Raw genomic sequence first — 210,180 nt, forward strand, 5'->3', positions numbered from 1 at the left:
TGTTGCAGTTCTGGCTGCAGTTATGGGACATCCCAGAGAAATACAATAAGCATAAAGTTTGTATAAAGGAAGTGTATAAGAATGCAAAAGTAGCTGAACTGAAAGAAATTGCAATAACTGCAGAAATGGCGCAGAAAGGAAGATCAAGAAGTGGTCAGCACTAGGGGAAGGTGAACAGCCTCAGTTTTGGTTGAAATATCTGAATAATCTGCATTATTCAGATTTCTAAATTACCTTTGAACAGTTATTTAAAAAAATCTTACCTAATGATTCCAATGAAATATCCAATGTTCAGATCTTCATCAACAATGGGATAGAAGAACCATGTTTTATGTGACTGTTTACCTCAATTATACGTCACTTACTCTCCAAATTTCATAGAGATTTCTTCTAATCTGCAGATTATCTGTAATCTCCTGAAAATCAGTATCAATAGCAACCTACAGCTATAGCACATTAGGACCCTCTGCTATTTCATACTCAGTGATGGGCTCCTACAGGTATGGTCATTGGTCAGGTAAGCAGAACCGGTAGAAAAATGTTGGTCAGGTATGCAAAAACAGTAGGAAAATTTTGATTTTTTTTCCTCCCCCCCCCCCTTCTGGGCTTTATGTTAAATATGTGCATATAAATGAGAAGAAGGTTCCTAAGTTCGGGATTTGCATATTAGCCGCTGATTGGCTGTTCGTTCTGGTGGGAGACTTGTCACCATGTCAAAAGAGGTTTGTTACTTTACCAACCATATAAATAGTTAGGGACGCGTCACTTTTCCTCAGAGAGAGATTTTGCCTGTGTCTATAACCGATCTGTTTTTTCTTTGCCTGTTCTGACTAAAGAAAATAAAGACTGCTAATTTACCAGTTTGACTAGCTCAAGTATTTTTCACTTTAGGTATGTTCTTCCTATCACAGTAAATGTGGTTGAATGTATATAATTTTAGAAGGGCTGTGCGTGTGTGTGTACATACACATGCAGTTTATATAGTAGATGTTCTGTCTGGGTTCCCCCAGACCTCAACACCAACTGGAAAAAACAGCCAGACACTCTGGTAAAAGCCAAAAGTACTTTATAGCTGGAAAAAATAAACACAGAGGAAAACCTGTTCTTCCCAACAGACAGGCTATACATAATACTTTACAGCAGAGTCCTGATGTCCAGACAATACAGCAAGCTTCTTGCTGGCACACCCACCCCAAGGTTACAGTAGTCAAAGGCACAAACCAGGATTCCAAGACGCCAAAGTTCACAGCCAGGTCCCAAAACTCTCAAAGATAAAACTCCACAAGCCAGGAAGGGTGGGTCTGCCTTTTAGCCTTTCCAAAGAGCACCACACCCAAACCCAGCTGTTGCCTCTTTAATGCTGAAAGTACTTAGCCAATTGATCCCTTCTCTGAGTAGCTCTTCTCTGTCGCAGATCAATTATGGCCTGTGCATTTTCCTCTAAGGAATCCAGGCTGCTTGCTGGGGAGAGCTCCCTCTGGGGGGACTCTGGCTGTCCTCCCTCTTCTTCAGCCTGGGATTCCTCCTCCTGGTCTGCCTGCACCTCCTGTTCCTCAGCCTCTCCCTCTGAGCTGGAAACCGACAGAAGATCAGCCATTCCCTGAGGGGCCTCAGACGGAACCACAACAGTAGATAATGTATATTTGTGTGTGCCTGCGTGTAATATATATATATACATAGAATTAAATAGTATAGTTTGGATGTTCAGTAATAGTAAATAGATAGGGAAATTGTATCTCTTTGAGGTGAGGAGAGGCCAGGCACCCTAAGCCAAATCCTTGATGTGAGTGACGTCAAGTTGGTCACCTTTAAGCCAGTCACATGACTTTTAAGCCACCCTGGTCACATGATCATCAAGTCATTCTCACTTGGTCACATGGATGGCAAGCCACACCAACCAAATAAGCCACACCCATAGTGCGGTAGTAATTTTTTTTTTACAGCCCTTCACTGTTCATACTTATCCATAATTACTTTAATTTTGAAAACACATCCAGGCAATGGCAGAGCCCTAGGTATTCACACATCACTGCAGTACGTGAACATCAAATATGTCATCAATAATCTGCAGTTCATTCACAATATCCTCACATTTTTACAGGGCTTGACAAGTTGGTCCACATTTGCTTCTAGACAGCTGTCTGACTTCAAATAGCTACTAAGCAGCAAGAACTGACAATACCACAGTGATCAAGGAGTAGGAACCACACTGATTACATCCATAAACCAGTGAAGACTTCTCAGAACATTTTATCACTAACCTCAACTGGACATTCTTGAGGAAAGCACTTACAAGTTTTTATCAAGACACCATTCAGCAAAAATACTCCAGAATATTCATCAGAATATTTAATTTTTTTAAATAAGTTACTTATATGTAATTAATTCACTTTCTATTAAATTACCAGTACCAGTGATCAGATAAACTTTTTTGGATTATTTTGAATCAGCTATTCAACTTCATATTTAATTCAACTTCATGTTTAAATCTTTGAAGATGTTTGAAAACTTTGGACTGTAACTAAACATGTGGCAGAATATTGGTCATACATTCTTGCATTTCTGATCATTGTCATGTTTGGCAGGTAAGAGGTAACAGTGATATCAGTTCAGCAAAGTGACATAAAGGTATTCCACACAAAAACTGAGATATCGATAAGGATGAATCTTGTCAAGTTCTTGCTCCAGACACTTGACAAACACTAACAGAATTTCCAGTGCTTGTTGGTCGGTTGGTCTGTCTGTCTATCTGTCTGTCTGTCTGTCTGTCTGTCTGTCTGTCTCTGTGTCTCATTTGGTTTTGTCTGTTATAATTGGGTCATTTTAGATATGGCAAATATTTAAACTTTTTTTCCAAGCATCTACATATAATGCTTTTTGTTGAATCCTTACAAGAATCAACTGCAGACTCTCTGAGTAAGAATGGATCTTTTTTATTAGAACGGCACGTAACGGTTTTACAACAAGGAACAAGACAACAACAACATGGCCGTGCCTGGCAGCTATATATATCCCGGGCTGCCAGGCTGAGCCAACCAATCGCCTTGCAGTATTTTCACGCCCAAAGAATATGGGGCGGGTACAAGGCCTAACTGTCCTCTGGACACAACACTTTTAAAATAAAATTAGTCACAACGAAGTGCCTTATATGGTAATGTGATAAAATCATAAATCCCATTATTTAAAAAAAACACCACGTTTTAGTTTTTTTGTGAAATTAAGAATTGTGACAGTGATGTGATTTATCAATGCGAGAGCATTTCCATTAATTTATAAGTATCATCGTATGGTACTTTTTGAGTTTACTCTTAGCAACTACTTGTACAAGTCCCTGCAGTTTCCTTGTCAATATTTTTCTTTTCTCCTTGGGGGAAAAGGAGAGGGAGTGGCTGCCTAAAGCATCCGATTGATTTCATGACTAAGATGTAGAGGTGGGCTCCTACCAGTTCTAACCGGTTCTTTAGAACTGTTAGTAAACTGGCAAAGACATCACGGAGCTGGTTCTGTCATTGCTGGTCCATAGGTGCCGCCATCTTGGATCTTGTTTCTGCACATGTGCAGAAGCTATTTTTTGATTGTTGTGCATGCACCTGGTAACAAATCGAGAGCAAAATGATCCAGAACCCACCCTGATAAGGTGGGCTTAAAAATCATAGTCTCTTGGTTTCTAGCCTGATGCCTTAATCAATACACCAGACTTACTCACTTATCCCCTACATTCTATCAAAGCTGATGTCTTAAAATGGGAACAGTGAACAGTAAGCCACCCCAGTTTAATCGAATTTCCAAATACCTTTACATTTTCTCCTCAGTCGCTTAATGCTTCATAACACTGAACAGAAATGTTAGGTTTTAACTATTTTTGAACCAAAAAGTGCCTTAAACTAGATTTCCAGAATGAAAAGAATGCTGCCCCACCCACACCAGCAGAGGAGGCATGTTGTGGATCCTGTCAGTCAAGGAAATTTGGCTGGTGGAGTCCAGGAGAAGAGTGTTTTCTGGTGTAGCTCCTAGTCCTTTGGAAAAACTTGACCCCTGGGGTGAAATCTGTTCCTACCCTCCTCACTTTTCATTAAGGCCCAAAAACCTGGTTCTGCCACTTGGGTTGGGGTTCCAACAGAGCTGGAGGTACTTGATGGACTACTTGCAGATTTTCAGGAGAAATTTCCTGACAGTAGGAACAATTACTGTGGAACAGTCTGCCTTTAGAAGTTGCGAGTGCTCCATCACTGGAGAATTTTAAGAAGAGACTGAGTAGCCATTGGTCTAAAATTGTGTACCCTCTCCAGCTTGAGCAAGGAATTGGAATAGAAGAACTCCAAGGTCTCTTCCAACTCTGTCGTTGAGGGGCTCTTGCAAAGAGGAGAGGGTCAACCTATTCTCCAAAAGCACCTGAAGGCAGGACAAGAAGCAATGGGTGGAAACTAATTGAGGAGAGAACCAATCTAGAACTAAGGAGAAATTTCATGACAGAACAATTTATCAATGGAATAACTTGTCTCCAGAAGTTGTAGATGCTCCAACACTGAAGGCTTTTAAGGAGAGATTGGACAGCCACTGTCTGAAATTGTATAAGATTTCCGCCTATAGAGTGGGTTGGATTAGAACACCTCCCAGCAGTGTTCCCTCTAATTTTCTTTTGGGGTGGGCAGAAAAGTATAGTGTCTGAGCGGCAGTCCCTTCGGGACTGGGCGGCACAGAAATAATAAATAAATAAATAAACAAACAAACAAATAAATAAATAAAAAACCCACCCTGTTTTGCCTCAGAGAATTTCAAAATAAAATACTGTACTGTGTGTCTATAACAGTGAGCTCATAATAGGGCAACTCTATCAATATCAAAATGCCACTTAAATAGTTGAGCGAGTTTCAAACTAGATTTTGATTTTCTTTCTCTCTTCCTTACTCCCATTCTTTTTCTTTCTCTTTTCCTTCCTCTCTTTTTTCTATCTGTTTCTCTCTCCTCCTCTCTCTCTCCTTCCCTCTCACTCTTTCCCTCTCAGCTTCTGGGCAGGTTTGGAAAACTCTGAGTTGATGATGATTTTTAAGTGAGCGATTGCTCACTACTCAGCTTAGAGGGAACTATGCCTCCCAGGTCCCTTCCAACTCTGTTATTCTGTTACTCAGACTCCACCTCATCCCCTGCACACCATTTCCTTCCCAACCCATTTTAACCATAACTTATGAATGAATGAATGAATGAATGAATGAATGAATGAATGAATGATAGATAGATAGATAGATAGATAGATACAGTAGATAGATAGATAGATAGATAGATAGATAGATAGATGGATGGATGGATGGATGGATGGATGGATGGATGGATGGATGGATGGATGGATGGATGGATGGATGGATGGATGGATGGATGGATGGATGGATAGATAGATAGATAGATAGATAGATAGATAGATAGATAGATAGATAGATAGATAGCCAAATTGTTTATTGCTTTTAACTCTGGAGCCACCCAGAGTCACCTTGTGGCGAGATAGATAGCAAAGAAATTTAATATTTCCTCATTGCTTATTTGTCCCCTATGACAATCCTTAAGTATTGTACCACATGATTCTTGACAAATGTATCTTTTCATTTATGTAAACTGAAAGCATATGCACAAGAACAAATTCATTGAATGTCCAACCACACTTGGCCAGTAAAGAATTGAATTCTGTTCTGTTATGTTCTACAGTAATCCCTTGTTTTTCACGGGGGATGCATTCCAAGACCACCCATAAAAAACAAATTTCCACGAAGTAGAGGAAAGATAATTTTCTATGTATTTAATGAATATTTGGACTTTAAACCCTCCCTGCATTGTTAACAACGCACCACTGGTGACCGCTGAGAGAGACCAGCTTGTCTCAGCTACTGCACGGGCTGAAGAAGGCCGCCGTTGCAGTTTCACTCCCTGACCCAGCGTTCCTCCGTCACTGCCCCGGCGTTCTTTTCCCATTGAAAAAAACCTTTGAAAAAACCCATGAAATAGCGAATCGGCAAAAGATGAATTGTGAAATAGCGAGGGATTACTGTATTCTATTCATAAATTAATTAATAAATTAAACAATATTAGAATTGGAATAACTGAATCCCAACTCAAGATTGGGAGTGGCCCTGAGCTGGAAACATTCTGAAAGTATTCTTAGCAGCCATTATACATCAGCTGGTTTCATTCCTTTATCACAGACTCCCCAAATCTTGTCTGGTTCTAAATGAACCCTGCCCCCATCAGGTGGACAATCAGTTTATGAAATCATTTCTTCAAGTGTCATTTAGAGCCAAAGGTTGCCTTTTATCAGCAAGAACAGATGTTAAAATTTACTTTTTCATTTGGATTAATTTTAGGGCGGAAAAAAAACCCGATTGGTTTTTTTTTAAATCCCCAAATGCACAACTCCCTGAGCACAATCATTTGGTCTGATGAAGTGCAGTGATATTTAAAGGTGATTTTTAAAATAAATTTAGTAACGTTGCATGCACTGTCCTTGCTCAGTTTGAAACCCAAGAGCTTTAAGGGCAATCCTGAATCAGCCCCTTCTCAAAGATACCAACAGCACAACAGTTCTGAAGAGAATTCTCTGCAGTCAGCTTGGGCGTTGCAGCTACAAACTGTGAATTTTTCAGAATTGGATCCCTTCAGCAACAAGACTTTTTGCAGGCACAGCTGGAAACCTCACAAAAGGAAGAATAAAGGGAAGCATTAAAGCAGTTGAGTTGTCAACATTTAATGTCCTCTCATCCTGTCTCTATCTCTCCCCCTCCCATGCGTCCACCCCATGATTAAATCCAGTAGGTAGGCCACTATCTTTCAGAGGGTTCTTTGTCTTTTGCAGATATTATGCAATTATAAATACTCTCCATCATGGTACTCTCCCAATGGGGAAACCGAGGTGCGATAATAATAAAAGTGTGAGTAAATAAAAATCAAGGATCAAATATCACTCTACCTTGGACTATGCTTTTTGTGGTTAGTTGCGAAGTCATGTCTGACCCATTGCGAACCCCTGTTCCTCCAGATCTTCCTGTCATCTACCATCTATGCCCGTGATGGTGAATCAATGGCACACGTTGCTACAGGTAGCACACAGAGCCATATCAGAGGGCAGACGAGACTTTGCCATGTTTTAACTCCAGCACACATGCGCACGCTGGCCAGTTAATTTTTGGCTTTGGAAAGGCCATTTCACCCTCCAGACGCTTCAGGGAAGCTTCCCGAAGCCCCGGAGTGCAAAAAACAGCATAACAGACAAACCTGAAGTTCGTGAAAATGCACTTCTGGCTTGACGTTATGCTGTTCTTTGCACTCCAGAGGGTTAAAGAACACTTCCTGAAGCCCCGGTGTGCAAAAAACAGCACAATGGGCAAATCAGGAGTGCGTTTTTCTGAACTTCTGGTTTGTCCATTGTGCTGTGTTTTGCACTCTGGTGCTTCAGGAAGCTTCCCTGTGAACCCTCCAGAGTGCAAAAAACAGCACAACAGCAAACCAGAAGTGTGTTTTTCCAAATCTCTGGTTTGTCTGTTGGATGATATTTTTTGCCTCTTGGGCTTCAGAAATGCCTCTGCGCTTGTGTGGGGGGCAGCGTGGGGGGGTTGTGCCTGCATGGGAGGGAAGGGGTGTGGGCACATTCACACATGCTAGCACACCCACACACATCCCTTTTGGCTCATGAACCAAAAAAGGTTCGCTATCACTGATCTATGCTATGTAACAGCTATGTTAGATAAGATAGATCTATCTATCTATCTATCTATCTATCTATCTATCTATCTATCTATCTATCTACCTACCTACCTATCTATCATCTATCTATCTATCATCTATCTATCTATCTATCTATCTATCTATCTATCTATCTATCTATCCATCTATATGATAATATTCTGCAACGTCCTGCCTGTCAGTAACTACTTCAGCAGATTTAAACTTAATATTAACCGCTCCAAAGCTTGACTGTAAAAAATACTACTTCAGTAACCAAGTTGGTCATCCCCAAACCCCCAACACTTTACCCTTAGATTATCCACAGTTGACTCTCCAGATTCCTAAGAGGTCAGTAAGGGGTGTGCATAAGTGCACTAGAGTGCCTTCCGTCTCCTGTCCTATTGCTCTCCTATATCTCCTATATCTTTCTTTTATTCCTATATCTCTTCTTCTATTCTTTCATTGATATATTTTATTCCTATATCTTCTCTTGTATTCTTTTTTAGATATATTTTACTATGAGTATCTCCTCTATAACCTTCATCATATATTTTACTATGTGTATACCCACTAAAACCCTCATTGTGTATTGGACAAAATCATTCTATCTATCTATCTATCTATCTATCTATCTATCTATCTATCTATCTATCTACCTACCTACCTACCTACCTACCTACCTACCTATATATCTCTAACTATGCTGTCTAACAGTTTATTATAAAAGTAAACTTTTAGACTAAAAAATGCATTCTCATAAAATAGCTCAGAGGAATCTAAAAGTCAGACAGAAGTGGTCCTTTACTTCTTAAAAGCGCACTTCCAAGAAGGCTCTGTTCTTATCCCTACCCACAAGTTCTAATTATTATAAGGCAAAGTGAAAAAGTAAGGAGGTTTGTATGTTTTCTGCCAATGTTTCAGAGGAATTGACAGAAAGATTTTATCTTTGGTTGAAAAGAACATTGTGACATTAATAAAGTTTAAATTCCCTAAAGTGGATAAGTGTGTGTGTGTATGTGTATGTTTGCGTATGTATTCTTTTAACAGTAGGAGTAAATGTAATAGGATAGAATAATATATTTCTGGAACTAGAAGGCATTTGAGACATTATCTACTTGAACTCTACAGCTTAGTGCAAGATGCAAAAAGAGTTGTGAATTTAAACCACTTCAAAAGTTAGCATGGAATACATATGTATGCAGTGGTGGGCTACAAACCGGAACGCTAAATTGCACTTGCCGCCACAGTTTGTAAGTTGTTGCAGGACCAGGGCAATTTTGCTGCTGCACCTGTGGAGGCAGCAAAATCACGCACAGACCCATCCTCGAATACAGCTCATCTGTTTGGAGCCCATATTGCATCTCAGACATTAACACCCTTGAAAATGTCCAAAGATACTTCACCAGAAGAGCCCTTCACTCCTCCACTCAAAACAGAATACCCTACGAGACTAGACTTTCAATCCTGGGCCTAGAAAGTTTAGAACTAAGACGCCTTAAACAAGATCTAACTATTGCCCACAAGATCATATGCTGCAATGTCCTGCCAGTTGGCGACTACTTCAGCTTCAACCACAACAACACAAGAGCACACAACAGATTTAAACTTAACATTAACCGCTCCAAACTTGATTGTAAAAAATATGACGTCAGTCACCAAGTTGTCGAAGCGTGGAACTCATTACCAGACTCCATAGTGTCATCCCCAAACCCCCAACACTTTACCCTTAGATTATCTACGGTTGACCTATCCAGATTCCTAAGAGGTCAGTAAGGGGCGAGTACAAGTGCATCCCCTGTCCTATTGCTCTCCTATATATCCTATACCTTTCTTCTATTCCTATATCTCTTCTTCTATTCTTTCATTGATATGTTCTATTACTACATCTTCTTTTCTATTATTTCTTAGATATATTTTACTATGAGTATCTCCTCTATAACGTTCATCATGTATTTTACTATGTGTATATAGATATATACCCACTAAAACCCTCATTGTGTATTGGACAAACTAAATAAATAAATAAATAAAAATAAAAAATAAATAAAAATAAAAAATAAATAAAAATGCGCGGAAGGAAAAAAAACCTTGCTGAAACACAGCCACACCTGTGCGATTTTGCTGCCTCCACAAGTGCAGCAGCAAAATCGCTCTGGCCCCACAAGAACCTATGAGCCGCCGTGGCAAGCGCAGTTTAGCATTCCAGCTTGTAGCCCACCACTGTATGTATGTATCAGAGGTGGGTTCCTACCAGATCTAACCAGTTCTTTAGAACTATTAGTAAAGTGGCGATTACTTCATGTAGCCGGTTCTGTCAGTGCCGGTTTGTGGATGTTGCCATCTTGAATTTTGATGGCTGTTTTTTTATTGTTTTGGGTGGGGGGTGCACCCACGCAGAGCACCCAAGCAAACAGGCAGCAAAATGATCCAGAACCCACTCCTGGTATGTATGTATGTATGTATGTATGTATGTATGTATGTATGTATGTATGTATGTATTATTATTATTATTATTATTATTATTATTATTATTATTATTATTATTATTTATTAGATTTGTATGCCGCCCCTCTCCATAGACTCGGGGCGGCTCACAACAACAATAAAATAATGTATAGATTAGATTAGATTAGATTTATTGGATTTATATGCCGCCCCTCTCCGCAAACTCGGGGCGGCTCACAACAATAATAAAAAACAGTACATAATAACAAATCCAATGCCCACCAATCTAATTACAATTTAAAATTAGTAATGTCATAAAACAATCCCAATAAATATTAAAAACAGGCACACAGTCAATCAATCAACAAATCTAATAATTTAAAAGTCACTAAAAACCCCTTATTAAAAAAACAAAAACATACACACAAACATACCATGCATAAACTGTATAGGCCCGGGGGAGATGTCTCAATTCCCCCATGCCTGATGGCAGAGGTGGGTTTTAAGACGTTTATGAAAGGCAAGGAGGGTGGGGGGGATTCTAATCTGCAAGGGAAGCTGGTTCCAGAGGGTCGGGTCCACCACAGAGAAGGCTCTTCCCCTGGGTCCCGCCAAACAACATTGCTTAGTCGACGGGACCCGGAGAAGGCCAACTCTTTGGGACCTAACCAGTCACTGGGATTCGTGTGGCAGAAGGCGGTCCCGGAGATATCCTGGTCCAATGCCATGAAGGGCTTTATAGGTCATAACCAACACTTTGAATTGTGATCGGAAACTGATCAGCAACCAATGCAGACTGCAGAGTGTTGGTGTAAATGTGCATACCTAGGGAAGTATGTATGTATGTATGTTATTGCAACATATACTAACTATGTATTTAAGCTTTTGGCAGCCATCTGGTTTCCTGAGAAGTAACATATTTTTCTGAGTATAAGACGTTCCAGAGTATAAGACGCACCTTAGTTTTTGGGGATGAAAATAGGGGAAAGAATCTGCTTACCAGATATTGATCTGGCTAGCGTCCTTAGCCTGGTCAGCTTCATCACATTATTTTATCCCCTGGTTAGCGCCTTTAAAAATCCTTTATTCGGAGAGAGTAACGGTGAAAGGGCCTGCAAGCCGGTAAGAGCTGGAAACATTGTTAGCACTTGATCAGGGCTAGAAAGAAACATTTATAGCAAGTTAGACCAATGGAAAAACCTTGCAAAGAGTTAGGGCTTGGAAAACATTCTTCACAGAGAGAAACAATGAAAGAGTCTGCAAAGTAAGAGCTGGGAAGATCAGCAGCAGCTAGTAGGGCTGGAAAAAAAGCTACATTCAGAGTATAAGGTGCCCCCAAATTATCAGCCTCTTTTAAGGAGGAAAAAGATGCATCTTATACTCCAAAAAATACGTTATCTCTCTATCTCTCTATAGACAGTAAATCTATCTCTCAATGTCATAAATATTGTCTCACTTGCTTCTGAACTTTCCCCTGTTCCAGAACAGGTTGCTTCATGCTTTTGTTTTCGTTTTATTTTGATCACTTGACTACAGGGACACTGCAAGAGTCATAAGTGCATGGACTGGTCATAAGTCACCTTTTTCCATGCCATCATGATATTTTCCATGGTTAATAAATGAATGATTGTAAATTGAGGACTACCTGTTTTACAATCTATCTGCGGGAGTCCAGTTCTGCTTGAGAGAAAGATCATGGAAATGATAAGGATGAGCTATTTGTTCATTACAGTCTGTTCTTTCAGAATGTTGACTTATCAGTATCATAGAGCTTCTGGACAGTGAAGTCCTAATAAATATATCCACTACCCCCCAGTGGTTGGCTCCTGTGGGTACAGCTAATTGCACACAGCTCCGTGGCTATGGCACATGAGTGAGGGATCGAGCACAATTTTTCTTCCTGCACCTGTGCAGTGCGCAATTCAATGAGGTTTTTTGCTTCCTTGCATGCATTTCCATTCGAGATTTTGCTACCTGCACAGGTACAGGAAGCAAAATTGCGCTCGATCCTGTACTCATGTTACAGAGCTGCAGAGCTGTTCGCAATTAGCGGTACCAGCAGAAGTGCACCCCTGCACACACACACCCCCCAAAAAAATCTATCTTAGAACGTAAAGATAGCTTCAGAATTTGGGGGGGATAGATATATTTTGACATGAGTACTTTAGTTCAGTGTATCCCAACCTTGGCAACTAGAAGATATTTGGACTTCAACTCCCAGAATTCCCTAGCCAGCGAATGCTGGCTGGGGAATTCTGGGAGTTGAAGTCCAGATATCTTCATGTTGCCAAGGTTGGGAAACACTGCTTTAGTTGATCCACCTCCATGCCATTATAATGGCTGATCATTTACTTATCCTCTTGATCTTGGATCTAATCTACCCATAAGGACAAGGGGGAAAAAATAACATGCTATAAATTTCTTTCTCCTTGTTCTCATAGAAACATAGAAGTCTGATGGCAGAAAAAGACCTTATGGTCCATCTAGTCTTCCCTTATACTATTTTCTGTATTTTATCTTTGGATGGATATATGTTTATCCCAAGCATGTTTAAATTCGGTTACTGTGGATTTACCAACCACGTCTGCTGGAAGTTTGTTCCAAGGATCTACTACTCTTTCAGTAAAATAATATTTTCTCATGTTGCTTTTGATCTTTCCCCCAACTAACTTCAGATTGTGTCCCCTTGTTCTTGTGTTCTCATAAGGAGTGTCTGTTTATCAGCTGGGGTGACTCATTTAATGCTCCAAGCATTTTGAGGTCAGCTGTGGAGGGGACAAATGAAGGTTGGGAGTGAGCATGAAGCCAGAGTGAGGAAAATTAAGAATCAGGAGAGTTAAATTCTGGGATTTAACAATGGGCCCTCTTGGGATATAGGCCTCCACAAGTTCCTAATTGTGCTTCTCCTGGTATCTGTCTTGATCCAGGGAATGAAACCAATCCTGCAATGCTTGTCTAAATAATGGGAGTTATTTCACCGCCTATAACTCACCTGCCTGTTAGTGCTGTTGGTTTGGCTTAGTGTTTGAACTGAGATTGTTTGCTGCAGAAATTCAAGAAGATCTGTCACATGCTGACTGGAGGAAAGGGATTAAGAGCCCGTTTTGACCTTTTCTCCACTTCAAAGATACAGCGAGTATATCTTTCCACCCTGAAGGGCTTCATTAAAATCTTTTCATGTGAGAAGAAAATAAGGTAGCAGTAACTTTAACTGTGGCATTTGTCTCTCTCCTTCCAGAAATGAGAACCAGCCATAAATTAACAGAACTAAATAGGCAACCACTGGAATGGGTTAAAGTTCATGTAAATACAAATAATGCATTTATTAACCACAGGCTATGATAATCCCTTTGAGAAATTGCAGCAAGGTTTGACTCTAAATGAATATAGAATCCATTTGGAATACTGTGTTCAGTTCTGGAGACCTCACCTACAAGAAGATATTGACAAAATTGAACGGGTCCAAAGACGGGCTACAAGAATGGTGGAAGGTCTTAAGCATAAAACGTATCAGGAAAGACTTCATGAACTCAGTCTGTATAGTCTGGAGGACAGAAGGAAAAGGGGGGACATGATCGAAACATTTAAATATGTTAAAGGGTTAAATAAGGTCCAGGAGGGAAGTGTTTTTAATAGGAAAGTGAACACAAGAACAAGGGGACACAATCTGAAGACAAGACGGAGTGGCTGTGGGTCTTGCGTCCCAAGGACAATTCCATCTGTCCGTCCATTAGCCTGGGGGGAGAATCATTAACCCCCTCAGAGAGGGTTCGCAACTTGGGCGTCCTCCTCGATCCACAGCTCACATTAGAGAAACATCTTTCAGCTGTGGCGAGGGGAGCGTTCGTCCAGGTTCGCCTGGTGCACCAGTTGCGGCCCTATTTGGATCGGGAGTCACTGCTCACAGTCACTCACGCCCTCATCACCTCGAGGCTCGACTACTGTAACGCTCTCTACATGGGGCTACCCTTGAAAAATGTTCGGAAACTTCAGATCGTGCAGAATGCAGCTGCGAGAGCAATCATGGGCTCCTCTAAATATGCCCATGTCACACCAACACTCTGCAGTCTGCATTGGTTGCCAATCAGTTTCCGGTCACAATTCAAAGTGTTGGTTATGACCTATAAAGCCCTTCATGGCACCGGACCAGATTACCTCAGGGACCGTATTCTGCCGCACGAATCCCAGCAACCAGTTAGGTCCCACAGAGTGGGCCTTCTCCGGGTCCCGTCAACTAAACAATGTCGCTTGGCGGGACCCAGGGGAAGAGCCTTCTTTGTGGCGGGCCCGGCCCTCTGGAACCAACTCCCCCCAGAGATTAGAATTGCCCCCACCCTCCTTGCCTTTCGTAAACTACTTAAAATCCACCTCTGCTGCCAGGCATGGGGGAATTAAGATTTCTTCTCCCCCTAGGCAGTTACAATGGTATGCATGGTATGTTTGTATGTGTGTTTGGTTTTCTATATTAAGGGGTTTTAATTTGCTTTTAGTATTGGATTATTATTGTATATTGTCTATGATTGCTGTTAGCCACCCCGAGTTTTCGGAGAGGGGCGGCATATAAATCCAATAAAACTTGAAAACTTGAAACTTGAAACTAGTTTGGGGAAAGATCAAAAGCAACATGAGAAAATATTATTTTACTGAAAGAGTAGTAGATCCTTGGAACAAACTTCCAGCAGACGTGGTAGATAAATCCACAGTAACTGAATTTAAACATGCCTGGGATAAACATATATCCATCCTAAGATAAAATACAGAAAATAGTATAAGGGCAGACTAGATGGACCATGAGGTCTTTTTCTGCAGTCAGACTTCTATGTTTCTATTTTGGATTCTTTTGTCAGATATAAGTTTACAGATAGCTCACTATTTCTAACTAGTTGTGCACTGGGACCACTTTGTCATGGCTTGTGAGATGTGAGAGCCGATTGTTACATTTGTGGAAATTTTGCAAGATGGTTGCGAGCATTGCTGAGCCCTGACATCTAGTGTCTCAATCAGTGTTTCAATAGCCTGGCAGTAGTCCTTGAATTACAATAGTAATGGAACCTTCCTAAAAGTGAACACAGCAATTGTAAAGTAAATCCATTGTTTGCTACAGGCCATTTTTCAGAACCAGAATATCTCCGGGACCGCCTTCTGCCGCATGAATCCCAGCGAGTGGTTAGGTTCCACATAGTTGGCCTTCTCCGGCTCCCGTAGACGAAACAATGTTATCTGACAGGATCCAGGGGAAGAGCCTTCTCTGTGGTGGCCCCGACCCTCTGGAATCAACTCCCCCCGGAGATTAGGATTGCCCCCACCCTCCTTGCCTTTCGCAAACTCCTTAAAACCCACCTCTGCCATCAGGCATGGGGAAATTGATTCCCCTGGGCCGTTTCCGCTTTACGTATGGTTTGTATGAGATGTATAATTGTTTTTTATATTAAGGGTTTTAAATTGTTTTAACCATTGGATTTGTACTGTTTTTGTTGTTGTGAGCCACTCCAAGTCTCCGGAGAGGGGCAGCATATAAATCTAATAAATAAATAAAATAAATAAAAAATCTTTGGAGAGGTGAGGTCCCTCATAACTTCAAATGGTTGCTAGCAATTGGTCATATGTACTCTACTCTTATAGCACTACTAGTTTCTGTGGAGAACAAAAATTCATTAAATTCACATGAACAATTAGGCATTTTAAAATATATAGCTGACATCGCTCTTTCAATTGCTCCTCCTATTTTGTGCCTGTGTTCATGTTATACATTAATGTTCCATTTTTCAAGCTACCCTTTCCATATCTTTCAAGGCGGTAGACCCAAATTGTTTTTAGAAAATGAAGAGGTTGCCTAAATGAGCTCAGCATCTCTATCCTGTTGAATATGTACTGGAGAAAGAACAGTTTGGCACTATCCCTGCCCACATGGCCCAGGTGCCAAGTGCAACAATCAAAGGAAGACAAAGATAAAAAAATCCTGACTGCACAATTATTAACTGTGCAGAGCCATTAATGTGTGAATAACAACTAACATTATCAGGTACTTTAAAGATTGCAAGGATCCAGAAATAAAATAATACATTTTTTTAAAAAACAAAAGGTTGCTTTTCTACTTTCTCTAATTACAAAGTTTCCACAAACCAAACATTTGTACAAGTGCATCCTTTTCCTGAACTTAATAAATGAATTTGCATCCATTTATTTCAGAGTTGCCCATTTTTTAAAAATTATTATTATTATTATTATTATTATTATTATTATTATTATTATTATTATTTATTAGATTTGTATGCCGCTCCTCTCCGTAGACTCGGGGCGGCTCACAACAGTGATAAAAACAATACATAATGACAAATCTAATAATTAGAATCTAAAATAACAATAGTACATTTAAAAAGTCAAAAAAGCAAGGAACCCCAGTATAAAAAAAACATACATACAGTCATATCATGCACAAAAACTACATAGGCAGGGGGAGGTGTCTCAGTTCCCCCACGCTTGATGACAGAGGTGGGTTTTAAGGAGTTTACGAAAGGCAAGGTGGGTGGGGGCAGTTCTAATCTCTGGAAGGAGCTCATTCCAGAGTCGGAGCCACCACAGAGAAGGCTCTTCCCCTGGGTCCTGTGTAGAGAGCCCCATGTAGAGAGCGTTACAGTAGTCGAACCTCAAGGTGATGAGGGCATGAGTGACTGTGAGCAGTGAGTCCCGGTCCAAATAGGGCCGCAACTGGTGCACCAGGTGAACCTGGGCAAACGCCCTCCTCGCCACAGCTGAAAGATGTTTCTCTAATGTGAGCTGTGGATCGAGGAAGACGCCCAAGTTGCGGACCCTCTCTGAGGAGGTCAATAATTCCCCCCCCCAAGGTGATGGACGGACAGATGGAATTGTCCTTGGGAGGCAAAACCCACAGCCACTCCGTCTTATCAGGGTTGAGTTTGAGTCTGTTGATACCCATCCAGGCCCCACCAGCCTCCATCACTTCCACTGCTTCGTTTCCAGTGTACAGATTAAAAAGTAAAGTTTTGGCCAATTAAAATTGAATGTAGGACTTTTGCTTGTCTTTGTACTAGAATGTAAAGGTTTGGCAGAATAGGAAAAACACATTGTGTAGCTGTACAAATCTTCAAGGGCATGCTTCACTTTGATGGAAGCTCAAACAAAGCAAACCTTGGATGTTACTTTCTTCTAGGAACAAACTGAAACATCCATGTCATTTCCCTGACCCAGTAAAATAGAAATGCATTGCTAGATTGTAGACAAAAAAGGAGATAGATTTATAAAAATTTAAAAAGTGGGGAGATGCGCCAATTTAAGAATAATAATAATAATTACATTTGTAATTAATTACAGCAATCCTCATTTAGCAACCACAATTATGACAGGCAACTTGGTCATTAAAGCAAAGTGGTCTCTAAGTGAAAACACACCTGTGTTTACGGTCTTACTTCAGATTTCCTTTGCTTTACATATCTTCAACGTTATTTTTTCATCTCCATCGTAACTGTGAAGTCACTAAAAAGGATTGCTCGCACTACGCTGTAAATAGAAATAAAATACATCTTACTGGAGTGACCAGGTGCTCAATCTACTGTTGATAGGCAATTCTGAGTCCCTTGTTTGCCATTTATAGTCATTTCTCCTGGTGATGGTGTCCAGTGGAGTTTTACCTCTAGCAGTACTATTGATAGAGGATTGGCTGGCCTCTTTACTTGTCCACAGGACTAGCAGTGGGTTGTTCCCTGTTTGACGAACTGGTAGGACTAGCAGGAGGCTCCGCCCACCCACCCAAGGCGATTCTGCACATGCATGCACAAACTGGTAGCAATAGGATTTAGAAACCACTATTGCAGAAGACCATCTTAAACTTAATCATGATGACGAGTCTTCGGAGAGGGGCGGCATACAAATCTAAGTAATAAATAATAAATAAATAAATAAATAAATGATGATGCCTGAGATGACTGGACTCAAATGATCCTGGGATTGTATATCTTTACCTCATCAGAGCAGAGCCTTAAATAAGACTCCACTAGAGTAAGATGGGGAACTAAATGTTTGTTTGTTTGTTTGTTTGTTGGAACTTGTACAAGATAATAGGTATGGTATAAACATAAACAAAAGCAAAGTAGCTATAGCTAAATAGGGGAAAATAATTAAATTCGCAGATGACACCAAGCTGGCAGGAGTGGCCAACACCCCAGAGGATAGACACAGAATTCAGAAAGATCTAGACAGACTTGTACAGTGGGCCGAAATGAACAAAATGAAGTTCAATGTAAAGAAGAGTAAAATCCTGCACCTAGGCAAAAAAACCCCAAAACATGCATACAAATTAGGCGAAACCACACTCACCATGAGTGACTGTGAAAGGGATCTTGGAGACTTAGTGGATAACCAGCTAAACATGGGCCAGCAATGTGCAGCAGCGGCTTAAAAAGCCAACACAATCCTAAGCTGCATGAACAGGGGGATACACTCCAAGACCAGAGAGGTAATAATACCACTCTATAAGGCCCTGGTCAGACCGCACCTGGAGTATTGCATTCCAGTTCTGGTCACCACACTTCAAAAAAGATATAGAGACTCTAGACAGGGTGCAGAAAAGAGCAACTAAAATGATAAAGGGACTAGAGACCAGGTCATACGAGGAAAGGTTGCCAGAACTGGGCATGGATAGTCTAGTAAAAAGAAGGGCTAGTGGGGACATGATAGCTGTATACAGGTACTGCCATTTGGCTAGGGTGATGTAGGATTTCCTGCTCAGGCAGGGGGTTGAACTTGATGACCTGTAAGGTCTCTTTCAACTCTAATAATAAATAAAATAAAAATAAATAAATAAATAAAATTTGGACAATAGGACAGTAGGACAGGGATGGTAGGTACGATGGTGCGCTTATAAACGCCCCTTACAGACCTCTTAGGAATGGGGTGAATTAACTGTAGACAGTCTAAGGTTAAAGTTTTTGGGGTTGGGGTTGGGGGAAGAAACCACAGAGTCAGGTAGTGCATTGCATGCATTGATCATTCGGTTGCTAAAGTCGTATTTTCTGCAGTCAAATTTCGAGTGCTTTATATTGGGTTTGAATCTATGTTGTGCATGTTTGTTGTTGCAGTTGAAGCTGACCAATAGATCTTTTTTACACACGGTCTCTTTGACATATGTCACCCTAGATATTTTACACATGGCATCCTAGATATTTCAGAATCAAATAACACACCTCAGTTTAACAATAATTAAAATCCTGTTATTTCCATTATGTTGTCACTTGAGTAAGCAACTCAATGGACTACATGTAGTTCTTGAGATTTTTAAAAAAATTGATCCTCCATCTTTCTTGAGTTACTACCAAGTTTACCAATGCATGTTGACTCTTGCTGCTGAATTTTGCCTGTGTTCTCTTAGGCATAACTGAATTTTTCTCCTTTTTTTGCCTCTGGGATAGAATATATAGGCGATAACAACATATTTTTCTGTTTGCAGTCAAGAAGATGAGAATGACTTGGAAAGAAATTAATTCATTATATGTGAAATGTTTCTGGACAGTTTAAAAAACATCCGCTTTGATACTCTAAAGCACAGGTACCAAACTTTATCACATTGCAGGCCGGATCGTGATATATTGGTAGTTTTTTCACCTTTGCAGAACCAGATTCGGTTTGGCCTACATGCGCCATATCTAGCTCATCGGCTACCCAATTTCTGCAATTTTCAGATATATGGATTTAAACTCCCAGAATTCTCTGTCCACACATTCCGAAATTGAACACTATCCTAAAGAGATAGAAGATACATTTTTTTTCTTTTAAAGATAATGTTTTTATTTTATTTATTTATTTTGTCCAATACACAATGAGGGTTTTAGTGGGTATATATCTATATACACATAGTAAAATACATGATGAAGGTTGTAGAGGAGATACTCATCGTAAAATATATCTAAGAAATAATAGAAAAGAAGATATAGTAATAGAACATATCAATGAAATAATAGAAGAAGAGAAGAAGAAGGTATAGGAGATAAATAGGACAGGGGACGGAAGGCACTCTAGTGCACTTGTACTCGCCCCTTACTGACCTCTTAGGAATCTGGATAGGTCAACCGTAGATAATCTAAGTGTTGGGGGTTTGGGGATGACACTATGGAGTCCAGTAATGAGTTCCACACTTCGAAAACTCAGTTACTAAAGTCATATTTTTTACAGTCAAGTTTGGAGCGGTTAATATTAAGTTTAAATCTGTTGTGTGCTCTTGTGTTGTTGTGGTTGAAGCTGAAGTAGTCGCCGACAGGCAGGACCTTGCAGCATATGATCTTGTGGGCAATACTTAGATCTTGTTTAAGGCGTCTTAGTTCTAAACTTTCTAGGCCCAGGATTGAAAGTCTAGTCTCGTAGGGTATTCTATTTCGAGTGGAGGAGTGAAGGGCTCTTCTGGTGAAGTATCTTTGGACATTTTCAAGGGTGTTAATATCTGAGATGCGATATGGGTTCCAAACAGATGAGCTGTATTCGAGGATGGGTCTGGCAAAAGTTTTGTAAGCTCTGGTAAGTAGTGTGAGATTGCCAGAGCAGAAGCTACGTAGGATTAGGTTTACAACTCTTGAAGCCTTCTTGGCTATATTGTTGCAGTGGGCTTTGGCACTTAAATCATTTGTTATTAGTATACCAAAGTCTTTAACCGAGTGGGGATTATCTGTGATAGTTTGATTATTCAGTTCGTATTTGGAGTTCAGATTCTTCTTCCCAATGTGTAGGACAGAGCATTTGCTAGTTGAGATTTGGAGTTGCCATGTGTTAGACCACTCAGAAACAGCGTCAAGGTCTTTTTGGAGAGTAGTTGTGTTATCGGTGGTGTTGAAGAGTTTTACATCGTTGGTGAAGAGGACACAGTTGCTTGTGATGTAATCGCAAAGGTCATTGATGTAGAGAATGAAGAGTGTTGGTCCCAGTACCAACTGAATGGACCTGAATCTTTACAGACCAGAAGTAAAGAGATAGTGGATAACTGAAAGAAAATCAACTTATATTAGGCATGTTGTCTTTGTTTGCACAATAAAACAATTTAAATTAGCAATTGAAAAAAATGTTATTTTCAATATTAAGTACTGTAAACCCCAAATCAGTTGCCTATCTGTATTTCAAAAAAAATGAGTACTCTGCTCCCCTCCAAAAGTGATACTTAACATTTCATTGCAAAACTAATCACAAAAATAAACACAGATGTCTAGAAGACAGCAATGTTAATATGCAAATGTTCTATCACCATTTGCTTTCCTGGTCTTTGAATTTAACCACCTGGAAATACCAGGGCTTTAAGCTTGTCTTGGGGGGGGAAACCCGAATGAAAGCAGAGACAAACACTTCATTATTGCTGCCAAGAAAATGACATGGACATGCTATGCAGTCACCAGGAATTAAAGCCTGACTTGAAGGAAACTTTCTGTTACAAAAAAAGACTCTGAATGCGAATTAAATTATAAAATCCACCAACAAAGATAATTCCCAAATTACCTGATTTTCTCTTCCTTTCTCATTCTCTTACCTCATGACTGATTGTGGAATTTTAACAAGAGACCAGTTGATGTAGCAGAAGGATGTTTCCATTAGGTACATCTGATAAATCATCATGATAATTAAAGAAATACCGGTAAGTTAATATTCAGGTATTCTGCCTACAGTATGTTTATGTCCAGCGGAAAAACCTTCAATCAAACCAGACATTTAACTCCACTACGTCAATGGCTGCGTCTTTCAATTAATTGCCTTTTAACTTTCCTCCATTAATCACTGTATTCATAATTTTAGTTTCACATTAGAATCTCCTTTCAGATTCACTCTTTAGGTTTCCTTCTATTCAGCAGTGAAATCTACTTTTCTTCCTTGCAAATTCGGAAGCATTCATTTTGTGCATGCCACAGTCACACATGTTTTTACCCTCTGCATATGCACAGAAGGCTTTGTGCATGCGCAAAGGGTAAAAAAGGAGAAAATGGCAGCATCTTGGTGGATGGGTGGAGCTTCATGTGGCCGCCGCTACCAGTTGTCTGAATCACCAGTGGCACCACTGGCAGTAGGCCCAAACCTGGACGAACTGGTAGCAATTCACCCTTGCTTCTATTGCTCCTTATCTGATGTTCTAGAAGCAGCACTACATCTTTAAGGTGAAAAGTTGGAAGCCTCATTCACTTCTACATATAACAATATAAACAGAACCAAATTTTATTAAAAGAGAAAAGGTGAAAAGGTTTTAAAAAAAGATTTGGGTGAGTTTATATACAAATTAAATATTGCAGGGAATGAAATTCTATCTACAACATCTACAGACAGTATCTTAAAGGATCGCCAGAAAAAAATACAATGCAATATTGTATAAAATAAAATACAATATTCTTACAGACCAGAACATGAATCCTCGGAGAGGAGCAGCATATAAATCTAAATCAATCAATCAATCAATCAATCAATCAATCAATCTGGTTTAGTTCCTAGTTTAGAAACTGTTCTGATGTAAGGAGATGTCAGTTTCCATAAAATACACAAGAACTGAGCTTGCGTAAGACATTAATCACCAAGGACAATAAATGAGACTTAAATATATACGTGGCATTAAAATAAGTCTTGCCTCATACTTCTAAATAGACATGTTACCTGTTTCTTAAGGTGACCTGATGCCTGAAGCTGTTTGTGTGTGGACTTTTTCCTCTCTGGCTTTATACTCCCCCTACCTTTTTTGTAAGAACTAAAGAGAGGTCTACTTTCTTCCTAATCTCCAAGTCCTTGTTCCTTTTGTCTCAGAGTTCTGGTTATACTTTCTCAAAGAAAATACTAAGTACATTGCCAAAAAAGCACTAAGATTTGTTAATCTAATCTTACGCAGCTTCTTCTCTGGCAATATTATACCACTAAACAGAGCTTACAAAACATTTGTTAGACCAATTCTGGAATACAGCTCACCTATCTGGAACCTGCATTGCATATCAGACATTAATACAATCGAGAGAGTCAAGAAATATTTCACAAGAAGAGTCCTTTACTCCTCCACTCGCAACAAAATACCTTATTTCACTAGACTTCAAATACTGGGATTAGACTATGTTGCCTCCAATGTGATCTAAATGTAGTTCATAAAATCATATACCAAAATGTCCTTCCTACTTCACCTTCAACCGCAGCAATACATGAGCATGTAATAGATTCAAACTAAATGTAAACCGCTCCAAACTCGACTGCAGAAAATACGACTTCAGCAATAGAGTGATCAATGCCTGGAATACAGTACCTGACTCTGTGGTTTTTTCCCCAAACCCAAAATTTTAAGCTTAGACTGTCGACCTCTCCCCGTTTCTAAGAGTAAGGGGTGCGTATAAGTGCACCACTGTTCCTACTGTCCCTGTCTTACTGTCCTATTCTCCTACTGTCCTATTGTCCTCTTTTATCATTACTCTTACCTTATGTTTATAAAAACTACTACTATCCTATACGTGTTTGACAAGTAAATAAAATAAAATAAAGAACAAAAGCTCTTCCACCCAGAATGAAAAAGGCTGATGGGGTTGAATTTTGCTTTTTGAAGATATTGATTCCCATATCTGAGTTGGCAGCATGCTGTTCCACAAAAGGAAGATATTGTACATATTACTGGTTTTTTTCCTACCCTCTTCCCAAATTACTTCCCCCGCATACAATATTTGAATCTGGCCAAACAATGAATAAAATGATACTTAAGAAGACCCCAAATGACCTTGTTGAAACATCATCTCAACCCCTGAATTGGCATGCATTATGGAATTTTAATAAGATGATGGGCAGATTTAAGCAGAAGGATATTTGTATTAGCTGTATTTGGCAAGTCCTCTTTGATAGCTAACTGACTAAGCAAATATCCAAGTTCTCTGACTATTCTTTGTTCACGCCCAGAAGAAAAAAAACAGTAACCAAACCAGATGCTCAACTCTCTACAATGTAAGTCCTACATTGTCTATATAACCCTCTTAATTTGGGGTTTTCTTCCTTAATCACTGTTGTCATAATTTGAGTTGCAAACATTAGCATCTTCAGGAGAAGTGAGAAGTGATCCTTCCAACTCAATATGCCCTACCTGATGAGTTGTCATTCTACTTACTCTTAAAAATATTTTTTTCAGCAATAGATACTTTCAAAATTAGGAGTTTTTAGAAGCCCCATTCAGCAAAGGAGAAACGACTTCAAATATTTGAAAAATGGAAAATCACCAAATCCAGGTGGGTTCTTTGGAGAATTTTATGAAGGATATAAAGATGTTCTATTTCCAGAAATTTTATTAATATATAATCAGTAGGCAACAGAGAAAAGATTTTCCAACATCCTGAAAAAGCTTTAAGATCAGGCTTATTTTTAAGCCAGGCAAGAACTCACAGGAATTTTCTTCTTATAAACCTGTTTTGTGTTGGATGGAAATTATATATTACCTACCAAACTGTAAATTAACCATCTTTAATTAAGGTATACCAAAAATTATACATTTAGATCATCCAGGTGCATTCCAAGAAGAATCTTATTTAACTTTGTCAGAAAATTATAATTTAGAATATATTTTTGTAACTGTAGCACACTTACAATACTTGTATGTTGCTGCAGGTAATATTTTTAAAGTTTACATTGGTAAGAGACTGCAAAAAAAAATATCTTCCATCTTGATCAAACCTTAAAATGTTCAAGAGAAGGTATCATTATTTATTATTTTTTTAATTAATTGGACTTGCATGCCGTCCCTGTCCATGGAGTCGGGGTGGCTCATGACATATCAACAGTATACAATAATACAATTAGATCCAATTAATATAGTTAATTTAAAACATTATATAAAGCTAAACAATTAAAAAACATTCATTCAAGCACAAGCAATGTTGTTTGGCGGGACCCAGGAGAAGAGCTTTCTCTGTGGCGGCCCCGACCCTCTGGAACCAGCTCCCCCCAGATATCAGAGTTGCCCCCACGCTCCTTGCCTTTCGCAAGCTCCTTAAAACCCACCTCTGTCGTCAGGCATGGGGGAATTTAAATTTCTCTTCCCCCTAGGCTTATAGAATTTATACATGGTATGCTTGTATGTATGAGTGGTTTTTTAAATTGGGCTTTTTAGATTGTTTTTAATATTAGATTTGTTTACATTGTCTTTTTATATTGTTGTTAGCCGCCCCGAGTCTTCGGAGAGGGGCAGCATACAAATCTAATTAATAATAATAATAATAATAATAATAATAATAATAATAATAATAAATGTTCAGTAGACAGAGGCTGGGATCTAATGACGCTAAGCCTACCAGCATAAATAAGTTTTCAGATTCTTACGAAAGGCAAGGAGGGTGGGGGCAGTACGAATCTCTGGGGGGAGCCAATTCCAAAGGGCCTCCAATTTTATAAAATAATAAAAATACCCCAAACAAGGAGATGGATTATCATCAAATTTAGATGTATTATGTCTACTCAAGGGACTTACTGTTTATCTGCTTTTCAAAACAAGACTATGGAACTATCTGGATAATGCTTGAACTGAAAAAAATGGCTTGATAATGTTTGGCAAGCTGCTAATCTCCCTTTATAATGTTCTAGCTGACATCTAGAGGTCATCCATATTTCTGTAGCCCTTGGAAAAAAAAGAGATAAAACATAATTTTATCTATGATACCATATTTGTGCTGCAAAAGCCAGAAAATAACTATATGACAGAAAAAGGGAGAAAACCTTATCGTTTTGCTGCCCGTGTAATGGACATCCAGAATTTTACAGCACAAATCTAGTAATTCAACTTATTGTACAAAGCAATTTTTGAAGCACTGTTTGGCCAAATATGAATTGCAAAAGAAATTACGTGCAATGGAAAGTAAACACAAGAACAAGGGGACACAATCTGAGGTTAGGTGGGGGAAACATCAAAAGCAACGTGAGAAAATATTATTTTACTGAAAGAGTAGTAGATCCTTGGAACAAACTTCCAGCAGACGTGGTTGGTAAATCCACAGTAACTGAATTTAAACATGCCTGGGATAAACATATATCCATTGTAAGATAAAATACAGGAAATAGTATAAGGGCAGACTAGATGGACCATGAGGTCTTTTTCTGCCGTCAGTCTTTTATGTTTCTATTGATGATGGATGGATGGATCCGTGTGTGTGTGAGTGTGTGTGTGTGTGAATGTGTGTGTTAGCTCCAGTTGTTTTACTTGCAGTAGAGTATAAATCTAGAAAACACCTTGATTACATAAAAAGGACACTATGCATGTTGCTACGTATGATTACAGCAATAAATGATGAGTGTGCATGGTAGAATCCTAGACAACTGAGCTCCTGAAATATTACGGTAGTGCAAAATTCTTATCTCTGTCTTTAGTTCATAAGATATCCTTGATATGACTTGTTCCAAATGAAGAACAAGTATAACTAATCAGCTACCATCTTTCCAGCTGGCTATGCTCTGTATCTAACACCACACGAGTCTACACAAAGTTAAGCAGGATCAGTTTCCTTCTTCTAAGACTTATTACTCTCCCTTTAATACCTATCCCATGGTATCTTCTCAAGTTCCGTATCAAGTTCATGTTTCTGTCTTTTCCACCTAAACTGACCCCGTTAGTTTCCCTTCTGCCATGCCCTTAATTTTTGGTTTCTTTGCCTACTGACTGTTTTCGTCAACAAGCCATTTAATTCATCTAAAGTGGTTTGATGGAACCATGTATCTGATCATGACAGTTCCAGCTATCAGAATGAAAATAAAGAGATTTTGTGTGTGTTTGTGTGTGTGTTATGTTTTAACCTTGCCATTGGAGTTGGTAAGCCATGGTTCTCAGCTTAGTCTAATTACGAATTCAGACATTCATTTGAGTAAGCAATGACTAGTAATCCACTTCATATTTTTAGAGATAATGTTTTCAAACTTGGTCATGAAGCAAAAATTGCATTGGTTTCCTTTGTGGGTAGTGTACAATGAGACCTGAATGGGTGGAATAATCCTTCTAGTCTGTTAGATTTCTTCATGTATCCTCTTAATAGCCTGCCAGTGGTTCTTTACAGTGGTTCTCTTACATGGGATGCTACAGAGTTCAGCCCATCTTATTTAACAATGACATAAAGCCTCTGGGCAAGATCATATGTTAGTCATCTCTGCCTAGATCAGTGATGGCGAACCTATGGCACTCATGCACACAGAGCCATATCTGCCGGCATCACAAGCCATTGATCTAGCTCAGCTCCAGCGCACATGTGGCCAGCTCGCGCGGAGGCTCTGGGAGGCCTTTGCTTCCTCATCCCCCGTGCATGCCTGCACATCTCCCACATGTGCTTCGCCCTCCGTGCATTCATGGCATATAGCCAGTGGTGGGCTCCTAAGGGTACGGTCAGGTACGCAGTACCGGTAGCAAAATTTTGATTTTTTTTTCCTTTTTTTCCCTTCTGGGCTCTGGGTATGTTTTTCCTATCGGAGTAAATGAGGTTGAATGTGTATAATTTTAGAAGAGCTGTGCGTGCGTGTGTATACATACACTTTATATAGTAGATAATGAGGGGTGGGCTGTTGCCCGGATGGTGGGGATGCAGTAAGGTAGTGAAAATGGAGCTCTACCCCAGAACACCCAATTTACACTGGAAGATGTTGAAACAAAATGCATAAGCCACGCCCACAGTGTGGTAGTAAAATTTTGGTAGCCCATCACTGCATATACCCAAAGATCAACTGGACAGCGGGAGGCATGCATGCATGAGTAATGGAGCTGAGCTGGGTGACGGCTCGCATGTCTGCAGTGAGTCCTCTGCATGCCACCTGTGACACGTGTGCCATAGGTTCACCACCATGGTAGTAACTAATTTTCCTAATCATCCATTCAGAACTATAGGGCCATAAGGTGACTCTACATAATTAATTGTAGTTTTATCACTTTAATTCCTTTACTTCCCAGTAAAGTGCATAAGTGATAGGTGTCTCTTACACCAGGATTGGGAGAAAGTGCCAAATGAGGAGATCACTGGATGACAGATGGTGACAGCAATAACTACCAAGCACCTATACCCAGTAATGGGCAGCCAAAATTTTTATTGCCACACTGTGGGTGTGGCTTATTTTGTGGGTGTGACGTGATGGTTATGTGACTGGGTAGGAGTGGCTTGCCAGCCATGTCACCAGGTGGGAGTGGCTTGAACGATCATCATCGTTCAAGTGAACAGTTAAATCCTCAACTTATAACCTCACCAGTGTCGCTCTCTGGGGTGACAATTTGCTTTGTGTTTCCCATGCTCTCCTTTCTGGGTCGCCCCCTGCCGCTAGGCGAATGGGTGCCGATCAGCTGTTGAAAAAAGAAGGGGGAGGAAATGGACCCCCTGCAACTCCTGCCAGTGCTGGTCTCCCTGCCGCTTTCCAAGGAGGAGGAAGAGGATGGGAGGGGGGATAGTCAGATGGAGCTGGGCACACAGCCTCATTTCCGCTGGTGGAACTGCGTTCTACCCCGTCCTGCCTGCTGCCCACCCCTGCCTATACCTGAGCAGAAAGTCAGGAGTTATCTATATCGGCTCATAAGACTTCTAAGAGAGAAGGTTTGAGATCTGCAGACTTCCAATTGTGGACGTAGCCCTGCTACTACAAGAGTTACATAACAGTCTAAATGACTGCCAGATATAAGAAGAGCAGATGGGTTCTCTGTTAAAACAGAGGGCAAGACAAGGATTAACAAGTTGAAATCAAAAGAAGGGATAAAGAGGCAGGCTGAACATGAGATATTTCATGGCAGAAAGAGATTCTAAGAAATAGAAAAATCTGCCTAGAATCCCTTATTGGAATTTTCAAACAGGTTGGATGCTCACCAGTTAAGGGAGAAATCACTACCCCTAAATCCTTCTCTTCTGAGGTTTTTGCTAACACAAAATTGCCAATACAATACTCAGATTGAGGGTTCCTTTTCCCAAAGTGCATTATTTTACATTTGGAAACATTAAACTGCAGTTCCCATTGCTTTGACCATTTATCTAGTAAAGCTAAATCATTTACCATATTACAGACGCCTCCAGGAATATCAACCCTATTGCACACTTTAGAGTCATCGGCAAATAGGCAAACCTTCCCTACCAAACCTTCCCCTATATCACTCACAAACAGATTAAAAAGAATAGGACCCAGAACAGACCCTTGTGGCACACCGCTTGTAACCTGTCTCTGCTCAGAATACTCGCCATTAACAATAACTCTCTGATGTCTACGCTTCAGCCAGCTGCAAATCCATTACAGTGGTGGGTTGCTCCCAGTTTGGACCGGTTCTTAGAGCCGATAGCACTGGCGGTGGGAGGCTCCGTGCACCCAACTGGGATGCTTCTGCACATGTGCAGAGGACGTGCACGTGCAAAGTGGTGGCAAAATTATTTACAACTCACCATTGGTACATTGGGTTAAGTGGTTTACAATGTCCCCTCCAATACATTTGAAAATGTAAATAATCTTCCAGCTTCTTCAGAAGTTTCAAATTTGATGTACAGTATCTCTGTTTGCAGAATATATCAGATCTCCCCAAGATTAGCAATTCTTCCTTTTGCAGAATTCCCTGTGTTGTGCACTGAACCCCTGCAGCAGAGAGGGCACTCAGTTACCACAAGTACAAGCAGGGCCGCAGCCCTTGGAGATGTGAAAGCTGCTGCTTTTATTTCCTAAATCCTCATAATTCTCCACCTTTTAGTACCGAATGACAAACATTTGAAAATGTTGCAGATCTATATTTGGTATTTATATTTGCTGATATCCAGCAACAACAATACCAGGAGAGGAAAAGAAAAGGATGATAGGGATAAGAAATAAGTGATCCACACAATACATTTCTTAACGAGAAGAATGAAATAAAAATCTACCTTTTTAATGGTCTCAGTCCCAGCATGTGAACTGCAAAAAGCTACTTCACGTTTTCTTTGTAAAGCACATATCAGAATTTTGAGCTGTCGGACTCTAATTAAAATCAACAGCTACAGTTACCAATAATTTATTCATCCTAACAAGGACCTTTTGCTTTGAACATGTGAGATATGTTGTCCATGGTAGAAGATGAAGTTGTAGGATAATATTTTTGTTCAATTTCTGGACCAGGAGCCAAAATATAGCCATTTGTTAAGAAGTGATCCATAGAGAGGTGGTACTTGTAATATTTATTTACAGGTAGTGCTACAACCACAATTGAGCCCAAAATTTATGTCGCTGAGTGAGACATTTGTTGAGTTTTGCCCCATTGTCTTACCACAGTTGTTAAGTGAATCATGGCAGTTGTTAAGTTCGTAACAAGAGTTGTTAAGTGAGTCTGCCGCAGTTGTTAAGGTGAATCATGGCAAATGTTTAGTGATGGGCGAACCCAATGGTATTCGGGTTCAGAAAGCTCTGCCAAACCCAAACCGAATCTGAACCCGAATGGGGAATCCTTCCCATGAAGAGATTCCGGGGGCAGAGCTTTAACGTCACCGGCAGGTTGCTAAGGACACCAAGGTGATCACTTCCTGGATTCCATGGAATCCAGGAAGTGATCACCTTGGCGTCCTTAGCAACCTGCCAGTGATGTCAAAGCTCTGAATGCCGAACATGACCCTGAACTTTGCCCGAAGTTTGAAAAAAATTCGTGTTCATGTTCGGCATACCGAACACCGCAAAATTAAGTACGGGCCCAAATTGTGCGGGTTCAGTTCGCCTATCACTACAAATGTTATGTTTGTAAATCTGGCATTCCCGGTGATTTTGCTTATCATAAAGTTGCAAATGGTGATCCCAAGATCCTGGGACACTGTCAGGATACATGTCAGTTGCCAAGTATCTCAATTTTGATTGTGTGACCATGGGAATGTTGCAAACGACGTAAATGTGAAAAGCGGCCATAAACAACTTTTTATTAACAGAAATCTTCAAGATCAGGCTATCAAGTCAGGCATAGAAACATAGAAATATAGAAGATTGATGGCAGAAAAAGATTTCATGGTCCATCTAATCTGCCCTTATACTATTTCTTGTATTTTATTTTAGGTTGGATATATGTTTATCCCAGGCATGTTTAAATTCAGTTACTATCGATTTATCAACCATGTCTGCTGGAAGTTTGTTCCAAGCATCTACTACTCTTTCAGTAAAATAATATTTTCTCATGTTGCTTCTGATCTTTCCTCCAACTAACCTCAGATTGTGCCCCCTTGTTCTTGTGTTCACTTTTCTATTAAAAACACTTTCCTCCTGAACCCTTTAACCCTTTAACATATTTAAATGTTTCAATCACGTCCCCTCTTTCCCTTCTGTCCTTCAGACTATACAGATTGAGTTCATTAAGTCTTTTCTGATACATTTTATGCTTAAGACCTTCACCATTTTTGTAGCCCGTCTTTGGACCTGTTCAATTTGATCCATATCTTTTTGTAGGTGAGGTCTCCAGAACTGAACACAGTATTTCAAACGTGGTCTCACCAGCGCTCTATACAGCGGGATCACAATCTCCCTCTTCTTGCTTGTTATATAGGCATGAGGGGTTGGGCTCAATATTTTTCCATCCTTTCTTCCCTAAATTAAAAAAAATCACCACCACCCCCTTACATGAAAAACAGGGATACATTTTACATAGTTACAGAGAAATTTCCTTATTGGTACCTCTAGAAGTATTAGATTACAGGACCCATCATCCCTACTTATCACAAGGAGAATAGTTGTAGTACAGAGGTACAGGAGGGAAAAGCTACAATAGCAGTAGTACACAGGGAGGAAAGATTGCCAAAAGAGTAGCAATAAATAATGAATAACATCTCTGTTTTCTCTAATAGTTTCCCTTGGATTTTGTTTTTAAAAAGAAATTAATAGCCAGGATCCAGAAAATAAGCTGAATTATATCTCTGTATAAAATTGGTAGTGTATAACATAAACGGAAAATAAGCTTTCAATGCTCATCAGCATTCTTCATTGGTAAATGCTTATCTTCCTAATACAAGCAGATATGTTGGGGGCTTCTATAATGATAGAAGAACACGCAAGATTAAGAAAGTAGAAGAGGTAGGCAGGGCAGTATTCTGGCCTGACTTGCACTGCCATCTCTAGGCAAAATACCACTCTGCTAGGATTGAGTTTTCAGGTTTACAGAAACATTGGCATTGCACTCTTTAAAAGAAATAACAGAAGAGTTGAAATTAATTTAGCATCCATCATCTTTCTTTGTTTCTCTGCAATTGTACTGAATGAAAATGTCAACTTCTATTTGACTCATTGTATGCACCATAACAAAAGAAAACGGAACAAAACCACATCCCAGAGGGGTGGGGGGTTTCCTCCCAGTTTGGACAGGTTCACCCGAACTGGTAGCAACCTGCTGCTGATGTCACAGTGACATCACTGAACCGGATCAGTCGATGCTGGTCCTTGGGCGCCGCCCTCTTTTTTTTGTATTTTTAAAAATTGATTTGTTTTTTCTGTGCATGCACAGAAGTCAGGTTTCTGGCCCTGTGCATATGTCACCATTTTGTTTTCGGCAGGTTTTAAAAAAAATTCAGGTTTTTTTGCACTGCGCATGTACGCGCATCCATTTGGCGCAAAACAGCAGCAAGGGCATTTGTAACCCAGCCTGCCACATCCCACTGTTTAATCACTCCAAAGTCTTAAATAGGATTGTCTGTGACACACCTAAACAAATATAGAACATTTGTTTCTGATTGGTTACAATTCAAGCATCCCTTTCCACTACCTATAGCCCCGTTTACAAAGTTCATATTTTTTTTGCAAGGGACCCTGTTAAATCAGGAGACTGGAGACCACAGGCTAATAATCACCTCTTTATTAGCAGTGAAAGTAGAAGTGATCAGCTCAACTCTCAGTCTCCAACAGGGACAATGGCTCGAGACCGCGACTATTTATACTCTTTGGGAAAGTGGGAAACAGTTTGACAGTTCGTTGAATTTGGCGGCAAGTCTATTTGACTTGCCGCGTCTTAGCCAATCAGCGTTTAGTTTAGAAACGGTTTACAGAGACATAACAGACCCTATATTTGAAGACTGGCTGATTCTGACTTTAAGAAAGAAAAGAGAAAGCTTTATGAAAACTTTGATTTGGGAGAATACCAGTTCCTTTATTTCCTAATGAAGATTCTTTCCTCCCCTCCATAAAATTTTAAATAAATTATCTCTGAACCATTCAGTCAAGGGCATGATTATTTGGACATATAACGTGAGTGTGCGTCTTTATATAATCAAAATACACTTTCTATTAAGAAAGAACTGGGTACACTATCATAAACCTAAGAGGCAACTGTCAACCTTAGAGGTAATTAAGCTAGCACATAATCATGTAATTTCATTACTGACATGTCAAAGAATAGTCAAGTAAGAAAAATAGGATCGTGAGTGGGTTTTTCTGACATGTTGTCTAAGTCAGTGTTTCCCAACCTTGGCAACTTGAAGATATTTGGACTTCAACTCCCAGAATTCCCCAGCCAGATATTTGGACTTCTACTCCCAGAATTCCCCAGCCAGCATTCTGGGAGTTGAAGTCCAAATATCTTCAAGTTGCCAAGGTTGGGAAACACTGGTCTAAGTAATACAAATATTCTCCCAAAAGCCTAAAGTTCAGATATTAAAATAGTAGATACTGGTTTCCCTCCCTGCTGCTATTAATGTGATTCAGGTTGACAAACTTAGTCAAATTCATGCTTATTGTGTTTCTGTTGCTCTGGCCAGTCATATTTGCCTGGGGAAAGAGAGAGACTCCAGCATTTTGTAGATTTAACAAGGTTGTGCCCAGGAGAGGGCTACTGTCCAGACGAGGGGGAATACAGTGGGGTAGCAAAAATGGACTCCACCCCAGAGCACCCAATTTGCACTGAAAGATATTGGGAAAAAATGCAGGGCGTCCTGCATAAGCCACCCCCACAGTGTGGTAGTAAAAAGTTTGGTAGCCCTTCACTGGCTGTGCCCAAGATGAACTTAGCTCTTGTTTCCAAGCAAGTTTGTTATTTGTGCTGAAAGACTTTTTCTGGAAGAGGAGTGGTTCCTCCATGAATAAGTTAGGATTGTGATAATGGTAGCAGCTGCCTCGGCCAGACTGCCAAACACAATGAGGATGGACCATGTGTAGCACTGGGTGAAGAGACAGATTGGCATCAACATGCTTAGAACCAGTTCCAATCTGACACTGGCTACAGAATGGCTTGTTGCAGACTTATACAAAAACAATAATTGCATAAACCACTGCACAAAGTTCTACAGTGCCATTCATAGGATTCAGAATTTCAAAACATTGAAGATGACTTGGTAATCAAATTTTAAAGGCTTTAATAAAATATAAAGATTGGGTTGGGATTGTTATGTTCACTTAATCTATCTAAAATTCAGTGAGAATTAGGAATTTTCTAATGTATCATCTTTTCTCCTTTCAGACATGTTCTTTTTTTCCTTATGTTTCTTCCATGAGCCAGGGTGGTGCAGTGGTTAGGATGCAGCACTGCAGGTTACTTCAATTAACTTCTAGCTGTAGTTCAGCAGTTCAAATCTCACCACTGACTCAAGGATGACTCAGCCTTCCATCCTTCCAAGGTGGGTAAAATGAGGACCAAGATTGTCGGGGGCAATATACTGATTCTGTAAACCACTTAAGAGAGGGCTGTAAAAGAACCAGGAAGTGGTATATAAGTCTAAATGCTATTGCTATTCAATCTTGGCCAATCTTGGAGACTGCCAGCACAAAACTCTGCAGTTTTCTTGGCAAGCTTTTTCAGAAGTAGTTTGCCATGGCTTCCTTCCTAGGACTACAAAAGAGTGACTGGCAGAAAGTTTGAATGCATGATTATGGGGGTATTGCAATGTTAAGAACTTCAAGGGTTGATCATAACTATCATTTATTCAGTGATATTGTAATATAGAGCCTTATGGCACATTGGTTAGAATGCAGCATTATAGGCTAGTTCTGCCCATAGTTAGGAATTCGTTCTTGACTGGCTCAAGGTTGACTTAGTTATCCGTCCTTCTGAGGTTAGTAAAAGGAGGACCCAGATTGCCAGGGACAATATGTTGTAAACTGCTTAGCTCTATGGCATTTAGACTATTGTAACTTTGATTGATTGCTGAAACAATGGGCATAATTTGAGAACCGCTCTAAACTCGACTGCCGGAAATACGACTTTAGTAACTGAGTAGTTGATGCATGGAACTCACTACCAGACTCTGTAGTATCATCACCTAGCCCCCAAAACTTTACCCTTAGACCAGTGATGGGCTACCAAAATTTTTACTACCACACTGTGGGTGTGGCTTATGCATTTTGTTTCAACATCTTTCAGTGCAAATTGGGTGCTCTGGGGTGGAGCTCCAAATTTTGCTACAGGAACTGCGTTCCTAACGATTCCCGTAGGACCCCATCACTGCCTTAAACTCTCCATTGTTGATGTCTCCCGACTCCTAAGAGGTCAGTAAGGACCATGCAGAAGTGCACCAGAGTCCTAATGTTTCTCTTTTACTAGTACCAGGTATGTAAATATTATTATATCTTTATATTCCACCAAAACGTACTTGACAAAACAAATAAATAAAATAAAAATTTAAAAAATCAGTCCATGTCCCTCTGTGAAGGAGATGGACAATTTCTAAATTTTATATATAAATAAATAGTGTCAATAATTAACATTTCAAGAGGAGTTTAATTCATATTAAATTTGTGGGTAAGAGTAATAAAAAGACTATCGTAAAACAGAAAACCGAATGACATTGTATGGACTTGTAAGGAAACAAAGCTAGCCTTCAATGAAGCCATCAGAATTTTCCCTAAGTAAAATATGTTTGCAATTTGATTGCTATGAATTAAATAGAAAACACATTAGATTTAATTTGATTAGAACTTTTTAATGAAAATCCTTTCACTGAAAAGTAAAATAATTAACTTTAAACAAAATAGTAATTCAGTATTCTTGGAAATGGTATTTGTTTACATCAGGCTTTGTTGTATGAGTTAAGTAATCTAACATTATATTAATATATTAAGAACTTTTTTTAAATTCAGCCTCTTTATTTCAATTACAAAGTAATTTAAATGTGTGTGCTCTCTTTCTCCTTCTTTTTTCAAACACACGTGCAGATTCAAGTTTATCCATTGTCACAATAATGTTTCAGTGTAGAAGAAATGTATAAGAATTTATCATTTCCCGTGAGTTACCTTTACAAGCTTCCCAGAATATACAAATAATGTTCAGATTCTGTTTTTATATTCTATGAAGTGTGGAAAGTAAGCAATTTACATTTCTGAAATTATGTATATTTGTATTCTTTTTTTCTTCCGTTGGTTGAATAAAGTTTATTTTTTAATTTTAGAATAAGCATGTGGATTATTTATTTACACATCCCAATGAAGCTCATTGGCTTAAAAGATCTAAAACCTGTGTACTTAAATATCATTATAAAATCTTTTCCACCACCCCATATTGTTCGGTGTATAAGATGCACGGGTGAATAAGACACAACTAGATTTTAGAGGAGGAAAAAAGTATTCTGAACCAAATGGTGTAGTATTATATTGTTTAATAAAATACCAGTGTAGCAGAATACTTTTTACAACCTTATATACTTTTTAAAACCATGCACACTTTTACAGACTTTAAATTTGACAGCTTCCAGACTTGTGGACTTTAACTCCCAAAATTCCTCCACCAATCATGCTACCTTAGGAATGGGAGTTGAAGTCCACAAGCTTTAATCTTGTTGGGTTTGAAGACCCTTGCACTCCTAACCCCTAACTCAGGGGTCTTCAACCTTGACAGATTTAAGGCAGAATATACATTTATTACAGAAAAAAAGAGAACGGGAGAGGCTCCTGAGCATTTTCAGATTGAAGGAAATACATCCAAGACCAATATGCCTAGTTCACATATGCTAAAAGTGTAAGGTTTTGGTTACTCTGTTAAACTTCGTTAAACAAGATTAATATTCTATCATTCTGCTCAATCCCAACCAATCATGATTTATGAAGAGAACCACAATTCCATTATTGTTGAATATGCAGACAAAATATTTTTGTATAACTCAAAAATCAGTTTTGTAGTAAAGGGTGGAATGACTTAAGTACCGAGGGAAATGTCACTTTGCTCTAACTAACGATGAATAATATAGCCTTTCCTGGGAAAGACGCAAGCAATGAAAGCATCTTCCTTCCCCTTCACCTACAAAAAGATATTGACAAAATTGAATGGGTCCAAAGACAGGCTACGAGAATGGTGGAAGATCTTAAGCATAAAATGTATCAGGAAAGACTTAATGAACTCAATCTGTATAGTCCGGAGGACAGAAGGGAAAGAGGGGACATGATCGAAACATTTAAATATGTCAAAGGGTTAAATAAGGTTCAGGAGGGAAGGGGTTTTTTAATAGGAAAGTGAACATAAGAGCAAGGGGACACAATCTGAAGTTAGTTGGGGGAAAGATCAAAAGCAACATGAGGAAATATTATTTTACTGAAAGAGTAGTAGATCCTTGGAACAAACTTCCAGCAGACGTGGTTGGTAATCCACAGTAACTGAATTTAAACATGCCTGGGATAAACATATATCCATTCTAAGATAAAATACAGAAAATAGTATAAGGGCAGACTAGATGGATCATGAGGTCTTTTTCTGCCATCAGTCTTCTATATTTCTATATTTCTAAGCCTGACTGCTGGGGTTTCCAGGCGAAGAAGCCTCATGCTCTCCTCCCGTCTCGGCAACATGAAATGCGAGCTTGGAGACAATGGGATGGTACTGGGTTGCCTCCTGCCAATACTAGCCAATTTTTGCACCGCGTGGTCCCTAGCAAAGGGCATGGAGAAAGTAGATGACAGGCCACGTTGGGCCTGCACATTGGCCACAACTACACTAGCCGCAGCAAGCAGGGCCAGGTGCTGCTTGCTGGTTGCCAGCCGAGGGGAGGGTTCTGGCTCAGTGCGGTCGCGGCAAAGCCCTGAGTTTCTTTGGCAGTGAGAGAGCAGCGGCAGCAGGCACAGCTGGGGGCGGAAGTCTTTTGTTGCCGCTTTGTTGCTTCTCCAACAAAGGGAGGAGGGAAGTAGGTAAGAGGGAGAGAGGGAGAAAGAAGATAGAGGAAAGAGAGGGAGATAGAGGAAGTAATATGAAATATAGAAGGAAAACAGATGGGAGATAAAAATATAAATGGTGTGAATTTAGGATATTTGTTTGTGATATATTGGAAAAATGTATAAGTGTGTAACATGTTGATATTGTGGTATATGAATGGATGAAAAAGTTGGTGAAAAAAATTAAAAATGCAAAAAAAGAGAGAAAATGACAGTGTCAGGCCCAAAGTCAAAGGTTGGCCTGACACAGTTCTGGTAGTGAGAAAAGAACAGAGGGGAGTGAGAAAGTGAGCGATTTATGCCATGCAGTACACATTCCTTTATGCAGAATCCAAAGTAAACTGAACACAGGAAGGAATGAGAAATCCCTGCATCGGATTTGTCCTCATGATTGCACTTGTGGGGATGGGAGATGAGCTTTTTCAGGTTACCAGTGGTCGAGATTTTGTTCCCATGCCAGAACTACCTACAGAACCTCCCTCGTCCATCACGTTGGTGTAGTGGATGGAGAAGCTGAAGAGAGGATGGGAGGACACCAAGAAGGCGCTGACAGAGACACCTACAAGAGACAAGCAGATAAGCACCGATCTCCCCAACCGCCTTTTCAAGTAGGAAATAAAGTTTTTCTGTCTACCAAATACATTCGGTTAAGGTTGCCCAGCAAAAAGCTAGGTCCAAAATTCCTGGGCCCTTTTCCAATAGTGAAAGTAATCAACCTGGTCATGGTGCAGCTTGCGTTACCTAGAATCAGGGAGGATCCACCCTGTATTTCAATGCAGTCTGCTTAATCCAGTGATCGGGTCCAACATTAGGCCACACGCACAGCCGCCCCTTCCCCTGTAGTAATTAAAGGGGAACCCTATTACGAAGTGAAAAAAAATTGGATTCCTGCATTTTCCGGCGAACCTTGCAGTACCTAATTCATTGGAAAGGGTACCCTCTGTCGGAGGCTACCTGGGTAAAGAGTCGGGACGTCATTGCTGACATGTTAGTCAAGCAGTTCCATGAAAATTATCCAAACAAGCCAAAGGGTCCCGGAGGGGGGAGGTAAGATGGTTTGGAACAGTGTACCCCTATGCTTAGGGGAGGCCGCCTGTCAGGCCCAAAGTCAGAGGTTGGCCTGACACAGTTCTGGTAATGAGAAAAGAACAGGGAGGGAGGGAGGGAGGGAGAGATTTATGCCACACAACACACATTCCTTTATGCAGAATCCAAAGTAAACTGAACACAGGAAGGAATTAGAAATCCCTGCATCAGATTTGTCCTCATGATTGCACTTGTGGGTGTGGGGATGGGAGATGAGCTTTTGACCTGGATGTAATCTTAAGGGACCTTAAGTTGGAATGAAACATGCAGGATCCAAATTGGCTTTGTTGATAAATCAGACTCTACGCTAAAAGAAATAAGATATGGAAGCTGATTTATTCTCTCAGATGCTATTTTGGTTCCCATGACAGACAGCTTTCTACATAACATAGTCCCCTTTTCTGCCCCAGCCCCCAAATTAAGGATCTCCCCCTTTCACCCCAGGTTGCCCACGTCTATGCAGAAAACCAAAATGCAAAGCCCAAATAAGGTTTGCATCTATCAATCAGAATATTTTGCATTCTTTTGTTACCTAAAGCAAGCTGAAATTATTCCCTTAAAAAAAAAATCATCCCTGCCTGGTCCGCTGGGCCTTTTCTACTACAATTGCACAATTTTCTTCTCTATATTAAATCAGACGGATTCAGAAGAGGCAAAATTTAAATAGGTGATGGAAAGGCTGCCCTAATTTCTAGGGAGGAAAAAAAGAAAGAGAACAGCAAGAGACGCTTTTCTTTGATCACTCAGAACTAGAGCAGCAATATCAGACCATTCATGGTGTCTCTCTTTGATTGCATATGATAAGAATATGAGCTCCTAGCAGGAAGTAAAATTGAAAAAAAAAATACTAGCACAAAATACTAGCCCACAAGTGGTCGGGCGGTAGGAAAAGCAAGTAGGATGCTTGGCTACATAGCTACAGGTATAACAAGCAGGAAGAGGGAGATTGTGATCCCCTTATATAGAGCGCTGGTGAGACCACATTTGGAATACTGTGTTCAGTTCTGGAGACCTCACCTACAAAGATATTGACAAAATTGAACGGGTCCAAAGACGGGCTACAAGAATGGTGGAAGGTCTTAAGCATAAAACATATCAGGAAAGACTTCATGAACTCAATCTGTATAGTCTGGAGGACAGAAGGAAAAGGGGGGACATGATCGAAACATTTAAATATGTTAAAGGGTTAAATAAGGTTCAGGAGGGAAATGTTTTTAATAGGAAAGTGAACACAAGAACGAGGGGACACAATCTGAAGTTAGTTGGGGGAAAGATCCAAAGCAACATGAGAAAATATTATTTTACTGAAAGAGTAGTAGATCCTTGGAACAAACTTCCAGCAGACTTGGTTGGTAAATCCACAGTAACTGAATTTAAACATGCCTGGGATAAACATATATCCATTGTAAGATAAAATACAGGAAATAGTATAAGGGCAGACTAGATGGACCATGAGGTCTTTTTCTGCCGTCAGTCTTCTATGTTTCTAATTATTTACGATTATTTTTGCAAAAAGATTGTTATACCATTGCTTTTTGCTAATTAATTTTATACCTCACCCACGCAGGAGATCTATCTTTGCTGCTTACATATGCTATTTTTTTTAAAATACCAACTCCTCCTATTAACATTTTTTTTATTATTTTAAGGCACACACTTTGGACTTTTAAAGCCAATAAATTAAGTAAAATGATGTCAAGAAGGCTTTAAGTGCATCATCATAAAAAACTATAAAAACTGTTAGCTTAGTATAAAACTTTTGTCTGCAGAGTATCAATGTCTTGACTAATTAGAGTTACCGGAAAGCATAATTAAATGCAGAATTTTAGGATTCTCAGATCAACAGGCACCAACAATACTGGTAGTTCTAACTAGTCTGTGTTATTCCCAGCTTAATTTTGCATAGCTGTCAATATTTCAGATGTAATATTTGTGTAGAGGCAGAATCTATATCTACATGCCCTCTTATATGTTGCCTGATGAAAAAAAAACTTGAAAAATTAAAGTTAAATTATAGTAGGCTGGAATGGAGTAGATCAGACAAGGCATCGCAAAGATTTTATATCAAAAAGAACAAATGTAATTCACAAATATAAAGTTGATTAGATGATTTACCATCTCCAAACTCTATATAAAACAGATTGGTTTTTCCATATCGAAGTCTGGGTAGGCAACCTAATGGATCTGGACTGATAACTGGTTGATGATAACAGTAGTTGGATGGGGTATCTGGCCGCTTATTGTTTTTCTAGAGCCCACATACCCCATCTTTGAAGATCTAGGCAGTGATGGCAAACCGATGACATGGGTTCCAGAGGTGGCACGCAGAGTCATATCTGCTGGCACATGAGCTGTTGCCCTAGCCCAGCTCCAACATGCATGTGTGTGCTGGTCAGCTGATTTTTGGCTCACACAGAGGCTCTAGGAGGGCATTTTTGGCTTCCAGAGAGCCTCCAGGGGCAAGTGGGAGGACGTTTTTACTCTCCCCGGCTCCAGGGAAGCCTTTGGAGCCTAGGGAGGGCAAACATTTATTGCATTAATTTATTAATCAGATTTGTATGCCGCCCCTCTCCGCACACTCGGGGCGGCTCACAGCAATAATAATACAATGTAAACAAATCTAATATTTAAATTAATTTAAAACCCCAATTTAGAAACCAATCATACATACTAGCATATCATACATAAATTTTATAAGCCTAGGGGGAGGGAAAGTATCAATTCCCCCATGCCTGATGACAGAGGTGGGTTTTAAGGAGCTTACGAAAGGCTAGGAGGGTGGGGGCAACTCTGATATCTGGGGGGAGTTGGTTCCAAAGGGTCGGGGCCGCCACAGAGAAGGCTCTTCCCCTGGGTCCTGCCAAACGACATTGTTTAGTTGACGGAGCCCGGAGAAGGCCAACTCTGTGGGACCTAACTGGTCGCTGGGATTCATGCGGCAGAAGGCGGTCCCGGAGATATTCTGGTCCGGTGCCACGAAGGGCTTTATAGGTCATAACCAACACTTTGAATTGTGACCGGAAACTGATCGGCAACCAATGCAGACTGCGGAGTGTTGGTGTGACATGGGCGTATTTAGGAAAGCCCATGATAGCTCTCGCAGCTGCATTCTGCACGATCTGAAGTTTCCGAACACTTTTCAGAGGTAGCCCCATGTAGAGAGCATTACAGTAGTCGAGCCTCGAGGTGATGAGGGCATGAGTGACTGTGAGCAGTGACTCCCGGTCCAAATAGGGCCACAACTGGTGCACCAGGCGAACCTGGGCAAACGCCCCCCTCACCACAGCTGAAAGATGTTTCTCTAATGTGAGCTGTGGATCGAGGAGGACGCCCAAGTTGCGGACCCTCTCTGAGGGGGTTAGTGATTTCCCCCCCCCCAGGCTAATGGACGGACAGATGGAATTGTCCTTGGGAGGCAAAACCCACAGCCACTCCGTCTTATCAGGGTTGAGTTTGAGCCTATTGGGCCCACCAGAAGTTGGGAAACAGACTGTTTATGGCCTCCAGAGCGCCTCGGGGGGGGGGAGCTGTTTTTGCCCTCCCTAGACATTGAATTATGGGTGTGGGCACTCATGCACACATGATCTGTATAGTCTGGAGGACAGAAGGGAAAGGGGGGACATGATCAAAACATTTAAATATGTTAAAGGGTTAAATAAGGTTCAGGAGAGAAGTGTTTTTAATAGGAAAGTGAACACAAGAACAAGGGGGAACAATATGAGGTTAGTTGGGGGAAAGATTAGAAGTAAGGTGAGAAAATATTATTTTACTGACAGAGTAGTAGATGCTTGGAACAAACTTCCAGCAGACGTGATCGGTAAATCCACCTTAACTGAAATTAAACATGCCTGGGATAAACATATATCCATCCTAAGATAAAATGCAAGAAATAGCATAAGGGCAGACTAGGTGGATCATGAGGTCTTTTTCTGCCGTCAATCTTCTATGTTTCTATGATAGCACACGCACATGCTCTTTCAGCACCTGAGGAAAAAAAGGTTCGCCATCGCTAATATAGGATTTCTGTTTGTAGTCCTGGACATCTCTCAAGACAGCCAATCTTTGAGCAATACCAATATCAACTTTATTTGATTAGTCAATCGACCATATCAAAGCAAGAAAAAGGACCACATCGGTCATCATAAAACTGTGACTGGTTAAAATACAGTAAAATTGGCTAAAATAGAGGGAATTTGAATAAATAATAAGTTAAAATGCAGTATAATAAGCTAAAATTGAGTAGTAAAACATGAGAATATAACTCGTGCAAAGGATTATATTAAACAAAACTAAGATACTGATATAAAATATTCTTAAGTAAGTTCATCTCCTTTGCATGCCACCCCAATATGTTCTATAAAACGTATTCTCATCTGTACAGCCCTGACTATAAACTTAGCGGTTCTAGAAACTACATATATATTTGTACCCTGAAGAAAAAATGATAGTTGTTTATTACAGTCCCAGTGTATGATTTTGTCAAGTAGGGGCTGTAAATACTGAGGTCTTACTGAAGAGTATAGTTTACAATTGAGTAGCACATGTGCAATGTCTTCTATTTCTGGTGCACCGCAAATGCATGTTATCTCAAAATATGGTACTTGGTGGAATCGTCCGTATCTAACCATAGAATCTAACTGCTCAAATCTTGCTCTAGTGAGTGCTGTTCTATGGTATTGGGTCAGACCCATTGTCAGATATTTTTCTAGTTGAAAGGCTCTTTTGTTCTTGGCTAACCATTTCAGTGACCTGCACTTAGAAAGTACCTCCATATCAATTTGTGCATTAACATCTAAAACTCTTTGTTTAAATATTTCCTTGGCCTGATGTCCAGCTGAAAGCAGGTGTTGCATTGAGAAACCGAGATATAGGGTGCTTTGAGAGAGCTGGTTGACCCATGTAGTGGGTTTGGGTGTGCCCATCTGTTCTTCTAAGCACATTTTTGGGAGTCTGTCAGGTTCCATTGGGAGAATCCTCCACCAATAGTTGAAGACTTTAATAACTGTTAAACTGTAGATGGAATGGATGCCAGTTTCAGCTCTTACTGCTGCTGCGGATGTATTTCTGTCGGTCCCCAAGATGGTTCTTAGAAAGCATGCTTGGTTTTGTTCTAGTGGTGCAGCCTTTAACAGGCCCCACAATTCCGCACCATATGTTAGCACAGGTGCGGTTTTTGCTTTATAGACCTTCAGAATTGGGAGCAGGGAGCTTGGGTGGTTATAACTAAGTAATTTAATTAACGTTTTAGAGCGTGCTGTGGCCTTCATAGAACTTTGTTTAAAATGATTGGCCCAGGGCCCTGTATCTGTAAAAACCACCCCTAAGTAATTGAATCTGTCTGTTTGTTCTATAGGCTCCCCATCTAAATACCAGTTATATTTAACTCGCCTTTTCCCAAAAACCACCACTTTGGATTTGTGCTTATTAATGTTCAAGTAGTTAAGAGCACAATAATCACTAAATTTCCTCATCAGTCTTCTCAAGCCTACTTGGGAATGTGCCATCAGAACCATGTCGTCAGCATATAGAAGGATGTTAATATGTCTGTTGAGGATCTTTGGCATGTGCAGGTCTGTGGATTGGAGAAATCCTGGAATGTCATTGACATAAAGGTTAAACAACGTTGGGGCCAAGATGCATCCTTGTCTGACTCCTTTATAGGTGGGGATGCTCTGAGTAAGAGAGCCACTGACCCCGGTACGGACTTTCAGACATGTGTTTGTGTAGAGGGCCTTTATCAGGAATAGTAATCTGGGTTCCATGTTTAACTTGGCCAGCTTCTTCCATAAGATGTCTCTGTTTATAGAGTCAAATGCTGCGCTAAGGTCTATAAAAGAAGTAAATAAATGTTTGCCATCAGTTGTATATTTGGTAATAAGATGATGTAACACAAAGCAGTTATCTATTGTAGAATGTTCGTGTCTGAACCCGGCCTGTTCTTCCCCAATTATATTTTTCTCAATTACCCAGTCCTCTATTTTCCTCAAGAGATGTTTTGCATACATCTTAGCTGTTATATCGATCAGGCTTATGGGTCTATAGTTTTTTGGATCTTCCTTGTCTCCTTTTTTATGTATGGGAACTACAATGGAAAGTTCCCATCCTGCTGGGATGTGGCCGGTCTTGTCTATGTATGTAAACAGGCTTGCCAATAGTGGAGCCCACCAGTCACTATGTGTCTTAAAAAGTTCAGGAGGCAGGAAATCCTCACCTGGTGCCTTACTGGGTTTCAGTGACTGTATAATGCATTTAATTTCTGTCACTGTAACAGGTTTCCAGGTAGGAAGATTATCAAGGATCCGGGGCTGAGTCATCATCTTTCCTGAGTTATCTTGCTGAGGGGTAGCAAATAAGGTGGTATAGAAATCCTCCCAAATTGAGGCTGGGATGGGAATATCAAGTAGGAGCCTACGCTCGTTCAACAAGCCAGATGCAAGATTCCAAAATATAGCTGGGTTGGGCCCTTTTGCTGCATTTTCAAGCTTAGACCAGACTGCGGCTGTATATTGAGCTTTCTTATTAGCTATTAGTTTCTTGTAGTTGCGTCTGAGCTTTAACATCTCTGCATGTTTACTTGGTGTAGGATTTCTTTGGACCAAACGCATGACTGCTCTTAGTGACTTTTTTGAACGAGAACACTCAAGATCGTACCAATGTGATCTAATGGACTGTCGATTCCTGACTGGCAAGTTCTGTATAAAAAAGTTTCTTAGTGTGCTACACAAGTTAGAATATCCAATAAGGATTCTGTTTGGGTCTTGAGTGGGTGTAGCAACCATTTTCACCCAGGATTGGGCCCTCTCAGAGTTCATAAAACTAAAAATTGCCTTTGTATCCACCTTGCACCAATTGAGCCTCCTGGCTTGCCTCACTTCAAGGTTAGAAAGTAGTTTCTTGTCATGTGCTGTGGGTGGTCTTAAATCAGATTTGACATAAAAATTAACTGCAATTGGTTGATGATCACTATCTTCCCTTGTATAGATTTGGATATCTGAAAAGAAGTTTGATTTTTCCATTGAGACACATATATAATCCAAGACACTGCTAGACTTCCCAGCATGGAAGGTGAAGGGATATATAAAGCAGCTGCTTTTGCCTCCTAGTATGTGAAGGTTACATGTGTATGTCAAGGAGATCAGATTGGAGCCCGCCGCGTTCCTTTTAGAGTCTCTGGAGTGCCAGGGTGGGTCCTTTGTCAAATAGGTCTCCGGAATAATGCCCAAGTGTACATAGTCTTGCAAGGAGGCACCCACCCTAGCGTTAAAGTCTCCCAATAGGATCACAATGGCTTTGTGATATTTTATATTTATCTCCACGATTGTCTTTTCTAATTGCACCCAGATGTCAGGGGAAAAACATGGGGATGAAGATGGGGGTAAATATGCATTTAGCAGCACTACTTCAGTTGATTTGTATTTGAATTGAATAGCTTGGAAGTAGTAGGGGTCTTCTCTAAGGGCCAATTGGTGCCCTTGCCAGCCCATCTCTGCCTTAGCAAATACACATAATCCCCCAGAGGCCCGCCCTTTTGACTTAAATTTACGAGCGGGTGTAGACCAGGCTCTAAAGCCTGTTAACTGGGCTTCTTCATCACTGGTGGTTAACCATGTCTCTTGGAGTGCTATAATGTCAAATTTGGAGAGGAAATCCAATAGGTCTCCATCTGACATCCTGTTCTTCCAACCGGATATATTCCATGACAATATCCGAATAGAACTTTCTTGTTTTTTTTCTAGAGGGGTGATTAGCATTGTGTTGGGGTTCATAGATGAATGATGTGGCTTATATAGTCAATCTGCAGGTAAAATAAGGTCCAGCATTCCTTCAGTGTCTAAAAAGACACATTGATTAAAATTTTGTCTTCCTTTATCTTTCTCTTGCTGGTGAATGAGGCCAGAAACGCTGAATAGAGGCTTACATGTGCCTGAGTTGTTGGAAAGGGCATCACTTTTTAAGTGAGCTTGGCTACAGGTGTCCATCTCATATTCCTGTTGTAGCCCACCGGCAGACTCTGATTTTGAGGCCCGGGTTATTAAGCAATCAGAGTCTTCCTCTTGTCTACCAGCAATATCTAATGTGGTCTGCATGCCTGAATTCATCCTAGCAAGGGAAGGGACATTAATGCCAGCAGGATCTTTCTCAGGACCGTTGCCATTACCTGTAGCAGTTGGTGACACTAGGTCAATTAGTGGATTGACTGTATTTTGTGTTGCCACTAGGGTCTCTCTCAAGGCATCTAATCTTCTAATAATATCCATTTGCTCCAAATCTGTCAAAGTACCAAATGTTTTGGTCAGACTTCCCTCCAATGGGTCCTCTGTATCTGGACCAACAACTCCCAAGGGAATAGTTGATAAAATACCCTTGTGATTGTCTGGGGTTGAATTGAATCTTTTATTCTTTAAAGTGACAGTGCTCTCTGGGCTTGTTTGGTTTAGGAGTGGTCTGAGTTCCTCTGAGTGGAACACACGCTTTGGGAAGATTGAAAAATGACAGAGAAAGGGTCTCATTCTAAACAGCATACTAGAGATTGTGGGCTGCCTAAAGGTAAGTAAAATTCGCTTGCAATCTCTACTGGGTGGAAGCCATTCAGCCTTCTCCAGATCAATCAGCCTCCTTTCACAACGGAGTAACTGACTTAGGGATAGGATGATTGCTTTTTTTGTTCCCCAGCGTCCTCTGTTTATACTATTATTTGATATTTGTAGGGTGATTTGCTTGGGTTGTAAATAATAGTTGTAGTTCAAATGCCTCCCTTCCTTGTCTGTGTAACCTCTAAGCACCCTTTTCTCACCCTTAGCCATCTCCGTGGTCTGCAGTCTCCGCTCATCAAGTTGATTTTCAATAAACTTCACGAGGGCCTCTTTTAACGAATCAACCTTTGCTTTAACTGTGGTCAGCAGTTCAAAGATAGAGAATACGGTTTGTGCTGTTAGCAAGCTTTGTCTTGATAAGAAGTCAATTATACTCTCATTATTCAAGTTTGTCAAGTTTGGCTTCTCACCCCCCTCTTTTGAAAGCTCTGCAGCTGGGCAGAGGACAGGAATCTGTTCAGAGGTGAAGGAGGGATCCTCCTCCTCTGCAGAAGAAGCGAGATCTATGAGATGTTGGCTTTCGATCTCTGCTTGTTCGTCCCATTCCAATGCCTCCTGTTCTCTTGAAGAGTTGAAAGGTGTTAGGTTACTCACAGGGAGGGGCTGCCTGCTTCTCAGATAGCTGTCGACCTTCTGTTGTTTCAAAGGCTTTGGTGAAGTTTGTGATGCAGAGTATGTGCGTTGCCTCTTCTTGCTTTTTCCCATGTTAGTTAATTGTGGAAACCTCCGGTGCCCAACTCTCCTTTTCTCTGTCTTGCTTCTCGGCCTCTTTTTAAATTGTATAATTTATAAAAAATTATAAAAAAGCCAAGAGGAACTGCTGCAAACACATTCCACCCGGTATGGATTTTAAAAAAATTTTTTTTAAAATGAATTAAAAGTATAAAATATGTTGTTAAAATGTTAAAATGTAAAAATGAAGTTAAAAGTTTAAAATAAATTAAAATTAATTTAAAATTTAAAAATATAAATGAGTTAAAAAATAGAACCTGTTTACTTTTGAAGGAGCTCTTTAGAGTCAGTGCTGCCTGTCCTCCATCTTGGCTCCTCCCCTCCAGAACAGTTAATCAATGAAACAGCTTGCCTCCAGAAGTTCACTTTGAGCAATAAGTTGAAGCACCATCATTAAGCCTGCAATTGTATTTGCAATATCCATAACTGGCCACTTGGGGGCAAAAGATCTTCCAATCTATGTGTTTTCCTGGAAAAGACAGGACATTGTTTAGCTTTACAATGCCAGAATTGGAGCTGCAGCAGTATTATAAAACCCAAATAAATTTTCAGAAATAAATAGGAAGGAGGAGGATACTAACCAAAATCATTAATTAATTTAATTAAATTGGAACCACTGAGTTCCCAAATTAATTTTTTTTAAAAAAAGAAATAAAAAATTCATAAATAATCAAGCACGGCAAAACTTACTGCTTGTTTGTTTGTTTTAAAATCTTAACAAAATAGAAACATTGACTAGATAGTACATTTTAAGTCATGGAAAAAGATTATACATTAGTTATTTTTGAGATTCATATTTTTGAGATTTATATTTATTTTTGAGATTTATTTTTATACTCCTACTGGACTCTGGGCAGTATTTATTTGCCGCCCAACTCCTATTGGACTCTGGGTGACACTGATTGACCCAAGGTGATTGGACACAAAGAAACCTGTGGTGATGTCACATAGCCGGTTCTGTCGATGCCAGTATGTGGGTGCCGGCCGCCATCTTGTTTTTGGCTTCTGCGTATGCACAGCAGCTAATTTTTGCTTCTCTACATGCGCAGTTTAGTTTTTGTCACTGTGCATGCGTGAAGTATGTGTGAAGCACACAATGCATGCACAACCATGTGGCACTAGCGGAAACAAATTGGTGGCGAGGTAAGTTACAACCTACCACCAGGGGTGGGCAGCAGGCAGGACGGGGTGGAACGCAGTTCCACTGGCGGAAATGAAGATGCGTGCGCTGCTCCAGCTGATCAGCGGCTATCACCTCCTGGATTACTGGTCTCAGCTCAGCTCTCCTCTTTTCCCCTGCTGCTGCTGAGTCTGCGCTCCTTGCTTTTTTCCTCTTTATTTATTTATTATTTATTAATTGGATTTCTATGCCACCCCTCTCCGAGGACTCTTTCATCCTTCCTGGCCTCAGACGAGCTTCCCTCTCTCCTGCTCAGCTCCCCTCCAGCCTCAGGTGGCCACCACCTGCCTGAGGTGCAAGCAGAAGGCGTGGGTGGAAGCGGCGCTGGAAGCATTTATGCTTATAGATATATAGAAGATTGACAGCAGAAAAAGACCTCATGGTCCATCCAGTCTGCCCTTATATTATTTCCTGTATTTTATCTTAGGATGGATATAGGTTTATCCCAGCCATGTTTAAATTCAGTTACTGTGGATTTACCAACCACGTCTGCTGGAAGTTTGTTCCAAGCATCTATTACTCTTTTAGTAAAATAATATTTTATCAAGTTACTTCTAATCTGTCCCCCAACTAACCTCAGATTGTGCCCTCTTGTTCTTGTGTTCACTTTTCTATTAAAAACACCTCTCCTGAACCTTATTTAACCCTTTAACATATTTAAATGTTTCGATCATGTCCCCCCTTTCCCTTCTGCCCATCAGACTATACAGATTGAATTCATTAAGTCTTTCCTGATAAGTTTTATGCTTCTGGCAGCACCTGTTCAACTAGCTACCCAGCCTGAGGTGGGGGGCGACGCAGGAAGGAGAGCGCGAGAAATACAAAGCAAATTGTCACGCCAACGAGCGACACTGGTAAGGTTGTAAGTCGAGGACTTAACATTTCACTTGAACGATGATGATCGTTCAAGCCACTCCCACCTGATCACATGGCCGGCAAGCCACTCCTACCCAGTCACATGACCATTAAGCCACACCCACAAAATAAGCCACACCCACAGTGTGGCAGTAAAAATTTTGGCTGCCCATTACAGCCCACCCCTGTTATCGTATATCCAGCTTTTCTTATAGGAGTAACTGTTGTTATTTCAGAGTTTAACCTAAAAAGTGAGGATTGGGGTGAGGTGGGGTAGAGTTGGAGAGGGAATGGTAGCTTTCATCCATGCCTTGTTAAGCAGTATAAAAGGATTAATACAATATACAGTCATTCCTTCCTGCAAAATAGGATTTTCATGTCAAGGGACTTTCAGTTCTAAAAATATCATGGTAATATAGGTTGCTTGATTTAATCAAAAGGATTTGGACTCAATTACTTAATAAATAATAAGTCATTTATTTTGCTTTATAATTCCTCTCTTAGCATCCTGCTCCCCAGAGTTTGGTAGTTCCTCTGCACTGTAGTCCACTTTCGTGGCCAAATATAGCTGCTTGTTATCAAGATTGCTGAAAAGCACCCTGACACAGCTGTCTCTTCCCATTAGAAAGTTCTTATTAGAATGTCTAGGCCACTGTTTCTCAACCTTGGCCGTTTGAAGATGTGTGGACTTCAATTCCCAGAATTCCCCAGCCAGCAACGCTGTAGAGCTATAGTTTGTAGTTATACTGTTAATTGTTTTGTTTGGTTTTAGGAACTATTTTGTAATGATTTTAGTTTCTTTATAGTTTTAATATTTAATATTTATAGTTTTATGGCTATTTTTAGTGTTGTAATATATTCCATTGGGCTACTTCCCCCTCCTACTTGAGTTGTTTTGGAGCCAAGTTGCAGTGTTGTCCCTCCTTCTACTTATATTGTGCTGCTCATTGATTAAATAAAATTACTTGAATGCAGTTTCTCTATATATAAATATTTTTTAATGGAAGTTTGATTTATGGAATCATTTCCTAAAATTACATGTTTGTATGTTTTCAATAATATGTTTCTTGTTCTTTTTTGCAGGTCTCTTCTGATTGATTGATTGATTGGTTGGTTGATTGATTGATTTTCAATTTTCATTGTTATTTTGATCACTGTATATTCATATTTTAACCATCATTTAAAGTGTGCATTGCAGAAGCATTGATCTGGTACTGTATAAAATCAGACATCAGCAGAACAAATGAAGAGAATTATTATAAAATCCATTATCATTGTTAATTAAGTGCCAGGGATTACTCTGATTAATTGAGACAGGTGGTAATTAAGTCAACATACTTCATCCTCTTTTTAAAGACTATAAATTTGTTGATGATGCTTGTGTTTTTTGCTGCATATAGTGAGGATGCTTCCTGGTTGTAATTGATTACTTTGAAGGGAAAAAAATGTTTGAGGAAGCACAAAGACCCACTTTCATTCATTTTCCAGAGTAAATCAATTGTTTACTTTGCACTTAAGGTGAGATAGATTCCTCTTAGTGATTTTGTCTGGATTTCATTGGGGTATTTATCTTGGAAATGAAATCACTTGTAGATAAAATGAAATCCCCCACTTACAGGGTGCGTTCCAAAAGTAATGCAATTGAATTTCCAGCGCCGCTCCTATTGGTCAGAGTGGGACTGAAGCATTTGGAGTAGGTGGGGGGATGCTAAGCTTTGCCGCGAAACCAGTCTCGGTGCTCTCCAAGCTATGGAAGTGAAAGGACATGAGTTATTGTAAACCTCTGTGCGCCGACCGTGTCACGAAAAAAAATGGAATGGAAATTTCAAGTGAACTTTTGCAACGTATTGAAATTGAACCCGATTATTTGGACAACGTCATCACTGGGGATGAAACCTGGGTTTTTTAATACGACCCAGAAACAAAACGCCAAAGCTCTGAGTGGCACACCGACACCCAAAAAGGCAAGAATGAGCAAATCAAAAGTGAAAACAATGCTCATTGTCCTTTTCGACAGTAAAGGGGTGGTCAATAAGGAGTTTGTTCCTCAAGGACAGACAGTTAACGCTGCCTACTATATGGATGTACTGGAAATACTCCGTAAAAGGGTCATCAGGACGAGAAAAGACATCTCCGCTACCTGGCAAATCCATAACGACAATGCGCCTTGACACAACACGCTACAAGTCCGCGAGTTCCTGGCCAAACACCAGGTGCCAACGCTCCCCCCCCCCCGCTATAGTCCTGGTGTCGCCCCAGCAGACTTCTTTTTGTTCCCTCAGATTAAGGCAGCCCTGAAAGGAACCCGTTTTTTGTCCATAGAAGAGATCCAATCAGCCATGACGAAGACCTTGCAAGAGGTCCCCGAAGATGACCTCCAGGGTGCATACCAGTCAAGGCAGAGTTGCTGGAAAAAATGTGTAGAGGCCCAAGGACAGTACTTTGAAGAATTTTAAGTGTTTGTGCAAATCTGTTCAATAAATTACTTTTTTAAAAAAAAATTGCATTACTTTTGGAACACACCCCTATATAGTAATCACACTCTTGATATTAAAACAGTTTCTGAGCCTGTAACTGGTACTCCTTTCAAAATACAACCATTTTGGAAATTATTTCTGTCAACCCTACTTTTAAGCCTGCTTCTTTTAATGTCAAGACTGACAGATCAATTCAGTATTATTGTGGCTGGATAGAAATCATTTTGGGCAGCTGTTTCCGTTTCTGCCCAGTTACCATGGCAATGCCAGGATAATCAAGCATACAGTAAACAGTAGGAATGCAAAGAGTAATGGCAGCAGAAACATCTGCTGAAAGAGAAGGATATGGCTTTTATAGTGGTGACCTAGTAAGTATTTTGTAGTGGGTTTCAGTAGGCAAGAAACAGACCAGCATAGCTACCATACAGCAGTATTTATTGACTCAAAACTGCAATTGAGGAACAGCAGGCAAATGCCTGTAATTTGTACTCTAGGACCACTGGGCTTTAGCCAATCATCTGTTTGGAACCCATATCGCATTTCAGACATTAACACCCTTGAAAATGTCCAAAGATACTTCACCAGAAGAGCCCTTCACTCCTCCACTCAAAACAGAATACCCTACGAGACTAGACTTTCAATCCTGGGCCTAGAAAGCCTAGAACTAAGACACCTTAAACAAGATCTAAGTATTGCCCACAAGATCATATGCTGCAACGTCCTGCCTGTCGGCGACTACTTCAGCTTCAACCACAACAACACAAGAGCACACAACAGATTTAAACTTAATATCAACTGCTCCAAACTTGACTGTAAAAAATATGACTTCAGTAACCGAGTTATCGAAGCGTGGAACTCATTACCAGACTGCATCATGTCATCCCCAAACCCCCAACACTTTACCCTTGAATTATCCACAGTTGACCTATCCAGATTCCTAAGAGGTCAGTAAGGGGCGAGTACAAGTGCACTAGAGTGCCTTCCGTCCCGTCCTATTGCTCTCCTATATCTCCTGTACCTTTCTTCTATTCCTATATCTCTTCTTCTATTCTTTCACTGATATGTTCTATTCCTATAACTTCTCTTCTATTCTTTCTTAGATATATTTTACTATGAGTATCTCCTCTATAACCTTCATCATGTATTTTACCATGTGTAAACCCACTAAAACCCTCATTGTGTATTGGACAAAATCAATTAATCAATACATAAATAAATAATCCTTGAAAAAGCCCTCCCCTCCCAAAATATGAATGTTCTAAGTTTCCCTCCAAACCAGTTGGAGTTAACAGTTAGGGTCATCTAAAGGTTACTTTCACTTTAGCAGGACTTAACACAACTATATATATATTCAATACATAACAGTAAGTGCATCTGAAGGCTCTGCAAATAGATACACATAATTGCTGTGTTTACACGTCTATATTAAGACGTTAGTGAATAATTCATGGTACATAATCTGCATATGGCAACTACCGGGAGGTGGTTTTTGTACAGCCTCAAATGGCTATTGGTTAATTTCTCTCTGTGTCTGTCTGTCTCTATCTCTGTCTCTTTCTGTGTCTCTCTCTTTCCCTCTCATCATCCTATTGTAATATGAGCCAGATTGGTTTAATGAGGGCACCTAAGTATTGTGATTATTAAACAAGCAAAGAAATTGTGTACAGTACACATGCAATAGCCATCCTTGCCACACAAATGTGCATCTATGTGTTTTTTTGGCAGTGGGATGACAGGAAGCCCACTGAGATAGATTTGGGATATTTGTAGTTGATACAAGAGAAGATGCATAAATCTCATTATAGTATATGAGAGGAAGCCCACTCACAATGAAATGTTAATATTTTCTCCTCAGACATCTAATTTTCTCCTTAGATGACTTTAGATAAGACTCCCTCTACAATGATATTGACAACTTTGTAAAATAATGTCAAGTATTCCTGGGTCATATATATATATATATATATATATATATATATATATATATATATATATATATATATATATATATATTTGTTTTTGTAGATTTTCACGGGTACAGGTATGACGGTCTTGGTATATTCGGGTTTCTTCCCGTGTAGGATTTGGAAATTTCTGGCGACGTTTCGACGAGGTCCCACTCACCATCTTCAGCCTGAAGTTGACGAGTGGGACCTCGTCGATAGATCTATTTCGGCCTTATTTTGGCCTCATCAGCTAGCCATACCCACTGGGACTTGAACCTGCAACCTTTGCCTTGTAAGGCAGAGAATTATCCTCTAGGCTACAGTATCCAATCCCTTCAGCTCTGCACCAGGGAAAGGTTACATATTTTTGTGTCGAATCACCCTGGTGTATTTGAAGGAACATCACAGCTCCTTATTTGCCTCTCAGCCCAACCCATATATATATATGTCATATGTTTTTTTTGCTGAATTTTAAAATTAAGGGAGACTAGGATAGATCTATTTTGGCCTTATTTTGGCCTCATCAGCTAGCCATACCCACTGGGACTTGAACCTGCAACCTTTGCCTTGTAAGGCAGAGAATTATCCTCTAGGCTACAGTATCCAATCCCTTCAGCTCTGCACCAGGGAAGGGTTACATATTTTTGTGTCAAATCATATATATATATGTAGTTAGGTAATACCTCTGAGCACCTTCTGCCGCATGAATCCCAGCGACTGGTCAGGTCCCACAGAGTCAGCCTTCTCCAGGTTCTGTTAACCAGACAATGTCGTTTGGCGGGGTCTAGGGGGAGAGCCTTCTCTGTGGGGGGCCCGGCCCTCTGGAATCAGCCCCCCCCGGAGATCCATACGGCCCCCACCCTCCTTGCCTTCTGTAAGAGTCACCAGGCCTGGGGTCATTAAATCGTTGCCCCCTGGCCAATGTTTTTTATGGTTTTCTGGGTTTGTTTGTTTTTAGATTTTTAATTAGTTAATTGGATTTAAGATGTTGTGTACTGTATATTTTATATGTTGTGAGCCGCCTGCCCCAAGTCCCTGGAAAGGGGCAGCATAGAAATCCAATAAATAAATAAATATGGATGGATGGATGGATGGATGGATGGGGAGAGATGAAAAAGTGATTGGGTCATTCAGAGACCTGCTTGTAATGGAGAATGGTGATAGCTGTGTGAGTATCAGCTCAGAAAGAAGCCTCTTTTGAATAGATGGTTTAAGCATATGTCTATTCGTGCATACACATGGCAAAGGAATGAATATAAACTTGAAAGAAGTTGCAACTTGCAACTTCAACTTGCACAGATAAAATAAATGTTCATGTTGAAATCATGAAGAATTGCTCGTGCCATTCTCTTTAATCACACAGCTGGGCAAAAACACAAAGTTCCATAGATGCTGTATTAGACAGTCATCAAATAATACCTTTAGCCACTCAGTTACTTTTGCCTCTATCTCATTTTTAAAAAAATTGGCAGCCAATTTATCCACAGCATGTTACTGATGACTCTTAATCTGAGGTTGATTAGTTACTTGAATGCCAGGCACAATAAATGAATATTAGCTGCTGTATTGGATGACGTTAGCGTGTAAGTTTGGCTTTTTTTTGTCTTATCACTTAAATTAACAGAGGTACTGGCTATATATAAATATTTATTATTCATAGAATAGAATAGAATAGAATAGAATAGAATAGAATTTATTGGCCAAGGGTGATTGGAACACACAAGGAATTTGTCTTGTTGCATATGCTCTTAGCGTACATAAAAGAAAAAGATACATTTGTCAAGAATCATGTGGTACAACACTTAATGGTTGTCATAGGGGTCAAATAAGCAATGAAGAAACAATCAATATTAATAAAAATCTTAGGATACAAGTAACAAGTTACAGTCATACAGTCGTAAGTGGGAGGAAAAGGATGATAGGAATGATGAGAAAAACTAGTAGAATAGTTTGACAGTGTTGAGGGAATTATTTGTTTAGTAGAGTGATGGTGTTCGGGGAAAAACTGTTCTTGTATCTAGTTTGTCTTGGTGTGTGCAGTTTTCTGTAGCGACGTTTTGAGGGTAGGAGTTGAAACAGTTTATGTCCAGGATACGAGGGGTCAGTAAATATTTTCCCCACCCTCTTTTTGACTCGTGCAGTATACAGGTCCTCAATGGAAGGCAGGTTGGCAGCAATTGTTTTTTCTGCAGTTCTGATTATCCTCTGAGAACCCTCGTATTCATTCAGGTAATATATTTTTAAAAGGTTTGCATTTTACTAGAGAACAAAATGAAACTTCATATGAAACAAACACATGCACTTATTTATAAGATCATTATGAGCCTATTATTTGAAAGTTTGAACTTAACCTCATATGCCCTATCAGAAAATCAGAACAAATTATCTTTTTGATTTAAGGATATGCATCCAATTTTTAATTTGGCATTTGTAAGATTGGTGAAGATTGAAGGAGTTGGTTTTTTTTACAAAATTATGCTCATTCATTTAATTTAAAAGATGTAAACCAAAATTTCATAATTATTTACATTAAATTAAAAGAAGTAAATCAGCAACAAATCTGTAGTCTAGCCAACTGCCTCCAAATTAGCTAATCGAAAACCAGAATTTTCTACTCATTAATCCACATTCCTAATATGCACTGCTTTTTATCCATGGATATAGTTAATATCATGACTGTTTATTTGTTACAGTATAATACCATGCTAGTTACAGATTGTAGGTGAATAAAGCAACCCATTATTCTCATCAACTGTCAAACACAAGAAACAAAGAACCAGGATAGTTCAAAAGCACTGTGAGTTTATTCTATGCGGCATATACAAGACTCTGATCTATCAATGATGAAGGAAAATTGGTGGCAGATAAAAGCAATAGACTTCAAGGGGTGGGTGGGTCTGGATTTAATCTCTTTCAGGGACCAAGGGACTCGTCTTTCTAGTCCAATATTTCTCAGCAATTATAGGATCCTGATCCTAAATCAACAAACTTGTGATATAATGTAACAGGCTACATACCCAGGTGTTGTGTTTAGCTCTGGCCCAGCTCCTGTCCCAAGGAATGTGCAGGTGGATGCCGCAGGCCTGTTTTGCTCCCGATGGAATCTGCTGACGAAGCCTCCTCTGACCAAGAAAGCGTGAGTGACAGGGAAGAGGGGAGTTTGGCAGACAGCCCAGGAGGAGATCAATCATCTGTATCATCCTTGGATTCTGAACAAGAATTAATGACACATCCACGCATGCGTAGAGTGATGCATAGGATACAACAACTGAAGGATTATTACAAGAGAAAATGAGGCCACCTGTGGTTGGGTGGGGCTGCTGTAATTAGTGCTACAGATAAAAAGAACAGCCTTGTGGTTTAGCCTTGTGGCAGTTTATCTGATTCATTGTTTCATCAAGATCGTGGTTTTTGTGCTGTTCAAGATTGTGTGTGGACTCTCTGGACTTTAGAATTGGACTCAATTTCCCCGTTATTGGGTGAGCAATTGGATTGCATTTAACCTGAGCTTTGTGTGTACCAGAAAATCCCTTTGATATTTAAAAAGGGAGCTGTTTCTGTTTTTCTGTTTATAAAAACTTTTGGGTTTTCCTTTTATCGTGTGGTGTGTGTCTTCCTGGAATAATTATCCTGTAATTACGGGCGGTTGAAACACACCGGCAGAACCCCTGGAGATAGGGGGTGCTTTGCAGAGCAATAAGACAGAAATAGTTTTTAGATTTATAGTAGTTAGGTTTATATACCGCTTCACAGTGTTTTACAGCCCTCTCTAAGCAATTTAAAGAGATTAAGCATATTGCCCCCAACAGTCTGGATCCTCATTTTACCGACCTTGGAAGGATGGAAGGCTGAGTCAACCCTGAGTTTACTGAGATTTAATCTGCCAAACTGCAGGCTGGTGATCAGCAGAAGTAGCTTGCAGTACTGTGCTACCAAGGCTCTCCAGATATTTCAATCCCGATATTTTGTGTGAGAGAAAGAAGTTTTAGGCAGTACCTCTGTAATAGTTTTTAGAATATTTGCTTGATGAAGACAGCAGAATGCTTCAGTTTGGCAAGATTCTGTCTAGAAGTGTAGAACATTAAAGAACTGGTTGGAACAATCACCACATGTCTTCCCTGGTTTTGGCGCCAGACAAAGCCACTAAATTCAGACCATGTCAAAAAATGTGCCAATAATTAAGCATAAATGGTGTTTCAGATGCTGAAATTAGTAGATTTTAATCAAGTTGGCTGCATTTTATTGTTTTATTTTATTTATTTATTTTTATTTTGTCCAATACACAATGAGGGTTTTAGTGGGTAATATCTATATACACATAGTAAAATACATGATGAAGGTTATAGAGGAGATACTCGTAGTAAAATATATCTAAGAAATAATAGAAAAGAAGATATAGTAATAGAACATATCAATGAAAGAATAGAAGAAGAGATATAGGAATAGAAGAAAGGTATAGGAGATATAGGAGAGCAATAGGACAGGGGACGGAAGGCACTCTAGTGTACTTGTACTCGCCCCTTACTGACCTCTTAGGAATCTGGATAGGTCAACCGTAGATAATCTAAGGGTAAAGTGTTGGGTGTTTGGGGATGACACTATGGAGTCCGGTAATGAGTTCCACGCTTCGACAACTCGGTTACTGAAGTCATATTTTTTACAGTCAAGTTTGGAGCGGTTAATATTAAGTTTAAATCTGTTGGGTGCTCTTGTGTTGTTGTGGTTGAAGCTGAAGTAGTCGCCGAAAGGCAGGACGTTGCAGCATATGATCTTGTGGGCAATACTTAGATCTTGTTTAAGGCATCTTAGTTCTAAACTTTCTAGGCCCAGGATTGAAAATCTAGTCTTGTAGGGTATTCTATTTCGAGTGGAGGAGTGAAGGGCTCTTCTGGTACTTATTGCTAATATTACACTGGTTTTATAGTTCTCATTCCCAAAGCTAAACTGTTCCATGAAGTAATGAATAGAAAATAATGTGAAATAACTGACAAAATTCTTAAATTGAGCATGCTTTTAACAATACAACCATCTGTATGGCATTGAGCATATTGGCTTCACAATTCATAACGGATGAGCTTCTCCTGTGAAGGTAGTTGATCCTGAAAACATATTTAATGCACCATCTTTTGCTTGTTATCTTTGGTTCTTCTGTGCCTTCAATTCTCACAAGATATCCTCATCTCTTGTTATTTGAAATGTGAAGGAAATGTTTTTATTATTCTGTCTTATCTAGGATGCAGCAGGCATTGGAATATGAATAGATTGCTTACAATTAATTAACTGAAGTTGTTACTTATAAAGGAAAATGTCTTCTAAGGAACTGACCAAAGATAAAAACTTCTTCATGACTAATTGAGATAACAACTTGGTATTCCAGCTATTTATCAGCATAAATGAGAATAATTGATGCATACATAAGACAGAATAAAAGAGGCAATAATGAACCATGAAACAAAACTATCTGGATTTAAGGGCTATGTTCAGTCGACAATTTGGAAATAGATTCTAAAATATTTTTATGGATAAAATTTTCCTCCAACTAAATATTTTTTATTATATCTATAAACTTTGATCCTATCCTCACCTAATATTTCCTGTAAAATATGAGCCAGGATGGCACAGCAGCTAGAGTGCTGTACTGCAGGCCACTGAAGCAGATTGTAGATCTGTAGGTCAGCGGTTCAAATCTCATCACCGGCTCAAGGTTGACTCAGCCTTCCATCCTTCCAGGTGGGTAAAATGAGGACCTGGATTGTGGGGGCAATATGCCGGCTCTGTTAAAAAGTGCTATTGCTGACAGATTGTAAGCTGCCCTGGGTCTAAGGAGAAGGGCGGCATAAAAATCGAATGAATGAATGAATGAATGAATGAATGTGTTCTGCGCTGGAGTCAGGGGAGGGGGCTTCCGGGGGGTATGGTGTTGTGGTTGGCTCTGGGCCAGTTTCTGCTCCAAGGACTGTGGGGGTTGATGTGGGTGAATCTTCCCATTGTCAGAGACCAGTTTTGCTTCCGAATGCTTCCGAAAGCGAAGCGTCTATAGAAGATAGTGAAAGTGAAATGGGATCCTCAGAGGAGGTAATGGCAGGCAGCCCATTAGATAGTCGCCCCGTGAGTGATTCATCATCATTATCATCACTGGATACAGATGAGGAGACATTCATTGATGTGCGCAGATGCAGGGCAATGTCAAGGAAAGAACAACTGCGTAAATACTACAGGAAATAAGGGAGAACACCTGTGGCTGGGGGTAATTAGGCTAATGGGGCTGCTGTTAAATTGTCAGCGTTCTTGCCTCTGGGCGTGGAAGTTTATCCATTCGATGAAGGAGAGAAGTGTACTTTGAATCAGGATTCTACTAGAACTATTTGAACTGTTTCTAGGACGTTTGGACTACTTCATAGGTTTGTGACTTGAGAACTCTTGAAGGAGGGTGGCTGTGACGTCTTTACAGCTGCTTTTTATCTGTTTTGTGTTTGTTTATTGTTCTTCACAGCATTCAAGGCTGTTGCTTTGAAGCTGAGCACTCTGACTGACTAAAAGTGTGTTTGGCTTGTATTTTCCTTTCAATAAAACAGTTATTGACTTTACAATTGTGTGTGTCTGAATTCCTACCTTTGAACTTAATTGGGGGCTCATGTCAAGAAGCCCACCTGTCATGGCCGCATTGCAGCCTGGGTCTGTGAAGGAGGACAAGGCGAAGCTGGGGCCGACAGAGGACAATGGTGCGGCCTCTCTGATCCTGAGGACTTTACAAATTTGCATGCCGTTCACGGATTGGTTAAGACGTGATCTGCAAATTCAAAGACCTGTCAAGCCACGCCTCCGACAGAGAAACCTTTAAAAAGAAACCGCACTGTTTTGCTGAATTTACTGTATTGTTGTTATTGAGTTACCAGCATTCCAGCCAGGTATCTCATTAAACATGGTTCAGGCTACAATGTCTCTGCATATTATTGGGATTTAACATTGGCGAAGAGGGTGGAGAACCAACACGCGGCAAGCAATCAGAGATCAGATAGGCAATCTGCAATGGTTCAAACTCCGGTCATTTTCAATGCCAAAAAAGAAGTTGGCAATGTTGTTAGCCTTTCTGTTGCTATTTAACATTCTCATACACTCAAAATGTTTTGCTTTTTGTTTCATTTCATTTGGTTGCTGACAAACTCCCAGATATGTAGGATTTATTTATCCCTTTAACATGATTTTGTGTTTGGAAAGATACCCAATATTATTCTTATTGGTTCTTTACCTAGGAAGAACTCATACTATATGTTCAAATGGTTGTTCAGATTGTTAACAGAAAATCATTACTTTTAGGACTCCCTTGACATCTTGTGGTTTATAATTTCAGCTTCTATAAATGTTCTGAAACAGCTCTCTTGTCAGACTGTGTTGCCTATTTCATAGCCTAGTGTCCGCCGCCAGTAATGGGCAGCCAAAATTTTGGGGTGTGGCTTAATGGTCATGTGACTGGGTAGGAGTGGCTTGCCCGCCATGTGATTAGGTGGCAGTGGCTTGAACAATCATCATCGTTCAAGTGAACTGTTAAGTTCTCGACTTACAACCTTACCAGTGTTGTTTGCTAGGGTGACAATTTGCTTCGCGTTTTCCACACTCTCCTTCCTGGGTCTGCCTCAGACTAGGTAGCTAGGCGAACAGGTGCTGCCGGAAGCATAAATGTTGCCAGCACCGCTTCCACCCACGCCTTCTGTTTGCACCTCAGGTGAGAGGTGGCTGCGTGAGGCTGGAGGGGAGTCGAACAGGCGAGAGGGAAGCTTGTTCGAAGTCAGGAAGGAGGAAAGAGCAAAAAAGCAAGGAGCGCAGACAAAGCAGCAGCAGGGGGGAAAAGGAGAGCCAAGCCGAGATCCAGGAAGTGACAGCCGCTGATCAGCTGGAGCAGTGCACGCATTTTTATTTCCGCCGGTGGAACTGCGTTCCACAATGTCCTGCCTCCTGCCCACCCCTGTCCGCCAGAGTGTATTCATGGATGCTCTTGCTTTGTATTATCTCTTTTTTGGCCTGAATCTTTGTCAGCATTTTTCCAAAAGGTTTTCATCTGCAAAACTGTTCCCCTTCCTGGTGTCTCTTGGTTCTTGTTTCTCATTCTTGTCTTTGTGACCTCTCAAGCATTCCTCAGAATTGCTCTGGTCTTGCATCACACTGTTTCAAACTGTTCATTTGCCAATATAATACCCTGAAATGGCCATTCATAGTACTGAAGGCAAAATGTTACTTGCATTCCCAGCAAGTTACTGATTTTGCAGAAACTAAACCCTGTCTTTGGAATTGTCTTTGGGCATCAAGATTTTCAAAAAGAAGGGCCTCTGATGTCTTCTGTGTATATAGGAACTTCTGAGACATTTTTTTGCATGCAACCAGGCAAAGCGCATGTAATATTAAAAATACCTTTTTGTGTGTGTGTGTGTGTGTGTGTGTGTGTGTGTGCGTGCACGTGTGTGTGTGAGAGAGAGACAACTATTTTATTTCTCTTAGAGAGTGAGAGAGAGAGAGAGAGAGAACTATTTTATTTCCCTTTAACAGTGGCAGCTCTCAGATTATCAATCATTCTTATCCCTTGTTCTCATCTGAAAATGGTGGATTATATTCCAATTGTTTTTTTTTTAAGGATTAGTATTTAAAATATCCTAAAACAACCCTGAAATACTTCTGATGGATACCCTTGGTTTTCATACCTGAATAAAAGCCTGTAAATACCATGTTTCCCATTTTAATTTAGAAAAACTGTTGATTTACATTCATTTTCTTGGGATCATTTCAAAAGTATGAATGTGAATAGCAAAGAGGAATTCTCCTTACCAAATACTTTTTAATAGCTTTCAAGCTGTGGAAGACAGGAAGGTTTAAAAACAACACAAGGCCTCCATCCTCTGGTATCTCTTAGTATTACAGATCGCTCATAATTGTATTCACAGAGGATCTATTGTTTTGAATACAGGGAAATGGCAGAATAAAAAACAAGACTTGCCACATTAAAAACCTTGGATATAAAATTAAGTAAGGTGTCCACAATGAAAAATACAAAATAATAAGTGTATCTTTTATAGACAGCATTCTATTCTACTGTTGATATATAATTATAAAATAGTGTACAGTTTGGGAATGTAAATATCACCAATCAAGATCAATGTCAATAAAGCTATCATATCTGGATTATAAAAATCCAAATGATAAAATATTATTATAACCTATATAGGTTGCCCTAGTATCAAATCATTGTTAATCATTTGCTTTTTAGCATGATTCAGAAATTACAATGACCTAGAATCATATTTAGGTCAGTATCTAAGTTTATCCACAGAAGTCAGCAAACATCTCACAGTAATATTTCTTCTTTCACCCAAATTTGTCTCTAATATTGTTCTGCCGGCGTGTCTCAACCGCCCATAATTACAGGGTAATTAGTCCAGGAAGACACACACCACACGATAAAAGGAAAACTCAAAGGTTTTTATAAACAGAAAAACAGAAACAGCTCCCTTTTTAAATGTCACGGGAATTTTCTGGTACACACAAAGCACAGGTTAAATGCAGTCCAATTGCTCACCCAATAACTGGGAAATTGAGTCCAATTCTAAAGTCCAGAGAGTCCACACACACAATTTTAAACAGCAAAAACCACAATCTTGATGCAACAATGAATCAGATAAACTGCTATGAGGCTAAAACACCAGGCTGCACTTTTATCTGTAGCACTAATTACAACAGCCCCACCCAACCACAGGTGGCCTCATTTTCTCTTGTAATAATTCTTCAGTTGTTGTCTCCTATGCATCACTCTATGCATGCGTGGATGTGTCATTAATCCTTGTTCAGAATCCAGGGATGATACAGATGACTGATCTCTTCCTGGGCTGTCTGCCAAACTCCCCTCTCCCCCGTCACTCACACTTCCTTGGTCAGAGGAGACTTCGTTGGCAGATTCTACTGGGAGCGAAACAGGCCTGCAGCATGTGGATGTCTCCCCCACATCCACCTCCACATTCCTTGGGGCAGGAGCTGGGCCAGAGCTAACCACAACAAATATGTTCAAACTGTAGGGAAAGCAAAGGGCAGAAACTTTGCCAATATTTTCTTTTACTTTCTGAAACAAATAACAAGGGTTAATCAGCAGAAATTCACAGTCAAACGGAGAAAGATAAGACTTTCTGAAAATCTTTTTTTAAAAAGGGCCATTTCTACACATGAGAAAAGAATGGGTCATAGGCAGCTATGTAATAATCTTTGCCACATCTTTGATTTTATTTTTTTTAAAGGAGGAAAACAAAACCCAACCTTATACCTGGTTCCTTAAAAATAAATCTGAGTTCTATGGAATGTATACCCCATGTATGTGTGCATAAAACTTCTGTGTTTTGGTTTTTTTAAGTTATACTGTACAGTGTAACAGTCACGAGTAGGAAGATATGATGATCAGTCAGTCATTCTTTTATGGACATTTTGCATTTATAGCATGATTGTGCCTTCACATCTTTCACTAGCCAATTTCCATCTACAATATACCCCTTTCGTTTAAGTACAGGAAAATAATTGACTAACAGCAGTAATTTTATTGTTTTATTAAATTAGTATAGTAAAACAAAATCTTGAGACTTTAACAATAAAGAGTACTGCCACGTGGAAATAAAATAAAGCCTTGTTTTATTTTATGTAGAAGCTCACTACTGTTGATTAGGATCTGGTAAAAGATATTTTACCTTAGAAATGACAGCATGCTGTCATTCATTTTAAATGTCTAGATCAAATCTGAAAGGCTCAGTTACAGATTTCATCATATTGCAAAAAGCAATGTTGAAAATTTAATTTATAAACACTTATTGCAGCTAATAATTGAATAAAACCATCAGTCCTTAGAATGTATAGGACTGGTAGATTGGTTTATCATATCTTTCTCATGTATGCATTTCTTTTACCAGCTTTTCCCAAAATCAATTACCAAAATTCTCACAGTGCCCTTGATGGCTGGGGAATTCTGGGAGCTGGTCCATGCTTTTAGAGCATGGGTGTAAAAATTGTTGCCATCACGTGACGTATCGTGACATTTTTCCTTTCAGATCTGGAGTGGGCGTGGTCTGCATGTGACGGATCTGGTCCATCAGCCACCAGTTTGACACCCTTGTTTTAGATGATACAAAGTTGTGAAATGATATACATTTTATTACCGACATAATGCCAGACACAGTAAAGCATCCGAAAGCAGAACTGTTACATACAGCCGTCTATAGTATGTATCAGAAAACAGTAAGTATAGTTACATTTAAAACAAGTAACACACATAATAAAAATACTACATTATAGTACAAACTGAATATATACTAGTCAATAGATTAGATCAGCAATGACATATTTTTTCACAGCTAGTACTTATGGAAGCAGCAAATGCATTTACAGTTCAGTGTTTAATATTTCAAGGATTTTTGTCTTGTAATCCATAAATCTAAAACTTGCTTTTAAATGTATTTTCCATTTTTCATCTGGATCAATAGTAATGGGTTCAATCAGTTTATAGTGGCCCAGCGCCCACGGGACGTTTAAAGGAATCTAGCAGAGTTATAAGTTATAACAATACCCCAAAGGGATCAATTTATGTAGTTAACTAACTCTAGAGAATTAGATTTGAAAGCCATCCCCAATTCAATTATGTATAAGGTTAATCTAACTACTTAGTCATCTGTATAATGTGAAAACCACAGCTTAGTCAATTATCCTGTTTTGCCTCCAAAGAGAGAGAGAGAGCTGGAGAGAAATATCAACGAAAAAGTGTCTCTAATCTAGAGCTCACTATCAAAACTTGGCAACACAGAACATGCTTACTCCTGATTTACTACAACGGGTAAGCCACGCAGCTTCTTACAAGCCTGATCAAAGGGAGAAGGCTGGGGAGCTATTAAATCTCACCTGTCCCAAAGGCTCACAGGTGGCCAGGTACTTTTTCCAGAAAATGGGTGGGAATTTGTATTCCCCACATTATTATATTTGACCTAGTTAATGTGATTGTGCACTGTCAGGACTAGAGAGAGAGAGGAACACTCTTCAAAAGGAAATCACCTCAGGGTAAAATGAGGAAAAAAATGACAAGGCAAAAGCGAAAAGAAAATAATTCTGTGGGCATCCTTCCCAGATTTCCTTTTAATGATCTTGGGGAGAGAATGTGCTTTGGGTTTTGAGGTTGCAGTGAGAGTTTACTCAGGCGTTCTGGTTGAACTTGTTGGGCAAGAAGCAAAATATGAAATACTGTAATGAGAATGAAATTTGGGCAGCTTTGGATCTGAAGTTTGAAGAAGAGAGGGATCCTTCCTTCTTTCTGTTGTGGTTAGCTCTGGCCCAGCTCCTGCCCCCAAGGACTGTGGATGTGGGGGAGACATCCACATGCTGCAGGCCTGTTTTACCCCGCCCCCAGTGGAATCTGCTGATGAAGGCTCCTCTGACCAAGAAGACATGAGTGACAGGGAGGAGGAGAGTGTGGCAGACAGCTCAGATCAATTATCTAGCTCCTCCTTGAATTCAGAACAAGAGTTAATGATACAGCCACGCATGCGGAGAGCGATGCATAGGCAACAACAACTGAGAGATTATTATCAAAGAAAATGAGGCCACCTGTGGTTGGGTGGGGCTGTGGTAATTAGTGAGGCTGCTATAAATAGCAGCCTGTGGGTTTGGCCATTGTGGAGGATAATCTGATCCTTGTGTTTCGTGACTGCTTTACTGACTTTGACCTTTTGTGTGCTGATTTACCTTGCTTCAGGTTTGCTTCCTCCTGTGCTGTATGGGTGCACTTGCACTTTGTGCAGTGTAACCTCCCTGCATTTTTTTTTAAAAAGGTGCAAACAAAATGGCAATGCATACCCAGTGCTGAAAAGTTTTTAAATAAAAAAAAATTAAAAAGATGACCTCACCTACAAAAAGATATTGACAAAATTGAACAGGTCCAAAGACGGGCTACAAGAATGGTGGAAGGTCTTAAGCATAAAACGTATCAGGAAAGACTTAATGAACTCAATCTGTATAGTCTGGAGGACAGAAGGGAAAGGGGGGACATGATCGAAACATTTAAATATGTTAAAGAGTTAAATAAGGTCCAGGAGGGAAGTGTTTTTAATAGGAAAGTGAACACAAGAACAAGGGGACACAATCTGAAGTTAGTTGGGGGAAAGATCAAAAGCAACATGAGAAAATATTATTTTACTGAAAGAGTAGTAGATCCTTGGAACAAACTTCTAGCAGACATGGTAGATAAATCCACAGTAACTGAATTTAAACATGCCTGGGATAAACATATATCCATCCTAAGATAAAATACAGAAAATAGTATAAGGGCAGACTAGATGGACCATGAGGTCTTTTTCTGCCATCAGACATCAATGTATCTATGTTTCTATGACAGCACCCATGGACCAGCACTGACCAATCCAGTTTGGTGATGTCATCATGATGTCACCAGCAGGTCGCTACCAGTTCAGGCAAACAGTCCAAACTGGGAGGAACCCACCTCTGATTATGGGAGCTTGTCTTTTAATGGGGCTGCTTTGCTGTCTGAAAGCTATGATAAAGCCATAGGGCCCAGGGCCAGGGGCCAAAATTGCAATAGTACCGAATGGTAGAATTTGCTCCTCTTTTTTAATTTTTGTTTTACAGTTTTGACCCATCCCCATCTCTTCTGTTAGCAACTCCTTGAAAAGAATAAACTTAGCAGTTACAATTCTCAGTTCTTCTGCAGATACAGCATTGTGCTTCCTGGAAATATCAGAGGCTCATTTTGAATCGGAACACACAATAGGAATTTCTCTACAGCAATTTCTCTACAGCAATTTCTCTACAGCAATTTCTCTACAGCCTTGCAAATGTAACTGATGGGGTCCCTCCCAGATATTTTTCCACCAGTGTTATTTTGAGATCTTCCCCGTGATTCCAATATTACCATATTTTTTTCCGTTCTCTCTGTTTTGATAAGATGAGCTTTGGACAAAGTGTTATAATTTATTTCAACCTTTCAATAGGGTATCATTTCCATATGGAAAACAATGCCCTCTTCTTACAATTTTTGTTTCTATTTGCCCATCTACAGCTCCAAATTCTCAGGTTTTCCTTTTCTCAAACAAGAGTTCCCATGTATGCTCAAAGTCCCCACTAGGTTCACTGGTCACCCAATCCTAATTTATCTTTACTTTTGTAGATCTTTCACAGGTTTACAACCAGTAATGGGCAGCCAAAATGTTTACTGCCACACTGTGGGTGTGGCTTATTTTGTGGGTATGGCTTGATGGTCATGTGACTGGGTAGGAGGGGCTTGCCAGCCATGTGACCAGGTGAGAGTGGCTTGAATGATCATCATAATTCAAGTGAACTGTTATGTTTTCGACTTACAACCTCAGCAGTGTCGCTCTCCGGGGTGACAATTTGCTTCATGTTTTCTGCGCTCTCCTTCCTGGGTCACCCCTTGCCTCGGGATGGGTAGGTAGGCGAACGGGTGCCGATCAGCTATTGAGAAAAGAAAGGGGAGGAAATGGCCCCCTTGCAACTCCTGCTGGTGCTGGTCTCCTTTTATTTTTATTTATTTATTTATTTATTTATTTATTTATTTATTTATTTATTTAGTTAGTTAGTTAGTTAGTTAGTTAGTTAGTTAGTTAGTTAGTTAGTTAGTTAGTTATTATTTAGTTATTTATTGAAGAGAATAGACATGAAGTATTATATATAAAGAGAAGATATAAAAATAGAGGAAAAGATATATGAGGGAAGAAAAGATATATGAGATATGAGATAAGGAGAGACAATTGGACAGGGGACAAAAGACAGGTTAGTGCACTCATGTACGCCCCTTACTGACCTCTTAGGAACCTGGAGAGGTCAATCATGGATAGTCTAAGGGAGAAATGTTGGGGGTTAGGGGTTGACACTACTGAGTCCGGTAATGAGTTCCACGCTTCGAAAAACTCGATTGCTAAAGTCATATTTTTTACAGTCAAGCTCGGAGCGATTAATATTAAGTTTGAATTTGTTGCATGCTCTTGTGTTGTTGCGGTTGAAGCTGAAGTAGTCATTGACAGGCAGGATGTTGCAGCATATGATTTTGTGGGCAATACTTAGATTATGTTTTAGGCATCGTAGTTCTAAGCTTTCTAGACCTAGGATTGATAGTCTGCTTTCGTAGGGCATTCTGTTTTGAGTGGAGGAGGGTGGGAGGGGGTATGATCAGCTGGAGTTGGGCACACAGCTTCATTTCTGCCTGTGGAACTGCGTTCAACCCCATTCTGCCTTCTGCCCACCCCTGTTTACAACCCTCTTTTTCCTTCCTAGCTCTGTTTTGACTGCAATTTCCACATGAAAGGGAGCAATAAGCTTCCTGTTTTGTTTTGCGAATATTTGATTTAGGGAAATGTTCTGACTTTTTTTCATAATCAGCCTAAAAGATAGGATAGAATCTTTTTAAAAGTCATTTGTTTATTAGTAATGATGCCAAACAATTCTTTTCATGTGCCAGAGAGATATGAAAACTATTTTCCCATATTCATTTACATTCTTGATGCAGGTTGCACCTTGTTAGTTTACAGCTTATTATATTTCTCATGGGACTCCTTAACAGCAGTCAAATGACTGTTGATTACAGAGTGTGTACAACTGACATGATGCAAAGTATTTATAGGTGAGAAAATAACCTTTGTAGTATTCAACAATGCTAGATATTCAAAAAAGAGAAAACTGCAATGAGGTTGCTTGAGCTGTGTCTTTCTCCTTCTTTCTTTCTTTTTTTGTTAGCATTGAGAAGAAAAAACATTTGTTATAATAATTTACTAAGGCATAATTTACTAATTCCATCCATTGAACTATGAAGCTTGTAATGGTATGTGGTAATGAGTTTGAGGGATGAGGGGAACAGATGCTGCCTAGGAATGATCAGAACAAAAGTGAAATAAACTCATAACTGCTTAATGGACGCAGAAAGAAACTTTAAAAAGATTCACCCTTACACATCAGACATTTAAAAGTGATGGTGGGAGTTCTGTATTTCAGACTTGCAAAATTCTGTTAATATGGCCTTACAATAAAGAGCTTGTGTGGTTGTGTTCCTTGTCTGTCTTACCTGGGAGAGCCAAGAGGAGTTACTATTTATTTGGACTTTGAACTGTCTTTTAATACATCTATTCACCACAGAGTCCAAAGCAAACTGAGACTATTTTTTATTGCTTTGCATTTGCATTTCTCAGATGCAGATCTAGTCTCTGAACAATTAGCAGTTGTACTGACTGCAGGTGTCTCTCCAGCTGTCTTTCTCTAGTAACATCTCACCTGCGTCCCATTGCCTTCCTTATCTCACTTGTTTGCCACTCTTGCTGACTAACTAGCTCTGCAAAGTAGAGAAAAGGACACAGGGCCTTCCAGATCTCAACTGCAAGAAAGGAACCTGGAGCAGAGAGTTTCCACCAGTGTGTAAGTCACCCACTGCATTGCCTCCAAACCTAAAAGTACTCTAGCTTTTCAGTTTATTCAATGGAAACTTTATAGATTAGGATTTGGGGAACTGACCTGTAAGAAAATCCACTGTTAGTCCATGGGTACACAGGTGTGGGAACTCAAGTGCACAATAATATTATGAGTAAAGTGGATAGAGAACAATTCACAATACTAGGACAAGGGGGCACTCCCTAAAGTTCATAGGTAAGAAAGTGAGGACAAATAAAGGGTAATATTTCTTCACCCAGAGGGTCGTTGGTTTATGGCAGGATTAGACAAATTCATGGATGTCAAATGTATTGGTGATTATTAAAACGGATGTCCAAGTGCCGCCTCTATGTTGGTTAGGCAGGCAGGATTTCCTTGAGTACCATTTGTTGGGGGTCAAGGGAAAAGGAGGGTTTTGCCCTCTCTTTCTGCTGAAGATTCCCATGTACAATTGGTGGGTCACTGTGTGACACAGAATGCTGGATTCGATGAGCTTTGGCCAGACTGAGCATGGCTCTTCTTATGTTCATATGCGCCAAAAAACCAGAATCATTTAAACTGGGAAAGTATAAAGTTCTTTTTTAAAAAATAAATAAATATGAACAATGAAGGCATACGGAGAATGGAAAATGAATGTAGAAGCAAAAAATTGTGTTTATGTACAATATGTAGACTCTGGTTCGTTTTCTGAGAATAAGCTGTAGAACAAAATAAACTTCTCAGGATTTTATATTTGTTCTCTAACTAGAGTTAAACACCAGACCAGATGAATAGCTTGTATGTGTTTTAGATTCTTTGGTTGACATGGCAATAAGGCATGTATAGTATACAATACAAACAGATATAGAAGAGAATAGAAAACTTAACTTGGAATGTATTTACCCAATTATCCATTGGTTAGAGCCATATTGGTTAGTTGGTATGGTAATGGGTGGGGGTGAGAACGGAGTGGAGTTGTGTTAAGACTCCTCAGGAAAAGTATTTACTCTCCTTATAAAGATAATATTCACAGGGGAATATTAAAAACAGGTTGTTCAATGGCCCACCCCAACCATTAAACAAAGGACAAGCCAAACTCAGAGTACTGAAATGATTCCTGATCCTTGTATTACATTTTTCCTAAACAATGAGTCCATTTTGGAATAATAATAATAATAATAATAATTATTATTATTATTATTATTATTATTAATAATAATAATTATTATTATTATTATTACTATTATTGTTGTTGTTATTATTATTTATTAGATTTGTATGCCGCCCCTCTCCGAGGATAAACATTGTGATCAGAGGTCGGCTGCTAAGGTGGAACCTATGGCGCACCTGCAATTTCGCTACCTGCCCAGGTGCAGTAGCAGAATTGCGCTGGACTCCGTTAGCACTCAGAGCCATGGGGGCGAGCACACGTCATTGTTCCACCTTAGCAGCCCACCTCTGATTGTGATACTTTGAAGCAATACCTTTCTTTTATTGTTCCTGCCGTTTCAATCATCATGTTCCATATAATAACAGATGGAGTAGAGCAATCGTTGTTACTGCGAAGGAGTATATAAAAGGAGCTGCTCTCGTATCAGTGCAGTCCTCAAGTCACAAACGTTTTAATGACATTAAAGGATAGAATAGAATAAAAATAGAGTAAGAATAAAATAAGAATAAAATAAGAATAGCAGGATAGGATAGGATAGGATAGGAATAGAATACTTTATTGGCCAAGTGTAATTGGACACACAAGGAATTTATCTTTGGTGCATATGCTCTCAGTGTACATGAAAGAAAAGATACATTTGTCAAGAATCATGAGATACAACTCTTAATGATTCCCATAGGATACAAATAAGCAACCAGGATCTTTAAACTCAAACTACAGTATACAGGAGATCATGACAACCAGTCTTCAGAAACTCATCCATATTCCAAAAACTATTTTGTTCCTGGATGAGTTACAAGTAAATATAATATACCACTGCACATTTGTGGGCAATTTGATGTTCAAAAGGGCTCTTCTTCCAGATTTTTAAAGCAGATTTTTCAACAGTTTGCACGAGTAGACATCCTCTTTCATCTTTTGCCACCTAGACATGTGAAGGATAGTTTCCTATGCTTGGTGATCACAAAAGGTTGTCAGCTTAAACTCTGTGTTGTATTACATTGTAATATTTTAAACTGATTCCCAATAAATTCTTCTTTTCCATCCTGCATCTTCTTTTTCTTCTCTTCATATCAATTTCACCCAGATTATCCAGGATAGTCCAGAAGCTACATTTAGATAGACAGTATCCAAGGCAGTATATTAGTGATGCTTCAGTTTGTGAAATAACATCCGTCATCACTTCTACTCTTTTTATGCTTGTTGCTCCTCTAAATAATTTAGTATCACCAGTAGAATAGAATAGAATTTTTTATTGGCCAAGTGTGATTGGACACACAAGGAAGTTGTCTTGGTGCATATGCTCTCAGCGTACATAAAATAAAATATACATTTGTCAAGAATCATGTGGTACGACACTTAATGATTGTCATAGGGGTCAAATAAGCAATGAAGAAGCAATATTAATAAAAATCTTAGGATATAAGCAACAAGTTACAGTCATACAGTCCTAAGTGGGAGGAAATGGGTGATAGGAATGATGAGAAAAACTAGTAGAATAGAAGTGCAGATGTAGTAGAGTCTGACAGTGTTGAGGGAAGTAAATTTGTTTACTCATAGTTCATCAGCAATTTTTCCCCGGAGATTCAAATTGCCTCGACTCTTCCCACCTTCCGCAAGATGTTGAAGACCTATCTATGTCGCCAGGCATGGGGGGAATAACTATCCCTCCCCCCCCCCCCCCCGCAACCACCTTTTTTCCTGACTGTAATATATGAGAATGGTGTGATTGTGCAGTAATGATTGTTTTTAATATCTATGGGTTTTAAATTTCGTTTTTTAATTTACACTGGATTTGTACTCTGTATATTGCATTGTTGTTGTTGTGAGCTGCCCTAAGTCTTCTGAGAGGGGCGGCATACAAATCTAATAAATCTTAAATCTTAATCTTAAATTTCTGATTTCTTCTGAATAGATAAGAAAGCATCCGTTTCAGTACTGATCATTGGAAGGTCCCCATGTTCATATCTTTTCATTAAGAACTTTTCTTCTGTCAGATTTATTTGATCAGATTTGTAAATGCCCTCATTGTTCCAAATTGATTGAGGAGAACATCTGAGGTTTGCAAGGTAGTAACTACACTCTACTGATAAACATCTAGATGTTGGGAAACCGCCAGCTATGCTAGAAGAAGGGGTCAAGCGAGGAGCCTGCTTAGAATCATGCAACTGCAAGCTATATAAGTTTGATTTCCCTCAAGATCCCTGAAGCCTTATCTGGTCATCCCCAGGGGAAGGTAAGCAATCTGGAGATATTCTTGTAACTTAGGTAGAAGACAATAAAGTAGTTTACTTTAGCTATTTACAAATGGCTGTGGTTGCTTGCACTTGACAAGTTGGGAACAATGGATGCAATCCAATGTATCAATGCAAAAGGCGGAAGAAAATAATTAGGATGCTTATGAAAGCAGCAAGCTGAAGCTATAAGGACCTTTAAAAGAAGCAACCAGCTCAATACATTTATATGTAGCAGCTGAGCAATTCCTTGTTTTAAATACACCATTATGAAAAACACATCAATTAAGCAGAGGCACACATCAACATTTTTCCAATTATGTGCCATGTGCATTTGAAGCCTTAAAGAAGCAGGTGCATGCAGCCTAATTTCTACCTCACACATTTAAAACCATAATTCTTACAGTAAAGTTTTAAACAGCAGCTGAGTAAAATTCAAATAGCTTAAAATAGCTATGCCATACATTTCTTTTAAACAGGAACATTGCAGATAGGGCGCAACAAATAGGTGAAAATATAGCAGGCAAAGCACACAAATGCACATCTGTCTTGAAGCTACTTTGGTTGGTTGGATTTTTTTTTAAAGGCAAAAATATTTTTAGCCATGCTTAATTTTAAAAAATCTGATATTTCTGTGAAATATAACAATCTAAAAATCTAGGTCAATCCATTATACAAACAGATTTGTTACCTACTAAACAATAATATTAAATGCTTGGATGTATTGGACCTTTAATATTTGCACGAAAAATCTGCAAAGGCTGCAGGGCAGAGATTGCTTTACACAATGACATTATTAACAACGACATTAATTTGTGGTGCTTCAGATACACAAGACTTGTATATATTTTTAATTCTCATGTTTGGTATTAAATTCAAACCTTAACCACACGTGTGATTCTATACGCGTGATTATCACTAAATAAATTGATAGCATTTTTCCATTGATGATTTTTAAAATACAGGCTAGCAGACGATTTTATCTGAAGTTTTAATTACTTTTTGTTTATTTAAACACTAGCTGATAGGCAACATATCCCCAGGTGATGTACAGAATACATTTAAATAATAAAAGAGAATATAACTGCATCAAAATAAAATGTACAATGTAACAGTATTATTTCAGCAGTCAATATGAATGAAATAAGCACAGGAAAGGAGAGTAAATTCTTTTGAGTTCAGTCTCAGTTAAAAATTTTCTGAAATATGTTCGAGATGCATTTAACACTTCAGATTAGATATTCTAACAATCCTCTTAATACTTTACTTAATGTTTAAATGACTTCAAACTCCATACTGCAAACACTCTGCAGTTGATATATGTATTATACAGGGGAAAAATTAAGTATTCTAGATAACATAATCTATTTCATTATTTTGGGAGAAAGGCTATACGTCAGTGGCAAAATATACACTTTGCCCATAGATTCAAAGTTTGGTTGTGAAGGAATCCTTTTTTGGGACAACTAGAAAGAAAGCCTATTTATTATAATCCTGAATTTGATTAACTAATAATCTATATCAGGGGTGTCAAACTCTATTGCATTGAGGGCCGCATGAGGGTTGTGTTTGACCTCAGGGGGATGAAGTGGGGTGGCCTTGGTGGATTTGGCCAGCTCAACATCACTCTTGTGACAGTGAAAACAGAGCTCGGAGGGCCATACATGGCCCTCCAAGGCTGTTTTTGCTGACAGAAGATTGCAGGAGGCTGTCACAACTGAAAATGGAGCTCGGGAGGGCCGTGTGTGGCCCTTCCTAGCTCTCTTTTTGCTGGCAGAGATACCACGTGCCTGTCTTTGCTGCTTCCAGGGCAGCCCAACGGGCCAGATCTAAGCACATCGTGGATTGAATCCATCCTGTGGCCCTTGAGTTTGATACTCCTTGTCTAGATTGATACAATTTTTTCCTTATTTTACATGGAAATAAAAGTCATATTGTCCTTAATAATGGAACAAACATTAACAATTTTTGCACCCTTGATACATTTGTTTAAACAACATTTTTGGTCTTAATTTGCAAACTTTCATTACATTATCTTCCAAGTAGCAACCCAGTAACCATAAGGTCCACAAATATTTGGAGACAGTGAGGCCTGCCAAATATCACTAACTGGTTTGCTGAAAATGTGGTCAGTCAGAAAACATCCATTCCAGAAGATGGAAGAGAAGAAACCTTAGCCACCTTTTATACTCTCAGCAACCCATTGATTTTTTAAAACAAAATTTTGGAATGCCTCAGATGAATGATGCTCGAGACAAGCATACTATATGGCAGCAAGTTAGATTTCCGGAATTATTGAGCATATTAGCAGAAATAACTACAACAATATTCAAAATCCAGTTGTGGATAATTTCATGTGATAGTTTAACAGTATTTGCTGCCATTTTTCATCATCCAGATTTTTTAAAGCTAGGCAAGATAGGGAGTTTTAAGCATATTTTGGAAGAGGAAGTGAAACACAAAGTGGACAAGGTCCTTATAATGGTGAGTTCATCCATCAATCTATTAGGTATATGGCTATCATGCTTGGTGAAAGCCTTCTGGGAGAACCTGTGGTGGGGTTATTATTATTATTATTATTAGTATTAGTATTAGTATTATTATTTGGATTTGTATGCCGCCCCTCTCCGCAAACTCGGGGCGGCTAACAACAATGATTAAAAACAACACGTAACAACAGAATTTAATAAAACAACTAAAAACCCTTATTATAAAAACCAAACATACACACAAACATACCATACATTCTAGTGTGGTTGATTCTTCCTTGAGGGAGGGATTTATTGCTCATCTTCTAAGAAGGTAGTTGACTAAACCCAACTATAATGGACTTTTTTTTTTCCATGTCTTCCTGTAGAGAATTTTGTGAAGAAGGTAATCATGCATCAGGTTCAGAGGACCCTGGATGAATTGGATTATTTAACCTGTTTGGATTATTTGGATTATTTAAACTGTTTTAAACCAAATCCCTATGTGCAAAGTTCAAGCTATTTTGCCTATAATACAGGAATCTCCCCAGGCTGGCAGTCTTTTCCTGGAAATAGTTAAGGCTCCAAGGAATTTGGCTTGTAGGTTGGTCTTAGCCCTTTCGTGGTTGCACAGTTCCTCCAGACTAATTCCATGCTTCAGCCTTCCTCTCCGCCAGATTGAAAGTTTTCCGAAAATCCCAACAAATCATATCCTTCTCGACCAGTTTTGAGAATTGGGGTTGGGCAGCACTGTTTCTGCTGGTTCTCCTCCTTCCTCTGGCAGTGGTGGTCCTTAAGGTTTTAATACTTTCTCCAGTACTCTTTAATACAGTGGTTTTCAACCTTTCTAATGCTGCAACCCTTTAATACAGTTCCTCATATTGTGGTGACCCCCAACCCTACGTCTAGTGTCAATTCTCCCAACAGAGCTTTAAGCTGATTGTCAGGAAGGTCAGAGGAACACCCCAATGTAAACGCCTGATTGGTCAGATTATAAAAGTATGTTCCAAAGTGCCAGAATAGAAGCTTTAGTTCCTAGTACCATAGGAAATTTATCTTTTCCCATGGTCTTAGGCCACCCCTGTGAAACGGTCGTTCGACCCCCAAAGGGGTCCCAATCCCCAGGTTGAGAACCGCTGATTTAACATCTTTATGAAAAAGCTAGATAAGGTCATACATTGCCATGAGGTGAGGCATTATCAGTATGTTGATGTCCAGGTTTGTACCTATTATCCTTGGCAAATTGAGCAGTGTTGTTGGGGTCCTGTTCTAGTGTCTCAAGGCTGCAGGGTTCTGAATGGGGAACAACTAGCTTTGACTCAACCCTAGCAAGATGCAGCAACTTTGATTCTGAATGGGGTGGAATTCTTGAACCATATATAGAAGTTGCAGTTGTATAGAATTTGGCAACATGGGCAATTGTGCGCATTCCTCAATTAGCCCGCATTATACCTCTGGTTCTGCAATCCGCATTGGCTGACAGTATTCTCTTCAAGCTGCTCATTATGACTTATATGATTCCATATGCAGGATTCTGGTTTGAATGACTGCCTACCCCCATTTTATCAGGACCAGCAGAAGAAATATATTATGGATGCCATCTCTAAGGTCCATCTGGCAGGACCTAAGAAGAGGCCTTTTTCTGCCATGGACCTTAGGTTAGCCCCAACCTGCTAAGGGTGTAAAGATATGGCTCTGCTGTTATTTCTAGGGTCTAGCAATAGTAAGGAGTTTTGCAATGACTAAGTCATGTAAAATGAAATCTGCCACTGCTTTTAATTCTCTGTTTTTGAAATTGCATATAGTTTTTATGTGTTTATATATTCGTTTTTAAAATTAGTGTTATTGGATTGTTTTTTACCTGTTGTGAGTCGCACAGTCACATGGGTAAAATGGGCAGAAATGTAATGCAAGAAATAATAATAATTCATTCTTGAACATAAATGCCACACTGCATGTCAAAACTTTAAAAGGATTCAATTTCAAAATCCTTGAACAATAAATTTGAAAACACAGTGCAAATAAAACTCGAAAAAAATATAGCTTTACAAAGATTCCTTTATTGTTGTTAACAAAGGAGATCACAGAATAACAAATATTGATAAAATCTTGGGTGAAGTAACATCAAAGTTACAGTGCCTATTGGTATTATTTTTCAAATGAAAGCCACGGTAATAAAGGGATCAGCAATTATTCACGATCAAAGTGTCATAAAAGAATAGGCAAACTTCCAATTTTCAAGTAACAAAAACAATTCAACTGTAGAACAACACCAAATTTCCCAAACAAGGTCTTGCCAATAGTTCCATATTTATCACTAAATTTGAAATATTTGGTTATTTTAAGCTATACGGGGATATGGCATAGTTACCTATTCAACTATTTAACAAATATGGTAGAGTATGAGCAGAAGATTATTCCGCACAATTAATTTTAAAACGATTTGCCTCAACAAAATTAAACTTGTTGAAGTCAATGGCCAAATTTTGTATTGTAGTTAAAAGTCTATAACTTTCACAGATCATTGAATCATGACAAAACACTAGGAGGAAATGGAAGGGATATTGCAAAAGTGTAAGAGCCCAGAAATGGACTCTATTGTTTAGACAAAAATGAAATTGAATTCAAAGTTCTGAATGAAGTGTCTTTGTGAATTCTCATTCAGGCATACAAATATGCAATCTATAAAGAATTATGATATGAATACACATAAGCATTTTATGCTTATCCCAGTTCATTCAAGGACAAAGTTAGTGATTTTCCAAAGAGAATTCAACATGAATTATGAAATTTTCTTTTTAAAATGTTTAGAGATTCCTGAGCCTCAAGACATTTCTGCCATTTCCTAGTCAATGTTTTAAAGATGGAAAATCTATTTTTTCTTATTTTTTAGAAAGAAAGAAAAAGAAAGAGACACAACTTCTTAGATACAAATTTTAAAATACTGCAGAAAACTTATATGAGCATTATTTTATAATTAAAAAAACATATGCAGGGAGGAATTGTGTGGATTTTTAAAGCTTTTCAAAAAAGAAAAGAAAAAAGAAAAAAATGTTCTCTAAAAAATAAAGGCCACATGATTAATTATTATCATTATGCTTTCAGAAAGGTTTATTCCACCTATTTTGCTCATGTTACAGAATGCAGAACGAAGCAAATCTGATGTAATTTCCTAAAATCTTTTCACAGCTAGTTAGAAACAGTGGAAGAGCCCTTTTGTTGTTAACCACAAAGATAAATTCCTTCAAAGATTTGCATTTCACCTGCAAATTCTCTTTCGCACTATTCTTTTCCACAATCTGTAAGTACTTTGTAGTTTCTCTTTCACTTTGCATATTATACAGTATAACTTAACATGTTATATAAGAGCACTTCAGTCCCACAATGTAGGATTTGAACTTATATGAACATTTATGATGGCTCCAGAACACTTCAGAGGCTTACAAAAATACATTCAACTAAAGATTTATGTAAGGAATTTTCTCTTTCTCAATTCTCAGATTTTTTAACAAAACAAGGTAAGGAAACCAAATAGTTCCCAAAATAGCAAAAACTTTATCCCCCCCTTTTTAAGCAGTTAACCCCAGAGAAGTGTGGGAATGTCCTTTAACCTGTTGCAAACAAGAAAATTACTCTGGATTCCAGAAGAGCTTTCTCATGAGGAAGTGCTCATCTTATCCTCCCAGCTATGAAAAATGGGATTTTCCTGCATTGATTGTTCTCAATTCTGAAAAAAGTTTGTATTTTCCAGAAATACAGTGAAACCTCAATTTAGTGGATACCTGTTCAATGGACTTTGGATGCAGTAAGTCAGTTTCTCTCTGGATTTTTTCCCAATTAATGGACAAGAATTTTCCATCCAAGGTAATCTAACCGAGGCCTGTAATTTTCTACAAGTATTACATCATTTATGTCAGTAGAGTATAGCTAAATCACCAAGAATGATGTAATTAGAATTTCCATGGGCATTCAGAAGGAGCAAAGTCCATTCTTCAAACTGCACTGTTAAATCAAGGTTTCACTGAGTTTCAAAAACACATTTTGAAGAGTTCTGCACATGAAGTTGCATACTTTACATTTTTGTAAGTATTAAATATCTACCATTTATTAGTCAGTCTTATAAATAATGCTAAGCAGAAAGAAAAATGTATGAGGGTATTCTTCAGTTTATAAAAGCAAACACCAAAGTCTAAAGTGCAGACTATAAGTCATGATAATAAAGACAAAAGTGCAGCCAGATTTGCATCTATGTTTACAGTTACTACTGAACCCTACAAAAATTTAGCCAGTTTACTATATAAAAACTGCCACGTACTTCTTATCACAGTACATCTTCCAGCCACTTGGATTGTAAGTTTTGCTGAAAAGTCCAGCAGTCGTCAGCAACAAATTAAGTGACCTAGTTTCACAAACCTAAGATAATACTGCAGAAAATGAGAGGAAGTCACACAATGTTGATTCCTCCTCCAGAAAATGCAAGTGTCCTCTTATTGCAAGATGTTGAATTGTTGCTGCTGATCTGACTGCTTTTCACAAGTGATGTCTTCATTTCAATTTCACATGCAACTATGGCTGCATTCAACTCCATTTGAGCTCGGTGGACAACATAGAACATGAGGCCTATACTTATTACAATCTGTGAATGAAGCAGATAAAATTGCCTTGTTTAATATTTTCAGCTGCAAATATGGATATAAAAATATTTAAAGTACATCAAGTGATTTTTTTAAAGTGGCTTTTTTTACTGCAATTAGTCATCATGTGCCCACAAATTACCAAAGAAGATTGAGAGTATAGTTAGACAATAATGGTGATGAAAATATAGCATATGTAGTAAATTATATATAAGCAAAAATTGATTGTCAAGATAACGTACTGTAAGATGACCTTAGAGGTATATACAGTGGGGGGGAAAGTATTTAGTCAGACACCAATTGTGCAAGTTCTCCCACTTAAAAAGATGAGAGAGGCCTGCAATTGATATCATAGGTAGACCTCAATCATGAGAGACAACATGAGAAAATACATCCAGAACATCACATTGTCTGATTTTTAATGAATTTATTTCCAAATTATGGTGGAAAATAATATTTGGTCAACAACAAAAGTTCATCTCAATACTTTGTTATACAGTGATCCCCCGATCATTGCGAGGGTTCCGTTCCAGGACCCCTAGCAATGATCGGGTTTTCGCGAAGTAGTGCTGCGGAAGTAAAAACACCATCTGCGCATGCGCAGATGGTGTTTTTACTTCCGCAGCGCTAGCGAGGGGCCGAAGATTGGGGTTCCTGGGAAGGGGACTCAGCTGGGAAGCGGCGCTGGGGTTTCCCCACCGCCCACGCAAACTCCTCACTGCCGCTCGCCCGCCCTTCGCCCGCCCACGCCGTTCGCTCGCGCCGTTCGCTCGCGCCACTTCCCAGCTGAGTCCTGAAGCGAATTCGCTTCAGGACTCAGCTGGGAAGCGGTGCGAGCGAACGGCGTGGGTGGGCGAAGGGCGGGCGCGCGGGCAGGCAGGCGGCGGACAAGCCGTTCGCTCGCGCCGCTCGCTCGCGCCGCTTCCCAGCTGAGTCCTGAAGCGAATTCGCTTCAGGACTCAGCTGGGAAGCGGCGCGAGCGAAGGGCATGGGCGGGCGAAGGGCGGGCGGGCAGGCAGGCGGCGGACAAGCCGTTCGCTCGCAGCGCGAGCGAAGGGCGTGGGCGGGCGAAGGGCGGGCGAGCGGCAGCGAGGAGTTTGCGTGGGCGGTGGGGAAACTCCTCGCTGATGCCCGCCGCTCGCCCTCCCGCCAGCAAGAGGGGGAAGACCCAGGGAAGCCGCCCAGCAGCTGATCTGCCCGGCGCCATCTACGCATGCGTGCCCATAGAAAAAAGGGCGCGCATGCGCAGATGGTGTTTTTACTTCCGGGTTCAAAAATCGCCATATAGCCGTTTCGCAATGATCGGGATCGCAATTCTCCGGGGATCACTGTATATCCTTTGTTGGCAATGACAGAGGTCAAACATTTTCTGTAAGTCCTCACAAGGTTGGCACACACTGTTGCTGATATGTTGGCCCATTCTTCCATGCAGATCTCCTCAAGAGCAGTGATGTTTTGGGGTTGTCGTTGGGCAACATGAACTTTCAACTCCCTCCAAAAGTTTTTTATAAGGTTGAGATCTGGAGACTGGCTAGGCCACTCCAGGACCTTAAAATGCTTCTTACTCCTTTGTTGCCCTGGTGGTGTATTTGGGATCATTGTCATGCTGAAAGATCCAGCCATGTTTCATCTTCAGTGCCCTTGCTGATGGAAGGTGGTTTGCACAGAAAATCTCACAATACATGGCCCCATTTATTCTTTCGTGTACCTGGATCAGTCATCCTGGTCCCTTTGCAGAGAAACCGCCCCAAAATATGTTGCCACCTACATGCTTCACAGTAGATATGGTGTTCTTTGGATGCAACTCAGCAGTCTTCCTCCTCCAAACACGATGAGTTGTGTTTCTACCAAACAGTTCTACTTTGGTTTCATCTAACCATATGACATTCTCCCAATACTCTTCTGGATCATCCAAATGCTCTCTAGCAAACTTCAGACATGCCCAGACATGTACTGGCTTAAGCAGGGGGACACGTCTGGCACTGCAGAATCTTGAGTCCCTGGCAGCGTGGTGTGTTACTGATGGTAGCCTTTGTTACATTGGTCCCAGCTCTCTGCAGGTCATTCACTAGGTTCCCCCGTGTGGGTCTGGGATTTTTGCTCACCATTTTTGTGATCATTTTGACCCAATGGGATAAGATCTTGCGTGTAGTCCCAGATCAAGGGAGATTATCAGTGGTCTTCTATGTCTTCCATTTTCAAATTATTGCTCCCAGAGTTGATTTCTTCACACCAAGCTGCTTGCCTATTGCAGATTCAGTCTTCCCAGCCTGGCGCAGGGCTACAATTTTGTTTCTGGTGTCCTTCGACAACTCTTTGGTCTTCACCATAGTGGAGTTTGGAGTGTGACAGTTTGAGGTTCTGGACAGGTGTCTTTTATACTGATAACAAATTCAAAGAGGTGCCATTTCTACAGATAATGAGTAGAGGACAGAGGAACCTCTTAAAGAAGTTGTTACAGATCTTGCTTGTTTGTAGGTGACCAAATACTTATTTTCCACCATAATTTGCAAAGAAATTCATTAAAAATCAGACAATGTGATTTTCTGGATGTGTTTTCTCATGTTGTCTCTCATGGTTGAGGTCTATCTATGATGTCAATTACAGGCCTCCCTCATCTTTTTAAGTGGGAGAACTTGTACAACTGGTGTCTGTCTAAATACTTTTTTCTCCCACTGTATGTATTGCCTTTTTTTTTAATGTTTGTTCATCTTTTTCTAATGCATATAATCAATAAAAAATATTTTTTTAAAGATTGAGAATCAAAATACAGGTAGTCCTTGACTTACAACAGTTGATTTAGCAGTCATTTGAAGTTACAATGGCACTGAGAAACGTGAATTACAGTATTACCAGTTTTTAATGACATCCCCAGTCATGTGATCAAAATTCAGACGCTTGGCAACTGACCTATATTTATGAGAGTTTGTCAAGCTTGTGTTTAATTAACCTATTGGTGTTCTTTTTTGTCTTCTTCCAGGAACTCTTTTTTAATTAAAGGGGGCTGCCTGTCAGCCCTGAAGTTGGCCTGATGGAGGCCATTTTGAGACTTTAGTGATGACACATTGCAGAAGAGGAAAAGGGAGGGGGGAATAGAGATAGTTGGGGTGTTGTAGTCAAAGCAAAATACTTTCTTTTGGGAACCAAGGAATTCTTCCAAGTGCTCAGAAGGAGGAGACTCGAGTCACCTAGCAATAGGACAGTATCCTGACTGTACCAAGTGACTGATTATTTTGAGCAAGTGACAAAATTTTAATTAAGTGAAAACTGTAGGAATTCAGAGTTGGTTTTTACCAGGCTGTGCCAATTGACACAATAAACCAATAAACCTATTCTTTGAGGAAATTGACTGCTTCAGAATTTTTTTGCTATGGGTATGTTACTTAGAACCCTAACCCAGTTGCAGAGGCCTAGGATCATGTGACCTTTTGTGACCTTCGGAGTCGAGCTGAGGTGGTGCAGTGGTTAAAGTGCAATACTGTAGGCTACTTCAGCTGACACCAGTTGCTCAAGGTTGACTCATCCTTCCATGGTGGGTAAAATGAGGACCCAGATGGTTGGGGATAATATGCTAACTCTGTAAACTGCTTATAGAGGGCTGTAAAAACACTATGAAGCAGTATATAAGTCTAAGTGCTTAAAGTCAAAGGGAAATCCAGATTCATTTAGCCACCATGTTTTCATAATTTAACAATTGCGCTAATTCATTTAATAACTGTGGCAAGGAAAGTCATAAAATGAGACAAAACTAATTTAATATATGTCTTACTTAGCAACAGAAATTTTGGGCTTAAATGTAGTAATAAGTTGAGGACTATCTGTGTCAATATTGAAGATTGCTCTTGGGAACCACTGACAAAAGGCATACAATTAATTATGTCTTTTATATAGATACATGGCCAATCTTTATCAACACTCTAAGAGTAGGAAATAAATAATATCTCCGGGACCGCCTTCTGCCGCACGAATCCCAGTTAGGTTCCAGAGTTGGCCTTCTCCGGGTCCCATCGACTAAACAATTTTGTTTGGCGGGACCCAGGGGAAGAGCCTTCTCTGTGGTGGCCCCGACCCTCTAGAACCAACTCCTCCCAGAGATCAGAATTGCCCCCACCCTCCTCGCCTTTCGTAAGCTCCTTAAAATCCACCTTTGTCGTCAGGCATGGGGGAACTGAGATATTCCCTTCCCCCTAAGCCTATACAATTTATGCATTGTATGCTTGTGTGTATGTTTGGTTTTTTAAATAAGGATTTTTAAAATTATTTTAAATATTAGATTTGTTACATGTTGTTTCATTATTGTTGTTAGCCGCCCCGAGTTTATGGAGAGGGGTGGCATACAAATCTAATTAGATAGATAGATAGATAGATAGATAGATAGATAGATAGATAGATAGATAGATAGATAGATAGATGATAGATAGATAGATGATAGATAGATAGATAGATAGATAGATAGATAGATAGATAGATAGATAGATAGATTAGATAGATAGATAGATGATGATAGATAGATAGATTAGATAGATAGATAGATAGATAGATAGATAGATAGATAGATAGATAGATAGATAGATAGATGATAGATAGATAGATAGATAGATAGATAGATAGATAAATAATTTTAATTTAGATGAAAAAATTTAAAAAAATTATATCCCATGTCTAATTAATTTAACAAAATTTACAGCTAGATATAATGTGATAAAGAAAAGAAGAGCTGTAAATTACTGTGTACTGGTTTGAATTTCATTTCTACCACGAAGTCACTAGGCAATTAAGGCTTAAACCAGTGTTTCCCAACCTTGGCAACTTGAAAATATTTGGACTTCAACTCCCAGAAGTCCCCAGCCAGCATTCACTGACTGGGGAATTCTGGGAGTTGAAGTCCAAATATCTTCAAGTTGCCAAGGTTGGGAAACACTGGCTTAAACAAATAAACAAGCAAAACAAACAACAGGTCTAAAGAGTGGTCTTGGCATTTTTACAGCTCACAAATACTAAAATATTAATGGCATTTCAAAAGACATTCTGTATCTCATTACAGAATACAAATAAAATTTGTTTCAACAGCGTAACATTATCTTTTCACAGAAGCCATATATTGATTTAACTTAGAAACATAGAAACATAGAAGATTGATGGCAGAAAAAGACCTCATGGTCCATCTAGTCCGCCCTTATACTATTTCCGGTATTTTATCTTAGGGTGGATATATGTTTATCCCAGGCATGTTTAAATTCAGTTACTGTGGATTTACCAACTATGTCTGCTAGAAGTTTGTTCCGAGCATCTACTACTCTTTCAGTAAAATAATATTTTCTCACATTGCTTCTGACCTCAGATTGTGCCCCCGTGTTCTTGTGTTCACTTTCCTATTAAAAACACTTCCCTCCTTAACCTTATTTAACCCTTTAACATATTTAAATGTTTCAATCATGTCCCCCCTTTCCCTTCTGTCCTCCAGACCAAGTCTTTCCTGATACGTTTTATGCTTAAGACCTTCCACCATTTTTGTAGCCCGTCTTTGAACCCATTCAATTTTATCAATATCTTTTTGTAGGTGAGGTCTCCAGAAATGAACACAGTATTCCAAATGTGGTCTCACTAGGGCTCTATACAGCGGTATCACAATCTCCCTCTTCCTGCTTGTTATACCTCTAGCTACCCAGCCAAGCATTCTACTTGCTTTCCCTATCGCCTGACCACACTGTTCACCCATTTTGAGACTGCCAGAAATCACTACCCCTAATTCTTTCACTTGGAAAAAAATATTTAGAAAGACTTGCACATTTCATGCTGAACTACTGTTGTTCCTAAGAATCATTCACCACACATACTAATATTTCAGTACTCTGTGCCAAAAATTCAGATAAAACATCTGACTAACTATTGTGTTATAAATTCAAAAGTAAGTAACATATTTTTTCCAACTTGGCATGGGCTGAGATTATGTAATTTCTAATTTGGAGGATGCTAGTTTGGAAAGTCTAATTAATGAATTATGCATTTTGCACGCAAATATTTTCTGTCAATCTCATATTTTTACCTGACTGCAAAGGTTCCCTAAGTGTCTCATTCTTCACCAAACCTAAGCGCTGCCAAGGATCACATAGAAAATGACTTTTAAAAGCCAATATAGGAAGCCCTTAATGATGTTCAAATTCACAATGGCTTACAAAAATGTCAGTTACAATCTAAATTCAAATTTATGACAATCACCCTGCTCCTGTAGTCACATGATTGCAATTTAGCAATAGGCTCACATTTCCAATTAGTTGCAGTGTCCCACAATCATGTTATTCAATTTGCTATTGATTAAACTGGAATTGAACTTATAACTGAGTAAGTTGACTTATGATTGCATAACTTGACTTATGACCAAAATAAGAAGTCATAAAATTGGTCAGGTCATGTGATGACTCAACCTGTAACAATTTAAAATGGGAATTGTGGTCCCAAATATGGTCATTAGTCAAGGACTATCTGTAATATGGAATGTAATAGGAAACTGCTCCCAACATTTTATTATGTATTTGTTCTTACAGTTTTACCTATACATGTACTTATAGAAGAAATGTCCAACTTATTAAAAATGTAAGTTACTGCCATACAGTTTTGCCATATATGCTAACACTAAGAAAATATTGCTTTAAAAGCTTTGTCAAAATAAATAAAAGCCCTACTATTGTAACTTTGGGTTTGAGGAAAATAACAAAACTGCCAACTATTATCAATTACAGTTAACAAATATGAAAGGGAGCTATTTATTTAACTGATAAGCCATTGCATTTGGTTCCAAAGCAAATATCTGAAAATCTTCTTAATCCAGAAGCTTGCTTCAATTAAAGCATTATTTAAATACAATGGCTTCTAGAATGGGCCGAATCGTTTTTTTCTCGCCAAGCATTTAGGAAACATTTCAATCAAAATTTAGGAATTAGCCTTTCTGTTAAGGCAGGATATTCAGATGGACTGAGAAACTTCTATTCATGGAAGGATTGGATTGAATATGCTTAACAACACTTATAATGAAGGAGTAAATTCCACAAAACACTATAGGAGATTAGATAAATACTTTCAGTAAGGATAGACAATGTGCTACATATTTAGGAATGTGTTTTCTAAGAATGCTAGAAAGGGATTGAAGCACAATGGCACAGTTATAAAAAATAGCAAATAGCCAAGAGAAATTTAGCACTTTAAATATGAATGAAAGTGAAGAACATTATCTAAAATCCGGATGATAGCATTTGGAAAGGAGGTAGCACAGGATGAATGATATATACCATAAATAATTGGATAAATAATTAGAAAAATTTGATTAATTTGATTAAGAATTTGGCATTTGATATTTTAATGAGGTATGTAAATTGGAATCTCTGTAAGGTGTGAAAAACAATAAAATAATCATGCCACCCACCCCCCACCCCCCTAAATTCCATCAATGTAGTCAGGGTAAGAGATTATGGAAGTTCCAGCCCCAAATAGCAAGAGGGTACCATACAGATGCACCAATTTATAAAAGTTAACCTAAAATGCTATGAGAATATTAATTGCTGAGTGAGGCCGGAAAAATTTACCTGAAAACTAAAAATGAAATAACCGCTAACACTTTGTTCTGCAATAACATCTTCCATAGTCCTCAAGGTAGTTCCCAGGTAGGAGTTTAAAAGTTGAGTTGGAAGTAATCCAATGGAAGAAGCCATCAGGTAGTTTGGTAGTGAAAGATCTGTGATCTAAGCAAAAAGAATAGATATAAATTATTCATTAGACAAGCAAGTCTGATCAGTTTTTTCACTCCTGCTGAAATGACAGCAATTTAACAATCCTACATTTCAAGAGATGGGGCGGGGAGAGAGAAGCATCTGACTATGCTTAAACAAAAATTTGTCCATTTTATGTTCATTCAGAAAGATAAAGAACTGTTTGCCAAAGCTAGATAGTAATTTCACGCTGGAGCATATCCTGGATCACAAAGCAAAGAAAGATACTTTTAGAAAGATTTTTCATTCATTATAAACGCCTTTTGTACATGCCAGCCCAGAAAGAAGCATCATGGTAACATACTCAGAATGGAAATTTTTTAGCTGTAGCTCTACAGAATTCTCTTCTTTATTGTGATATGTTTTAGTGGATGAAATATAAAGCTTACATTTACACCTGTATTTTGATCTGCTGTCTCTTATTTAATGCTGATGCCATTCTATCATATAATTTTATAATTTTTTCATTATGGGATTATTTATTTAAAGACTGTACCATTTTATGATACTTGGTACATTTTTCTTTTTTCTTTTTGCATGTGATTATTAAATTGAAATAAAAACTGCTGTGGCTGCTTTTTCTGGAGCAAACGCTTAAGCCTGCAGGGTATTCAAGAAGATATTTGTGATGTGAGCAAGAGTTTGATGGTACTGTGCCATTCTTCACATAAGCTTGTTTGCTTTGCGTCAAAGATGGTACAGCATCCATTCTTACCCTACATCTCTTTTTGACTGCTACTATTCAAAATAAACAATATGATCTTGCACTTTCTTAATCTAGGAAACTAATTTAAATCCTACAGTACACATAGTTATTTTTTTAATTCCTTAAAACCTCAATTTTCCTTAAAACACAGGAAAATTTTAATGGCTAGGTTCCCACCAGGGATGGGTTCCTCCCAATTTGGACTGCTGGAACTGGTAATGACCAGCCGGTGATGTCACAATGGCCAAACAAATTTCAGTCAGTGCTGGTCTGTGGGCAGCCCATCTTTTGTGGGGGCTGGGGGTGGGGTTTCATTTTTCCCCCCTGTTTGGAAGATTAACAAGTATACCAAATCTATTTACACACAGAAAGTATGATATTCTTTCTTTTGTCAAGATCTATTTGTCCAAGATCAGTTAAATCACTTTTTGTGATTTGCTGCTATTTGTCCAAGATCGGTTAAATCACTTTGATGTAAATCAGATGTTTTAAATTTTCAAGAAATAATATACTTAATTTCTTATTTCAAAATACATAAGCTTTTTGCAAAAATGTTTGGAACTGGATATTTAGTTCCATGTAGAAATAAGTATATTATGCAATTTTACGGCATCAGAATCTGTAGCCATTCTTGGTATGAAATAAATATGTTTATATTATCAAAGATAAGATCACTTAACATAAAACTCTAAATAATCATTAGAGTCATTGTAATTAATTCAATACAATTATTAATTTAATTATTGATTTTTCTTTGTATCACTTTTTTCATATTCCATTACAAATTCTGAAACTTGGTAATCAAAGTTAATGTACCTCTAGCAGAAAAAAAAACACAATGTAGGGGGATATATGTATGTATGCAAGTTATAACTTCCCATTCCAGCAGGCTTAGGGCAACTTACAAAAGCCAAATAGTTTTATAAAAACCACTTTGGTTAAGTGGTTAAATTGTTGGTCTAGAAACAGGAAGACTGTGAGATCTAGTCCCAACTTAGGCATGAAAGACAGCTATGTGGCTTTGGGCCAGCCACTCTATCCCAGCCCAACTCACTCATAGTGCTGTTGTGAGGGACGAGGGCAGGACGAGGAAGGAGTATTAAATATAGTTGCTACCTTGAATTATTTATCAAAATAATAAAAGTGGAATAAAAATACAAATAAAATATAACATGACACAAGACAGTCAGCCTGGAGAGAAACAATCATAACAGTAATAGGTAACTACTGCATGCATTAATCCCAGGGCTTGGACCAGAGCCTGATCTTAAGAGGACACCATTCATAACCCTGTGTGTGTGTGTGTGTGTTAGAGGGTAGAGAAGTTATGCTTCTTTGGTCCCATTTGGTTCTTCAATTGGTATCTTATGATTTATCATATGTTATTTGTAAATTATGACTTATGATTGTAACTATGATTTATGATCCATGACATCACTTTGTGTTTGAATGTCTCTGTGTGTATATGTTTGTGTGTGTATAATACAACAGAGACAAATTCCTTGTGTTTCTAACCACATGTGGACAATAAAAAATATTCAATATGTTCAATAGAGAGGATCTTAGCACTGCTAGAGAGTACCAAGCAGACAGAAACCTTTGGAGAAAGCTAATTCCTCAGTTATCCAGGGTCTATGCCAAGAGCTTTCTAAATAATAAGCATCTTAAATTGCATTTGAAAGTCAACAGACAACCAAGGCAGGTCATGTAGCATTGACACAGGGGCATACTGCTTGTGACTACTGATATAATATATATAAAACACTGATGTGTGTGTGTGTGTGTGTGTGTGTATGTGTCACATTGTTTAGCTGAATTTGAAAATTAAGGGAGACTAGAAAAAATTTGACAGAAATATACACACACACACACACACACACACACGAGTTCGACCAGTACTTCTTATTGCCTCTTTGTGGTATAAAGATATTCTGTAAAGTCTGCTAAAGACTTACAAACTTTTTAAAAATGACTTAAAAGTGGGCATTTTCAGAATATTCCTAATTATCTGGATCTTTATATCAGAAACTGCAAGATCTAGTAGATTATCTTACAATTTATGGTTTAATTGATTTAATTAAATTATTTAATTTTATACATATTAAATATGTGAATAATTAATTATAGAAGACTCGGAATCCGGTATACAGTACAGTACATTTTAAACTGATACATATTTAACTTTCTTTTCCAAATTTATCATATCAGTTTAAATTAATAGCTTGCTAATTACAATTATTATAAAAATAGAAAATTTACAAATGTATATAACTAGGATATAAAGTTCCTAAAAATATCTAGAACTGGCATTGCAAATTACATTTATGGCTGTAAATTGCAGGTATCTTAAATAATTGGGATTTAAAACCTTATTTTATTGTATTTCCTAATTCTACAATGCAGTACTGAAGGCTATTAAGTTGGCTTATATCCAGGTTAGGTGGATAAGAGTGCAAACTTAGGCTACGACTAAACACACGTGAGAGTAATCACAACTAGTGTTGATTCAATCATTGAATATTCTTGCACTGATACATTATTTTAAATAACAAATATAGATAGTTCTTCATTTACAACCCCTTTTCAGTAGATTTGCAAAGGTTTTTTTTTAATATTTGGCCAGTTTTTGATGTGGATTTGTCTACTGCTGCCTTTTTACTTAGAGGCTGGCATATCTACTTTTGATAGACCCAAAATATATAATTCCATCAGGCCAAGGATCTTGTGAGCTTTATTTTTCTAGCTTTCTAGCTTTCAAACTAATAAAAATAAGGGATAACAACTTTTGCAATTTATAATTCCATATATAACAAATTAATAAATGCTTAAAGATAATTCATTTCATAAATGTAATAAGCCAAAATTATACTTTTACATTTAATTACAGTTAAACTTTTACATTTAATAAATTTAAATAATAAAGCTCTTCTGAAGACGAACCAGCGATCTAAATGCTCCTTTACCAATAATATTGTTAAAACTCCTTGAGTATCTTAATTCTGTACTGTTTGAAGTTTACAATTAATTCTTTTAATTAAAAAAAAATATTTTGCCAGCATCCTTTAATGTGGTGCATATAACTATGATTTGAAGCTGGTAAGAATTTTGCTTTCACTGTGCTACAATAACTTGTACCAATTGTTTCATTACAACCCTCATACAGATTACAGACAATAACTGCCTTTTTATGATTTTGTAATCCCTTAAATAGGAGCAGAGTCGGGTGACTCAATGGAGCAGAGCATTTACAGGCCCAATGCCCTTCCTGATACCAGGCAGAGTTCTCAGTAGATTGTTTCTTTACTCCATACAGACAATATTACCTTTAATTATCTATATTTCTATGCAATATGGTTTTATAAACGTTTTTCAAGCCTAACATAATATTAGATTACCGCTTGATATTTTAGAAAATATCAGAATTACTCAGAAAAGCTGGAGTTGACAATGGAGATTTGAATGGATGTGGAAAATCCTTGATATGCCAATTTAAATTCTGGCACAATATTCCTTGATATGCAATATTTTAATCCCTCAGCAGGGTAATTACAACTGGAATTATTTACTCACACATCCAGATATCCTGAGGAAGTTGAATAAAAGATGCCCTTGGCTTGAATTGAGAGATGGATTGGCCCAAGGTCACTCAGCTGGGCTTGGTATAAAAATTGTTTAAATTACCTGAGAATAATTACCTGTGGCAATATGCCTTCCTTTTTTTAGTTTGAATTTTGTCAATTTTTAAATTTTAGTTTACTATTAAAAGCTGTTTGAATCCTAAAGATCCGAAAGCACCTTTGGGTCAACCATGATCTGGATGACTGAGAAGCTCAAAAGGCAAAATCCTAAAGGGTTTATAGGAAAATATTATTATTATAAATTAGTATTACTGAAGGATGGATAGATTTAAGTCAATATTCCCATTTAGGAATACTGTATTTAGGGAGAGCACTACCACATTCTTTGGATTATAAAACGCACTATGATTTCAAAGAGATAAGAAAGAAAGAAAAGTTTTAATCTTCCCCAGCCCCCAGGAGCACTCTGCAAGCCTCTCACCATGCCCCGTTTTTTGCAAAAGTGTTTGGGAATCCTACATATTGCTCCTGGGACTGAAGGAATGGCCCATTTTTCACCCATATTTTTTGCAAATGGCCCATTTTTCACCCATATATTTGTAAAAATGTGGTGGGCAGAGGGTTTGAGAGGCCTGTAAAGTGCTCCTTGGGGCTGAGGGAAGGCAAAAATGCCCGTTTTTGCAAAAAAATGGCCCATTTTTTGCCTGTTTTTTCAGAAATGGATTGGGCAGAGGGCTTGAGAAGCCTGCAGAGTGCTCCTAATGGTTGGGGGGAAGGCAAAAACGCCCATTTTTGTGAAAAATTGCCTGTTTTTGCCCATTTTTTTTGCAAAAACTAAAGTGTTTTTGCCTTGCCCCTGCCCCTAGGAGCACTTTGTATGCCTCTCAAACCCTCTATGCACCCTATTTTTTCAAAAACGGGTGCATTTTCCACAAAAATGGGATGCAGGGGCGGGGCTTCTGCAGGCCAAAAATTTCTGTATTCGGTGTATAAGATGCACTGACATTTCTACCCTATGGGGGGGGGGAGTTCCGTCTTATACTCCAAAAATACGGTAAATAAATGGTTTCATACAAGAAAGCTAGGTGACAATGTGCTTGAGCAAGTCATTTTTCAAAGAACAGAAAGTGAGACCAGCGTGTCAACACTTGCAAGACTTCTGGGAAAGGAGGCTTGAGTTTTAGATCTCCACTGTACATAATTGTTTAATTGAGAACTGAATTAAATTTGATTAGAATAGAATAGAATTCTATATTGAACAAGAGTAATAGAGCACACAAGGAATTTGTCTTTGGTGGATATGCTCTCAGGTGTACAGAAAAAGACAAGATACATTTGTCTAGAATCATAAGGTACAACACTTAATGATAGTCATAAGGTACAAATAAGCAATCAGGATTACTTAATTAATTTACCTTGTTTAAATCTGAATTGCTGCAAAGGGGATTTGGGTTTGTCTAAAAACTAAGATCAGTGGGATATTTTAATTAAAACAACTTTTTATTGAAAACGTTTTGTTCTAGATGCATTTCAAAATCCCGAATATCATTGAAATGTGTTTTCATTTATTTTAAAGTACTTTGGAATAAAGTATTGGAATATCCTACATTCATAAATCAATGAATAAGTCTTAAATTAATTAATTAAACCATATTGCAACATCTAAAATCAACACCTAATATCAAAAATGTCATCAAAAAAAGCATAACAAAGATGTTCTTTCTGCGCCAACTTAGAAACCTCAAACTGCCCAAGGAGCTGCTCATACAGTTCTACAGAATAATTACTGAGTCTGTCATCTGCAACTCTATAATTGTCTGGTTTGGTTCTTCAACCCAATGAGACAGACGCAGACTTCAGAGGATAATTAGAACTGCAGAAAAAACAATTGCTGCCAATCTGCCTTCCACTGAGGACCTGTATATACTGCACAAGTCAAAAAGAGGGTGGTGAAAATATTTATAGACACCTCACATCCTGTTTCAACTCCTGCCCTCAAAATGATATAAGAACATAAGAAGAGCCATGATGAATCAAGCCAAAGCCCATCGAGTCCAGCATTCTGTGTCACACAGTGGCCCACCAATTGTACATGGGGATCTTGAATAGAAAGAGAAGGCAAAGCCCTCCCTTTCCCTTGACCCCCAACAAATGGTACTCAAGGGAATCCTGCCTGCCTCAACCAACATAGAGGGGGCACATAGACATCCGTTTGAATAGCCACCCAAAGAGCACTGCACTAAAGAGCACTGCACACCAGAACAAGACACAAGAGTTCCCAAACGCCATCACTCTGCTAAACAAATAATTATCGCAAACCTGTCAAACTATTTACTAAATCTGAACTATTATTATTATTCTCATCATTCCCATCACCCCATCTCTTCCCACTAACTGTACCTTTGTTGTAACCTTACAATTTATATTGACTGGTTCCTAATATGATTTGATTGCTTATTTGTACCTGGACTATCATTAAGTGTTGTACTTTATGATTCTTGACAAATTTATCTTTTATTTTATGTACATTGAGAGGATATGCACCAAGACAAATTCCTTGTGTATCCAATCATTCTTGGCCAATAAAAAAATCTGTTCTGTTCTGTTCTATTCTATAGAACATTAAGTATGTTACTTATAACTTCAGGATGAAACTTACTCAACTTCCCCCCCCCCCCCCCATTTTTATTGGATACTTCAAAGAAGAATGCACTAAAAATGTCTACTTTTGAACTGGTTGTACAAAATGACAGACACATTTACGCTTATCTATTATTGTTCTAATTTTGGTTGAGTGTCTTTTAGCTGTTTAATGGGGCTTTGAGGAGAGACGTTTGTGAATATGATTTGAATCATATATCAACATTTTGAAACTTATTAGTATTGAGAGAACTACAGATTTGCCAGGCTACAACATAGCAAAAAAGATTATTCCTTTGCAACAGAAATACATATGTATAAAACGTTACCCTCAATTACAATCTTGGATTGATGACTTACATTCACTCCGTTTGTGAATTGGCCTTTTACTAAGCCAAAAAAAGAAATGAAAACACATTTTGCACTACAAGCATGATAACATGGATAGCTTCAAATCACAGAACCAGGATAAAATTGGCATTCAGATTTTAAGCATAATTTCTTGTAAGCAAAGGAGAGACAAGCTGATTCTTATGTTAAAACAACTCCTACATCAGACTTGTTTTGGAAGCTCCTTTGTGACTGTCAAGTTATGTCAAATTTAAAAGCCATATACTGTCTTCTAAACAGTGAAATAATAAGCAGAATAACAGTCTACCAAAATCTAAATATGTATTGCTCTCATTGGTTAGGAAGGTTATGCTAACAGAGTTGTAAAAATGTTAAAAACCACAATCATAATCAGAAGCAGAGAACCGATAGCAAGAAAGCATAATCTAAATCTGTTTTCTGCCTGTATTTCCTTCTGAATAATAGCACAGCTTTATATTTTCCAGATTCAAGAATATTTAGCAATGTCTTCTCTCTCAGGGGAGTAAACTACTGTATGCTACACAGGAAGTAGTGCTATTTGACAAAGATCTGAGACAAGGAAAACAACTCTCCCCTTGTTTCTCCGTGCCCTTACATTCAAGGAAACTTTCCCATTGTAGGTTATCATTACATGCATCTGCAGGGAATATCTGAGCTATATTGATCTTCTTTTGAACAATCAATGCAGATTTAAGAACTCTTCAAAAACATTATCGTGGGGGTGGGGGGGACATATATTCTCATAATTTCTAAGTTCTAATTTTTCCTACCTCTACAATTGATTGATAAACCAATTATTTGCAACCTATTTGACGTGTAACTGGTTCTGAACTGGTGGGCTAGCCAATCTTGCACCATCGAGCTCTTCTGAACCAAAAGGTGCACAATCCTGTGGAAGATGGGGCTGATGGAAGATAATAGTAACAACAACAGAGTTGGAAGGGACCTTGGAGGTCTTCTAGTCAAACCCCCTGCTTGGGCAGGAGACCTTACACTACTTCAGACAAATGGTTATCCAACATTTTTTAAAAAAACTTCCAGTATTGGAGCATTCACAACTTCTGGAGGCAAGCTGTTCCACTGATCAATTGTTCTAGCCGTCAGGAAATTTCTTAGTTCTAAGTTGCTTCTCTCCTTGTTTAGTTTCCACACATTGCTTCTTGTCCTACCTCAGGTGCTTTGGAGAATAAGTTGGCACCCTCTTATTTGTGGCAACCCTTGAGATATTGGAACACTGATATCATGTCTCTCCTGGTCCTTCTTTTCATTAAACCAAGCATACCTACAACCCTTTTGCACCTCCAGTCCCCTATAATACAAGACCCCTGGAAAGTAGCAAGGTGCTAAGCCCTAAGCTGGAATCTGACACTGGATTCAAGAAGGAGCATTTCACCCCCAGCTTGTTCACACAAGGTGCATCAAGAACTCCTTGACAGTTACTCACAGAGAAGAGTGCATTTTGAAGTCCAAAGGGTATCGGGGTAAGTCTAGCCAAGGCCACCACCTTCAGGCCGCTTCCTCCTTCCACCACGCGGATGACCGCGCTGAGCTTCTCGCTGCCCTGGATCCGAGCCAGCACCCACCGGGCCAGGAGTCTCTTGCAAACCACGTGGGAGATGAAGGTGCCGATCAGGACCCCCAGGACCATGAGGCCCATGCCCAGCACGAAGCCGTAGAGATAGCCGGCGGCCACGTTGAGCAAGATGTAGCCCCAGCCGCAAGGGAAGGACACCACGATGAAGCCCACGGTGAAGAGGAGCACGCCGGCCAGGCTGTCCAAGCTCTCGGCCCAGAGCATCAGGTCCCGCAGGTACTGGCGCACCAAGGCGAGCGAGGCGAAGCAGAGCAGGGCCAGCAAGCACACGCTCAGGCAGCTCTTGCACCAGCAGGTGCCCAGCAGCCATCCCGAGCAGTGCCACGTCCTGCTCTCCCCCAGGCCGTGTCCCACGTCGGGCAGCTGGCAGAGCAGGAGCTCCACCGACGGTTCCTGAGAAGAAGGTTGGGGCGGAGGAGGGCAGTGGTACAGCCCGTTCTGCTCGCCGGCCGGCCCTCTGCCGGCCAGTTCCGCCGGCTCGCCCGCGGCTCCCAGAGGCTGCAGCCAGCTCAGGTCTTGCCGGGCTCCCTGAGCGAAGGCGTGCTTGGTCGCCCGCGAGAGCAGCTGCAACGCGGCGGCCCCGGATTTCCACATAGCCGGCCGGCGTCTACAGCGAGTTCGGAGCGGCGGAGCGGGCGAAGGTCGAGGGCGGGCTGCGCCTTCCCGGCTTCGCTGGAGGAAGACGCGGCCGCTCGCTCATTGCCGCCGCAGCTGAGGAAGGCGCGGGCGGTTGTCTTTCACGGCCAGCCGCAGACGGCGGTGTCGTTGGGGTTTTTTTTTTACCCGGCGGTTAAGCGGCGCCCAAAAACATCGCGGCCTTGCCAGAAGGGACGTCCCGCGATGGAGCAAGAGCAACAGCTGCGGCGCCCCATTCCAGAGCGCTGCCAAGCCCTCCCCCCCCTCCCCACTCCGCCGGCCGGGTACGAGAGGCCGCCCGTCACTCAAGCTCAGACGCCTCAAAAAAAGCGCGCGGCGAAACGGCGGCGAGCGCGAGGTATAGAGAGGACGCCGAGGATGCGTCGATCCTCCGCGGCCTGCTGGGGGCGGCTGGGCGGCGCTGGCAGGGGGGCCGGCCGAGGTTGCTGCCGACGTCGCCTCCTCTTCCTCCGCCTTCTTTTCCCCCCTCGCGCAGAAAAAAGGGGCGCCCGGGAGGTGTTTCCAAAAGGCCGCTGCTTCCTCCCCCCCTCACAACCAGTTTCCGTTGCGCTGTGGTGCAAAGATAAAAACACCTCATAAGTCTGCGTCCACAAGGGTCTCTTGTCTGTCTCTGCGTGCGGAGCCTGCCACGTCTTTTACCACAGACTCCCTCGCAGTCATAAACAAGGGAGGGGATTTGTTTTTTTGCCGCGCACTGACGTCGTGCTTGGGTCTGAACCTTCCCAACGCCTTTGTCTTTATATCCAAAAGCTCTCCTGTCCTGAGTATTAGTCGCATCGATCTGTTTACACGAGTGCACTTTCACATTTTATCCGCATGTTGGCCTCTTCTACAGGCTTGTGATCTGGTGTCTTGTTCACAGCGCGCACAAGCCGCAGCCTGACGTACTGTGCCGGGGGAACTGGCCGTTGGGACTTTATTACCATATCAAATACCTCATAAAGGAATTTGCTTTCAGCTGGAAAGAAATGAAGCGTGTTGGCTTATAAAGAACATAATTACAACTTGGCTGCGTGCTCTGTAATTTAACACAAATATAATCAAAGCTGGTGAAAGAAGGAAAATGGAAACAAGGTTGAAATCCAGCCACTTATTGAAACTTGCTTTACTTGCATTTTCTAACAAGATATGCCACCTAAAAAAGTGAAAAACGGTACCATCACCTTGGTATTAAGTAGGAAATAACTTGGATTTTCAAAATAAACTGCATAGAGTACTTAAATATGTAAGACCTCTTTTTCATGTAAAGTAATGTGTGATGCATGATGTATGCAATGGTAATATAATGTCTGTGACATACTATAAATTTTAAATAAGTGCAAGTCTGTTCTTTCGTGGAATAGATTCACTTAATTTTCAGGAACTGAGCTGTTTGCAAACAAACCCTAGTTGAAAATTTTTGGAGTGTTTTTCGGTAACATTTTGTTTCAGTTGGAGTTTCAAAATTAAAAAGGTGCTGGAGAAAAAAGGTGTAATATTTTATTCTAAACTATTTTCTCGGTTAAAACTATCAGTTCTTAGAACATTCAGGTTTAAGTTTAACGAACTATTTACACCCCATTTTTCTTTTCCCATTCCATCCCACTTTATTACAGCTTATGGAATCAGACCTAAGGATTGAAAGGGATCTTGGAAATCACCTAGTTCAACCCCGCTGTCAGGCATAGGTGATCTACCTAGGCAGTGCTTCTCAATTATTTTCTGTTACCCGCCCCCGGGAAGAAGTAAACATTTAGTGCATCCCACCTCTCCACCGCGGACAATTGTTTGCAATATTCAGGACATTTTTGCTAAACAAAAAAGTGCTTTATCAGCGTGATTGGGGTGTAATGTGTTTAAATGATGGCTTAATTTATTTGGCTTCATGCTATCCACTGCCAATATTTTTAGACACAATAAACATACCGGTCTTTCCTTGTCCCCCACCATAGTCACAGTGAAGCCAAGTGCTACATAAGCTTTGTCATATTTCCTCTCCTTTCTTTTCATCTCTTAAATATTTTTCCATGATTTCTCTTAAGGGTTTGTCATCTGCACTTCATATCTCCTGCTTTGTGTTGTCTGCTGTTGTTCAGTGCAAAAATCCCCTAGTCTGTGCGGCAAAAAACCCACCTTTCCCAGGGTCATGCTCCCACCTCATTGCTCCGTGCCTCCCCAGGGGGACCCGCCCCACTATTTGAGAAGCACTGGCCTAAGGTATCCTAGCTGGTTTCCATACCTAACAGTGGACCAGAATTCACAGTCTTCATGTTCTCAAGTAGTATAACCAAGCCTCTGTTTAAACACCTCCATCTTCAGATTGAGAAAACATTGATCAATTTTTTTTTAAGTAGCTACCTTTTTGCTCCCTTTGTTACCATTCTCTTCTTTTGTAGCTGTTCTATTTAGGTCCATTTGATCACAATTCCTGGGGAAGAACACTAAAGAATGTAAAAGGTTGACATCTTTTCTCCCCGTCATTTGTTGTTTTCTTACCATCTGCTCATAGTACAACACCCACTCATTCCTGTTTCTTTCTTCCTCTTTTTTTACTAGTATGGTAGGAAATAGCTCTTCTTTCCTTTGCAAATTTAAGTTCTTTTTGCTCTTTAGTTATTTTGATTTTCTGATATTAACAACTTTGTGTTGCAACTCCTTGGTAATTACATCCATCTTCTATTTTGTATGCATGTTCTTTTAAACTCTTAGTTCTGTTGAAAGCTTTGAACACATCCTGAGTCACCTACTATGGCCACAAGATAAAACAATATTTCTGATTTACTATTCTTAGAACTAGGAATGAATAGCGCTACTGAAAAAGAAAATCAGCACTAGCATTACACTGTGATCAGAAATTTGCTGAGGACTGTAATTTGTTTCATGCTAAAGGCTGCTCTTCTGCTATGAAATGTAATTGCCAATGCTAGACAAGCTGAGAGGATATTATCTAAATATATTAAAGATCTGGATATAGCAGTCTACCTCAGGGCAAAATAATAAATTAGTTGATTTAAGTCTCTATCAATCCAACTAACATTTTTTTTACATGAGAAGGTTGCACTGTTACAGAAGTGTGTTTACTGTATGCTGTAAGAAGTTATATTTTTTTCCATTCAAGTGTGTAATATAAAGAAAGAGACTGAAAATGCAACAGCAGATCCTGCAAGTACATTATCTTTTAATGATCCTAAATGGCTTTCAGAGCAGTCCATATGATGCTGCAATAGAAGCAATAAATCAAATTCAAAATGACTAAGGGAATTATTTGTTCCCATATTTATTTAGTATTTCAATAAGAAGTATATGCTTCAGTTTATTATTTGTTTCTTATGTCTGTTATATTAATATAATTACATAATAAATATATTAGCTCTTGAGATCCCAAGACCATATTTGTAGTTTTTGACATAAGAAGAATAACAAGTCGATTTGGCATTTAATATATTATTAGTAAATCTTTAACCAAACAGTTAATACTAGAATGGTTTTTAAGTCATTAAAGAAGAGAGGATTAGTTGACCAGATGAATATCATTTTGGACATCACAAGGGTCAGCTTCCAAGCAAACACATTCTAGACATTAGTCCAAATGAGCTAGAAAGCATGTGGTATGTCTATTCCATAGCAGGCAGAGATCAAAAGTCCAAGACAAAAAAGAAAAAATTGAATTCAAGTTGAAGTTAATAATTAAACCCAGAAAGAGCTTGAAGTACGTACCATCAGAGATCAGAGGGACTAGAGAAATAAGAACACATAAAACTAGGAAGGAATAAAAAATGCAGTAAAGTAATCAGAAGGGCTAGAAACAGATACAGGGCACTTAGGGATCAAAATGCATATATCAATCAGAAAAAGGCAGGTGCACAGATAGAATTCCCAGAACAAATATCAGTTATCCAGATTGAGGATCCTGCAACCCTCTGCCAGTGAAAACGGAGTTCAGAAGAGCCATTTTCACTGGCAGAAGCCCCACGAGCTCTGCTGAGCTCCATTTTCACTGGCAGAGAGTTGCAGGAAGCTGTGGCAGCCAAAAATGGAACTTGGGAGCCTGTTTTTGCTGGCAAAGCACTCAGGTCATCACAGGCGCCCTCCACAGGAGTGATGTTGAGCTGGCCACGCCCACCCTGGCCCCTCCCCTCTGGCCTGCTGAGGTCAAACACAACCCTGATGCGGACTGATTTGCCCAAACCAGTATTTTTAAAAATGCTTTAAAAGTTTTTTTTTAAAGCTCTGATAATCATATGTTGCACAGCTGATCATTGGAACTTTTTTTACTTTTTACTTTTTAAAGCATTTTTAACTACCAGTTCTCCAGAACAGGTAATTAAAAATGCTTTAAATGTAAAAAAAGAGAGCTAGAAATCCAAAAGTGCGCATTTGGTGTAGACTACATATGCATGCACAGCAAGCATCCGGTACAGTATGTACTGTACATGCGTGGACAGTGAACTGGTGATGACCCACAGAGGATTTCATCACTGCCTTGGAGGTATATTCTTTTAGATTTGTGATACAAGATAAGTGTACACATCACAGGAACTAATTCGAAACTGTCACACTACAAATTGTGACAACCTCTTAGTCATTTAAAGGCTGCCATTTATTCAACTCACTTGTCCTCCAAGTTGTTCTCATCAAGGATGGTTTGAATAGTGATATGAGTAGAATGCTGAAAGCAAGAAGAATTCTGAAAGCACCCACCTACAGTTTCTAAACCCTTCTTTCCGTTTCTGGATCAATTAGCAAATTCAGCTTGCATCCTGAGCCTGCTTTTGCTTAATGACAGAGTAGACACACTTAAAATTGTAGAAAAGGTCGTTGATTTTAGGAGAAGCCCTCCTACATACTACCACTCACAATACTAGACAAGTAGCAACAGTAGAGATCTTCAGGTTTGTAGGTTTGTAGTTCAAGACTTTAAATGGACACTAACATAAAAACGTCAAAGAACTGCCCATAGAACTACTAATACAATTCTATAGAGGGATTACTGAGTTTCTCATCTGCACCTCTATCACTGTTTAGTTTGGCACTGCAGCCAATCAAGGCAAGCACAGACTTCCATGGTGAATTAGAACTGCAGGAAAAAAAATGCTACCAAACAGCCTTCCATTGAGGACCTATATATTGCATGAGCCAGAAAGAGAGCTGTGAAAATATGTATAGACCCCTCACATCCTGGACATAAACAGTTTCGACTTTCACCATCAAAACTATGCTCTAGGGCAGTGTTTCCCAACCTTGGCAACTTGAAGATATTTGGACTTCAACACCCAGAATTCCCCAGCCAACGAATGCTGGCTGGGGAATTCTGGGAGTTGAAGTCCAGGTATCTTCAAGTTGCCAAGGTTGGGAAACACTGCTATAGGGCACTTCGCATCAGAACAACTAGATAAAAGGACAGTTCCTCCCCCATGCCATCACTCTGCTAAACAACTAATTCCAACAACACTGTCAAACTATCTAGAAAGGCAGTATTACTATCATTATTCTCATCTTCCCTATTACCTAACATCTTATGACTATAACTTGTTGCTTGTATCTTACAATTTAAATTGTTTAATTAGTATGCTAGTATGATTTATGTTGATTGCTTATTTAGTATCCATGACTATCACTAAGTGTTGTATCTAATGCTTTATGGTGAATATATCTTTACAATGACTATGATAATGATCTATCACTATTGTTGTATGTACACAAAGAGCTTATGCACTGGAGACAAATTCATTGTGTGCCTAAATACAATTGGAAGATAAAGAATTCTAATTTTAGTAAGCCATCACTTTGATTCTACTCCCTGGGAAGTACCAGGGAATACTTCTGTACAAAAAAGTACAGAAGAAGAAGAGAAAGAGGAAGATTAGGGAAGGAGGAGGAGGGCGAGGAGGAGGTGTTCATAATCATAAGGTAGAACATGCAAGAAATTGTGTTCACCTGGCTGGGAAAGAGGGAGTGGGGGGTTGTTTTATATGACATATAATGTCCAAATATTCCCAATTCAAAATATTCTTGCTCATTTGCTATTGGATTCAGCGATCTGCAGCAGTATACTTAAAATCAGAATCACAACAATTTGTGATTAATTGAGTAGGGGTGTGAAAAATGTGCTCCTTTTTTTACTTTTGAAACATTGGAAAGTATGCACAATTTAACTCTAGATAAATATGCTTAGTACCACCAATAAATCAATAAGTGAACATCCTTCATAATACTGCAGGGTCTGCAGAAATACTACATTTTTTTGCATGTGAGTAAAGGCTGTGGTAAGGTATTTTAATACCAGAAAATTGCTACCTTGAGCACATTTTTCCAAACCCTCTTCCTGCATAGCTCATAATAAAGAGTGGGTTTGTCTTCAAGGAAGAGATTAAAGTTGATCTTCCAAGAACAATCACATCATTATATCTTTAATTACATATGGAGTTAAACAAAGATAGGAAATAAATAACAATGAAAGAGAATCAGTTCAAGCCTGTAATTAATAAACACTGCAGTGAGATAGACAGCTGTATACATTGCTTAAATATATAAATAAACAAAAGCACAAAGAGTTGTGGAAAAGATGGGCCAGGGAGGGATTACACATTGGAATTTGTATATTTATTCTATTTATATTTGTTAGCTGCAATAGAATTATGACACACCGTATAGTAAATCCATAGACCAGTTCTTCCAGTCTCATGTTCTCAGAAGACAGATATGTCTACTGTTTTTTTCCTTATAACTCAGAGAAAAAGTTCTTATTTCCTTCACATTTTCTACATCCATCAGAGTTGATATTATTGATTAGTATATATCACTTTTCAAATTGTCCTCTTCTTATAGTCAAACTAAATGAATTTCTTTCAATGACATTGAAATGTGTAGTCTGTAATTACTATTCATTTTAAATAATTGCAAGAATACATTCTAAGCAAATTCTGCATACATCCGACAACCTAATTTGGTGTTATTGTTGAAGAGTTAGCAACTCTTCAAAATCTATGGATTCTGATCTAATATGTTTATCCTGCTATATATAGGGTATCTATAGATAAGGCTGAATTCAAATCAAGTTACCACAGATGGTCGTTAGCTAGTTCTAAATGCCTTGTTAGTGAGATGTGTGATCAATTTCCATCCCACTTAAGTATATCAATAATAATAATAATTTAAGTAGCAAATTACTTAAATAGCAAATTATGCTACATAAAGTATGCTATTTAAGTAGCGAACAAATTAGAGATGAAGACCAAATCAATGGTTAAGTTAATGTAGTATATAGAAATAATTAGCTAAATTTTTTAAACTAGAGAATTATGCAGTAAGCTCCCAATAAGTTCATACAAACAATCCCGAAAGAGCTGGTATTATTTATTCATTCATTCATTCATTCATTCATTCATTCATTCATTCATTTTTAGATTTTTCTCCTACCTTTCTTATTTTATATGTAACTCAGAGTGGCGGATATGCATAATACTCCTCCCCCCGCTAATACCTTGTCAGGTGGGTTGAGCTGAGAAAGTGTGACTGGCCAAAGTCACCCACTGGCTCTCATACCTAAGGCAGGACTAGAACTCATAGACTCCTGGGTTCTAGTCCAGTACCTTAACCCCTACATGTCTTTAACACTTCAAATACTATAAAGCATGGAGGTGGAGGTATCTGCAAGACTACAGTAAAACATCTACCCCTTTCATGCGCACATGCAAAACCACCATGCATCTACAAAAGGCACAGCTTGCATCTTTGCATTAACAGGCTTCCATCTGTCATTTGCTATGATTCTGAGAAACAGAGTTCAGTGAAACTGAAAAGAGACAGGCCTAGATCAGAGATTTGGAAACATTTCCTGTCTTAATTGGCTTTTTTATAAATCTGACTTGGAACTTACATTTTTCAAGACTGTGTTTGTAATCCCTGACATTAAAAACATCTTTTTGAAATCTTTGTGGTTCTTACTTTTTAATTTTGTCAACCATGCGAACTTTGACATTTGTCCCTCTCACCACTACCCTCTCCATGCCATAAAATGCACAGCAGAAGAACAGAAAGGGAATGTCATGCTTTCTTTCTTTATGTTGTGAGTGATCTGCGTCTGACTTAGTTGGTCATGGATTTCGAGGACCAGGAGATGGATGAGTACTGGCATCACAGGCCAGTGTTCTTGCCATCTGAGTCTGAGAGCGAGAGTGAAGGGGAATTAGAGACTGAGGAACCACCAAAGACTGTAACACTCCCAGTTATGGGGCTTAGTGAGTCAGAGGATGATGGGGAATTAGAGGAGAGCCTCATGTTAGATGCAAGAGTCAGGAGAATGTGGTCCAGACAGGAATATCTGAAAAGAAGGCATTCTTGGTGTTGGTGGATCTATGGGACACTTGGCCATGCCTTGCCAGTATATAATGAACTTTCTAAGGGAAGGCGATCGTGGCAGACAATGTTCCTCATCATGGATGCTGGAGAATCGAAGCTGAGAGGACTTTTTGAGTTCCAATCATTTTCCTTAGAAACATAGAAGACTGACGGCAGAAAAAGACCTCATGATCCATCTAGTCTGCCCTTATACTATTTTTTGTATTTTATCTTAGGATGGATCTATGTTTATCCCAGGCATGTTTAAATTCAGTTACTGTGGATTTACCAACCACGTCTGCTAGAAGATTGTTCCAAGGATCTACTACTCTTTCAGTAAAAAAGTATTTTCTCACGTAGCTTTTGATCTTTCCCCCAACTAACTTCAGATTGTGTCCCCTTGTTCTTGTGTTCACTTTCCTATTAAAAACACTTCCCTCCTGAACCTTATTTAACCCTTTGACATATTTAAATGTTTCGATCATGTCCCCCCCTTTTCCTTCTGTCCTTCAGACTATACAGATTGAGTTCATTAAGTATTTCCTGATACATTTTATGCTTATGACCTTCCACCATTCTTGTAGCCCGTCTTTGGACCCGTTCAATTTTGTCAATATCTTTTTGTAGGTGAGGTCTCCAGAACTGAACACAGTATTCCAAATGTGGTCTCACCAGCGCTCTATATAGCGGGATCACAATCTCCCTCTTCCTGCTTGTTATACCTCTAGCTATGCAACCAAGCATCCTACTTGCTTTTCCTACCGCCCGACCACAGTGCTCACCCATTTTGAGACTGTCAGAAATCACTACCCCTAAATCCTTCTCTTCTGAAGTTTTTGCTAACACAGAACTGCCAATACAATACTCAGATTGAGGATTCCTTTTCCCCAAGTGCATTATTTTACATTTGGAAACATTAAACTGCAGTTTCCATTGCTTTGACCATTTATCTAGTAAAGCTAAATCATTTACCATATTACAGACGCCTCCAGGAATATCAACCCTATTGCACACTTTAGTCATCAGCAAATAGGCAAACCTTCCCTACCAAACCTTCCCCTATGTCACTCGCAAACATATTAAAAAGAATAGGACCCAGAACAGACCCTTGTGGCACACTGCTTGTAACCTGTCTCTGCTCAGAATACTCGCCATTAACAATAACTCTCTGATGTCTATGCTTCAGCCAGCTGCAAATCCACTGAACTATCCAGGGATTAAGTCCAATCTTCACTAATTTATCTATCAGCTCTTTATATGGAACCGTATCAAAGGCTTTGCTTCATGCTTGTGTTATGCTTTGTAGAGTTTTAGTGAAACTGTGAGTTGCCCAACCTGCCAGAAATACTTCATGAACTAAGATCTGTAGCCCTCTGGCTCACAGCTGGGGAGTTCTTATCTTCAGCTCATTAGAGAGAAAGTGGCCAGCATGAAATTCCCTAGAAATTAACCAGTGAATTGCATGATTTGTTTTACCAATAGATTTTGCCTATGATCAGCTTTTGACCAGCATGTGTGGTTCTTTATTTATGGCCGTGGCCGGGTCTAGACAGAACACTTTACATACACAAAATATGTACAGGATGGTGTTCATCAATCTGAAAAGCAGACACTGCACCTGCAAGGACGAGGAAGAGGAAGAGGAGGAGGAAAAATTTCCTTTCTTTACATATATACATTTCCCAACAATAAATAAAGCAGATGTATATGATGCTTAAACTCAGCAACATTAAAATCAGGGTGTCCAGGAGGAAAGCATTTTGAAATGTGCTGTTATTTCTCTGACATTTCCCTGTAACTTGCCATCTAGTTAAGGCGTGGTCGTAGATGACATCATACCAAACGGCTAAGCCGTGGAGAAATATCAGTAGCTGAAGAAGCAAATTGTTGCCACAGTTATACTCATTTTTGTTTGACTCTGCTAGGCAGCGTGATCCGTTTTTCTTTTTTACATGATTTCCCCCTCTTTTAAACATTTTAATACAGTTTGTTTTTTCTCTCTTGATTTATTCCGTTTTTTCCACTAATTCCCTGATATTTCCCAAACCACTGATTTCCCCAATAATTCCCTGATTTCCCTGTTTTCCAGGTTTGCTGGACACCCTGTAAAATGTATAGGCTTCAATTTAAAGATGTGTGGACTTCAGTTTGCTGGCTGGAGAATCCGGGATTGGAAATCCACACATCTTAAAGTTGCCAAGTTTGAAAAACATTGTGCTAGGCACGCTAGATAGACTACCTGACTGCAGGGCAGATTCAGAAGAAGGTATAGTGCAAAATTCCCTATGATGTGTAGTCTCTTTCTCACTTCCCCATTTAGAACACCATTGATTTTCACTTCAAATATTGAATATATCAGTGACAAATCATCCAGAAATGCCAGGTGGCATTCCTGTGGTTGCTGTTGCTTAGACCACGGAAAAGGTAGAATTAAATGAGGTCTAGTTTGAATTCCAAGAGACTTTACATAGGGTGGCCTAGGCAGCCATTATTTGCTATTATTATTAACTATTTGGGCTTTAGGCATATTCATTCTTAATACTCTGCTTAAGTTGCTCTTTGTGTTAAAATGTATGGCTCAACATTTTCCACTTTTTGAACATACATAATAAATCTCCAGTTCCAGAGCTAAATAATAATAATAATAATAATAATTATTATTATTATTATTATTATTATTATTATTATTATTATTATTATTATTATTATTATTTATTAGATTTGTATGCCGCCCCTCTCCGAAGACTCGGGGCGGCTCACAACAAACGATAAAACAATATTGTACAGGCACAAATCTAATATTAAGAAAAAACTAAAAAACCCTATCAATTAAAAAAACCAAACAGCACATACATACCAAACATAAATTATAATAAGCTTGGGGGAAAGGTGTCTCAAATCCCCCATGCCTGGCGGTATAGATGGGTCTTAAGTAGTTTACGGAAGACGAGGGTGGGAGCAGTTCTAATCTCCGGGGGGAGTTGATTCCAGAGGGCCGGGGCCGCCACAGAGAAGGCTCTTCCCCTGGGGCCCGCCAGACGACATTGTTTAGTTGACGGGACCCGGAGAAGGCCAACTCTGTGGGACCTTATCGGCCGCTGGGATTCGTGCGGTAGTAGGCGGTTCCGGAGGTATTCTGGCCCAATGCCATGTAGGGCTTTAAAGGTCATGACCAACACTTTGAATTGTGACCGGAAACTGATCGGCAGCCAATGATCTTTTCTGTCTATCTGTCTATCTACAGTGATACCTCAGCTTACGAACCCCTCGTCATATGAACTTTTAGAGATACGAACCCAGGGTTTAAGACTTTTTTTGCCTCTTCTTCCGAACTATTTTCACCTTACAAACCCGCCGCCGCCACTGGGATGCCCTGCCTCCCGACTTCCATTGTCAGGCAAAGGCTCCCCTTGTTGGGAAACCCCACCTCCAGACTTCCATTGCCAGCGAAGTGCCCATTTTTGCGATGCTGGGATTCCCCTGCAGCATCGCAAAAACGCGGAAGTCTGGAGATGGGGTTTGCCATGGAGGGGAGCCTCAGGGGAATCCCAGCAGCGCAAAAACGGGCACTTCGGCTGACAAAAGGGATGAATTTTTTTACTGCATACCATCTATAAGTATTTTTTTTCTTACATTTCCACCTGTTCCAGGTTAAATAGTCTTCAGGCCAGTGTACCTTACATTGTTTAGTAGCAATTTTAGATAGCATTTTTAATTTCACCTAGGAAAGGGGAGCCTGTTTCTACAATCAGGAAAAATGCCATGCTATTCTGGAAATAATAATGCTTTTAAAACAGTTAGTGAAAAATCAATCTTTCTTTTCACCGTACTTTAGACTGTATTTAGGTTTTGCCTGAGGTTTTAAATTAAGAACATTTTTCCTTTTACTATACTTTCCTGTGATATGTGATCCAAAATTAAACTGAAACCAAAAATCCACATAAGTGTATATTGCAGGGTTTGAAGCCAATATATTTCTGCCCAAGTATTAAGGTTCAGCTGCTTGACGTTTTCCAACGACAAAATAATTTTTAACTCTTTCTTGGTGAAAAAAATAAGGGAAATGTATTTGTTTTAATTTAAGATGGTTTGGAGAGGTGTTTTGAAATACAGCAGTAGCTCTACTTAAGAACTTAATTCATTCCGTGATCAGGTTCTTAAGTAGAAATGTTCTTAAGTAGAAGCAATTTTTCTCATAGGAATCAATGTAAAAGCAAATAATGCGTGCAAACCCATTAGGAAAGAAATAAAAGCTTGAAATTTGGGTGGGAGGAGGAGGAGGAAGAAAAGGAGGAGCACAGTCATTGCTGAAAGTGGAAGGTGAGATGAGGGGATCAAAACCCCCCAAAACTTTAAGGTAAAAAAAAAAGAGGGATTCTGAGGCAGCACCCAGAGAAAGGAAAACGCTCTGTTCACTTTGGGCTTCCCAGAGTGAAGGGAACATTTCTTTTCTTTGGGAGCTGGCAGATGTTTATTCCCTCTCCAAGCGCCCAAAGAAAGGAAAATGCTTTGTTCGCTCTGGACTGCCAAAGCTTCCTTAAGCACCACCGAAAGGCTCCTCTGGCAGCCCAAAAAAGCCCAAGATGGCCAGGATTAAAGGGGGGATGGCAGGAAACTGTCCGGGCCTTCGTGCCGCTCTCAAATTTCATGGGAAATTTTTCTGGGCTTGAGTTCGTAAGTAGAAAATGGTTCTTAAGTAGAGGCAAAAAAATGTTAAACACCCGGTTCTTATCTAGAAAAGTTCTTAAGTAGAGGCGTTCTTAAGCAGAGGTACCAGAGGTACTAAGGAGAACCAGGACTAGATACCTCATGTGACACCAACATCCATCAGAAATTGTTAATGTATGAGCAGAGTAATCCTTGTTTACCAAGGTTGTGTACACACAGAAACGTTTAGATTGAGAGTAGTTGTTAATCACTACTCAGCCACACACAGATATACTAACTTGAATTAAAGTTTACTTTGAGAAATAACCTATGTTGATAAACAGTCTAAAGTCATACACATAATAAGTCTGAATAACAATCCAAATATTACCAAGTACATAGTCTTTCTTACCAAACCTAATAGTGAGCAGCCAGACAAAGAGAAACAGAGAAGTGACTCAGAGAAATAAGCTATAAATTCTAGCTCCCTCTTGTGGCAGTCTGCAACACCTGCAGCCAATATATTGCCAACCCAACAGTTATGGACAGAGTCCTAACAGTAATCATAAAATAATTTGCAAAAAATAAAGGCAAGCTACCAATTACAGTGAAAGCAAAATGTGTTTATCAAGTGTGGTTGGACCATGAAGGGCACATGTGTAATAGTTTACCAATCAGTTTTATAAAATTGAGTTATTTTAAGACATTTTTCTGTATTTCACTTAGACAACTGAAGTTATGAGTACTGTTAAAATTCAAATGCATTTCCAAGTTCATATAATTGAGGCGTTTGGGAGTTGATAAATTGTGGCATAGTTGAAATTGCAATAAAACTAGTCTCTTGTTCCACATTGCAGCTCTCTGGAGTTGAATAGAAAGTCCATGTCTCCATTTGCAGGAACCACTCTTTGACACACTTCTGGCTCTTGGACTTTGGATCTTACAACAAGACAGCTTCACTTCACAGAAACTAAGGTATTTTGCAAGCAGTAAAGAAAGCCATACATTTTTTCCTTGTCATTATCTCTGTAAGAAAGGTTAAAATCTGGAGAATAAAGTGGAGACAAAATGAAAACATTCCCAAATAGTGGGAATATCTTTTGCCACCCACCACTAGCCTCTAAATATGGAAGGGGGAAAAAACCTCTATGAAATGTTTGAATGTAACTTTTGATCACAACGACTAGAAAACTTACATAGATCAATACAGTCACAATAATCTGAGAACTTTTTTTCTAACTCAAAATATACTTAATAGGTCACATCTGCCATTGTTGGGTAGCAAATCATAAAATATAACTGATTATATTGAAAATCATTACAGTTGGTCTAAATTTGCTAAAAGTAGCAAACTGGTGTAGAAAATCATTATCACGCTTAAAACCTTTTCCTAAAATAATGTACCATTAGTGGTTTGGGCTGATATCTATTCTTTTATAAAGCTTGGGAAATTAATTCAAATTGGCTTAAAAATAAACTTTTGAGTTTTGCATGTTTATTATTACATGTTTGTGTCATACATGTTTATTGATTTCATAAATTCAATCAGGTATGATTTCACATCTCTAGCATTGTCAGCAGGGCATAATATCCTCATATTCTTGGCACCTTAATTCTCCGTAAATGTCCTTACTGATTCAGGGACACTCACCAAAGTATTATAAATTTATTTATTTAAAAGAATAAAAATAGAATAAATAAAAGTTTCATGATGTGTGTTTTTAATTTATATTGATCATTTAAGAAAATGTAGATAATTTGATTTCACATTGCAACTGCACAGATAATATAATGCTTTTCATATAAATGTCTGATTTCGTACCCTAACCCTAAAATCTATTAATATTTAAAATATAATATAATATGATCATCTAGATCTTTAGAATTGTCATGATAATTAATTTTACCTAGCTTTTAAGGCAAGGCAGGTCCACAACTGACTGGCTAACCACTATGAAAATAAATTTATTGAATATATACATTAAAAACAGGGTATAGAAAGGCAAAAGAGATATACAGTGATCCCTCTATTATCGCGAGGGTTCCGTTCCAAGACCCCTCGCGATAATCGATTTTTCGCGATGTAGGGTTGCGGAAGTAAAAACACCATCTGCGCATGCGCACCCTTTTTTTTCTATGGCCGCGCATGCATAGATGGTGGAGTTTGCGTTCCCCGCCGCCCACGCAAAGGGGAAACCCCGATTCGGCTCCTCGCTGCTGCTGCGCTACCGAGCAGATCAGCTGCTGGGCGGCCGAAGGAACCTTCCCTGGGTCTTCCCCCTCTTGCTGGCGGGCGGGCGAGCGGCGGGCATCAGCGAGGAGCCGGGGTTTCCCCTTTGCGTGGGTGGCCGGGAAGACCCAGGTTGGGGGTTCGGGGGGGTGCTGGGAAGCCCCCCAGGCCGGCTGCGACCTTTTAAAACAGCTGCGCCACTTCCCAGCTGTTTTTTTAAAATTAATTTTTTTTAAAAATCGCGATATAGCGTTTCGCGCAGATCGAGATCGCGAAACTCGAGGGATCACTGTATATACTATACATTCTAACATTTATAATTTACTTATATAGTACACGTAGGTGGGGAGGAAGAAAAGAGAAAAAAGGGGGTTGGGGAAGAAGGGAAAGAGATATAAGGGGAAGGGGGGTAGGAAATTGGAGCAAAGGGGGAGTGGTAAGAAGAGAAGGCCAGCGTTAAAACTATGATAGAGCTAGCATTAATGGTTCTATATTGAGTTGGAATACAATAATTAGCAGAATTCTGTAGTGGCCTGGTTTGGGAAATATTTTTCAACATCTGTATTAATGACCTGGATGATGGGACTGATGGACTGCTTATCGGATTTGCAGATGAACAAATTGGGAGATCTGGACAACATCCAAGATGACAGAATGAGATTACAGTCTAATCTGGACAGCTTGGAAGACAGGATAGAGAAGAACAAGATGTCCTTAAACAGGAAGAAACATATTGCGTTGCATTTGCAGAGAAAAAAAATGTGGGACATAATATAAGATGAGGGATGTACAGCTTGGAAACACTGCTTTTGAGAAAGAGTTAGGTGTAATCATTAAAAACAAACAACATGAGTCGGGAGTGTCAAATGGCTGCTAGAATGACTAACACAACTGCCTTACAAGGAATAATGCATCAAAGACATGGTGAAGTCATTGTTTTCTTTACTCATCTCTGGTGATACCACTCCTTGGGTAAAAAGGTTAGATATACATTAGAATAATAAATAATATATAAAATCAGAAGTAAAGGAAGGTTGCAAAACCCTAGATTTTCCTTATCGATTTCTATGGGATCTGACCAATCAAATTTTCTGCAGGACAGCAATCATAACAAGTAAAGATGTTATTTAATTATTTAATTGTGGTATAAAGCAGTTCTATGATGTCTGCTGAACTTTAAATTCTACTTAGCACAAATTCACATGGCTTCTTCATTCAAATGTGATGGGGGCTCACAGATTGTCACTATAGGACCTGTTCTCAAGCTATTGTCCTATCTCATCGTCTTGATTTTAATGAAAATTCCCACTAAATATCTGTAAGACATTTTTATCTAAAACAACATTTCAGTATATAAAGCATATTCAAAACATTTCAATCTATTCATTAACAACAGAAGTATATATTTATTTTCATTTCTGCCAGATTAATTTCAGTCCTCTAGGCTGAAAAAAGATAAAATTCTTCATAAAATAACAAATTGCATATCTTAGCAACATAATAGTATATTTAAATGTTGTATTACTTTACAAAACTATTTGAAATTTATATTTATTTATTTGTTTGTTTGTTTGTTTGTTTGATTTTTATGCCACCCTTCTCCTTAGACTCAGGGCGGCTTACAACATGTTAGCAATAGCACTTTTTAACAGAGCCAGCCTATTGCCCCCACAATCCGGGTCCTCATTTTACCCACCTCGGAAGGATGGAAGGCTGAGTCAACCTTGAGCCGGTGATGAGATTTGAACCGCTGACCTTCAGATCTACAGTCAGCTTCAGTGGCCTGCAGTACAGCACTCTACCTGCTGCGCCACCCCAGCTCTTATGTTATTTCAAATGAAAGTAGGGCTGAACACAAACAAATTTCTTACTGTACTAACACTGTATCAGTAAGGCAAAACTGACACTCAAATTTTAAAAAATATTCAAGGGGCAAAAAAATATTTTTTTCATTTTTAGAACATTACATTTCAGAAGATTTAAACTCATTGATTTTCCAAGATTGATATTCCAATTCTCATTCCACATTTTGTATATATAAAACTAATGTTAACCTTCAACCTATTTTTAATCATCATTAAAATTGTTATTAAATTAATAATTTTAATTACTTGTAAAACTTAATTGTTGAATACATACCATATCAAGCTATGCATCTCTTAAGGATTATAGGATTATAAATTCCTAAAACAGCTAAAACAACTGAGTCATGCTCTTTTTTTCAGTAACTGTTTTAAATTCATTTATTTATCCATTCATTCATTCATGAACTTAGATTCTTCCGCAACTTCAGCTAATAAGCATCGCCAAGCAGAGGTTATGAATAATTGTTCAAATATGATCTCTCAAAATATTTAAAATAATCATTGTAAATAAAATAATTTATTTATATTCCAGATTTCCAATGAAATAAATTCCCTTCTATCTTTAATTTTAGATAATTCCATAACATCATATGTCTACAACTTTCAAGGCTGGCGGAAAAAGTCACTGTTTATTTCGCCTTTATCTCAATACTTGCCAAGATTACAAAAGGTCATGTACTTCCTCTTTAATTGGGCCCAGAGGAGACTAATATTTAGAAAAGTTTCCATTCCATAGAAAACATGTGCTGAAATAAAAGGCCAACTTTAAAGCTGAAAATCTGATAAATTTACACCACCTTCCTCATAATGCAACCGCAATTTGGCCAAATAGATTTGCCACATAAATATTCTCAATAATATCTATCTGTATAAAATATCTACCTCAGTGGAAATCTTAAGTACTGTACTGTTTACTGTTTCTATATACTAAAGTTGTAACTCTACATTTGGATATCTTTCATTCAATATACTGTCATATATTTCAAGAAAAAATATAATTGCAATATTTTATAGAGTTTGTACACAATGTAAAACTTAAATGTGATCTATAATCTACATAGTACAGTAATTGTGGATGTTCAGATGAAGCATATAAAACAATACAGTGATACCTCGTCTTACAAACGCCTCATCATACAAACTTTTCAAGATACAAACCCGGGGTTTAAGATTTTTTTGCCTCTTCTTACAAACTATTTTCACCTTACAAACCCACCGCTGCCGCTGGGATGCCCCGCCTCCGGACTTCCGTTGCCAGCGAAGCACCTGTTTTTGCGCTGCTGGGATTCCCCTGAGGCTCCCTTCCATGGAAAACCCCACCTCCGGACTTCCGTGTTTTTGTGATGCTGCAGAGAAATCCCAGCAGTGCAAAATGGGCGCTTCGCTGGCAACGGAAGTCTGGAGGTGGGGTTTCCCAGCGAGGGGAGCCTCAGTGAAATCGCAGCATCGCAAAAACACAGAGGTCCGGAGGTGGGGTTTCGTGGACTTCGGTGTTTTTGTGATGCTGCAATTTCATTGATGCTCCCTTCCGGACTTCTGTTGCCAGCGAAGAGCTCATTTTTGCGATGCTGGGATTCCCCTGCTGGGAGTCCCCTGCAGCATCGCAAAAACACAGAAGTCCGGAGGTGGGGTTTCCCATGGAGGGGAACCTCAGGGGAATCCCAGCAGTGCAAAGATGGGCGGTTCGGCTGGCAAAAGGGGTGAATTTTGAGCTTGCACGCATTAATCGCTTTTCCATTGATTCCTATGGGAAACATTGTTTCGTCTTACAAACTTTTCACCTTAAGAACCTCCTCCCGGAACCAATTAAGTTTGTAAGACAAGGTATCACTGTACTTTCTTTAATAGCAAACTTCAGTGATGTAAAATATGAGCACCATGAATATAGAACATAGAATATGTTCTATTGGAAGGGACCTCAGAGGTTTCCTAATCCAATCCCGTTCAAGCAGAGGACCTCCAGAGACAGAGGTTTGTCCCGTCTCTTTTTGAAAGCCTTCATTGATGGAGCAACCACAACGTCTGAAGGCAAGCTATTCAACTGGTTAATTGCTTTAACTTGCTTCTCTCCTTGGTTAGTTTCCAACTTGTTGTGAAATATATTTGGTATTTTATTTTCTTGACTGGAAAGCTAATCAATATCATTATGGTTTTGATTTATTTTTATGGTCCTATTAATAATATTTTGAAATATTTCAACACTACATTAAATGTTTTTCATAATTACATTCTGCTATAATCCTAGCTGTAATCCATGATATTTAGAAATACCTAAAAAAAAGAAAACCTTCTTATAATTGGAATGTACCCTATGCTTATATTTCTGAATTTAATCTAATAGTTATATAAAGATTTTTAAACCCAAAATACGGAAATTATAAATTATATTCCCTATATCTCTCAAAACTGTTGTAGAAATATTATTATTTTTATTTAGCCTGCTTGGGGGCTCAAATTCTAGACTCCTAAGCTGGTCCAGATGTAACCCTAGGTTTATAAATAACTTTGGAGTGGGTGGGAATTTGTCATAGCTTTGAACAGCTGGTAAGTGACCAGTTGTAACCCAATGACTCCCTGAACAATATTGATCTACCCAACTGGATTAGAACTGGCTCCTACTGTATGCTGGGAAATTTGAAGGCAAAGAATATATTCTGATTTATTTAATCATATGCTTGTGGTGAACGGCAGCAGCACGGGCGGTGGGGGGAACCAGCATGAGAGGCGAACAAGGGGCAAACGGCAGGGGAAGACAGCACTCGTGGCAGGGCGGGGCAAGCGTAGGTCCGGGGAAGCGCCAGTGGCACATACACGCCTGACATCACCACCAGTGCTAGCCTATGTGCTATATGGCCACCACCGGAACCATGTTCCCCACTGTTGAGGCTGGGGCCCACCACTGATAAAGGGGGCTAGAAACTAAGACATACGAGGAAAGGTTACAGGAACTGGGCATGGATATTCTAGCGAACAGAGGTCCAGAGGGGGTGCGGGGGACGACGACATGACAGTCTTCAAATACTTGAAGGGCTGCTACAGAGAGGAGGGGGTCACACTATTTACCAGGGCTCCAGAGGTCCAAACTAGGAACAGCGGATGGAAGCTGACCAGTCTGGAAATAAGGAAGAACTTTCTGAGGGTGAGAGCAATCAACCAGTGGAACGGCTTGTCAGCGGAGGTTGTGAACACCCCAACACTCAATATTTTTTAAAAGAGATTGGACTGCCATCTGTCTGGGGGTGATTTAGAGTCCGAGTTTCCAGAGAGGGGCGGCATACAAATCTAATAAATAATAATAATAACAATAATAAGTATCCTGCTTGAGCAGGGAGTTGGACTAGATGACTTGCAAGGTCCCTTCCAACTCTAAGAAAGTAATAATAATAACTTTATTTTTTAAATGCTACTCAGATGAATTGATGCAAATGTAGATTGATCAAACATTTTCAATGTTAAAACTAAGAAATATGTCAGATTATTAGCATAGATAATAGACTATACAGTATGAGTTAATCCTGTTGTAATAAATTTTTCTCAGAATTTAGTTTATTGCTATGTCATTGTGCCACATATTGCATCTTTTAGGATGCTACAAGTAGTTTAGTGGAATGGTAAATTCACATGCAAAATTTGTTCTTTCAAAACAATTTAGCTAGTTTTCTCTTTAGACCAGGAGAGGGCATGTTTGTTGAAGAAATTACGAATTAAAGAGCATTCTGTGAACTGAGACAGAACGAGTAGAAATAAAAGCAAAGGCTTCTACAGAACCAGAAATTCAAAATTCCCTGAGATATAAAATGTGCTTTTGTTTATTCTGTTATTCAGTGGATTCATTGGTTTCACTGTTTAACTGCATTTTAATCTTAAGATTTTACTGTTAGATTAATTGCGTAATTAATGGCATCTATAGAAAGGCACCAGCTTTAAAGAGAAAAAACCCCAGTAACATCAAAGGATGAAGCTGCCTACTAGGGGATTTCGACAACCACCTGTCTATCTTGTCAAGCCAAGACAACTGGGCAGGAAGAAATGCAGCAATAGTGAATGCCTTCTTTGGTGTTTGATGTTATCTCCTCTTCTTTCTTGTTCAACTAGGGATTTCAAAACAGGGCTCAAAGAAGGAATGTATCTTTCCTTTTTTGGAAATTGAAAAACAATACCTGGGAATCTAGGTTGGACATTTTACCAGATTACATATCCCAAAACACTGGTTACAACGAAACACCTGATTAAAACCACAGGAGATTGAAGGAAAGAAGGAAGGTTGATAAATAACGAGGGTAAGATCAAAGAGACTGGTGAATTTTCCTTACATGAGCTTTGGCTTGTCATTTTTTATTTATTTATTTATTCTTTGTCCAATATACAATACATATGAAAGAGAATAGACATTAAGTAATATATAAAAAGATAGGAAATAAAAAGAAGAGAAGTAGATGGGAAGGAGAGAATATATATGATATAAGGGATAAGGAAAGACAATTGGACAGGGGACGATAGGCACATCAGTGCACTTATGTACGCCCCTTACTGGCCTCTTAGGAACCTGGAGAGGTCAATCGTGGAGAGTCTAAGGGAGAAATGTTGGGGGTTGGGGGTTGACACTATTGAGTCCGGTAATGAGTTCCATGCTTTGACAACTCGATTGTTAAAGTCATATTTTTTACAGTCAAGTTTGGAGCGATTAATATTAAGTTTGAAGCTGTTGCGTGCTCTTGTGTTGTTGCGGTTGAAGCTGAAGTAGTCATTGACCGGAAGGACGTTGCAGCGTATGATCTTGTGGGCAATACTTAAATCGTGTTTTAGGCGCCGCAGTTCTAAGCTTTCAAGACCCAGGATAGTTAGTCTATTTTCGTAGGGTATTCTGTTTCGAGTGGAGGAGTGGAGGGCTCTTCTGGTGAAATATCTTTGGACGTTTTCGAGAGTGTTGATGTCTGAGATGTGGTGTGGGTTCCAGACAGCTGAGCTGTATTTGAGAATAGGTATGCCATAGGTTTTGTAGGCTCTGGTCAGTAGTGTGAGATTGCCAGAGCAGAAGCTATGTAGGATCAGGTTTACAACTCTGGAAGCCTTTTTGGCGATATTGTTGCAGTGGGCTTTAGCACTTAGGTCATTTGATATTAGTATTCCGAGGTCTTTTACTGAGTGTGGGTTGGCTGTGAGAATTTGTTTGTTCAGTTCATATATGAGGTTTGGATTCTTTTTGCCGATGTGGAGGGTAGAGCATTTGTTGGTTGAAATTTGGAGTTGCCAGGTGTTAGACCAATCTGAAACAAAGTCAAGGTCTTTTTGGAGAGTGAGTGTGTTGTCAGTGGTGTTGAAAAGTTTCACATCGTCAGCAAAAAGCACACAGTTGCTTGCGATATTATCGTAGAGGTCATTGATGTATAGGATGAAAAGAGTAGGACCTAGTACGCTGCCTTGGGGAACGCCGCTTTTGACAGGGACAGGGGAGGAAATGGCGCTTCCGATTTTGACAACTTGTTGCCTGTTTGACAGGAATGCAGTAATCCAGTTGTGGAGGAGTCCTGAGATGCCATAGGATTTGAGTTTTAGGAGAAGTTTGTCGTGAACCACTGAGTCAAAGGCTTTGCAGAAGTCGATATAAATTGCATCGATGGATTTTCCTTGATCAAGGTGGGTAGTCGAGATGTTTTTGCAGTGAAGTAGTTGTAGGTTGCAGGATAGTTTCTTTCTGAATCCAAATTGTTTTTTTGATAGTAGGTTATTAGATTCTAAGTAAAGGGTGATCCAGAAGAAAATAAGACAGCTGGAAATTTATTTGTTACTTTCTTACTCATTCTGCCTTTAGTGTTGTTATTGTTTTCTTACAGTCTTTGGAGGTCAGATTTGCCACAAAGCTACCCAACTAACAGTGATTTCATCATTTCATTTTGTGCTCCTAAAGAATAAAAGAACCTGCATAAAACCAGTACAATTAGCTGCAAACAATGAATCCTGAACTTCTTTGTCCAGCGCTAAGCTCACCCAGTTGTATCAAGCTCATTTTAAAATTAATTTGTTTAATATTATAGTGCAATTCCCAGTTATAGAATTATACTTTATTTGTTATGAATTATGTCCAACTTTCTATCAAATATGGTATTGTAAAGCTTTTTACACAATCTATAAAAATAATAAATGAATGCAATCTATGTAAACAAAACACTATGAACTAAATATAATAAAGGGTAACATTTGGAACTCAGTAATGTATTTTTGTTTTTTGCTTTTTCTTTCATTAGCTCAAATCCATCAAACAATGCAGGACAAAAAATAAGTAGAGAAATAAATTAGCACAATAGTGGCTTTTTAATTCATATATATTCTTTGTCTGTTTTAAGCTTACAACAATGACAGCCATTAATCAAGGTAGAAACAAAAGCAGTGAAGACTGTAAATAACTCACAGACTTGGATAAAATTTTGACTAGAACTTAATAAAGGCTTTGTTCTACAATGGATGTTGGGTTCTTTTTTTTTTTAACACAGTTGTTATTATTTTTAACAATATCTTACAAAATACTCATTTGGATACTGTGTTTTTGGTTGAGAAACTGTACAACTTATCTATCTATAAGATGACACAATACTGTATACTAATCTGTTGTGGTTAGCTCTGGCCAAGCTCCTGCCCCAAGGACTGTGGATGTGGGGGAGACATCCACATCCTGCAGGCCTGTTTTGCCCCCCCCCCCATGGAATCTGCTGATGAAAGCTCCTCTGACCAAGAAGACATGAGTGACAGGGAGGAGGAGAGTGTGGCAGACAGCTCAGAAGGAGATCAATTATCTAGCTCCTCCTTGGATTCAGAACAAGAGTTAATGATACAGCCACGCATGCGGAGAGCGATGCATAGGCAACAACAACTGAGAGATTATTATCAAAGAAAATGAGGCCACCTGTGGTTGGGTGGGGCTGTGGTAATTAGTGAGGCTCCTATAAATAGCAGCCTGTGGGTTTGGCCATTGTGGAAGATTATCTGATTGTTGTGTTTCGTGCCTGCTTTACTGACTTTGACCTTTTGTGTGCTAATTTTCCCCCGCTTTGAAACTAAACCAGAGCAAAGTGTGTTTCACTTTATGAAAGAAGGGCTGTGAATTGCCTCACAGCTGCAAGCTAAGTATCACAAAACTGATAAGGGACTTGTACAAATTACCAGTTTGTTTGGAGACGAGTGCTCTTTGCTATACCAAAAGAGGGCTTAGTTTAAATGAATTTTCATTATAAAGAACATTGTTTTGAATTTTCAAACGTGTGTGTGTCTGAAATTTGTACCTGTGAATTTTCAGGAGGAGTCTACCAGAGAGCCCGACAGAACACTACTCTTTCTGCCTGCCTGCCTGCCTGCCTGCCTGCCTGCCTGCCTGCCTGCCTGCCTGCCTGCCTGCCTGCCTGCCTGCCTGCCTGCCTGCCTGCCTGCCTGCCTGCCTGCCTGCCTATCTATCTATCTATCTATCTATCTATCTATCTATCTATCTATCTATCTATCTATCTATCTATCTATCTGATTGATTGATTTCTATGCCGCCCTACTCAAAGCGACTCAGAGCAGCGTACAACATAATGAAAACAATATGTATGAAGAAATCTAATCACTGTTTTAAAAATAATTATTAATAAAATTGTAAAAAGCCCCCAAATGCATTCATTCCCACTCATTCAATTCAATCATTCACAACATCAGCTGGAGACAGTCTTGTCTCTCATGGCTCCCATGCCCTCCGGCAGAGGTAGGTCTTTAGAGCTTTACAAAAGACCAGGAGGGAGGAGATGGTATGTATTTTCGGGGGTGGAGTTTGTTCTAGAGGGCCGGGGCTGCCACAGAGAAGGCTCTTCCCCTAGGCTCCACCAGACGACATTGTCTGGCCGACAGGACATGGAGAAGGCCGACTGTGGGACCTAACCCAAGATTCAATTTGCAGTGAATTTTAGGAAATCTGTATGATGCAAACTGTGGTTCTGAAAATCAAATGTATTGATGATCAAGACTGGCAACAAAGGAGTAACAATTGAAAATTATATAACAATGGTATTACATCTATGTGAGGGATCATTTTTCTGACCCTGTTTCACCCCTATGTTACAGTTATTCCATAGATGAACAGGAATGATGTGATTGCCCCTCGAGAAGTTTTGAGTCACTCGCAGGTCTTGGGAGGGTTTTTCAACAGTAATCTAGAAATATCCAGAGTGTTTTCTAAGCACACACAGGAGCTATGCAAACACTTATTTCGGTATCAAACAAGGCCTTTTAGCAGTATACAACAAAACAATGCAGCCATTTCCATTTGTTTTTAGAAGTGGGGTTTGAAGGTTATTTAATGAAGCAGCTTTGAAGGCTGCTGTGCTCAAAGCAACATGAAAGCAAAGCACCCCCTCCAGGTTTTGCACAACCACATTATGTGTAGAATGCTGTCAACAAAACTTTGTTTTGAAACCTACTGAGAAGACTCCAGCAGGAGTCTGCTGCAGTGCATATTGTGTGTGTGTGTCTCTTTCTCTCTGTGTATGTGTCTCAGCTAGAGTGGAATGATGCAAATTATATCTCACTCAAGCCTACTTGACAATTAGATCTGAAGAAATCAGCAGGTGGAGTGTTTCACAGCATGGAGATAAACATTGCCCGGTTGTAATGCCTACACAGACAGCTACTGTAGAAGATATTAGCTGCTCAGCCAATTTGAAAGTTGGCAAGCCTTTTGGCAAGCATGGGCACCATAAACAGAATATTACACACACACAAAACCCAATACAATACAACTGCTTATAGAACAATGTGTTGACTTAATCAAAACAATCCTGATGATTGTATGAATTGTCCCACAATGAACAGGGCTGAAGGAAACCATAGGAACAAGACTTGAATTCAAAATTAGGTTGAAATCATCCCCAAAGGTCTAGCAAACAATTTGTTTCTTTCAGAGTCAGTGAGCAATTAAAAGCCACTTAGTATGTGAGAAAGGATATAGGAATCTATACAAAATATTGCATTTTACCTGTGGATTTCCCCTCCCACGGTAAGATTTTATTTTCCACAAAATTGGCAGTCTTTAAGAGCAGAGTTGGAAACTGAAGGTGGTTGAGAAGAGGGAATCCACTGGAATATTGGTCACCCCGTTATTTTTTTTTTAAGGTGCTGAGAGTTTGGTAGCAGTGCAAAGAAGGCAACAACGATGATTAGGGGCTTGGAGGCTAAAACATACAAAGAATGGTTACAGGAATTGGGTATGGCTAGTTAAAACAAAAGATTAGGGGTGACGTGGTAGCAATGTTCCAGTATTTGAGGGGCTGCCACATTATGCCCTTCATGGCATCGGACCAGAATATCTCCGAGACCGCCTTCTGCTGCACGAATCCCAGCGACCGATTAGGTCCCACAGAGTGGGCCTTCTCCGGGTCCCGTCAACTAAACAATGTCAGTTGGTGGGCCCCAGGGGAACAGCCTTCTTTGTGGCGGCCCCGACTCTCTGGAACCAGCTCCCCCCAGAGATTAGAACTGCCCCTACCCTCCTTGCCTTTCGTAAACTTCTCAAAACCCACCTTTGTCGTCAGGCATGGGGGAACTGAGATATTTCCCCCGGGCCTATATAATTTATGTATGGTATGTTTGTATGTATGTCTTTTTAATAATGGGGTTTTAAAATATTTTAAATTGTAAATTATTAGATTTGTCATGAATTGTTTTATTGTATTGTGAGCCGCCCCGAGTCTACAGAGAGGGGCGGCATACAAATCTAATAAATAAATAAATGCTACAAAGAAGAGGGGGTAAAACTATTTTCCAAAGCATCAGAAGGCAAGACAAGAATGGAGGGAAACTAATCAAGGAAAGAAGCAACCTAAAACTAAGGAGAAATTTCCTAATAGTGAGGGCAATTAACAAGTGGAATGGTTTGCCTTCAGGAGTAGTGGGTGCTTCAAAATTGGACATTTTTAAAAGAGATTAGGCAGCCACTTGTCTGAAATGATATGGTCTCCTGTTTGAACAGGTGTTAGATTAGAAGACCTTTAAGTCCTTTCCAACTCTGCTAAAGTACCTTATTTTATTCTAAAAAAAAAATCATTACAAAACAGCAATATGCAAATAAAGAGCAACCAAAGGATTGTAGAATAAAAATTACCAAGCAAGCATTCAATTTTTTCAAGCCTTCCTCCAAGTGAATGCTGGTTTGAAGGAATAAATAACAGAAGTTGTTGGTGGAAATGAGAAAAATGTGCTATTGTCAGAAACTATTTGAATTCCCCAAATCACTTTTATTTGAAAGTAAAAATAGCACAGATGGAAAGGAAATAGAATTGTTATTTTTTCTGTTTGATTTTGATGCATGGAAATTTTCTTGTTATTCTTCACCCACAGATTGAAAATAGACCAAAAAAAAAAAGAACTTTAATTTTGTACAATTTGGACAAATATTAGCATGGCAGATCTATTTGAAATCAGCTGTGAGTGTACTTTGACAAGAAACATTATTTTAAAAGCTCCCCAAAAATCTTCTCAAAGATCTTCAAGTATGCCATCAACTTTCCCACAATCTCCTTACCATGATTCACATAACCAGGTTGACTTAATCAATCTAGTTTTCATACTTTGCATGACATGCTCTGAGCCATAAAGTAACTATATTTACTCAGTTTGCATAAAATTGCATAAAACCAACACACGGGTTGCCGCTTTGTGCATTCTTTATAAAACACAATTTGTAATTTATATGTTTGAGTTTGACCTCACTGCAGTTTGACCTCATTGTAGTTTGTTTGGGGGTGGGGAGGATGCAGTACAAAAACAGTACTGGCTATTTCTATCAGTCTTTTATTTATAGAGAACGTTTCCAAATTGACATTGTTCAGAGTGCAAATTTCTGAAAAAATGCATATTTTATTGGATTCTAAGAGATGGAGAGCACCTCAACTTCTATGTTCAAAAGCAGAGAATATTGGAAAGCCACTGGTGAAGAAAGTCCATTGCCCATGGCCTCCTTCTAGGCCAGCGGTCCCCAATCTTTTGGGCAACGGGCTGGTATTTATTTATTTATGTATTTGTTTGTTTGTGAAATTTATATCTTGCCTAACTCCAGTTGGACTCTGGGCGGCTTACAATAATAATAACAATTAAAAGAGAATGTGAAAATATAACCACAACAATAATAACAATTAAAAAACAGTATAAAATAACTCTTTAAAAAAACCATACATACTTTCAATCATTTTTGGCCGACTCAGATGGTAACTAATGGCCCCAGGCCTGCAAGAAAAGCCAGGTCTTAACGGCTTTCCAGAAAACCAGTAGGGTGGGGGTAGTGCAGATCTCTGGAGGCAGTTGGTTCCAGAGCATCGGAGCCGCCACAGAGAAGGCCCTTCCCCGGCATTGTTTGGTAGACGGGAGCTTGAGAAGGTTCTGTGAAGAGAGTCTTTTCTGTGGATCTGAGGGCTGTCTGCATCCCACGGATGGGGCTTCCTTTGTGCTGCTCTGTTTCTGGCATGACATGGCCCAGTGGCCAGTCCATGGACTGGGGTTGGTGACCCCTGTTTTAGGCTGCCTAGAGATTTCTGGGAGGACTATTTAATCTGACCTAGCAAGGAATTTTTTAAGAACATAAGAAGAGCCTTGCTGAATTGGGCCAAAGCCCATTGAGTCCAGCATTCTGTGTCACACAGTGGCCCACATCAATTGTACATGGGGATCTTGAACAGAAAGAGAATAGAACAGAATAGAATTCTTTATTGGCCAAGTGTGATTGGACACACAAGGAATTTGTCTTGGTGCATATGCTCTCAGTGTACATAAAAGAAAATCTAGATTTGTCAAGAATCATGAGAAGGCAAAACCCTCCCTTTCCCTTGACCCCCAATAAATGGTACCCAAGGGAAACCCTGCCTATCTCAATCAACATAGAGGCAGCACTTGGACATCCGGTTTTTATACTTGCAGAAATTAACCATTTAGTATATATTGGCAACAAATAATTTTAGTCACCCCTGCCTTACAGTGATGACTCATTTCTCTCTCTCTCTCTCTCTCTTTTAAAAAAAATCTTTTTAATGCTAGTGTTCAAATCTGTGTTCCCCTGATGGATGCCCAAAGGATACTGTACGGCGTCACTCTGTACATGCTCTAAAACCTCGGTTTCACCCAGTTTAACAGCGTCCATTCCAAAGCCGGTACTCGGCGGCGTGCGGAGCAGAAAGACCAGGTGAGGGCGGCGCCAAGGCCGGCGGCGCCCGAGGGCTGAGAGCGCGCGTTCCCCTTCTTTCGTTCGGACGCCGCTTGGCTCCTCCTTGGTCGCCTTGTGGATTCGGCAATTCGCCGGCAGCTGCCGTCCTCGCCTCCCGGCAGAGCCGCAACAAGGAAGGTCCGGAGGGAAAGAAACATGGATGGCGTTGAAAGCCCGGACGCAGCTCCTGCCTCCTCTTCCTCCTCTTCCTCCTCCGAGGAGCTGCGCTCTGCCCTGACCACGTCCAAGGGGCTCTCCATCTTCTTGGATGTAAGCGCGGCGGGTCCCTCGCCTCCTTTTTTCTCGGGCTTTGAACTGATGAGTCCTTCGGCTTCAGATAAATTTAACCCTTTTCTCTTGTGAAGGGGATGGAGGTTGGTGGAGGGGGGGGAGGAAGAGCATTGCTTTCTTTCTTTTTCTTTTAAATTATTGCAAACGCAACAGGTCGGGCTTTTGCGCCTCTCTCTCCCTCTCTCTCTGTGGAAGCCTCCACTTGTTGAATGTTTGGCCGCCCCCCAAATCGATATATAAGCAAGAGTGCCTTGATCTTAAGGAGATTGATTATCATATCAAATCTTCATTGCTTATTTTATTTATTTATTTATTTGTACGTATTGGTGGTATACAAAGATATAATATTTATATACATGGTATTGGTGGTATACAAAGATATAATATTTATATACATGATACTAGTAAAAGAGAAACATTAGAATAGGGGACGGAAGGCACTCTATGACAATTATTATTATTATTATTATTATTATTATTATTATTATTATTATTATTATTAATTAGATTTGTATGCCACCCCTCTCTGAAGACTTGGAGCGGCTCACAACAAGAATACAAAATACAAAATACAAATCCCTCTGGCTGGATGATAAAACGACCTGAAGCACAAATCACAGATTCCAGATCATTGCAAATATATGAAGCTGCTTTTGCATTGTTCTCTGTAAGAAGAATGGATTTAAATTAATGTCTTTTCCCCCCCATGTTGTTTTACTAGAGATTTAAAAGCACAACCAGGAAAAGGGAAAGCAATTTTTTTTGGTACTAAAATGACAATTTATTAGTTCTCCTATTCAGATTTTTTTTTTTAAATGCCAGTTTTTTTAAAAAATTATGTAAATATTTAAAATTTGATATTTGCAAGATTAGGTACAATGATTCTATATGACAGGGTGGTTCAATTTGCTCTAATAACAGGTATATTTCCAAAGCAAAAAGAGTTGGTTGTTTAGGATGGGAAATTTAGAAAAGGTGTTGTGAATTGCAGTAATACTAGATTATCTGATGCTTCCTTAGGATGGTCTCAAATGATAATAGATGATGGTCTCTATCTATCGAGTCCACGGAGAGGGGCGGCATACAAATCTAAATAATTTAAATATTTAAATATTTAAAAGACAGTTTAAAATCAACAATTAAAAACAATTAAACAGTTTAAAAAATCTTTGGTACAACTAAGATCAGTGCATGATTGGTGGGTGTGGGTATTATTTATTTTATGTGCTAAGCAATAATTAGGAAAAGTTGTTCCAGTCTTGGTTTGGGGCAAGGGAGATGTGGTTTTTAAAATCAACTGAGCCATAGGGTGATTTTTAATTCCTTTCTTATCTCTGATTAATACATTTCATTAAATTAGTATGGTGAAAAATAAGAGGATATTAATGTACAACACTTGGAACTTGTGGAGCAAAAGCAGAATGTAATTGTCATAAATGATACAATAACAATTTGTTAGGACCATCTTTGATTTAAAAATAAAGAAAAAAAGCTAACCTTTCAAATAGCAAGTTATTAACTGTTGGATCTAATATCTCCTATGGAAAATAGAAGTCTATGTAGTATACATAGAATTTAGTGTTTAAATGGATTTTTTTATTCTAATATATCTGTGATTTTTCAATTCGCAATGACTGTATACATATAAATGTTAAAACATCAGTAAAAACTAGAAGAGTATTATTTAAAACAGTTTTTTTATAACATTATTATAAGAAGGCAAAAAATAATCCTGGCACAGAAGTAGCAACAGACTATATTTAAAAACCCCTCATGTATCAAGTATCGGATAAAACATTTTAATATTTATTTAAAATTTTCAATATGTATTTTCTCCTTCCAAATCAAAATGCTTTTAGATGAAAAGGTCTTGATAGGGATGGATTTAGTGTAAAATCATTTGTTGACAAATGTCCAAATATATTAAATCATAAATACTATTATATGTCTTCTATTAAATACTATTCTTTATTAAATACTACTATATATATGCAGTCCTAATATTCTGAAATCACATATTAATAATATTTGGTTAAAATTAATCAAATTTTGGGGGTCTCCCTAGACTCACAGCTAAAACGAGATCAACATTTGACAGCTGTTGCTAGAGGGACCTTTGCACAATTTCGTCTAGTGCACCAACTGTGACCCTACCTGAATCGAGAAGCACTCCTCATAGTCAATCATGCCCTTGTCACCTCACAACTAGATTATTGCAATGCGCTCTACATGGAACTACCTTCGAAGAGTGCTCAGAGACTATAACTGGTCCAGAATGTAGCTGCGTGAGCTGTTGTGGGTGCAGCTAGGTACACCCACATTACACCAATCCTCTGTGAACTGCACTGACTTTATTTATTTATTTATTTTTTGGATTTGTATGCCGCCCCTCTCCGTAGACTCAGGGCGGCTAAAAACAATGATAAAAATGACATGTAACAATCCAATAATAAAACAACTAAAAACCCTTATTATAAAACCAAACATACACACAAACATACCATGCATAACTTGTAATGGCCTAGGGGGAAGGAATATCTCAACTTCCCCATGCCTGGCAGTATAAATGAGTCTTGAGTAGTTTACGAAAGACAAGAAGGGTGGGGGCAATTCTAATCTCCGGGGGGAGTTGGTTCCAGAGGGCTGGGGCCGCCACAGAGAAGGCTCTTCCCCTGGGGCCCGCCAAATGACATTGTTTAGTCGACGGGACCTGGAGAAGGCCAACTCTGTCGGACCTTATCGGTTGCTGGGATTCGTGCGGTAGCAGGTGGTTCCGGAGGTAATCTGGTCCAATGCCATGTAGGGCTTTAAAGGTCATGACCAACACTTTGAATTGTGACCGGAAACTGATCGGCAGCCAATGCAAGCCACGGAGTGTTGAGGAAACGTGGGCGAATCTTGGAAGCCCCACGATGGTTCTCGCGGCTGCGTTCTGCATGATCTGAAGTTTCCGAACACTTTTCAAAGGTACCCCCATGTAGAGAGCATTGCAGTAATCGAACCTCGAGGTGATGAGGGCATGAGTGACTGTGAGCAATGACTCCCTGTCCAAATAGGGCCGCAACTGGTGCAACAGGCGAACCTGGGCAAACGCCCTCCTCGCCACAGCTGAAAGATGATGCTCCAATGTCAGCTGTGGATCGAGGAAGACGCCCAAGTTGTGAACCCTCTCTGACTTCCTCTTGATCTCTGGGCACAATTTTGTTCAGCCGGGCTCTATGGTATGAGCCTCCCAAAAATTCAAGGGTAAAAAATTCAGACACACACACACCTGAAAATTCAAAAACAATGTCTTTTATCACAAAATTTGAAAGAAACAAAGCACCCTTTTTGTTTTGCAAAGAGCATTCTTCCCAAAACAAACTTGTAGGCTGTAAAAACCCCTTAAACAGTCCTTAAGTACTTAGCTAGCAGCTGTGAAGAAACGTCACAGCCCTCCTTCTTCCACAAGGTGAAACACATACACTTTGCTCTGCCTTGGTTTCAAAGTTTTGAAAAATCAACAGAGTCCTGAAACAGCAAGTCACGGTCCAAACCAGTACGATCAGATAATCTCCACACTGCGAGGCCAGCACGCTGCCAATTTAACAGCAGCCCTAATTACTTGAACCCCACCCAACCACAGGTGGACTCAGTTATCTCCTATAATACTTTTGAAGCTGTTCACTCCTATGTATAGCTCTACGCATGCTTGGGTCTATCATTATTTCCTCATCCGAATCTAAGGAAGATAAGGATGATTGACTTCTTCCTGGGCTGTCTTCCAAGCCGCCCTCCTCCATCTCACCGTCACTTCCTTCTGCAGAGGACAATTCACCGTCTGACTCTGTCGGCAGCAAAACAGGCCTGTGACATGTTGATGTTTCCCCCGCATCCACCTCCTCAGTCCTTGGGGCAGGAGCTGGGCCAGAGCTAACCACAACACAATTTAAGGGGTTGGTCATTACCTTTAAAGTCCTACATGGCTTAGGGCCAGGTTATCTTCAAGACCACCTTCTGCCATACAACTCCCAGCACCCATTGAGATATCTTCCACGTCCCGTCAGTTAAGTAGTGGCGGCTGATGGGCCCATGGGGGAGGGCCTCCTCAGTGGCTGCCCCCGATCTCTGGAACCAGGTCAGGGGTTCTGCCACCCTATTGGCCTTCCAAAAAGCAGTTAAGCAGTTAAGCTTCTGGCAGGCCTAGGGCTATTGAGCTCGCGGTTGTAATCGGTGAGATATTGTCATGGAATGATATATATAGCTTTAATTGTTTTAATGCTTAAGATTTTTCCAATATTGTATTCTGTTGTTAAGCTGCCCGGTGTCCTTCGGGAGTTGGGCAAGATATTAATTAATTAAATTCAGTGCCATAGGTGATTCCAGTCTTCAGATAAATCCTCAAATACTAAATAGCTATAAATTTTGATAGTTTCATGTAAATGGGTCACCAGTGTATTGGGCTTCTACCTACCAGAAATCCAGCCATTTAATTAAATGGTGCAAATGTCTATTGCAGTTCCTTGCTGAGATGTAGGGATGCACTGTGGATCAACATTTCCAACACCAGTATTTTATTGTAAAATATTCCCAGAATGCCATAAAAAATGTAGAACACTGAATTAGTCAGTGAACAGTTCCCTGAAATTGTCTTCAGCCAGTGTGATACATCAACCCACAAATGATTAGAAAGCTTGACAGAAGTGAATTGTTTTACCTGGCACCAAATACAAAGGCAATCTGGCATCTAATCAATTGCAAATGTGTACCACCTATTGGTCTGAAGAAAATACTTTCACTAAATGCATCTCTTCAAAAGTATAGTTTGTACTATCTATTGTAGTACTATGCTATCTGTACCCAGATTATAATGAATAAGCCTTTTTAAAAATCCTTTTAAACATTGCTAAGTTTACTAAACTATACATTATTACATTACAATATTTCTTTGATTCTGATACACTGATATGGTTTATTCCCTCTTAGATTCTGAGAAGAGCAGATAAAAATGGTAAGTCCAATCATTTGCTCTCCTTTCTCAGAACATTAGAGGGATTAGGGGTAGTGATTTCTGACAGTCTCAAAATGGGTGAACAGTGCAGTCAGGCGGTAGGGAAAGCAAGTAGGATGCTTGGCTGCATAACTAGAGGTATAACAAGCAGGAAGAGGGAGATTATGATCCCGCTATATAGAATGCTGGTGAGACCACATTTGGAATACTGTGTTCAGTTCTGGAGACCTCACCTACAAAAAGATATTGACAAAATTGAACGGGTCCAAAGACGGGCTACAAGAATGGTGGAAGGTCTTAAGCATAAAACGTATCAGGAAAGACTCAATGAACTCAATCTGTATAGTCTGGAGGACAGAAGGAAAAGGGGGGAGATGATCGAAACATTTAAATATATTAAAGGGTTAAATAAGGTCCAGGAGGGAAGTGTTTTTAATAGGAAAGTGAACACAAGAACAAGGGGACACAATCTGAAGTTAGTTGGGGGAAAGATCAAAAGCAACATGAGAAAATATTATTTTACTGAAAGAGTAGTAGATCCTTGGAACAAACTTCCAGCAGACGTGGTAGATAAATCCACAGTAACTGAATTTAAACATGCCTGGGATAAACATATATCCATCCTAAGATAAAATACAGAAAATAGTATAAGGGCAGACTAGATGGACCATGAGGTCTTTTTCTGCCGTCAGACTTCTATGTTTCTAACATAAGTAAAACAGTGAGGGATTTAGAGCAGTGTTTCCCAACCTTGGCAACTTGAAGATATCTGGACTTCAACTCCCAGAATTCCCCAGCCAGCATTCGCTGGCTGGGGAATTCTGGGAGTTGAAGTCCAGATATCTTCAAGTTGTCAAGGTTGGGAAACACTGATTTAGAGGAACCTTTCATTCAACTGCTGTCTGTTTCCCTAGGAGAAGCAGTGGCTGGTAAACTAGTCACGTCAAAATTACACTGGCTGCAGAGATTGATCCATCATCACTGGCACACTTTAAGATGTGTGGGCTTTGACTCCCATGCTCCCTGGGAAAAACTGGGAGCTGAAATCCACACGTTAACGTTGCAAGGTTGACAAACACTGGTCTAGATTGTACTGATTATGGGAATCCACCAGGGACTGTGGGATGCTATGCTTGCTAGGGCATCATCATACAAATGATAACAAATTATATAATTCAGGTGTGAAATTATGTCATACTGCATGAAACATCATTGTAGCTCGTGTTGGCATTTATGGTGCCATCTCTATGGAGATCATTTGATTTGTTGGGATATATGGTTGAATAGAGATTATAAATCTGTCCAAAGCTCTTTACATTTGCCAGCTTGTTTTGACATAATGTAAAGCCATGGCTCAACCATTATTTGCTGAATAAATAACAATGGTGAGTCCATAATCATGACAAAGTTATAAATAGTTTTATGCAATGGTTAGGCTTACCCACACACAGCGGTGGGATATGAGCTGGAATGCTAAATTGCACTTGCCGCGGCTCGTAGGTTCTTGCGGAACCAGCGTGATTTTGCTGCTGCATCTGTGGAGGAAGCAAAATCACGCACGGAACCGCAGGTGTGCCCGTGTTTTAGCATGCGCAGAAGCAAACGAGCCTTGCTGAAATACGGGTGCACCTGCGGTTCCGTGCGCAATTTTGCTTCCTCCACAGGTGCAACAGCAAAATTGTGCTGGTCCCGCAAGAACTTATGAGCCGTGGCGGCGAGCGTAGTTTAGCGTTCTGGCTCGTAGCCCACCGCTGCCCACACACTAAGTGAAAACAAAACAAACTAACTATAATAGTACCTCTAGATACGAGTTTAATTCGTTCCAGAAGTGAGCTCGTATGTCAAACAACTCGTATCTGGAACAAATGGCTTTAGACTTTGTTTTTCCCCTCCGAGATAACCAGAAGCAAGGATTCTTGCGCCACCTAGTGGAAGCTCGGCTCATATCCTGAATTTGAGCTCGGGTGTCGAACGGAAATTTTGCTCCCGTCGTGGCTCATAACTTGGAATATTCGCATGTGGAGCAGCTCGTATCTAGAGGTACTACTGTATTTAAGTCCTCGGCCTAAAAATATGGTTGTGTATCATTCTGGCCGTAATGTCCACTACCTGGTCAAGGACCATAAATGTTCCAATCATGGGCTAAACAGAGGAGTATTTCCCTCTGACACACTAATGTTTCTTAGAGTCTTACACACAACATTTATACTAAGGCAGGCCTCTCCCTAGGGATTTACACATCTTCTAGAGCAGTGGTCCCCAACGTTTTTTCCACCAGGGACCAGTTTCAGCAAGACAATTTTTCTATGGCCCGGTGGGGGCGGAAAGGGGTGTGGTTGGGGGCGGGATTAAGCATGGGGGTGCTGGTCCTCCCCGCCCCTCTTTCCCGCCATTGCCCTGTGGCCGGCAGAACCTGCCTCCCAAGCCCTCTTGCCCAGCGGGGGCTAAGCGCTGGAGACAGGGGGTCAGGCTGGCCCTCCTGCCTCCCCCCAGCCAAAAACGCAAAAGCGCCCCACGGCAGAAGCCAAAAGAGGCTTGAGCCTCTCGGTCCTTCCCGCCCCTCTGTCCTGTCCATCGTCCTGTGGCCGGCAGAACCTGCCTCCCGAGGCCTCTTGCCCGGCGGGAGGCGAAGCGCTGGAGGGAGGGGGTGGCGGCATGAGGGCCAGCAGCTGCTGACACCACGGACCGGTGCAACATGCCCCGCGTCCTAGTACTGGTCTGCGGCCCGGTGGTTGGGGACCCCTGTTCTAGAGGTATGCAATCATTGTTGTGCCACTTAAACAGTAATGAGAGGTTTTATGTCACCACAGTGATGTCCAGAAGGGAAACAGCTTTAATATGAAAATTGGAAAAGCCCTGACTGTAATTTTTTCCTCAGATATAAGTACAAATTCCATGTGATGCCAGGAAAAGATACAGCTGCTCTGAAGAATTCTAGTCATGCTTTGAAACCCCTTTTTCAAATTATCTCCAGTGGCTTTCCACTTTATTGCAATGTATGAGCAAAGCTTTTGCCTTTAAAAAGGCCCCAGCAGAGAAGATTTTATAGCTGGAGATTTTAAATCTGGAACTGTGGAGCAACAGCTGTGTAGAGCTTCCAGCAGTGCTCTGAAAAAAAAACAAGGCACTAAAAATCCAATAATTAAAAACTGATGAAAAGCTGAGGAAGGATGCTTAGAATACCTGATGTTAGTATCATTCATAATATGCCAGAAAGAACAGCTGTGAACCCAATAAACTAAAAACAAAAAAGCAAATGAGAGCTATATCTGAGGCAGAGTGGATGAAACCCTAAATAAAACTAATATGAAATTCCTGTTATTGAACAGATTTTTAGCTGTAGTAAAACAATTGGGAACAATGTAAATGACCTGTTTTAAATATAGAACTGGCCCAGTTTCTCGCAGATCTGTCCAAGGAGCTAATGGAAAGGGAAGGATCCCATCTCCATGACAAAGCCATTCTACTTTCTCACCCAAAGAGGAAAAAAATATACAACATATTCATTCTTTATTTCAAATTATTAGCATTCTCTGATGTTTGCAATTTCCTCCCCTTACATTGAATTGCATTCAGAATGTATTAAGCTGCATTTAGATTTTACTAATTTCGTTAGGTAAAAAATGATAGTTTAATCTTAGGCCTTTTTCCAATTATTCTTTATTATAATTTTACCAATTATCATTTTACCACAAACACAGCTGCAACATTATTTGTAACTGATTTCAAAAGCAGTTACAAATTTGTTCAAGGAAATGCTTCTTCATGTAGATCATGGATTATACTGTTGATTATCTGGTTGAAATATCAGACGTTTAAAGTAAAATTATTAGGACAATTCTATTCAGTCTATTGAGAGTTCTAGCCACCTGGATTTGGTGGAACATATCCTTAGGTCAATGAGTAAAGATTCCTACCAAATGCAGTTTTATTGGTAGAACATATCCAGTGAACATCTACAAGATGAGGCTACAATATCATGATCCATGTCTTTCTATTTCGGCAACATCAGGAAATGAATGAAAGGTGTTTGGATTGTGAAATTATGCCCTACCATTTTGTAAATTTTAATACTTATATGCACTGAAATTATTTGACTCTAGTCATCTTTTGCAATCGGTATTCTCTCCAAATGTCTGAGAGAATACCGATTGTCTGAGAGAATACCGATAAGCTCTACATGGCATAGGACCAGACTATCTCCGAGACCGCCTTCTGCCGCATGAATCCCAGTGACTGGTGAGGTCCCACAGAGTTGGTCTCCTTAGGGTCCCATCGACCAAACAATGCCGGCTGGTGGGACCTAGGGGAAGAGCCTTCTCTGTGGGGGCCCCGGCCCCCCAGAGATTTGTACTGCCCTCACCCTCCTCACCTTCCAAAATAGTTTAAAAACTCATCTTTGCCGCCAGGCCTGGGGTTCCTTAGATCTTCTCCCCTGACCAATGAATGCTTTAGTTTGATTGTTGAATGAATGATATTGATAGTTTTTTAATTAGAATTTTAAAGATTGTTTTTAATGTATTAATTGGATTGTTATTATTGTTCTTGGGTTTTTTTGTACATGCTGTGAGCCGCCCCAAGTCCCCGGAGATGGGCGGCATATAAATCCAATTAAATCTAAATCTAAATCGAAACTTGAATTATGTACAACATGTAATACTACCTGGGCTTCAGTGGACATTAATTTTGCATTAGCTAAATTCACAATTATGTTGTATAGCAACAGACTTATCAGATACAGTATTAAAATCCTTGTGTATTTTCTGATACAACGTACCTAAATGACATAAGATTCTAAAGATAATCCTTGTTTAGTGACCAAATTGGGACCAGCAATTGGATGTTAAGAGGCTGTTAAAGAACTGGTGATTGTGCTTAATATCTTATTTCAGGTTTTCTTTGCTTTACAGACCTGTGGGGATCATAAATGCAAGGATTTGTATTTGTAAAAATACAATTTTGTAAGAATAAAAAATAAAATAAAATTGCTTTTTTAATCAACTGCGTAACCATGAATGGTGATACATTAGTCCATCACTCTAAGAGGACTACGTGTATAATCATCAGTATAAGGAAATCTTCTCTTTTAGAAATCTCCTTGCTCTAGCTATACCTAACATTATACAGCTAAGATCCAGCAGTTTGATGATAGCCTGATAAAAAAAAGCTGAGATAATCATTCATGCATAATTATCAGATAAAACAAATATCATGTTACTTGCTCAGAACAGGTTTCTATGGCTACCTGAGGAGATGCTAATGAAACACTTTAGAAAACAGATAGCTAAGACTATGAAAGTAGATAAAAAGCACTCTTGCAAAATAAATTGAACCATCTTTCAGCGTACCCGAAGTAAATGCGGTTTCAGAAAAGATCTCTGTTCATGAATGATATACAGCAAAGCCTGCATTTTTAGATTTCACTGAACTTGGATTTTCCTTTCACTGTGGCACTTGTTCAGGAATAAATGGGTCAAAAATTTCTAAGTAGACAAATAGTCAGCACTGATAGCTTCTGATGAGGGAATAAATATTTACAATGTAAATGGAATTTATTCTTGTGTAATAGGGCTAGCAGATCTAGCCCTACTACACAGGAATCAAGCTGTGGGTGCTCCATCACTTGAGATTTTCCAAAATATATTGGATAATTTGCCTAAACAGTGTTGCAATTCTGCCTGAGTAGGGGATTGGATTAGAACAGTGATTTTCAACCTTTTTTGAGCCGCAGCACATTTTTTACATTTACAAAACCATGGGGCACATTGAGTGGGGTGGGGGTGGGGGGCAGCTAAAAAAAGTTTGGACAAAAAAATTCTCTCTCTCTTCCTCCCTTTCGCTCTATTTCTCTCTCCCTCCCTCTTTCTCTCCCTTCCTCTTTTTTTTCTCTCTCTCTCCACCCCTCTTTCTTTCTCTCTTCCTTCTTTCCTCTTTTTTTCTCTTTCTCCCTCCCTACCTCCCTCTATGTCTTTTTCTCTCCCACCCTCCCTCTCTTTATCTCACTCTCTTGCTTTCTTTCTTTCTCTCTCTTGCTCTCTCTCTTGCTTTCTTTCTCTCGTTCTCTTTCTCTCTCTCTCTTGCTTGCTTTCTCTCTCTCTTGCTCTTTCTTTCTCTCTTTCTCTCTCTCTCTTTCTTTCTCTCTTGTTTTCTTTCTCTCTCTGAGCTTCGCGGCACACCTGACCATGTCTCGCGGCACACTAGTGTGCCACGGCACACTGGTTGAAAAACACTGGATTAGAAGACCTCTATCTGTAGCATTTCTAGGAGTTGTAATCCCAATAGGTTGGTAAGATACTATGTGAAGGTGTTGTATTTTGGATCATCACTCCTGAGCTAATTTGACTACTAAGACAAATGTTAACAAACCAAAAAAATATTAAGGACAGGCTTTTCACAGGTTATCCTTATGTCTATTTTCCATGTGATCTACAGTGACCTTGCAATAATAAGGTATGATGGTCCCAAGGACAATGGGACTTGTGTGCACCTGTAAAAAAAACCCTTCACTCTACATTATTCGTTAAAAGTCTGTAAGAACATGACAACCAAATTTCACTGCACCACAAAAATAACCATCTGTAGTCATAAGAAACACATTTTTCTAATATAATAATGTAGCTTATTTATTTATTCATTCATTCATTCATTCATTCATTCATTCATTCATTCATTCATTCATTTATTGGATTTGTATGCCGCCCCTCTCCGCAGACTCGGGGTGGCTAACAACAGCAATAAAACAGCATATAATAATAATCCAATACTAAAACAGTTAAAAACCCTTATTATAAAACCAAACATACGTACAGACATACCATGCATAAAATTGTAGAGGCCTAGGGGGAAAGAGTATCTCAATTCCCCCATGCCTGGCGGCAGAGGTGGGTTTTAAGTGACGGGAAAAGGATCTCACTGAGAGAAATCAGCCTGTTAGAGCTGAAGTGAGGTTTCCCAGAGGTCGATGGAATTAAGCTACAAGCAGGCATTTGAGAACGAAGTTAACTTTTATTAGAAAAAGTAAAAAAAGATTATATTGCCGGGAGCGGCATAAAAACATGTCTTCACATCTTTTAACAAGTAAGAAGAGAAGAATGGCTGCAGCTTCTCTTCCTGCGTGAGGGAGGAAGTGAGCAAAGCAGTGTTACATCATAGAAAGGGAGGAGCTACATTAACAAACAGAGTTAACCATTTAACTACAGGATGTTTTTTAATGTCTTTGGAGGCTGTCAACCCACAGCGTGACATTAAGCAGCTTACGAAATATCTGTGTATGAGAGAGAGGGTGGTTCATATTATGCAGAAATGTATAAACTAGAAAAATTACAGCCTGTGGTGCTTCCTTTTAAAACGTCATGATTAGTTGGATTAAAAATGTCTCTGGGTAAACAAATCTTTCTCTGATTTCAGATGATGGCAAATTGTCGTTTGATGAATTTAAGGCTTACTTTGCAGATGGAATCCTGAGCATAGAGGAGCTTCACCAGCTGTTTCAGAAGATTGACATACATAATACAGAATAGGTAGCATTGATTTTTAAAATAATCAATTTGAAATCACAGATGCAAGGCCATTTTTTGGTATGGATTTGTCAGGTAAGCTTGCTGCTTTATAAATGATGCATGAAATGAACGCATGTATGACTGACCTCATCCATAATCTATAAAACTTAAATGGCTACAGTAGTGAGGTGGGTGGAGTGGGGACGTTATCCATACACTTCAAGTAACAGTGGATTGTTTTCTGTCATATAAATGTTGAGAGAGAGTGCCTTCCCCCTTTTTAGTTTCATTTGTTAGTTCTGCCATTTTGAACTTTAGTTTGTTTGCATAGGGATAGATCAGTGATTTATACCATTATCGGACCAATGGTAAAAAAAAAATGTTTTAAAGATACTATTGTGCAGAGGAAAAACAAATCCCTTCCAAAACTGTCTATGGAGATTATCAGTCATCTAGGTGAGTGTTTCCCAACCTTGGCAACTTGAAGGTATTTGGACTTCAACTCCCAGAATTCCCCAGCCAGCAAATACTGGCTGGGGAATTCTGGGAGTTGAAGTCCAGATATCTTCAAGTTGCCAAGGTTGGGAAACACTGATCTAGGTTATGGCTGTCCCAAATGTGTTTTCAAAAGACAACTAGACTTTCATGCTTTTTTCCTTGAAAATATTTGGCTTTTTATCCAAGGAGAACTAAAGAAGCTTCTTGGGTGAGAAATGAAACATTTCCAAGTGTAAGGTCTAGCAATACGCTTAAACCCACAGTGAGCCAAAAAAAAAAAAGAGAGAGAGAACTTATGCAGAGGCTTGAAAAAGAATCAGCATTTTATTTGATCAAGGCAAAGGCTCGGTAAACAGTTCTGAACATATACAAGAGACACATAAGGAAGGCCACACCTTGGGGAACATGTGGTGTCCTTTTATACCTTCAGAGACATCAGCTTAGTACCCAATTCTGGCCCATGCCTTCCTTGTACTCCTTCATTGACCAAGAAGCAAGGAACAGGGGGCTGAGTGCTTAGCAACAGAAGCACCAGGCACCGAGTTATACAGAAGTGAGATCACTGGTAGGAGCCAGGGATGGGTTCTGGGGTTTTTGGTGCTAGTTCACTCAGGGTTGCCTTGCATGCGCCCGCCGCAGTAATGGGCAGCCAAAATTTTTACTGCCATACTATGGGTGTGGCTTATTTTGTGGGTGTGGCTTAATGGTCTTGTGACTGGGTAGGAGTGGCTTGCCAGCCATGTGACCAAGTGGGAGTGACTTGAACAGTCATCATCGTTCAAGTGAACTGTTAAGTCCTTGACTTACAATGTAACCAGTGTCGCTCCCTGGGGTGACAATTTGCTTTGCATTTTCCGCGCTCTCCTTCCTGGGTTGCCCGCCTGCCACAGGCTGGGTAGTTAGGTGAACGGGTGCTGCCACAAGCATAAATGCTGCCAGTGCTGCTTCCACCCATGCCTTCTTCTTGCACCTCAGGTGGGAGGTGGCTGTGTGGCTAGAGGGGAGCCAAGTAGGAGAGAGGGAAGCTTATCCCGAGGTCAGGAAGGAGGAAAGAGGAAAAAAGCCAGGAGCGCAGGCACAGCACCAGCAGGGAAAAAAAGGAGAACAAAAACCTAGACCAGTAATCCAGGAAGTGACAGCCACTGATCAGCTGGAGCTGCGCACGCATCTTCATTTCTGCTGGTGGAACTGTGTTCCACCCCGTCCTGCCTGCTGCCCACCCCTGGTCCACAGCAATTAAAAATTAGCTTCTGTGCATGCATAGAAGCAAAAATTAGCTTCTGCACATGCACGGAAACAAAATCCAAGATGGCGGCCCCCACAGAGAAACCGACAGAAAAACCTCCATGATGTCATTGCCGAGTTTCTAACAGTTCTAAAGAACTGGTTAGAATTGGCAGGAACCCACCTTTGGTAAGAGCAAATGGCAGAGGCAATTCCAATTCTTAACATAGCAGTTCTTACAGAAGAAAAACAACAAGTTACTATTATGTCCCAGTAATTCTGCCTATGCTACTATTATTATGTCCTTACACAAGGAAAACAAAGCACAAGGTACTCCAGTTGCCTTTTGAAAAGCATCTTTGGGACCCTTCCAAAATTGTAAAGCTTCCCTATAAACATTCCTGACACTATTTATTCAAAAGAAGGAAGAATGGCTCAGGGGTAGATTCCTCCCCGTTCAGCCTGGTTCTGTGAACCAGTAACACGAGTGTGTAAACAAACTGACAGCAACAGGTTTTAGAACCCACTAATGGAATGACCTAAACATTCTATTGGATTCCAATAAGAATGCTATACATGTGTATTTAAATACAATTTAGAGATGCCGCTAAACGAAAACCTCTGTGCCTATTTGTATTGCATTCCATATAGGAGTCCTAATGCCTACAACTCTCATTTTATGCTATCTGATGGGAAACAATCATAGCCATTTGTTGTGCTGCAGTTATATTAACAGTTGAGATGATGTTCTGGATTTGGATTTAGTTTACAAATAAAACTAATATGCCAGCCTAATAAGCATGTTTTCCAAGTTGTCAGCTCTGAATTTGAACCATATTCTGTGATTAAAATATCCCACCATGTAAAGCTGCCTTTATTGGGCTATATTAAGTTAACCCTACTATATTAAGTAGGGTTTCCAGATCTAGGCTTTAGAAATTCAAATGATGGCAATATGATATTCTGTGCTGGACATTGACTCTGTGATCCCATCTGTGATGGTACAGACTTTTGTAGGCCATATCTGAAAGGCTTAAAGATAAACAGACTTTGTGTTTGGAGTTGGCAGGTAGTTATGCTATGTGTATCTTGCTGTCAGCATTATTTCTTGTTTGGTGTTTGCATTTGGTGCAGCTGCTCTAAGCTCACAAGTCTTGGCAGATAGCAATAAAAAGTCATGAAAACCCATTTTAAGGTCAATGTCCAGGGGAGAGCTCTGTCAATCATAAGTCTAATGTGATAATTGCATGTTTAACATTTAACATTTTCAAAAATGCAAATCAGAAAGCTCATGTTGGATTTCTTTTTTGCTAGAACTGATCTCAACATCGGTCACTTTGACAATCTGAAATTACGATCAGAGATATGAAGCTCAGCTGGTATCTGCCATTATCTTCCCCATAATAGCAGCTGTGCCTTCAAGCCTCTTTGCCACGGATTGTGAGCAGGGCATGTGTCTCTTTCATATCAAACAAGGCACAAGATTACTTTGGGGGTAAAAGTGCTGGCTTCCCAGGCATTATGAATGGGTCCTTAAAGTGTTCCCAGATATTATAGAAACATGTCTATTTTAACCTGGGTCAAGCAAGCAACTTTGCACTTCTTTCTCTTGCTTCTAGAAATCTTAATCATTTCGTTCATATATTGTCATAGGATGATGCCTCTTCAGATTTCCTGTGCAGATGCTTCTTTAAAAAAACCTCTTTTGTAAATCCTGCAAAGAGTCACTGTCCATGACATCTTGGATTGTCATTTTCATTTTCATTTGAATCATCATATCCATCATATAATCCACATTTTTCATTTTCCAGTATGTCAACAATTTCTTTATAGTCTGTATTTTTTACATCATATAAGGCTTATTCCAGTTCTCTATTCTGTGGTTCTTGTAGAAAGAGACAAGTATTCTCTTTCAAATTTGACATTTTGGTAGAGAAAATATAGAATATTTGAAGTACTCTTTATTGTCAAAATGCAGCAAATTGAATGTATAGGTGCATCTTTTGAGAAAGTTTTTTGTTATGAATTGCTAAGCCATCTTGCTATGCCATTTTCAACTATTCCATTTTGCATATAATGGTAAAGCATATTTCAAACTTGCTATTCAAACTTGAAAACTTGGGAAAAAATTGACATGCAATTGAGCTGAATATTTACGGTAATTCTAAATAAATAAATTATATGTCAATCAATCAACATAATAGAAATTAAAAACTGATCAAGCACACTTGATAATAACCTACAAACTCACACTTAAATTATTAGTGGGTGTACAAACCTAATTAAAAGTCAATGACAGAATTCACAAAATAGCAATGCATTTTCTATATTACTTTCCTTGCAGCAACTTGGAAACTGAAGAATTATTTGGTAAGCAATTCTTTTTTAATTAAAATAAAAGAATCAAATTCATTGCTTCCAGAAGGAGAGAGATAACTAGTGAGTCTGAATAAGGACAGTTTGTGTTTGTTTTATTGTTAGTGCCTAAGATGCAATTTGATTAAAAGCAAGTAATAAATGCAATGAGAATGTTGAAACAGATGTGTGCACAGTGATTTTATCTTAGCGAGTCTTCAGATCAAATTTTTACTCTTTAACAGGTCTTTGAGTAACATATGACTGTGAGAAAGTTTATTGTGAAGTTTTTCATTAAGGGAAAACACATGATAAAATGGCTGAAATATGATGCATTAAATTGAGTGCAGTAAAGATGAACATTAACCATCTTCTGTAAAAGCACAAACCAAAATCCAGGAAAATCAGGAACAGTCTCTCGAAGCACCATCTCTTGCAGGAGAATAAATAGAATATTTCACAAATGGCTCAATATTGAGTAAGAAATTGGTGTATGATATTCCCTTAGCTCTTTAATGCATTAATGTCGTAATGGCTAACCTAAGGCATGCGTGCCACAGTGGCAAGCGGAGCCACATCTACCATTACGTGAGCCTTTGCCTTAGCTCAGCTCCAGCGCACATGTGCACACCAACCAGCTGATTTTCGGCTCATACAAGGCTCTGGCAGGATGTTTTTAGCCTCTGGAGGGCCTCTAGGGGCAGGGGCAGGCGTTTTTGCCCTCCCCAAGCTCCAAGAATGCATGTGGAGCCTGGGGAGGATGGAAAAACAGGCGTTCTAGGCCCACCAGAAGTCAGGAAATGTGGGAGCAGGGGGTCACATGTGCATGCACAGGAAGGCATTGAATTATGGGTGTGGGCACCTGCATTCATACATGTGATAGCGCTCATGCATGCGCTTTCGGCACCCGAGGAAACAAAGGTTCGCCATCACTGCATTAGTGGATACAGTTTTTTAGGGATGCATGTGATGACTTTAGAATTCTTTTGGTTGAGGACAGGAATATGCCTGTATCTGTTTACATAGGCATTGCATATACATTATGTAGGCATTGTTATATTAAATCTCTTGCTCATTTATTTTAATATAAAAACCTTTTTGGAAGGATATTACATCCTGATTCCCCTAACTAACTTTTATTATAATTTCTGAAGCAAACATATAAACCCTCCATGTGGCGGCCTCTTTCTATTTCACAAACTGTACTTTGATATTTTTTTTCTTTGCTTGTTCCTCCTCCTCTTCTTCCTTCTTTCTTTTGCTACTGCTAAAATAAAACCAGAACAAAGTACATTCAGAGGGATTTACCACTTTTACTCAGTATTAAGGCCTTAATAAACTACTTTCCTAAAGGATTTGGGTGACCCAGCTTATGCCCCCCCTCTCCATTTTGATTTTTTAACCTTCCCACTTTTTCATTCTGTATTTCTATTCATTTTAGAATATTTTTCCCAGCATGTTGGAGCTTATGAAAATGTCTTATCTGCTTTGGAGGATCTCAATGTAGCCCTACTGAAGGCAATGGATACTACAAAGAAAGTAGGGTTCCTTGTATTATTTTTCCAGCTTTATTATGTAATGGGGGCTTGGTTTGTTTAAATATATTTAAGAATTTGCTCTATTAAAAATAATTGTTATATTTGCTTAGATGGAGGACAAAGTTATCATCAATCCCAGTTCCATCAGTTCTTTCCAGCTTGTTTGAAATACCCCAGTACAGCAAAGTTGGCTCTTCTATGACATCTGGACTTCAACTCCCAGAATTCCTAAGCTAGCATGATTGGATCAGGAATTCTGGGAGTTGAAGTCCACATGTCATAGAAGAGGCAACTTTGCCTACCCCTGGGCTGGACCAATGTGTTCATATGTTACTTTCCAGCACTTTTAAACCAATTATTGTTTGGCGTGATATGTGAACAAAGTCAGTGGTTCAGAAGTAGAACAGTACAAGATGGGTATAGAATGCCTTCCTGAATATGAAAAATATGGATTAGTGATTTTTGTTTTGTGTTTTATTATTCTTTGAAAACAAACAAAGCCTTTGAAGAGATTTGAAGAAAAACCTAAGACTTTGAAGTATTCTGATTTTCTTCCAATCCCTTCAAAGGTTTTGTTTGAATAGAATATTTCAAAGTTGCCTCATATATGACTGAGTTTTATTAGCAACTAAAACTCTCACCAAGACAGGTTGAATTGCACTCTATTGTCTACAGATATCCCTTCTCACAAGAACCCCCAAATGAAAGATCGGAAGACTTTCCAATCTCATCTCCTTAGCACATTCACCATTTGTTTTCATCTTGTCTTTTTTTCTTTCTTTTTTTGGTGGCTAAAGTGTTATTTTCACTTTCAAAGGAAGGAATCTGATAGCTAAAGATACCTGGCAAAATCATATTTGACTAATTCTTTGCTATTGTGTTAGGATACACAGCATGCAAGCAAGGGAGACAAAGGTGCATGGAAGTCCTTGTGCCTATAATGGAATATCTGAAGCAAGAAAGATATTGGGAATAAGTATAGCATCTAAATCTCATTACTTCTATCCTGGAGGGGAATTGCTGAAATTCGCTTCTGTTGCGAAGTAGAACTGTGATAAGAGTTACAATAGGTCTAAGATGTTTCCTGCATCTCTGTCAACTTAAAATTTGCCTGATCAAAGAAGAAATGAGAAGATTTTACCCCAGCAGTGTCTTAAAATTGGAATGCTTTGTCAGTCTAAATAATTGAGGCATCTCATTATTTCTCTCCCTTTTGTTGTTTTGGTTATTTTATCTATATAAAATATCTTTATAAATCTGCCAAATACACAAAGTTGCTTTCTCTATCTGGCCAAGTTCTTATATTGCCAACTGCAGTTTTATTTAGTGAGCAGGCTGTTTGCGATAATAAATACAGGAAAAAATAAAACACGAACAATGTGGTCTTCATATATGAGGAATCCACTGGCAAGCACTAGCTTTTTCAGGGTTGGGAGTGAGAGGCACTGTTCTCCAGTGGTTCTCCTCCTACCTCTCCGGTCGGTCGCAGTCGGTGTTAGTGGGGGGTCAGAGGTTGACCTCTAGGTTACTCCCTTGTGGGGTGCCTCAGGGGTCAGTCCTCTCCCCCCTACTATTTAATATCTACATGAAACCGCTGGGTGAGATCATCCAAGGGCATGGGGTGAGGTATCATCAATATGCAGATGATACCCAGCTCTACATCTCCACCCCATGTCTAGTCAGCGAAGCAGTGGAAGTAATGTGTCAGTGCCTGGAGGCTGTTGGGGTCTGGATGGGTGTCAACAGACTCAAACTCAACCCTGATAAGACGGAGTGGCTGTGGGTTTTGCCTCCCAAGGACAATCCCATCTGTCCGTCCATTACCCTGGGGGGGGGGAATCATTAACCCCCTCAGAGAGGGTCTGCAACTTGGGCGTCCTCCTCGATCCACAGCTCACATTAGAGAAACATCTTTCAGCCTTCTCTGTGGCGGCCCCGACCCTTTGGAACCAACTCCCCCCAGATATCAGAGTTTCCCCCACCCTCCTTGCCTTTCGTAAGCTCCTTAAAACCCACCTCTGTCGTCAGGCATGGGGGAATTGAAACTTTCCCTCCCCCTAGGCTTATAAAATTTATGCATGGTATGTCAGTATGTATGATTGGTTTCTAAATTGGGGTTTTAAATTAACTTAAATATTAGATTTGTTTACATTGTATTATTATTGCTGTTAGCTGCCCCGAGTCTGCGGAGAGGGGCGGCATACAAATCTGATTAAATAAAAAATAAAAAATAAATAAATAAACAAACATCCCCAATGTGCTGTCCCCCTGATATGTCCAATTTATAAGGAATGTATCATTTTAGATCAAACAGAATGATGAACAGCATTACACTACCTGGAATGGAGTCCCTTTCATCTTTGGATAGGACCAATGGTTTTAATAATCTAGCTGCAATATTGAGACAAAAAATATTCCAATCCAAACCTACAGTATTCACATCCATTAGATAACAATGAAAGAAACTTGTATATTATATTAAATGTCATTTTAAAGGTTCTTTGCAGTGCCACACTTTCTTACAATTAGGATTAATTCCTAAAATAACTGTTTTCTAACCATGTACAGTATACAGTATTTATAACAAGTTTCTTGCAGTCTGAATAGCAGCAGCAAAAACCAAGATACTTGGTATTTATTATTTGAATGATAATAATGACGATAATTGATTAAACGTTAGTGTATGCCAGCCCAATTCTAAGCAGCTCTATATTATTATTAAAGTTATGTATACTTAGTTCAAGGCAGTTAACATTAACCAAAAGACAGGCCTACCAAGAAGCAGTTAATCTGGTCTCTATTTCCAGATATCCCACTCATCAATAGTCTCAAAATGTTGTACATGTGTGCATTAAATTCAAAGACATTATCAATTCTAAAAAAGTTGGATTGTAGCAAACCAGAAGGGAAAAGATCAAATTGTGACTTGGAGAACCTTTGCAGAGCTTTGGTTTGTGCACCAGCTGCAGCCTTTCCTGGATTTGTTGCTCTTTGAAGAAGAAGAAAAATGAAAACAATTTATTTGTAATAGAACCAGCATGATTGAAAACAATTTTGTACAGCAATTCTCAAAGAAAAATTCTTGGCCCGGAAGACAAATTTTGATGTTGGCAGACTTTGAAAGATGCTCTGATCATCCCTAAATAAGGAATGTAAATGCACCTTTTATATTATTGAACATTTTATAGAAAAGATAGATCTCCTAATAATTCATCTTTCTTTCTTCATTCATTTGCCACAAAATAATTATTCAGGTACAATTAGTTCAAATACAATAATCCTTCGCTACTTCTCGGTTCCTCTTTCGTGGATTCGCTACTTCACGGGTTTTCAAAGGGGGCTTAAATCTATTAAATCCATTGAAAATTTTAAATCCATTAAAATTCATAAAATTCTTCTACAGTACTACTGTACTCTATTAAAGAAACTGGTAGGATATCGCATGTAGTTCCAGATGAGAAACATTATAGAATGACTGTTTAATGCAAAGGGTGGGTTTTAAAAGTCCAAATACTCATTAAATACATAAAAAAACATCTTTCCTCTACTTCACGGAAATTTGTTTTTCACGAGTGATCTTGGAACACATCCCCTGCGAAAAATGAAGGATCATTGTAGTTGTAATCCAAGGGGGGGGGGGGGAGTCTTATTGTTTGTTTCTGGCAAAATTCTCCCTTATAGCTCTAGCTTCAGGTCTAGAGAATGAAAGCCACTAGCAATTATATTACATTTTCCAGGAACATCATCCTTAATCTAATTAGAGACAGCCTTGTCAAATAATGTAGAGGAAGACAGAAATTGGCTTTACTTGTACAAATGAGTTCTGACACTTTCAAATATCATCCACAAATGTTTTCATGCATAGTTGCTATCAGCTTAAAAACAGGGAGTGACATATAATTTATCAGGATTTTTGTTCCCAGTTCATGGTAGAAATAACAGCTACTGTGATTGGTAGCATTATAGGCTTAATTAATGTTCATGAATGCTAAATAAATATTTGCAAAAAATATAATGCCCTCTGCTATCCATTAATATGGACAATCTCTAAGATGAGCGACCATTGGGCTTTCAATAACTGCTTATCTTTTACCATGAAGAAAAATAAGATATACTTCTGGCCCATTCTTTTTTAAAAAAACTGTAATAATAAAAATGTTATACTTTTCCTTGCTCTTTCCGTGTGAAACTTAAGATAGTTTATTTTCTCACTACTCACTGAATTGTATTATTGTACTGCTATGATTCTGTAATTATACAACCCTAATGAAACAAGCGGATTCGAAATAAAAAAGAATATATTCAGACCATTGATTTAACAATTTTTCCTCCAATATATGATAGTGCCAGCATCATTTGTTCCATCCTCATAGCCGGTCCTTAGTCTGACTTGGCAGGCTTGCTATCTTAATAGTTCTTGGTGGGGCAATTTAAGATGTGGTTATTAATGGAGTTTTTGCCCATAAATCATTCTCATTAATATAAGCTGGACATGGGTGAGGAGGCAAGTTGATAGATGACAAGAATGGCAGGCTTCAACTGCAGTGTGGGATCTTTCCATTCTTTTTTACTGGAATGTCTTAGCTAATCACATGTACCACCTACATCTTCAGACGATCTATGTACTGGACAGACAATTAGATGGTTAGCAGATCATGGGTAGAGTGGCTAAGGCCTGCACTGCACTCCTCCAAAAAAATGGCCTTCCTTCTAGGATATTTACTTAGAAAACAAAAATGCCAAGGTTGATAGGTAATTTGCAGGACAGAGGGAGAAGCAGTGTGTAACTTATTAAAAGCAGCCAATAGAATCCAGGAAAATCCCAGCCCTGCTACATTCTCACCAAGGTCACAGCTAAAGCACATATTTGTAGCAAGTCTTACATTGGAGAAGATGGCAAACTTCACCTTTTTACCAGATCAGAAAACTCCCAAACTGGGCAGATCTACTCATCATATGGATGAGTGGAAAGGGGTAAGGCTGAGCATCTTCAAGGGGAAGTAAAGAGAACAGATGCTTTCCTCAAGAACCATTCATTGGGAATTCAGGTAATGAGTCTCTCCCATATATTATATTCCACCTTTTGAGTTGCATTACTGAAATAATGTTTTGAGTTTCACCTGTAGTAGATCTTTGGATCAATGTGCCTGAATGTTTTTCAATTTTAAACCAGATGTATTTTTTTTAAAAAAAGGATTAGTAAGTACAAATCTGTATTATGGATTTTTAAATTGGCCATTTGCTCATTTTTCACTATAAGTCATTTTCATTATAAAGTCATTGGAATTGTAAGTACTGTATGTCCTAATGTTAATTTGCCCCCCCCCCCCAAAAAAAATTCCTTGTGGTGCTAAATATGCCAAGATATTTGATTTGAGAGTGACCTTGATATAAAAATATAAATAGTTTATCTTAAAATAAAGCAAATTTTGAATACAAGAATGCACAGTCCAGCATCTAAACTTTTACTTATTGGCTTGTTTTAATCATAGTTGGATGAATAACAGTATCTGCAGACATAGAATCTTGCTGTTTACCATGATTTGTTGAATAAACCTTAAGCATATGACTTGAATCTCCTAAAAGATGGTTTACAATCTACATTGGATGAATTTGGACAAACATAATAAACAAAATCCAACTAACCATATTGTGATTTAATATGATTTAACCTTCTTTCAATCTCCAAGAACCACTTACCTTGCCATAAGTGAAAGGCTGACTCCTGATGATCAGTTGGAAATGTATAGTACATAATTTTTTTTGAAAGAATGTATAGTTTATCATTGTTAACTTATGGGATTCCACCCCCCTCCAATTTTCCATTTGGAATAACAGTTGGAACATACACATCTGATTTTAGAATGATGACTGCAAGGAACTATTATTTGGGAGAAAATGCTTGTAGATGAGAAATGTTAAGCTTTTTCTTTTTACTAGCAATTTTCCCTATTTGCTTTAGAGTTATCAAGAGGCTTCTACATTGGAACAGTTTGTTACTCGCTTCATGTTAAAAGAAACCCTGAATCAGCTACAGTCTCTACATAATTCCCTGGAATGTGCTATGGAAACCACAGAAGAACAAACCCAACAAGAGCAGTAAGATTCTTACTATTGTGTCATAGTGACAGCATAGTGGAAATTATTTTAGGAAATCTGCTAAGAACCAATGTCTTGCTCAATTAATTTAGAAAATGATACTTTGCTAGTACAGTACTTCTATAAAATAAAACCTGCCCCGAGATTTCTAGTTAGATTGTGTGAAAGTACAGGGTGCGTTCCAAAAGAAATGTAATTTTTTTAAAAAGTCATTTATTGGACAGATTTGCACAAACACTTAACATTCTTCAAAGTACTGTCCTTGAGCCTGTACACACTTTTTCCAGTGACTCTGCCATGACCAGTACGCGCCCTGGAAGGCGTCTTCGGGGACCTCTCACAAGGTTTTCGTCACGGCTGATTGGATCTCTTCTATGGATGAAAAACGGATTCCTTTCAGGGCTGGGAACAAAAAGAAGTCTGCGGGGGCGATGTCAGGACTATAGTGGGGGTAGGGCAGCGTTGGCACCTGGTGTTTGGCCAGGAACTCGTGGACTCGTAGTGCGTTGTGGCAAGGCGCGTTTTTCGTCCATAGAAGAGATCCAATCAGTCGTGACGAAGACCTTGCAAGAGGTCCCCGAAGACACCTTCCAGGGGCGTACTGGTCATGGCAGAGTCACTGGAAAAAATATGTAGAGGCCCAAGGACAGTACTTTGAAGAATTTTAAGTGTTTGTGCAAATCTGTTCAATAAATCTATTCAAATCTGTTCAATAAAAAAAACAATTGCATTACTTTTGGAACGCACCCTGTATCTGAGGCCCACAAATTATTCCTCAATTATTCCTTCTATTTGAAGACTCTCCCTTCCCAATGAATTCATGTCTAGGTAGTGATGACAAGGGAGCTCTTGTGTTGATCAGCTGTCCTTTTTTCTGGTTCCATTGCCTTTGAACTAAAAAGAAACTATTTCGGAGCTTTCTGTCTCATTGCCTGGTGCACAGTTTAATCAAAGCAGATTCTCACTCTCAAAGTGACCCTTTATGATTCTTGTTCTCACTAGAGGACTTTAGGCAAGCATTCTCAACCTTTCTCATGGTACTGTTGTTATGGGAACATATGAGAAGAGAGAATCCTATCTTGATCTCCTTATTCAAGACTGGATAAAAATAAAGATATAAATATAATAAATATATCAGAGTCTGTTACTTTTTATATAACCATGTTGACTTAGTCTAGAAATAGAAATAATGTTACCTACATATGTATTTTTGTTGCTGGTTTCGTTTTAACTTGCCTAGTTTTTATTTTGATAACCAGTGTATTTAAGGTCAGTTTTGTGACAGACAAAAATAAAGAGAAAGCTTAACAAGGTTTGTCTATGTAAAGGGTTGCAAATAGATTAAAAATACAAACAATTTTAATACTGAACTGCTTTATGTATTATTTTTTCCTAAAGGCAAGTCCCAAAGAAGCCAGAGGTGCTCAAAATACAACAGCCAGGAAGACGCTCAGGTCGAAGGCTCCAGAGAAATAATAGTTTTTCTCCAGTTAGTCCTCTTTTGAACCCAGGTAATATTGTTTAACATTTATCATTGTTTCTTCATTTTTTAAAACTCATGCAAATAAGGCATCATATACAATTAATGAAGACTAAATTTCATTTTTTTAAAAAAAATGTATATAATAAATCATTTATTATATTCTGATCATTTTTAATATTTATATTGTTTATATGTACACAATGCATATATTGACAATACAATATATGTACACAATACTACCAATAATGGCTTTATATCTTTCAGCTATCTGCAACCAACTTTAAACGCCTTACAGAGTTTAAAATACTTCAATGTATTTGAATTACAATATTTTAGATATACATCTTAATATATTCAGAAACAAATGTACTGTATGCAAAATAATTTGAAGTAGCCACTTATATTCATCCTGATAACCCAGTGATGAAAATGCCATTTCCACCTTTACAGTCTGTTTTTGTTATAGTTGGACGTGGAGAACATATACTGTATCTCCCCCTTCTGGACAATTGGCAGGTTAATGCAAACCTCTTGTTGACTTTATGAAGGAATTTTCTCCCTTCCCACCAATATTCACTTTAGCAGACTACCTAGCCTTAGCTGCTCTCAGAAATTAAGCAAAGTTGATCATAGTTAGAATTTAGATGAGGAATTATTTTATAGTTTTAAACTGCTATAAAGAATTTTAAATAAGAAGTGGTTTATGTGTGTGCATAAATAATATATTCCAGGATTACTGGTGCCAAAGGGGAGTCTAAAAAACAGGGGGGAAACCCCCTGCAAACCATGAAATAGCTGCCCAGAAAATTTTAGAGGGCTTGAATTAAACTTGCAGTCATATTTATTTTTACTAATATTTATTCCAAGAGTGGTGGCAAATTTGATGCAGTGCAATCCATCTATGAGGAATGAAATTTCTATATTTGCAAAAGAAAGCAGCAGTAGAAGGATTCTTATCAAGACAGAATCAACATAGGATTTACACTTTACTTCCATCAATTGTCCAGTGAAAGAAAAACTGCATTTCATTGCCCAAAAAATATATCATAAAAGGGGCGTGCATAAGTGCACTTATGTGCCTAATGTCCCTATCCTACTGTCTTATTATCCTATTACTATGTTCTACTTGTGTTATGTTATGTTAATATGTACTATATTATATTATGTTAATATGTACTATAATACTATGTTATGTTAATATGTACTATAATACTATACTTGTTTGACAAATAAATAAATTTATTAATAAATTAATAAATTAATACAAGTTTGTCCTATTAAGAAAGTACAATCTTCAGTCATGTTTTCAATTCAGGTATGTATGTTTTACAAAGGTCTGCACAAGGAGAACAACCAGTGGATGACCCAAATAAACAGACTTCAGAAGCTGATTGATACGCTAGAACAGAAGGTGTGCATGAAAACTTCATTACATCCTCTTTGCTACTGGAACCTTTTGTAAGAAATAGGATTCATTCAGTAGTTAAGGTTTCTTCTTTGTTTTACGAATCCCTAAAGTTTATTTTGTTCTAGAAAGAGGACACATCGATGTGTCCTGGGGACACAGTGGTGAGCTACAAGCCATAACGCTCCAATTTGAATATGATGTGAATTAGAATAGGGGTTGTGACTTAATTTAAAAAAAATAGGAAGAAAGGAAGTTTTATTTAAAAATAAATAAATTCAAGAAAAGCCACAACTGTATTGGGGAAAAATACATAAAATATAACTGCTCTTTGCCACTGAGCAGTATATTACAAGTAGTACACAGTGAATTCACAGAGCAAATTAAGCCATACTCCTGCTCTCTTAATATCTTTATTGTCTTTCATCATAGAGTAGGTAAAATCCATTAAACAACATGCATAAAGGAAGTTCTAGGAGGCATGTATTGCTTTTGAGAGAAAATTTGCATCTTGATTGTCCAAAATATTTTTAATTTGTATTTTTAAAAAGTGATATTTTACAAATAGATTATCTTCTAATCTACCACCCATTGAAAATCCTATTTTACTGCAGATTTGATCATCTGAAATTATTAATGTATTACCATCTGCCAACATGTTTCATGTACTATCATTGCAGCAACCATAGTTACTAATGTTTGTTATGCGGACCATCTTCAACCAATTCCAGACAAAACTAGTTTTTAATTCTGAAAAAGAGGAAATAAATTAACCATTAAAATTGACTTTAATGGTCAGCCATAAATCCGAAGAGTGCTCTACTTGGCAGGATATGATGCTCTCTTGTCATAGTATCGTGCTGAAATGATCTGATGGTAGAAATATTTGTAATTATTCTAGCAACCTCCATAGATGTATTTTTCTGACTTCTAAAATGGAGCCCTTGTCACTTACCTCCATACACAAACTATTGCATTCAAAGGACAATGCTAGGCTGTTTCCCCAAGGGAAAATAATATTTTCAATACCCTTAAATTCAACTCCATTTTTGTATACTTTCTACCAAAATAGATCAGGAATCACAGTATTAGTTATTTTTTTTATTGTTGAATATTGTTTAAACCACCACAAAACCCTTATACTTTTGTATTTCCCCTTTATTGGTTGACAAGGACCTAAAACTTGAGCCACTAGAAGAGGAGGTTTCAGAAGGAAATACTAAATCTGTAAGTAATATTTCCCAATTCCACCCCATGGAATCAATATGAATGGAAAAGCAGAAGGAACAGAGTTCTAAATCCATTATGGCATTTGCTAAGGCTGGCATTTTCAGTTCAATCCACAATATTTTGTGGAACTTGTTTCTAATAAAGACTTTCTAGAAACATGATCCAAGAATCACACAAGTTTATTTATTTACATGTTGCTCTACTCCTGCATTCCAAACATGAAAAACTTCACTTCTGCTTTATCATTTGACCTTTGGAGCTGAGTTCAGACTTAGCCATTCTTTGACTGATCCATTTTAAAATCAATGAAAGGATTGAATATTTCCTATGATAGCTAATTTACCTTGTTACTTTGTGTGCATTCTAGCTTAAACAACTACTTTAAATGCCTAGGCATACATATATTAGAAGTGAGCTTTAGAAGCATTTTTACATGTTGAATTCAGAAAGCAAGATAGATGTGGAAGAGAAATCCAGAATCAATAAAACTACAACAAACAAAAATCTTTAGGAGACAAAAGGGCTGTAACCTATTGAATGGATCCAGAATAAGATGGCTGGGGTTCCAAGGAAGAACTGGAAAATCAATATCAGAATAAGCTTTAAAAATAAAAAAAGATAATTTGATGACAGTATAGTTAATGTCAATTAATCGGATTGCATTACTGTTTTGCCAGCAAATAATGGTTGTTCAGCGTCAGATGTCAGTAATCACAGAAGAATTAGAGCCGTTCCGCTTTGCTCTAAAGCAGTATGTAGATATGGCCTCTTCTCAGGATGGATGTCTGCAGTGAGTACAATGTTATTCTCGAAGGATGCAAGAATGCAAGTCATTATATTATAGGGAGACTGAACTTTGGGAAACACTGGAAATCCCTAATAAACATTTATAAAACATCTTAGGTTGAATAATTCAGCAAATGTAGTATCTCCATTATATTTTTCTCTTATAAATGTCACAGTGGGTCATAGGAAATGTCAGGCCGGAGTAACCTAGGATAGCAACCATTAATAAGATAGAATAGGCAATCTTTATTTTCTTGGGAATAAATCTGGCTGAATAGAATTGCCTTATTCCTCAGAAGATGTGACAACTACAACAGTTTTATTAGAAGCTATTATCCAAGAAAGTAATTAACATCAGAAATCTGATGATAGAAAACTAAGAGAATTTTCATTTAATCTTACCGGTATGTATTATATTCCATGTATATGATGCCATCTGCTGGCAATTCTCAAATTTGACATTTTGGTGTAATAAAGTAGCTGAACATAAGACATGACTATTTCCATTTCATTCAGCTGAGGGCCAAATAACCAAAGAAATAGGCTTTCTTACAAGTCTTATCAATTGAATAAGGAATTGTATGCTCCCAGAGCCATAGTGTTAATTTCTAGGTATCAGATTATGAACTTCCATTCATCAGATTTCAGGAAGTTAGATTCAATGCTTCTTCCTTTTTCCAAAAACTAAAAGTATTTCATTTTTTAAAAGTTTCAATGTAAATAATTATGCATATGGTCACACATTTCTTCACTGAAAAGTTTAACTTCAAATATCAAGGTTATTTGTATATGTTATATACAAATCACATGACTGTTATGCTATGGCCAAGAAATTACTTTTTTTTTTTTTTTGCTAAAATATACTTTGCTCAGCTTTAGGTTCAACATCTATTTATTGCATCTATTGCATTTATTGAATCTACCATTTATTGCAAATTTATTTTGGCTTCCAATCAGTTTTATATGAGGTTGTAGTGCTGGAAATGATTTATTTAAAATATCAAGCTCATGGTAATAAAAGTGAGCTTTAACTTTGTTTAATATTACAGAAATAAACTAGGCGTTATTGCTAGGCCTATAACAATGCAAAAATGAAAAATAGACATATTTTTAAATCAATGTAAATATGGGCTGCTTTCTATACAAATAAATTTTGTGTTTATATTTTAGTGTTTCTATCCAGAAACTTTCAGGCAAATCATGTTTCATTGTTTATGAATTTTGGGAAAATAATGCCTGGAACAGGTAAGTAAGTTTCTAAAACACTATTATTCATCAGCATTATCATGCTTAGGCAACATAAGCAGTATACTGTGTGTAATTCTTCTGCATTAATTGGTTTAATCAGGATCCAACATTGTTATTTTTATTCCTTTCTGAAACTTCCTATATTCCAGCAGTACTGAACCTTAAAATAGAAAAAGATTTTCATGGCAGGAAAGCAATGTAAAACAATGTGATAAAAGAATCAGTTGATTCTAATAGTTTTACAGATGAAAATACTGATTCATCAAAACTCAGAAAACATTTTAATATGGCAATATTTTTACATGTGAAAACTCTCCTAAAATAAAAGTTTGGTTCTAGAACAAATATCTCAGAAGTCCATGGTGGCTCAATCTTGTTTTTAGATCAGAAGCTCTGTGATAAAACAATTCACAACTGCCCCTTGCCCCATTGACACACTTTTAATCACAGATCATGTTTCTGAATGAGTTCTGTTTGGCTATGAGATTATGCACATTTGTGAGTTGGAACAGTTAGGTTTAAATTGGACTATTTTGATTATTCATGATTAATTTAATCATTTTAATTATGTAAAATGTAAACCAAAAAGGAGCTTTAAGTATGGCCTTGCGTAAAATAAATATTACTTATTTTTCCAGCCATCTCCAGATGAATTATAACAAGTCATTCCAAAGAATTAATGTAGATTGCCTGGAGACTCCAGAACACATTACAACTATGCTTATTCCTGGTAATGATTTTTTACTTTAATAATTTGTTATTTCTTCTTTCTAATCACTAGTTTTACTCTAAGAAATAGTAACAAATAAATATACATTTGGAAAATTTTATTAGAGTATACCTCATTGAATACATGGACTTGCTTCCAACTATGCATAGAATAGCAGTAAGAGGTTAACAGAGGTGTATTTGTCAATTCCAGTTAGTCATAACTTTATTTTGTTTTGCTTTGTTTTTACAAACAGTAAAGAAGACATAGCAGTTTAGCTTAGCTGCACACATAATGCCAACTTGTAAATGTTGCACCAAAAAAAAGGCTGAATTTATCTAGTCCTGAACTAACCATTCATTCAGCAGTCAGTTATGACAGCTTCCCTGCAGTCATGTGATCAAAATTTGGGCCTGCCCATATTTAAAGCTATAGGGACCCCCCTCCCATCTATAGTCCCATCTCTGCCCTTCTGGGTGCACTGCACTACATATCCTTGCCGCCCACTGCCACCACCTCTGCAGCTGATGTTTATCATTTTCTTCTTGTGTAGAGCCAGGATTCAGGTATTGTATGAGAGTGTAACCATGGAATGTGCGGTGATCACAGCAAAACCGCAAATCCTTGTCTGCCCTAGGTGGTGGCTAGGTCTGGCTGCAAACAAGAGCCAGAATCAGCTCATCATTAAGAATGGAAGCTGAAGGATGTGGATGACACAGGTGGTCCTGAGGTTCAGCAACTGTTGTTGGAAGCACCTTCTGCAAAGCTCACCCCTGGAAGCACCTGCTGCAAAGATACTTCCAGTCTTTGCAGGAGGCCCTTCACAGGGGAGTTTTGCAAGTTCAGCCATACCCTGTGCCTAAATCCTAAATCCTCAGCCACCAGCAATTGGAAAAAAATGGCAAAGGTCAACTAGGGAGCAGGTCTCAAGTCAGCAAGGGCCATGCATAGACTGAAGCTTTGTGGACTGCAACAACTTTATGGAGGTCCCTTTATGTTGCACTGCTGGGCTTCATGCTGCAGCTCAGAGGCTTTTTGCAGTCCCAGAGCCATGGAGTGCCAGGAAGCCTGAGTTACAGCATTTTTTTTCTGGCCTACCAAAGTGCACTCCCTCCAACCCATGCATGGACAACCTTTCCAGGCATCTACTTCCCAACAGCATTCTCATGCTCTAGACCTGGCATTTCTGCCTCTTTCTTCTAAATAACTCATGCGTCTTGGGGTCACAATGGAAATGGAGAGTACCAGATTGCAGTTGCTAAGGGATGCAGTTACATGACATCTCACTTTACATCTGCACAGCTTAATGGTGGAAATTCTAGTCCCAATAGTGGTCCTAAATGGAGGTATGAGTTTTAGAACAAAAATATTAAGATTTCATGGATTGCATAAACTTAGTTGATGCCAGTCACTATTTGACTTATTATATTTGTTCTGTAGTATTGAAATATTGCTCTGATGCTGTGAATCTCAAAGTTGGAATGGGCCACTGAGTCCAACCCATCTCCATTCAGTGAAAATAATTCAAACATTTATTGATAGGGAATACAGTTGTACGAAATTATAATTCATATGTGCTGATTCATTTCAATTTTATTTCCCACATGGGTGCCTCCAGGTACAATTTAAGGAACTGATTGATCATTTTCATGGGACAAATAGTGCTGATCCAGAAAAAAAACAAAAAGTTGAAGAAATTCTTTTGTATCCACACAAAATTAAAGATATAGAAATAACCTCTGTCATATGTATCTCTTTCACCAGAAGTGGCAAAGTTAATCTATAAGGGTTCTTTTAGATATGGTACCTTTCTAATGGGATTAATTTTATTCTCAAATTAAAAATCATTTAAATGTCAAGTACACATTTTATCTATACAACATTTTACTAAATTGTTGAATTAAATAATGAATTTTAATTAGCTTCTTCCCCATATCGAAGACCATAATTCTGTAAAAAAAAAGAAAAAGGCTAAAACACATAATATACATAAACTTAATTTACTCTAAATCCATGCTGTTACTATAATCAGTTGGGGCGAAAAGACTGCCAAATGCCAACAATTTTTAATTATCTTAGTCAAATTGAGATATGCTGTTTAAAATATTTTAATCTTGTAGGAATTTTGCAAAGTTGATGTTTATCTATTAAATTTATATGCTGCCCATATCACTCTACAAAGGTACTTCACAAATATTATTTCTTATGTAAGTCAGTATATTTTAATCTGTTCTGGTATAACAACTAAACAAAGTGAAACATCTATTTACATGTTGCAAAATTACTTTGAAACTAAGCAGTCCACCTTTGAAATATTGATGGAAATTACTGAGATTGTTTAAATCATGAATATTTCCTTTTCAGCTTCTTGGTGCATCCTGAACAACTAGAAGTACATACTTCTTAAAAGTAGGCTCTACAGCACCTAGAGAACAATCATAGTCTCTGAAGTTAGTATTACTATTCTTTCATGGACAATTCTTCCATTTAAGAACTAATCCATGTTGTATAATTTGCTGTGATTAATATTTTATGAAATGAATTAGTTTTAATTTCATGGTTCTTTTAAAAATATAGTATTGTGTTGCTTGTGCTTACTATGTGTATTTGCCTTTTGTAAAGTTCCCTGAAAATTCATTTTTACCATTGTTTGAAATTGTTTTGTCTACTAAATTAGTGTACTGTGATGTTAGTCAGAAAAAGATTTGTGAAGAAAATAAAATGTTCTACTGTTTTATATTTATAGTAATAGAAAACATTTCATTATATTATGTTTATAAATAAATCTGTACGGAATGGCTATGTTAACATTGGACAGAATATGAATACATATCTTTGTGTGAGTTGATAACATGTTTGGGGATTAAAACTTGAATAATATGATGCAACAGGGATCATGGATCTGAAAAATAATTATTAAAAACTAAGATAGCTATGTTTGATAAAGAAAATGGATCTGAAGTCGGAACTTCAAAAGAAGACAGAAAAACACTGTATGAACACTGTATAAAACAAGACTAGTTCGCAAAGACAAGCATGGAAAGATATTGATGTCAACTAGAATTGGCCGTTTCTTTTTTTTATCACATACCTTTAATTTCTGTCTTGTGTTTTAATTTTTTAGGCTTATTGTGTTTACTTCTTTTTCACACTTTATTTTGAAAGTTTGATAAATATAGATATATGTAAACTTTCAAATGCTATTTTAAGTGAAAGCAAGTATCTTTAGTTGCTCTATACACAGCAACTAAAAAAATCTTTACAAAAGCAAATACCATTCCACATGTACATTCATAACAACAGTAACACAAGGTTCAATGTTCATCAGAAAAACATTACAAATATAACATATTTGCAGAATTTTGAAAAGTTTGAAAGGAACAAAATACAACGGTAATTGATTAGTGGTATTATATTAGGAGGACCATTGTACTAGAGGACTAGATGTATCTTTGAATCCAAAATCTTGTTAACTATTTAGATGCTATCATGTGGAAAAGAAAGTGAAACCCAATTTAATCTAGTAGTTCTAAAGCTTAACCATCAGCTAGAAATGAGAAAACTGAGTTCTAACCCCACCTTAAATAGAAAAGTTGGCTGAGTGACTTTGACCCAGTTATTCTCTCTTAGCGCATGACATCAGGCTCTAGTGGCAAATCAATTCCTATCACATACAAATGGTTCAATGCTTGGTTGGTCTGAAAAAAAGTGGACCCTGGAGTTGTGGGGAATGGTAGGAAAAATGTAGAAAATAGTATATAGCAAAATCTGGGTCAGAGAGGGGAAAATGACAGACATAGAGACCAAACTATTAATACATAACCAATACCTCTACTTAAAATTTTTTTTTAAAAACTTTCAAAAATAACATAGCTAAATCCTATTGAATTTAAAGTTTTAAATATTAAACAAAAAGATAAGTAGCAATACTACTTAAGACTTATAGACTGCTTCATAGTGCTTTATAACCCTCTCTAAATGGTTTACAGAGCCAGCACAATTGCCCCCCAACAGTGTTGGTCCTCAGTTTACTGACCTTGGAAGAATGGAAGGTTGAGTCAACCTTGAGCTGCTCAGGATTAAACTCCTGGAATGACCAATGAGTTAACCTGCAGTACTGCATTCTAACCACTGTGTCACCGTGGTATTTTTAATATACAGAATAGTCCCATAAAAGCATTGCCTTTATACAGCTAATTAAGTTGGGACTAAGGATATGGGACTATCCACATCTTTGATGGTCATGTTTTGCTACTTACTACTTAAATGTTTGGCATGAAAATCCTCAAAGATTCCAGTGCTCATATCATTTTTTAGCAAGAAGGTTGGTACATGGAAACAGAAGTTGTATGTGTGTGCGTGTTCCCCAATGATATCAGTTGGCATCTAGTCAAAATGCAAACAGCCACAAGATATTAGCGGTTTATAGTAATTAAACATATGGCATATTCCCAATATTTGGAAGTTTGCTAGAATAAAAAGTGATGAATGAGCCTTGTTAGGATCTGCAACTTATTTTCATATGTAGCATTCCCAAAACTTGACAAGTGATGATCCTGCTTCATTTCAGCAGTTGTTTCCTTTATCTATCACTACAAAAATCTTAATACTAGTTCAGAATCAGACAACAGTTGAAGTTGATTCACATACATTTTGCTTGAATATAGCTTTACTGATGATTACACCAACTGTAAAAGATACATCTGAAATGATATTACAGATCACTTTTCCTTAATTTTTTAAGTGGTGAAGAGACGCATTCTTTATCTTCAGAAAGATCTATCATTGCTTGTAGCAGGTAATAAACAATAATTTTTCTACAAAACAAAAGGCCCACACATTTAGTTAATAGAAAACATTACATATTTAAATAAGCTTTGAAACATGTTAGCATTTATTAGATTGAGTCACAACTCAAGATAAAATGGAAAACTATTTAAGAAACACAATCTTCTAACATAATTAGAAGAGCTATGAAAAATATATAAACAATGAATTAACGTATGCTAGCAATATTTATGGATACAGGAATGTGTAAGGGGATATCCAGAAGAATATTATTCCATACTAGTAACTCTCAAAGTTTTAACCTCCCCTCCACAAAGTGCTTTTTATATCCAATACAGTTAATTTATTCCAAACATTCTCCTCTCAATTATCAATAAAACTATGCTAAAATACTGATGCAGGCTCCCGCAGCCAGTGTCAATTTAATAGTGATGACCTTCCAGAGTAATAGCTTATGGTCTAATTAGGATATCTGAGAAATATGCTACAAATCAGATCGCTGTCAGAAAATGCCAGCCACAACTGTTGATGAAATGTCAGGATACCAGGTACTGTAATTAGATGACACCTGTTAGCCCAGAAGCTCATTATCACTGGAAAGATATATAAGTAATCTGCAACTTATGACCATTTGAAGTTACAATGGCACTAAATGAATGGCTATGACCATTCTGTTCTGGCCATCCTAGCATCCTTATTGTCATGTGATCATAAGCTGGGCACTTGGTTCACATTTATAACTGATTGCAGCACCCAACAATCATTCCCAAAAAGTCAATGGGGAAGGTCACAAGTCTTTGTGGTAAGTCTCTCTCCCCACGCACTCTCCTCCAGCCCCATGCCATGCTGGCCGCTTGTGCACCCTCCTTCACTTGTACCATTGTGTACTCTCTCTGCTATCGATCTCCCCTCCCCCCAAGCATCTTCCTGACCCTTACTGCACCCCTGCACTCACTCTCTCTCCCTCTCAGAACTACATTTCTTAATGGTGGGAATTCCAGGCTCTATTGCTATCATAAATCAAGATTACCTGTACAGTGATACCTTGTCTTACGAACTTAATTGGTTCCGGGCGAGGTTCGTAAGTTGAAAGGTTCGTAAGATGAAACATTGTTTCCCATAGGAATCAATGTAAAAGCAAATAATGTGTGCAAACCCATTAGGAAAATCCAAACTTTAAGGCTTAAAAAAAAAGCAGCAGGGGGACAAAATGAAGGCTAATGGAGTGGAGATGGACAGCGAGGAGAAGTGAGGAGTGGAGGTCCTAACGAAGGCTAATGCCACCCCATATCTCTCCAAAAATCGCCCCTTCAAAACTTTCCTACGTTGTCCCAAATTGCTCCAAAAATCGCCACAAGAAGTATATTTGCATAATATATTAAAACTTCTTCCCATTTATTCATAAAATAATATAGTTAAGTGGCAGCAATTACCATTTGTGATAGAAATGTGGTTCTTCCCTAAACTACCAGATATAACTAATCTGATAAGAAATTATCATTGTTTTGTCATCATTGTGACTAAGAACGGATACCTATACTGCAACTTCATTATACAATAAATCTGTACTACTAATTTAAATGTCAGCAAAATTATTTCTACAAACTCAGTTTAAAATTCAAATACTTACTGGCTTTTCCAGTACAATAGGATGATCAGGAAGAAATTCTGGCTTCTTTTGGGCAAGTGAAACCCCTGAAAGTTTCAGAAGGAAATCTCTGCTATATGTTATTCTTTCTGCCAACACAAAAATATATTAATAAAATATGACAGGAACACTTATATTGAAATCAGGAATCTTCTAATGAAAACTGGGGGGTTTTTTTCATAACTTTTTACAGAGGAATTTTAATTAGCAAATCTGTATCCTTATTACTAAAAATAACAAAGTATGGTTCAGAATCTTTATATACAATAAGTATAATTTGAATTATTATTAGCGTTCTATGCTAAATGTTACAGCAATTTATAGAGTTTTAAAGTTCAATGTCTAGTATTATAAAGAGATTGGATTGACACACAATCATTATATGGCTTATTCCTTAAGCTTCTGAAATATAAATACCACCTTTGCTGTAAGCATGGTATGCTAAATGAATTCTTGAATACAAATTTATTTAAGCTCACAAATTTATTTATTTATTTATTATTTTTTTGATTTTGATTTTGTATGCCGTCCAACTCCTGAAGGACTCTGGGCGATTCAACATACAATGTAATATTAAAACCCCTTATAAAACAATATAAAACAATATAAAAACAACAATTAAAAACCGTTAAAACCATGCATGTCATTAATGGCTGGATCCTGATGGCATGCCATCAGATCAATGGCCCGACGCCTGGCAGAAAAGCCAGGTCTTTACAGTTTTCCAGAAGGCCAGTAGGGTGGGGGTAGTCCAGATGCCAGGAAGTAACTGGTTCCAAAGAGTTGGAGCAGCCAGAGAGAAGGCCTTCCCAGCTGACACTGTTTAGCTGAAGGGACCGGGAGAAGACCAACTCTGTGGGCTCTTATTGGTTGCTGGAAGCTATGTGGCAGAAGGTGATCTTGAAGATAGTCTGGTCCTGAGCCATGTAGGGCTTTAAAGGTAATGACCAGCACCTTGAATTACACCCGGAGACCAATTGGGAGCCAGTGCAGTCTTCAGAGAATTGGTGTAATGTGGGTGTACCTAGGTGTACCCATAATAGCTCACACAGCATTCTGGACCAGCTGTAGTTAAGTTTGAGCCCGTTAACTCCCATCCAGACCCTTACGGCCTCCAGGCACTAGCATACCACATCCACAGCTTCACTGAACTGACATGGGATGGAGATGTATAACTGGGTATCATCAGCATATTGCTGATACCTCACTAATGTCGTTGGATGACTTCACCCAGTGGATGTTAAATAAAAGAGGAGAGAGGACTGAATCCTGGGGCACCCCAGAGGAGGGTCCTTGGGTTTGACTTCTGTCCTCCTACCAACACCGACTGTGACTGACCAGAGAGATAGGAGGAGAACCATAGTATCAAATTTCAAATGTTGAATTGAAATTGAAAATTAATAGATAATTCTAAGCCTCAAACCCGAAATATATTTTCTATATTTATTCATGATAATTAAAAAAAAAATTAAACTTACCTTTTGTGACTTCATTTTTATGCTGCACTGACAGACTAGGAATCAAATTGTCATTTAAAACCAGCATTCCATTAGATTTACATATCTAAAATAAAGTGTAATACATATTATATTATAATATGCATATATATCTAATATACATATTTTGTATATTATTTTACAAAGTTCTAGGAACTTTTGATAATTCACGCAGGAGATATTGTATACAGATATTATACACAGAATCATATAATACAATGTACACCACATGTAATTTTAATAGTGAAGAACATCACCAAAACACTCCAATTAACACTATAAGGTTAAAAGTCACTATATATACATCATGGAAGGAAGAATAATTCATTCATATTATATGAAAAGATTTTCACAAGCATACATGAGAAAGTACTATATAAGACTGTCAGATCAGCCACCACAAGATTGACAGTTTCTTCTATGCTATTTTTATGTACTACCGTATTTACTTTTTGAAGGGACAAGATACAGGTTAGACCCTGGCGTACGACCACAATTGAGCCAAAATTTCCATTGCTGAGCAAGAATGTTATTGGGTTTTTCATTTAATCTTTTTGCCACAGCTAAGAAAATCACTGCAGTTATTAAATGAGTCACATGGTTAAATGAATCTTTATAACAGATGCATTGTCCCAAACTTTTGTAACATTCCTAGCCAGCTTCTGACAAGCAAAGTCAATGAGGGAAGCGGATCCACATGACATGTTTTACTTGAAACTGCAATGATTCACTAAACTATGACAAAAATGTTGTAAAATAGGGCAAAACTCACTTAACTACTGTTTAGCAATGGAAATTTCGGGCTCAAATATAGTTGTAAGTTGAGGACTACCCATAGATGTTACAAATTATGTACTAATTTGGTATGTACTTTATAGGAAGAGAATCATATTAGTCTATGTTATTCAAAAATGGGCAATTTGATATAAGATTTAAATTGGTATAAGAGAAGGGAGAAAGCTATGAAGATACAGCTTACACATGAGACATACTATACTTGTGATAAAACACATTCCTTTTGAGGTAGCCTGGAACTTTTTGATGTATATAAGTTCAACAATTTCTCATTCATTTTTATTGCTACAATCTTATTTTTGCAAAATGATCATTTTGAGATTTGCAGTAGAATGCCCTGACACTTGAAATGTTTTACAAGTTTTAAATACCTTATAATTGTCATTTGATAAGGTATTCATAATCCTTCCAACATACCGTAATTTACTGATTAGTCCTTTGATCATATTAAAAAAAGTACCTGATCTAATTTTGGGTAAAATACAAAAATAAAATATATGTGGTAAATACATAGAATCAATATCCAGATAAGAATATAATCTTTGCAGAATACCCCAATCTGCTTGATATAATGGGTTTCTAACTTGACTGTCTTAACTATAGACTTAGCAATTCTGCTCGCAATACATTCATTAGAGCCAAGGAGAGAATAAGAAAATCTAATTCAGATCCCAGCGGACGGCTCTTTCAAGTAGGGATATTAAATATCTACGTCTAAAGGTTCTACACTATAGGTGAAAGGTTTTTTTTAAAAAAAGGCTGGGATACATTGTTTACATATCCTCACATGGCACGTACTCTTCCAACATAAAACCTGTATGTGCTTAGCCAACTGTCTTCTTTCATTTCCCCCTACCTCATCCCAATTTAAATTGTATGTCATTTAGTTCTAGATCACAAAAACTTATTCCTTTTAATAAAATGTGTTAGTTCAAAAAGGTTATACCAAATTTTTGATTTGGGGTAGGTACAGTAAAGTACATTGTGTTTGTTGGCAGGGACCAGAGGACAAGCTTTTTCCACAAGGGTAGAATGTTCCATTTTCCACAGAACATAGCCAGGTTTTTAGGGCATTATGAAAAACTAATGGGGTTGGAGTCAGTATTGGGCCCTAAAAACCTGGCTATGTTTTCATGCCCGGGGTTCTGAATGTGTTAAAATTCCCATTTTCTGCCTGTAAGTGCTAACTGAGCAAGAATGTTGCTCCTACATATATTTAATCTGGATGTTTTTACTGTATTGTAATTGTATTTTTTTTAATTGTAACAAGGTGTCCAGGGAGAAAGCATTTTGAAATTCCCTGATATTTTCCTGCAACTTGTGATCTAGTTAAGGCGCGGTCATAGATGACGTCATCCCAACGACTAAACCGTGGAGAAATATCGGTAGCTGAGGAAGCAAGTTGTTGCTACACTTATGCTCATTTTTGCTTGATTCTGCCAGGCAGTGCGATCCCTTTTTTTAAAATATGATTTTCCCCTGACTTTTAAACATTTTAATACTGTTTGCCCCCTCCTCCGATTTATTCCAGTTTTTTTACAAATTCCCTGATATTTTAACGAAGCAGTGGAAGTGATGTGCTGGGTCTGGAGGCTGTTGGGGTCTGGATGGGTGTCAACAGACTCAAACTTAACCCGGATAAGTCGAAGTGGCTGTGGGTTCTGCCTCCCAAGGACAATTTCATCTGTCTGTCCATAACCCTGGGGGGGGGGGGGTTGAATTATTGACCCCCTCAGAGAGGGTCCGCAACTTGGGCATCCTCCTCGATCCACAGCTCACATTAGAGAACCATCTTTCAGCTGTGGCGAGGGGGGCGTCTGCCCAGGTTTGCCTGCTGCACCACTTGCTGTCCTATCTGGACCGGGACTCACTGCTCAGTCACTCATGCCCTCATCACCTCGAGATTCGACTACTGTAATGCTCTCTACATGGGGCTATCTTTGAAAAGTGTTCGGAAACTTCAGATCGTGCAGAATGCAGCTGCGAGAGCAATCATGGGCTTCCCAAGGTATGCCCATGTTACACCAACACTCCGCAGTCGGCATTGGTTGCCGATCAATTTCCGGTCACAATTCAAAGTGTTGGTTATGACCTATAAAGCCCTTCATGGCATCGGACCAGAATATCTCCGGGACCGCCTTCTGCCGCACGAATCCCAGCAACCTATTAGGTCCCACAGAGTTGGCCTTCTCCGGGTCCCATCGACTAAACAATGTCATTTGGCGGGTTCCAGGGGAAGAGCCTTCTCTGTGGCGGCCCTGACCCTCTGGAACCAGCTCTCCCCTGAGATTAGAACTGCCCCCACTCTCCTTGCCTTTCGTAAACTCCTTAAAACCCACCTCTGCCGTCAGGCATGGGGGAATTGAGACATCTCCTCCGGGCCTATACAATTCATGTATGGTATGTTTGTGTGTATGTCTGCTTTAATAACAGGTTTTTAAAAAATGTTTTAAATTATTAGATTTGTCTTGAATTTATTGTTGTTGTGAGCCGCCCCGAGTCTACGGAGAGGGGCGGCATACAAATCTAATAAATAATAATAATAATAATAATAATAATAATAATTTCCCGAACCGCCAATTTCCCTGATAATTCCCTGATTTCCCTGTTTTCCAGGTTTGCTGGACACCCTTGTTGTAGGCTACCCAGTCATTGGCTGAGATGTATGGTTATAGAAATTCAATGATTGATTGATTGTCTGACTGACTGAATCAAAGTAATTTAAAATACAAGATAATCACAAGTATCCTTTTACAGACTGTTATTTCAAAGCAATTTTAGTTAATGGGTTATGACGCTGGCATGTTAAACTAGCTAAAAATATTGTTACAAATCACAGTATCTAGCGTATCTATAAGTCAGGTTAAGTAAAAGAGGAACTTTTGTTGTTGCCGTTTTACTGAAATAATACTTACTGAACTAATTTCATTATGTAAAAAGACAGAAGCACTGCATGGAAAGTCAGCCTGAAAACTACCAGAGTCCGTTGATACTGCGGCTAAGGATGCTGTAAAAAAAAAAGTAATAGCTTTAGTTGTTCATTAATACGCTGAGCACCCTTTTAAATATCTGTATTAGTGTTGTGTTTTCTGCAAATACTTGAGGTGATCAAGGCACTTACCACGAGAAGAGAGGCACAGAGATCTTGCTGGCTGAAGGTGCTTACCAATTAATCTCTTGGTTTCCATTTGTTAAAACACTTGGAGATGCCATGCTGGAAAATAAACAGTCCCAAAATATACAGAGATGGGAAAACGGGCAATTTCTCAAAGTGTACTAATTCAGAACTTCTCGACGCCATGTCTAGTACTTAAGTCCTTACCTAAATCCTCCCCCATCTTCCTACCCACCCATCCCGTCCACACACAAAATAAAATGAAAATAGTTAGTGGCTGGGCTGGCCTAGGACGAGGCTGCACGATGAAAAAAAATCTGAATTGGACGTGTAAAACTCTTCAAGGCACCTTCAACTCGAAAACCCCCACTGAGTTTGGTAGGTGTTAAAAAACAGAGCGAGAAAGCGAACTCTTTGGGAACGATAAGAAACTGCGGACACTCTGAGGGGCTTCATAAAAGAGCGCTAAATTCATAAGGAAGATCAGCTACACTTCATAAGTACTTAAACAACAACAAAAATATTTTCTCAGTTTCCGTCAGCTGCGGCGGCAGAAACGGCCGCAGCCGCCCTTTAGGACCATGCGCTCTATACGCATGCGTGGTTCCCTTTCTGGCGCGGCCTCGTCGTTTTTCTGAGGGCATGGCGTTCGACTTTTTTTATCGGTCGACGGTCCCTTTTTCTTGCTCTCTCTTTTTTTAAACCTCCCTCTTTCTCTTTTTAAGCGAGGCCTCCTTACCAGCACTCTGCGCTCTCTCCCCGGGAGCAAGAGCAGCGCCGGCCGTTCCCGCGAGCGCAAGGAACGGTCTTCGTGAGGGAACCGGACAAGACAGCCCGGCTAAGTGACGGCCCGAATGTTTGTGGCGGAGAAGCAGCTAACCGCCTCTCCGGCAGAGCCGTCAGTATTCTAAAGGCGCGCGCAGGGGAACCTGGCGGCAGCCGTTACTGTCCATCATCGTCGTTGTCGTCATCATTATCACCGTCCACCGCAGACTTTTTTTTTTTTTTTAAACAAAGTGGGTTTAACAAAGTCTGCGCTCAGTTGGTTTTTTAGGTGCGCTCCTGTGGAGAATGGGAAGACGTCTCCCGGTTCTTGCCTTCGCTCTTTTATATCCATTTATTTCGAAGAATCTTATGCTTCTCACTGCAGCTTGAAAGCGTGGAAAGGGGGATCTAAAAATATTTAAGGAGTAACCGTTGAATAAATTGGCATGCGTTTAGTAAAATCTAAAAGTGTAAGAATATCAAGTATCAAGAGTATCACATCTGGTATCATGTATATAAATATATAATAGAATAGAATTCTTTATTGGCCAAGTGTGATTGGCTACACAAGGAATTTGTTTTGGTGCATATGCTGCTCTCTACATAAAAGAAAATATAGATTTGTCAAGAATCATGTGGTACAACACTTGTCATGGGGGTCAAATAAACAGTGAAGAAACAATATGAATAAAAATCTTAGAATACAAGCAACAAGTTACAGTCATACAGTCCTAAGTGGGAGGAAATGGGTGATAAGAATGATGAGAAAAAGACTAGTAGAAATAGAAGTGCAGACTTAGTAAATCGTTTGATAGTGTTGAGGGAATTGTTTATTTAGTAGAGTGATAGTGTTCAGGAAAAAACATATTGTGTCTAGTTGTCTTGGTGTGCAGTGCTCTGTAGCTACGTTTTGAGGGTAGGAGTTGAAACAGTTTGTATCCAGGATGCGAGGGATCAGTAAATATTTTCCCCACCCTCTTTGACTCATGCAGTATACAGGTCCTCAATGGAAAGCAGATTGGCAGCAATTGTTTTATATATCTTTGTATACCAGCAATATGGACTTGACAAAACAAATGGTAGACAGACAGACAGGAAGGAAGGAAAGAAGGAAGGACTTGGACACACACACACACACACACAAACAAAAGAGACCTGTAGTTAATCTTGCATGTCCTTCAAGTAGATCTGGTCGCCTAAAACTTAGGTTTTCATTAACTTTTTAAAAAGATAATACTAGTATTTCTGTCTAACTTTTAAAAAAATTGTTATAAGATAAAATAAGATACAAACTAAAAATAAATAAATAGGAAAACAATGTGGAGGAAGGGGGAGAAGAAAAGTGAGGAGGGGTTAGGAAAAGGAAAAAGAAGCATTGACTTTCTGTTGCAGTAAAATAAGGCATTAACATCAAATCACAACTTTTTGTTCTTTCATAATAATATAAACTAGCCGTTGCTGTCTTTCAGTCTTAACAGGTAAAACTCAAAATCAAAAGTTTCATTATTTTCCACTTTAAACACAAAGTTCAGAAGTGGTTTGCATGTGTAAAGAAAAGTACTTATATTTTTTTAAAAATCAAAATGGTCAGTTTTGCCATTTCAGCCAACTCCATCAGCTTCTGCAATCCATAATAGAAATCCAAGTGTCCTTTCATTTTTGTGTGTACAATAGTGTTGCTGTAAAATCTAAAAGTGTAGAGATCTCTGGTTAACCTGCGTGTTCTTCAAACAAGATGATTCTGTGCCTCAAACTTTAGGTTTCATTATTAACTTTTAAAAGATATACAGTACTAGCACTTTTAACATGGCAGTGCAGGCTGCTTTTTTAACTTCAGGAAAACTTTTGTAAAAACTTTTTTGTAAAAAGACCTTTTGGTAAATGAAGATTTGTATTTTTAGCACTAAAAATAGCATATTCTTTTTTAAAAAAATCATTGAATATAGTGGCAAGTTCTAAGAAAGCTACAAATCCAGCTAGGAAGGAGTAATGTAATTTATAAACATGCCACATGTGAAATGTTACCAGAATCACTTTCTGTTATTCAGGTTTTACAGGTAATTGTTCTTTATTGTTAGATCACTTGCTTTCTGATGTATCATGTTAATGTATGAATCATTTTCATGATGAATTACTTTTGGATGATGTTGGATGAACTTTTCTATGATTTGTTGCTTGTCCAGCACCAATACCAGATGCTGTAATTAATAATAATGTAAAAGTAATCAAAACTTTACTAACACAAGGCAAATATACAACATACAAGCACTTAAAGCTATTTTGGTCTGTCTGCAGCATTCTTTTATAATAATGTGCAGATAACTAATTTCAGCATGCATAATTCTACAATTCTCAATTCTAATACTAAATTACTAATAAAAGTACTAATTTTTTTCATTTATATTCTATGTGACTGATTTTTTTTACTTTCTAATTGGCACATCTTATCTTTCTTGCTGGAAGCAAAATAACCATCTGTCTGAAGTAGTGTAGGTTTTCTGCCTAAGCAGGGGCTTGGACTAGAAGACCTCCAATGTCCCTTCCAACTCTTGTTATTATTATTATTACATACATACACACATACATACACAGAAAAACACATCACACACACAAAATACTATACATATGTATTAAAATGTTTGTTGATTTCAATACTTACTGGCAAGTGCATTGAGCAATATGAATTTCAGACACTAACTGAAGGGAGCAGAAACATTCATTTTTAATAATCATCTTTATTAGTATATTTTAAAAGGTACATGATAAACCTGAGCTACTGGTTTTGTACATTTAACATTATACAATGACAACTTCCATGTACAGTTAGGTTTTTTTTTGTGCTCCAAATCCTCAGCCAAGCATCACTTTGTCCTTTATCAGGGTTTTATATATATATAATCCTAGAAAATCCATTTTAATCTACTTTTTTGATTTCCATTGTCTAAGGACTACTATAATCTAAAACTCAGTGTATTCCCTCCAATTTTGTTTTTTAAAAAACCATATTCTGTAAAACTTCAAAGTTGGTCAGTGCAGTAACTGGTCCCAATATTCTATTTGTGAACACGTCATGAAAAAAAAATTCTATCATTTAGCATGATTCGTTTCTAATACTGTACCAACCAGTTACACATTGATGGAATGATCAGAATAACTTCTTTGCTCTATTTAATTTCTTATTAGCTGAGTTAAGCTATAAATATGTCCCTTTATACTGACTGGAAAGTTATTCTCCCATTAAGGAAAATAAATGACCAATCTAAACAAATTAAGAGATAGTCCAACACCACTCTAAAATCATCTAAATGTATAAAACAAGTCATATCAAATGCTTCCCTTATTTAGACCCTGTAAAGGAACTCATACAAATAACCATAGGGAAGTTCCAGAAATCCAATCATGGGTTTGGATGTTTTAAAAAAAATACAAGAATTAAAAAATAATAATATTCAAGTTGAATTGAAATGAACTTTTTTCTTTAGCTAGCCTACTAAAATACCGTATCCTCAAACTGGAAATCTGAAAGGATAGTATATCCCTAAGAAAAACTTTGAAAATGATGCACACTCTTTAAGGTCACGCTGATCTTAGGTGAAAGTTAAACTAAGCATTTCAAGCAAAATTTTATTGCTTAACATTCTAAAGCAAGTTGCTTTGACAGTTTTAAAAGTGTACATACAAATATGAAGCACTTGTAGAAACACCTATAAATATTTCTTGCTTTTACATATTCATCCCCAAATGGCACAAGCACATTTAATACTGAAAAAAAATACTATAAATTGAAATAGAATTCAGCAGTTCTTTTAAGACAGATGTACAATTGTGTAAACAAAGCTTTAGTATTCAGAGTTTGGGAATCTAGCAGCAAAACAAACTATTTGCATATAATGTAGTGCAATGAACATTTGTTCTTAAAAGGATCCCCAGCCTTAAAACTTTAGTAACAAAACAGAAACATTTAATAGGAAAACTGTTTAAATTACTTGGCTCCTATAACCATCAGATTCTCTAAAAGCTCCATTTTCCAATAACATACTATTAGAAGTCTATGCAAAACTGTGTTCTGGATAACTGACTTTTACAGCTCCCCAATAGCAGGCTCGAACCAAGCAGACTAAGCCAAAGAGGTAAGCAACAGCCCATGAAACATAAGTGGCATGAAATGTTCTAGCAAAATCCTGGGTACCAACCTTTGAAAAGAAACACAAGGGGGAAAATGTAGTTAATGTACAGTACTAAGTCTTGGAATAAGTCTCAGTCAAGGTCTGAGATTAAAAAAGCCTGACTTCTAACAGTTTCTGATAACAATTATATAGGTAGTCCTTGACTTATATCCATTTGTTTACTGCCCTTTCAATGTTACAGTGGTCCTCACCAGGCAAGGTTCCTCATCTCTGGCACTACTGGTACACTCCTGGAGACCAGCCTGTGGGTGTGCGCACATTGGCACGAGATTCAGATTCTGCGCATGCGACAGAAACGAAATCTCATGAGGACACGTGTGTGAGATTTCACCAATCTTTGGTAAAATCTCATGCGTGCAAGTGTCCTCATGCAAGATTTCGCTTTTGGTGCATGTGCAGAAGCTGAATCTTGTGCCAATAAGTATGTACATGCATTGGGGATGCGTAGATGCGTGTGCATCTCCATTTCTGCTACCACACTTTAGTGTGGCCCATACTGGGTGCAACCCACTACTGGTTCTCACACTTAGCATCATTGCAGCGTCCCCATGACCATGTGATCAGACCATGTGATACTTTGCAAACAATATGCATTTATGATGGTTGTAATATCCCCCGGTCATGTGATCACCGTCTGACAAGCAGCGTCAATGGGGGAAGCCAGATTCACTTAACCATGTGATTCACTTAATGACCCTCATGATTCACATAACAGCCATGGCAAAAAGATCATAAAACTAGGAATAATTCACTTAACAACTGCTTTGCTTAGCAACAGAAATTCTGTTCCCACTTGTGTCATAAACCAGGGATTATCTATCTGCTGCTTTGCTTGAACTGATATGAAAAGATGGAATAATTTAATGTTTTAAAACATCTGTATACAACATGTACAGTGGTACCAGTTCTTAAGTAGAAAAGTTTGTAAGAAGAAGCAATTTTTCCCATAAGAATCAATGTAAAAGCAAATAATGTGTGCAATTGGGGAAACCACAGGGAGGGTAGAGGCCCTATTTCCTCTCAAGAGATTCCTAGAGAGGCCCCATAGAGGCTTCTCCCCGCCTTTTCCGGCCTTGTTTCCTCCCAGGAGATTCCTATAGAGGCCCCACGGTGGCTTCTCCCTGCCTTTTCCAGTTACAGTTTCCATGGCTCGGGTTTGTAAGTGGAAAATGGTTCTTGAGAAGAGGCAAAAAAATCTTGAACACCCGGTTCATATCTAGAAAAGTTTGTAAGTAGAGGCGTTCTTAGGTAGAGGTACCACTGTAGTTCTATTACAAATACTGCATCAAATACTGAAAAACCTCAGAAGGGCCACCTCTATAGGATCAGCCAGTCTTACTAAGGTTTCTTAATTGCTGGATATAAACATATCTCTCAGTAAGAATGTAGAGAAATTTTCTGTCAGATGCGTCAAAGAAATACCTGCTTTCATTTTTTAAAAAATTTAGAGTTTTCTAAGATGAAATTGTCACTCTTATCACCACCACCCTTCTTCATTGTTTTCCAAAGAAACTTTGCTGATCTTGTATCTCTCAAGATATTATATGAAGAAATTGAATATTAATTTAGAATAGGACTTTATCGTTCGTATGCTTCACCATTTATAATAACGTATTTTTTTCTTAATAGATTTTTTTAACCTTATGCTAATATATACTACATACTATAATAGTATAGTTTAGTCATCTATAATTATCTATCATGGATGCTGACTCGGGGATTTATTCCCAAGTGCACAGTCTTATAAACAAAGAGTTAATAAAAACTATTTCTCCCAAACAGTTATGAAATTGACAGAATTTATAAACCCATGCAGTGTGTGTGTGTACATACATACTTGAGAATAGCTAATCTTTCTCCTCAAGACCAAAAACTAGAAAAGCCAAAAACCATATTCTTCTTTACATCTTTTTCTAGCAGAAATTAGAAAGGACAAATACTGTGGTCTTGTACATGCAAAATAAAGAATAAATTGTCTAACTTACAAAGTGTTTTGTGAAAATGTCTTTCCTCACAAATGACAATTTAATATTTATATTAAAAAAATTTCTCTGCTAAAAAGCAAAGCAAAGCTCTTCTGGACAATGTGGAAGGTACTACATGTAATTTCTGATAGAAGATTGTTTTGTGCAAATTTGTCTTGTGGTATCTGGGCTATGTGGGGAACATAAGCCATCCTTGTATGAAGGCTGCATCCTTCTCTATTTGGCAGCTGAAGACACCATCAGGCCCATTAAAAATCTAGTTATTATTATTATTTATTAGATTTGTATGCCGCCCTTCTCCGAAAAGTTGGAAGACAGCCAATAAGACACAGTTCAATTTCTATTTCCTATACAAGTAATTTCACATTTATGGAACTATTGACTGACCTGATTATACAACTTTTTTGTGGCTCTCATTAAACAAATCAGCACAGTCATTAAAGAAAAACTCCACAGTCCTAAAGAAAACCAGTGGTTCAGATATGGTTTTGCCAAAAAGCAACCAGTCATAAATTGAGGATTACTTGTCATCTGGGCTATAAATTCTAATTTATAATCTGCAGGCAAAATCTTGTATTTTCACATTTTCTCGATTTTTAGATGGCAGCACTGATTTGTAAACTTGATAAGACACTAGTTGAAGATATACCATTTGTCTGATTCAGTATTATAAATCAACACTAATGCTACTTACAGTTAATCCAACACCAATGAAGATAAATATCATTCCAATTGTAATATATGCACAGCACCGTCTTCGTGGGAGCGCACATCCAACAGAAGAACTGAAAACACAGAGTATTCCATAGCCGGAATTAAACACAATTGATACAATGATTTTGAAGGTTCACTAAAGAACGTACAAGATAATACTGCAGTTTAAACTCTTTGGAGGTCAAAGTCAGATCATGTTCTGGCAGTAGCGTGAGAAATATTTCTTTTCATAATTCTAATTGTTTGTTTATTTACAGACATCCAAAAATATTTGCAGGAACAGTAAGATATCATGTGATTATCCAAAAGTTCTAAGGCTGATTTCAACAAAAAAGACATGTGGCCAACTTGTGATTAGATTTCCCCCCTTAAATCTTGGTGGAATGTCGTTAAACTGATTTACTTAGGCAGTTTTACTTCAATAACAAATGTTCTACTTTAAAACAGAAGCGAAAGCATTACTTGGCCACTGTTAATTGAGACCTTTAATCTGTTCCCTAAGGGTTTCCACCGCTGAAAAAGAAAGAATAAATGCTATTTCTATCACAAGGTAGTTTTAACTTCTTTAGAAGCTGCTATATTTTACACTTTCAGTTTTTATAGATAAATTTTGCTTTGTTACCATTAAAATTCAGATAATGGATATGATACAAGCATTTTTATTGAGTGTTAAAACCTGGTTTGTATTATTTTTCTCAACTTTATATTCTGATTCTAAATACTGTATAACAAAGGCAGTAAGATTTTCATTCTAAACTGTATATGGCAGCAAGTATTTATATAATTCAGATTTGAACTATTTCATTCAAAGCTCACATGAAGAGTAGCCTCAACCAAATCTATTGGCTAGAGTGCAATTCTACATAGTAAATCATGGGCTTTAAACTTTTTAAAAAAGTGAAAATCCGGTCTATTATAAATTATACATACATCACTCACTTAATTTTACCATAAGGTCTGTGTCTGTATATACAATTAGGTAGATAAACTAGCAGGAGAAAAACTAAATTATTTTTACCATTTGATTTGCAAATAATTACTGTATACAAAACATTTACAATCAAGAAAATTTACAAGATTTTGACTTGAAATGACAATGTAAACACTGCAAATGTTATTCTTAATGTTATTCTTTTTAAAGATAACATGCATCTATTGAAAACTAATATTTGGAATAAAACTGCATCCATAAAAACTAGGATTTATAGATGTATTTGTAGGAACTTACATTTTTTTGCAATGTGGGCACTTTGCCAACGTGTTAAATCTCAGTTCCATCCACTGCAATAAAAAAACTAGGTTGAAAAAATGCCAGCAAGAAAAATACTTATTTTGCTTCACATTAAATGTCATGGGTATCACAGCAAAATAGTTTACTTCTCACGAATTTAATTCCTTATTTTCTTTTGTCACTGCAATGCTCTGTTACAGGTAATAGCCCCATACTTTGTGGTTTGGGATTTCTATGTAAAATAATTTCCCGTGACTTACAGAGCTCTGTATGTTATTCAACAATTGTAGTACTTTTCAGTATTAATAATTGCAATATCATAAATATTCCATGATTATCATGCCACCTTGATTGCATCAGCGGAATCCCACCCGGCCGCTCTGTTCAGGGTAACCCGCTCCCTTCTTAACCAGGGGGGAGTTGGGGAGCCCTTGCAGAGTAGTGCCGAGGATTTTAACACATTTTTCGCTGATAAAATTGCTCGGATTCGAGCGGACCTCGACTCCCAATTGTAAAACAGAGTCAACTGACAACGAGTCAGTCGAGGTGACTGGGGCTAAACGTCTTTGTCCATCTGTCTGGGAGAGGTTTGACTTGGTGACACCTAAGGAAGTGGACAAGGCCATTGGAGCTGTGTGTTCCGCCACCTGTCTACTGGATCCGTGTCCCTCTTGGTTGGTTTCGGCCAGTCGAGAGGTGACGCGGAGCTGGGTCCGGGAGATTGTCAACGCCTCTTTGGGGAGTGGGTCCTTTCCGGCTCCTTATAAGGAGGCACTTGTGCGCCCCCTCCTTAAGAAGCCTTCCCTGGACCCAGACATACTCAATAACTACCGTCCAGTCTCCAACCTTCCCTTTATGGGGAAGGTTGTTGAGAAGGTGGTGGCACTTCAGCTCCAGCGGTCCTTGGAAGAAGCCGATTATCTAGGTCCTCAGCAGTCTGGATTCAGGCCCGGCTACAGCACGGAAACTGCTTTGGTCGCGTTGATGGATGATCTCTGGCGGGCCCAGGACAGGGGCTTGTCCTCTGTCCTGGTGCTTCTTGACCTCTCAGCGGCTTTCGATACCATCGACCATGGTATCCTTCTGCACCGACTAGAGGGGTTGGGAGTGGGAGGCACTGTTCTTCAGTGGTTCTCCTCATACCTCTCTGGTCGGTCGCAGTCGGTGTTAGTAGGGGATCAGAGGTCGACCTCTAGGTCTCTCCCTTGTGGGGTGCCTCAGGGGTCGGTCCTCTCCCCCCTGCTATTTAATATCTACATGAAACCGCTAGGTGAGATCATCCAAGGGCATGGGGTGAGGTATCATCAATACGCCGATGATACCCAGTTATACATCTCCACCCCATGTCCAGCCAACGAAGCAGTGGAAGTGATGGGCCGGTGCCTGGAGGATGTTAGGGACTGGATGAGTGTCAACAAGCTCAAACTCAACCCAGACAAGACGGAGTGGCTGTGGATCTTACTTCCCTTTCCCAAGGACAACTCCATCTGTCCATCCATTACCCTGGGGGGAGAATCACTGGCCCCCTCAGAGAAGGTTCGCAACTTGGGCGTCCTCCTCGATCCACAGCTGACATTAGAGAAACATCTTTCAGCTGTGGCGAGGGGGACGTTTGCCCAGGTTCGCCTTGTGCACCAGTTGCGACCCTACTTGGACCGGGAGTCACTGCTCACAGTCACTCATGCCCTCATCACCTCGAGGCTTGACTACTGTAACGCTCTCTACATGGGGCTACCTTTGAAAAATGTTCGGAAACTTCAGATCGTGCAGAATGCAGCTGCGAGAGCAATCATGGGCTTTCCCAAATATGCCCATGTTACACCAACACTCCGCAGTCTGCATTGGTTGCCGATCAGTTTCCGGTCACAATTCAAAGTGTTGGTTATGACCTATAAAGCCCTTCATTGCACCGGACCAGATTACCTCAGGGACCGCCTTCTGCTGCATGAATCCCAGCGACCAGTTAGGTCCCACAGAGTGGATCTTCTCCGGGTCCCGTCAACTAAGCAATGTCACCTGGCGAGACCCAGGGGAAGAGCCTTCTCTGTGGTGACCCCAGCCCTCTGGAACCAACTCCCCCCAGAGATTAGAACTGCCCCCACCCTCCTTGCCTTTCGTAAACAACTTAAAACCCACCTCTGCCGCCAGGCATGGGGGAATTGAGATCCTCTTTCCCCCTAGGCCTTTACAATTCTATGCATGGTATGTATGTATGTATGTATGTTTGGTTTTTATATTAATTGATTTTTAATCATCAATACCAAATTACTATTGTACACTGTTTTATTGTCGCTGTTAGCCGCCCCGAGTCTCTGGAGAGGGGCGGCATACAAATCCAATAAATAAATAAATAAATAAATAAATTATGATTTTACCTACATATAATTATAATGATAGATACAAGAGAGAGAGACAGAGAGAGATTATTGAAGTCCATAGAAATTATTTTTTTAAATATATTTTTTATTTCTAACTATAATTTTTTTTATTTTTTTAAATAAATTTTTTAATTAATTTTAAACAAATTCATATTACACACAACATAAAACAGTGCATAGTGAAATGTGCCCCCCATCCAGACACACACACATTCCCCACCACCAAATCTGGGGTATTCTTGTATAGTCCACTTGACCCAAGAGCAATATATCTATTTACATATTATAGAGTGATTCCAATTTCTTTCTTGTAGCTTGGTCTTGGATTCTGCTCGTCATATATCGTCTTACCTTGTCCCACCATCCCATCAGTTGTCCCAACTCAGTTTCATTTTCCGAATTTATCCTTTTATCCATAATTTCAAATTGAATATGGTCCACCATGTACCTATACCAATTTTGCATTGTCCATTTTGTCGCATCCTTCCAACCAAAGACTATTACTGCCTGAGCGCTTTCTATTGCTGCTTTTTTTATTTCTCTAAATTCTCCCATCGCATTGCTTTTAACTAGTACCACCATTTCCTTAGTGATTGTCCATTGTATATTTAGCATTCTATTTAGCATTCTTTCACTTTTTGCCAAAATTCCTGCACTATCGGGCATTCCGAGAACATATGCATAAACACTCCTTTATCTTGACACCCATGCCAACAATTCCCCCTGACATTCTGCTGAAAGTGTGCGAGTTGAACGGGAGTAAAAAACCACTTATGTAATATTTTCCTTCTCATTTCCCTGATTCTTGTATTTTTAATTTTCCTTATATTTTCTACTATATTTTCCATCTCTTGTACCTCTACTTGTATCTCATTTTGCCACCATTTAGTCAATCCTTCAATCGTGTCCCCGTCTGACTGCACTAGCAATTTATATATATTGGTTGCTTGCGCCTTTATACCCTAACTATAAATAGACATCCACAAAATCATGGCATGATTAAGAAAACTATCCTTTTATTCAAACAGTCAGCTAACAGCACTGTTTCATCTAGTTGTCTCATATTACAATTAAGTAAACCCTTTGTTCACTATGAGCTAGTTTTACCAAAAAGCTGAAGCAAATGCAAAACCAGAAGTAAAATGCAATCATGTGACAACGGGATACTGTAAGTAGCTGGTTGCTGAGCACCCAAAGCGAAGTCACATGAGTACAAGGGGTGGGCATCAGAGCTTTGAATCCAGGTTGGAAGTATCCCTCACAACTTTGAACAGTTGCTAAGCAAACAGTTGTAAGATGAGGACTACCTGTTCATCATCATGGAGATTCAGGTTTCAGGTTTAGTCCCAGGTGTCTGCACAAAGTACATATTCTACTAATTAGCAATAATTTATTTCGTATCACAGAATTATTACTTTAATTTCTTAGAACAAAATAACTTTTAATGGTTTGCCGTAAAGCAGGATTGTCAAACTTGATTTCATTGAGGGCTGCATCAGAGCTGTTTAGCCTTGGGGGACTGGAGTGGACATGGCCAGGATGGGCTGGCCAGCTTGATGTCACTCGTGTTGGGGTGCTTGTGACGGCCTGAGCACTTTGCCAGAGAAAATGGGCTCTCGAGCTCCATTTCGCTGGCGGAGGCACTGCAGGCAAGTCCTTCACTGTCTTCAGGGCGGCCCCAAGGGACAGATTTAAGCAACCCATGGACTGGATCCCACCCCTGTGCCTTGAGTTTGACACCCCTGCCCTAAAGCTTACATTTTATGCTTGTGAATGAACTTGCTATGATAAATGAACTAGGACAAAAGATTAAAAAACCTAAGGCGAGTTTGAAAATTCTACCCAATGAATTAATTTGATCTTCTTGTTTCATCGTGATTGTACTTACTAGAAATGTATTTCCACAGTGTCCACAAACTACTCTGGTGCCTTCTGGCTGAGCAGGAATTGCAGGCTGCGCTGGCTGCTCCTCTGGAATTAGCATTACTGGACCGAGATTAATGATGCGTCTACTGTCAGAAGTAAAGATGTCATACCATTTAAGGAAAAAAGAGAGAAAAAGACAGTCTCATCATCTGGTATCCTTTCTACAAAGAAAACTCATTGGCTCAATTATGTTTGCCAATTGCAGTACCAAACACAAAGACAATTAGTTACACTGGTATCAATCCCTGTAAAATAATCAAAGTTTTGACATGTAAGCTCATCTTCAAATGAATAGAAAATGCCATAAAATTAAAAATCGTGCACATATTGAAACAGGTAAATTAGGAACAGTTCATTCAATTCTGTAAAGTCTGGAACATCTAGCACAATGCAGCGATCCTAATTAAACCATCTCAGACAGTTGCTACTTACCTTCAGCTTGAACACATCCGGAAAGCTGTCATAGTAATTATTTCCTTTGTCAAACGGCCTGAGTTACTGAAAATTGAAACTTTATTTATATAACCTGGTTGCACTGCCTTGAAGTAGCCAAAAAGCCAAAAGTAACTACGAAGAGTGCATTACTCTGGTCCATGGTTTGTTGAAATAACTGGTTAAAATAGTAATTCTGTACTCTTTCTAGTAACCAGGGCAGTTAACAGCCAACTTCAAATACAATTCCTTGAGAACTGATTAATGAGAAGTCTGGTTTTAGAAGTTAACAGAAGTTAAATGATTGAACAGAAGAACTTAAAAGTACCATCTTCTAGATTCTAGAAATTTTCTATTTGGAGCTGAATACTATTCAAAAACCAAGGGTACTTTATTCAGATCCAAACTACTCCCAGCCCAAGGCCCAACTCATGGTGATCTTAGTATACTACTTCAGAAAAATTATTATAAATTTTGAACTGATTGCATGTACTGCATTTTCTGAAAGTAAGACCAATATCCGGACTGCATTTATATTTATTCACTGGAAAGTAAATGTTTCAGTAATGTTGCTTTAGTTAAGATTGAGGGCATGGGAACCTGCACAATACCGTGTCCTGTTTTCTAAAACAGCTAATTTCATAATTGTTATTCGTAGGATTCTTGATTGATTAGTTTTGCTGCAAATAATGTATAGGACCATTAGAAAATGATAATGAAACAATGGTAAGAGAGTGATCTCTATTGGTTTGGTATCAGTTATAAGAAAGTATTTTATTAATTAAATGCTGGCACCATGTTTGCCCATACATGGGTGTGCGCGCTTGTGCACTCCATGCATTCCACTTTACAAGCCTCTTCTACAGATTAAAGATAGTTAAATTGAATTTAGTGATCAATCTTCTTGATTAATCCACCTATCTCTGGATCAGTGAAACTGAAGGTGGATTAAATTTTTGGGCAAAGGGGATTAAAGCAAATATAAAGGGTTTCATCATTTAGAACTATGCATAGGAGAGAACAGCTTCAAAAATATTACAGAAGATAATTGAGTCCACCTGTGTTTGGGTGGGGTTCAAGTAATTAAGGTTGCTGTTAAATTGGCAGCATGCCGGCCTCGCAGCGTGGAAGATTATCTGATCGTATTGGTTTGGATCGTGGCTTGCTGTTTCTGGATTGTGCTCAGGACTTTGTTTGGATTCCCGGACTTTGGAATATAAAGACATTATGAGACTTTATCACGTCTGAACAACAGTAGCTGTGACGAACCTCAGAGTTACTGGTTTATTGCTTGGATTTATTGCTGGACTCCATTATCTGTCTGTATTCAAGAGTGCCTTGTTTGTATAAGAAATCCCTTTAAATCTTAAAAGGGAGTTTTGCTTCTTTTTTGTTTGGATAAAGAACATTTAATTGCATTCTCTCTCTGTGTGTGTGTTTGTGTGTGTGTGTGTGTGTGTGTGTGTGTGTCTGCTTGGCTAAATTTCCCTTTAATCAAAGGCGTGTGGCATACGCCGGCTGAACACATATACATATATAGAGTATGTATATATATACATACTAAGTACAAGAGTCAATCTTAACACCAATAATTATACTGTAATCTTCTGTAATCTACAGAATTATGAATTTTCTATAAAGGCATGAATACCTTCCATTAGAGATTATGTACATTCTTCTCATAATTAAAGAAAGTGGATGTGCACAAAAAATTGTCATCTTTCCCCCTTATTTCCTAATCTCCTATTCCTCCTCTTATTAATCTATATTTGGTAATGGCACAAAAATATTTATCTTTATATAATGTTTGACTTGCATAGACTAATGTCACAGTTCATATGAAATGAAATGATGAAAACAACCAAAATTGTATTCAGAACACAGATTAATTTTTTTTGTGGCTCTTACCAATTGGGTCTTGGACATCCTATTCTCCGTGATGTATCCTTACAGATAAGCAGACAGTTACATGGACATCTAACATACTTTTTCCCTGAAGGAGGGTTTTTGATTGGCTACACACAAAAAAAAGAAAAAGAAATCACATGCATGTTGATTCTCCAAAAAAAAAGAAAAGAAAAGAAAAAGAACTTACAATGATTAAAACAGAGCAACAGAAATGATTCAACTTCAGTTAAAAGTGTTATAGCACAACATACTTTCCTTTTAATTTAATATCGTATCAATTACTGGTACTATGTTTAAAATACAAGTTACATATAAAAGTGGTCAGTGGCTATTAGTGTATGTATTTAATAAAATGTCTTTCATAATACTATATTCTCCTCTATCCTCCTTTTTTTAAACATATACCTTATCTTATCTTTCATATGTGTGATGTAATAATATCTTAGAACAATGTAATATAGTATAATAAACAAAATATTCACTGCAACCAAAAATCTAGGAAGATTCAAACATATGTTAGATATTAACTTTCTAATAATTTAAATTATTTTCTAATGCAATAATATAAGTCTTATTTGATAATTAGCAGAATGGTATAAATGTTTTAATACAATTATGATGAGAAAAAGAAAACACTTGAGAGGACAAAACAATTATTCTCCTAAAACAAGTGTGAACAAACTGTGTGGATATATAGATACACACAGAGAGAGACTCAAAGGTTAACTAGTTATTTAGACTAGCTAACTTAGACCATAGCAAATAAACACTGGGTTACAACAGGGTTACTTGCATTATTATTGGCCATACTATTTGCCATTTCTGAAATGACTAACAATTTTAATTCTCATGTAGACTAAAGCTAATTATCACTTCTATTCTTGAATCATTCTGAAAACATTCTCTCTTAGGAACAATCTATTCCCCAACCATTATTTTTGATTTCTTCCCCCCTGTTCCCCCAAATTCATGTAGTATCCTCCCAAATGAAGAAAATCCCCCTTTTCCCTCAGCTAAATTCATCTATGCTAGGTAGAAGACTAATAAAAGCAACACATCCTTTTCTGCCCCTACCTTCTCGCAAGGACCTGGTGAGCCGATTGTTCCTAGCATCTGAGGAGCCTCCTATCATAACTCCCTACCATACCATAATTAAAACTCCTTGTTCTCTCCGAAAATGGAACTGAAAAACAGATGTAACTCAAGATCTTATCAGATACTGAACCACAAACATAAGAGGATCAGGGAGAAATGATGAAAACTCTACTTTGTATATATATTGAGACTGAAAGATGCCAATGCAATGCAATGTTGTAATATTCCACATATATCGGAAATTGGTACTACTTTTATGGTGCAAAAATGCTAGATTTTTCAGACCAGTCTTATAAGCATAGTTTCTATGAAATCAACCGAAAGCCAAACTTTGGTTTATACATCACTTAAAAGAACTCTCTCACACGCACAAAATCACTAATCACTGAAATACACCTTACATCAGCTGTTATCACAAAGAAGAGTAAGATCAAAAGCCAATCCTATTATTCCAAATCCAAACAGTACTGAAGCTACTGTTTCCTACTAAAAATATAACTATGGCTGTCCTCACACAATTGTATGTAAATGAAACAAAATGTTAAAAAGTTATTGATATTTATGTAGTTACTTACAAAACACATCTTTAATTATATTAAAGTACCGTAACCAAAATATCTTTACAATCCCCAAGGCAAGTCATAACTTTTGAGCACCTCTAATGTTTGGAAATTGAAGGTTGAAAAATTCAACATGCCCCAAATTGCATTCTTGACTACCATAAAGAGGTCCACTAGAGCATGTTATAGAGTGAAAAACTTGTAAATCCATTTACCGTAGCTTCGTTGCAATCTGCGCACTTGACCACATGTTGGTGAAGCTTCCCTTCCAAATGGATTACTGACTGGCACACACGGCAATTTATTATAGGAATAGCAGTGGTATCTGGGCTAGCAATGGCAGTATAAGGTGGCGGGAGTTCTGCTACAGAAAGAAAAGACATATTTGCAGCAAAGCATCTAAAAGTCTTTTACACAATGAATACAGAACTAATAGCTCATGTGCCCTTGCAGTTAATTCAACTGTCTTTTCATTCATTTGTTTAGTCGACGGGACCCGGAGAAGGCCAACTCTGTGGGACCTTAACGGCCGCTGGGATTCGTGCGGCAGAAGACGGTCTCGGAGGTATTCTGGTCCGATGCCATGTAGGGCTTTATAGGTCATTACCAACACTTTGAATTGTGACCAGAAACTGATCGGCAGCCAATGCAGGCCACGGAGTGTTGGAGAAATGTGGGCGAACCTAGGTAAGCCCACAATAGCTCTCGCTTTTATGAAAAGTTACCATTTGTCAAAAAAACATTCAGTACCTGATGATACCTCTAATAAAATAAACTCCAGGCAATTCCAGCCCTTATTAAGAGATATCAAAATTAGAAAAACAGTTCATCATACCAGTTTTGCAACTCTGAAGTAACATTTGTCTAAATCTGGGTTTAGGCCTGAAATTAATATCCTACATCAAAATTACTTGTAGCCATAGTTTGTATCCAGGACAAAATGATTGTAATGAAAAATATATTATTTCATCTATTAGTAGAGAACACTGTTCAACAAGCAAACAAATTAGCTGGTGTTATACAGACAACGACTAACTTGGCTTGTTTCCTTTTAGCCTTGGATTTCAGAAGATGGCCTATGTCCAAAGAATCCCTTTGAGCTAAATTTCATCCATCAGGTGTATAAAGACAGAATGTAAAAATGACAGGATCTGTGACTCCACTGAGCAAATGATACAATTATGTACTTGCATCATAGCATATGTAGCAAAATCCTAAGTTCTATTATTTGCAAGACAGCCATGATGCTCATGTCAACATCACTCCCTCTCACACACATGTGGGCTTTCCCAATATGGATAGCTTTTGTGTCCGATTCCCAAATGTGCCAAATCAATATCAAGGGTTACTTATCTGCCGACAAGCTAATTTGTCTGAAGAATTAAGTAGAAATCCTGCCTGACTACCAGTAGCAAAGAAAAGGTCATTATTTCCCCCTATCCCAACTAGCAATCATTCTTTTAAACCTCTTAATGTCTTGGGGGTCCCTTAACAGCACTGCTTCGATTAACCCTTAAATGCATTATGAGGGAATTGAAGAGAACTTGAGTGCAGGGAGGAGCAGTCAAATTAGAGAGCAGGTGCTTTGGACAGCTGCAGCCGGCACCCCCCTCAGCAAAAGGAGAGGAAGAGAGGAAATTGGAGCTGCCTGGTTTCCATCTGGAAAAGTGGCAGAATGACTACATTGTTTTTGCCCCTTCTGGGATGCAGGAGGGAGCATCCTGCTCCTTCTGCATCCATCGCCTTTGCCTTAAACGCACTGTGAGATGATGATAATAATAATAATAATAATAATAATAATAATAATAATAATAATAATGTGCAGACTCTGTAAAGAAACAGATGAAACAATCGATCACATACTCAGCTGCTGCAAAAAGATCGCACAGACTGACTACAAGCATAGACATGATGCTGTGGCACAGATGATCCACTGGAAATTTTGCCGGAACTACCATTTCCCAGTGGCAAAGAACTGGTGGGATCATAAGCCTGAAAAAGTAGTTGAAAATGAGCAAGCAAAACTACTGGGGGACTTCAGACTTCAGACTGACCAAATTCTGAAACATAACACACCAGACATCTTGATTGTGGAGAAAAAGAAAGTATGGATCATCGACATTGCAATCCCAGAGGACAGCAGAATTGAGGAGAAGCAGCTAGAGAAATTAGTGAAATACGAAGATCTAAAAATCGAGCTGCAACGACTCTGGCATAAGCCAGTGAAAGTGGTCCCAGTGGTACTTGGCACGCTGGGTGCAGTGCCAAAGGATCTGAGCGGACATTTGAAAACCATCGGAATTGACAGAATCTCCATCTGTCAATTGCAAAAGGCTGCTTTACTGGGATAGGCAAACATAATTCGCCGCTACGTCACTCAGTCTTAGGTGCTTGGGAAGCGCCCGACTGGTGATGAAATACGAAATCCAGCATAGTGATCTCGTTTGCTGTGTTGTATTGACATAATAATAATTTATTTGATTTGTATGCCGCCCCTCTCCGAAGACTCGATAATGTTATGAAGACTTGATAATGTTATCAAGAGCATACAACAGTGATGACAATACCCACGACACTGGTATCCACATCTTGCAAGGTAGATTTCGGATGAACTAACAGCATTCACCAACACTTATTCCCAAAAGCACACCCCACTCTTGCACAATTTGAGGAAGCTGCACAAGAATGAGATATGTGCTTTCAAGCAATCTCCAGCCCCCCCCATCCAGAAGTCATGTGAAATGGCTGTGCTCTCACTTGACCTCTGGAGCACCCAAGAATGGTGTGAGAACCTGACATACTTTGGTAGGGTTTTAGGAGGCCACGGAAGAGCATTCTACAAAGATGCTTTAAGAAAAAAGGCCTCATAAGACTCAAAGCTGTAGGTTCCAGGGGCCTGTCAGTAGAAAGAGAACAACACTTGAACACATGATTGGAGTGTACGTTTTATAAAATAAAGTAATATGTAAACAATTGTTTCTCTCTTGTTTTGGAGAGGGAATCGTGACATGCCAGCAAAATCAACGTAGGCACTTTCTGGATTTTTGGCATGCCAAGCCCAAAAGGTTTGCCATCACAGACCTAATGATTGCTTAAAGCGACTATATTTCACTTCACCCACCAAAATGTAAAATAACTGGCTAGGAAATAGTTTAATCTGCCTCCCATAAGCTTCCTCTTTCAGATTTCTGGAACTCGACAACTGGCAAAAATGGATACTGTTTTAGGGCAGTGTTCTCAACCTTTCTAATGCCACGACCCCTTAATAAAGTTCCTCATGTTGTGGTGACCCCCAACCATAAGTCTAGCGCCAATTTTCCCAACAGAGCTTTAAGCTGATTGGCAGGAAAGTCAGAGGGACACCCCCACTGTAAATGCCTGATTGGTTGAATTGTAAAAATATCTTCCAAGGCGCCAGAATAGAAGCTTTGGTTCCTGATACCATGGGAAATTTGTCTTTTCCCATGATCTTAGGTGACCCCTGGGAAATGGCTGTTTGAATCCCAAAGGGATCCTAAACCCCAGATTGAGAATCACTATTTTAGGGGAACATGTTAAATCCCTAAACTAGATTTATTCCTAAACTAGTTTTATGAATTACATTTAAGAAACCCAAGAATATTTGATCCTGCTGACACACATATCCTATCATGTCTATTTTGCATCATTATTCCAGACATTATGAACTTTCTATCTCCACCCTAAGTCGGGAGTAGCATTAGCTACCACTAAAAGTGGTCCAAAATAATGAATCCATCTCAGAAAAGCAAAGGGATATTTTCATACTGAAATACTGAGCTTCATATTAAAGTTTGCAAGCATGCTAAGTATATGTATGTAGAAGAAAACAAAATAAAAAGTGTAGTTTTATAGGGAAACAAGAAGAGCCTGCCTGGAATTATGAACTGAAAATATTTAGATAAGTCTCTCCAACACACACACACACACACACACACACACACACACACACACACACATCTGATATACAACAGGCTGTTTGCCCTTAAAACCTGCCTTTTTCTCCAGGGATTTGGCTTCAGTGGAGTAGTTTTGGGTTGTTTTTACTGTTGTGTTTCATCACCATTTTGTATTTGAAATTTCATACTATATACAGCATATATGTTTATCTTTTGTTTTTCTGAAGTACACCATTCAGTCACATTGTTTGCCCTATACATCCAGTACAAAAAAATCAATCAATAAAACAAATATACACATATCTATACAATATCTATACTTGGGAATGAATCCAAGTATTACAATGCCTTTCCAGGAATATTTTGACCAAAGAAAGTTAACCCAATAAGCCCAGCCTTTTGCACTTTCAATTGTTGTTAGATACCAGGCTAGACACAGCAATAAATCTCAGTGCTCCAAAAACTTAACCCCTGAAAGTTCAGTAACTAAGTAACAGAAGAAACTTCTTCACAGATTTGACCCTGCTAGATATATTGTTTTACGAGGGTGAAGATTCCTTATCTGAGCTTTGGGGTTGATTTCCAAATGTTTTGTTATTAGGCTAGGTAACATCTTCAGTGGAGTTTTTAAAGATATTATTTAGCCTGGTAACAAAACGTTCGGAAACCAACCCACAAGTTCTGAGAATGAACCTTCCTACATCTGAGCTACAGATATTCGCCATCATTGCATATCGTTTTGTTGCAGATGAGAAAATAGTGGTGTCTACCCAGGAAATCTGCTTAGGTAGGAATCAAGATATTTTCCTCCTACCTTTTCAAGTCTACAGACTATCTCTACTTCTTAACTTCAATGCCTTTAAGATTGTGAATTTCAACTTTGGCTGTCTGTGGGCAATTCTGGGATCCACACATCTTAAAGATGCCAAGGTTGAAAAACAATGGACTATTTGACTGTTTCCTGGTTTGCTTCACCAGGGTCAGCACTTACATAGATTCAATGATGCACCATCTGTATCAGTGATAGCGAACCTATGGTGCGGGTGCCACAGGTGGCACGCGGAGCCATATCTGCTGGCACAATAGCCCTTACTCTAGCTCAGCTCCAACATGCATGTGTGTGCTGGCCAGCTGATTTTGTCACACATAGAGGCTCTGGGACAGCGCCTTTGGCTTCTAAAGAACCTCAGGGGGAATGGGGAAGCCTTTGGAGCCTGGGGAAGGCAAAACACGATCCCACTGGGTCCACCAAAAGTTGGGAAACAGGCCATTTCTGGCCTCCAGAGGGCCTCTGGGTGCGGGGGAAGCTGTTTTCGCCCCTCCCCAGACATTGAATTGTGGGTGTTGATACTCATGCATGTGTGATAGTGCACGCCCACAATCTTTTGGGAAAAAAAGGTTTGCCATCACTGACTTATATGATACCACTACTAGCTGTGGCTATTGTGCTTAGTAAATACAAATACTTCATAGTGAGATTTGTGGATCATTGAATGTGCACGAAAATTATATATCTTTCTACTAAGACATTCATTCACTATCCACATGGCCATAAATGGGTGATGACGGGTGATTTAATATTATTACTGAATGTAAACTCACACATCTTTCAGTTGTATGATGTTCATAAATGTAACTCTGTGTAACTGTAATTAAAACAATTATCTTCCAGGCTTGCGAAAGAGTATCTTGCTGTAGGAGATAGGCTTCAGGTTACTCATAGCTTATGTAGGAGTGCATGTGTGGAAAAATATTTCGTAACTTTCACCTTCCTCAACATTTAAAATTTAAGGGAAGTTTATTGTTTCTTTATACCTTTAAGCAGTGCAGGGCTACCAAAATTTTTACTACCACACTGTGGGCATGGCTTATGCATTTTCTTTCAACATATTTCAGTGCAAATTGGATACTCTGGGGTGGAGCTCCATTTTCGCTGCCCCACTGTGTCCCCCCCCCCTTACAGGCAGTAGCCCATCCCTGCTTTCAAGTCTGTTGAATTAAACTACACTTACAATTAGTGCAGTGATCACAATATCCCATCAAGCTGCTCACGCCCATCCTACCACACATACCCAGCCCTGAGGTCAAACACAACTCTTATGCACCCCTCAATGAATCGAGTATGGCACCCCTTTATTAAGCTATACTCAAACAGCAATGATCTCATTGTGAGCCCTTCCTAGTAGACCAGGCCAACAAACAGGCCCGGTAGGGATTCCAGGAAAGCTCTTTATTGTAGTTAGGTAGAATAGCACAATTTTGAAAGCCTGTCTAAGCTCCCTCTCTATCCCAGCTTATACTAAACAAAATAAAGGGGGAATTATTTAGAGTTTCTTTCTCATTCTTTCTTCTTTTTCAGGGCTATGTAATCTTTTCTGCAAATCCCCCTTAACAACTAGCTCATTCCTGAAGGTCAACCCTACATTCCTTCATACTCAGTCACCAAATCTACTCAGTACTAAGGCTGTGTGAAGTTTCATTTCAAATTTTAATTCAAAGGTGATTTGACTGAATAATTTCTTAAAATTAAAACGAATCAAATATAGCATGACTCAATTAATGAGAAGGATTTCTGCATGTGCATTGTTTCATTGTCCTGAATTTTATCAATCCAGTTTGATGATTTCAGCCAACTTCATTCTTCAGATAAAATCCCTCGTTCAAGCCAAACCAATGATTCACACTGTAATATGCTCAATCCACAAAACCTATTAGTAGGTTCCATTTCTCATGGTACCATACCTGTAGCTATCAGCAGGATCTCTATGTGAACAAAAGAAAGCCTTGAACACCAGCTTTGCCTATTACAAGACAGAAAGCTTTTCCTATTACCAGTAGAATTAATTATATCTACATCATACAAAAAGAGACAATGGGTTGACATTTATTTGTCCATTTCCACACATTTTCATTACTATATTAGCAATCCCATTATTAGTACATACCAAGATAATGCTGCTACAATAAATCAAATGCAAGTTCCAGATAACTAAGAAATAATTACAGTTAAACCATGGCATTATAGTTGCAAGATGTTGTCTTGCAAATGAAGGGTCTGTGGGGCTAGGACCTCCTGCAAGAATCCCTACATTTTATTTTAGCAGATTTAAATTATTGCTTTTAATGAATTGTATTGGTCCTAAAAAAATATCATCTATCCAGGTCCAAGAAATATTCTTCCTCTGAAGCTGGGCCTTCTGGAATGGGGTCCCCCTCCCTCTGATCCAGGTGGCCCCCACTCAGCTATTCTTTAGAACAGAGGTCTTCAAACTTGGCAATTTTCAAACTTGTGGACTTCAACTCCCAAAATTCTCCAGCCAGCTTTAGAAGAACCATGAAGATCTGGCACTTCAGGCTTTTGACAAGGAAGAGTGATACTTCTTGCTAGTAATTTATCTTTATTGTTAATTTGTTATTGGTTCTATTGAAACTTATTTGATGATGTGAGGTATTTGTAGATGTTGAGCGTTGGACAGCGTACAAGATGATTATTATTATGATATTGAGAATTATGCATTTATAGGCCTTGGAAACCAGTTCCAGAAGATATGGATCTAAGTTTTATTGGAAAGAACATATTCTGTGCTCCAGAGGAGGTTTTACATTCCTTAATTCCTCAAGTTCTACCCTGTGCTCAGTTTCTCAAATAATGAACTTTTGCTCTCTAAATATTCCCCGATGGGGATTCATTTTTATGTTATGACAATAAATAAAAAGGTCAGACCAATAATTAATCATTATCAGCCTTTGTTTCTAGAGAGGTCAGGACATTTTGATCCTTCTTGCTGGGGAAACACATGGGCAAAGTCACATGGATTGCAATAAGCAAAGGCTTTTTGTAGTTTGCTACTGTCTTTCTGGGCTGTGGAATACATTAAGCCAAGGGGGGGGGGAAGTTGAAGCAAAACTGGTCACGAAAATCAAAAATGGAGCAACATCAAAGAAGAAGAAAAAGAAATAATCCTCTTAGAGCATTCCAAGATTATGTAGACTTTCCTCAAAAGGCTCATGCGGTTTTATTTTTCTGGTCTCAATTTCCAATTCCAAGAACAGAAGTATGAAAGCTTCCAGGAGTAAGATATGGCTTCAATCTGTTCTTTTCCTCCCTTCCTCCCTTCCTTCCTTCCTTCCTTCCCTTCATTCCTTCCTTCCTTCCTTTTTCTGCTGATCATTCCTGACATCATTAATTATTCTGAAACATGCTCTGCTAAAACGTATTTTACTAATTTGTTGTGTTATAGAATCCCAGAGCGTATGGTGAATTTATGATTTGTTGTATGCAGGGAATCCCTGACTTACAACTATTTGCTCAATGACCAAAGTTATAACAGTATTTGACTGTAAAAAACTTGACTGTAAAAAATATGATTTCAACAATCGAGTTATCGAAGCGTGGAACTCATTGCCGGACTCAATTGTGTCAACCCCTAACCCCCAACATTTCTCCCTTAGACTCTCCACGATTGACCTCTCCAGGTTCCTAAGAGGCCAGTAAGGGGCATACATAAGTGCACTGCTGTGCCTTTCGTCCCCTGTCCAATTGTCTTTCCTTTCTCTCACTTAGCATATATATTTTCTTTCTTTCATATATCCTCTACGTTCACTTTACCCCTATATATATTACTACATGTCTATTTTTCTTCCTATGTATTTGTGTATTGGACAAATGAATAAATAAATAAATAAAGTATTGAAAAAACTTACAACCATTCCAGCATCCTTACAGTCAACTGATCAAAATTTGGGCACTTGGCAACTAGTGTGTGTTTATAATACTTGTAGCATTCTGGCGTCACGTGATCATCCTTCACAAGCTTCCCAGACAGATGCTGGGAAGCAACGTCAATGGGGGAAGATGGATTCCTTTAACGACTGCCTGATTGACTTAACAACCATCTTGCTTAACAATGGAAATTCTGATCCCAACCATAGTTGTAAATCAAGGACAACAATGAACCTGCAATTCATTCAGCTGCTCATAATTTACAACTATATGGGGCAATAATATATAAGCAATATGGAGAAACCCACTTAAGAGCAAGACATCAAATTCATGCTAGTCTCACCTTTTCTATAAAGGGGCACAGACTAGAGGAGGGAATAGGTGTGAGTATACTGTACTAGTCCTTTATACCCTTCTATTCCTTATCACTTTGACACACGACCACCAAGTATGATCAATTACTACACGCAAGGGTCTCCAAACTTGGCCACTTTAAGACTTGTGGACTTCAACTCCCAGAATTCCCCAGCCAGAATAGCTGGTTGGAGAATTCTGGGAGTTGAAGTCCACAGCTCTTAAAGTTTCCAAGTTTGAAGACCTCTGGGGTTATGGAATGTCCATGGGGTATAGTTAAAAAATTAAAGATGAAAATCACAACACTGTGATACTTGTAAAAAAACAATAACTAAGGAACTTTTAATTGCCTCATCATGACCACTATTTTTTTTTTAAATCACCTCCTCAGAGCCCCACTGATAGGGTGTGAGGCACCAGAAATTATATAGCCTTATAAATCAAATGTTAATAAAGATGATAACCAATTAATATAATATCTCAGGCAGGCAGTGGGTTTTTTATTTATTTATTCGATTTTTATGCCGCTCTTCTCCTTAGACTCAGGGCGGCTTACAACATGTTAGCAATAGCACTTTTTAACAGAGCCAGCCTATTGCCCCCACAATCCGGGTGGATTTTACCCACCTCGGAAGGATGGAAGGCTGAGTCAACCTTGAGCCAGTGATGAGATTTGAACCGCTGACCTTCAGATCTACAGTCAGCTTCAGTGGCCTGGTGATGAGATTTGAACCGCTGACCTTCAGATCTACAGTCAGCTTCAGTGGCCTGCAGTACAGCACTCTACCTGCTGAGCCACCCCAACTATAATTCCTTCCAGCTTTGCTGGCTGAGGAATTCTGGGAGTTGGAGTCCACAAGTCTTAATGTGGCCGAGTTTGGAGACCCATAGACTACAGTAACAGCACCAGCAGAGGATAATCCTGGAAGACAGGAAACAGAACTCCTTTGTATTCTAAGGAGTTTTAGAGGCATATGTGGAGTTTTATCCTTGGGGAACCCAGAAACCCCCACCTAGCTGAGCATTGGTGAGAGCCTCAGCGGTGCAGTGGTTAGAGTGCAACATTGCAAGCTACTTCTGCTGATCACTGGCTGCCAACAGTTTGGCAGGTCGAATCTCAATAGGCTCAAGGTTGATTCATCCTTCCAAGATCGGTAAAATGAGGACCCAGATTGTTGGGTGCAATACGCTTACACTCTGTAAATTGCGTACAGAGGGCTGTAAAGCAATGTGAAGTGGCATATAAATCTAAATGCTATTGCTTTGCAATAATACTGAAACAGCCTGGTTTAGAAAGATCACTGTAAATACCACCCCCCTTAAAGGCAAGGACCCTACCGTGTAAGGCTGTTAAACACCCTCTTAAACTTCTACAGCAGTGGTTCTCAACCTGGGGATTGAGACCCCTTTGGAGGTCGAATGACCATTTCACAGGGATCGCCTAAGGCCATAGAGAAAGACAAATTTCCCCTGGTGTTAAGAATTAAAGATCCTTGGAACATATTTTTACAATCTGTTGAGAGAATTGGTGCTAGACTTATGGCTGGGGGTCACCACAACATGAGGAAACGTATTAAGGGGTCACGGCATTAGAAAGATTGAGAACCATTGTTCTACAGTCTCCTACCCCCTGAATTCAGCATATTTTATTTTATTTTTGTCTGTCTGTCTGTCTGTCTGTCTGTCTGTCTGTCTGTCTGTCTGTCTGTCTGTCTGTCTGTCTATCTATCTATCTATCTATCTATCTATCTATCTATCTATCTATCTATCTATCTATCTGATTTATATGCTGCCCCCTCTGGAGATTCGGGGTGGCTTACAACATATGAAAGAATAAATACAGCAGGCTAAATCCAATTAATTAAAACTAAATAAACTGCTCTAAAATCCTAATTATGTCAAAAATCAATCATACCCATTCAAACAACAACTACACTATACATAAGATTCATTCACCAGGGGCTAAGGTCTAATTGCCCCAAGCCTGGCGGCATAAGTGAGTCTTAAGACTCTTGCGGAAGGCGAGGAGGGTGGGGGCAGTGCAAATCTCCGGGGGGGGGGGGCTGGGGGAGCTGATTCCAGAAAGCCAAGGCCCCACAGAGAAGGTTCTTCCCTTAAGCCCTGTGAGGCGACATTGTTTAGTTCAGGGATAGGCAAAGTTGGCTCTTCTATGACATGTGGACTTCAACTCCCAGAATTCCTGAGCTAACATAAGGAGCTCTGGAATTCTGGGAGTTGAAGTCCACAAGTCATAAAAGAGCCAACTTTGCCTATCCACAGTCTAGTTGACAGGACCTGGAAAAGGCTGATTCTGTGGGACCTAACCAGTGACTGGGACTGGCACAATGATTTTTTTTTTTAATTTATTCTTATTTATTTATTAATCAATCAAAACGTGTACAAGGTAATGGGTATGGTGTAAACATAAACCAAAGCAAAGTAGGTATATTCTGTTTCTTTACAGCTTGGATGGCAAAGCAACACCCCCACCCCAACACTCTTCTGTAGTGCTTGGCCAGAAGCCGGGTGGGATTCCACATTGAGGGGTGGGGAGAAAGCGGAGGTGCGCGTGCATTATTTACGCACACCTACGCCAATTCTTCACCGGCCCCTGCGTATCTGCCTTCGTTTTCTTCAAGAGAAGCCCCTGATTCAGCAGAATTGGGCGGGAGGGGGTGTAAGGAAAGAAAGGGGGGGAAAGGCGGTAAGCCAGGGAAATGGGAAGGCGGCTCAAGCCTTTGCCTCAAGGACACCGGAGTCCTGGACGCAGGGAAAGACGTCCCCGCCCCCTTTCAAGCCCAATGCCGCCCCCTCCCCGCATCTCCTCAGCTCCGACCCCCAATTCTTCTCCCCCCCCCCGCCATCGACAAAAGCAGGCAGGGAGACTGTGGAGATGAGGGAGGGGGTCGAAGAGAGACGCACGCGCACCCCTCCCGCCCCACTCCTAAAATTCACTCCCCAGCTGGCCTCAAGCCGCCCCAAACTGGGAAATAACACGAAACACCCCCCCCCCCCCGAGTTGGTTCGTCTCCTCCCCCATCCCAACAATCCCCGGCCCGCCCAATTATCCCCCTCATCCCACATGAAGCGCGTCCATTAATTCCCCCCTCAGCCCGTCCACCACACCGTTCTTTTTCTACCCCCCCCCCCGAACTTGGCAAAGATGCCGGGAAGGGGAGTTTGGTGCCAACGTGCCTTGGCAAGGCAGGAGGGGAAAAAAAAAACCGCAGGCTTCGCTTTACCTCTCGGGCTGCCGTCCGGGAAATACGGCGGGGCCGTCGGAGTCACACTGCCCGAGCCGGGCGCTGACAGCAGCGGGGACCGTTCGTCCACCCCGTCAGCAGCCATGAAGTCTCGCACTGAGCCCGGGGAGGGAGGGGAGCGAAGGGAAGAAGAGGCCGGGCTGCCTTTTCGGCCCCGCTGCGCCAGTGTGCGCGTCGGCAGGCGGCAGAGAGCGCGGGGTGGGGGAGGAGGGGAGGCGCCGGGCGGAGCGCTGTCCAAAGGGGGAGGACTGGGGAAAAAGGCCTGCTCGCCTGCCCGCCTGCTTGGAAGGTAGAAGTTAATCAATGAAAAAGGGGAGGGGGAGGGGGTTCCGAGGAGGAAACGCTCCTGCCGCGCTTCAATGGCTCGAAGTTGGGAGGGAGGGTGGAGGAGGAGGATGCCGTGCGCACTTTAGAGAAATATGGCCATGGCCCCAGTGCCTGCCCGGATCTTCCGACTAAGGCTCCAGCACGCATTTGCTGGCTTGCTCTTAATCAGGAAACACCTTTTCATGCTTGGTTGCCTAATCAGCCAGAATAGAATAGAATAAAGAATAAGAATAGCATAGAATGGAATGGAACAGAAGGGAACAGCACATCATAGCATAGAGTAGAATAGCATAGAACAGAATAGGATAGGAATAGGAATATAATATGAATTGAAATTGAAAGAATGGAATAGGATGGGATGGGATGAGATAGGATAGGAAAGGATAGAAAGAATAGGAAGAATAGAATAGAATAAGGAATATGAATAGGAAGAATAGAATAGAATAGCAGAGGATAGGATAGCATAGGACAGGATAGGAATAGGAATGGAATTGGAAGGATAGGATAGAGTAGAATAGAATACAATTCTTTATTAAGCCAAGTGTGATTGGACACACAAGGAATTTGTCATTGGTGCGTATGCTCTCAGTGTACATAACAGGAAAGAAACATTTGCCAAGAATCATGAGGTACAACACATAATGATTGTCATAGGGTTTAAATAAGCAACCAGGAAACAATATGAATATAAATCGTAAGGATACAAGCAACAGGTTACAGTCATAAGAGGGAGTAAATGGATGATAGGGACGATGAGAAGACTAATAGTAATAATAACGCGCAGCCTTACTGAATAGTTTGAAAGTGGTGAGGGGATTATGTGTTTAGCAGAGTGAAAGGTCTCTGAACCAGGGATGAAATGCTCCCAGTTTGCTCATACCAGTGGGAGACCCGGTCACGAAGGGAGTGCCCAGCTACCCAGACGCCGCCATTTGGATTCTTTTACCCTCTGCATGGGCAAAGCATTCTGTTCATGCACAGATGAAAAAAGAACCCAAATGGTGGTATCCAGGTGGATGTGTGGAGCCTCGTGCTCCCTTGGCGACCGACTCTCCGAGGACTGACAGGCATGAGCAAAACGGGAGCATTTCACCACTGTTCTGAACTCTTCCCCTGCTTAGACACCTGGATGAACCTGAATAACTGATAGCCCTGACCACAAGTATTAGAGATTTAGTATGCAGATGTTCTCCCTACTGCTAAACAGTGCAACCCCATAGTGTTCATTTGTTGTTCCAGCAACTTTTGGGGATGATTTTAGGGTTCTATTAGGAAATGTTTAAACCATTTTCAGAAGCGGCTTGTACAATAAGGAGGATAGAGGAATTGCACCTTGCAGTGGTAGAGCTATTTTTCTCTCTCCTACTTCACACTATGCAGCTGCTCAATGACTTGTCCATGTCAATTGGTGTACTTTGCAATGCAGGTCTCAAAGCTAGTGGTGAACTGGAGATTTGTCTTGTACAGAAAGAGCCTGTTTTGGAAGAATATCTTGTCCTGCTGCCCAAAGCAGAATGGACGGTCTTGAAGGAAGCAACTGCTAAAAGAACTGAACAGTCATAGTATTTAACAAACATGCAAATATTGATCAAAACAATGTTTTCTCCTAGTGGAAACCAGGCTGTAGACAGCTGATAAAAAACTTGGAATGCAAGCATCTGAGGGTTTTTTTCTCCAAAGTCCACACAAGCCTTTGCAGCAAGCAGAAATTTCATCAACATGGTTGAGGATAGCACAATGCAAGCTTCATCCTTTATGTTCTTGTACATCATGATACCACATAAATATAAAAAGGTGTCATGGCATTGCAATGCATGTTTTGCCATTTGCCCCTCATCTCTTTCTACCAATGTGAGTCCATTGTAATTATGGATACATAGGTTGCATAGATTCACTGCTGATTATAAAGAAGCCCAGATCAAATAACTTTACAAGGTTGAATATTCTGCCTGTTAAAGCAACAAACCAGTCAGAGTTGACCATTTGATCAGTTTTGAAGGAGTGAAAACTGTTGCAGTTGATTTCTGCACACAGGTTTGGACTCCTTCGAGCCATGATGTGAATCTATGGCATACGTGCCACAGGTGGTACATGGAGCCATATTGGACAGGACGCAAGGCATTACCCTATGTGCATGCTGGCCAGCTGATTTTCAGCCTTCCGGAGGGCAGGGGACCCCATTTTTGCCCTCTCCAGGCTTCAGGAAAGAACATAAGAAGAGCCATGCTGAATCAGGCCAAAGCCCATCGATTCCAGCATTCTGTGTCACACAGTGGCCCACCAATTGTCCATGGGGATCTTGAGCAGAAAGAGAAGGCAAGACCCTCCCTTTCCCCTGACCCCCAACAAATGGTACTCAAGGGAATCCTGCCTGCCTCAACCAACATAGAGGCGGCACATGGACATCCGTTTCAATAACCATCGATACACTTGGCATCCATGAATCTGTCTAATCCTGCCTTGAAGCTATCAAGGCTGACAGCTGTCACGACCTCTTCTGGAAGTGAATTCCATAAACCAACGACCCTCTGGGTGAAGAAATATTTCCCTTGAAAGCCTCCAGAGCCTGTGGATAGTGAAAAACAGATCCAATAGGTCTACTGGAGGTTCGTTTCAGCAATTCTGGTAGGCCCATTGGATCATTTTTTGCCCTCCCCACGCTTCAGAAGGCTTTGCTGAAGCCTACGAAGAGTGAAAAATAGCACAACAGGTTGCCAGAACTCCGGAGGTTTAAGTGAGGACTGTGCATATGTGCAGGTTGTGTGTGTTTGTGTGTGTTTGTGGGTGGGAAGGGAGGACATTGCATTATGGGTGTGGGCGCATGCCCTTTTGGTACCCAAGCAAAAAAAGATTCACCATCACTGCCTTAAAGACTAGGTCGGGGACGAAGAACTTTGATTCTTTGAGATATAGCTGACCTACAACTGCCCATAACCATCACCACTAGCTATGCCATATAGATTATCAGCCAGCAAAAAACAACAACAGCCTTTTAAAACCCTCTCGTTGAATTGTCCAGTTCTTCAAGTCAGCTAGAATACAAGTAGCCCTTCACTTATGACAATTGGGACTGGAATTTTGGTTGCTAAGTGATGGAGCGGTTAAGCAAATCATAGGACTGGACCAATTGCATGGCTATTTATATTGAAGTGGTTGGACAATTCACTGCATTCATTAAATGAATCACACAGTGAAATGAATTTGGCTTTCCCAATGGACTTTGCTTGTCGGAAGCCAGCTGGGAAGGTCACAAATTTTGATCATGTAAGTCTTCGGAGAGGGGCGGCATACAAATCCAAATAATAAAATAAATAATAAAAATAAACCATAAGATGCTGCAACCTTATTTATTTATTTATTTATTTTATTTATTGTTAGAGTTGGAAGGGACCATGCGGGTCATCAAGTCCAACCCCCTGCTTAAGCAGGAACCCTATAGAATCCCAGCCAAATGGCAGTCCAATTTCCTCTTAAAAATGTCCAGAGTATTGGAGTTCACAACGTCCGCTGGTAGGTTGTTCCACTGGTTGATCGTTCTGACCGTCAGGAAGTTCCTCCTTATCTCCATGTTGAATCTCTCCTTGGTCAGCTTCCAGCCGTTTTTCCTCGTCCGGCCCTCCGGTGCCCTGGAGAATAAAGTGATCCCCTCCTCTCTATGGCAACCCCTCATATACCTGTAGACTGCTATCATGTCCACTCTGGCCCTCCTTTTCTCTAGGCTATCCATGCCCAGTTCCCGCAGTCTCTCTTCGTAAGTCTTGGTTTATAGACCCCTGATCATTTTGGTTGCTCTTTGTAAATGCAAGCTGGTTCAATAGTGGGTTCTAAAACACATTACTACTGGTTTGCATGAGCAGAAGTGTCCCAGGTGGAGCCTCCTGCTACCGTCACTACCAGCTCCCAGAACTGGGCCAAACTGCTGAGCGGGTTGCCTAGTGGCCAAATTGTGATTATGTGGCCACATATAGTGTGAGGATCATAACTTCAAGAACGGCTTGGCAGATAAGTCACTTTTTCCAAAGTCATTGAACTGCTATTAAATAAATGGTTATAATTTGAGGCAGTGTTCCCTCTAATTTTTTTTTTGGGGGGGGGGGGGCGGAAAAGTATAGTGTCTGAGCGGCAGTCCCTTCGGGACTGGGCGGCACAGAAATAATAAATGAATGAATGAATGAATGAACGAACGAACAAACAAACAAACAAACAAACAAACAAACAAAACAAACAAACAAACAAACAGACAGACAAAAAACCCACCCTGTTTTGCTTTAGAGACTTTCAAAATAAAATACTGTACTGTGTGTCTATAACAATGAGCTCATAATAGGGCAACTCTATCAATATCAAAATGCCACTTAAATAGTTGAGCTAGTTTCAAAGTAGATTTTGATTTTCTTTCTCTCTTCCTTACTCCCATTCTTTTTCTTTCTCTTTTCCTTCCTCTCTTTTTTCTATCTGTTTCTCTCTCTTCCTCTCTTCCTCTCTCTCTCCTTCCCTCTCACTCTTTCCCTCTCGGCTTCTGGGCAGGTTTGGAAAACTCTGAGTTGATGATGATTTTTAAGTGAGCGATTGCTCACTGCTCAGCTTAGAGGGAACTATATTTGAGGGCTATCTGTAACTTTAAAAAATCATTGGACTGTTTTTCTTAAAATTTCTTTATTGGAGTCCCTGGAACTCTTCTGTAGGCAACCGGCCCAAAGTTGTATAGGAGGCAAATGGAAAGAGGTGGCCTTGAACTGCTAAAATGAATGGGACATACACACATATAGAAAAGCAGGGTGAAGGTGAAGTGGAAGAAGAGTTTGTGTGAATAATTCATTCTACTCTAATAGTCTGTGGATGAATAACTGAGACAACAAAGCAACTATGAGATATCTGGGGGGAGAGGCTATTGAAAAAAACACTGCTGATCGCATTTTGCAATTAGTGGGTAAGTGACAACCTTACCTTTCTTTAGGAAAGGGTCAGGATTTATGATGGAAATTCTAGCTCTTTGTGAACAGGCTTAAAATGATTGGCAGACTAATGGTTTATTGTTATCTCCTTTTCTAAGCAAAACCAATAGACGATTGGGAAATGATCCATAAGCAGATGGTGGAGAAAGAAGCCATGGATGATTCACAATTTCTATACAAGGGCTAAAAAAGAAGAAGGTCAGTCCACTTAAGTGTTGAAAGTTAAAATGGAATGAAAAACGCTACTGATTTGCCTAGCATTTGCATCGAATAGAGCATCTACTTGATGTCTAAAATACTGAATTACTATATTAACATGAACTTTTGTTCAGATTCTCCTGTTTATAGTCTTAGTTTCATTTCATCCTGTTTCTGCATCACTGTGCAATTTGATTGTGTATGGCCCTCAAAGAGACACATTTTGTGATTCTTAATATTATGTGGGATAATTGTTCTTAAATCTTTCAGAATTTCAGAGGCTCATCAGCGTTAAATGTATGAGCGTTAATGAGCCGGAGTGGCGCAGCAGGTAGAGTGCTGTACTGCAGACCACTGAAGCTGACTGTAGATCTGAAGGTCAGCGGTTCAAATCTCATCACCAGCTCAAGGTTGACTCAGCCTTCCATCCTTCCGAGGTGGGTAAAATGAGGACCCGGATTGTGGGGGCAAGAGCCTAGCTCTGTTAAAAAGTGCTATTGCTAACATGTTGTAAGCCGCCCTGAGTCTAAGGAGAAGTGAATGAATGAATGAATGAATGAATGAATAAATAAATGTAACCCCGTAAACCCCTTCGTTTAGAATTTTAAAAAGAGTAATTTAAAGGGACCAATTCCTTGGGTCCACACTTAATGACCATATAATCCATGCAGTTTTCCTGGCAATCATACAGAAAATGTCCACTTCATTGTCTACCTCTCTATTATTACCTGGAGATTTCTCACTAAAGTATTAATCCAGATTGATGTTGTTTAGCTTTGAGGCAAAACTGGCTGAGTGCTGCCAGCTATTTAAAAAATATGTTAAGTGTAACTCTAGGTATGCAAATACATTAAATAGAACTTATATTTTTAAACAAAACAAAGCAATGTGTAGTATCAGTCACTTAACATTACAGGTAGGTTAATTAGAGATTTTTTAAAAAAATATTACCCATCCAGTAATATTAAGATAGAAGACTCAGTATTGCTTTCTATTAGGCCTGTGGCCCCCAACCTTTTAGGCATCAGGGACTAGTTCCATGGAAAGAGGCTTTTCAGTGAACTAGAGGGTGCGTGGTTTTGCCTGCTGTCTGCATCTCGTGTAGGGAGCTTTGCTTGTTTGCGTGGCCTGGATTCTGGCATGCTGTGCTGATCCATAGACCAGATGTTGGGGACCCGTTCATATAGAATGAGATTAGAGTAGAGTAGAGTAAAGTTAGAACAGAACAGAAAAGAAAAGAACAGAACAGAAAAGAGCAGAACAGAATACTTTATTGGCCAAGTATAATTGGACGCACAAGGAAGTTGTCATTGGTGCATATGCTCTCACTGTACATGAAAGAAAAGATACATTTGTCAAGAATCATGAGGTACAACACTTAATGATTGTCATAGGATACAAATAAGTAATCAGGAAACATTAATATGAATTGTAAGGATACAAGCAACAAGTTACAGTCATAAATGAGAGGAGATGGGTGATAGGAATGATGAGAAGACTAATAGCAATAGTAATGCAGCTTTAGTGAATAGTTTGACAGTGTTGAGGGAATTATTTGTTTAGCAGAGTGATGGCGTCCTGGGAAAAAACTGTTCTTGTGTCTAGTTGTCTTGATGTGCAGGGCTCTATAGCATCATTTTGAGGGTAGGAGTTGAAACAATTTATATCCAGGATGCGAAAAATAAATAGAAATATTTTTACAGCCTTCTTTTTGACTCGTGCAGTTTACAGGTCCTCAATGGAAGGCAGGTTTGTTTGTTTGTTTGGTTGTTTGTTTATTTACTTGCTTGCTTACTTACTTGCTTACTTACTTACTTACTTACTTACTTACTTACTTACTTACTTACTTACTTACTTACTTATTTATTTATTAGATTTGTATGCCGCCCCTCTCCGTAGATTCGGGTCGGCTAACAACAATAAAAAGACAATATGAACAAATCTAATATTAAAAGTAATGTAAAAAAACCCCAATTTAAGAAACCAATCATACATACAGACGTACCATGCATAAATTTTATAAGCCTTTATAAGGTTGGCCGCAATTGTTTTTCTGCAGTTCTGATTATCCTCTGAAGTCTGTGTCTGTCTTGTTGGGTTGCAGAACTGGAACAAGACAGTTATAGAGGTGCAGATGACAGACTCAATGATTCCAATAATTTAGTGGAACAGCTCAGTTATACTAAAAATATTGGGCCCTTTGACGCAATACTGATTTCAGGAGTTTGTAGCTGATACATTCCAATCAAAGGCAAAAATCATTTACTGTACACAGCTGCTCCTGAGTTTCTTTCCAAGAATGCTTTCTCAGAGTGGTTGAAGAGGCTGCAGTTGTTGCTAATATTAGACTACTGGTAATTAGAAACCTTTATTGATTTGCTGAACATCAGAGGTGTTATTCACTTTCCACACTGATTCGCAAATATGAGCGCACGGCAGTGAAGGGCTACCAAAATTTTGACTACCACACTGAGGGCATGGCTTATGCATTTTGTTCCAACATCTTTCAGTGCAAATTGGATGATGTGGAGCTTCATTTTCACTACCCCACCGCATTTCCCCCCCCATCCGGGCAGTAGCCCACTCCTGATTATCTACCATATAAAGTGTATGTACACACATACACACACAGAGCTCTTCTAAAATTATACACATTCAGCATCATTTACTGTGATAGGAAAAATATACCCAGAGCCCAGAAGGGGAAAAAAGAAAAAGAAAAAATCAAAATTTTGCTACCGGTACTACGTATCTGACCATACCCGTAGGAGCCCACCACTGGCGCACGGGCACTTGCTTCCATCGCGTGCATGCTTTCCACACATGCATGGGACCTTCTGTGCATGTGCTTTGCTCACGTGTGTACAGCTTGCTTGCATGCATGCATGCACACAGTTTTAATATGTGCCTAAATAGGATGGCATAGCACCGGAGCAGGTGAGCTGGCCCACCCATAGGTCGCTACAACCAGTTCACCCGAACCGGTCTGAACCAGCTGAATACCACCTCTGCTGAACATCATGTAGAACAGTGATGGCGAACCTATGGCGTGGGTGCCACACGTGGCACGTGGAGCCATATCTGTTGGCACGCGAGTCATTGCCCTAGCTCAGCTTCAATGTGAATGTGTGTGCTAGCCAGCTGAGTTTTGGCTCACACAGAGGTTCTGGGAGGGCATTTTTGGCTTCCAGAGAATCTCCGGGTGGGATGGAGGAGGGCGTTTATACCCTTCCCTGGCTTCAGGAAGCCTTTGGAACCTGGGGAGGGTGAAACACAAGCCTACTGGGCTCACCAGAAGTTGGGAAACAGGCCATTTTTACCCTCCAGAGGGCCTCTGGGAGGTGGGAAAAGCTGTTTTTGCCCTCCCCAGGCATTGAATTATGTGTGTGGGCACTCGTGCATGTGGAATAGTGCACACTCACACTCTTTTGGCACCCGAGGGAAAAAAGATTTGCCATCACTGATGTAGGAGA

The 210,180-nt window shown here is 39.1% G+C and overlaps 4 protein-coding genes and 1 long non-coding RNA gene across 8 annotated transcripts; 2 read left to right on the forward strand and 3 right to left on the reverse strand.

Moving 5' to 3' along the window:
• Nucleotides 1-79,413: 79,413 nt before the first annotated feature.
• TMEM64 (transmembrane protein 64) lies at nucleotides 79,414-99,975 on the reverse strand. The gene is made up of 3 exons (XM_070748027.1): nucleotides 98,511-99,975; nucleotides 89,588-89,743; nucleotides 79,414-82,009 (listed from the first exon to the last, which is right to left on the reverse strand). The coding sequence occupies exons 1-3, from the start codon at nucleotides 99,252-99,254 to the stop codon at nucleotides 81,818-81,820; spliced, it is 1,092 nt and encodes a 363-aa protein (XP_070604128.1). The 5' UTR covers nucleotides 99,255-99,975; the 3' UTR covers nucleotides 79,414-81,817.
• Nucleotides 99,976-113,049: 13,074 nt separating this feature from the next.
• LOC139165963 (uncharacterized) lies at nucleotides 113,050-115,365 on the forward strand. The gene is made up of 2 exons (XR_011558857.1): nucleotides 113,050-113,258; nucleotides 115,126-115,365. It is a non-coding gene; the product is annotated as an uncharacterized lncRNA (long non-coding RNA).
• Nucleotides 115,366-128,695: 13,330 nt separating this feature from the next.
• NECAB1 (N-terminal EF-hand calcium binding protein 1) lies at nucleotides 128,696-163,140 on the forward strand. The gene is made up of 13 exons (XM_070748030.1): nucleotides 128,696-128,862; nucleotides 133,849-133,873; nucleotides 141,281-141,389; nucleotides 145,439-145,464; nucleotides 146,891-146,988; nucleotides 152,950-153,086; nucleotides 154,485-154,597; nucleotides 155,904-155,980; nucleotides 157,148-157,201; nucleotides 157,882-157,994; nucleotides 159,161-159,235; nucleotides 159,877-159,968; nucleotides 162,312-163,140. The coding sequence occupies exons 1-13, from the start codon at nucleotides 128,749-128,751 to the stop codon at nucleotides 162,335-162,337; spliced, it is 1,059 nt and encodes a 352-aa protein (XP_070604131.1). The 5' UTR covers nucleotides 128,696-128,748; the 3' UTR covers nucleotides 162,338-163,140.
• C3H8orf88 (chromosome 3 C8orf88 homolog) lies at nucleotides 161,495-172,772 on the reverse strand. 4 transcript variants are annotated; one of them, XR_011558740.1, is made up of 7 exons: nucleotides 172,529-172,760; nucleotides 171,796-171,888; nucleotides 171,590-171,681; nucleotides 167,862-167,946; nucleotides 166,366-166,472; nucleotides 163,527-164,764; nucleotides 161,495-161,897 (listed from the first exon to the last, which is right to left on the reverse strand). XR_011558740.1 is itself a non-coding variant. In XM_070748028.1 (6 exons), the coding sequence occupies exons 2-6, from the start codon at nucleotides 171,860-171,862 to the stop codon at nucleotides 164,717-164,719; spliced, it is 399 nt and encodes a 132-aa protein (XP_070604129.1). In that variant the 5' UTR covers nucleotides 171,863-171,888; nucleotides 172,529-172,772; the 3' UTR covers nucleotides 163,018-164,716. The 4 variants fall into 4 exon arrangements, 2 of the variants coding, with proteins under 2 accessions (XP_070604129.1, XP_070604130.1); XR_011558741.1 differs by having other exon boundaries at nucleotides 161,502-161,897; nucleotides 164,598-164,764; XM_070748028.1 differs by lacking the exon at nucleotides 161,495-161,897 and having other exon boundaries at nucleotides 163,018-164,764; nucleotides 172,529-172,772.
• Nucleotides 172,773-175,273: 2,501 nt separating this feature from the next.
• Nucleotides 175,274-201,484, reverse strand: PIP4P2 (phosphatidylinositol-4,5-bisphosphate 4-phosphatase 2). Its single transcript, XM_070749212.1, has 7 exons — nucleotides 201,207-201,484; nucleotides 189,186-189,334; nucleotides 187,316-187,422; nucleotides 184,938-185,061; nucleotides 180,669-180,721; nucleotides 179,421-179,511; nucleotides 175,274-176,747 (listed from the first exon to the last, which is right to left on the reverse strand). The coding sequence occupies exons 1-7, from the start codon at nucleotides 201,310-201,312 to the stop codon at nucleotides 176,604-176,606; spliced, it is 774 nt and encodes a 257-aa protein (XP_070605313.1). The 5' UTR covers nucleotides 201,313-201,484; the 3' UTR covers nucleotides 175,274-176,603.
• Nucleotides 201,485-210,180: the final 8,696 nt, after the last annotated feature.

Source organism: Erythrolamprus reginae, chromosome 3, assembly GCF_031021105.1.
Source record: "Erythrolamprus reginae isolate rEryReg1 chromosome 3, rEryReg1.hap1, whole genome shotgun sequence".
NCBI lineage: Eukaryota > Metazoa > Chordata > Lepidosauria > Squamata > Dipsadidae > Erythrolamprus > Erythrolamprus reginae.

Bases quoted from the DNA above. Each gene is read 5' to 3' on its own strand.
- C3H8orf88 (XM_070748028.1), bottom strand. From the start codon at position 171,862: ATGGAAACCAAGAGATTAATTGGTAAGCACCTTCAGCCAGCAAGATCT. The intron at 171,682-171,795 runs GTAAGTGCCTTG...TTTTTTTTACAG, and splicing joins TCTGTGCCTCTCTTCTCGTG to CATCCTTAGCCGCAGTATCA. The intron at 167,947-171,589 runs GTAAGTATTATT...ACTTTATTTTAG, and splicing joins TACATAATGAAATTAGTTCA to ATATGTAAATCTAATGGAAT.
- TMEM64 (XM_070748027.1), bottom strand. From the start codon at position 99,254: ATGTGGAAATCCGGGGCCGCCGCGTTGCAGCTGCTCTCGCGGGCGACC. The intron at 89,744-98,510 runs GTGAGTAACTGT...CTTTTTGCTTAG, and splicing joins TTCAAAATGCACTCTTCTCT to ATCACAGATCTTTCACTACC. The intron at 82,010-89,587 runs GTAAATTTTTCC...CTTCATTCACAG, and splicing joins ATTTCATTTTTAGTTTTCAG to ATTGTAATAAGTATAGGCCT.
- PIP4P2 (XM_070749212.1), bottom strand. From the start codon at position 201,312: ATGGCTGCTGACGGGGTGGACGAACGGTCCCCGCTGCTGTCAGCGCCC. The intron at 189,335-201,206 runs GTAAAGCGAAGC...TTCTTTCTGTAG, and splicing joins CCCGGACGGCAGCCCGAGAG to CAGAACTCCCGCCACCTTAT. The intron at 180,722-184,937 runs GTAAGTACAATC...TTTTTATTGCAG, and splicing joins ACTGTGGAAATACATTTCTA to TGGATGGAACTGAGATTTAA.
- NECAB1 (XM_070748030.1), top strand. From the start codon at position 128,749: ATGGATGGCGTTGAAAGCCCGGACGCAGCTCCTGCCTCCTCTTCCTCC. The intron at 153,087-154,484 runs GTAAGATTCTTA...TTTTTCCTAAAG, and splicing joins GAACAAACCCAACAAGAGCA to GCAAGTCCCAAAGAAGCCAG. The intron at 157,202-157,881 runs GTAAGTAATATT...CTGTTTTGCCAG, and splicing joins CAGAAGGAAATACTAAATCT to CAAATAATGGTTGTTCAGCG.